This window comes from Natator depressus, chromosome 19 (genome assembly GCF_965152275.1).
Source record: "Natator depressus isolate rNatDep1 chromosome 19, rNatDep2.hap1, whole genome shotgun sequence".
Taxonomy (NCBI): Eukaryota; Metazoa; Chordata; order Testudines; family Cheloniidae; genus Natator; species Natator depressus.
In genome coordinates, this window is record NC_134252.1 from 7839585 (window position 1) to 8102180 (window position 262596).

Sequence of the window (262596 nt, forward strand, 5' to 3'; positions counted from 1 at the left end):
TCGGCTGCTTATTTACCAGACGCTCTGGGCTGAAATTTCCCACGTCCAGTGCCTGCCTGGGGCTGAATATTGAGGTGGGGGGGGGGGGTTGGTGTAGCGGTGAGTCTGTTTCATGTGGGTCTCGCCAAGGGGAAGGTGAACAGCGTCGGCGGTTGGCTGGGCCCGGGAGGCCGGGCAGGGGGTGTGTCTCTGGAAAAGGGGAGGTGAGAGGGAGAGAAATTAAATGCAACCACCCAGCACAGAAACGGCCCATTCATTCATCCTGCGGCGGCCTGGCTCCCGCTCCTCCCAGTGCCGCGCCCCCCTCCACGCTTGGAAGCTCGCTCACGCCCTCCCGAGCCACTTTCGTGGGACCATGGCCAAAGGCAAAGGGGCGGAAAGCGCGTCGTCCACCGGGCTGCTGCAGCCGGGTCTCCTGAAGCAGGACGAGCTCCGGCATGCCAAGGTGCGGGCAGCTGCTCCGGGCTCGGACGCGGGGTCCGGGGAGAGGGGGGTGGATGCGGAGGGAGGGATCCCCTGGGGGGCGGGGCGGATCCAGGGGAAGGGAATCGAGCCTGATGCGGGGAAGGGGGGGGTTGATGGGGGGGGGGATAAACTTCCTCGGAACAGCCCCTGGGGCAGGCGCGAGTGGGGTAGCACCCGAGCCGGCCGTGGGGGGAGAGCCGGCCGGGAGGATGCGGCTAGACGTCCCGGTGTGTAGCCCCCTCCCGCACCCCACCTCTGGGCGGGGAGCGCCGGGTCGGAACCGTGCGGGCTGGGGCCTGGCGGGAGCCGGCGGCTGCTCGTTCGCCCCGAGGGTGCAAGGAAGCCCCGCTCGCCCTTGGCCGCGCCCGGGCGCACCCGGCCGGCTGGAGCTCGGGATCAGGCGCGCCGCTGGCTCCGGACCAAGTTCATTCATCACAGGCAAGGGCACACTTTTCTTAAAGCGGCCGCGTCCTTTTTCCCTCCACCGGGGCTGCAGCCGGATCCCCCTGGCTGGAGGCGGGCGGGGGTCCTGGGGGAGGCACAAGGCGGTGATCTGAGACTCTCCGAGCCAAACCCGCTCGTGGGGAGAGGGGCTTCAAAGAGCTGCTTGGAAACGAACCCCCCCCACACACGCCCGGCCCGGTCCGGCTCGGCTCGGCTCTTTGGGCTTGGGGACAGGATCGGGGCTGCGCTGGAGCTTGAGGCGCTGGTCGCTGTTGGCCTCCGCTTCGGGGCTTTGTTTGCATTAAGTTTCAGTCTCTGGACAAGCCCTCCCGGAGTGTGTGTGTGTGTGTGTGGGAGGGGAGCGGCTGTGTTATCGCTTTTCCCTGGCGCACCCAGAGGCTTGGTCTGATGGGCCCCTTATAATTAGGTGCGAGGTGATCCCTTACGCAGCCTGGTAAGCGTGCCAGAGGTGGTGATGCCGGCCCGCTCCTAGCAGCGGGTAAGCCTAGCACTAAACATTTTATATACCGCTTGTTATCTTCAGAGAGCTCTGCAAGCACCATCTAATCCTCCCAACACTCCTGTGATGTAGATAAATCCCATCCACTTGATACAAAAGGGGAAACTGAGGCACTTGCCCAAGGCCACACAGTGAATCGCCATCCCAGCTGGCTGCAGCTTTGAGTCCCTGATGCTCTGTGCCTGCTTCGCCCTGTGGGCAATAGACTGCCTAGCTAGGGTTGCCAACCCTCCAGGATTGTCCTTGAGTCTCCAGGAACGTGTCCAACCAAAACCGGAAACCCTATGCTGAGCAGGATTGTCTGATTGTTCACTTGTGTTCCCTGTCTGTCGGGATCCATCTGTCCCTTGTCTTAGGCTTTGATTGGAAGCCAGGACGTTTTGTTCTGTTCCTACAGCACCTGGCGCAATGAGGCCCAGGTCCAATAATGAGCGGTCTGGTAGCACAATTAGTGAAAATGATTCTCTCCCAACTGTGCTGCTCGGGGTATAGCCACAGTCTGTGTGGTGTGTCCGAGTTGTGTAAAGTGGTGAACTAGCAACTTCATCCCCAGGGAAGTTGTTGATCCGTCGTCTTTCGCTCCTTGCAATTCCACTTCCCTGTGGGAGAACTCTGCATGTGCCACCAAAGCTCCCTGTTTTATTTTAACCCGAATGCCCCAGGGCTTTGTCTCCCCCTCTCTGTATGTTTCGATGCAGCTGTAGATCTAATCTGGTGATGGTATCAGTTTGCAGAATTAATTTTTCGACAGCTTGCGTGTCCATAGCTGCCCTGGTGGCTCTCGGCTTTGTCTGCATCTCCTCCCCAGGGGACCCCTCATCTCTTAGTTAAGACCCATCATTCTGAGAAGGGCGCACAAACCGACAGGGTGGGGAGCAGGCGCCCTGGTGTGACTCTCCTGATTCTGAGGCTTTTATTGGGAGACTGAGGAATTGCCCACGCATCGCCTGTCCCTCTCGCCTGCCGATCATTGTAGCTTCAGAGATTCTGCCAGATGTGAGACGCTGATGGAAACCGCTCCGGCTTATCCTGTGTGGTGGGCAAACCCAACCCCCTGTTAGCTGTAAATCTGGAGGCGCTGAGCCTGTGTGTTCACTTAAACAAGCAGTTAAATACAGTACAGCCTTCCGGAGTATGAATAGTGGGGGAAATTATTTGGATGCTGCTTGACTCCTCCTTGAATTCCAAGGCCTCTGTTTGAAGTTCAGGATCTGGCTAGCTGGGATAGATTCTGGATTGCGAGAGCGACACAGACACAGATGGATCAGGGAACGAAGAGCCTGGGATGGCAGTAGGATGGATTGCCTGTTGGGCTGAATTTAAGCAGGGTATCAGCAGTCTGTATTCAGTGCTAGCAGGGCCTTAAAAGCCACTGAATTCAGGCTGTGGAAACCTGCTGTCTGTGCTTCCCTTTCTTGGCACGTTCAGTCAGAAACGCTGATCGTTGACCATGGAAGGCAGTACGGTCTAGTGGTAAGAACACGGGGCTGGAAGTTTAAACGAGCAGAGTTTGGAAGAGCTGCATATTGTCCTGGATGAGTAAACACTCGTTCAGCGTGTCCTTGACTGTCAAACCGAAATGTGAGGGGCTGTTCCGTTCTTAATGAGCAAAGCGGAGACCTGTGGGCAACTCATCTGCAGCGAAGGCTGGAAGGCTGTTTGTAATCTCTGTTGTGGTCCTAGGTTGCAGGTGGACATGGGGGAGTGATTGGGGGGTGGGGGAGCTCCCTACACTTGGTGGTTGTTGATCTGACTGTCTAGGACCAGACTGACTAAGCTGCTGCCTTTCATTGCTTTTGCAGAAGGAAAGCAAAGAGAAGCTGTCTGTGTGCAACAAACTCTGCTATGCTGTCGGCGGTGCTCCCTACCAGATCACTGGCTGTGCCCTGGGATTTTTCCTGCAGATCTACCTGCTGGATGTCGCGCAGGTAATTCTTTCAGCCGGGTTTGCTTGCCTGGCGCTGAGTAGCCAGCCTAAGGGTAATACCTGGGGGCTCTGGATGCAAGCATGGGATTCTCTTGATCCAAAACCCATCTGTTGTGATCCAGTCGTCTTTTTTGGCTATTTTTACTCTGACCTGATTTCGGGATGAGGAAAGATTTTGGGCTTAGCGCTCTTACGGTCTCCGGTCAGCAGAAGCATTGATTGGAAAGAGATGGGGGGAGGGGGTTTCCCTGATGGGTTTTTCTATTTGCCCAGTGGAGTGACTTTCCCTCTATGTATAAAACAGAGCAGGTACCTGATTAGAGAGATGCCTCCAGGCTGTCTGGCCATAGCTGAGGAGCTTCCTTTCCTAGGAGGTGTAGCACTGAGGGCTGCAAGTGTAAGGGCTGGCCAGTGCCTCAATCCGCTGACTGCTACGAGGTAGCTGATGGTGAGAGGGGAGATTTAAATACAGGGTGCTCTTGTGATCGGTGAGCTCAGCTGCTGTGAGTCATATGGAGGGAACCCCCTGGCTTTCCCACACAGTAACTTTCAGTGTTCCATAAAGGTGGCTTAGAATGAGTCTTGCAAGTCATAGATGAGCCCTGTTCCCCCACCAGTCAGTGCTGTGTCCCTTTCAGATGGGCTTTTAGCAGGGAGGATTTTTGTCAAAAAAAAGTAAAGGCACTTTTCAAACTTGGGTGCCTAAAGTGAGCCATGTGACCCCTCATTTTCACTCCGAGGTAGAAGAAGTTTGGTTGGGTGGGGATGAGTTGCAAAGTACGGAATTCTCACTGAATGCAATCAGTTGAATGCCCTTGTGGGGGGGGGGGGGGAGAGTGATCTGAAATTCAGGTGCCTACATATGGATTTAGGTGCCAAACTTCAAGCATTTGAGTCTGAAATTCTGCCTTGCATTTCTAAAATGCGAGCAAATTCCCCTCCAGAAAAAAGGAAGCATGGATCAGATTGGAGTGATTTCTTCAGAGGGCTTAGAGGTGGGTTTACAGTTGCCAGCACTGGGAGGCAATGTCTCCTGGGTTTTCACTCCCGGCTTTGCCACCGTTGTCCTGTGTGACCTGGTGCACGGCTCTGTGCCTCCATTTCCCCATCTGTAAAATGGGATAATACTGACCCTCCTCTCTGAGTTTTAAGATCTAATGACATCTGTTATGTGCATGCAAAGTAGTAGTATTGGGCCTAGACGCTCTTCTGCTTCCAGTGCTGATGGAGGGTCTGGTGCTGGGCTTGGTACCTGCAGAGAGCTATATATACTGATGTGATGGATGGAGCGGGTTGGGAAGGAAGCTGTTGCTGGCCATGTTTGTGGCATGTTCTGGATGGAGCTGGGATGGAAAGGTGATGGCTTCTCCTACATCCTTATCTCCAAATGGGATGGTGGGCAGGCCCAGGGGCAGACTTAAGCTGCCGCAGGACGCTGGAAGTGTTGAGTTGGTGTCTGTGGCAATGAAATTGTCGGGAGTTTAATGTGGAATGGGTAAGATGGGATGGACTGAAATTCTACTTCCAGCTGCAGGCTGCCTCGACCAGCCCCTAGGGTAGCCATCTCAAAGAGGGGGAGAGGGATCAGATAGTCCCCCTGCCTCTGAGCCACCCTGGAAATGTGTGGAGGAGGGGCCCGTGTGCACCTGCTCTGTTCCCAAATGCTAAAGGTCAAGGCTAAGATCTTCAGGGTAAGCAATCAGCTGGGGAAAGGGGCTCTGACCACCTCAGGGTCATGGGGTCTCTGCTATCCAAGTGAATTCTGTCCTCTCTTTCTATAACAGCTGGACCCTTTCTATGCCTCCATCATCCTCTTTGTGGGTCGAGCATGGGATGCTATCACCGACCCCATGGTGGGTTTCTTCATCAGTAAAACCCCTTGGAGCCGCCTCGGACGCCTGATGCCCTGGTAAGGGAAGCTTGTCGGAGCAGGGGATTTTGCGTCATGGCCTGAGGTTGGAGCTCAGCGTGGTCTAGCTTGGGTTCCCTTGGCCACAACGGCAGCATGGCCCTTCCAGGTCGGCGTTAGGATCCTGGGGGCCTTCTAGAGAGTAGAGGCTCGCATTGGCTACCCTGCATTTGCCTCTTGTGCTCCAAAGAAGGGTTAATGTTATCCCTGTGTTACATGTGGAGAACCAGAGGTGCAGAAAAGGGAAGGAACTTGCCTGAGGTCACACAGCGAGTCCGAGCTGGGAATAGATCTCAAGTCTGTGCAGTGAATGGAATGGAACAGAGGCTTGGCAGTCAGCTGAAGGCTGAGTAATCCCTAGATGGCTTAAAAAGTTGTGAAAAATGCCTGACTGATGAGAAGTGGCCCTAGGGACAAGGAGGGAAACTCTATTATCTCGGCCTTCAGCCTTTCGCAGCCTCCAGATAGGTGAGAGGGAAAACTTGTAGTGTGGGAATCGATGAACCCAGTGACGGATAGTTAAGTGGGCCTCACTCGCCCAGAAACAACTCTAGCTCAGCCCCTGTGCTGGAGGTGCCTTGCTGTGATTATCGACCCACGAGCAGCTGAGTGTATGGGACTCCCTGGTGTGGGGTCAGGGCAAGGCCTGGCAGCAGCGCCGAGCTCTGTGGCCCTGAGCGATAAGACAATGCGTTTCTGGTGGTGGGCACGCTCCTGTGGGGGGTTCTTTGGTGGATCTTCAGGGTGGCTTTTCTCTTCCCCCACCCCGATCCCTTTTTTACAGATGCGGCCACTCCTCCCAGCTCTCCGGGGAAGGGGTAGTCTGAGCACTCAACTGGCTCTTGATAAGTCAGACCCTTGATTATTTGTGCATTGTGGTAGCGCCCAAAGGAAATGCCAGTCGTGGACCAGGATTCCATTGCGCTAGGTGCTGTATGAACACAGGGGACGGGAGGGGTTGGGGGGGCAGATAGAGCGTTGTAAAGTAGGCTGCAGGAGAGGGGACCACGTATCTGGAGATTGGCATGTGAATTGTCAGGCGGAAGGCACAGCGTGTTCCTTTGTCGCAGTGCTGGGACACGCCCCCCTGGCAGCTACTTTTATCTCCACTTGCCCTGGCGGGACGGGGGAGGCGTCCCCATGAAGGAAACGTCCAAAGTTCCCCCCGCTGCTCGGGACTGTTTGGCTGTGCTAGCCGACCCGCGTGTCTGATCCACACGCTATCTGAAAACCCTGCCAAAAATCTGTGGACACCAGGGCTGCTACCGCTGCCAGAACTGAATCCGTGTTGGCAGTGGTGGGGGGTTTCCAAGAGCTGTAGCCTGTTTTGAATCTTCTTCTGAGGAGGAGCTTTTAACTTTATGTTCTTCTCCATGGAGCTGGTTTGACTTGGAAGGATGGGGGTGGGGAGGAGTCGGGATAGGAAGTCGAAGATGGTTCAAACCAAGCTCACCCCCACCCCAGCACGCGCTCGGCCTCTCACGTGTGTAAATCAGGAGTAACTCCGTTGGAGGCAATGTAAAACCGGTGTCGCTGAGAACAGAACCGGGCCCTCAATTTGTCACTATGGGCTGCCCATTCGACCCTCCTGTCTCCAGGGGATGGAGCCGCAGGGCTCTGCTCAGATACGTGTGTGCTGGGTGTTGGGCTTGACTGTTTGTCCAGACTGGTTTCCTGGCAAATCTGCCCTGTGTTGGGAATGAAGCCACTCTGCTGCTGGAAAGTAAGAGCTGTTTGTCTCCGGAGCACCAGGTGGCATTGCAGTACTGTCCCTCCCGGCCATTCGGGGGGGGTACGTATAGGAGTGGGGGGAAGCCAAGACTGTTTCTACCGCACCTGTTACTCCTGCAGCCAGGGTCAGTGGGTTGCAGGAAGCCACGTGATTTACAGCTGATTCGGGGGGAGGGGGGAGAAAGCAACTGGAGACCAGGCCTGAGCTGGCAGTGACAAAACTAGATGTTCTCACTCCACGCTTCTCTGCTGTCCCACTTTGGAGAGTGGGACGCTAGGCACTTGCACGGACAGGATACATCCAAGAGAAGCAGGGTGTGGAGTGGACAGGAGCTAGATGGTTCAGCACAGTGAGAGCATGGTGAGGGGATGCAGCGCCTTCCCCCTCTAGGAGCACGGGTTCTAGTCCCCTGCAGGGTGCTAGCAAGTGAAAACCGTGGCTCATTGGTCTCTGTTGAATGAGCCGGTCCTAACCTGATTTCATGCAGGCAGGTATCTGCCCACCAAAAACGGCATCACAATAGCACTACGGGTCGGCAGAGAAATTAGGACGGTGTCCGGGGCCTTGATCTCCACCTGCTGCCTCTCCGGGTGAGCGTGGAGGCACATTACCCATGCAGGGTTCGGAGGCTTGGCCTGCGTCTGCCCTGTGGGTAAAGAGCTAACATCCATCCCCAGGGCAGTCGATCTGGCAGCATTGCTGAAATGTCAAGTAGAGAAGGGGGTGGGTGGGGAGGAGATGGGGAGGTGGAAATTAGCAGGACTGGTCCTTTCCCCCCACAGGTGGCGCTTGCATCCCTCTGCTCCCTGGGGTTCGAATGAAAAACGTGGTGTCCTGTTTTTGTTGATCTAAACCAGGCTTCACACATAGACCAAAAATAGTTTCCCTCCCCACAGCGCGTGTTGTGAGCTCTTAGGAATTGGAGGAATGGCTGCGCACAAGCAGCGAGCAGCTGTCTGGGTGTGTTCCAAGGCAGCGCTAGCAGAGGGCTGTCCTTTAATTGCTCTATATTTGAACATCTAGACATCCTTAGAGTCCTCTGGTGTGCTACAGTCTTGTGCCTTTAAGGCTGGAGTGAGGGAGAACGGCCACAGGGGACTTAATATGCACAATGCTCGCACCCTTCAAATTATACTGGGCCTTAGACCTAGGAATCCTTCCTTGTTGCTACAGAAAGGAAGCAGCACATCTAGTAGCTGGGCATGGTGGCTTCTAGTCATGGCTTTTACGCTTGTTTGCTCTGTGACGTTGGGCAAGTAACTGGGTGCCCGATTGGGCCACCTTTTGATGACCCTAAATAGCTAGAACTATAGACAGTCCCACTGACTTAAACAGGACTCCCTGTGCATGGGCAAGGGTGGCCCAGCTGCTGGGCCCTCTATCACTGTGTATCTCAGTTTCCCTATCTATAAAAAAATGATACTTAATTTTTCTTCTGTACAGACCTGAGATCTCTGCCCAGTTAGTTTGAACGACTTGCTTTTAATGAGCCCTGATCACCCGTCAACATCCTCTTATAACCTGCTTCATAAACAAGGCAGATTACCAATAAATTCCTTGGTAGACCATTCTAAATATCCCTCTCAGCCGTACCCTTTTAATCTGTGGAATAAGGTCCACTTGGTGGGTACATCTGGCTGTAATTCTGCTGAGTGTGGTGACAAGGGGCAGTGCTTGTGTCCCTGGAATCCAGGATAAAATTGTAAGCTATACAATGGCTTGATAGCTCACTTACCTAAATAAATAAATAAAAATGTCCCTCTCTGGTGCCCTCTTGTTATAATTTTGGTCTCTTAAGCTTGGATTCCCCATATGCTCCCCTGCGCCCCCAAATTCATCCCACGTGGATTTCCTTCTCTGTTCACTGAAGTCACCCTAACAGCTGTGCCCAGCCAGCGATCTGCTCTTGCCCTGCCCTGCTCTCGCTTCTTCTACCCCCTTTATTTAAGAGGCCCTGTTGCAAACCTCAGTTGCAGATAACTCGAGGTCCTGTGTCCCATCCCCAGGCCGTGGCTAGGGCAATGATTCTGCTCAAGCAGAGGAAAGAGTTAAAGATTAAGGGCCCGGGGGTGTGTCGCTTTCAGAGGAACATGCCATCCCCACTTGGCCAATGGGGAGGCAGGATGTGCGGCATAGCCTGGTGGAGTCTGTTTCAGATGTCTCAGCTAATTGCCACAGTCCTGCTCAGGGGTTACTAGGAGTCAGTCTCCTGGCTGAAAGCTGCAGCGTGAGTGGTGGCTGGGGGTGGCAGGCAGGGTGAGCTGATCTACTGATTCCTTAGCTACACCAGCCAGGCACATGGCTCTAATCCCAGATGTCCAAGTAGTGTGGTGGGCGGGGGGGAGGGAAGGCATCAGAAATGTACCCTTGTTTGTAACCCTGCTGTACTGTTTGGGTGCCCCCGCTGCAGCAGACATGGGAATGTGCTCGCTCCTGAAGCTTCGGATCTGCGTAAAAGTTTATGAAAACTCTGAATGACTCAACGTGCGCGAGACGCGATGGGAGAGGAGCATGTGATGGGAGAGGAGTGGCTGCAGGACTCTGTGCTTTCCACTGCTTCCTGGCCTCGTCATCACACACTCGCCTGCTCCCCGCCCCACCTAGAAATAACCGATGCACGGGAAAATGTGAATGTTGGGTCATGTATTTCCCCCTCTCTTCCCCCTTATGTGGCTGCTGTACAGTGTGCTTAGGTACAGTGTGTCTCACCCTGGGAGTTTAAATTTAAACTCCGTTTCTTGCCATGTCAATCCAGAAAGGAAAGAGCTCCGTTCTCCTCTCCGTACCACAGGGAAAAATAAATCCTGTCCCTTTCTCGCACTCCTCTGGGATTGTAAACACCCCAAGGCAGGGACTGTCAAGCAGCCAGTACAAAACCTACCCCAATGGGGCACTGAGTGCGATGGGGGGCTTCTAGGCCTTCCCGCAGCCTGAGTGTTGGGCTCCATTTCCCCATGGGACTGATCTAGTCCTAGCCGCAACATTCGGGGCGGGGGTTGCTTTACTCCAAAGAAGAAACTGCTTCTTTCCCCCTCTCCCACCCACGCCACATTATTGGGGGCCATTCAGGATGGATGGATAGATGGATCAAGGTACCAAATTCCTGCTGTAGGGGGATTCTGCTCGTCTCTCGCCTCGTGGGTTCTTGCTGGTGGTGTCGTCACAGGGATGTCCTCCCTCAGAACCAGTTCCCCAGCCCCCCTTCCCACTCCCCTCTGGGATACAGTGATACCGAATGGAAACTGGAAAGGCCTTATCCCTGTTACGGCCTGAACCCCAACGGGCCGCTGAGAGCGGTCTGTCCGTCCCTGCTGTGCAGGTGACGTAGGGGTAGGGGACCAATCACTCCCTTCGCATGATTGTGAAGTTGGAGGACCCCCACCCTTGCCCTTCTCCTGATGTGGGGAATCTCCTTTGCTCTCTCTGGGTAGGTTTATGCTGGAGGGATTTTTACTGCCATTTAATTAGCCGCCCATTAACATAAGCGCCTTTGTTAAGGCTGGCCGCTCCCCAAGCACTGGGTCCAGGCGACAGTGATGTGTGTGGCTCAGCCGAGGGAAAAGGTGTGTGTTGGGGCTGATGGGCCATGCCCAGCCTCCGAGCTGCTGCAGTATCTCCAGGTAGTGCCAGGCTGCTCAGCTGACTCCACAGGGTAGAGGGGAGGATTTGGGCTCTAAAAACAGCTCCCGTCTCCTGTTCTGGCTAATGGCGAGTGAACCAGCTCCCTGGAGCTCTGCTAGGGAGTCCCTCCCGGAGCCGGAGCCAGGCTTCTTGCTTTCTGGTCTGCTTCCACTTCCCTCTCTCCCCACTTCGGACAGGATCAAAGGAAAGAGCCAGCTGGGGTCTGAAGGTTCACTCTTCCTTTGCTAACCAATGTCTGTCTCTGCTTGGGGAAATGGGCCTTATCCCGCCCTCCCTCACGCTGGAGGCTTGATTGGTGTGTGTAAAATACTCTGGAATCCTTGCAGCTCTGCCCTGCTAAGAAAAGCCAGGCTGCTTGCTGCTCAGCCTGCAGGTGGCTAGGATGTGGAGGGAGGGTTTGCTGCCTGAACTGGTTCCTTCACCCTTGCTCCTGCAGGCTGCTTAGCTGGGAAGGGAGAGAAGGCTGCCGAACAAGCTCTTGCATCTCGTCCTGTGCAGAGCACTGTTCGACTTGGATGAGAGCCGGGAACAGAAGGAAAAGCTCAGAATGGAGATGGGTCCCTTTTCTCTTCATCTTGTACAGACAGGATGACAGCTTTTAATAGGAATTCCCATCTCCTGCAATTTCCCTTTCCATGTTTGTTCCCCGCTTTCTGCCCCTATTATTAAGGGAGAGACACGTGGCTAAGGAACCACTGTTCTAACCCCTCTGAAATAGGCAAGATGACCCACGTACAGGGTCCAGCCTGGCCTATTGCTTGGAAAGCCCTTCTGGACATTGCAAATGCCAATGTAAGGGGCTCCCTCCACCTCCCACACTCGCCTCGCTTCTCCCGCACGCCCAGAAACAGGATGACGGCGCAGAGTATGTAGATCCCACCAATGACTCCCGCTGCGATCATGTAGGCGTTTCTCTGCGCAAGACAGATGCAGATCCAGTTAGCAAGGCCGCTCCACCAGGCCCCTTCTACCGGTGTCTCTTGGGGAGCTCTAGACAATGGCGCAGCCAGTGTCACGCGTGCACCAGCAGAACCAGCCGGAGCTCTCGCTACAGACTGGGGTGGGACAGAGGCGATGCTGTGCTATGGATCCGCATAAAAAGCTCCCTGCTCCACCCCCGACAGTGCCAGGGGATCCCGAACAACGGGCTTCCCTCTTCGCAGCCAGTTCCCACCATAAACGAAGGGACCGTGCACCCTACAGGGTCCCAAGTTGTTTCAGGGGCTCTCAGACACTGATCTGCCTCTGCTGAGAAACAGTCTCCCAGCTGCATGTGCTGTTTTGTAATGGTAGTATCTAGAGTCTTCATTGGGATCAGGCCCCATTGTGGTCTACAAAAGTAGGTGATGGTCCCAGAGAGCAGATGGGTTCTCAGTTCCTTGCTGTGCCCCATCCCTCACCCCTTTCCAGCCCCACATCATTTCACCTCCTCCAAATAGACAAACCATTGACTTGACATCCCCTCTGATTGTTCGCCCAGCAGCCCTATGCTGCTCCAGGCAGGGGATTTGGTCTCTGAGATCAAAGCCTTTCTCTGCAAGCCTCAGTCAGCTCTTTATCTCTCTGCTCTCTTCTTCTCTCCCCATCTCGAATGACCTGGAGTTCTGTACTTTGTCGTGTTTTAAATAGCCCCTTTGTGAAGAGGGCCATGGGGGCTGAGATCAGGATTACAGCACAGAGTTTAGAGGGAGCCAGAGGAAAGATTTAAGACCAAGCTTTTCAAAGGAGCCTAAGGGGTGTAGGTGCCCAGATCCCTTTGAAATTCCGTGACAGTCAGGTGCCTAATTGCACATCGAGTCATGAGCCAGCAGTCAGGAAGGGGAATCTGCCTGGGAGGTTAGGTCCTCAGCCGCAGTACAATATTAAGGTATCCTGGGACCTGCATCCTCCCACAGGGCTCATGTGATGTGGCATTCAGTAGTCTCTGGCTTTGAGTTAACTTGGTGTAGTGAGGTGGAGGCAAGAGGAAAGCCTCAGAGGACGTGATCAGTCAGGCTGGAGGACTCTGTTAGAAGTTCCCATGTTCCCACTCTGCCTGAAAAGCTGCTCCTGTTTGATTGGATACAGCAATTCTTACGGGCCTACCTCCAAGAAATGGACTAGTGGTCCAACTAGACCATCTTGTCTCCAATGGTGGTCAATGCAGGGTACTTCAAAGTGAACTCCCTGATGTAATGCACCCAGTTGCACGATATTTCTCCCAACGGCTGGAACTGCTCCTTGGGTTGGCTCATGCCCTGCAGCTTGAGGAGCAAGGCCCTTGTATCAGCCCAGCTGCGGTGAGGGTGGGTGCTTGTCACTGTTCCATCCTAATTTTTTTTATTTTCTTTCTCTCTCTCATTTCCCCCAAAGGATCATCTTCTCCACTCCATTTGCTGTGATCTCCTACTTCCTGGTATGGTTTGTGCCAGACATCTCGAGTTGCCAAGTGATGTGGTATCTTCTCTTCTACTGCACGTTCCAGACCCTTGTGACGGTGAGTCCGCCCTCCATGGGCACAATGGGGTTCCTTTTGGGGGGGGTGGGGGGAAGAGGCCAACCTTTTCTCACCTGCCCGATGGAGCCAAGGAGTGGTACCACAATGGCAGGCTCGGCATAAGCCATCCTGAAAGGAGTGAGGCTGAGAGCATCCGTAAAGGCTGTCCTTGGACCGCCAGTGTCGTCTGGGTTTCCCACAGTCCTGATTCTACAACTCTCAGACAAGTCTCTCGCCATGGGGCCAGCTTTTTGGCTGACCTGCTGTGGGGATTGGAGAGGCGAGACCAGTCATAGCTCATCTCCTCCTCCCTCCAGCAGTTTGGGGGACCCCTACAAGGCCAGCCCTGGGTGGGGTGGAGCATTCCGGAGACGAGCGAGGATTCCCATTCACTCTTCTATATAATCTGTACCTGGATGGAATTTCCTTCCCACAAAAGACTCTTCCAACCCACTCAACCTATGGCCTGCTGTAGGCATCTCACTCCGGTCTATAGCATGAATTCCCTTGACCTCCATGAATGTCTTTGCACCAAAGGCTTAACTTTCTCTCTCTTTCCCCCCCTCCCCCCCCCGCCCTGTTTCTCACTGCAGTGTTTCCACGTTCCCTATTCAGCGCTCACTATGTTCATCAGCAGGGAGCAGAGCGAACGGGATTCCGCTACCGCCTATCGTAAGAGCCCTTCCCTTCTCCCTTACGATTGCAGTGTCAGTGCTTTTCCCCCTCCCACGGCCTGGGTGCAGCTGCAGAAGTACACGTGCTCCCGGGGTTTGGTTGCTGGGAGGCAGCAGGTTTCTCCGTTACATACCTTGTCCACTACGTGTGCAGGCAAGTGCGTGGGGGGTGTCCCTTGCTGCTCCTGCAGGATGTGTGTAAGACCAGCTGCAGGTGTACAGCCACGTGTCAAAGCGTGTTTGCACATGTACACATTAGCAGTGAGGATCCCGTTCTGAAAGTCTTCCAAAGCTCCCTGCGCCTCTTTTGCATTGCAGCTCTCTCAGCCACCAGATCCTTCTTCTTAGACTAAAGGGACCCTTGGTTTAATGCCCATGTCTAACCAGCCCTGTGGCATGAGTCGGTCTGGACAGGACTCTGCCTGCTGATAGTTTGTCCGCTGGAGAGCACAGTGGCTAGAGCAGGAGACTGGGAATCTGGAGCTCTTGGGTTCTGTTCCCAGCCTTGACACTGAGCTGCTGTCTGACCTGGGGCAAATCCCTTCACCTCTCTGTGCCTGTTTTCCCTCAGTGGGGATATCTTCCTCCCACAGGCTTGGAGATCTGGAGAAGCGACTGCTCTCATCTCTGGCTGGCTGGGTGGGTGCAGTGCGTCTCTTGATGGCTTTAACGTTAGGAATGTCTCGACACCCAGATGTTTGCCTCTGGAGGAGCAGGCGTTAGCAACCGCTCTCCTCGCCCTATTGGGCCAGGGAGTTGACGCGGTAATGACCCGCCTGACTCCTCTGTTCAGGTATGACGGTGGAAGTGCTGGGCACCGTGCTGGGCACGGCCATCCAGGGGCAGATCGTGGGACAGGTGGACACGCCGTGCATTCAGGACTCCCGCCTCTTCAGCGTCACTAACTCTTCGGTGGCCGTGGAGGAGGTGAACGTTACCCGTGACGCCGGCTCCCTCACAGACACGGTAGGTCTGTGGCACCCTGGCCGCTCATCCTCGCCCTGCTCAGGGACTCTGCTCTTTCATTGCAGCTTCAGGGTAATCCCTACAGGCTGAGATTGTAACTAAGGAACTTACTTAGGGGTACCTAGGGGAAACATAGGAACTTCGGGGTACCTATCACTATGCAACAGGTATGGGGCTGAAATACAGTACAGCCTCGTGGGTCATCAGAACTGGATTCTGTCACAGAAGCAAATCCAGGTGCCTGTAGGGTGCACGGTCCCTTCCTTTATGGTGGGAACTGGCTGCGAAGAGGGAAGCCCGTTGTTCGGGATCCCCTGGCACTGTCGGGGGTGGAGCAGGGAGCTTTTTATGCGGATCCATAGCACAGCATCGCCTCTGTCCCACCCCAGTCTGTAGCGAGAGCTCCGTCCGGTTCTGCTGGTGCACGCGTGACACTGGCTGCGCCATTGTCTAGAGCTCCCCAAGAGACACCGGTAGAAGGGGCCTGGTGGAGCGGCCTTGCTAACTGGATCTGCATCTGTCTTGCGCAGAGAAACGCCTACATGATCGCAGCGGGAGTCATTGGTGGGATCTACATACTCTGCGCCGTCGTCCTGTTTCTGGGCGTGCGGGAGAAGCGAGGTGAGTGCGGGAGGTGGAGGGAGCCCCTTACATTGGCATTTGCAATGTCCAGAAGGGCTTTCCAAGCAATAGGCCAGGCTGGACCCTGTACGTGGGTCATCTTGCCTATTTCAGAGGGGTTAGAACAGTGGTTCCTTAGCCACGTGTCTCTCCCCTAATAATAGGGGCAGAAAGCGGGGAACAAACATGGAAAGGGAAATTGCAGGAGATGGGAATTCCTATTAAAAGCTGTCATCATAGAATCATAGAATATGAGGGTTGGAAGGGACCTCAGGAGGTCATCTAGTCCAACCCCCTGCTCAAAGCAGGGCCAATCCCCAGTTTTTTCCCCAAATCCCTAAATGGCCCCCTCAAGGATTGAACTCACAAGCCTGGGTTTAGCAGGCCAATGCTCAAACCACTGAGCTATCCCTCCCCCCAAACACTTGCTTTAGGCTAAGCTGCATGCAGGGTCATACACCCTGGCTTTAACCAGTGGGCCAGGAGCAGATGACAACGCTGATCTCTTTAAATGGGCCCCATTGTGAGCCCAGTGCCTTGGGACTGAAGTCATCCAGGCCATTCAAACCTGAGCTGCGTTTTAAAAGGCACGTTCTTCAAACAGCCCCTCCCCTGGCAGGCACTCTCCCTGCTATGCTAACCAAACACACCCCACGCTGGCTCCCAACCCTGCTCTTAAGCAGTTAGTTCAGATCTGGGAAGGAAGTTCAGCTCAGCACGAACTGGGGACGCTGCCAGTCTTGCAGCATCTGCGCTAAACCAACATGTTCCAGTGTGAAGAGCAGAGAACAGGGCGCTTGTTACACAGATGAAGCCCTGGAGGGGGTAGAGTTCCATTCAAGAGCGAAGGCTGGGGAGGGGTGTATGGTGCGAATGCAAAAGATCCTGTCCTGGGCTTGATGGGTTCTTGCCTCGGTTTCTTCACCCAGTTTGAGGCCTGGATCCCAACTCTCCCTGGGAGTTGACGCACTTGCAGCTCCCACTCCTCTCTTCCTGGCTGGTGCTGTTGACACCTGCTTATCAGCCAAAACTAGGACAAGTGGGAATCCAGGTTACTGTAAACCAGGATAGGTATGGAGTGGAGGTGGGGGATACGCAGCTTCAGAGACCCATTTGTTGTGTGTAAACCTCCATGGAAAGACTGTGTCAGTGGCAAGACGGAATGTCTCACTGGAAAATCTCGAGGGGACCCTGTTACTGCAGGAAACCATCTGGGAAAACTTGTCTTCGTGCCCAGTATTTACCCGGGTCAATGTGTTGCTGCCTGGCTTTGGCGGACAACGTCTAGCCTCCAGCATGCTGGCTGGACTCGGGCTATTCCATAGCCGCGATAACAATGCGGAGTGGGATTTATTTCTGAGCCCAGCTGGGTTTCGTCCCACTCTCCCCACCCCTAACAGGACACCTGCACTAGAGCAGCGCTCTGCTGATCACAGGACAAAGGGGAGCAAAGATCTGGGTGCTGGGGACTTCAGAATTTTAGTCCCAGCTCTGCCACTGGCTTGCTGTGTAGCTTTAGGTGAATCACTTAACTGGTCGGTGCCTCAGTTTCCCGATCTCTAAAATGGGGACTTGCCTCACAGGACTGGTGAGGATGTCTCACCATACTTGGGAAGATCACTGTTACGGGGGTCAGGGGAGGTGCCAAGGCTGGCTAAAACTGAGTCTCAGGGTGCCTTTTTCATACCCAGTGTACTGCAGGAATGGGCCCCCTGCCTGTTTATAGCACTGGGGCCCGTTATGCCAGGGTGCCTTTAGAAAGGTCTCTAATCACCTGCTGATGCTGCTCTGCTCCCCAGATGCCTCTCAGCTCCAGTCGGATGAGCCCATCTCTTTCTTCCAGGGGCTGAAGTTGGTGATGAAACACGGTGCCTACATCAAGCTGATTACGGGCTTCCTCTTCACTTCGCTTGCCTTCATGGTGAGGAACTGCCTGGGGAGGGACAATGTGGCTTAGAGCCCACCCGGAGGGGGAAAGAAATGCAGAACTGGCTGAAGACTGTCAGCTGCACCTGTAGGAGAGTAAGGGGTGGAGGGGCTGGGGTCAAATACCAGAAACCTGCACAGAGGCAGATAACATCAAGGCCTGTGGCATCCCCTGCAGCAGCCGAGGTGGGCCCTCCGCCCTGATGGGAGGTGAAATATGTGCTTCTCTTCATGCTGCTGGTAAATGTGGATTGGGCCTGCTCGCTCTTTTCCTCTGCTCAGAGGACTGACGGGATCCATATTCCATCTTCCTCCCATCTCCGGCACCCTTCTGCCATAGCTATCGGGCCCGTTCGTGGTATGATGACCTAGGCCTGTTAGCCCTTCTTTGGCCCTGCCGCTCTTGGTCTCGTTTACGGATGAGTCAGGACAATCTCTGCCCAGAGAGGGAATTCCTGAGCTGGTGCATTGAGGGCAAGGGGTGTTAGACTAGACCTGCTTGCTGAGTCCTCTTGGAGGGAGGGGCGGAGGGGGGTTCCCTCCCGCTACAACACACTCAAGGCTTGCCTACAGCAGCGGGCTGCGTTCATACAGCCCCCAACCCTGAGTACGTCTGTGCACTGGGTCCAGCGAGAACGCTTAGCGTTTTCCCCGTGGGCTGGGTCTGGGGGGCTGCAGGGAATCTGGTTTCTCCATGGGGGGGCTGTTCAGTGCATTTTCCCCCTGGAAAGGGGAATCTCCCTGTTCCCTTCTGCTCTGCTGACCTCCCGTGTCTGTTTCCTTCCCCAGCTGCTGGAAGGGAACTTTGCCTTGTTTTGTACCTACACCCTCGGATTCCGCAACGAATTCCAGAACATCCTGCTGGCCATCATGGTGAGTACATGGCACCCCTTCCCCCAACCCTGTCTGCCTGGGCTAGGCAGGCTGTCAGCTCTTTGAGGCAGTGAGACTGTCTGTACAGCGCCTAGCACAATGAGGCCCTTATCTCCCTGGGTCCCTAGGCAATACAGTAATAAACATGATGAATAATAATAATCGCTGTCCCCTTCACCTGGCTGTCTCCTCCTTTATCTACTTGGGAGCCCACTGGTTGGTGGGGGTGGAGACTTGACTGTAGTGGTCTAAGAGCCCAAAGCAGAGATGGGGGGGGCCCCAGGTGAGAAGCAGGCTGGTGAGGGGAGATCAGGGCTGGAAGAGGCTGGCATGTGGGGGAAGGTGACTGGAGGTTGCCTCAGGAGTCGGGGGGAGGGGTAACGAGTTCGAGGTTCCTGGAAAGACACGGCCAGTTGGCAAGAACAGCGAGTCCTTTGTCTGCATTTGAAGCTGACCATGAAAGGGGGGAGAATAAAAGCCATGCGGGCCCTTTGTCCAAACCCTGCCCTTTTCTTTTTTTTCTTTCTTTCTTTCCATGAGGGGGGAAAAAAGGGAGCCCTGAGTGGTGATTGCGGGGAGGCGCTGAATGGAGGGAACAGAGCGGATTGTCTGGGAACCCTTTGCACATTGATAGATGGAGAAAGAGTGGGGGAGGGGGCCGGGGGAGTATTGTGGCGTGAAACACTTTGCCCTGCCAGAAAGGCAGTGAAAGAAAGAAAACCCGCCCCTGGCTCTAAGGAAATGCAAGGGCTCGAAAGCAGTGGAGACCAATCCCATAGCCGAATGCCCTGCCCCGGCCTCACAAAGACCTGGTGCCTGGTCTGCCCAGGATGTTGGTCATGTGTCTGCCTGCAGCCCGTTGGGTCTCTTCTGTTCTTGGCTGGCTTCCTGCAAGGCAGGGGCCGCCTTGCTTCAGAGCAGCCTGGCAAAGGCGTCACGAACGTTCGCCAGACCTGGTCCAGAATAGACTCAGACTCTCTTCCAACACTTGCCCTCTGAGGACGAGCCAACGGGGCTTTGCAAGACTGCTTCTGTAAAGGTGCTGGAGCGCGTCTAGGTGGGCTTCGAGAAGGTCCTTTAGAGCCAGGATGATCCTGTGGCTCAAGCCTTGTGTGGATGAGTGAAAGACCCAAGGGGGGCTCCAAACCACAGGCAGAAGAGAATCCAAAATCATCATCATGCATCCAGGCCTGACCTCAGGCTGACACCCCAACCAACTCCTTTCCTGCAGCATTAGAGGTTAACACATGGCTGGTGGGCAATGCATCTATGGAGATGGGTTGGCCTGAGTCACATGTCCCCCCCCACCTCTCTCCCTCTCGCAGCTCTCTGCCACCTTGACTATCCCTCTCTGGCAATGGTTCCTCATGCGCTTTGGGAAGAAAACGGCTGTGTATGTTGGGATCTCGGTGAGTAAGTCTCCTGGGCAGAGAGCGGTTTGTTGCTGTGCCCCTCGTAGGGAACCCTAGCAAGTGGAGGTGGGGCAAGACCAGAGCCGGGGATCTAAACCCCACCCCTCTAGGCAGCGGTTCCAAAATGGGGTCAGGAGCGAGCAGAAGCTCCCACCATCACCTGACGTTCATTCACTGGCCTCTCTCCACTTCTTAGTGGTGTCACAAAGGGCACTTCGTGGTAGTCAGTCTCCATGGCCCTGTCAGTCCTTGGCCTCTCCACCGTGAATTCTCCTCTGAGCCTAGGACATGTCCCACCAACACCCTGCCCTGGAGGGCCCAGCATTAGAAAGGTTGTGTTCCTGCTGCCTATGCTGTGGGTAGATCCTACCCTATCAGCCAGCACCTCCAAGTGCTGAAACTCACATGAGAGGGAAGATGGGGCGGGGAGGGGAAAAGGCCAATTGGCTCATCAGGTCCATCTTGATTATCCGCTGCCCGGCGGGTGAGGTGACACCTCTGTTCTTTCCCGGCTCCGCAGTCTGCCATCCCCTTCCTCATCATGGTGGTTGTTCTGGAGAGTAACTTGATCGTCACCTACGTTGTGGCCATTGCAGCTGGGATCAGTGTCGCTGCTGCCTTCCTCTTACCATGGTGAGTGTGAGGCCTCCGGGCTCAGGCAACCACAGAACTATGCTCCCACGTTCTCTGTCGCTGCTAGACTGGTAGACACCTGCTGATGCACAGCTGTGGCATCTGGGTTGATGTCTCTAGTGCTGGGGGTCGGATCCAGGATGAGGAGATTCCTGAGGTCTTGAGCCTCCTCCTGTCAGTATGCAGGGCATTGTGGGTCTTTTCAGTACGAAGGTGGACCCACAATCGGTGGCCCTTTCCCAAATCTCTGCCCCAGGAGAATTCTGTACCGTTATCGGAAGGGAAATAATTGGAAGTCTGTAATTTCGGGGGTGGGGACCTCCCATGTCTCTGCTTTGAAAGGGGAAGTGTGGGCTCCACTGAAGACTTGTGGGTCTCATTCTCATTAGCCTCGATCTGAGGCTCACGTGCTCTCCTCTCTCGTTTCAGGTCCATGCTGCCGGATGTCATAGACGACTTCAACCTCCAGCACCCAGATGCCCATGGCCATGAGGCTATTTTCTTCTCCTTTTACGTCTTCTTCACCAAGTTCACCTCCGGGGTGTCTCTGGGGATCTCCACACTCAGCTTAGAGTGAGTCCTTTCAGCACACCGAGCCTGGAGGCAGGGGGGGCTCGTTAGGAGAGCTGGTAGCTGGGCCAGAGAAGGAAGGCTTCTCTCAAACCCTGCAGTCTGGAGCTTCTCCATTTTTAGCCACAAAACCCTGAAGGGGATTGGGATTAGACATCCAGCGGCTGGCACTGAAGGTGGCTCCAGGTGCATCTCCCCTGCAGCTTGTGTGCTAGGAGGGAGGCTCATTCCAAGTTCACAGTTAATAAGCACTAAAAGGAGAAATCTTAGGAACCAGCCTTTCTCTGAGGAGCCAGCATGGTAGTGAATTGAGGCTGTGCCAGCCCCCTGTGGTCAATGCTCTCTCTCTTTGGTACATACACGCCCCTTGGCCTAAGCACGTCCCAGCCGCTGGTTGATTTCTCTTCCCAACACCCCCATGAAGCAGGGCAATGCTATTTTCCTTCTCTTATAGACGGGGAACTGAAGCACAGACAGGCTAAGTGACTTGCTCAAGGTCACACAAGATGTCTGTGGTGGAGCAGGGAGATCAACCTAAGCCGCAGGCTGACACCCTCATCACTGAGCTGGCTTTCCTCCATTGCTCCATCACAGAGATGGGACAGTATAGCTGTGAGCTTCTAGACCTTGGCAGCTATTGGCTTTGGGGTTGGAGGAGGTGATGCTCCTTGCTAGATGGAAGAAGGTTGATGTGATGCTAAAGCAGCGAACGCTGGCTCAACAGTAATTCCCTGGGAATCCTGATCTATTTCATGGCCGTTCTTCCCCTCAGAGGTACCTCTGGAGAGGTAGGACTGGGCTGGTGTGGAGAGAGGAGGTTGGTAATAGCCTCATGCATTTCCCTTGCTTGACAGTTTCTGTTCCCTTAGCTTTGCAGGATATAAGACCCGGGGCTGCTCCCAGCCCGAGGAGGTGAAATTCACGCTGAAGATGCTGGTGTCGGCAGCCCCGGTGGGGCTGATCCTGCTGGGCCTGCTCCTATTCAAGTTGTACCCCATCGACGAGGACAAGCGGAGGGAAAACAAGAAGGCCCTGCAGGATTTAAGGTAAGGGCTGGCACGGTCCTCTCTGTGCTGTAGGGGAAGGACTGCACTCACTGGGTCGGGCAAGTTCCAGCAGAGCGTGATGGGGAAGGGCCCAGTAGTGCTGGGAGAACCTGCCCTGGCTTTGCAGGTCACTGGCAGGCTGAGGTAGGTGGCTAGTCCTTCAGCCCGTAGGGGGCTGACAATCTCTCCCGTGAGGTTGTGCACTTCCAGCTAGCCTCAGAATACCTGCAGCCCTAACACACCAGCTGCCCTTTGACAGGGGTGGCTGAGAGACCCTGCCGTGCCGCTCAGTGGCACCACCCAGCGGGTAGCATCTTAGGGCTGCAGCATCGTAAGATGCCAGGTGCATAGCAGTTCGCTAGAGGCGGAACAGGACTCCCCCCGCTGTGGCGCTGCCTGGCTTTCTGCTGCGGGAGTGGGGGGGTCTCTGCTGCTTCCCTCAGACCCAGCTCAGGGCTGCATTTACTAACTTGGTGGAGCCTGAGAGAAGTAAAAAAATAACTCTGAGTTACAACTGGGCCTGGGAAACGAAGCCTTTCCCTGAAGGCCCCTATTTCAATCTGCCACAGAACGGGGGGACCAAAAGCTGTCTAGCATTTCACAACCATCTGGTGGCCTCTGTTACAAGGGGGTCAGGTCTCCATCCAGTTCCTAGTGGAGGGAAAAGTGTCCACCTAGCAGAAACGGCTTTCCTGTCACCCTGCTGGTAGTCTGGGTAGAGAGGTCGGGGCTGAATGGGGCTGGAGAGGGAACGTACAGTCCGCTCTGCCCCAGCGCTGGTCACTCCAGAGCCCTGAGCCATTGGCAGCAAATGGCGCATGGGGAAACTGGCCCCCATTGTTCCATCTAAGAGGAGGGCTCTCTTCCCTGTAACTATCCCTCTCTAATCCCCCTCTGGCTCGCTGGCCCTCGCTTTGGGACACCGGCTGGAGGGAAGGGGGCCATTCCTGTCTGATGCCCGCCAATCCTTCCCTTCCCAGGGAGGAGGAAAACAGCAGCGACTCAGACTCCATGGAACTCGCCAGCATCGTGTGACCCCAGCTCCCCTCCATCTCCTGTTTACACACTGGGCGTCTTCGGGAACTGGACGAGTAACCATGTTACCTGGAGATTCTGGTGACGTGCTACACGGGGCTTTGTGGAGCATCTGTGGTGAATGTTGCATGGGATCTGCAGGCAGTGGTCTCGTGCCATCCATGGGATCCAGAGAGTGCCAGTAGTGTACATTACACGGGATCTATTCAGTACTGCACTAATGTGCCTCTTAATGAACAAACACTACACCAGCCTGGCCCCCGCAGCACTGTCTGCAGAGCCCAGCAGCCTGAGCCAGGAAGCTATTGCTCATAACACATGGGAGACTTGTGTGTACTGTCTGCCTCTCACACACTGATTTGCCTGGTACTGCGGGCACCAAATATAGCACAGATCCTTGCAGTACTGACTCTGGATCACCCGTGGACCCATGTGGTGCTGGTAGTGTACATTACACTGTTAATGTGAATGAGCTGAAGATTAACTCACCTGAACTATCTGTAAAAGAAGGACACTAATGTAGAAAGAGATGGTTTTTTATAAAGTCTAATTAAATAACTTAATGATGTAAATAGAATATTTTTTTTCCTATTTGTATATGTCTGTATGGAATTCAAACTGGAACTGTTAATATTAATTTACATAAAAGTGGGGAAATGTCACCTGGATTAGTGTGGTGGATTTTTTTTTCTCTCCCCCGCCCCCCCCAGTGGCTATCGTCCTTGCAAGGACAAATGGGGCAAGGGAGCTGAGAGTCAGAGTGCCAGCTCTGCTTTCCATGCAGGGCACGTTGGCACCCTTCCTGTCTAGATGGAACGCTGATTTCAGGGCAGAAATGTCAGTGAACTGGATGAATTCCCAGTTCCCTCCCGGCAGAACTAGAGTCCTTTAGATTCCCAATTCCACAAGCCTGAGTTCCTCTCTAGTCAACCCTGTAGGACTGACTTCTCTCAGACCCAAGGCACTGGAATGCCTTAATCCCTGGCACTTTGAATGTGCTGTACATACGCTTAAGCCTTTGCCTCCTCTCTGTTCAACACCCACACTGGAAGAACCCAACAAAGCTCCTGTTCTTTTCCTCTAAAAATCAATTGGGCGGATAGGGGATGAAATAAAGGAACCAGTTGCCGAGATTCTCAGCGTCGGGCTGGAAAGGGGAGAGGTGGCTGAGGACCAACAAAAAAGCCAACACCACTGTTCCGTGACACTTACACAGCCCTTGCCTGGCCTACCTACCTGTTAAGTGTTTAATCCTTGCTAGAACCCCCACCAAGCAGGTGAGGTTTATACAGCCTTGGTTAAGAGAGGGGAAAGTGAGAGCCAGGGAGGGGTCTGTGCCTCTCCCAAGGCCGTAGGGTAGGATCTGAATGAGCAGCAATAAAGCTGGAAGCCTCGGGCCTGATAAAGATGCAGGCTCCTAATGAGGGACAAGCCAGGTGACCTGCAGTCAAGGCAAAGGAATGCGATTCAGCTCCTCCAAGGAGAAGCGATAACAGTGGGGGCAGGAGCCAGAATTCAGCATGGGCTAGTGCCCGCAAAGCAAGTGGGAATGAAGGGACCCGACAGAGGGAGGCCGAACTTTTGCTGTTCCATGCCATGGGGCAAGAGCTCTTCAGGGCAGGGACTGTCTTCTCTTTTCGGTAAGGACTGTGCACATTTCTTGCCATCTGCGCACCATTCATACAGTGCAAGAAATGGGGCGAGACTGAATCCAGAGGGATCGGAGTGGTAGGAAGGGGTAAATGACTCCTGCCCTCAAATATAGAACAAAGTGAAGTGCTGTAATGAGGACTGGGTTTATAAATAGAAAAAGGGGATTATGTCTTCAATGGGAATGCTCACAGGCCCCCGTTAGGCCAAGAATGCGGGTGAGTAAAAACAAAACCGCTAGCAGAATAGAGCAGCTGGAGCAGGGGCTTTTCTCAGTCAAGGAGCAGCCCCAAGGCTGCAGATCAGGACACGGGGGCTGATCACATGACACCTATTGAGAATTGGGGGCTGATAAGATGACAGCTGAGGAGGTGCGGTGTGTGCAATTCCAGATCGAGGCTGCAACTGAGGCTGGGGGGCAGCGCTGGGGAATGCTGCCTTGTTTTGCAGCCAGAGGCTGATAAGAACCTTGGGGCTACTAAGCAAAATGGGGCTTTGCCATTCATTAGAAGAGAGCTGCTTACAGGAGACAAGCAGAGCTGGAGATGTGGCGGGGGGAAAGGGGGGAGCGTGTTTGCTCTGAGAGCAGCGGGGTAGGGAATGGGCTCAGAAAGGGCCGGGCCCTGAGGGACTCAGGAGAAATGACTTTAGGCCCAGTCCAATGACCAGGAGTAGGGTGACCAGATGTCCCAATTTTTTAGGGACAGTCCTGATATTTGGGACTTTTTCTCATATAGATGCCTATTACCCCCCCAACCCCCTGTCCTGATTTTTTTTTTACCCTAACCAGGAGCAACAGCTATCAAAGGCAGCCTTCGACATGGCGTTGGGGCCTAGAGGAGCTGGGGGAGAGCAATTGTTGAGGAAGATAGCCAGGCAGTTCTCAGTGATCTACCATCCTGCTCCCCTTGGAGCCTGTCTTCACAGTGGCAGGGACCCCCTGATCTCATCTCCTCTCCCCGCCCAGCTTGGCTGAGGTATGATTTCACTCCCAGGCTTTCACTTTAATGACTGGCCACTTTCTCGCCCTGCTTTGAACGTAGGATAAAGCACAAATTCTGTCGCACCCCCTGCTCTGTGGTTCTGAGGCTTCTCCCAGGCTAGGGAGTTATTTGCTGTACTAAGATGTCAAATAGAAGCTGGATATTTCCCCCCACACCTTTCCTTCTTAGAAACCCCCCACCCAGTTTCCTTACAGGCAGTCTCCCAGCACCTGCCAGCCAGGCCATGGGCTGCTGGTTCCCAATGGCTCCCAAGGAAAAAGAACAAGCATTTAATGATGTCTGAGTTTACACTCAACTTACTGTTGAGAAAGAGCTTAGCAGTGCCCCATCTGCTTAGCCCCCGGAGCACCACATCTGGGGACCCATATGGCACATAACAGAAGTCATGGCTCAATCACCCATGGGGCACCTCGTTATCCCTAGCCTGAGTCTTGCTTGCATATTTATACCTGCCTCTGGAAATTTCTACTACATGCATCTGACGAAGTGGGTATTCACCCACGAAAGCTTATGCTCCAATACGTCTGTTTAGTCTATAAGGTGCCACAGGACTCTTTGCCCCTAGTCTGAAGGGGTTCATAGTAACAGGCAGTTCCCTGCCCAAGCCCATGTGGCTCCCCCACACACCCTAGAAAGGATGGGCAGGGCAGAGAAAGAGAACAGGGTGTTTGGGACTGACCCTACAGAGCCCCTTTCTTTGTCTCGAGTCCGAAGCCTGGCAAGATGCTCGTTATCTATAGTAATACGCAACGTGCTAATGGGGAAATCCAAAGCAACACTGATAGGCTTGATAGGTTATCTCTCAGCAGAAGGTCAGTGGCCGCTCAAGAACTTTTCAAACAATCGTCAAGCCCCACAGCACCCCTTCGCGCTAGGTTAATTAGGGATTACTTCACCCAGCACCAAAGTGCAACCATATCTGGGGTGGAACACTTTAACAGCATTGCCAACCCCAAGCATTCAAAAATCACAAGACTGGCTCAAAAAGCATGATATTTTTTTAAAGAATCTCCTCAGGTGGTGGTGGTGGTTGTTTTTTTTTAAATCGTAGTTTGGGAGCCTTTTTCTTTGTTTTCTGGTTTCTGAGCCGTTAGGGTCATACTCAAGCCATGTTTTCAAGCTGTTAGCTGCAACCAAGAGGGACAGAAATCTTTTTATTTTTTTTTAAATGAAAGCTGAGATTCTTGCATGCCTCCAGGAGCTGGGGCTTTAAGAAAAGCACCAAATATCAATTTAAGACTTTAAGATTGGAGGTGAAGACTGTTCTATCTTGTTGAAAGGGCAAGGGGGAATGACTCATCCCAAAAGTGGGGACTGAGACAGAAACAAGTTGAAGCTTAAATGAAGGCTTGCCTACTTGGGGAAAGGAACCAGAATAGTTCCCCCTGTGGACACATGTTCTGGAATAAGCATGCCTTTTTCTGATTGATGGTAATTGGTGTTTTTTCTCAGCAGAAGAGTGAGTTCTGACAGCGATCTGGAGGTGGTGACAAGCAGATCTCAGACTGCGTCAGTGCTAGCTTAGTCCATTGCTGTAGCTCATCACTAGTGTCACGCCATCATCAGTCGCAAGGGTGGGGGGAAGTGTAGTGTAGCCAGGCTGTTTGTGTTTAACCACTGTGTTGTCTAACCCCACCGCAACGAACGGCAGCTGCGGAGTCTGCTAGCATACGGAAAGCCACAGAAAGAGGAGAAAGAAGATGAAAGTGCCAGGGTGTCCCTAAGATTTGCAAGGTGCCTTAATGTGAATGGTAGCCAAGCTCCTACAAGGGCTGGTTAGAAGCCAGATGATTTAAACTAGGTGAGAAAAGCCCACAATGCACAACCCATCACCATGATCAGCACCTACCTAGCCCACTTGTCGGCTCAGCAGCGGCCCAGAACCGTACAAACCTTGGAGACTGAACTAACTTCCCCTCACCCTAGATCAGAGCCGAGACTCATTGACAAGGCGCTGTGGGGAAGCCTGCCCTTCTGCTGCCTTTACTGTACCTGTCCTACAGGGCTTTTCACTGCCCAATCTGCAGCCTTTTATTTTTTTAAAGCAAGAGACATGCTGATGCTATTTATCACCGAATAATACAAATGGCCTATTAACATGATCACAAGGTGCAGTATGTTCAGGACCAAATTGCTGCAGGGTTGGGCACGATTCTTCTGTCTTCTAGCAAGGCTGACCATAGGGAAGGCTACCGAGAATTAAAATGCTCAACACTCCTTTGACTGCTCTGTGCAATTGTCCGTCTCAGCCACGCTCGCAATGATCTCCCGGTTGCCAGGGCTGGCCTGGTTTTGGATGAGTCTAAACAGATACCAAAACTTCCAACAGCATCTCGCAGGTGGAGAAACAATTCAATTAACGGTGAGTTTAAAAAAATCCAAAACAAACCCAAACAAGCCCCAGAGAGCAAAAGCCTCTTATTCAGTTAAAAAACGACAAGTTCAACTATTAAAGAAATTGTACCACCTGCTGGAGCAACGGGAAATGGCATCTATAATGGCAGCGGTGAGTGTATGTGTGTTGCAAAGCCCCATGTAAAATTAACTAGAACGTGGGCTTGAGCTCTCTACTGTCCCGGACTCTCTGTCCGAGCTGCCAGGGGAACATCACGGTATGAGTGGCTTGCTGTGGTGTTGTAGCCACGCTGGTCCCAGGATATTCGAGAGGCAAGGTGGGGGAGGTAATAGCTTTTACTGGATCAACTTCCTTTGGTGAGAGGAACAAGCTTTCAAGCTCTTCTTTGGGCCTCCATGTAGCATGAAAGCCTGTCTCTTTCACCAACAGAAAGTGGTCCAGTGACAGCTATTACCTCCCCCACCTTGCCAGCCTGACAAGGCCATTTCAGAGACACTTCCTGCTTGCGTGCTTTTCTTACCTTACTGATAGTGACGTAGTAAATGGGGAGAAGGCCTCATCGGGCGGGCGATCTGCGGTGAAACCCGAAGGTGCCCTCCGGAACGCCAGTGGACTGGGGAGGAGAGTAGCTTAGGAGGCCTTGGAGAGGAGGGCAAGCCATTCACTTCTAGGCTGCCGGGTGGTTGAGTCTAGTCTAGCTCAGGGGTGACCCTGGGGAGAGGATAAGAGAGAACCAACTTCACATGACACGTCAGCCATGTTGCTTAATCCACTATTAGGCTTAGGCCCATTTCCTCAACGGTATTTAGGTGCCTAATGCCCATCAATGGGAGTCAGAGGATGTGAGCCTCAGATACTAGTGATGAGGGCAGTATAAGGACCAGTACGGAAGAGAAGCTACTGCCTAGTGGGTGACCAGTGGCTGTAGTGACAGGAGTCAATGGCAAGGGCTCAGTCCAGTTAGAAGTCAAGGGTTGATGTCACAGACACTGCCATCCCAACTGGCACTAATTAGCACTCTCGCTGGCAGTCTCAGTAAAGAGGCTGTGCTCTCCCTTCACCTCCAGGAGCCGTCCCTGATGGTTGAGGCACACATTGGCAAGGCAGGAAAACCGGCACCGGCCCTGCCCATGTGCCGTACAGCCTGTAGGTTTAGCTGTAGACTCCAGGACTGTCCATCTGGAACCATTAAAGTGGTTACAAATCTCAAAGCAAAAATCCATCTGGGGAAGGTTTCCATCCCCCCACCCCCCGAAATCCTAAAATGATATTGAAATCAAGAGTGGTCATGATGTTAGCTGTAGCCACATGCCACGGCTTGGCAGTCTCCAGTCATTGCTAACGAAAAAGAAGCACTGGGATGTAAATGGAGGTGCCTCTGAGATGACAGTCTGGGGTGGTGCCTGGAGGTAGAAGACAATCTGTTTTGGATGCAGCTCAGAATAAAATCCTTATTAACCTTTGGCTGGTTGGAGTGAGAGTCAGGCCTGTTAGCACATCAGACCATGTCAATAAGGGTATGGCTACACTGCAGCTGGGAGCGCACCTCCCAGCGTGGGACCTGGGTAGGCAGACACGTGCTTGGGCCATTTGACCATGATTTGGTCATACATATGTTTGAAAAGGTTTCTTAGAGTAGATCTACAATGCAGCATGCCTCCCAGCCTGCATCCAGACAGCTATTTTTAGTGCATTAGGTGGAGCAGAGCTACCACCTTCTCTCTACCTGGGCTGGGAGGCCCCTATGAGCAAACCATGGTCAAATGACCTCGGCAGGTGACTTGGAGTAATGCATTCCCGAGTTCTAGGTCCAGCTCTTACCCAATGGGGCACTTTGGGTAAGTCAATCACCCTGGGGCATTTTCCCTATCTGCATATGTGCGGCCTACTTCAGTGCCTGTTGAGAGGATTAGCTCCTGTTTGTGAAGTGCTCTGAGGATGAAGATGTAATGGAATACTGCACTTAATACAAGACAATAAAGTGCTTTGAAGGTGTGATAAGGGCTATTGCTTTAGCAAGGCCCTATCCACAATGAACTCAAGCTAGTTACAATTATATTGGGAAATGATCTGTCAGGCCCAGTTCTGCCCCCAGTATGAGCAGAGCTGTAGACTTGGCGTTACCTAACAACTAGGTTTTTCCAAGACAAAGGAGCAACGGATAGTTAGCCAAGATACTAGTCAAGGCAGAAAGGACAGTGCAGAAATAGAAGAGGTGTGGAGAAGAGCAATTACAATGATTAGAGGCATGGGGGAGGGGCTGCCAGACGAGAGAGGCTTTGAATCTTGCTCTGCAGGACATTATTGATTTTAGGCGGACTTAGAAAAGGGTATGGATAAGAGCAGTAGCTACAAGCACGACGGCTAGGATAGCAATGAGCATCTACCCTGATGCTTCAGGACATGTGATGCTAACCAGCTACGGTCAGGAAGAAATCTCCTCATCCCCAAAATTGGATAGAATAGGGATAATGCAACAACTAGCCAGCTGCATTACGGGAGAGGGGATTCACTGTCTCCAAAACTTTGGGCATTAGCCAGTGCTGGAGATAGGATATTGCACTACATGGACTATTGGTCTGGTCTGTTGGCACTGAGATACTCTGGTGAGGGATGAATGGGTTTAGATCCAACCAGTTAGACAGACAGACAATAGGTGGTGAATAGGTGGCAACTCCTGCTTTTAGGGAACAGCCAGGGAGCTATTAAAAGGCTAAGATTTACCAGGTAGAAACTAGCCTTTGTTCCACCCTTATTGTTCAATGGTGGTAGCAATTCTTGGGTGGCTGCACCAAGTGAACCGGCATCACCGGACCCACCAGTCACAAGCAAAAGTTACTGCAAGACATTAACACCAATCTGCAGCAATCATCCAGTGTCCATTCACTCCAAAGTACCTGAAAGCCAGCTCCCCATTTCTCCCATACCCTCTCTCCTTGCTCTACATGCCTTACCTGGCTCCTCTTTTCCAGTTCCTTTCTTTCCCATCCCCGGTGCTTCTCCTACAAGAGCAGCTTTCTTGGATGGTAGGGGATCTGTGCTGTCAGGCCAATTTCCTCTGTCTTCACATCAGAAGCATGGCTGCCCCTTAGCTAAAATTTTCTTCTATCCTTTGCTGCTGTGACTAATCACCCTGCTCAACTCTAGAAGTGATAGCACATCAGTGCTAGGAGGGAAGGATTCCTAGCTGTATAATTTGTAAAATGCTTTGAAAAGAGAAGCCATACGGAAATGTAAGTTATTATTAATTATTATTATTGGAAGCTCAGCTTCCAATTCCTATTTGTGTCAGGCTAATTGGTCCCCTATGGAAATGCCTTACCATTCGGCAGACAGAGGAGTGACAAGCAGCAAGGAGCAGATAAACAAAGATAAGGTTTTAGTGCAAACATCTTCAGTCGGTAAAGGTGGGGAAAGAGAAGTAGAGAAAATGCATCAGACAGCAGCAGGGTCATCCCCGTGTAGAAGGCTTTTTTAAACATAGTGTGTGAAGTAAGCGGTGCAAGGTGGCTCGCGCGACAGCTCTGGAGAATGAACACCTCCCTTTATTCATCAGACAGGTACAGCGTGGGCAGCTGCACTGAAAACTTCCCCACGGACCTCAACTCTGACTGCAAAGAAAGACCTCTAGGGATGAGAGGGGAGTTCAAATTCCATGTCCCGATCAGTCTTCAAACTTTCTGCTTAGACTGCCAACAAGGGACCCCAGACATGCCAGATGTGATGGGGCCAAGTGGAATATGAACCGCTGTCCCACTAGGATCTGGACTGAGTCCCTCCCCCAACTCATTTCACGTAGCTGCCAAACAGAAACAGGTTTTGGTCTCTACTGAGCTGGGCTGGATGTAAACTGGCAACCTAGAGAAAGGCTCTGATCCTCATTATCACTCCCCAGGGTTGTCAGTTCAGGAAGTCAGGTCTGAAATACATCACTAGATGTCAGTATAATCACATTGACAGGACACACATACTGTCAATCCCTTAATTCCTAGGAATAAAACAAATCTAACGCCCTTGCTTCCCCCACCACCACTCAAGCGTCCTGGAGGCCGAGCACTGATGTCCAGTCCAATTTAGGAGCTCTGAGCGAGCAATACAGTGGCTCCTTTACAGTTTCCACTCTGCTGGGAGGCTACTACACCAGACATTACCATCTATGGTAACAAAGAGCAGAGGACAGGAAGCTGTGGTAAAGTCAGCAGATCTCACTGGTTTTTCTCCTCCTTCCCCTCCCTTCCACCAATGTGTTCCAGTGGTGTTGTAGATGCTGGATATTTTTCCCCTCGTGCACAAGAATGAGGCTTAAAAAACAGTTCCATCTCCTCCTCTAAAGCCTTGACTTGAAGAAGCAGCTGGGAATGTATCACAGAAGGGCAATGCTCAGACAGAGCAATTTGCAGGGTATGAACAGGGTAAACTCCCCTGTTCTATTCCTGACTCGCTATGTGATTTCACTTGACCTCTCTGACTCAGTTTCCCCATCTATAAAGCAGGGATAACTATCCTCCCTTGGAGATCCTCAGCTGAAAGGTGTTCTATAAGTTCCATGTGCGATGAGTTACAATTGTGCCACTAGCATGCATAGCACTTTACAGCTACAAGAATAAAGGAGACTTGTCGGGAGTACAGGGGCTGCCTCCCTCTGGAAAATATTTCACAGTTATCAGACATTTGGTGTAATGCAGTGCATTCCAAAGGCCAAAAGTATTTGCTTATCAGAAGTATAATTATGAGCAAGCAATAAAAGGGAAGATTTAGCTGCACCAAGAGAAGGGGAATGAACCCCAGCGGCAAGCAAACCCCCATGCTCTCCCTGCACCATCAATATGGGGGAGCAGAGGATCGTTAAGGTAACACATATGGTAATAATAAAGAGCTTCTCTGGGTTTCCTACCACTGTCCCTGAATTTGCTTCAGACTAAGCCCAGCTCACCGGGTGACGTTTTACTTGCCTAGGTCCCTGAGTTCCAACTATAATATGACTTGCTGCTTTTGGCCTGAGATGGGTTAGGAAATGATTTCCTTCCCCAGGCACAGGTGGTTAGGGGAACATCTTTTGTCATTATCATCAAGAGTCTTTCTAGGCATTTCCCTGTAGATCACAGCTCAGACCCCACCCCCTGGAAGGTCCCATGCTATAGCCCCCCAGCTCAGACCCCACCCCCTGGGGGGGCCCAGCCTGTAGTCCCCACCCACCTCAGATCCCATCCCGGGGGGGGGCAGCCTGTAGCTCCCACCCACCTCAGAGCCCACCCCCGGGGGGGTCCCATGCTATAGCCCCCCCAGCTCAGACCCCACCCCCTGGGGGGCCCCAGCCTGTAGCCCCCACCCACCTCAGATCCCATCCCGGGGGGGGGGGCAGCCTGTAGCCCCCACCCACCTCAGATCCCACCCCCGGGAGGGGCAGCCTGTAGACCCCCAGCTCAGACCCCACCCCCCGGGGGCTTAGTCTAAAAACGCCACCCCCTCCTCCTGGAACGGGAGCAGTAACCCCCCCCCACGACCACGCCCCATCTCATTGGCCAATCCCGAGCCGTCTTCCCGGAGAGGGGCGTGGTCCTCGTCCGGCCCGCCCCCGGTGCGTAGTTCCGGGGAGGCCGGAGGCCGGAAGTGGCGGGCGGCGCGGGGGCTGCTGGGCGGGGTCTGCAGGCGGAAGCGGAGGGAGCAGCGAGCGGAGCAGAGGTGAGTGAGGGAGCGGCAGGGCTGGAGGGCCCCGCCCGGGCCAGAGCCCCCCCCTCCCCTCCCCTCCCCAGCCTGGGGCACTCGGCTGCCCTGGCTCAGGCAGGGGCCGGCCTCGGGTCTCCTGGAGCTGGGGCAGCGTGAGCAGCCGGGCTGCGGGGGGCAGGGGTGCGCCGGGGTGGGGGGTGCCTGAGTGTGGGTGTGGGAGCAGGGCCCGCCCCCAGCTCCCTGGGGGCGGGGGGGGGAAGGTGCCTGAGTGTGGGTGTCGGAGCAGGGCCCGCCCCCAGGTCCCTGGGGGCGGGGGGGGGGAAGGTGCCTGAGGGGGTGGGGGAGCAGGGCCCGCCCCCAGGTCCGCGGAGGCGGAGGCGGAAGGCGGAGGCGGGGGGGGGGAGACAAGGACTTTCTGTCCCAAACCAAATAACTATCGCTAAGGTGCTTCTCTGAGCAGATTTCTCTAGCCACACATTAAGAATTGATGAAGCTTCATTGGGAATATCATTTTAGGGGAAATACTTCTGTTTAGTCGTCATATGAGCTGCTTGCTCTGACTAAAGGGGCTTGCATGGAAGTGGGAGGGTGGTTGTGTGCGTGAAATCTGCTACTCTAGAAACAAAACAAAGTTAAACAGGGTCACTTAACTATTCAGTAAGTAACAAATATTCATAAGTGTGCTTCTCTTGCTATGGTCAGTTTAATAAAGACTCTTACTTACAGGTGTCATCCCTTAAGTCAGGAAAAGAGGTTTGGGCTTCTCTGACAACTTCCTGCCCTTACGGTTGGCAGGAAGCAACACTTCTGTTGTCAATCTGAGCTTAACAGGAAGAGTGCATCCTTTTGACTGTTACTGAAATAAGTAGATCCAAGTACTTTGCAGGGGAGTTGCTAAATTTGTGTGTATTCATAAAGCATTTTTCAGTCCTCAGATGGAAGGCTTACTATACCAGTGTAAAGTGCTGTAGAGCTCTAACAGTGTAGGTCTGATTTCCTCTATTTAGCACTGTTCTATGAATTGAAGTAGGAGTAAATATAAATAATGGTGAAAAAATCCTCTAGTGAAAACCTTGTGTGAAATCTGGCTCAAAATCTAGAAAGTGGTGATCCCATTCTGCCCTGCTCGATTTCACTTTAGTTCTTTTCATGTTCTCTATGTATATAAATCTCCCCACTGTATTTTCCACTGAATGCATCCGATGAAGTGAGCTGTAGCTCACGAAAGCTTATGCTCAAATAAATTGGTTAGTCTCTAAGGTGCCACAAGTCCTCCTTTTCTTTTTGCAAATACAGACTAACACAGCTGCTACTCTGAAACCTGTCTTTAGTTCTTCTGAATGCCAGTTCTTCACTGTTGACCTATAGTCATTAAACTGAAAGCTGGGCATTTCACATGCCTATTCATCTTTCTGCAGATGTGTAGTGTGATAGATTAACATATTAGAAAGCAAACCAGAGGTGTAGACTAAAGAGATTGGTGTCTCCTCAATGACTCATTCAGACATGAGAGGTGAACTTGGGCACTGTGTCCAAATTCAAACTACAGTACTGCATATGTCTTAGTACTGCAGTGCCGGAAGCATTTTCCTTTAATAAGGACAGGCCAGCTACATCAAACCACTGGTGCCTCTCTACATGTCACTCTGATGTTCCCTTTCTCTTGTTCTCTGTACTGCTGTTTTCTCCTCTCACCCTTCCATTTCACAGTGAAATTGATATCTCAGTTTTAACTTTCATGATCAAAATGCAACTGATCATCATGTCTTCACTATGCTGCTCCACTGTCACACAAAATTGGAGCAATGGCTCTTCTGTGCTAAAACACAGGATTTGTCATGCCAGCTTCTGGTACCATGCTACAAGTTGCCAACATCTGGATTAGATACACATGGGAGTGAAGGATTGGATTGTAGGAAATTAACCTGGGAAAAAGAAAAGGCGTACTTGTGGCACCTTAGAGACTAACCAATTTATTTGAGCATGAGCTTTCGTGAGCTACAGCTCACTTCATCGGATGCATCCGATGAAGTGAGCTGTAGCTCACGAAAGCTCATGCTCAAATAAATTGGTTAGTCTCTAAGGTGCCACAAGTACGCCTTTTCTTTTTGCAAATACAGACTAACACGGCTGTTACTCTGAAACCTAACCTGGGAAAAGCACTCTGTCCTGTTGTAACAAAAGTTAACATTCTTCTCTCAGAAAATCAAATGGGAGAAAAGTTAAAATGGATTTTTGTGTGATCTTGAAGACTCTAGAATACTTCTCAACTTCTAAGGAGCCTTTTGTGTCCATGGTTTATCAGCTTTAAACAAAGCAATCTCTACCCAAGGAAGCATATTCAGAACTCCTTCAGTCCTGGATCCATGATGCAAAATTTAGTACAGTGTCAAACTAGCTTAAATGTTGAGGTTCCAAATTATTTGTAAGATTAGGTGTAGGTTACATACTCCGATTTTAAAAAGAGGGAATCTGTGCTAGACTATTCACCCTGACAGGAAACGTAGCAAGATACTCGACAAGTGCAAATCTTGTATTCCAGGTAATTCTAGTGAACAAAGATTCCTTCAGAGTCACTTCACTCTATTAACACAACTTCTTTCTAAGAAGTTTGTTTGGCACTTTTTATTCAGGTAAAACTTCTAGTGACTTCAGTGGAAGTTGTTACTCAGGAGTGCTGAATAGGATCCAAATAGATGGTTGACTTTCTCTTTTATCTAACAGAATATCAGTATGGGATAACTTTCTAAATCAGAAATAAAAAGTTGTAATTCTGACATATTGGCCCCAAATATCTTAATTTCAGGACCAATGTCAAAAAGTATTAAACTGGAGAACATTGTGTCTTGGCAGCCATCAGGGACTAGCAGGAGCAGTGTATTCACTGCTAGGCCTGGCAACTCCCAAGATGCATCAGACCCTAAATCAGTCACTCTGATTACTGTCTTGCTCTCCTTCAAGTAAAGCCTGACTCAAATGATGTACTGAACAGCTAGTTAGAAACAGATTCTTAAGCTTTTAGAAGATACAAATCTCGGAAGTAGTATGAAACCTCCCAGGAGGTCAGCTGAGTGTGTCAACTTAGTCTTTTATTTTCTCAACTTAATTGTCCCATCTTAGCTCCTCAGGACTGTGGAAACAGGAAGAACTCTTAATGCTGTTGGCAACATGAGGCTCACTGCTGCTCATACTTTGCAAAAAGTGAATCTGAGCAGAGGTGCACATCTAACTCTAAGATGTGGGGGACTATTGAGAGGTTATAAAACTAACATTCAGTTATACTGAAAAATGATTAAACCAGATAACAACATTAAAATCTCGTATCTTGATCTGCCAAGCTAGAAGTACTTCCCCAAACCAGTACAGATTATATCCGGACCTGTTCATTTTACTAAGCACTGGACTTGGTCTGGTTATCGGAAAGACTGTCAGTCCCTGACTGACACTCCGCAAAATAGAAAACTCCCTCCAGTGCAGTATTGTTTTCCTTGGATTAATTAGCAAAACGTATTGTTTTGAGTCCTGTACAAGGCAGATTGCTAGGTATAGTTGGAAGGCCTATGTCTGTGCCAGGGTGTGTTTACCTTCAGGCCCTGAGAAAAATTATCTTAATTAATGTTGGCAAGTAGCTTAAAACCAAAAATATTTTCAGATACTCTGGAGGTGGATTGATCTCTCAGCCAGAGTGAAATGCGTGGAGGTTCAACATGAGTTCTTAACTGGCCTGCTAACAGAGCTGAAACTAGTTATACTTGGTTCTTGAAGACTTGACTTGTAACTATTAACAGAACAACGTCATCTGAAAAACTTCCCATATAAACAAGACCTAAACCTAAATTCTGGAATATAACTCCAATGTTGGAGTCTCCTCTGAACCTCAAACTCTTGGTTATCCGAAGGGCTAGCCCTGATGTTTGATTTAAGATTTCAGTTCAGAAAGACTTTGAAGTTATCCAGGACACACACATTGCAGTGGACAAAAATTATCTCTGTCTCAGTGTATCACCCCCCGTTACAGAAAGTGGAATCTCAGTTTTGTTTGTATCTCATTGCAGTAAAGAACTTCAGAGAACCAAATTAATCTATAAATCGTGGATTCTATAATTTTATTACATTTTGTTTCGGCATTTCACGTTATATTAGATGACTGCTCAACCAGTGCAATAGTACGATCTCTTTTCCTCACAAAGTTCTAGTTTCTGGTTTGCAGATTCTATTCTTATCAACATCAGTATGATTCTTGTCTGTATAATGAGATGTCTCTTTATTTAAATAGACCCTTGATGCTATTTACATCTGGAGGGTAGAAGAGAGAGTGCAGCAAGTAGTGTGAGCTATGCTATGTAGTTCTGGTGAAGGCTGGCTGAAGTGTGGCAGACTCCTTCCAGAGTTCACATCACCAGCAATTGTCACTTGGTGCAGTGGCAGCAGAATCAAAGTGATTACTTTATAAGCTGCATCCTAACGCAGAGGGTGTCTGTCTCAACTAAACAGATGGTGAATTAATTTCATCTTCATGTGGTGCAAGGTTCACAGAAGTGACCTCAAATGCCATGCATGTAGGGTTTTCCTGGCACAGGCTACAAGCTGCCCAAGAAGATTCTGACAGATCAGTGGTGGGAATGAGGGAGTCCATCTGAAGTTCTGCGGGAACTTTAGTAACATTGCTCTGGTTTCAGCAGCTCGCCTGGGAGGGGTGTTGTGCATTCCGCTGTGTACAGGCCTGCAACATGTTGAATTCCTCTGGGCTGGAAACTGCCCTCCATCTGGGTTCTTTCATGTTATTCATAATCCCTATCTGAAATGCAGACAGACATTCAGGGTAACATGATCTGATCAGATTAGAGCCCCATATGGACTGGAGTAGGGATCAGTGGTGCAGAATGGCAGCTTTGTCTGCTCGTTGTTCTGTAAACCTGAGATCCTTTTGGAAACATGCTTCATTAAAACATGTATGGAACTCGCTTCCCTGAGTTTCTGGAGTGCAGCATCTACAACTAATGGCAGGTTTGGGGTTTGTTTGTTTTTTTTGGTTCCCTCTGGAATACAGGGTGGGACGGGAGGAGTCAAGAGCTACGTCATCGTCTTTGTTGTACAGAGTGGGATTCATGTGTACCTGGGGTCTCCTGCTGAGGTAGAGCACTGAGATACTGTGCTTGGTATCCTGCACCCTAGGAAATAGACGAGAGTTGATCATGTTGCCTACATTAGTGATTAACATCACACACGCACCTCAAACTTCTCTAAACTCTTTCTTGCTGTAACTTGTCTAGTAGCTGCTGATCACCTTTCTATAGTGAACTAGAGGAGAGGCTGTTCCAAGGAGGAAATTGCTCTCTTCCTCTCTGAAGTTGAGTAAATATGCTGGGGTAGAACATTGCATCAGATCCCCCTCCCCCTATTCCACCCCCATCCCATCCTCCTTTCTTCCGTGTTTCAGTGGCTCTTTTGCTGGTTCTTCATATGAAGAGAGTGATGAAAGTGACCTTGTTTTTCCTAGTGACATCAGTGTTCCTTGTGACTAATGCTGGATCCTCCATGGGACAGGGGAAAATAAACATTTTATAGCACGATTTGGGAAGCTTGCAAACAAAAAGCAAAACTAGTTAAAATCCAAGTTTGATTTACAAGGCAGATCTATTCTCAGCTTTTTAAATAGAGCCAAACAAATCTAATTTCCTTTTTGAGTATGTTAGAGCCAGTGACTGAAGATGAAATTCTTCCTGTTAAGGTTCTGAGCTCTGGAGGCCGTCTGCAATAAAAGGAAGTTGTGTGTTCAGGCTGCAATCATGATTCATGCTTCAAAATGTCTTAATGTCTGGTGATAAGATGGAAGCGTGTGGCTGGCTGCTTGCTGACCCCTCCCTGCATTCCCTTTGGGTTAGTGTTCAGAGGGTGAACTCTGAAGCTCTCTGGTGCTGAGCAGGGCAGGAGCTAATAGAAAGTTTTATTTTACTTCTCCAAATGAGAAGCTTAAATGACTAATGTGCCTAAATCACCCTGGTCCATCGCTGGGAGACTAGTTCCCCCAGGATAGATAGAAAGTATTAACAGGGGACGCATTGTTTCAGAAGCAGCTTCGCATTCTGCTCCTGTGCAGCTGCTTGTCTTGGCTTGTGCCAGAAATGTCTTGGTTTAGCATGCTAATTCTGTGGGTTGAGACATTGCTGGAGTCTTGGAATTCAGGGGTGGGTGTGGCCACCTCAACTGTATTTGCAGAATCAAAACCACCGAATCTTATCTGCAATTAACTCTTCTAGCGAAGCCGTTACACATGTAGAAAAAGAACCAACCCTTTGATAGCAATCATACTACAAGTCAGTTATGGTCATAATCAGAGCTGTGGTCCGTTTTCCTGTATTCTGTATGCAGAGTCTTATACCTCACCTACCGCCATGGTATCTGAGCACTTACAACAAAATATCTGGATGTTCTCCTTGTCAGTTTAACATGGATATGCTATGAATTACCATGCAGTAGACACTATTTGGTCATTATGGATTGGCCAATGGAGCCCTCTGATGGGTTCTGGCAGCTGGGCTATCAAAAGAGTTATCTGAACAATGGGTAAGCGTGCTATATAGTCTAAAATGCCTAAACTGGGTGATGTGAGGCTAGAATAAGATTCCCCCTCTGACTGGGGAATGACTAACATTCAGAATGCTAAGTAAGCCCATCAGAATATTGAGCATTCTGATGATGTGCGTGAGGAGCTAATTGTGAGTAGTCTGTCTCTGCAGGTAGTGAGCAATGACAGATATGCAAAGCCTGGTTGAGCGGTTGGAGAAAGCTGTGGGTCGCTTGGAAGCTGTGTCCCAAAGCCCTGGCATGTATGGAGATGACTCTTCCAAAGGTAGGGACCCTCTGCTGCAAATCCCTGTATCAATACTGAACACATTGTACGGTTGATGTTGATTGTACTATACACTGAAAGTACCAATTCTGGAAGATGCTCTGCAGAGCATGCAAGCTGATGTTGGGTAAGCCTGAATAGCTGTACCAGGAGGGGAAGTGAGTTTCACACAGATAACATGCCGCCATACACTCAAATGCAGGGGGGCCTGTGGTTACTGTACTGTTAAAACAAGAACTTCCTGTGAGCGCAGTACTTCCCTTGTCTCCTTACAGCCAAGCTGCTTCTTTCTTGAGCAAAAGTACATTTAGACCAGCATCCATCTGCATGCTTGAGGATTAGCAGCAGTGCCACATATACAGTAACTCCTCGCTTAACGCTGTAGTTATGTTCCTGAAAAATGCTACTTTAAGTGAAACCATGTTAAGCTAATCCAATTTCCCCATAAGAATTAATGTAAATGGGGGGGTAGGTTCCAGGGAAACTTTTTCGCTAGACAAAAGACATACACACACAGTATAAGTTTTAAATAATTTAATACTGTACACAGCAATGATGGTTGTGAAGCTTGGTTGAGGTGGTGAAGTCAGAGTGTGGAAGAGGGTGGGATATTTCCTAGGGAATGCCTTGCTGCTAAATGACAAACTAGCACTCCCATTGTTGTTAATGTATCTTCACACTCTCTACAAGGCAGCACAAATGGAGGGAGGGGAGACAGGATGGCAGAGAGAGACAGAGACACACCCTTGTGTGTGAGATGTGCATTGCCCCTTTAAGTACGCTGACCCTACTCTTAAGTACACTGCCTTTTTAAGTAGATCAGCAAGTTGAGACAGCAGCTGCTGCCAGCAAGTTCCCTCCGTCCTGAGCCCTGTCCTGTCCCATACCCTCCGCGCTGTGGAGATGGGGGTACAGGAGCGGAGGGGGACACCCTGACATTAGCACCCCTCTTCTCCCCTCCGCCTGCCCAGCAAGAGCAGCTCCAAGGCAGAGGGCAGGAGCAGCACATGGCAGTGGGGGGAGGCACAGCTGAACTGCCTGGCAATTGATAGCCCTAGGGCGGCTGCTGCATAGGGAATTTAGAGGAGCAGGGGGCTGATGGGGGTGCAAGGGGGTGGGGGGGGCTGCTGACCCTCCCTGATTCCCCACCAGCTAGCTCCAACGGGCTGCTCTTTCTGCAAGCAGTGGACAAAGCAGGCGACTGCCAAACAACGTTATAAAGGAGCATTGCGCAACTTTAAACGAGCATGTTCTCTAATTGATCAGCAACGTAACAACGTTAACCGGGAGGATGTTAAGTGAGGGATTCCTGTACACTCTGACTTGCACAATGCTACTCACAAAGTGCTCTGCAAAACTTCAGCGTAAGGAGGGTGGCAGCATTTGCTGGAAATACTCCTGGATACTTCCAGTCTGAGTCCATCTGCTGCCCCTTAACACTGCGCACTGTTCTGTTTCCGCAGGAATAGCTGAGTATGTTCAAGCTTTCGACACTCTCCTGGCTGGTCCAGTAGCAGAATATATGAAGATCAGCAAAGACATTGGTGGCGACGTTCAGAAACATGTAAGGATTTAGCTTTCTTTTCCCATGTTATAAATATATGGCTGACCACTGCTCTAGACTTTTAAGGGCTAAGTAAGAGAAGTTGTTGAGCTTTGCCTCCCTTTCCCCATTCCCTAGAGCAAAGTACAAATCTTGGAGGATTCAACACAGGTGTAGATCCCTGGATAACCCACGGGAGATCTCCATCTACCTCTCTATTGTGTATCCCTCTAAGTGGGAACAGAACTGCCCAATTTCAGTGTTGGTAAATTTGTCTTGTCTGTCCTGACTCATCAATTTCTATTGAACTTCTCTCCAAGAATAGGGGCTGTTGTATAAATTGAAAACCAGACCAGATGGCCCAGAATCAGCTGTCTTCATGACTAAACCATGCAAGGGAGGCCAAAAAGATGAACTGGTCCCTGTAAATACTCCTGATATCTATGTGTAGTTACATTGTTCTGTCTAGCTATGTTCTATGGCCCCCGTTATCATAGTATTTGACCACCTCACAATCTCTTCTATATTTATCTTTGCAATTCCCCATTAGGTAGGGAAACAATATTATCCGCATTTTACAAATAGGGAACTGAAACAGTGAGCGGCCAAGTGACTTGCCCAAGGTCACTCAGAACATCTGTGATGAGCAGGGAATTGAACCCACATCTCCTGAATCCCAGGCTAGCACACTGACCACTGGAGCATCTTTTTTGTCTGTGTAAACAATATATCGCTGATTTTTTTTTTTTTTTCCCCCCCCTTCCTTATAAGGCTGAAATGGTCCATACAGGCCTGATGACTGAGAGGGTTCTCCTGGTGACCTCATCGCAATGTCAGCAGCCATCAGCCGTAAGTCTGGAGAACCCTAACGTAGGTCACTCAGAGCCGCATAGGTCTTGGCTAATCGGGAGGAAAACAGCAAGAGCTGAGGAATCTGGGCCCTTAAAATTGCTCCTAAAGAAACCTATCCGGAGTGGAATGAGTTAGCACTCTTCTGATCAGAGTAGCGTGCACAGAGTCTAGTTCCAGAAAGGTTTCAGAGTAGCAGCCGTGTTAGTCTGTATTCACAAAAAGAAAAGGAGTACTTGTGGCACCTTAGAGACTAACAAATTCCAGAAACTGACTCAAGACTCACTGAAACTAGTAGAAAATGCTGAGTATTTTATGGATTTGCCATAACTACCTAAGCTTGTACAATGCACAGGTGGCTCCTTCTCATACCTGCCAACCTGTATTTGGCTCATATTTCACTTGGCATCTATACTAGATGCAGTTCCTATTTGTTAAGCCATGAGTTACAGAACCGAACCTGTGAGATGGGAACAGCGCTGGGAATTGAGTCGATGATACTTAGATTATACAGTGTTCGTAAGTCCTCACAGCACTACACCGAAGATTCTTATCTAGGTAGCATAGGTGTCTGGCTCGATGCTGTGATACCCGAATAATGGCTAGAGTCGTAGGGTCAGTTTTCCTTAGTATGCAGATCAGCAATGTCCCCCATGCTGCAGCTTCTCTGACTGGGAGGGGAGTCTGATCCTTCATGCATTGGTTTTCTTCTGCTTATACCTTGACGTATCTAGTGATATGTTATGCACCTTAGCCCTTCCTTGCAATGTCCCAGTGGGACAACTACTACCTCTGCTAATGCTACTTCAGGGTGTCAGGATTTCTGTGCTGCTTCCCCTTTCGTTGCAAAGTACAGTATCACCGTACATCTTCAGGGTTCTGTTCCCCTCTTAAACCAGACTGCCTAGGGGACAGAAGTCTGCATAGAAGGCCTTCAGCGCAGGAACCCATTTACCAATTCAACAGATCTGAGACAAGGAAGCCTTGTTTAGAGTGGCTTACTCGTAGCCTTTAATTCCTAGATAGCTTTTTGTAAATGACGTCTTGCGGGTCTCTAGTCAATTCTGGAGCAGGCACATCCTTACTTTGTATGCCAAATACTTGAACTCCCTGAAGCTTGTTTGCTCAAGCATCCCTTCCCCGATCATGGCTCTAGATCAGAGCTTCCCAAACTGTAGCCAGGAGTACTTGCTAGTGGTCCGAGAGAACTAGCTGGCCTCCTTTCCGTCTACACCTGAGCAGATAGGAAAGAACAATGAAATGAAGAGCGCAAACAGACTCTTCTTAAAGACACAATATTCTTTGCACTTAAAGAACTTTAAAAAAAAAAAATCTGCCTATACTATACTCCATATGTATTGCTGCTGACACAGTGAGATGTATGATCACAGCATATGATGGAAAGGAGGTTGTCCGCACAAACATAAAATCCTACTACTACAAGACCATCTCTGATATGGTTCAAGCTATTAAAGTTTGTCCTATAGTAGAGCAGACCAACCAAATGACCTGGGAAAGCTGCTTCTGAGCAACTGATTTCCTATGTCCAAATCTCTGAATAGACACCGCCGAGCAGGATGCTTTGTGAATATTTAAGCATAAAAAAAAAAAATTAAGGGTCTGAATTGAATTCACAGAAGTAACTTGATTGAAAGTCCAACTCTTTTTCTCTTTAACTTACCCTACCAAGTTTAGATAGTGGAGCAACTTGGGTTGTAATGAACCTGTAAACCAAGACAGCAAAGCAATTTGAAAAGCATCTGAAAACAACAGAATCTCTAAAAGGATATTTGTCTTCATTATTGATGAGACTTGTCTCAAAGTGCCTCTTGGCTTCGCATTAGTCCCAATTTCTGGCTTACTTCCATAGCACTAGTCCAACACAAAACTCTGACTTCACTACAGGAGGAGCGTGGGGGGCGGGGGCTGTAACTGGAACACTGGCAACACAAAGCTTGTACAAGAGCTGTAGCTTAGGCTTGTGCCAATTGGAATCCCTCTAAGAATGGCTGTCTCTGTTTGCCATCCATCCCTTTCTGTGTTGCAGAATAACTTCTCAACGCTACTGAAACCCATTTCAGAGCAAATCCAGGTGGTGCAGAACTTCCGGGAGAAAAATCGTGGCAGCAAACTGTTCAATCACCTATCAGCTGTCAGTGAGAGCATCCCGGCACTGGGCTGGGTGGCGATGGTAAGGACTACAGTGGGTTGTGGGGGGTGGGGGGAGCCCGGGATTGCTGCTGCAACAGCCCCTGGTTCTAATATGTTGTATCTTCTCTAGGCCCCAAAGCCTGGCCCCTATGTGAAGGAAATGACGGATGCGGCCATGTTTTACACCAACCGGGTCCTCAAGGAATACAAAGATGTGTAGGTTCAGCTTCACTCCGCAAAGTGGGAGGGATGCAGACAGCTGAATACTGAAATTTCAGTCCCTTGATCTAACTGTGGAGGTGCATGTGGCCCTCCTAGCATGCAGTCCTGAAGGATTAAGATAATAAAATACCTTGGTTCCAGAGATCAGCATCTGCCGTGCTGGTCTGGTATTGCACCTTACTAATGCACCATTTAACCTGACAGAACCCTGCCTGCTTCAGCCAAGTCACTTAAAGTGAAACAATACCTAGCTCTTATGTACGAGCCTTTCATCAGTAGACCACAAAGTGTTTCACAGTCTTTAATGTAGTTATCCTCCCAATGCTCCTGTGAGGCAGTGCTGTTATCCCTATTGTACAGATGGGGAACTGAGGCACAGAGAGTAAGTGACTTGCCAGAGGTCTGTAGCAGAGCAGTGAATTGAAGCTGGGTCTCCCAAGTCCTAGCTAGTGCCCTATCTCCTTAATTGATCTCCAGTGTGTGGAAATCAAACAGCTGTGAACAAAGCCCTAATGCAAGCGAACCATCAAGAAAGATGACCCCTCCAAGACATCCCTGAAGCCTTGCCTAGTAAACGTAATACCACTCCTTTCCTTTAGCAGTGGCAGGGTGTGTTTAATACACCTCAGCTTCAGAAACAGCTACGTTCCCAAAAATGTATAGACTGTGACAGGTTTTCTTAGTTTTATGCTATTGGGCAAATGGATGGTAGCAATTGCATTGGCATCCCTCGTGTGTTCACTCCATCCAATAACCCTCTTACCTTTTTTCCCCTACGCAGTAAGACATCTTTCCAATATGTTATGCCAACTGAGCATCACCCAGTAGGGTTTAGTTTGTTGCAGGTGTTTTTGTTCTGCAGTCTGTGGACCTCTGACTAGGTGCGGAGGGCTAGCATTCAACAGTGGCTGGCTTACTGACCCGAACACCCCACTGTCTAATTGCTCATCCTCAGGGCTGGGGATTGTAGCCGTTTGCCCTCTCCTTGCATTGGTATTGCTACTCAACTCCAAATAATCTTTGCCAACTAGGGGACAGGGAAATTTAAGGATCCAGTTACAGCCACATGGCTTCAGATCTTTCCTAGATAATAACTTGCACTACTTAGCTTGTGTTTATCTTTGTCCCCTTAGAGATAAGAAACATGTGGACTGGGTGAAAGCTTATCTGAGTATCTGGGCAGAGCTGCAGGCATACGTCAAAGAGTATCACACCACTGGGCTGACCTGGAGCAAAATGGTGAGTGCTGACTGTATGTTGGCAATCAATGTTTCATAACCTAGGGAATCTAATGTTACGGGGACTGTTGCAGCAAGTAGTGATCACTCAGGTTTAACTCCCTCTCGGGCATCTTTTACAGGGTCCTATAGCAAAAGAGATGGGCAATGCACCTGCAGCACCCCCAACTGGTGCTGCTCCTCCACCACCTGGTCCTCCCCCCCCTCCTGCTCCAGGCCCCACAAACTCTGGTTCAGATGACTCTGTTTCCCGCTCAGCACTGTTTGCCCAGATCAATCAGGGAGAAGGCATTACCTCTGGTAAGAAAACTGGGCAACTGAAGGCTGGTGGTGGGCAGCCATTTGACTAGTAGGTCAACAAAAGAAAACGTTCTAGGTTAAGTCTGCATGGGGTTCTGGGTCACTTATCTGCAAACCCTAAAAAGCTACCTCTGGGATGCAGGAAGAGTTCTCTTACTTAATAGCGTTGCCAGGATGAATGGGCTTGGGCTGCTTAGAACATCAGATACACAAAAGAGCATGGTTAGGATATTGTAGTTTAAAAACGAGCTGGGAGGTAGGGGAGGAGAATTTTGCATGTGCAAACCTGTACACAAATTACCATTTGCACGTTCAATGACCCAGTGAAATGTGGGTGAAACAAAGCTCATGAAAACTTGGTCCTAGATTTGCATATTCCCTACAAAGAGTGAAACAGCTGTGGAATTCTGGCTCTAGTTCTAAACATAACACTTATAATCTAGCTCTCAATCTCATATCATTAAATGCTAAAAGCACTTACCTTTCCTCCAGGTCCCTTTCTTCATAGCAATCTTTCATGTTGCCCAGTTCAATGTAGATCATAAACTCTTGAGGAAGAGAACTTGTTTTATGGGTCCTCAGAATTCAGCAGACTGCTATTGTAATAGCTGCTGACTTCTGGTGCTTGTTAAACTTGGATCTTGCACACCTAGTAACTTAGCATTATCCAACCAAATGATGCCTGGAGTAACAGTGGTTTCTCTTGTAGCCCTGAAACATGTTCCAGATGATATGAAGACTCACAAGAACCCAGGGCTGAAGAATCAAGGTGGCCCTGTCCGAACAGGACCCAAACCATTCACCGCTCCAAAACCCGCCTGTGCAGCTAACCCACCCAAAAAATCATCCCCAAAGAAGGAACCGGCGATGCTAGAGCTGGAGGGCAAGAAGTGGAGAGTGGTGAGTGTCCATGTGACAGCCCAGACTGGCTGCTAGAGTGATGGGAATTCAGTAGCAGAAGATGGCCCACAAACATCTTTCATTTGAAATAACTAGAAGGTGTCAGCTTGAAGGAACAAGCCCTCTCTGAAGCCTGTGAATTCTTCAGAGGAGAGAAGGTGACATGACACCTCCACGCTTCACTCTGTAGCTCTTTAGGGAAACGAGAGTAACTGGTATTTGTCACCCCTTTTCAGGAAAACCAGGATAAAGCCTCCAACCTGGTGATCAGTGACACAGAGCTGAAGCAGGTAGCATATATATACAACTGCACGAACAGTACACTCCAAATCAAGGGCAAAATCAACTCCATCACAGTGGGTAAGAGCTGTGGTCCAAATGGGCTGGCCTTCTGCATGCTGGCACATCAAAGGGCTGGATCTGGAGTGGGAGGTGTAGTACTATGAACTCTTTTCTTTCTCCCCTGCAGATAACTGTAAGAAGCTAGGTCTGGTGTTTGATGATGTGGTGGGCATCGTGGAGATCATAAACTGCAGGGACATTAAAGTTCAGGTAATTACCCACAACCCTCCTTGTGACTGACTGTATAGAACTCTGCCCTGCATTATGTTGGTGCCTTAACAGATCTGGCGGTTCACTTTGCAGGACACAATCTAATGAAGCCTCTTTAGAAAACACATCGAACTCCCTCCATGTAGGGGTTTTCAAACAGCACTGAATCAAGCTGTCTAAACAGGCTTGCAGAATGGAAAACAAACTCCTCATACTGAGCATAGAGTCTGGATGGATTATCCACCCTAAGGAAGGCAGTGTAATCTAGTAGCTAAAGCAAGGGGCTGAGGGTAGGAGTCTGTTCTAATTTCTATCCCAACATTCCATTTGTGGTGATGGGCAAGTTGCTCAACTTCCATTAGCTTTCCGTGGAACCAAGTTAATACTTGCTTCCTTCCAGAGATATGGTAGAGTTCAGTGTAGAAGACTTAATCCCTGGAGGATAATATAAAACAGTGAACTATAGTGGTTCCCTGGGATAAGCAGATGCTACTGTGACCACCTCCCTGCTGTGTTTTCCTCACTAGGTAATGGGTAAAGTGCCAACAATTTCCATCAACAAGACAGATGGATGCCACGTGTACCTGAGCAAGAGCTCCCTAGACTGTGAGATTGTCAGTGCCAAGTCTTCAGAGATGAACGTCCTCATACCCACAGAGAGTGGTGACTTTGTAAGTGTTTCCTCTTCCTGAAATGAGTGGAGAGAGCTGTAAGGGGCGGAGTGAACAGAGGGGCGGGCCTTGATCAACAGCAGGAATCAGAGCGATTAAGCAGTATGGCGTCGCGTCAGGTCACATCTTGTTCCATTGTCTTACTGAGACACAAACTAACCCCTCCCAGCGAAGGATGTTCATTGAATGACCTGCCAATAGAGCCCTTCTCTGGTATCTAGATACTGCCCCAGATTCCACCCTTTACATGATGGATTCTTGAAACCCATCAAACTTAAGATGTAGGTGTCTTCCCTTGATCTGTCTTCCCTGAAGCCAAATTCACTAGCTCCTAACCAGATGGCACTTACTATGAAGACACTGTTGTTGGAAGTAACCCTCGACCCTCCTAGGTCCCGTGAGGAATGAAATGTGGCTATGGTAACACAGTGTGATATTAACTTTAGACTTGTTCAGTTTAATCTTCTAAAAAAAGCTGTGACTTGCTAAATGTAGCATCTACTTCCCAAACCAGTTTTTGGTCTTTATTTGGATTTTAAATCAAATTTTGTCCGTTCTTTTTGCCTGTGTCCCAAATGACATGTCTGCAGTGCTCAAAACACTAAAGAGCAATACAGAAAGAGGGTAGTAACTTCCTAGCGCAGTGAAAATGATTCTTTGTCTGCCACTAGGTTTGTCAGGCGGGACAGGAATAGTCTCTGGTTTATATGAAAGACTAGACTTTTCACAACAGATTTCTTTCACCCTCCAGAACGAGTTCCCTATCCCTGAACAGTTCAAGTCCCTGTGGAATGGGCAGAAGCTGGTTACCAGTGTGACGGAAATTGCTGGCTAAGCAGAATGGCATTGGGACTTGTGCCTCCCCTTGCCCTGGCTGTGGGACAAATCTGCTTTCAGATGATTCTCTTAGATTTCCTGTACCTTTCTGCTCTCAAACTGCTTCTATGTCTTCTACCTGAGAGACACAGCTACCTGCCTTCACTGAAATACCTCGGGCTGGGATTTGGTGTAGGATGGCTGGTCAGTTGATCATCTGCATCTATCAGCAGGAAGGTGCATCATCCCCCCCTCTTGTCAGATCTAACCACACCAATCAATTACGTCTGACTCCTGGCAAACTTCAGAGCCAGGATTGGTGGTTGGGTTTCAGATTGTTCCATGGGTTTGTATTGTGTTATCTTCAGACAAATTGTTCATGTGAGAAAGGAATGTTGTCCCCCTGTGAATTGACATAATGGTGTCCTTATCAGGGTCCATAGTTCCCAGCTTGGTAAGTTGAGCTGGCAGGTGTTTTTCAGGAAGGTACTGGGAGCTGCTACTAACTCCAGCGATGTGTACTAATCAGTCAGTGGCATAACAAGATATGGGGAATGGCTTTGCTGGACCAAAGGCTGAGGACTGGGCATGTAGCATTCCACCTTGAGTTTCCCTTTCAACACTCCTATTTGCTCTGTGTAATTCTCTTTGTGCCATGATGGGGAGCTTTGCAGTAAACAGGGGCCACGGAAGACTGCATTGGAGTAAATGATCCACTCTGCTGTCTGTCCAGGGTTAGAAGCTGAAGTTTCCACTTCCTTATGAGCCCTTCTCCAAAAGGGATCTTCACCCAAGGGGGTCCTTCTAAGCAGCTGAACTCAAGTTCAGTCTTCCAAGACAGTTCTTCTGAACATGTCTCTCCTTCCCAGTGAGGGATGCTTCTTCGTTCAAAATTCAGTATTTGTTTTGTAAACAAGAGTTCGACTAAGTCAGTTCCATCGTTCATCCTCACTCATGCTTAGTTACTATTGAATGTGACACTGTTCTCAGCCTCTCCCCTTCCCCTGTTGCTTGGCTCTATGCTCTGCTGGAGGCTTGCAGCCTCTTTTCCAGGGCCTGCATTGACCTGTAAAGGGAGCTGCATATGCTTTACCTTCGTGTTTCCCTGTCTCTGGTGGCATCAGCAGATCTGACTGCATTTCCTCTGTACATTGTCAATGGTTTTTTCTCTAGGATGAAACTCACAAAATATGCAATTTTTTTTTATTTTGAGATTGTCCTGTAACTTGTACTCATCTTCTCCTGAGGCTTGTGGAAAAAACCTTTCTTATGTACTTAAAATTATACAAAAGATAGAATAAAGTTCATGCCAACCTGCTCCTTACACTAGCCCTTGTTTGCTGTTCAGAAGGGAAATATTGGAGTGCAGCTAGGAAACTTCTTGCTGAGAATGCAGATTGACACCCCCACCGCCACCCCCTGCTGCTCAAGGGGCTCTATGTTAGTGACTAGATCAGAATTGTGTGTGGGTGCATGCAAAGCTTATTGCAGGACCAGACACTAAGTGGGAAGCACCGACACTCCTTTTTTTCAAATTCATGCTGCCAGCACCCTTGCTGAGGAAGAGAATCTGTCACAGGTATGGCAGTAAGAGAGGTTATCCCTTAGCTCGTTAGACAGCTGTAAAACATTCTTTATTAAAGAGAATCAACATTGAATCAGTGCAAAACAGTAGCTAGTCAGCTGACAACTATCAAAAAGCTTTTAATAACCCTTGAAAACTTAATCCATAACCCACTCCCTCCCATGAGCCAGCACCCCTTCCCCCAGCTGTAACCCCATCTTCTCCCCTATCCCTACAAACATCCTTAAATCTAAGTGGTGGTCCTCCACACTCTGTGGACCTTATCTAAACTAGTTATGCTTATTAGTATTAACCTAAGTATCCTGACAGAGGGTCAGGAAATGTGGTTAGAACATAGCTCTGTTAAAACTGAGACTACCCAGTCTCAAATGGCTCAGCTGTTAAACTATGCCAGTGGTTTTCAAACTTTGGGTCATGACCCAGTACTGGGTCACCTTGCTCAGCACCCAGGGACCCTGGTGGCCAGCCAGTAAAAACTCATAGTCCCTACCTGTTCTGAGTCTGCCATGGTGCTGTGCCCTGGAAGTGGCCAGTGGCAGGTCCAGTTCCTAGGCCCGGGGGGGGGGGGGGGCACAGCACAGGCCTCTGTGTGCTGCCCCACCCTGAGCACCAGTTCTGCACTCCCATTGGCTGGTTCCTGGTCAATGGGAGCTGGTGCCTGCAGGCAAGAGCTGTGTGGAGCTGCTTGCATGCCTCTGTCTAGGAGCCAGACCTGCTGCTGGTCACTTTTGGGGTGCAGCACGGTCCATGGTGCCAGGACAGGCAGGAAGCCTGCCTCTGCACCCCAGCTGTGCCACTGACAGGGCACCACCAGAGGTAAACCCACACCCCAATCTCCTGCCCCAGCCCCCCAAACCTGGAGTCCCCTCCTGCACCCCAAGCCCCCCAAAACCCCTCATCCCCATGCCAGAGACTGGACCAGAGCCCAGACCCCCTCCTGCACCCTGAACTCCCTGCCCCAGCCCAGAGCCCCTCATTCCTGGCCCCACCCCACAGCCCTCACCCCCGCACTCCAACCCTCTGCCCCAGCCTTGAGCCCCTTCCCACTCCCCAAACCCCTCATCCCCAGCTCCGTTGCATCACGGGCATCAACAATTTTCTTCAACTGGGTCATCAGAAAAAAAAAGTTTGAGAACTACTGAACTATGCTCCAGCAAGCGACTGGTGCAATTACATTAGCTTGTTTGAAAACCATACAAAACTTGCTAACACCGAAACCTAGTCTGGGTTGGGACCATATGCTACACCATAATAGCATATTAAATTTAAATCTACTAAAATTTAATCCGTGCCACTTCTCATGTACTCTCTGGCAACAGCCAGCAGGCTAATATGCCCTTAAATACTTGGTTAGCTCTGATACGATGCTGCAGCAGGTTTGTATGGAGGATGTGCTGTTACACAGTAAGTGGCAGCTTAGTTTGTTAGCTACAGCAAGTGGATCCAAGTTAGAACTTGACAGGGTGACTTCCTCAGCCTTGTATTAGGAGCTTGGACTGACGAAGTCACCTTCTCTTGTCAGGCTGCTGACACACATCGGCTTCAGTTTAGCAAGGGGATGATGTTTGTATAGAACCACTCTTCAGAAAAGCGAAGGTGATCTCCTGCCACAGACAGGAATACCAGCTTTCCTGCCTTGTCCATCTGCTGCAGCCCCAGCTGATCCTACAAGAGAAGACAACCAGTATGAAAGTAGGCTACCTATGATGCTTAAATAACTTTCCGAAGCGCCTTAGTGCCATTGACTTTCATGGGGACTTAAGTGGTGGTTTGCAGTATTGTAGCCATGTTGGTCCCAGGATATTAAAGACAAGATGGATGAAATAATATTTTAGTGGAGCAGCTTCTGCTGGTGAAAGAGAAGCTTTTGAGCTATGCAGAGCTCTCCTTCAGTTCTACGTGTAGCTCAAAAGCTTCTCTCTTTCATCAGCAGAAGTTGGTCCAGTAGAAGATATTACCTCATCCACCGTCTCTCTCTGATGGGGACTTAAGTTCAGATTGGTTCAGTGTAGCTAGGGTGCCTCCCATTTAACTTTTGGAAGAAAAGATTAAGTGATACAGAAATAAAAGAGCAGGGATGGCCAAACGTACTGATCCTCTGAGCTGCATACAACAATCTTCAGAAGTTTGAGAGCCGGGGGCACACCTGCCAGAGCTCAGGGCTTCAGACCCTCTCCTGCTGAAGCCCCAAGCTCTGGCAGGTGCACCGATGGGGCTGAAGCCTCAAGGCCCCCTCTGCCTTGCTGGGCAGAAGCCCCTATCCCACCACGCTGTTGCAAGGCAGAGGTCCCGAGCTCCCCCTGCCCCAGTCTGGTAGGTAGAGAATGGGGGGCTCTGCAAGCCACACTTTAACTGTAAAAGAGTCACATGCGACTCACAAACCATGGTTTGGCCGCCCCTGTACAAGAGTAATAGCAAATAACAGACCCAGGCCCTCCTGTTCTTGACCCTTTAATTCTAACACCACCAACACTGTCTACAACTAGTGTGGATCCCACCGTATCTTCCATTAGGATCTACTCTACTATTTTCTCACTTTCGGCCATCAGTTATTTACAAAAGTTCCCCGTGTCTCTTTCTGGAATTCAAGTGCTGTCCCCTCCCCCTCATCATCATTGCCAGGCAGGGGAGCCCTTTATTCGGCAATTGAACAGACCAATGTTTTGTTGGAGAATAAGCGTGGGTCAGTTACAACAGCCCTTGGAGTGTAGGCTGTATGGAAATAACCCTTCCCTTTGCATGGGGGAATTTCACAGCACAATCCAACTGCCCGGCTAGGAAAACAGTGCACATGCTCCTGTGAGAAGCACGAGCTTTCAACAGCTTATGTAAAAAGAAGGGAACTATATAAGTGCAATGAAAGCTGGACTAGGACAGGCCCCAGGAAACAGGTCTTCCCCTCCTCAAAACTACCTGCTAGGCTGAGGGTGCAGCACTGCGTTTTATCAAGGGCTCTCACAACAGTCCCCCACATCCTGTTGCAAAGGCCATGGGCCAGGTTCATGGGTTGCTGCAGTGAAGCATTCATGCATTTCCCCCACTTACAAAGGATCTCACACCCAAAGGGAGAGGCAACCCAGCAGGCCAATGTGTGCATGAGGCTGTAATGGGCTGGTAGTGTTTGTTCCACTTTTAGATAGGTTTTTAGCTTCAATGGAGTTACTCCTGATATAGAGCAGTGTAAACAAGATCAGCATTAAGCACACTGCATATGGGGGGTAGCCTAGCAGTTTTAAGATGGTGTAGGCTGAAGAAATTGTGCAGGCCATACAAAGTGAAGTATGAACACCAGGGACTCTCTTAAATAAACAAACAAACAAAAGCCCTCATCTGGTGCAGCCTGGCTCGTTCCAAAGGCCTAACTTTGCTCTGTAGAAGTACTTTTTAGCTAAGTTATCTCCAGGAGAGACTGAAGGAGAGGGGCTAGGTCAGTGTGTTGGCCTATAATTCAGGAGACCCAAGTTCAATTCCCTGCCCTGGCACAGATTTCTGTGGGACCCTGAGGTATTGAGGCTCCTCAGTTCCCTATCTGTTCAACAGGGAAAACAGTGCTTGTTGGGAGAATAAGCGCATCTTTCTCGTGGTTAATCAGCAGATCCAGCCTTTTCCTTTCATGGGAACTAAGTTCACATACAAAATGCGATCTCTTTAACGAGAGGGAGAAGCTAGATGGTGGAACCCTGCCAAGATTCCTGGGGAGAGCTTAAGCTACTTACAATGGAGACAGAGTTGCCAAGACTCCAGGAATTAAAGATTAATCTTTAATTAAAGATGTGATGTCATGTGATGAAACCTCCAGGAACGTCCAACCAAAATTTGCAACCATATGGAGACAGCAGATTCTTCCACAGAAGATCAAGCTATTTACCTCTTTGTACAGCGAGGTCTCCTGCAGGGGGATGGTCTCCTTGGCTTGCCCACTTCTATAATATCCAAACCACTATAGAAGAAAAACAAGGAGACAACAGAGCTGTTGTAGAAACGAGCTTATTCTGCATCTCATTACTGAGGCTTATTGCTGGGCAGACTGTTCCTCTGACTGAGGAAGAGATGGAGCTCTGGCTGGAGGTCCTTGCCCCCACTTGAATCCACCAATGACTTCTTCAGATTGAATAAACCCCAGAGAGCCCTATCAAAGGACAGGACAGAAACTTGAACATCTGAAAAACCCTTGATTTCCAAAACCAGTTGAAGTTTGAGTGCCAATACTGTCCTTACCTAGCATCTCATAGATAACTGCAACTCTTCAGAGCATGAAATGCTCATCCTTAGACTTACATAAAAGATCAGGTACTGTACATTCCAACACCACCACCTTGTGTCTGACCCCTAAACGAACAGTATTCTTTCAGAGTCATGGTAGGGTGAAGTTAAAGGTGCTAGAAGACAGTTCACTGCCACCCTCATCTGTGCTTAATCTAATATAAGGCAGTCTTAATCTAGACCATGATGTATTTGAGCAACTCTCCTCCCACCATAGCTATCCAAGGCAGTTATCACCAGTCAGGTTGTCTGATCTCCACACAGTGGTTCTAACAGATCTGGATCATCACAGGGACTTTTTGGTGCAAAGATCCTGTCTGAAGAATTTCTCTCCCTGAGGATGTCTGCCAGAGACCTTCTACAGCCACCTACAAAGTTTGGAGCATCCTGACCGCACTGAGACCATTTTCCCTTCCCTTTTCTGATTTTCTTTTCCCCAATTTATTTGCGAAACTGGCTGGACCTACATTAGTGGATCCAGTTTTGGTTCCAGCATCCTGGATTTGTATTCAAAGTTGGGCACCATTCATAAAACTAGACAAAGACATTAGCAAATGAAAGCTCCAGTCTCCTTATCCCAAGCACCTGGAGGAGTTCCTCACCTCTGAGGCTGGAGGGTCTACCATCGTGTCATTGAGAAATTTCACCATCACAAACTTTTTCAAAGCCATCAAGTTTTTCTTGTAGGTCTCATTGTTGCCCTGGGAAAGATGCCAGAACAAAAACAATAGAATCTTCTCAGTAATAAGGCAGCTTGGAGCCTCACTGAGATGGGGGCAGCCGCAAACTTTGTCAGACAGGTGGCACACTTGTTACACATTGAAGCTGGGCTGTTGCTCTCAGCACGCCAGGCTGCTGACCCAGCCACCGCAGTGCCTACCTCCCTCCCCGTCGGGGAAAGGACAGCCCATGATCTCACTTGGTCTAGGGCTAGTCAGGGCAGATGCACAAGATGATGCTAGGAATGCATGATTGGGAATCAGGAACCCCCACATCCTAATCCCAACACCGACACCAACGTCCTATGCTGATGTCACTTATCCCCATTGTATAGCCATCCCAAATACCAAGCTAGGCTCAGAGCTGTAAGCATGGCATCCGTCCTTACCTTCTCCTGATTGATGTCAGCCAGGAAGATGCTGTTTTTCTGGTACTCTTCCTCCTTCATGGGGTCATGCCAGTATTCTGCCTGCACTAGGCTGGATGAGAGAGAGAATAAAGCTCACACTGGAAACACACAGGCCAAAGGGGCATCTCGCCTCAGCCTTTGCAGTCTGCGTAGTCCCCCCCTGAACATACTCACCGCTCCTGAACCATCTTCGTGTAGACGCCAAGGTCCAGCAGCTTTCGGAGCCAGTCACAGATGCGGGACTTCTCCCCAGGACAGCGTGGAAAGCCAAACACACCTGGGGCAACAAGATGTGCATCTCCATTCAGTGGTCAGCACTGAAAGCCATTGAACTGCAACCACAAATGAAGAACCACCTCCTCCTGACACAGCAACTGGAATTACTCCAAGGAATCCAGAGGTCTCTAATCCTATAATCCCATTACAGACAGCCTGCCCCCAAGGCACTATTACATGGAGAGAGAACTGAGAATGTTCTTTAGCTGACCAGCAGGGGGCATCATTATGGAGCAGATGGTCATTCAGATAAAAGGAAAGGCCTCCTAGGTCTTTAATGATCTGAAGCCGCACTAATGTTCTTAGCAGCATATTCTCTACAATTGTGCAGAATGCACTAAACAGAGACTCACGCAATGGGGCTTCCACCAGTTCCCTTGGGAGATTACGCCTGTCTTGGAGCTCTCACTGGCAGAAGTTTTCCTTGGTATTTAGCCATTTTCCTGTCTTGAATTTCATCCCCTTATCACTCATTTTACCTCCTTGAGCCACCATGAATAATTCTTCTCCTTCTGTGGAGTTTAATACTTCAAATGCTGATAGCTTCAGGTCCCTGTCACCCAATCACAATTTGGCCAATCTAAATAAGTTTTTAGTTTTGTGGGAGCTCCTACACCAGATGAGGCTACTGCTCTCTGCAGTCCAGTATCTGCTCCAACAATAGCCAATCAACGATGCTTCTGACGTAGGTAGAAGGGATCTACCTGGCTAATTGGATAGTCACATACATTGGGAAGATTCCTTCCTGACCCCTGAAGTGGCCAGTTTGCATCCTGAAGAATGACATTTGTCTGTCCCTATTTTAGCTTGGAACCACTTTAATAGGTTTGCTGACAGACATTAATCCTAACTCAAGATCAGCCCAGAACACAACAAGCACTCACTTAGTGATCAAATCCAGTCAGGCAAAAGGAGACAGGCAAAAGCATCCAGTCACTTTATTTCAAATGAAAGTAGGTCAAAAAGAGGCTTTCTGTGGGGGGCTTTTGGGGGCAGGGAAAGAGGGGTTGTTTTATCCCACCAGAAGCTCCCCCTCCATTCGCTACATGCGCGTTTAGGAAGCAGGGATGACTTGGAGGACTCTAGAAACCAAAGGGGGAGTTACCTTGGTGCTGCCCCCCAATGGAAATCAAATTGAACATTGGAGGAGAAGGACATCTCTGTGCCACCGCCCTCCTGGGGAAAAGAGAAAGAGTTTAGCTTCCCCCTCCCATACAGATCCTAGGCTATTTGTATATAGCACTTTAAATAACCATATTCAAGCTCTGTCTGCGACCAGCTTTAAATTAGTTAGGGACTTTTGAAATGTTATCCGAAGTCCCATCAATGGGACTTAAGCGCTTTTGAAAATATTACCCTGAACCGCTCTGTGCCTTGGTTTCCCCCTCTGACGAAATCTTATCTGTGTTACAAAGGTGTTGTGAGGGTTAGTTTATAATTGTACAGTTCTTAGAAAGACTCATAAGAATAAAGGATTTTAAAACAAATGTCACCCTCGAGCCCAGAGAACACTTATTAACATTTTATTTTGAACCCTATGGGAGGTGCTGGGGGAAGAGGGAGATTCCCACCTGAACTCTTGTAACCTAAAACATTTGCCCATAAATAAATAAATTAAATCCAACTGTAAACGTACAGGAACTGGCCTCCCTGGGAGAATCCCATAGAATTGTAGCCTCCTTGCAAGTGAGGGTCCTTAGCGAGTTTGTCACAAACCAGCGTCACCTGTTTGTTCACATTCATGAAGTAGCTGTTCTCCATATCCTGGGGAATAAGCCAGAGGAATAGATGGGCAAATTATCTTTACAATGAGCTAACAGGTTAATTTTAATCTTCTAGTTCTTCATAGGGACTAAGATTTCTCAAATTCCATGAGTTATAGGTAGGCCCCAATTTTATAAGACTCCCTTTGTGAACTCCCAGCCCAACTGTAAGCCATCCTATTTCCCCTGCCTTTATTAAAATTTGGATCCTCCCTGGACTTCCACAAAGCCAAGGTTTACCTGCACCCTCTATGAATCCAGGTAACAAGACATGTCACCCATTATTGTGACAGCTATTACTAGAACTACACTCTAATACACAGCTAGTAACGTAAGCCTCTTGGCCATATAGAGCCCAGTCAACAATACAGGTGTGCAGGAGCCAGGCTATATCTATGTTATACAAGTAAAATGCAATATAAAATGAGTTTAAATAAAAACATGCACTTAGCTTAACAAACAGGAAGGGACAAATATCTCCCTTAAAAAGCATGGGACCTCATCACATAGCTAATATCTGTAGAGTAGGGGTAGGCAAACTTTTTGGCCCAAGGGCCACATCTGGGTATAGAAATTGTATGGCAGGCCATGAATGCTCATGAAAGTGGGGTTGGGGTGTGGGAGGGTGTGAGGGCTCTGGCTAGGGATGTGGGCTCCAGGGTGGGGCCAGAAATAAGGTGTGGGAGGGGGTTCTGGGCTGGGACAGAGGGGTTTGGAGGGTAGGAGGGGGATGAGGGCTGGGGCAGGGGGGTGGGGTGGCTCAGGGTTGTAGGTGGCACTTACCTCAAGCAGCTCCCAGAAGCAGCAGCATGTCCCCCCTCCAGCTCTTACGCAGAGGCGCAGCCAGGCGGCTCTGCTGCACATTGCCCTGTCCGCAGGTGCCGCCCCTGCAGCTCCCATTGGCCATGGTTCCTGGCCAATGGGAGGTGCGGGGGCAGCACATGTGGAGCGGAGTCCCCTGGCTGCCTCTATGCATAGGCGTTGGAGGGAGCACATGCCGCTGTTTCTGGGAGCCACGTGGAGCGGCCCCCGACCCTGTTCATCAGCTGGAGCACGGGAGAGGGGCAAGTCCCAGACCGCACTCCCCAGCAGGCTCTCAAGGCTGGATTAAAACATCTGGCGGGCCGGATGCGGCCCACAGACCGTAGTTTGCCCACCCATGCTGTAGAGGTTTCAAAACACTTATCAGTGGATTTGGGTATGAATCCAGTTTGAATCAGGGATTTGTCACATCCCAAGTTTTCCTCAACATGTGATTAACTAGACTCAGCTTCTCCAAGACAAAAATGTTTGATACAGTCAAAAGGTAATAGTGAAAGCTCTGCCTGTGTCTTTATGGATCTACGTCAAAAGCAGAGACTGTAAATTATTTACAGCACCTTTAAGAGTCTGCACAGTGATCACTAACCAGTAATACTCAATGAAAGCAGAAGCTTTACATAGGATGACTGTGACTTTACCTCTACCAAGTTGTTTCCAATCTGTAGCGACAGAACGTAAATTCCTGGTATTTTGTTTTCCACTATTTTTTTAATGTATCCCATGCTTCCAGGGTTACAGCAGCTGTCTCCTGCAAAAAGGATAAGGGAAATTTTCATCAAATATAAAACCATCGCACACTGGATGGCTGAGGTTCTGAATACCAAACTTCCAACCTCACCCGGGCAAGCAGCATGCATTTTTTTCAAGTGTCAGAGCAGCAATTTTCACACTCATTGCACAAAGCCTCTGTAAATGAACCATTTGAATGCACTTCCTGGTTTCAGCCGCCTTTCACTTTCTTGCTTATAACAAGTTCATGACATTGATTGACTACCAAAATATTAAAGCCAGCATGGACACTGAATTCTCACCCAGCCTTCCATGCCTTTCCCTTATTCCCATCCTTAGGGAAATTCTTTGCTGCAGTGCTTTTCATTTTGACTGAACAATCATTTGAATACTAAACAGTCTATACACGAAGCTAGAAAGTTCAGGACCCTGCTCCCACATGAATATCTTATTTGTGGTATCTTTGGCCCAGACACTTCCAGAGGCATAGTCTAGTGGTCCAAGCTTTCAGTCCTTGAGGGGGCCATTTAGGGATCAGGGGCAAAAATCGGGGATTGGTCCTGCTTTGAGCAGGGGGTTGGACGAGATGACCTCCTGAGGTCCCTTCCAACCCTGATATTCTATGATTCTGTGATCTCTCTGTCTCAGTTTTGCCATCTGAAAAGCGGGGATAACGATATTTGTAAACGAGCTATCGAAGCGTTTATTTAAAATCCTGCCAGGGCTACAAAACATAACCATGTTCAAACTGGTTTGTGAAACATGTTGCGGTGCAACAGCAGGCAAAAAGAACATTCCTGGATCACAACCATGTTTAAATGTGATTCATAATGTAGACAGGGCCTCAAATAGAAGATAACTGAGTAGGGAACTCTCCCAAAGGGTGCTGGGCATCAGAGTAGTTTAACGCTTTAGAAGCCACCTTGATCCTTCATTCGCAGTCCAACTTCCCACACATCTATCACTACTTCGCTTTCTTCCATCCCCCATTTCACAAGGAAAGGGTGTTCCCTGCACTGCGGTATCACCCTCCTGGCCGTCCCATGAGAATCCCCTGATGAACGTGGGTTGTTGTTTTCTTTTATTACAGACAATCTGAAATGTGGCCAAGAGTGAAGTCCCTAGGGCAGGGAGCGGAGCTGCTGGTTTGAACCTGTGGGCGCACTGGCTAATAACCTGCTTTCCACCCTCCCCCTGCGAGGGCGGAGATCCCATGATCTCCCAAGGCAAGCAGGCTCTGCGCAGCGGCAGCTAAACCAGCAGCGGGGATTAGAGAAGTGAGAGAGGAAGCAGAGAAAGGCGGCCCGGGAGGCTCTTGGGGCAGGGAAACACCGCTTCCGCGGGAGGGGGAACAAGAGCGGGGAGGCTGGTCAGACAAGGGCCCGAGCCGCTCCCTTTGCAGCCCTGGGGCTGACACCCCCCCCCCCCGCCCTTGGCGGGGCAGCAACAGACCCATAACCCGCCCCCGGCCCCGCAGCGCCCCCGCTTGCAGCTGGGGGGGGGTAGCACCAGCCTCGCGGCGGCCCCGCCCCAGCGCTCACCCATCCCGTGCCACATGACCAGGGGCACCGGGCCCGAGCAGCGCCCGCCGAGCAGCAGGCAGGTGAGCAGCAGCGCCGCCGGCCGCAACCTGAGCGCCGCCATCTTGGATTGTCACATGACCGGGCAGCTGGGAGGAGGCGGGTTGTGGAGGCGCGCCCTGGAGGGGGGAGGGGTCACAGAGGATCATGGGAGGAAAGGGGAGATGATGGAGCCATGGGGGAGGGGCTGTAGGGGCAATGGGGGTCAGAGGGTAATAGAGCTATGGGGGGAGGGGGCTGTAGGGGTCACAGGGATTGATGGGGCAGTGGGGTGATAGAGCCATGGGGGGAGGGGGCTGCAGAGGTCAGAGGAGGTGATGGGAGCAATGGGGGATGATACAGCCTTGGGGGGAGGGGGCTGCAGAGGTCAGAGGAGGTGATGGGAACAATGGGGGCTGATAGAGGCATGGGGGGAGGGGGCTGCAGGGGTCACAGGGGTTGATGGGGCAGCGGGAGCCAGTGGGGTGATAGAGCCATGGGGAGAGGAGGGCTGCAGAAGTCACAGGGGATGATGAGGGGAGACGGGGGATGATAGAGCCATGGGGGAGGGGGCTGCGGAGGTCAGAGGAGGTGATGGAGCTATGCAGGATGATAGAGCCATGGGGAGAGGGGGCTGCAGGAGTCAGAGGAGGTGATGAGGGGAGATGGGGTTGATAGAGCCATGGGGAGAGGGGGCTGCAGAAGTCACAGGGGATGGTGAGGGGAGATGGGGGATGATAGAGCCATGGGGAGAGGGGGCTGCAGTGACCATGGGGGCAGGGGGTGTCCTCACTGTGGTTTGACAGCAAGATAAAAGAAAGTGCCTTTTGATTTCAGAGTAATGTATCACCAGGAGAAGATGGGCGGGTCAGTACCAGGGTAAATTCAGCCCCTGGCCAAGGGAGGGCACCTACAGGTGAGTAAAAAGGCCATTGAGGGATTGCTGGGATTCCAGCCCTAATGCAGACCAGGCCCCCCGTCCCATTGCGTGACCCTGCCCAATCCCAATGCTATTTCCACTTCTGTAAGAGTCTGAATCACCTATTGATTTAGATGTAAACGTTTATTAAAAATGCCTCTCCCCGGCTGTCAGTGCCCTGCAAACCCATTAGAAACATGCTAGCAACCAGTCATCTGCAAGAGAGAGCTTCTTGTGCATCATAAGTAGGGTGATTCACCGGGTTCCAATCAACTACACCTGTACAAATGCACGGGCAGCCCTGGGGTTGCATGAGCATCACTGAGAGCAGCAGGGGGCCAGCGGAGTCCATGTTAGTCATTGCAGTAAGTAGCTGTAACTGAATACATGCAGTTCTAATGAAGAAGGTCCCACTTTCACCTAGTCTGTTTTCATACTTAAAGGCTACTTATATGTGTGGGTAGAGAGGAAGAGTTCTAGGAGAACCCAGGACTGTCCAACAGATTTAGCTGTAAAGTACCACAATGATAGGCAGAGACAGCCTCCCTCTGTGACCTTGGGCATATCACTTAATTTCCCCTCCACTAAATCTGGGATAATAGCTACCTCATAGGGCTGTTCTGGGTCTTAACTAAGGGTGACAAAACACTGTTTCATCATCACTGTTTTTAGCCACCCATCTCCAATTTACTAAGAGTTTAAATCTAAAATGATTTTAAAAACCAGATGTCAGTGGCCTACTAAGGAGTTAAATAGTACAGCTGGTGTTTGCCAAACTTATTTTGTCACATGGCTTGCCTCTCACCTGACTCACTCTTTGCTCCCAAACTGAATTGGTGGCATCCCTGCAGGAATGAGTTCCCACACCCTGTACTGAAAAACAAGTGGAGGGGACAGTTTCTGCTTCTGCTTCATCTGTGAGTTGATTGTTTGGGTTTGATTTCTGGAGAAGTTGCAGTTAATTCAGAAGATCAGCGCCAATCTGCTTCACTTTGGGGTAAGGGGAAGCTGCCCGGTTATGTAGTTGTATGTTGGAATATAGGTGGAATTTTAGTCTGGGAGGGTTCTCTCTTTGTCACAGGTTTCAGAGTAGCAGCCATGTTAGTCTGTATTCGCAAAAAGAAAAGGAGTACCCACAAGTACTCCTTTTCTCTTTGTCACAGCAATTCTCCGCTCCTAGCACATCTTACTTATGTACAGGGATCCTAGTTTTCCCTGATTAAAAAACCAAAATTCCCTGATAAAAAAGCATAAACACTGAACTGTAGCTTCCCTAGTCACAATATATAGACCAGGGGTGGCCAACCTGGGGCTCCGGAGCCACATGCGGCTCTTCAGAGGTTAATATGCGTCTCCTTGTCTAGGTACCGACTCCCCGGCTGGAGCTACAGGTGCCAACTTTCCAATGTGCTATAGCAGGGGAGGGATAGCTCAGTGGTTTGAGCATTGGCCTGCTAAACCCAGCGTTTTGAGTTCAGTCCTTGAGGAGGGCCATTTAGGGATCAGGGGCAAAAATTGGGGATTGGTCCTGCTTTGAGTAGGGGGTTGGACTACATGACCTCCTGAGGTCCCTTCCAACCCTGATATTCTATGATTCAGGCGTCTCAAACATGTGGTTCTTCCCTGCAGCTCGCCAAGCTCCCCGCGTCCCCCTCCGTCCCCTCCCCAGCGTGCCGCGTCCCCAGCCTACCTCCAGGCCAGGGGTGGGCAAACTATGGCCCTGGGCCAGATCCGGCCCCTCAAGGCTTTGGATCCGGCCCATGGATTTGCCAACCCCGTGGTGCTGAGGGCCCTGCGCCACTTCCCTGCGGCCCCAGGGGGTGGGGGAGCAGAGAACTCCCTGAGCTGTTTTTGCCTTTGGGTACCACCCCTGAAGCTCCCATTGGCCGGGAATGGCTCCCCGTCTGCTTCCCCTCCCCCCAGGGCCGCAGGGACAGGGTGCCCACGGCTTCCTGGAGCGGAGTGACACGGGGCCGGGGCCAGGACAGGCAGGGAGCCTACCCTGGCCCCAGTGCATGCCCCTGCCACCCCGGAGCCACTCAAGGTAAGCGGCGCTGGGCCAGAACCTGAACCCCTCCTGCACCCCAACCCCCTGCCACACCCCTCCTGCACCCCAACCCCCTGCTCTGAGCCCCCTGCTGCACCCCAACCCCCTGCCCCGCCCTGCACTCCCTCCTGCACCCAACCCCCTGCCCTGAGCCCCCTGCCACACCCCGCACCCCTCCTGCACCCCAACCCCCTGCCACACCCTGCACCCCTCCTGCACCCCAAGCCCCTGCCCTGAGCCCCCTGCCACACCCCGCGCCCCTCCTGCACCCAACCCCCTGCCCTGAGCCCCCTGTCACACCACGCACCCCTCCTGCACCCCAACCCCCTGCCACACCCTGCACTCCCTCCTGCACCCCAGCCCCGTGACCTGAGCCCCCTGCTGCACTCCGCGGGAAGGGGCGGGGGTGGAGTGGAGGGTGGGGTCAGCGGGGGGAGGGGGGTGATGCTGCCCTCGGGCCAATGTACGAGTCCTCATGTGGCCCTCCTGGTGATTCGAGTTTGAGACCCCTGTGCTACAGGGTGCTCACTGCTCCGCAGCTGGCGGGAGGCCCTGGGATGGAGGCTTAGGTGCTGATCGACGGGGCTGCTGGCAGATGGGAAACACTGGGGGGTGGGAGCAGGGGCAGAGGGTGGAGCTGAAGCTGACAGGGGGCTGCTGATGTGTTACTGTGGCTCTTTGGCAATGCATATTGGTAAATTCTGGTTCCTTCTCAGGCTCAGGCTGGCCACCCCAATATATAGGTATCAGTTGATCGCAATGTTTTATTGATATATGTATAATTCGATAGCTAACAGACTGAGCCTCACTGCCCAGGGCTGACAGCCGGAGTCCTGCCCGCTCTCCTGATTATCCAATTTTTTTATTACCCGATTTTGCCCCAGGCTCAATTAGATCGGTTAATCGGCGTTCCCACTGTATATGTTTTTATTTTTTCACAAAATGTAAAAACTTAAGATTCTCTGTTAAAACACAAATTCCATGTTTTTTTCTGTGGCAAACGGATTTCTAGGATCTCTGCTTAGCTCTATGCATCAGTCTCTCGGTGTCAAAGAATGTTTCGGCTTGGCAGCTGCCCTCTCGAACAAGGATTAGTTTACAGTATACAGAGTGAGGGTATGTTGTGGGTGCGGAGGGAGGCTATTCTCTGAGCAGTGAGGAATATCTGCAGTAGGGAACAGCCTTCACCTATGCTGAAAATAGAGCTCTCTATCCCACTGTGAGGCTGTGACGATCAAAGGCAAAAATAGGAAGGACCACACAAGACTGGGCCTAGAAGTTGTTTTATATCACTGTAAATCACATTGTTCTTAAAACATGTCCCATTTGCACTAGATGGGTAGCATTCATATTCCACAATCCTGCAGCGTTCCCACAATGGGACTTATTGCATTGTAGGAAGAACTGCAGGAGGTCGGTAGATAGGAGATGGTCCCAGTGCCTTCGGTTCACTGGTGTCTATTCCAGAAGTTGTGGAGACACTGCCGGGAGGAGGACTGGGCGTCAGCTTTGATTACAGGAGAGAATGCAGCAAAGCACTGAGGACCGTCCAGAGTCAGATCAGGAAGATGCTGCCCCTCTGCTCAACCAGCAGTTGTCACTTGGGAAAGGTAAATCTACCCGAGGGTAATGAGAGGTGTGATGTAGTGCTCCGAACGTGGGACTGGGACCCAGGAACGTCCAGGTTCTAATTCTGGCTCTGTCTCTTGGGCAAGTCCCCTCTCTGTGCCTCAGTTTCCCCCTGTAGAAGGGGGATGGTGAAACTCAGCACCCTCCCAAGGGGCTTGGGAGGATTGATTAGTGCTGGTAAAGTGGGTTATTAGTCCTTTGTGCTCAGGAAAGTGTGTGCTCCTTCCCGAGCTGCTCTTGGGTTTCTTCAGGAGCTGGGTAGGTAAAGTCGAGACACCAGAGATGCCAGCTCAGTGCCACAACCCTGCTCCCAGCCCCAGCTCTAGGGGGCGCTGAGGGGCACGGACAAGGGTAAGAGAGGTGCAGCTCAGCACCCCCACTCCAAAAACTGTTCCAGCACCAAAGCCTGGAGATCCCTCACAGCCAGGAATGAGGAGGCACCTCCAGGGTTAGTCTGCAGCCTAACTGACCGTCTCTGGCTTGTTGTGGTTGTTCTCCACCCCAGGCCTCTGCTCAGCTCGCTACAGCCTGGTTCTCATCCTGCACTTCTCCCTCTTCATGATGTATTCGCTCCGGGTCAATCTCAGTATCGCCATCATAGCCATGACGAACGGCACCAACCCGGGCAGCCTGCCCAATAGCTCCACGGATGTGTGTCCCAATCGCTCCCACGCTCAGCCCAATGGCTCCCACCGAGAATTCACCCAAGGAGTAAGTGTACAGGCAGGGCCAGATCCTTTCACCAGCCTCTTGGCTCTACCCCTTGGCTTTGCACTATGGACCAACTCGGCAGCAACGAGGCACTGTTTAGAGAGGGGCTTTGGGGCTGTATCCATTGCACGTGTGTAAACGAAGGAGCCAGTGTAATTAGGAAAGCGCTGATCACCTGACTGGTGACAGGTTTGTTCATACAAGCCACTTACCCCTTCCTAGAGGAGTCCAGGCCTGTGAGAATAGTTCTCCCTTGGGCCTAGGTTTTAAAGCTGCTGCAATGTCCCCTCAAGGGACAGTCCTCGGTTTTGTCTCTCCCTTTTGACGCAAGCAAGTTCTGTCTCCTCCAGGCCCCCGTGTACGACTGGAGCGCTGAGACCCAGGGCGTCATCCTCAGTGCCTTCTTCTATGGCTACCTCTTCACCCAGCTCCTTGGCGGATACTGGTCGGGACAGTTTGGAGGGAAACTAGTGTTGGGCTATGGGCTGCTCTCTACCTCGGCTCTCACGCTCCTCGTGCCACTGGCAGCTGGCCTGGGAGCCGCGTACCTCATTGGGCTGCAGGCACTGCTGGGCATGGCAGAGGTAGGGCCTTCCCTTTCGAGCTCTTGACTTTCAGTGGCTTGTGGGTTTATGTATGTAGCACCATCTGTATGTATGACATTGCAGAAGAAGTTAACTAGTCAGGTCTCCGCCCCAAAGAGCTTACAAGCAAGGGATGATGACAAACCAAAGTGGGGGGAAGGGGGGAGCAAGGGTCATAGCAGTGAAAGATCATGAGGTCTGCTAATGCTTTCCACCAGGTATCGCTCCCACTCCCCTCTGTGCTCACACACTCCTGTGTTTTCCTTGGCAGGGGGTGATATTTCCAGCCCAATACATGCTTTTGGCAAAATGGGCTCCCCCCTTGGAACGCAGCAGGCTCATACAGCTCGCTGTTGCTGGTAAGAGAGAGCGACTCTCTTTGCTTCCAAACCAAGTTTTTCTGTAGTTCCAGCCCCCCGCCCTCCTGGGTAAAGGAGAGCTCTCCTGATGCCTGCTTTCCTTGCGCCACACTCCAGACGAGCGGCTCCACTTACGAGTTGCAGAAACCTTCAGGTTCTAGACCAGGCCTGCACAACTCGTAAAGCGGCGAGGGCCATATTACTCCGAAGAAAACAGCTGAGGGCCGAAACCCCCCGACCCCGCTGAAACACTCCCCCGCAGCACCGCCTGCCCCGCGGAAACAAACCCTCCTTCCCCAGCGCCACCCCACCGAAACAGCTGTGGGCCGAAAGGAAGGTTGGGGGCGGAGGCCACTGGGGAAGGGATCTGGGGGGCTGGGTGTGTGTGAGGGGGGTTCAGGAGTCAGGGCAGGGGCTGGGGGGGGCATGGGGTGGGATACAGGAGTCAGGGCAGGAGGCTGGGGAGGTGTAGGGGGTGCAGGGGGCTGGGGATGTGAGGGGGTGCAGGGGTCAGGGCGGGGGGCTGGGTGTATATGAGAGGGGTTCAGGAGTCAGGACACGGGGCTGGGGAGGCGTGGGGGGTGTGAGGGGGTGCAGGGGTCAGGGCAGGGGAGGTGTGTGGGGTGCAGGGGTCAGGGCAGGGGGCTGGGGAGGTGTGAGGGGGGTGCAGCGGTCAGGGTGGGCAGAGGGCTGGGGGTGTGGGCTGGGGTCATGGGGGTGCTCACAGCAGGGGCTGGAGGGGGTATGCCCCAATTCCAGCCCCTTCCCCAAGGCCACGCTTCTTCCTCTCCTCCTCCTCCTCCCCCCACTACGCCAGCAGCGAGTGGAGGCTCCGCTCTTCCCCCTCCCTCCTGCTGGCAAGCGGGGGGCAGGGAGAGGGGGAGGGGAGGGAAAGTAGCAAGCTGGGGGAAGCGGCGGGGGAGGAGCCCCAGCTGCTGGCAGCATCAAACTTCTGCCCCCATAGGAGAGAGCAGGGGGACGGAGACGAGCGGGCCGGGCCAGGGCCCCTTTGGACCCGTGGGACCGGTGCCAGTGGTGCCATGGTAAATCCGGTATTGCCACCACTACCCGCCCGCTCGGCTCGCCATCCCCCCCCCCAGCTCGCCTCCTCGCCCCCCCCCCGCCCGCTCACCTGCCCCCCAGCCACTGGCCTCTTCACGACCCCGCCGCTTGCCTGCTCACCCCCCGCAGGCCGCACAGTGAGCCCATGGGGGCCGCATGTTCTGCAGGCCTGGTCTAGACCAAAGGTCCTTCATGAGGAAATGTTGGCTGCACATCCATCTCTACTGCTGTTTCTCCCTTTCCTACACAATATTCCACTCTCTTCATCCTTTATCCCCTCTACCTTCTCCTCCACCCTGTCTTCTCAGTTCTGGCTTGATAAGGCTGGAAGAGTTACTATAGGATGGTGTGGGGTGAGCACTGGGAAGCCCAGGTCATCTTCTGTGGCCACCACTTTATCACCCCCTTGCTCTGAACTCCTCTTTATCTGCTCCTTAGGATGCACTTTTGGGACCTTCGTCACCTTCCCTGCAGCTGGAATCATCTGCCAGTACATGGGGTGGCCTTACGTCTTCTACATCTTCGGTGAGTAGCTGTGGTTTCCATTGTAGCAGATTCACTGGCAAGTTAAGCCACAAAAGAGCGAAGCATATGAAGGTCTTCTCGTTGCCTCTATGCGAGGAGTCTGAGCTCTCAATCCAGTTCCTAATACGGAAATGTCCCCCTTCAGGGAGGCCACCATTGCAATCGGCATCTATGGCCAGAAGGGCTGGACTTCCCTCTTTCTCCTTCAGCTCATGACGGAAGTCTGTTGGCTGGGCAGTGTGGAAGAGACTCGTGTTGCTGCTGCCCGAGCTGTGTCTACTCTCAGGGCTGTCGGGCTGGCACCTTTCATTTTAAATATAAGAGTATAGGCGTCAATAAGGTACAATAATGTGTTAGTCGGCAGAGCCCCTCGATCTGCCTTGAACAGGAAGGAGTGTTCCACCACCTCAGTGTTCTCTGTCTCTCTGTCTATGGCGTTTGCAATGCACCATCGCTGTCATATTGAGGGGGTCTGTGACTGGGCAGATTGCCCACTCCCCTCTCACCACAGCACACACATATAGAGGGGCAGAGCCCCAGATTCACCTCCTTTCCAGCATTTCCTTCATTCTCACACTTAGGAAAGCCAGACATGAACCACAGCCTGAGCTCTTTGGTGTTAAGGCAAAAACTGCTGCCTCAACTGCCTAATTCCTCCTTCCCCTAAGAGGGGGGACACACAGCCTTTTATACCGTGGATTGGCACTAAAGAGCCCCACCTGGTCTGTCTGCCAGCATGAGTCAGTAGAACAAACCTGCCCCTCCCTTCAAGACCCTCACACCTGGCAGTCTCTCTCAGAGCTGCCGTGTCTTGCCTGCCCATCTCTGCTGGTGTCTGCGCACCTGTGCTGCAGTAAGATCCGAGACAGGAGCCATTGAACTGTTCCCCTTCTCCATAGGTGGCATTGGCTGCGTTTGGTGTGGGTTCTGGTTCCTTCTCGTCTATGAAGATCCTGCATGTCACCCTCATATTAGTGCTGGAGAGAAGGAGTACATTGTGTCATCCCTGGCCAATCAGGTTCTTTGAAAGCCTTTTAACTCTGACCTAGTTTTCCTTGTAGTCCCACCTTTGAACAGAGCTTGGGACGATGGGACCATCTCCAAGTAAGCCCTTCTTCAGGGTTCCACTGGGTGTGTTATTTACAGAGCAGTGCAAATGTCTGTGGCAGAAGAGGGCCCTGCCCCAAGGAGCTTACAGATTAGTTCAAATATAGGTATAGAGATACATCAGAGAGGAGATCAATGGGAAGGGGCCAAAGTCAGGGCCAGAGAGGAGATCGGTCTGCCTGTGGTTCATGAAACGTGTATTTAAGGAGGAATTTGTCGAAGCCAAAGGAGGTCTCTTGGCATATGAACTGGGGGAGGCAGCTCCATGTGGTGGGAGACTGGAAGCCGTGTGGGAGGAGATGAAGCTTGGGAGAAACAGAGGGAGCAGTGGGAGGAGTCAGAGACAACGGGAATTGTAGGCCGGGGCTGGGTTGTGCGGGAAGTCTGAGGTGAGGGCAAGGAGCTTGAACTTGTGGCAGAGGGGTCTGAGGAGGAGGGTGACGGTAAGAACTGTAGGAGAGAAAGGTGCCCTAAGCCGTGGTGTTTTGGACTGAGTGTCAGAGTGTGCCCCAGAGTGGGAGACTGCACAGGTGAGCTGAGAGATGCCCAAGGCATGGATAGAGCATCAGCTGCAGGGATGAAGAGGGAAGGTTGCATTCTTGAGGGAAAGGCACAAGGATTTATCAGGGGGCTGGATGTGAGGGGAGAAGGGGGCAGACCAGGTCAAGGGAGCCGGAGTTGAAGGGATGAGTTGGATCATGGACCGTCATAGGAGGGGAATGGGTCTAAGAGGAAGGACGAGAACTTTTGATAGATTGAGTCAAATTCAGCCCTGACATTAGCCTGTACAACTCTACACACTGCACCAGGAGCCCAGCGCTCTTATGTGAGCCTGGCGCTCAGCCTGTTGGATTTGAGGTGTCTGGCAGGTCAGGGAAATGTCAGATATGAGACTGCACAACTGGGAGAGTTGAGGGGTTACAGGGGGATCCAGGAATCAACACAGAGCAGGCAGCTAAAACTCTGGGAGGAGGTGGCGAGGCTAGGGAAAGAATAGACCACCTGCCTATGGGACATTGACAGAGCCAGGAGAAAAAGGAGCCCGCAAAAGGGGCACTAACTGGTGCGTTTCTTTCAAGGGCATCTCTCACGGACGGTCCCTTCCACTCCTGGCTATGATTAAATCTCTGCCTCTTTGGGCCATTGCAGTCCCCTGTTTCTGCAGTGAGTGGCTGTTCTACACGCTGCTGACGTCAATGCCAATGTACATGCATGAGGTGCTCCACTTTGACATCAGAGAGGTGAGCGCTGCCGTGGGGCTCCATCGCTCACAGCCAGGCCAGTCTATCTCCTGAATGGGGACATCCAGAGGGATAAAAGTTGATGCTAACCAATTCTGGAAGGGCTGTTAAACCTCATGCTTCAGGGCTTAGGTCAGTTTCTGACTACTGGGGTTGGGAGGTTACTTTCACCTTCCTCCAAAGCAGCCGGTTGGTGCTAGCTGCTGTCAGAGACAGGATATGAGGCTAGATGAACCTCAGGTCCAGTCCAGTCTGGCAGTCCCTATGGTCCTGAGATTTCCAGCCCCTCTGAGCACATCCAGCCAGACCTGGTGATGGTGGGGTCCCTCTCGCTGCTCTGTGCACAATCGCAAGTCTCTCACCCTTCTCGCTACAGAATGGTCTCCTCGCTGCACTTCCTTACATTGGGAACTGGCTGTGTACCATCGTGTCGGGGGTGCTGGCAGACTTCCTCCTGTCCAAGCAAGTGTTCAGCATAGCAACAGTTCGGAAGCTCTTCTCGGTGCTGGGTAAGGACAGGTGACTCCTGTCTCCAGGTTCTTTCAACAAACCTTCACCCGGTCAGCCACATAACCCACGTCCCCTTCTCTCCCTAGGGATGATGCTCCCAGCCATCTCCCTGGTGGCCGTGTCCTACGTCGGCTGTGATTACAGAGCAGCTGTGGTCTTTCTGACATTGTCCATGACTGTAATCAGCATGTGCGGGGCCGGTTTCTATACTAACCACATGGACATTGCTCCCAGGTGAGACCACCAGACCTTCCTCCTATCTCCTGCTCCAATTGGTTCGAGGGCCCAACATGTTGGCCCATGTCATCTCCATCATCTCAGCCCTCAGCTACTTCAGCTGCCTTTTGCTTCTCCTCTCCCTGATCTTCTGCAGCTGGTGGCATCTGAAGCCAGACAGGCAAAACCAAGGCACAGAAGCGCAGGCTCAGAGCCAATTATAGCAGTGGGTAAAGGCTCTTACTGTCTGTCAACAGGGGAGGCAGTGACCAAGCTGAGGAGGCACTTGTTCTCTTTGAAGCTCTCCAGGAGGTTGGGAGAGAGGGAATTGAAACCTAATTTTCTCTCTTCTTGCCAGTCCCTCTTTGCCTTGCTCAGGAAATTTTCCCTTCCCTTCTCCCCAGATATGCTGGGTTTGTGCTGGGAGTCACAAACACCCTCGGAACAGTCTCAGGAATAATTGCTCCCGCTGCAGTTGGATTCTTCACCAGCCAGGTAATTCAGGGCTTCTCTGGATGGCCGTATTGGAGGCTTTTTCTCCTAAAGCAAAAATATTCAGAAAAAAAAGTGGAGTTGAATAGAGCAGAATGGCCAAAGAATAGTCTCTGTCCACTGAATCAAAACATAGCCCTGGCTAAGCTCTTGAAACCCCAGGAGACTGGCTTCAGGGGGGGACTAACAACCCACATGTGCTAGGCAGCAACATTGTCAAATGTGTCCAGCAAGTACCTAAGTCATGGAGAAGAAGCTTTTATGATCCAAGAAGTAGGGACTCCTCCCGACATGGGCTTCCAACCTGGATCTACTTACAGATGGGGGGTGGGGAGACTGCTGTCAAACAGGACAATAGGGAAAGCTTGGTAGCCGTGATGACAGAGCTGCTTGAATTCAGCATAGCAAGCAGGTAATTCCCAAGCACGCTGCAGTGCAAGGATATCGGAGCCCAGGAAAGCGGAATCTGAGGAGTTAAATCTACAGCTAGACAGGGAACTGGCATTGCAAGTCTTTAGCTGAATGTAAGCCTGTGGTTCAAGCCCCAGGTGCTCTCCTGTGGCGATAAGAGAGAATGGAGATACTAATTACCCTTTGTTTGGTACCCCCAGGACCTCCTGACTGGCTGGAGGAATGTCTTCTGCGTGTCAGCGGCCCTAAATCTCTTTGGCCCTCTGTTCTATGTAACCTTTGGCAGTGGAACTATCCAGGACTGGGCTAGAGAGGACACTGCTCTCCAGTGAAATGCCAAAGCATGCTGCCAGGGGAAGAATGTGTAACCAAGGCAGGAGACGGAAAACACCCTAGTGAACATAGATTAGTTAAGTTTCAGAGTAGCAGCCTTGTTAGTCTGTATTCGCAAAAAGAAAAGGAGGACTTGTGGCACCTTAGAGACTAACCAATTTATTTCAGCCTAAGCTTTCGTGAGCTACAGCTCACTTCATCACATGCATTTTCCACTGAATGCATCTGATGAAGTGAGCTGTAGCTCACGAAAGCTTAGGCTCAAATAAATTTGTTAGTCTCTAAGGTGCCACAAGTACTCCTTTTCTTTTTACTGTAACGAGAGTGATCACTTAGAGTGAGCTATTACTAGCAGGATAGCGGGGAGGGGGCGAGGGGGAACCTTTTGTAGTGATAATCAAGTTTGGCCATTTCCAGCAGTTGACAAGAATGTCTGAGGAACAGTGGGCGGGAGAGGGGAATAAACATGGGGAAATAGTTTTACTTTGTGTAATGACCCATCCACTCCCAGTCTTTATTCAAGCCTAAGTTAATTGTATCCAGTTTGCAAATTAATTCCAATTCAGCAGTCTCTCGTTGGAGTCTGTTTTTGAAGTTTTTTTGTTGAAGAATTGCAACTTTTAGGTCTGTAATCGAGAGACCAAAGAGAGTGAAGTGTTCTCCGACTGGTTTTTGAATGTTATAATTCTTGACGTCTGATTTGTGTCCATTTATTCTTTTACGTAGAGACTGTCCAGTTTGACCAATGGACATGGCAGAGGGGCATTGCTGGCACATGATGGCATAGATCACATTGGTAGATGTACAGGTGAACGATCCTCTGATAGTGTGGCTGATGTGATTAGGCCCTATGATGGTGTCCCCTGAATAGATATGTGGACACAGTTGGCAACGGGCTTTGTTGCAAGGATAGGTTCCTGGGTTAGTGGTTCTGTTGTGTGGTGTGTGGTTGCTGGTGAGTATTTGCTTCAGGTTGAGGGGCTGTCTGTAGGCAAGGACTGGCCTGTCTCCCAAGGTCTGTGAGAGTGATGGGTCGTCCTTCAGGATAGGTTGTAGATCCTTGATGATGTGTTGGAGAGGTTTTAGTTGGGGGCTGAAGGTGATGTCTGGTGGCGTTCTGTTATTTTCTTTGTTGGGCCTGTCCTGTAGTAGGTGACTTCTGGGTACTCTTCTGGCTCTGTCAATCTGTTTCTTCATTTCAGCAGGTGGGTATCGTAGTTGTAAGAATGCTTGATAGAGATCTTGTAGGTGTTTGTCTCTGTCTGAGGGGTTGGAGCAAATGCGGTTGTATCATAGAGCCTCCAGCTTTCACCCTGACCACACCACACGATCCATTGTCTACAGCCAAGCTCTACGATACAACCACATTTACTCCAGCAGTTATCACTACAAAAGGTTCCTCCCCCACCCCCCCACTCTCCTGCTGGTAATAGCTCACCTTAAGTGATCCCTCTGGTTACAGTGTGTATGGTAACACCCTTTGTTTCATGTTCTCTGTGTATATAAATCTCCCCACTGTATTTTCCACTGAATGCATCCGATGAAATGAGCTGTAGCTCACGAAAGCTTATGCTCAAATAAATTTGTTGGTCTCTAAGGTGCCACAAGTACTCCTTTTCTTTTTGCGAATACAGACTAACACGGCTGCTACTCTGAAGCTTGAAATAAGTGTTTTGCTACCCATGCTCTGGAAACTTTGAGGCTTGAGGGGGGTGTCTGAAAAGTTATTTGCAGAAGTAGATGGAGAAATGATCCCTTACTGGTTACCTTCCCCCTGCACTATAAACAGGAAATCTTTTCATTCCTAAAGCCAAATACTAGTATTAAAGTTTTTAAAAAGAGAAAGTAATCAAGAGATTTTACCAAAAGGTGGGTACTCTGAGAAACTCTCCACACACGTGGGTTTGCCAGGGATCATCGGAATGATGGCAGCATCTCCAGACTTGGAGTTATAGTCACATCACAAGCGAGTTGTGGTTAAATTCATATTTCAGTGCTGTCCTCCAGCTGGGGATGTGGCTACATGCAGCCCTCCCTGCTCTCCTGCCGTGAGAGGACCTGAACCTGCTCCATATCTTTATTCGTGCAAATAGTCCATTGGCTTCATGCGATCAGGATGGTGCCTGGACAGTGGATCTAGTTGTTGTTGTAGGATGTATTGGGTACATGGCCCACAGTGTGGGAGGACCACATTTGTGTTTAAATAAATCAAAGTAAACAAGTAGTAAAAATCAAGATCACCTTGTTTGTTTTAAATCCCTTTCCCCTTGTAAGATGGGACCCTGATCTTGGATAGGGCCTCTAGGTGCCTCCATAAAACCAACAACAGACCTAGGATCATGGGATAAATTGGGAATGGAGATTGACAGTGTGCATAGAAGTGTCTAAGTTTTTGGAGTCTCCCTGTGGGGCTCTGTGGTGTCCTTGTCGCTTGCAGAATTGAAGTTTAATTGAGGAAAGAAGGATTTTCTCCCCCTTGGGGCTGTGAAGGTCTCCTCAGCCTGTAACTGAGTTTGCTGGCAGCAGAGACCATGACGCTGTTGAGGTTTGAGTTGACGCCCCATTGAAGTGAACTGCCCCATTCACCTCAATGGGGCATGACTGCAAAGAGCCCCCTTTCGACAGTTAACTCTTTCACACAGCTGATCACCTGAAACAGCCAGCTAATGTGTTTCTCCAGTGCAGGGGCTTGTTCCACATACAGGGCTGCAAGGGTTAAATTTGTAAATCCCTGGCTGTTGTGTGATGTTGGGGGGACAACAGTACAGAAGTCCCCCCCACTCCAGGGTGACTGGCTGTCACATGGAACTGAACCATTCCTGATAGAATAAGTGCCCTGATTCCCAGCCAGTATAAAAATATTTGTCCCTCTTGTAATATTACTAGCTGGCTGCCTGGCCAGTTCCCACCCCCCAGCCCTACCCCCTGCAGGAGATCAGAGCAGTCTCTGAACTCCATGGCTTGGCCCATCTCTATGCACAATGGAAATGAGTAGGTGTGCAAATTTCTCCCCAGCCCCTCTTTCACTTGGTTCTGCCAACACCCCTCCAGTCCTGACCTAAAGACTCCTGCCCCACAGCCAGCTAGGCAACTCATTTCTGGCCCACAGCATGCCCCTCCCAGCTCTTCCAATACCCCCCTATCCTGATCTGTACCATCTTTTACTATTGCAGTCTGACCCTTCCCATCTTCTGCCACTGCACCCCCAATCCCACCCTATAGCACCTACTGCTATCCCAATCCTAGTTCCATGTCCGTGGCTTTGGCAGGAGAGCTGGCAAGTCAGACCTCTAAGAGCAGCTGGAAGAGAAAAACTGCAGGCAGGGCCACTGGGGTCAACCTCCCTGCGCTTTGTGCAACACTTGTGTTTTCAGGAGGCATTTGTAAAAGCCAACAGAGGCCCTGCTGGTATGGGAGACAGAGGTGGCAGCTGTGGGGAGATGTTGTGGTGTGAGACAATCCCCACTAATCCTGTTCAGAAATGATGGGCTTGAAAAAAAATTGTGTGGAATTCTCCAGCCTGCGTACACAGGAGGTCAGACTAGGTGATCGCAACCGTCCCTTCGGGCCTGGGAGTCTAGGTATCTACAACTCCTAGATCAGGCACTGTGCAGAGGGACAATATCCCTCCCCCGCCAACCATGCTGCTGCATGAAGGGATTGCTTCAAAAATCAGACGTCAAGAATTATAACATTCAAAAACCAGTCAGAGAACACTTCAGTCTCTCTGGTCACTCGATTGCAGACCTAAAAGTGGCAATTCTTCAACAAAAAAACTTCAAAACAGACTCCAAGGAGAGACTGCTGAATTGGAATTAATTTGCAAACTGGATATAATTAACTTAGGCTTGAATAAAGACTGGGAGTGGATGGGTCATTACACAAAGTAAAACTATTTCCCCTCCTCCTGTTCTTGTAAAGTGCTGGAAGTGGTCCACCTTGATCACTACAAAAGGTCCCCTCCACCCCCTGCTGGTAATAGCTCACCTTTCCTGGTCACTCTTGTTACAGTCTGTTTGGTAACACCCATTGTTTCATGTTCTCTGTGTATATAAAATCTCCCCACTATATTTTCCACTGGATGCATCCCGTGAAGTGAGTTGTAGCTCATGAAAGCTTATGCTTGAATAAATTTGTTAGTCTCTAAGGTGACACAAGTCCTCCTTTTCTTTTTACGGATACAGACTAACACGGCTGCTACTCTGAAACCAGAAATAGTTAGCTGGCCAGTTAGCCCTCCCATGAGGAATATCCTCTCATATGTGGACTTTTGTCTGGGAACAGCATAAAGCCAAGGGCCAAGATTTTCAAGTGACTCCAGAGGCTGTGTATCCTACTCGAGACACAGGGAAGGAGTCTGAAAGTCCATCCCCTTTGACTTGAGCAGACTTAAGCACTCAAGACAGAAGCACCCACAACCACTTCTGATGATCTTAGCCCAAAAGTTAACATTCAAAGAGCACACCCCACTGACCTGAAGCACTGTTGGAGAAGCTGCTGCCAATGCATTGCCATACCAACAAACTGACCGGCCTTCCAAGAGGGAAGCTAAGAGCATGTATCCCAGCCCACTACCAACTCTAGAAACTTATGTAACAGACAGCACTGCATTTGCCATTCACCGTGTTAGGCATGACACCAGTAGGTATCATAGTTGAAGCTTGAGTATTTTTTTATAGCTATTTTACTATACCTCTTAGTAGAGCTCACTTACAAGGATTGTGGTAGCTTAGATTTCCTAAGTCACTAAAACTTTAGTCTTTCCTTCATAATGGACTAGCTTCCCCAGAGAAATGAATCACAGTTAAGTTGTGGCAGTTAGTCTGTAGCAATGACCAAGACTAACCCTCTCTGAAAAAGAGGGAGGTAGAGTTTACCTGCTTACAACTTCAAAGGAAAGATGTTAGAGGAGCTTTTATAATGTTTGAGAGGCTTTGGAATAGGTTTGAGTTGGAGAAACAGCTTAGTTCTAAGAGAAATAACAGGCACGCTTAGCATCTCACTGAAGAGTTTTGACATCTGCCACCCACTGTCAGTTTAGCCACACATCTTTAATGTTTATTAGATTAATGGCTAAGGGCTAATCAAGAATGGGGCCCTCCTGTGCCAGTTAGTGATCAAACAGAGTAGACAGCCCCTGTCCCAGAGTGTTTACAGTCCAAGTTGCAGTCTCCCTGTTTTAACAGGTTGTGAATTGTGTTGAATCTTTAAAATGGACTAGAACAGATCAGACTGCAAAGCAGCCCTGGCAGTTGTGTCAGCCACATGGCTGACAACCAGAACCAGCTTGGTAGGCTGCTTTGAAGACAAATGCAGTGCTTACTCCTTACATTACACTCTACATTCAGAGAGCAACTCCCAGCTGAATTAGACTAAACTATTGAAACCAAAATCATCATCTTTTATTCATACCACCAGTGAGCAAGTCGAGGGGAAAAAACCCCACAAGTGCAGCCCAATATACAAGAGAAAAAATTAGGAAAAAAGAGTCCTATCATCTTCCTTTCCTTCAGAAGCTCTTCCAGTGTGTTTTACTGCTCAGGAGCCAGTCCTGGATAAGCGAGTCCAGACACGGATCTGTGATTGTAGGGGGCTGGGCATCCACCGTTGGTGCCTCTGAGCATGCTGGCACGCGGAGATGGAGGAGGAGAATTCACTTCTTACTGGCCTTCACTGCTGACTTGGTGACCTTGGCAGATCCACCAGCCTTCTTCTCGACAGCCTTGATCACCCCCACAGCCACCGTCTGCCTCATGTCACGCACAGCAAAGCGCCCTGCCGGAGAAGGAACACCCATTAGATGAAGACAAGGACCGAGTAGGAGACTTCCTGGATATTCGGAGGGGTTTCTAGCCTGGAGTTTGGTTTGCAGATGGGAGAGCTGCAATTTGTGGATTAATGCCTTGCAGAAGCATTTTATTACTCAAGCTAGTGAAGGGGTAGGTCTACGTTTACCTCCCATTGCTATGGAGAGCAGGAGACTTTCTAAAAGCTGTATCCTAGCAGTAGTCTTCTTAAACCAGAGTTGCCGTATTAGGACCTGTTCAGACACCCTCATCAAGAGCCAGACTTGGACCAATACAAGGAATAGGAAATCTTACCAAGAGGTGGGTACTCTGAGAAGCTCTCCACACACATGGGTTTGCCAGGAATCATCTGCACAATGGCAGCATCTCCAGACTTCAGGGCCTTGGGATTGTCCTCCAGCTTCTTGCCAGACCTGCGGTCGATCTTCTCCTTCAGCTCTGCAAACTTGCAGGCGATGTGAGCAGTGTGGCAATCCAGCACTGGGGAGTAGCCAGCAGCGATCTGGCCAGGGTGGTTCAGGATGATGACCTGCAGAGAAAGAAGAGGGGGAAAAAATTCAAAAATCAAGCAACTGGTCACATTTCAAGGAGACTGGTGGGCAGCAATGGGGATTGGACTTTACAGATCCCTAGTCACTAACCTGGGAGGTGAAGCTACCAGCCTCCATGGGAGGATCGTTCTTGCTGTCTCCGGCCACATTCCCACGCCGGATGTCTTTCACAGACACGTTCTTCACGTTGAACCCAACATTGTCACCGGGCAGCGCCTCTGCCAGAGCCTCATGGTGCATTTCCACTGACTTCACCTCCGTGGTGACATTGGCAGGGGCAAAAGTCACCACCATGCCAGCCTTCATGAAGCCAGTCTCCACGCGGCCCACAGGGACCGTTCCGATACCTGGGGAGACACGTACTGGTTAGTTTGGTGTTAATGAGCTAAACCAAGGTTATTTGGAGAGGAAGGAATAGGAGATGCAACAAGCAGAGACCACCAGCTCTTTGCTTCAGCATCCTCTGTCCAGAGGCCCTATTCAGTCTTTTGGGCATTAAGGGGAAATACAGCAATCTTGTCAGCCCAGCATTGCCAAGAGGTGGGTGTGACGGAGTCTTCATCCCAGACACTCAGTAGGGAAGTGTCCCCAGTAAACATGAGCTACAGTTTAGGTGGAATTACACCACCTTAAAATGGCAGCCACCATTTTACATGTTCCTTTTAGGGGAGAGTTCTTCTGTCCCAGCCCTGCTGGGAAACGCTTCCCCCACACTCACCGCCAATCTTGTAGACATCCTGCAGGGGCAGGCGGAGGGGTTTGTTGATGGGGCGGGAAGGAGGGATAATGGAATCCAGGGCTTCCAGCAGTGTTGTACCAGAAACGTTGCCTTCCTTCCTCGTAATGCTCCAGCCTTTGAACCAAGGCATCTGCAATGTATGTATGTGGGGGGAGAGGAGGAGATTATTGTAATTGACATCTCATGAGTCACCTGCAGAGCTCAGGTGAACTTGTCAGCAGGTCCCAAGTATTCCACCTCCAAAAGATTCTCTTTCCTCCCCCCAAAAAAGTTTAAACTAAGCAGAGGTGCATTCCTTGAGATTTGTGGGAATGAACAAGAAACATATCTTTAAGCTCAGCCTCCATCAAGCCATGGAGGAGGCCTGCGCTTTTAAGTGAAATCCTAGCTCAAGGCAGTGAGCTAATGACAGTCCAATTTAGAGAATCTCAGAGGGCCAGTGTCTTATTGCAAAACGGAGCCCAGCAGTAGTAACTTTAAGCTGAGCTCATACCAGTTTACAAACCACCCACTCTCTCCATGTGTAAGCCAATGCCTGCCCCAACCCCCCAGATGTCTCCAAACCTCTCTACTAGAGGGGCCATGTAGAAACAGGCAGGCTACTCACATTGGCACTGGCCTCCAGCATGTTGTCCCCATGCCAGCCAGAGATGGGCACGAATGCCACAGAGGCTGGGTTGTAGCCGATCTTCTTGATGTAGGTGCTCACTTCCTTGGTGATCTCCTGGTAGCGCTTGCCACTGTAAGGGGGCTCCGTGGAGTCCATCTTGTTCACCCCAATGATGAGTTGCTTCACCCCCAGCGTGTAGGCCAGCAGGGCATGCTCCCGGGTCTGCCCGTTCTTAGAGATGCCAGCTTCAAACTCTCCCACCCCGGCTGCCACAATCAGCACCGCACAGTCAGCCTGGGGAGGGAAACAGGCCATGAGAACAAGTTCATACTGGGAACTAGGGGACGATTAGGGATGTGACAGACCTAGGTACCCTACAGATAAAGGAGATCCTCTTCCCCCACTTCCACTCCCCCCACAAAAAATCAGTCTCTCAGGAGGGACTGGCAGCCCTTCCCCGTAAAGGCCTAAAAGCTGCACCACAACCCCACACCTAGAGCCCAATGCATCTAGTAACAATGTTATTCCTTGCAATGCTAAGGTCACAAGACTAGTTTGCAGTTAAATTATGGCCTTACTGGGATGCCACAAGGCATAGCCGCAAGCCCAGTACACTCAAACTCTTTACAGGCGTTCGACTGCCCCAGCCTGTACCTGAGAGGTGCCGGTGATCATGTTCTTGATGAAGTCTCTGTGGCCAGGGGCGTCAATGATGGTGATGTAGTACTTGGTGGTCTCGAACTTCCACAGGGAGATGTCGATGGTGATCCCACGCTCCCGTTCGGCCTTCAGCTTATCCAGCACCCAGGCGTATTTGAAGGAGCCCTTCCCCATCTGCGTGGAAGGAGACAGACACCAGTTACAGCGGGGCAGGCATGCTACTGGAGAAACAGGCACAAGCCAGGGACAGTCCCTCCCCACAAGGGGCGTTAAATGCCGGGGAGGGGGTGTGTGTGCAATATTTTAAGCAGATTCCCCCTGCCTGGAAGGGGACACCTGCCCCAGCGGTGCCTAGTCACTGCAGAGCCATATACTAGGGTGCAAGTACAGGGAACCCAGGGGTAGGTGAATGGTCCCTGCTCTAGGGTAGGTGGGGGGCAGGCATGGGGCAGTGTTTACCCCCACCCCATTGTAACCCCATAGCATTAAAGGGTTACACTGCAGGCCGGGAAAGGGCCCGATTCCCCAATCCCCACAGGGCTCAACACCTTGTGGGAGGTTAAGGAGCCAGAGGGGGGCCTCAGAGGCCGCTGGGCCCGTTAGGGGGGTGCAGGTGAGTCGGAAATGCCCCCACCTCGGCTGCCTCCTTCTCGAACTTCTCGATGGTTCGCTTGTCGATGCCCCCGCACTTGTAGATGAGGTGCCCGGTGGTGGTGGATTTCCCCGAGTCTACGTGGCCGATGACCACGATGTTGATGTGGGTTTTCTCCTTGCCCATGGTGCCGGAGGGAGCGCGAGCGGGACCTGCAGGGAAGACCCCCGGGGCAGAGTTACAGCAGAGCCCCTGGGAGCGGAGCGGTTGACGCTGAGCCGCTCCGGTGTGACTCCGGAGTAAAAAGCCAGCGTCACACAGGGCGGGACACAGCAGAGCAAGCCCTGCAGCCAGGCACACTGTTAGGGGCTCCGATCCCCCGCAACCGGGCTAGAACCGGAGCCCAGCCCTCCCGCTACATTCACACGAGCCAATTCGGATCGAGCGATCGCTCCCAGCCCACCCTCCAGCGAGCTGCCTCAGAGCAGTGCGGACTGTGCGCCCCCTCCCCAGCCCCGAGAGCCCCCAAAAAACCCCGCTCACCACGAGTCACGTTCCCCTGATCGGTCTCCAAACAGCAGCCGCCGCCGGCCCGGGGCTTTTAAAGAGCCCGCGGGGGAGGAGCCGAGCGGCCCCATTGAGGCGGCCTCGCCCCGCCCATTGAGAGGGGTTGATTCAATTGGACCCCAGTACCTGGCCGGCCCCCTGTGGCGGGGGGCAGTACAGGCAGGGGTTCCCCCTCCCCGCACTAGGCTAGCCCTGGAGCTTGGGCCAGAACCGGACCCCTTCCCAGCACCCCCCTTCCCCAGGCTTTGGGGGAGTCAGGCTCTCCGAGCTGCAGGCCTTGATCCCCCTCCCCGTCTGCAGAGCCAAACACGGGGAGGGTTGGCCGGTGGGCAAATTTCATCCCCATCCGTCTGGCCCTGGCAATGCCCCTCTAGCCCTGCCTCGGAGTCAGCCCTGCCCTTCCTCTGCTGCCCTAACCCATCTCTGGCTAGTCCAGCTCTTGGGGACCCCCCAGTCACAGCTAATGCTCCCCCAGCGATGACCCCCACCAGCAACTGCACGTCCAGTTCCCGCTGCCCATCGCTCTGCTCTGCCACGCACACTCCTCTCCACCTGCAGGCCCCCGGCCCTTGCTGGTCACTCCTGGGCTTTGCCGAGGCCTCCCCAGTTCCACAGACCAGACCTGGCCTGGACCCAGCGTTTTTTTAGCCTTGGTCTTCCCCAGGCACAGCTGTGCCCCTCCTCACCCCCAGCTCCCCTTCTGTGCTAAGCCTGGATTCAAATGCTGAACACAACAGCCAGTCCTGGCTATACTGTGTGGTTTGGGGTTAGCGTCTTTCCCTCTCCTGGCCATGGAGCTGTGTTCACACCATAAGTAACTTATGATCAAATTAATATTTGAACCCCATCCTTCAGAGAGACACAGATCTCTGTACCTGTACTCCCTGCTCCCATTTCAAGACAGAGGCCCAGGGCCTCCATTGAGCTCAAGGGGAGATAGGAATTTAAATGCCTTGAAAGATCTGGGCCAGAGTTATTAAAACACTAATCACATTAGTAGAAAGAAACCCAAGAAAAAATACCTCTCTGTCAATGGGAAACGTTTACTTGGACAATTGAGTGATAGGAAATCATGGAAAGAATGTGAAACAAAGAGATAGGCCCAAGCTGAAATCCCACAGCTGAAAATCCCCTGTATTTTAGGGATATTCAAATCCAAACTTATTGGCTACCCAATCTCTGCAACAAGCTGGAACCAAAGGTCCAGAAGCCAGTAGCCCTTAAGCTTGAGGAAGTTCAGAATTGGGCCTAGGTGTGATATTTGTACATCAATCCCTTTCTGAATGTTAGGTGGGGTGGAATATCTGGTGAGCTCAGGCTTGGTTGGTTTTCTCACGATACTGGGTACAATCAAGGCCATGAGGCTGAGCCTGCTTCTGTTAAAGTCAATGGCAAAATTCCTGTTGACCACATGGGATCAGGAATGGGGCCTGCACCTTGGACATTGATCCCACTACCTAATTGCTACTTTACAAGGAGGCAACATTTGCAAACTGCGGTTCCTCCTCTTCAGCAACATGGTCTGTATTTAGGCACCTGATTATATTGGCCTGATTTTCAGAGATCTGGGCACTCACAGCTCTCACAAATAATAGGAATGAATATCTAGTTCTTATAGCACATTTCATCCATAGATCTCAAAGCACTTTGCAAAGGAGATCAGTACCATTACCCTCCCCCCACCCCCATTACAGATGGGGAAACTGAGGCATAAAGCAAGGTAATGACTTGTCTAAGGTTAGCAGGCTAGTGGAACAGTCAGGAGTAGAATCCAGGTCTCCTGAGACCCAATCTGGTGCCCTATCCACGAGACAACCCTATCTCCACTGTGTACTGGCGGGCTGCTAGTGACTCTGACCTTGAGGAATTCAGGCTTAAACATATTGCCCTAAACGCAAATGAGCCCAAAACACCAGTCGAGCGTATCAAAAAATCAGTCAGACTAAACAAGAGTAAAATCTCAGAACGCTGACAGTTCTCAGAAGAGATTCCTTTCCCCTCCCACCCAGCACACTGTGCCTCTGGAAGGGTTAAAGGCAAGAAAGAGGCATTTTATTTCATTTCTTCAGCCTAGTTTCCTTTTTAGATATTGTTTTTATTTCCAGAGCTACAGTGGGGAGTGAGAGAAATGGCTGGCTCAGGGGCTGGAAATGAGCAGATGCTGGAATATGCATGTCTAGGATTGCCCCACAGCCTAAAGCTTCAGGATCTCCATGTGGAATTTTTGGGGTCTCCCTCCCCCCCATGTTTTCTGGAGAACCCAAGTTTCAATTTAAACAAAGCTCCCTTCAGCCTGTGATTGAGCCAGAGATCTTGGAAGACACTCAGAGAAGTGTGAAATGCCCCATTCACCTCAACTGGGTATGAACTCTCTCACCTAAATAGCATCATCCAGAGGTGGCAACATAGTTAACTCCTTCCCTGTTGGTCACCTAGCTAATGTGCAGCGCCAGGGTGAGTACATTCCTGCCGAATGCATTTTAATATGGAAAGGCTGCAAGGTGCAAAGCTGTAAGTGCCTGGCTGTTCTATGAGATATTTGATTTTGGGGATCTCAGCACAGCACTGCCCCTTGCCCCTCCTCAGGGGACAGCAATGCCCCAGCTTTGTGCAGGGGAGGTTCCCTAGCCAATATTAAACCCACTTTTGCACCATTGTTTACACGATTAACAGGCTACCTTGCCAGTCTCCCCCATCATCCCCCTGCTCCAAGTCCCCCCTCTGCACACACACCCCTCTTTTTGCCTTACAGCATCTCAGATCCCAGCTGGGTGGGACCTAACCTTTGGGTCAGTGGTTTGAGTCTGGCCCAGGGCCGTGGCAGCCATCAGCTTTGGAGCTGTGTGGTGACTGTAGAATGGGTTCTGTGAAATGTGCTGTCTGGGGCAGTCTGTACATTTCTCAGCAGACAGGGACCCATATCACATTAGCCTCCCCCTCTTCAGAGTGGCCAACAATGGAATGGGCCATGGAGAGGAAAAGATGATCCAGTGCCTGGGACTCGGCAGACCCTGCTCTGCCACAGAACTCCTGTGTGATTTTGGGCAAGTCACGTCGTTTCTCGCTGCCTCAGTTCCCCACCTGTACAATGGCATAACCGCATACTACAAAAATGGGAGCCATACAAGTGCCTAATATAGATGGCGAGAGGCCAAGCCTGAAGTGTGGGGAAGCTTGCCTGGCCATTGCTGGAGATAAACAGAGGACTTCAATCTCTGCTCCGAATTTTTACAGGGGTACATGGTAAAGGATACATGCAGGGCTCTAAGTCAGTCTCCTCCCCATCTCTGACTTGGCCCCTCACTTCCCACACTCTCAGTGGCAGTGTGGGCTGGCCATGCGTCTCCTTGGATGCTGAGGGCCCTGTCAACAGCACAGTTAAGCTGTCTTGCCACTTCCAGAGAGCTGCACTTCTGGCCCCAGCTCTCCCTTCGCTTTCAGATCAAAGAGTGGGGTTGGGTGATCTGAAGAGATGACTCCTCACGCCCACCAATATGCCTCCGAGACAGTGAGAGCGGGGCTGTGCACTGCGGTTGGTGGCGCTGGGATAGACGTCGGAGTGAATTTATGTCATATGGATGTTGCTCAGCGACGCTTGGAGAGCTCATTTAAACGGCTTGAGGTTCACGTTTATGACCCAAGGGGTTAAAAGCCACAGCGCTTCCTTGGCCAGAGAGTGCCTGCAAAGTGACTGTGGGCCGGGGCTGGTTAATTTTGACACGGCTTTGTTCATGAGTGGTGGGGAGGGGTGCAGGGTTGTGAAAAGGCCCCATTTAACACACCTGAGCAAGGAATGGGTTCTGTTTGAAGCTGAACTCCCTCTTTGAAGCGATTAGAGAGTTTATCAGCCCTTCTCTTGTTTCCCCACTGCCACTAGCAACCACTCTCCCCCGTCTCTCTCAAGCAGACCACTGGAGTCTCCCTGCAATGTCTCTCTCTAATGTATAGCGATTGCCAGAGCAACAGTGTGTGTGTGTGACATAGGGAAGAGATGGAGGACTTGTGGCACCTTAGAGACTAACCAATTGATTTGAGCATAAGCTTTCGTGAGCTACAGCTCACTTCATCGGATGCAGGGAAGAGATGAATCATCTCCCAGCAACTCCAGGCTTTTTACCCCCTGCAGCGCTGCTAAAGAGGACACCGCCTTCTCCACATTCAGGGGTCACTCTGTTTGTTGAGTTAGGCCTGGGAGCAGCCTCCTGGTACCGACTTGGATCCAGGCTCAGATAGCTGCTAGAATGTCTCTGTATAAGGGGCCAAATCTGAACCTCATGGCACTTGGATACAGGCCCAGATTTATGAGTATTTGGATCCAGAGCACTGGTTCTGCCCATCACAGAGCTAAAACGTTGGGATTTGGTCCTGTCTTGAACAACAACACCTGTCCACCGCGGCTGGACCTAGCCACTTGTCTGACATGAGCCACTGAATGGCCACAGTAACAAAATTCAGGAGCTACTGAAATGCTGGATTCACACCATCAACCTGTGCCGCAATCAACCCCCTCTTGCCGCATTCAGGAGGGATTAATGGCTGCCTTTAGCCCCTCTGTAAAGCTGCCATAAAGCCCCCTTAGGAAATACCACAGCATAGAGGAGGCTTCCCCATAACAACACACAAAACCAGTGTGACTGGCTCTGGAGCACCCGCTAGAGGAGCCCCCAGGACATGTCCGCTACAGACTAGGGGGCAGGGGGCGTTGGCACAGGAGGAAGTAGATGTGGCCATGACTTTCCTACTCCAATCCCCAGCTATTTCCTTGGCTGTTACATCTTGTAGGTGTCACTGGAGCTGCTCTAAACTGTGCCAGGAGTGCTGTGAACCCCAGCAGCTCCAGGATAGGGTCGGCACTTTGTATTGCCTCCTGGTCCCTGTACTGGGCTCAGCACCACCACACAGCTAACTGTAGGCCTGTCTCTTATGCACGATAAATATTTAACAGAGCCCTGAAGTCTGAGACCCTTGTGTATGTAAACTTGTATATTACACACGCTGGATTAGCTGTGAGATCTGCATGCGACTCTGTGTCCGACTCACTAAAGCGCTGTGTCCGTTCATAGCAGGATGTCCCAATCTACTAGTGGATATTCTCCCAGCAGACCACGAGGCTAAGCTTGCTGAAAAATTATTCATCGTTGATTATGTTTTCTGCTCCACCACTATTTTGAATAGTTTGCATTTCCCAAGCAGGTTCCTTGGAGAATCTCAAAATGCTGCGTGAACATGAATGAACTATGCCTCAAAACACAGCTGTGAGGCAAGTATTATTTTCATTTTGCAGATGGGGAAACTGAGGTAATTGGCTAAAGCTCACACAGCAAGTCACTGGCACTAACAGCTGGGAATAGAATCCAGGTGTCTGAACGCTAATTAACAAAATCCTCACTGGCCTAGAAACATGTGTTGACTGATTGTGCAATTTTGCCAACTAGTGGCCAAAAGTCATAAATGCTCCTTCAAGTGAAAGTAGCAAGAGCCAAATTTTGGTGCCTGACTGGTATTGCTCACAGTGGCTCCAGTTTTAGGGTGACCAGATCTCCTGATTTTATGGGGACAGCCCCAATTTTTGAATCTGTTTTTTATATAGGATCCTATTACCCCCCACCCCCTGTCCCGATTTTTCACATTTGCTGTCTGGTCACCCTATCCAGTTTTGGCCTGTGGGTGGCCAAACTGATGTTAGTGAGGCCAGGACAGAGGTGGGCAAACGCATTTTTATGTCAAGCACCTTAGCAAAATCATAAGAACATAGGAACGACCATACTGGGTCAGACCAAAGGTCCATCTAGCCCAGTATCCTGTCTTCCGCCATTGGCCAATGCCAGGTGCCCCAGAGGGAATGAACAGAACAGGTCATCATCAAGTGATCTATCCCCTGTCACCCATTCCCGGCAATCTTCTAATGAGATATAGGTATTTCTTCATGCATTGGCTACTTGCTGGTGTATAATCTACAGAAAGTGCCATGTGCTAGGAAAGTGAGTTTCTGTCAGAAACTGGCAGGAGAGTTGAGAATATATTTACCCACACTGGAAGTTGGCCAGGACACCAGGGTTAAAAATGGGGGAAACTTTTCATCCCTAGATCTCAAAGCACTTTAAAAAGGAGGCCAGTATCTTTATTCCAATGGGAAACTGAGGCACAAAGAAGTGGTGACTTGCCCAACCAGGGCCCTCATTCTCTTTCTTTCCATATGAGATCATTTCTGCCAAACTCACAATCCCCCAGTCCAAAATGAGTCACTGTAAGTGGCAATATATCTAGCATTTGCCCCCACTTGTTTAATGGTCTCATTCAAATGATGGCAATTTAGCGACTGTTTTAGTACTTCCTTAAAGGGAAGAGCACCCCCTACTGGAACACCAGCACCTCTGTGATCATAGAAGGTTTCCCATCCATATACAGAGCACACACTTCTCTGCTGAGCTGATATAAAATCTTTGACAAGTCTAGCCAAAGGGGAAATAGCTGCAAGCTAATAGCATCTCTGGAGCCCGTTATAAGTGGTCAGTAATAAAGCAAGCCTGTTCTCCGGAGTGACACTAGGGTACATTTCCTAACACTGCTTGGCAACTGATTCCAGTGTTATGTGTCTGCCAATGACTAGGAAAAAAATTCTGCGTAAAACAATTAGTGCTCAGGGACTAAACTTAATTTCCCTTTTTCTGTCTCTTTCACAGCTAGCCTCAGATCACACTGGGTCCTACGTGAAGCAGAGGCCTTCGTACTTCCCGCCAAGATAATGAAAACTACACTACCTCCACTGAGGGCCCTGGAGAATTGACGGCTCCATGGAACTGCAGTGATCCCAGCTGGCTGTGTTAGCAGTGATCTCATGCTTGGAGGAACAGTACAAAGCTCAGTGAGTTAGGGCCCAGAGCCTCAAAGGTATTTAGATGGCTCACAGCTAATAGGAGTGAGGCACCTAAATACTTTTGTGAATCTGAGCCTAGGTGTGTATGTGTTTATTGTTATTCTATATCCTTTATTAGTTTGAGTTTATTTATGATCACGTCTAACTATTTATATATCTTTGCATATGTAGAATGGGAAAGACATGCCAAGCCACTAAAAAGAATCCCTGGCCTGAAATCAAAAGGTCCAGTCCTGCAGCCCCTATTCACAAGAAGTAGGCCACTGCCTTGACCCTGCAAGCTGCTCCATGGAAGCAGACATTCCTGCAGCCCTGATTTCAGAATCAGGTTCACGGGGCTTCTCAAATAAATAAGAACTGAAATAGGGGGCCCTCTGCATAGGCAGGCCCCTGTGAAGACCCAGTAAAGTTGATGGAGCCTTCTGGGATGCATGGAGGAGTTTGCAGGATCAGGGTCTGAAGCTATGTACCTACTTATTACACCCCATTATTTCTCCTTCTTTCTCTATTGATTCATCTCTGTTGATTTCTTCACCTATCTGAGTCCTTAATGACCTGTTATTATTCTGTAATATTCTTTATTATTATCATTTATTTATATAACCATAGCTATTTACTATTGTTCCTCATTTTCTCATCATCTCTCTTTATTACCCTCTATTGATTAGTCCTCATTATGCATCTTTCTCTGGCTTTACAGATGTGTCAGGCTCTGTTGATTTCAGCCCTGACTCTGCTCCCATTAGCCTTTATCTTTGTTAATTGAAAAGGAGGACTTGTGGCACCTTAGAGACTAACAAATTTATTTAAGCATAAGCTTTCCTGAGCTACAGCTCACTTCATGGGATGCATTCAGTCCTTTGTTAATTGGTATTCATCCCTCTGCTGATCGTTTATTCATTATTATTATTATTATTATAGGGCTGAACTGAGGCCTCTCAGCCCCTCCCCAGACCCAGTGCCCCCTGCTGGCTCCCTAGCACCCTGATAGTAGGTGAAGGGAGGGACTTAATCTGCTTTGTTTATCCCTTCCACGTGTTTCTCTCCACGTGGCTCCAAGGGGGCGTGGCTAAGCAGCCCGGAGTCAGTGATTGGTGCTGGGCATTCGGAAGGGGCGTGGCTAGGTTGGTACCCGCTCCCGGGCCAGGTTTAAATGGACTGGGGGGGGGGGGCGTGAGGAGTGTAGCTGCTGTTCTCCCGGGGCTGTGAACCCAGGTAAGTACCCGTCGTGTAGGGTTTTGTGGCTCGGGCTGGGGGTTCGTAGCTGGGCTTGTCTGTGCCCGGTTCTGAGCTCCCCTGGGATCCTGGTCTTTTCCCTGCCCCATGGGCTAGAGATGGGAGATTGGGTGGGGAGGGGCAGTACCTGCCACGATGCCTCTGGCAGGAGGGTGGGGTGGTGACTTTCTTCCCAGACCCAGTCGTCAGTCTGGGCTAGGAACAGGCTAATGGTGGCCTGGCACATCTTGTCATTGACTTCCTGAGTGAGGGACTGTTCCCTTCACCCCTCCCCTCTATGAGCTCTGCTGTCCTGGCACAGCCCAGCGCTCCGACAGGGGCCCTCCCCCAGTGATGCAGGTGCTGTGAATTGGGCTGAAGGGCAGTCACAGGAGGCTACTGTTCTTGCATGATCACTTGCTAGAAAGCACTTGGTGCTGGCCGCTTGGGAGCAGTTCAGAGGGACTGGTCTCTGCTCAGATGGGGCAGGGGGGGATGATAAAACCTCCTCCAGGAGCTGTGTCTTGTAGCTGACCAAGCTAAAGCTCTAGCAGTCTGGTCAGTGACCACAGACTCTCCTAGCCAGTTGCCTCTGGTACCTATGTATGCGGGACCAGGAGTCTCCAAGCAACTCTGCTTGCTCTACCTTCCCCCGTTCATTTATAAACCTGGTGCCTGATTAAACCTGTACTTGGCAATAAACCTGCATCCTTGCTAGCTTTGCGGTTGCTCTGGGTGGAACAAAGCTGAGCATGGCCCAGGGGTGGGGGGAGGGGTTGTGTGGGGGCAGGGAGCCTGTCTTAAACCCCCTCTCTGTTATAGAAACCAGCACCATGGGAAAAGAGAAAATCCACATCAACATTGTGGTGATTGGCCATGTGGACTCTGGGAAATCAACTACTACTGGGCACCTCATCTACAAGTGTGGGGGCATCGACAAGAGAACCATTGAGAAGTTTGAGAAGGAGGCAGCTGAGGTTGGGGCAATGGTGCCAAGCAGACTGGCTCCGAAGTGCCTTTAACTCATTCTGTGTGGGGTTGCTGTCAGATGTGTGGCTCGGTCACTGCATAAGTTGTGACTCTTAGAGCCATGAAATCCAAACCTCGGGAGTGGGGGGGGGGTGTGTGCCTGGAGAGCCAAGAGGCTGTTCATATGTCTGGGGTGCATTAGCACATCTGCCACTTCAAGGTCCCGTCTACACTAAGGAAGTTTGCGTCAGTTTCTCTATACTGATAGACAAGCTTAGGGTAAGCGTGTCTCTAATAGTCCCTTTTGCAAGCCCCCTGCTCACCAAATTGTATAACTGTAGATTGGGGAGGGGTCTGACACCAATTTTTCCAGTTAATGGCAGTTCTAAAAGCCATGGGAATCCCACTTGCAAGCAGCACCCCAGTTAAAGCCATCTTATGTTGAGGGGGAAATGGGAGCTGTTCCCTAGTGAGTACTTGTGCCCACCCCTAAGCACCTAGTGTAACTGCCTCCTCCCATGCAGATGGGGAAGGGATCCTTCAAATATGCCTGGGTGCTGGATAAGCTAAAGGCCGAACGGGAGCGTGGGATCACCATTGACATCTCCCTGTGGAAGTTCGAAACCACCAAGTACTACATCACCATCATTGATGCCCCTGGCCACAGAGACTTCATCAAGAACATGATCACCGGCACCTCTCAGGTACGGACTGGCCCTGCTCCGGGTGAAGGTGATGAGGTGCCTAAGCAGCTAGAACTGTGGCATGCTCTTATACTGTGTCCCCTCCCTACCCCAGGCTGACTGTGCGGTGCTGATTGTGGCAGCTGGGGTGGGAGAGTTTGAAGCTGGCATCTCTAAGAACGGGCAGACCCGGGAGCATGCCCTGCTGGCCTACACGCTGGGGGTGAAGCAACTCATCATTGGGGTGAACAAGATGGACTCCACGGAGCCCCCTTACAGCGGCAAGCGCTACCAGGAGATCACCAAGGAAGTGGGCACCTACGTCAAGAAGATTGGCTACAACCCAGCCTCTGTGGCATTTGTGCCCATTTCTGGCTGGCATGGGGACAACATGTTGGAGGCCAGTGCCAAAGTAAGGAGCATGCTTCTTTCTGCATGCCTCATGGAGGCCAGATCTGAGTGCTGGGATGGAATGACAGGCTGGGGAAGCTGCACAGAACCTATGGGCATGGGGGAACCACACTTTCAGCCAGGGCTCTAAGTGGAGCATGGTTAGGATCTGGGGGCTCACATAGCTTTATTTCTTCAAGGTATGTTTTTCTCCCCCATACGTGGAGAGGCTGTTTAGCACCAGGTGGGCACAAATGCCTCCTAGGAGACGCCTGGCATTCTCGAGCCCTGCCTAGCTTCAGTCTTGCCTCCTGTCTGTTTGTAGATGCCTTGGTTCAAAGGCTGGAAGATCACTAGGAAGGATGGGAATGCTGCAGGCACCACTCTAATGGAAGCTCTGGATTCCATTATCCCTCCTTCCCGCCCAATTAACAAGCCACTCCGTCTGCCCCTGCAGGATGTCTACAAGATCGGCGGTGAGCATGGGGGGAGGAGCTTACTGGGCATGGTAGCTCCTTCTCTAGGCCACATCACTGATGCCACTATCTCCATCCCCCAGGTATCGGAACGGTCCCCGTGGGCCGCGTGGAGACTGGCTTCATGAAGGCTGGCATGGTGGTGACTTTTGCCCCCACCAACATCACCACAGAGGTGAAATCAGTGGAAATGCACCATGAGGCTCTGGCAGAGGCGCTGCCAGGTGATAACGTTGGGTTCAACGTGAAGAACGTGTCTGTGAAAGACATCCGGCGTGGGAATGTGGCCGGAGACAGCAAGAATGACCCTCCCATGGAGGCCGGTAGCTTCACCTCTCAGGTCAGGGGTGCGAAAACAACGGGGCTGGTTGACTCCAAATCACTCCTTCCTGGGTGTAGGAGGCTGTACTTCATGCTAGGCCAGTCTGCAAATAAGCAATGCTGTTTCCAACACTACTACTGTATATGCTAGTACAATTGCTCCAGCCACTCTGTTTGCATGGAGGTGTCTGCCATGGCAGCCGAGTGGATAGGGTGACCAGACAGCAAATGTGAAAAACTGGGATGGGGGGTAATAGGAGCCTATATAAGACCCTAAAATCAGGACAGCTGGTCATACTATGAGTGGAAGAGGACAAATGGCTCTCCCAGCCTGCACAAGAGTAATCCGTGCCATGCCCTTAGGTAGGTCAAATTGGCAAATCTGGAGCTAATCCCTGTGAACTGAAAAGGGAAGGTGTTTTGTCTTGCCCCACCCTGAAGGACCTGGCCCCAGTAGCCACATAACCACTAGCTCTCCTCCTTCCCACCTAGGGTGACCAGATGTCCCGTGTTTTTGTTTTTGTTTTTTTAATAGGGACAGTCCTGATATTTGAGGCTGTCTTATACAGGCTCCTATTAACCCACCCACCCCCGTCCCAATTTTTCACAGTTGCTATCTGGTCACCCTGTTTCCACCCCATATCCATTTTGCCACTATATCATTGGTGCCATTAGTCATGTAGTGCCACACGTGTTCATGGCAGGAGGCTTCTGAACCATAGCTTTCCACCCATAGCTGCTAAAAGTAGTCCAAGAACCACCTGAAGTTAGCTAGAGTTATTGTTGGCAACTGCGCTCCCTCTAACACTGTTCTTTGCATGGCTGCTACCCCTAATGAACAGATTGCTTTGAGACAAACGCCCAGAGCGCTTGCTGTGACAGCCGGTCATGTTAGGAGCGTACAGTAACCGTTCTTGTCTAATCCTCTCCAGTCGTAACAGATGGATTGTAACCTCTTAAGGACAGGGCTAAGCTTCTCACAGTTCAAGTTTGCTACCACTAGGCACTGTGCAATGTGGATATTATTTTTACTTTCAATCTCATCTGCTCTGGCAAGCTAGATGGTGCTTGTGCCAACAGAACTAGGCCCGCAAAAATCAGCAACAGGACCAATTCACCTTAACTACACCAGATTCTAAGATGGCTTCTAAAAAGCTTAGTCCTTAGATTCCCCACATAGCCCTCACATCAGGTCTTCCCCAAGAACAAATGAGCAGGAGAACCTTCTGCTGCTCATCCAGGTATCATAACCAACTCCTCCTTTGCAGGTCATCATCCTGAACCACCCAGGCAAGATAGCTGCTGGCTACGCCCCAGTGCTGGATTGCCACACTGCTCACATCGCCTGCAAGTTTGCAGAGCTGAAGGAGAAGATCGACCGCAGGTCTGGCAAGAAGCTGGAGGACAATCCCAAGGCCCTGAAGTCTGGAGATGCTGCCATTGTGCAGATGATTCCTGGCAAACCCATGTGTGTGGAGAGCTTCTCAGACTACCCACCTCTTGGTAAGACTATAATGGATGGGATAAAGTAGGTACTGCCCTCTAGCACTGGTACATCTGCCTTTGAACCAGGTGACTAAATTGCTATGACCAATCTAGATCACAGGGCACTTACTCTTGCTAGTGTCTGTGCAGGGATCTGTGGTCCTGGCTCTGCAGGGAACAATAGTAGTCCATACAAGTGCTGGCCTCTGACTTCATGGGAATCTATTAGAAGCCCAGCATAAACACAAGAACTAGGGGTCACCAAATGAAATTAATAGGCAGCAGGTTTAAAACAAACAAGAGTGGACTTTTTCACACAATGAAGTCAACCCGTAAAACTTCTTGCCAGAGGATGTTGTGAAGGCCAAGACTATAACAGGGCTCAAAAAAAACTAGATAAGTTCATGGAGGATAGGTCCATCAATGGCTGTTGGGCAGGGATGGTGTCCCTAGCCTCTGTTTGCCAGAAGCTGGAAATGGGTGATCTGACAGCAGCCAATGCCAGGTGGCCAGAGAGAATGAAAAGAAGGCAGGATACTGGGCTAGATGGACCTTTGGTCTTAGCATATGCCCTCCAACCTAGGGCTAAATCATCAGAGGCTAGACTAGGCCCTGCTGTGGCTGTAAATTCCTTAGATTCCTGTCCCAGAGCTGAGTGCCACTGAGTTAGAGTAAGGAACTGTTGGCAACCTTTGCCCAAAAGAGCCTCATGGGCTGAACAGACAAAGGAAAACAACCACCTAACACTCCTCTCCTCCGGCAGGTCGCTTTGCTGTTCGTGACATGAGACAGACGGTGGCTGTGGGTGTGATCAAGGGGGTTGAGAAGAAAGTCAGTGCAGCTGCCAAAGTCACCAAATCAGCTGTGAAGGCCAGTAAGAAATGAAGACTGGCACAATCACCGTCTGGACTGACTTGTACAGCACAGATCGCTGAGCCTTCAGCAAATGGCACTAGCAGAGCCATGGGTGGGATGGGTCTGCCTGACCCCTTGCACTTTAACTTTTCTAACTGTCCTCACTGAATAAACTGCCCATTGGAAAAAGGACCATGGCTTGGTCTGTCTGTACCCACTTCCTCTGGGGTGAGCGGTCTGCCCTCCTGGCTATGTCATGGGGGGCCTCTCTAACCAATGCTGGCTCCTAACTACAAACAGTGCTTGGGGGGGGGGGAGACACAATAGATCCCATCAATTTTCCCATCGAATAGCATTTCTTTTCTAGCCCCTGCACTGCCATTCAGCCAGCAATTACAATGTCTTGGCTTTGGCCTTCTCACCCAGGAATACCTGGACCGCATGGTTCCAAGTGGCAGTTTGAAGGGGGCAGTTGCTGGGCGCTGGAGCTACCAGTAGCAGGGGTCCATCAGAGGAGGGGCAGCATCACAGATGCTCACAAGCAGGACAAATGAGAGGTATAGCAGGAGGGGAGGCAAAGCCCAAAGCTGGGGAAACACCAGCAAGAGACCCTCAGCATCTCCTGGCATTGTGGGTTTGAATGGCTGAGTCCTCTCTGGAAAATCCTCAGAGGAGTCCACTTGCCTTTGAGGACATGTGGGGGGGACTGGAAGTTAGGGTGAGGCACCCTCATTGCCAGTCACTACCACTCCAAGCTGGATGCTTCACAAGGGCCAGCTAGGGGCTCCTGGCTATGGGAGGGAAGGGTCTGTGACTAGAGGAACTGATGCTAGATTGTGAGCTTTCTCAATGGGGGTTTTCCAACAGGGAGGGGTTAGCAGAAGATGGCCAAAGACTAGCAGTTTGATCCTTAGAGAGCTGAGTTACTGTCTATGTACTGGTCACTCTCCTCTGGCAGAAGGTGGCTCTAGCTACTCACCTTAACAGAAGGTGAAGGGGTCACATGATCAGTCTAAGTATCTACTACATATTCATTCCTCCTGTCATGACCTCTCCCATCTAGCAGAGAAAGATAGAACACAATCCAAGGGCTGGAAGCTGAATCTAAACAAATTCAGACTGGAAGGTGTACATCTCTAACAATGAGGGCAACTCACCATTGGACCAACTTACCCCGGCTTATGGTAGATTATCCAACACTGACCATTTTTAAATCGAGATCTGCTCTTGGAATGATTTTGGGGCAGTTCTCTGGCCCATGTTATGCAGGAGTCAGACAAGAAGATCTCCGTGGTCCCTTCTGGTCTTGGAATCTATGAATCTGCTTGCAGCAAAAAAAAAAAAAAAAAGTGAGGCTTGGGGTGTCTAGATCTTCTACTGCTAGCTTAAAATGGTGCCCTGCCTCCTTCTAAGCCACCTCTTAAGGTTCTTTATGGCCTCTTTCCCTTTGAGATACTTCCCTCATTCGTTGTCTCCTATCTTGGGTCACTCCAGCAGGAACAGAAATGGTAGTAACCTGCCTTTATTAAATGCCACACATCTTCACCACCATGGGTGATGCTGGCCCTTGCTAAGGAGCTCTCTAGTTCTGAGGCTCTGGCCTGTACTCGGAGCAAAGCCTCAAGTGAGGTGGGGAGGGGGGTAGACCCTTGCAGAGGGCCACTCTAGAGCTAGCAATTCTGGATTTTTGGGAGCCAGGTATCTGTAGCACTTCTCCTAGCAGAAACCTCATGACTAGGCCCTGGCAGAAGCAGACCTGGGAACAGAGATTCTATCCCCTTCACAAAAGGGAATGGGAGGAGCAGGCCAGCAAGGATCATCTACCCTCTGAAGTGTAGCCTACGCTTAAGTCAGCCTGGATACAGTGCCCTTGGGTGGGGAAATATCCATGGCACCCTGAGCCCCATAATTCTGCTGAGCTAACACCGGACACAGATGCAGCCAGGTTGACAGAATGCCTCCGTTGACCTAGCTCTGATCACTCAGGCAAGTAGAGTTCCTACAGCAACAGAAAACCCTTCTCTTGTTGTACTCTGGGTATGCTACGGGGCCATAGCTATGCTGCTGTAGTGCTTCTAGTGTAGACACAGCCCCCTGAGTCTACTTGTGTGACTGCAAATCAGGTGAGGAACTCCCATGCCTGGGATGGGAACAACCCAGTCAACAGCTTGACTCTAAGGGGAAATGACTGCAGGCTGACTGCTAGCAGGGAGTAGCTGGCATGCTCAATAGCCACACATTGGTCTTAAACCTCTCCCACCTGTGGGTTTCTGAGGGGTAGACCAAATTTCCCTGTGTGCATGGGATAGCTTCTGTAACTGGTAGGGAGAGCTGCACATACCTCAAGGCAGAACTTGCCTTATGTCTTCTAATCTGAAAGTCCTTCGGCTCTCAACTCTCTAGGGATGCTAGGTGAAAATGAGGACAGCTAGTGTTATCTTGAGGGTTACTCCTCTTTGGCATGAGGACACTTGCATAGAACACGTAGGCTTGTTCTGGGAACCAAATGCATGGAAAGGCTCCGGCTTGGTCTGTCCGATTTTGGCTGTCCCTCTAACAATGAAATGGCCCCACTGGGTGCTTTTCTTTCTGAGGCAGGAAGAAAATCAGGGCAATAAACTAGCTGGCTGATTGACTGAGAATTTATTAATGACTCCAGAGACAAAGGTGGAAGCTGAGAATTAAAAAAGCAGTAATGCTAGTTGCAGCTGGTCTCTGAAAAGAGCAAAGCCCAGCGAGGGTGGGCCAAACGCAGCCCTGCTGGAACTCCGTCAATGGAGTTCCGCCAAGGCTGTGGCTGGGCCCTGTCTGGACAGATGAGACCCCATGGCATGTGAGGACTGAGATGTGCCCTCTGGCCAGGAAAGGGGCTGGATGAGGTCTTTGTGGATCTCACCTGGAGAAGGTAAAAAGATAGTATGGCTCCACTACCCTGCCTAGGTGGTGTATGACATGGCAGCAAGGAGGAATGAACTAGTATTAAAGAATGGAAGAGCAGGCACTCTTCATGATTCCCACGGGCAAGCAGCTGTGTCCGAGCTGGGAAAAAGGGAGGATGCCAGTAGTCATCCAACAATTACAGCAGAGCTGTAGCTCATGAAGGCTTATGCTCAAATAAATGTTAGTCTCTAAGGTGCCACAGGTCCTCCTTTTCTTTTTGCAGATCCCCTTGTAAGCTAGGGGTCCTCTTATGGGTCAGCATCCAAGCCCCACACTGCTTGGAGTCAAACTATGCCATTCAGAAGGCTACCAGGAGACCACAGAGTGATGGTGATTTTCTGCAAGCCACAACGCTCCGTCTTTCCACTGGATGTGGGAGGCATTTATCTGCCCGCCTTGTGCCTCAAAGGTCTTGTCCCCCTTCTGACCATCTGATGGTTTTGCTAGATGCACCTGCCCACCTGTACAGCTCACACTGAAATATTTAACAATGATCTCAAAGCATCCCTGTATCGTGGACTTGGCCTGTCCCCTAGCCTGTTGTCTGGGCCAGGTCACGTGATCATTTCCTGTAATGTTGCTATCAGGAGGCAGCATGTGAGAGCTGCCTGGTTTGAAGGCTGCTTTGTATCTTTGCTCCCCCTAGCCAGGACAGAAAGCCATTTCCCCAACAGCGTAGAGACTGAGGCCGCACATTTGGAACCCAGGAGCTCCTTGAGGTCTAGGTCCTGTTCTGCCACTGCCTTGCGGGGTGGCCTTGAGCAAGTCTCTTCACCTCTCTAGCTGGCTGGGCCCCAGTCTCTAAAGCGGGGCTAATAATGTATCTCTGTCCCAGGCTGCTGGGAGGATCCCCCGGCTAATGTCTGTACAGCTCTTTAAAGATAAGCACGATGGAAATGCTAATTGCTGCTATGAGCGGGATGCAGTGAGGCGATTCGCTTGCTGGCTGCTTTGGGTTCCCTCTGCCCATTTCCTAAGAGGAAAGTGAAATGAGCACATTGCGTCTTAGCCCTGCATTTTTTTTTATGACTAAGGGCAGCATCCCTCTCTCCTGACATCAGAGGTGGCTGAGGGGGGGATTGGAACAGAAGCACCAGAGACTATATAGTATCGGGTGAGTTAGAACATCTGTGGTTTCTTTTCCCTCTAATTAGTCATTAGGGAAAAGAAACCTGGAATCACAATAAACACCTGGATTCTCTTTGAATCTCATAGGGTCCAAATGCAAGATGGCAGGCCCGACTCTAAGTGCAAGCTCTACGCCCCTCAATGTTACGCCTGCCAAGAATAGTGGGGTGTAGAAGGGTCCTCAGAGGAAGGGCAGAGCCGGCAGAAGCAAAGAGCCGGGAAACACAGAGGGAGCCGCCAGCCTGCGAGCCCTGTCCCCATTAGAAGCAGCAGAATCTTCAAACCTCAGGGCGAGGAAGCAGTGGACCCTAGACACTTTAGGCTCCCATGATCCAGAGCCTTGGCACCCAGAGCAGGTGGAAGGTGGAGTCGGACAAGCTCCACAGGGAAGCTGCAGGTCAGGGACTCTCCTTTGGACCTGCACTGTTTGGAAATGGCCGTTCAGAAATGCTCCAGGCTTCACCATTTTTCTGTTTGATGATCTCGCAGCATGTGGTGGTGGAGCTAGATGACATGGGTTATTGTCCTCCCTCTCCCGACTCTTTGGGAGTTGACAGAGTGAGTCGGCTGTGGGGCCCCAAATTAGGGGCCCTGCACCTTTCCCATATTGGACTTTTAAAAGTGCACGCATTTGGCTGACTAAGAATAGCACCCTCACTTACACTAATTCAGCTAAAAGGTTTCCGGGCCATTGATCCTCAGGCTTCAGGGTATAAACTGCTCACCAGCTGAGGTCAGGAGGAAATTACCTTCAGTGGTAAAATACTGCGCAATAGCTGAGTCTATGGTAGGTGGGAATGGGGCAATGCTTTGCTGGAAGTATCTACTGTCAGAGGACAGGGCACTGGGTTAGATGTCCCCCACCCCCACAATATGGCAATCCCTACATTCCTGATGAATCCAGCACTATGGGAGGAGAGTGTCCTATTACCTGAAAGCCATGGACCTTCTCCTTGTCATTAGCAGTATCCTGTAAGTGCGCAAGGCACTCCAGCTGCAATGAAGGTAGGTATCATGCCAGCATGGCTTCTCTTATGATTGGTCTGAATTAACAGAGGTGCCGCATCTCCGCAGTACAAAACACACAAACCTGCCTTCCCTTAACTGAAATAAAGGCAGCCCTGACCCCATTTACTCCAGCTGACCTCACAGATCTGATCTCGTTTTACTCCTCTTTCTGACTACCTCTGCTCAGCCAACTCCCGCTGTTCCTTTTCGCAATCTTCCCCCTGACAGCATTAGAGCCTTCTCCTCTGCATTACCCGCTGTCTGGAACTGCTTCCCCACGTCTCCAACTCCTCCATCACATTTCAAGTCTCCTTTCTCTTTCACTCCTTCATTTCTCTTTCCGCCAGAATCTTTTAGGACAGTTTGTAAGGCTGATCCTGCACAAAAAGAGGCCCAGCTCCTCCCCCATTGGAGTTTACCAATGGAAGAAGGATCGGGACCTAAACTTGCATTGTAGAAGCAGTAGCAGCATGGTTGATATGGAGGAAGCTGGCTGAACTGCCAGGGATCTCTCATCTCTAATGTTTCCATTTAGGAGACCTGGGGCAGGTCTATTCCCAAGATGCCTCCGCCGATCTGAGTGAGAAACCAGGGACCTCAGCTGCAATGCAAACCTTTCAAGACTGGAAGAAAGACAACCTCACCCGCATTAAAGTGAGGGCAAAGTCCCTCCGCCTGAAACAGCTGGATGTGGCCAACGCAGTTGATCTTCTCCATGCCTTCTTCCGCCAGTTCTTTAGCTACCTGAATGAATGTCCCGAGAGACCCTACTTCAGGGACGTGAGAGAACTGATGACGGGGAGCAGCTATGAGTTTGGGAAGGTAACAAGGAGAGGGAGGGTAGGCGGTGGGAGCAGTCAGAGCCTTCTAGGGCGACAGCAGCAGGGAAAAGGGGAGGTAGGGAATGAAAGCAGGAAGGAGGGATGAGAAGTGAGAAGGGATGGGATCAAGGGGATGGGTGGAGGAAAGGAGAAGGGGGGATTAGCCTGAAAAGAATTCAGCAGCATCTCCAGTAGGTGACTCTGTCTACAGCTCTTGCCCCCGAATGGGTTTGATGTGCTGCTGAGCCTGCCAATTCCAGATTATATTCAGTACACTGAGGTGGAGGGGTACGATGGACTCTTCTACACCCTGACTCTGCTGAGAAAGTCCCGCAGCTTTCCAGCTGCCTTCCTGCTGGAGGACGGGCAGACTGTGTCCCCTGGGAGCATCATGACTGAGTTCCGGCAGCACTTGGATCAGTTCATCAAAGTGTTCTACTCAGGTGAGTGTCCCCGTGCTGGGGCTACCTGGATCCCCCCTTCCACCCTGACCTGTGACATCTCCTGCTCTTCCAGGCCTGAGTCATTCTTAAAATAACAGTGGCTGCAGCATAGCTCAGATAGGGGCTAGGCTGAGACCCACAAGCTCATTTTCACAAGCTCAAGTAGGATTTGAACCCAGGCCTCCAGAGGTGAAAGGCCGAAGTATTAGGCCCTTGAGGATCCTTCATACTACACAGAGATGAGTGCGTTGGACTCCATCTCCTGGGGAAAGCTGTGGGTTCCCCACTAGGAGTCCTTCCCTAAGGGATTTAGTTGAGTTTCTGGTGGGTTTGGTTTCTTTGGCTGACAATGATCTAAACACAAACAAGCCCCTTGATGAATTACTGCCTCTTTCTAAACTCTCCCATTTGTCTGTCCACTGTCTGTCTGGTGCCTCAGTGCCTTTTCCTGGATGGCAGATGAAGCTGGAGAGGAAAAAGCAGAACGGCCCAGCGGTGCCCCTAGTGATGGTGGACAACCGAGGTGACACGTTCATGTCTATTGACCTGGTCCTTGCTCTGGAGATCTCTGGCCAGTGGCCCAGTTCAGACGACGAAGGGATGGACATTAAGCAGTTGTTGGGGGAGAAGGAGCAATATCTGAGGAAGACCCTCTATTTCATTGCTAAAGAGGCCCCTGGTCAAGATAACAAAGGTAACTCCCTCACCAGAGCCACTGACCACCACCGCATGTTCTCCTGGGAAACTGCTTAAGGATTGAGTTGTCAGGCTGAGGCCTGGGGACGGGTGTAGTAGTGTGCAGAGCTGGGACAATGAACACCCCTTCAGGGGACGGAACCCACACAGCCCGCGGGACCAGCGCCCCCTCCTGTCTTTTCATAGCACTGCCAGAGCCGCCCGTATGTTCTCTGTAGCCCACTATGGTAAATGCACTGGCCTTAGCTAGGCTCCCAGAAGAAAAGCTTCAGGGAGTCAGCAGATAATATTTCTAGCCCCTGGTGGGGTATGCCGTGCTGAGACAGGGCTTGTATGTTCTGGGGACATCGGTGGAGCCCATACATAACATGTATTGAGGGAAATTATGTCTCCCCCTTTTCTGTTCAGTTCAAGTCCTCGACCTAGAGCTACCCCACAAGGGAGCAAGAGGCATTCCCAGGAGAGTGGCAGGCATGGGAGGAGAGGGGGAACCCTGAGCTGGGGAGGGGTAATGCTGGGAAGAGTGAGGAAGCCCTGGGAACCAGCGAGGGATGGGGGTGAGCCAGTGGCCTGGGGCTGTTTTATGAGCTTCACAGTTAGGGGTGACTTCTCAGGCAACACTGGAACCAAAAATACATTACAAATGATCCTATTTCCACATCACCTGCACAGTATCCTCTGTTGCCCTGACTTCTGTGCCCAGCTGAGGGGGGCGTAGGCTGACATCGGGGTTGCTGTTATTTCAGAGACCTGGAAAATTTCTTTCTCTCATGTGGAAAAGGAGATTTTGAAAAGCCACACCAGCACCCGGAAGTGTCAGATGACCAAGTGCCGCAGGTAGGTGCATGTGGCAAACCACTGCCACACCAAGTATGTCCGCAAGTCTGGAAAGCCAGGGCTGGGCCAGAGGTCTTTGTATCCCCCGGTTCTGGTCGAGACAGGCCAGACTAACATCAGGTTTTGTTGGAAATAGTTTACTTTCTTTGCCCTGGAAACCCTGACTTGAACCTGGACCCTCTTCTGTTAAGTACTTAGAGATCCTTGCATAGAAGGTGCTATGAAATGTAAAGCATTGCTATCAGCTGGGAGATTGAGTGTCTAGAGCACAGGGCTGGGAATCTGGATTTCTGGATTCTATTCCTCTCTCTGCCACTGGCTCACTGTGGGGCCTCGGGCAAGTCACAGCATCTGTCTGTACCAAAGTTTCCCCCCCTATAAAATGGGGGTAATGATCTTGATTTGTGTAAAGTGTTTTGGGATCCTCAGCCGGAAGGTGCAAATGAAGTATAAAGTATTATTAATGAACATGATGATGCATTTGAAGTATATTCATTTCCCTTTACAGCTAGTTAGGCGTGATCTATGCTCAACTTCTATCGAAAGTGAAATAGCTGAGACTTCAATAGTGATTTAAAAACAACAACCAACAACTACTGAGCTAATAAGGCCTATACTGAAATCAATACTCTGTCACTTGCTTCAGCTGCATTACCTCCCCTCTTCTCCATGCAGACCTCGTTAATTAGAGCCCAATCCTCCAAACACTATTACTGAGCATAATGCTTACTTTTCTGAGTAATCCCATCCGTCAACGAGACTGCTCATGGTATGCCTGGCAGTAAGCATTTGCAAGATTGGGCCCATTGACTGTCAGCTCTCTAGGGCAGGGACCTTGGGCTAGATTCTGCTCTCAGTTACACCTGCATAAATTTAGTGTTGCTATATTTACCTTCATTGACTTACTCTGTGGAAGCAGCATTTGTCCCCTTTTTTATGTTCTTGTAGGTCAAATGTCTACCACACTGTGGCCCCCAGGCCCTTACTTAGGCAAAATTCCCACTGAGGTCACAGCCTGAATTAAAACAGAGTAAGGAGCTTGGGATTTGACCCAATAGTAACAGAAATTGCTAATGCCAAGAATGTGGCTTTCCCTTCTCTAGGCTAGAATGTCTGCAGATGCTGGAAAGTCTTTTGGGAGTCCTGAAGACAGAGCACCCCTTGGAGCTGGCTCCTTTGAGTTCCTACCACGCTGAGACCTCTTTCTTTCACACGCTGCTGGAATGGAAGCAGGACCAGGATGGGAACCCATCCGGTGTTGCTCCCTGTTTTGAAAGGGTCCGGGCCAATTTCATTCAGCAGGTGGCAACCGCTCACCTGCCTCATTTTTTCATTCCCAAATGCAACCTGTTTGGCACCAAATTCTTTCCGCACAATGACCTGAAGTTTCTGCTGGCGCGCTTAAGAGAGAAGCAAAAGGAGAAGCAGTCAACCACTGTGTCCCGAAAGAAGAAGGTCGCAGCCCTGCCACTGCTGGATGCTGATATGAGCTGGCCTCTAATGATCACTGTGGGTCTGATGGTTCTGGTGTCGATTGGACTCTCCCACTTTGGGACATAAAGATTCTGAGCGCCTACCTTTCTATTTGTAAGGACTGGAGGAGTCTGCTGAGAAGTGAATTGTTAGTAAGTAGTGACAGGATGCACAAGAGCTACACAATCTACCACATTGCAGGATCCAGTTATAACACCGCTGTTCCTCAGACATGATAAAAACACACCCCGTAACGTGGCTAGGATCAAAGCGTGTTTAAACTGTGCGCCTGAACTTTGCAGGGATCTAGCCCGGTTCAGGAGTATGGTAATAACACGATTCCATCCTGTCTATGCTGCAAGACCAAACCATGTTTTAACTGTGCTATAAAGCAGTCCTGCAATGTGGGAGCTTTGGATAGCTTAGCTACACTCTAACTAAATCTGCTTGCAGATGAATCCAATACAGTATATTATTTTAAAACTACTTGACAATAAGCAGATGTTGGTTTGTGTGTTCTGTCCTCCTGGAGTTAGGTCTTGTCTACACTTACAGTGCTGCAGCACCAGTGCAGCTGAACTGTTGCATGAAGACACTACCTACGCCGACAGAAAAGCTCCTCCCATCAGTGTAGGTACACCCCAAGAGGTGGTAGCTATGTCCATGGGAGAAGCCCTCCCATAGCACTGTCTATACCTGGAATTCAGTTGGAATGACTGCATCACTCAGGGGTGGGGCTTTGTAGTGTAGACCAGGGCTTACTAGTCTATACGCAAAATTCACCAACAGCATTTCTCCAAGTCTCTGCCACTCCCTGTCCAGCTGCTGGAACTGTGGAATCACCAAATCTCATAACCCAACCTCAATAGGATTTGAAACACGAAGCTGGCATTTTATGCACTAGCCAACGCGCTCTTTAGTTACTAGTCACAAAAGCTGGAAAGTATTTTAGCCACCCTATTTTTTCCACTTCAGTAACAGAACTATTGAGAATGAATCCAGAACAGGTGTGTGATGTAATGTAAAGGCTCCTGTCATGCTTCCAGCCCAGCGCCTGTGTCACGTCTCTTGATCTGTCCTGAAGGTTTTTCTTGTAATTTCCTGAAAATGAAAAATAAAAATGGAAACAAGGGTTTGAAATGTTCCACCCTGACTTGCCTGGATGATGTTAAGACCTAATAATGATTCTGTTCTCTCCAGTAATCTACTTGTGCTTGTATCACGCCGATCGCCACCGTTACCCACCCAGTACCTTTCAAGGATTTAAAAGTAACAACATTCTCTCTCTTCCTGCCCAGACTGGAGGGGGAATGGCCTATGAGTTTGGGGAGTGTGCTGTGTTTAGTGCCCATCGCTGTGGTATCTGGGCTCCTTAGAAGGCAGAAGCAGAGTCACTGGAGAGCTGCGTGCGGCTCCCATCCCCAGCGGGACCCTGTTTTCTATACCTAAAAATGATCCACGATTTGTCTAAACTCAGGAGTCAGACATCACAAGCCCAGCAGCACAGGAGGGGGCGTCCCACTGCAGAGCCCCCCTGTTCTGTGACACTGGGCAACTCCAGGTTATGGCTCCCTGCTGTGCTAGGGGCAACTAAGGTGACCAGAGGTCCCAGTTTTATAGGGACAGGCCCGATATTCAGGGCTTTGTCTTATATAGGCGCCCATCACCCCCCACTCCCTGGTATCTGGTCACCCTAGGGGCAGAAGTGCCTGGGAGCACCCAGCCCTAGGCTGAGGTTCCTCCTAAGTTTAGGGACGGAGAGAGGAGCTGCTCAGAGCCAGGTGCAGGGACGCCCTCCGGCCGCAGGGGGCAGCAGCGGCCCTTCAGCCTGGGCGTCTCCCCCGCCTGCCGCCTCTATGGGGCAGCCGGCCCGGGCTGCCGAATAAGATCTCGTTCCGGAGCTCTCGCGATCTCTTCCACGCCTCCATCATGGCGGTGAGTAGCCGCGGCCCGCAGGAGCGGGCTGGGGGAGGCTTGTTAATCCGCCGCCATCCTCCCCTGGCCGGGGCTGGCCGGGCCGGGCGCCTGCCCAGGCGGGTGGGAGAAGGGCTGTAGGTTCCTGCAGGGCCAACGTGGGGAGGTTCCGGAGTCTCCCCCGCTTGGGAGGCCTCTTCCGTGGGGCCAGGTGCCCTGAAACCTGTCCCCCCTCCTGCGGAGCCCGGGACTGACAGCCCCCTGCCATGCAGTGGGTACCCTCAGTGGTGGGGCGCCCTGCCTCAGAGCTTGGGCCTGAACCTCCCCCACCCAAATCTTGCCCCTTTGCTGGGATTGGTGCTCTTACCTGCCCTGGCCTAGGGTTAAACCCTCACGTTCCCCTTCCCGTGGGCTGTGAACTGCCCGCCCCCCCCGCCCCCATCCACAGAGCTATAGTCTGAATCCCTGGCCTCCCCTTCGCAGCCTTGCTGGGGGCTCAAGGCTGCCCCAAACCCCTCTTCTTGCCCTGCCCTGTAGCTCTCATGCCTGCTTTGAACACTGGCCCTGCAGTTAAGCTCTGTGGGGTGGTTGCATCTGTACAAATTGAATGGGAAGTGCTGGGCACTGCCTAGTACAGAATTCCCTTGCCCCCTGGATTGAGTGTGTGAGGAGCCCATATAGGGTGGAAGGGTGTCAGGAAAGCCAGGGCCACTACTCTAGCTGGGTTAGAGGGAGGCTTGTCTCTATCAGCTGTACGTATTTTTTCTCTACAGCAAGATCAGGGTGAGAAGGAGAACCCCATGCGTGAGCTGCGCATCCGCAAACTCTGTCTCAACATTTGTGTTGGGGAAAGTGGTGACAGACTCACCCGGGCAGCCAAAGTGCTGGAGCAGCTCACAGGCCAGACTCCTGTCTTCTCAAAGGGTAAGTCATTGCTTCTGTGGGGGAAACCGAATCATTTGGTGCGAAGTGCAGCAAGCGAGATCCCATCTTGTAACGGTTAGTGACACTTTTTATTAGATGTTGGGGAAACCATTTTTGGTGCCACCAAATGGAAAAAAGCAGTTTCGTCTTCTGGCTTCTGAAGGCAATGCCTTCAGACATAATTAGTGCTTCTTAAAGCTTAAGTAGTACCACTGGCTGAAGTGTGCCATCCGTAGGGTTTATCCCTCCAGGTCAGGGGAGAGGTATGTGGGGAGGGTGGTATAGAGTAGCCTGCATTATCTGTGCCTGTTATGTGAATCAAGGCCTTAAATCGCCCCTTCTACCACTGCATAAAACTCTATTAGATTTTAACTTTTACTGTTGCCCTTTCCTCCCCCTAAATGTGGTGTCAAAAACAGTGTTGGAGTTTTTTTGCTTCAGTCTTATTAAAGCAAGAAGCATGTTCCAGTCTGACTGAAAGCCATTGGAATAGCCCCTTGAGAGCAACTGACTGTGTGGGTTTGTCTCCTGCAGCTCGATATACTGTCAGATCCTTTGGAATCAGGAGAAATGAAAAGATTGCCGTTCACTGCACGGTTCGTGGGGCCAAAGCAGAGGAGATTCTGGAGAAAGGGTTGAAGGTGAGAATCTTGACTGATCTAGCTGTTCATGTGGCTTGTTAAAAGCTTGCATGAACTTGAAGTTAGTGTAAACAAAATAATCTGTGCATTTAACAGCACTTTAAAATTGATGATTTACACTGTTCCCCTGTGTGGTCATTAGTTTCTCCCTTGTCCAAAAAAAAAAAAAACCCTTAAACACACATGGGAGCAGAAAGTCACTTATCAATTTCTAGAACAATTTTTTTAAAACTTCCGGACATACTGTTAAGTGATGCTGTATCAAACTGGAATTTGAAAAAATTAGTTTTAAAAGAATAATTCAGTTGTGTGTCCCTCTAAGGGTATGTCTACATTGCAGTCAAAAGTGTGACTGCAGTACCTGTAGACATACCGGAGTTAGCTTTGTTCTAGCTATCTCAAATAGCAGTGAACCTGCAGTAGCATGGGCTGTACAAACGCACCTGCTAGAGTACGTACTGGTACTCAGGGTTCCAGGTGGGTTTGTCATCTGGACTACTATTGTTGTTCAGGCTTGCTTCGGTGTGTCTACAATTGCTGCAGTCACAACTCTGCAGTGTAGACATACCCTGAATTTGTTAGGACAGAGTTGGTGCAGGTACCTCTTCATCTTTGGAGAGCTCAGACCCTGCTCAAGGTGCAAGGTCTCAGATGGGTTCATGAAGTCTCTGTAGACAACGTTGTATCTGTCAGTATCACCTGCAATATTAGACGTTAAAAGATCTAAACTATGCATATACAGAGTAACAATACAGACATAGACATTTAGTAATGTTTCTTATGATGTAGAGTTTCTGCCGTTTTCTGTAAATTTTTGTAATCTATCATTGCAGCTTGCATGAAGTGTCCTGTGCTAACAATCCTCCTGGCTTTAAAAGTGATCAGGGTGCTTACTAAGACTCTAGGCTTCGTTAGGCACTTGTTGGCAGTTAAGATTCTTAGCTCTGTGTGTGCAATCTGGGCAGCCCTCTGTGACGCCGCCTTTGTTGGTGTGACTGCCAGATGGGTGAAGAGGCCCGAATCTGCTGGATAAGAACCCTTTAGCTCTTGCCGGGAGCTGTTTGGTTCCCAAGTGGATCCTGTCGCAGCTCAGTGGAAAAAGCAGGACTCTGTTTGGAAAGACATAGAATGTAACTGGCTCTAAATGGGTTTCAGGTGCGAGAATATGAGTTGAGGAAAAACAACTTTTCAGACACTGGGAACTTTGGCTTTGGAATCCAGGAGCACATTGATCTGGGAATTAAATACGATCCCAGCATTGGCATCTATGGCCTGGACTTCTATGTGGTATGTATGCTTTACTTCCTTGTCTCTGCCAGCTTTGTCCCAGTGCTAGAGAGGTCACCTCTGGGTGCTCCAGAATAGCAGAAAGGTGTGGGCCACTGGGAAAGTCAGAACTGTCTTAAATGTCCGTATGCTGGGGAGGAAGGTGGAAAAGTGAGGTTTTTGTAGCTCTCTGCTTACAAAGAGGACACTAAACTCCTTGGGCTCAGCCAAATCAGCCAGGACATAACTTCGTAGCCAGTAGCAGAGAATGTTTTACTCTAGGTTTCATTGAGACTAGGTGCTCTGCTTAGGTGGGTATAGCGTAGGAAGACCCACTGGCATTTAACATGAAACATGTTTGCCTAATCCTGTCTGAAGATGAGTAAAACTAACAAAGTTACTGGTGATCTAGAGATGGTGACCTTGGAGAGGAACAGCTGAGCTGAATTTTGCTTTATCTTCATGGCATCTTTGCTCTTCAGACAATGTAATAAAGAGTGTCTGGCACATCTGAAGGTGCAGCTCCCCAGGCCTCGGGATCTGTGAGAATTTAGGCAGGCTGGCTTCTAGTATCCACTAGGCTGTGTGTTTTGTATTCTAAAACTTGAGTTCACCTCTTGGCTTCATTGTTTTGCCCATGTGCTAATATATAAAGACCAGTCCTTCCCTGAGTAGGAAGTCACTCTGGTCCCTCCATGGCTGATGCACAGTGCAGAGAACAAGGCCATCACAAACCTCACCACCTTCTTCTCCAAGTGCAAAGTGCAGGTCTTTGACCTGGCCTTCTCTAACCTAAATACATATGGTTTAAATATCCATGTTGATATCAAAACAAGAAACTCCATTGCATGCTTTTCCTGTTGAGAGGATGGGGACCAGGCACATGATAGATGTTAGTCACATGGCTGAGTGTGCTACTGGAAAGCAGTTAGCTACTATTGTGATGAGCACAGTATACATTTCTGTAGTATAGAATAGCTAACTCAGGATGTGCATACTTTCCTATTTCAAAAAGTGACATTCCCCTTTTCTACAGAACAGGCACCACAAGGGTGGCAGCAGCGCCAGCATGTTCCTTTTCCACTGCTCTCCAAATATGCTTCAGCAATGACCTAGAGGGAGCACCACTTTAGCCATGTGGTTACTGCAGGAAAAACGTGAACTAAAGCATATTGGCATATTTAAAAACACCATTTTTCCTAGTTAAGATGAGTCCTTAGGGTGAGAAGGTAACTAAGTCTCCAGGGCTCATTCTTTGGTTCCTCTGCTGAGACTGTCCCAGCATAATGACTTATGGGGCTTGCTGTCCACTAAGAACTGATTTTTATCAAGTCACTTCACATAGGTTGCTGAATACCATCACAGTAGTAGCTTTTGATCTCCTTTGGGACCAGTGGCCTACAGGTACAGTTGCCATTAGAGGGTCTATTTCTTGCTTGGGTTTTAGTGCAGACAACAATACAAATGTCACTCTGATGGAGAATCTTTTCTCTCAATATGATGAGTCTTGAACTGCATCTTCAGATATTAAAAAGTGCTGTCTGTCTACTCCAGGTTCTGGGCAGGCCAGGCTTCAGCATTGCTGACAAGAAGCGCAAAACCGGCTCCATTGGAGCCAAGCACAGAATTGGGAAGGAGGAGGCCATGCGTTGGTTCCAGCAGAAGGTAAGCACTGACCTCATTTTCAAGTCAATCAAGCTATTCAGCGGCCTAGTGAGCTACCTCAAATACAGCCTGCTTGCTCTTGCTGACCCAATCTGTGATCTTCTAGTGAAAAGTGCTGACACACTGCTGAGCTGTGATGTGAGCATCTCGTTAGCATGGGATTTTGAAGAGAGCAGAAGCATCTCTGAAGTGAAGGGTTTTCACTCCTTAGCTTTCCTCCTTTTGTGGTGGAAACCTGAAGCATAAAGATCGGCGCCTGGACTGCAAGAAAGCGCCTCCGAAGCAAATCTGCTTATAAAGCATTTAAACAGGTGATTGTTAAAGGATAGTCCTAGGTGCAGGTTTCACTGCAGTGTGGTGAATTCCAGAAGTGTTCTACTGGTCTCCGTTCCCTAAGATGTTTTGCTGTATCCACAATCTGGGACCAAGATCCCCAGGTAGATAACTACAGATCTGACCGTGGGGATTGAAAATCTGCAGCAGTAGAAACACTCAAAGGAAACAGCAAATTAGATGGGCTGCAGTTGCCTCAGTCCCAATACCCTGATTCCCGTGGACTGCTGGTCCCACGTTCCAGGCTCTTACACTATCAGAGGAGCAGCTTCTGTGACTGCTGCTATGAAAGAAATATGTAGACAATGCTGGTGAGGAGGTGCCTTGTGCAGTGAATAGGATCTGTCCTGCTAGCTAGTCTGTATATAGTAGAGGAATGACGTTCACTTTTTTAATTGTTTAAAACAATTATACAAAATGGGGGTTTACGTTCAATTTCTCGCTTGCATTTCTGTGGTTGGGATAGGCCCCATGGCATGTAGACTCTGTTCTACATATTGGGTGGCCGAAGCTGAAAGTTATTTAACCCTGATTTCTAGGCCCAAGGATTCATGTAATAGTTGTGACCTGCAAAGGGGAAAACTGCTTTGTTTTTTTCCACTTGAGAAATGTGCTGCCTTTTTAGTTGAGCAGTGTTGGGTCTTCCCTGTCCTTGCTGAGGGCGTAGAACTGTTCTGCTTGATGTCTTGAATTGAGCAGGCAGGATTTCTAGTCACTGTCTAAATATTGTGGGGTCTTTCTTATTTAGCGTAACTCCTGGCAAACACTTGTGAGCAAAGCTTCATTGAGGCGTGAACTCCCAGTGCTGTTCGAGCAAACCCAGGAAATCTTTACGTGATGATTGTAAAGCAGCCTAAAGGCCTCTCGAGAGACACCTGTTGTGCTGTCTTTATCCACCATAAAGAGGCAGAAAGGCTTCCAAATCCAATTCTGTCATTGTGCAGGTCACCTTTAACTTACCCTACAACAGGGATTCTCAAACTTCATTGCACTGCAAACCCATTCTGACAACAAAAATTATTACACGATCCCAGGAGGAGGGGACCGAAGCCTGAGCCCGCCCGGGGAGGCAAAGCCCAAGCCCCACTGTCCTGTGCAAGGGGTCTAAAACTGAAGCCCAAGAGCTTCATCCCCAGGTAGAGTACCTGTAACCTGAGCCCCGCCACCCAGGGCTGAAGCCCTCGGGTTTCGACCCCAGGAAGCCTAAGCCAGCTCTGGGGTCCCCATTAAAATGGGGTCATGACCCACAGTTTGAGATCCGCTGCCCTACAACATGCTGTCCTCTAATAGATTCATTCTCACTGAGCTGTGGGCAAACAAGACCACCTACCTGGTCTACAAACTATTGGGCAAGTTTTGGGTGTCTCTTTGGCCTGAAGCATCTAGACCATGGTAGAAGCAAGTTCAGCTATTCAGTAGAGTTGTACTTTAAAGACTGCCTGTAAGCCGTGGGCGGACTCACAGGCCAGGACTGTCTAAATGAAAGCAACACTGGAATTCACTTCCATGTCCACTTTCTTACGACAGGTTTATTAATAAACATGATGAAAGGTTGATATATTTGGTAATGGAGACCTTTCCCACTTTCTGCAGCTGGAATGGAGAAGAACAAACCTCCTTTCACCATCATGTAGGTCCCATTAGCCCTTTTCTAGCTGCTCTGGAAAGACCCAGGCCTGAGCTTCCCTGACCTCTGGAATATCTGTCTGCTGCCCCTGTTAAGAGGCATGTGGCCTTCTCTGGCTACCTGTAAGGCCGTGTGCTTGCCCATTCCTAAGCATGTGTCCTGTGACTACAGCTTCCAGTTACAAGAGCTGTAACATATGCGCACTGGGATGCTCACATGTGCCCCAAGGCCCAGTGCCCTGTTACAAACCCAGTCAGATTAAATCTTTTTCTCAGTGGGGAGAGAGGACTTCCTCACCTAATTAATGCTTCAAATAATTGAAATTGAATCCCCCTTATTACCAGATCCCAAGCTTTTCACTTGGACAAAACCTCCTTCCATTGATATGTATAGTAATTTTGTGGGAGTAAGCATTTGCAGGGTCAGCCTTCTGCAATGTTCCTGCCACTAAAGCTAAGATGCAAAGAGTAAGTCATTCAAAGAGACTAGTTTTTACTTGTTGAGAGGTTGTTTTACCTCCTGGTTTGTTCTGCTGTCATGTCTGGCTTGCAAACAGAATTCTAGGCAGTCTCTTTTTTTTTTAAAGCCTTTCATTAGAAATGCATTCCTGGGAATATCTTTTTCTGCACTTAGCTTTTGTAAAAAAACCTTAATTTTCACAACCTCCGTCTTTTGGGTCAAACTGATCTGATTGACAGATCACTATTAAAGGAACACTAAAAAAAGAAAATAAGATGGAAAGTCAGGTTCCTTGTTCACTTTGCAGACTGTAAATTTGGATGATCGGAGTCTTACTGTAAGTCACATCTGTGACCTGATATAGGCGGTGACCCTAGTCTCCTCTTCGGCACAACCACAGCTCTGACTGGCCCTGATTTCTGACGCTCCCTTTTCTCTCTCTTGCAGTACGATGGCATCATCCTTCCAGGCAAATGAGCAGTTCCAGTTACCAAAAATGCTAATAAAAATTTCTAACATTTAACTTGCTGCTGTGCATTTTGTGACTGGCTCCTCACCCCTCCTCACCATAAGCTGCTGGAACTTGAAGCCGATCAAACTGGAGAGGAGAGCAGACCCCCACTGGTGCGATTGCAGTGTGCAGCAGAGATGGCCAGTCAGTGCTGTGCTCTTGGAATGGGAGTTGCTGTCCAGATGGTAGAACCACACGGTGTGACTGAAGAGAACTTCACTCCATTTCTGTGCTGGCCAAGGGGGGAAGCTACGGATAAAATTTAAAACCTAGTTCCATGGGCAGAGGATGGGAAAGCAGAACTAGAGCAAGATTTGTGAAGCATTTAGGGACTGAGCTATAGCTCTAAGTAGGGAGAAAATAAAATCTAACCTCCATGATCTGATCCTAAAAGGCCTCCTAGCATGTGGTGTTGAGGTTAGTGCCACTTGGGAACTTAAGAGGGACTCTCCACCATTGGCTGAAACCATGGATAGTTTCTCTGCTTTTGGAGCAAAACATCCATTTCAGTCCAAAGGCAAGAGCACAAGTGGTGAGGACTAAAGGTGGCTGAGGCTTGATGACTAAACAACTATAATATATTTGTAACTGGGACTCTCATTAGAGGAGCTAGTACGTCCCCTATCAAGTGCTTATAAGCCCTGCAAAAGTGGTGACTTAAGAGCTTGCTCTCTCTTGAGCTGCTGGCTAACTCTTCTAGTGCACTCAGTTGAGAACCAGCATCCAGTGCTGTTAGTTACCAGCAGAGGGTGCAGAAGATCCAGACAAAGAAACAGCTGGTGCTTATTTCAGCTCGTCTGAGAATCCAGCATCCCTCACCTTAGCTCACCTGGTGCACAGTTGCTGGAATAGAATCTGGGAGTTCTGCGTTGTACTCCTGAACCAGGTACCCTTTTTTTGGTATTCTGACTCAGTCCCCTGACACGTTTTTCTATATGCCTGGCAATAGAACGATTACTATTACATGGGCTTTAAAGGGGAGTACAGATATTTAGGAGGAAAGAATTCTGTGTCTCAAATAGGTGTTTTAGCCAGCTTTTTTCCTTCTCTCCAGCATACTGGGAATATAACAGCCTCACAGTACCCTAGTCCATGTAACAGACAAGTTACTCCTTGGGGTGTTCATCTTTTATTCTATTTCATAGATAGCAGCACTCCCTTAAAGGGCTAGCCAGGGTTTAGGAGTGTAATGTGGTTCATTAAACATGGTTTCAGCCTGGCTGAACAAACAAGACCAAACTTAGAATGGTTGGCGCAGAGACATGTTTGCTGGCCACCCCACAGGTAGTATGGTTGTATAGACAGGACCCAGGACTCGGCTAGTCTACACTGAAAATGTACATTGGAATATCTGTCTCAAGGGTGTGAAAAATCTACACCCCAAGAAACGGTTACCCTGACCTAACCCTCCATGTAAACCGCGCTCGGTTGATGCAAGAATTCTTCTGTCGACCTAGCTACTGTCTCTCAGGAAGGTGGATTAACTACAGTGATGGGAGAAGCCCTTCTGTCACTGTAGCAAGTGTCTACACTGAAGCACTGCAGCTGTTCTGCTGTAGCATTTTAAGTACAGACTCGGGGCTTGGCTACAGTGGCACAGCAGCGGCGCTTCAGTGTAGACACAACCTAGGCTGAGGGGACAGATTCGCTGTCGGCGGAAGTAATCCACTTCCCTGAGAGGCAGTAGCTAGGTCTACAGGACGATCCACGTCATAGACCGGGGCCAGGAAATAAGCATCAATCTCGTCTCAGTGCTGCTGCACGTCACACCTTAATGACTGTTCCAGTTCCCCACTTGCACCCCACTATGGGCAGGGGGTCTCTCTCCAGCTTACGGCTCTTCTAATTGTATTGCAACTCTCTGGTAGGCAGCATGGCTTAATGGACTATGGGGTTATTGCAGTTCTAGTGGGGGGTGAATTCCATGCTTTTAACTGAAATGTGACAGCTCTACCAGGGAGTTAGCACAGTACAGCCCTTTAAACCACACCTTGCCCCCTCATTCCCAAACACCTTCACAATATGCAGACCCTTTCATCCAATAATGCAAACATGTAGTCCATTAAATTCTCCCCCGTGCCATTGTCCTGCCCAACGGTTTCTTCCTTTAGATTTTTAAGAATTTTCCATATTCCAGGTTCTCTGCTGTTGTGTTAACAGTGGGAGCAGTGGCTGAGGCCAGGTGTAGGTTGAGGGTAAACAACCCTCGCCTACTGCCTGTGACTATAACTTGCCCTGCATGAATATTATTGAGACTGGACTTCCTGGTTAAGGTTTGTGTAGGTACTTGCCCCTGGTGCAGTGATGAGGAGGGAAAGTGTTTGTATCCTTGTAATTACAGGTGTGTTTACATCTAATTATCTGGTGCCCTAGCAACTCACTTCCCTTGACACTATTGAAGATAAATACATTTTCTCTGATTTAACAGGTACATGTCTCAGGTGACAGTGTTCTTTCTTAGCCTTATTTCTTTCTTCTGGCTAACGTAAAAGGGTGTAACTACTGTAATTTTTATGAGTGTCTCATCATTTTTACTGGTTTCAGAGTAACAGCCGTGTTAGTCTGTATTCGCAAAAAGAAAAGGAGTACTTGTGGCACCTTAGAGACTAACCAATTTATTTGAGCATAAGCTTTCATGAGCTACAGCTCACTTCATCGGATGCATACTGTGGAAAATACAGAAGATGTTTTTATACACACAAACCATGAAAAAATGGGTGTTTATCACTACAAAAGGTTTTCTCTCCCCCCCCTCCCCCCACTTTCCTGCTGGTAATAGCTTATCTAAAGTGATCACTCTCCTTACAATGTCTATGATAATCAAGGTGGGCCATTTCCAGCACAAATCCAGGGTTTAACAAGAACGTCTGAGGAACAGTGGGGGGGGGAAGGAATAAGCAAGGGGAAATAGGTTACTTTTTATAATGACTCAACCATTCCCAGTCTCTCTTCAAGCCTAAATTAATTGTATCCAATTTGCAAATTAATTCCAATTCAGCAGTCTCTTGTTGGAGTCTGTTTTCGAATTTTTTTTGTTGAAGGATAGTCACTTTGAGATCAGAAATCGAGTGACCAGAGAGATTGAAGTGTTCTCCGACTGGTTTTTGAATGTTATAATTCTTGACATCTGATTTGTGTCCATTTATTCTTTTACGTAGCGACTGTCCAGTTTGCCCAATGTACATGGCAGAGGGGCATTGCTGGCACATGATGGCATATATCACATTGGTGGATGTGCAGGTGAACGAGCCTTTGATAGTGTGGCTGATGTTATTAGGCCCTGTGATGGTGTCCCCTGAATAGATATGTGGGCACAGTATCCCTGTAATAGGATCTCTGTAAGTGACTCCAGTTTATTTGTATGTTTTCTTGTTTGTTTTACCCAGCTCTGGTACAGTCTATACTGCAACCAGATTGGTGATCAAAATCCTCCTTTCCTCCCTGGTTGCTTCAGCGCCTCATGTCCTGCTTAGCAGCTGTGGTTAAAGTTACGGGCATTCATAGGCACCTTGACACGCAGCCTGAAATGTAGACAGTCCATCAAACACTTCCCTAGAGCTCAAACCTTGCCTTGATAGAATAAGGAGATTTGAGGAGACCGTGGAAGGACTCCAAACTGAAATGACAGTTGGTGCAGTGGCATTCTAACCTTAACTCTGACCCATACAAAGCAAAAAAAAACCATCCTAAAAATGACAGGTTGAAAGAAAGGGAGGAAACCCTATTTACCTTTTAGCTGTGTTAAGGGGTGACATTAGATGCAGCACTGGTCCAGCAGGGCTGCTTGCTAGGAGGAGAGGGGTGGCAATTTGCATTTCTATGGCACCTTCCAGCTGAAGATCTCCAAGTGCTTTATGGGGGAGGGTTGTTCTTTCCATGATCCCCCTTTTACCGAAGGGGAAACAGGAGGAGGAGAGTGAAGTGACTAGCCCAAAGTCACACAGTAAGTCCCAATAGCAGTTACATTTCCTGACTGCCAGCTGTAACCACTGAACCACCTTGTCTCTCTGTTACATCTTGCAGCATGAAGGAATTAAACCATTGTCTAGAGCTAAAAGGTGCCTTGTTTGGGGGTCTCAGGCAGATCCGAAATGCCACTACCTAAAGAATTAGGTGTCTTCCCTTATCCATAATGTTGGGAATAAATCTGGTTAAAAAATGACCAGATTTGGGAAACTTCTCTTCTGAACATCAGACTGGCTGCAGTGTTCCCAGGAAACCTGAACTCTAGTTGAAGCTGGTGAAGGGCGGTGGGACTTTGCCTGCCCTGTGTTGAGTCACATATTCTGATCATTACCTGATACCGTCAGCAGGATCTGGATGCGCTGACCCATTGTCAGATCTCACTGGCTTCCCTGATTAGATGGGAGACAAAACCAGGCTGAGAATGGAAAGAATCTAGCAACCCTGGCGGTATGCATAAGGATGAGCAGAGACCATGCTAAAGCTGAGCATGTCTTCACGGATTCTTAGCTTTGAAGTGCTTCTTCCCAGTGGCGGGCAGTGTCATTTTCCCCATGGTGTAAGGGGGCTAGTGACCTGCCTAAGGCCATAGAGGGCTTTCGTTTCACAGCTGGAATAAGAATTCAGGCATTTCTAGCTCCCAGGGCCCTGTGCTAACCATTAGACTGTGTGTCAAAGATCGCCAAACACTGCTCTAACCGCTAGATCGTGCCGCTCCGCGGTCTCCCCGACTGCTGTGAAACGAGCCATTGCTTAGTTCCCAGGTCTCTTGGTGTGTTCCGATCTCAGCTGCCCTGCAATCTGAGGCAAGGTTTGAGCTCTGTCTGTGTCCCCAGCTGCAGGCGGAAATGCTAGCCCCTGGCTCCTCCATTAAATGCTGACCGCTGCCGATGCCGCTGAGCTAGTCCTGGATCCCTTGCTTCTTGGGTGCGGGAGGGTGATGGTGCAGCAGGACACGCCCACGGTGGCCTCAGGGAGATCCTCCTCCTCTGCCCATTCATTCAGATCGGGGTTGTAGCTCTGCACACACTTCTGGTATTTCTTCCCACTCTCATTCCAGCCTCCCACGAGGCAGATGCGCCCGTCAAGGATTGTTACCCCGGCCGTGCTGACCCCAGTGGGCACGGGTGCCACATAGCTCCACTGGCCTGTGTCGGGATTGTAGCACTCCACAGGGATCACATCCACCCGCTCACCTCGAGGGCCCAGCTGGCTGCCCCCTAGGACGTACGCACGATCAGCCCAGGTGGCAGCGCAGTGCCAGCCCCTGGGGGTGCTGAGCCCAGCCCGGTCTCTCCAGGTGTCTGTGCTGGGCTCGTAGCTGCACACGGTGCGCGAGTAACAGTTGTTGATGTAGCCCCCGGTGACTAGGATCTTGCCGTCGATGACCGTGCTGGCATGGCAGCAGCGAGGGATCTCCATGCCGGCCTTGCTCTGCCAGCTATCGGTGGAAGGGATGTAACAGTCGATGGAGGCCAGGACCCGCTCTGCGTTGCGCCCACCGATGGCGTAGAGGAGACCGTTGTAGGCGCTCAGACTGAAGTGAGTCCTCTTGTGCAGCATGCTGGCCAGGTGCAGCCAGGTGTTGAAGCGAGCATCATACCTGCGGAGAGAAGGAAGAGCGATCACCTAGCCTCTGATCCCATGCTGCGGAGGGCTGCTCTGAACCCACCCTGGGGACATATGATCTCTCCCTTCTACCCCTGCTTGACAACGACAAGTTACTGATCTTCATGCATCTCTCAAGCCACAGATCCTACATCACACCTCTGATCTTTCCCTTGTGCCCCCTGCAGCGCAAAGCTGAGCACATGCTGCAAGGCAAACTGCTGCCGTGCAAACCTGAGCACTGGCAGGCAGATGGCATTGCAGTTACTGTACCCAGAAAACAATCCAAGGGAAAGTCTGGCAAGGCCAAAACAGCTGAATAAGATACGGGATAGAAATAGAAAGGAGGAGACCTGACGGGTGAAATCTTGAGGCCTTTCTCAGCTGCAGGAAAAATACATGGTGCAGGGGCCGTCCCATGTTTTATTAACTTTTGAATGAATTCAGTGGTTGTGAATGGCCTGGGCCAGGCAGGCTCTGAACATGCTGCTTGCCCTGCGATGTATCCCCTGTGTATTCCTGACCTAGGCTAGCCTGCCCTCCCAATCCTGAGCCCCAGAAGCTTCTAGCACGGTATCTTGACCGATAAGAAGCACTTCCAAGTCCATCCTTAGACCTATTCTATTCTAGAGGGGTTCTTCTGTCCTCATCCCAGTAGTATTTGAAAGCCTGCTAGTAGGGCATGAAGACATGCTTGACATATGTCCTATGAGGGGGTTCTTTCTCACATTCTCTCCCTAGCAGAGGCTAGCAACTGTTCCTAACTCTGTGATGATTTTGTGATCTGGAGACAATGTCTCAGAGGGATTAGACTGAGACCAATAAACTCATGTCAGGAAGGCAAACTTGAACACAGATTTCTGGGAGGCAAAATGCTATTCATTAACTGTGCTGGTTTTCCTTTGTAGCATCCATGTTCTTTATTCTGAACCCTGGGTGCAAGCCCAACCCCAACTGTGTGTCTCGATTTCCAACAACTTTCTCCATTTGGTGTTGCCAGGGTTACGTTTCTCCTCTGTTAATAATAATCCCCACACAGTCCCATGACATGTTTCATAAGAACTTTCCAAAAACCCAAACCCTCCACTTAAACTATGCGACAAAGAAGAAAGAAAGAAGACAAACAATAGAAATTATACAGAGGGTGAATTTAATTTTTTTAAACTAATTCTTCCAAACTGGGAATCAGCTAAAGAATGGAAACTGACAATTTATATATAGATTTGAGCAATCTCCAGCCAGAATAGAAAAGATAAGCTTGAAGAGCCACAAAAAAGCAGAGAAATTACATGAAAGCTGCTCTTGCTTTCTGGATCTGTATCATTAACTGTCTGACTAAATAACGGACGTTCTTATTATTTATTTGTATTATGGTAGAGCCTGGAAGCTTCAACTGAGATCAGGACCGCAGTTGTGCTAGGAGCTATACATACACATAGTAAGAGACATTCTCTGTACCACAGAGCTTACAATCTAAGTAGGTAAGACAGACAAGGGGTGGGAGAAAACACAGAGGCAATCTGACTCGGCCAAGTCACACAGCAGATAAATGGCAGAGCTGGGGATAGATTGCAAGTCTTTTTCGCCCACTCCAGTGCCCACTCTGCTGGTCTACACTGCTTCTCTGATGGGATAGTCCTTAATGTAGCAATATTTCACTCTTTGTGCTCCTGGAGCTATGTGTGTATAATAGATATTTCTGATTGGGTTAGCCTGTATTTTCCTCCTGCTCATTTACCCTTGTGAAAAATATCCTCAGAAAAAATGATGATAGAATTTACTGTTGCTTAATGCGTGTAATCCTATCTGTCCCTAAAGGCTGGGCCCAAAGATTATAACAACCTACTACTCATGCGCAGCAAAAGGAGTTCTCCTTTAGCTTATGTGATAGAGGCCGGCATTTGAGATCTCAGGTTCAAACCCCATTGATGATTGTGATGGGTATGTATGCAGCCACAGGTTTGTAAACTGAGTACTTATTTTTTTAGATGCACTCTCATGGGAACTGTCTTGCCTTGAGGAAATTTTGTGTTACCTGCACAGACTGTTGACTGCATGCTTAGCCTGGTTCCTAGCATCGTTTTGATCTTCCCCTCCTGCCACATAGAGGAACCCATCCATCACAATGACGCACTGGTTGAAACTTTTTGCTGGCATCTCAGCCATCTTGTTCCAGTTTCCATCCAGGTCCCTGTAGCTGATCTCTCTGCTAAGAGCTTTCTCGGTCAAAGCTGGACAGCCACCAACTGTGACTAGCACCCTTTGGCCTCCACGGATTTTGGTTCTTCTCGACTGAAGAGTATTTTGCTGGTAAGGGAGCAGATGGTAATTCATAGCCTCCACCAGCAGCCTGTGGCACTCAGGATCTTGCATCATCCGTGGTACTGGTTGCACATGGTTGACCAAATCAGGAGCTGATATGGTGCCAAATCTAATGTTGCTCAGGAGGTTGGCAGCATATGTGACTCGCTTAGGGTCAAACTCAAGCCATCTCATGGCAATCTGGAAGGCGATGACCTCATTTGGGATATGCAGACCATCATCAATCAGCAGCTCGTTCAGCTGGTCAAAGGTGAGTTTCATGAACTGCTCAGTCTCAGAGAACTCCAGGAAGTTTTCCTGGATGAACTTTTGGGTGGCGTCCTTGGTCTGACTGAGATTGTACGTCTCCGAGATGTTGGCGATATACATGCAGTTCTCTACGTTTAGCTCCTGAATGAGGAAGTCACTGCATATGTTGAACAGAGCATGTATCTGTAGGCGGCTGGCAGTTGAGATGGTGCTGCCAATGGTGTATAGGGAGAGATTCAGCTTACCAGTGTAGGCGTAAGTGATAATGGCGGTCAAGCCCAGAGGTGAGACATCGTTGAGTTCTACTCGTGGCAGGTTGGGATCTCTCTTCAGCAGGCTGTGGAAATACTCGCTGCATGAAGCCATGACGAGCTTATGGACATCGAAGGACTTGGTTTTGGTGGCAATGGTGAGGTCACAGAGGAACCGCTCTTGGCGCATTTGACTCATCTCCTCCAGGAGGCTGCCTCCATGACTGGGGTTCTTGACCTCTGTGGCAGTGCAGCGGAAGCCATTGGAAACATTTTCATACAGACCGTTCAAGTGGTTGAGGTGATCGATATCCAGCAACGTGTCCTCCACCACCACGTGGGCTGGGGGACCCTCGCCCTTGTCCACTTTGTTCTTCTTGGGATTTTTCTTCTTGGGTGCCATCTCAGTGGAGGTTGGCGTCAGATGGTGATCTACAGAGACAGGAAAAGTTAGAAGACACTGTAGCAAGAAGTACTGTAGATGTAGAAGTACTGTAGATATCGCTAAGTAATGGCTATAGTACAGGAATAGGCAAGGGTTGGAGCTGGTCAGAAATTTTTGTCAGAACAATTTTTCATCGGAAAATTCCATTTTGGCAAAACTTTTTTTTCTTCCCCCAAATCATATAGATTTTGACAAAAAATTTGTAATGAAAACAATTGAGGGAAAAATTGAAAACCGTTTGTTTTGAAATGTTCAGAATGAAAAGATTTGATGTTTCAGTTCAAAATGATGTTTTTGTTTAGACATTCACTTTATTTTACATAAAAGAAATTTTAAAAAATCTTTTAAAAGAGTTGAAATTTAAACGAAATGTTTAGATTGACCCAAAACAAAACAAAAATTGGGAATTTTCTTTCATGAAACATTTCAAAATCTCAACATTTTGGGCGGGGCGTAAAATCCATTTTGCGATCAGCTCTAGTGAAGGCACATGGGGCCTGATCCAAAGCTCTTGAAGTCAGTGGAAAAACTCTCTTTGGATAAGGGAGCAGAATGGAAACCTCTCCCCAGCTTTTGATCTACCTCTAGTGGAGTGAGGCCTGAGGCTGGGAGTCAGGAGTCCAGGGCTCCACTCCCAACTCTGCCACTGACTTCCTGATCTCAGGCAAGTCACTTAGGCCTATATCTTCAACTAATTTTGAGTGCCTCAGGTTTTGGGAGCCTAACTTGAAACATCAAGGCCCAAATGTTCAAAATGGCCAGTAATTTTGAATGCCCAGCCTTGGACACATTGGGCTTGATTTTGAGAGGTGCTGAGCACCCACAGCTTGCGGTAGAGTTGTGGGTCCTCAGCACCAATTGAAATTACTTCCAAGGTGTCTCCATCCGGACACCCAAAATCAATGGCCACTTTTGAAAACTAAGGCCTTATCCCCCTGTTCCTCCATGTCTCCCTTTACAAAATAGGGTAATACTATTTAAGTACCTCACAGGGCTGTTGAGAAACTTAATAAATATTTCTAACCCCTGTGAATGCTTTGGGTAGAAGATGCTACAGCAGAGAAGTGCATAGTCTCAGTAGCCGAGGCCTTTAAAGGTATTTAGACACCTAACCCCCATTGATTTCAGTGGGATTTAGGACATAAATAGCTTTGAGGATTTGGATCTTTATTCCTGTTCTAAATTAAATGCTGGGATAGACCTTAAACACACCCTGTGGACACCAAAGGAACATTTGGAAGCCACTTTTATTCAGCGTTAGTAGTCATGAATTGGCCATCTACAGTAGAAAAACAGTGGTGTTGAGGGACTAGGTTATAACAGGGAGTGGTTTTGAGAAGACCAGCCTGCTACCACCCATTTCCTTGACGTGGTAATTTTTAGAATGTTGGCCAAAGCAAAACCAACGAAAAAACCCCCAAACCCTGTGAATTATTCCCAGGCAAAATGTAACTTGCACACCCGTTAGAGACACTGCAGTACCATGGCTATTTCTGTCCACCTCCTACTTAGTAAGCAGAGAGAGACCCATATGCTTGGGTTACAGATGTGTTATAGGCCAGAAATAGCTTTAGGGTCTATGTCTCACACATACCTCAGGGCTGTTTATTACACTTAGACATAAGATCAGGTTTCTGGAAGGTTGAGCAATCGGGTTATATTTAGAACTGGGGAGGTGGGGGCTAAATATCGTTCCAGACAGTTAGGGATGCAACTCACATTTAGCCCAAAACCAGAGAGGGAAAAGTTTAGTGAAAGCCTCTGCTTAGGAAGATAACATGGAACTGTGACAGGGTGTTATCACTGCGTCCCCTAACCTGCTGCTGTCCTGTGCCAACCACCAGCTCAGGAGGAGTTGACCAGTGTGAGGCAGATGGAGCTTTCTGACTGTTCTCGTGCCTGACTGCATGTTCCCTTTAGGACATACGTAGAGGCGAGTCAGGAAGCAGGGGAAAGGTGCTGTGTGCCTAGTTCATGAATCCCTGGCGTGGTAATGCTGGGAACCGGGGCAGGGGGCTGCAGGGATGGGTATGCCTCTGTAAGGTGAACAGAGGAAAGTGATTTCCATGGTGCTTAAATCTAATCAAATCTGGGTTTAAAAGAGTTCAGCCATTTAAGTGATCCTGCTGCAAAACTATAATCAGAAAAATAACGGTAGTGTGGGCTTCTTCCACTGCTGTGTCCATGTGAATAGAGAATCCAGTCAGGCTCTGCTACTCACCTGCTTCTTTCAATCCAAACCCAAAGGGTGAAATCCTGGCTCCATGGAAGTCAACGGGAGTTTTGCATTGACTTCATTGGGATTAGTCCCAAGGTAATTAGCATTTTCATTCACCTCTAAGTTCTAAGAGTTTGACCCCAGCTGACATTCTTGTTTCATTTTGATACTGTTGAAATGTTTCAATAAGGTAAAAACATTTAGTTTCCACTTTATCATTTCAATTCATCTGACTTTTAGTAAAAATTAATGTTAATATTATATCATTTTTATATATAGTCTATTTAATCATATACATAATAGTTACATTCTATTATAATGTTTCAACTTTATCTAAATAAAACAGTTTTACTTCTCAAAACAAAATGTTTTGATGGTTCCAAATGGAAATTTTTCAGAATTTCTGTTCCACAGGAACTGTTGACATTTCAGCTTTTCGTTCTGATTCAGAATGAAAACTCATTTCAAAATGTTGGAACTTCCCATGGAACAAAAGTCCGTTTTCTAACCAACTTTACTCAGCTCCTTACAGCATCAGTCCCTTTGCCCCTATGGTACAGGGAAGGTCTGCCTCTCTGCTGCATAAACAAAGGACAGAGCATCCAGATTTCATTTGGAGTTAACTTGAATTTCCTGCCTCTTGTATTTTGAGTCTCGAGTTCAGCATGACTAACACCCAGCTTGGAGTCTGTAGCTATTATGACATGCAGCTGGTGTAAAATGGTGTAATCCAGTGGAATAAATGTAGCTATGCTGATTTACAGCAGCTGAGGATCTGTCCCTATCATTTCAGCTTCCTTGTGGTAAAGGAGCTTTGTAGAGTGTTTCTGGTTTTAAGGGTGCTGTTCCATAGTAGCGGCTAAATTCCAAGTGGCATCATGCAAGACACTCCTAAGGTGAGAGTTCTTAATAATAACAATATTAAAAAAAGTCCTTCCTGGATATTTTGTATCTCTGGGTCTGTCTTTTACACTGTAAATTCTTTGGGCCAGGGACTGCCTTCACTTTTGACTTTTATACAGGGACAAGCACATTATCTGCACTAACAAATCATCATTGATTTGAAACTGGACGCTAGAGGTTAACCCTGTGAAGGGCCTGGCCTGGATCAACACTGCTGCACTGCATGACAGGATGGGAGCATTGCATGAAGAGGTCCCTATGGAGGCTGGAGCCTGGATCTATGCATCCATCGCAAACCCACCTAGATGACCGGCAGGCCACAGCAGCATGATATTTGCACATTTTCCTGGCCCTCATTTTAAACTCAGACACCTGGAGGAAGAGCTGGTCTCACTGGACTCCAAGGGCCAGATTTTCCAAAGAGCTCAGCATCCAACAGGCTCTTTGGAAAATCGAGCACCAGAAGTCTTGCTAATCCCTTGTGTGTATAGTATGAGTATTGCTTGCTTGCGCTCTCTCGCGCGCTCTCTCTCAGTGATTATTCTCCTTTGGACTCTCTGGTAGCTAAATAAATAAATAACTGGATACATAGATGACTGCACCCCATATGTTGGTATATTAACTTGCATTTCATCCCTGGTAACTCCTTTGACTTCATTGAGTTTTGATCTATTTTTCATATATATCTGTTGCATTTTATTTAAATGAGCAGGAGAATGAGCTTTACCAGCTGTGGTAACTGATTTCTGGTTTCTGTCATTCTATAATCTCCCATGTCTCAGGATATCTCTAACAAAGCGCTTCATTGACATATCTGCTTTGGTGTCTCAGGGCTTGTCTACACGGCGAAGTTATTCCAGAACAAGTTAGGGTGTGAATTTAAAGCACCATAACTATTCCAGAATAAGAGTGTTCACACAGTGAGTTATTCCAGAACAGTTATTTGAGAAAAGCTATGCCAATCTGGACAACCCTTGGTCCCAGAGTCCAAAACTCTCAAGACCTAACCTGTGTCCTGACAGGATATTTCTGAGTTACATTAAACTTTATACAGATAAAGGGAAGCTGGGATTTTCAAAGGACCCTGAAAGAGTTTGGGGAGCAGCTTCTACTAAATTTCAGCAAGGTGGGGCCCCTCACTCCCTTGTCTTTGAAAAATCCTAGTTTACAAGTCTGGGTTAATGTTGCTCAAATGTCCAACTGCAAAAGGGAAAAGCCACCTTTTTAAAATACAGTTAGTTCAGAACAGGACAGTTTTGCTGTTTCTGGTCAGATTATTACTAAGATTATTTTAAAAGGAATATTTTTCATACAGACTAATCCCTGGCTACGTGCAGTTCAAATGGCCTGATTAGATTTAAAAGGGCACAGATAGAAAATGACGGAAGGATATTTTAGTTTATTTTTAAATCAGTTATCCCTCCCCCCAAAATTTTGCTAACATAATCTCTGTACCAATATAAGGAGCTGACTAAGAGCATTACCAGGTTAACAGCAAAGATTCACCTGTAGTTGGTTAATTATACTCTTCCTCCCCCTTAGGTATTTTGTTTGGATTATTTTCCTTGGTGTCTGATCAAATTGCCTGTGTCACTGTCAATTAGTATTAATACCACCGAGCATTGTGTTTCAACATGGTATAACAACACAAAACTATGTGATTTACAAAATAAACATACAACTTTCCTGGCAAACTATTTGGAAGCCAAAACTCCAGGTTTAATTTAAATGCCAATAGATTGTTTTGCCCCACTTTTTAATCCTGCGCCCCACCCCCAGGGACACATTCCCTGTGCTATTCTTTGCCATCTACAGTCAAATTAAACATTTCAAATGACCCACAGAAGAAAATCTCTCTGTAAATATTGAACTTGAAAGGGCAAATATTGGCTTTCCGGATCCATTCAGACGAAGCTCTCTCTGCTCCTTACCTTGGTGGTAAAATGGGTTAGTCCAATGGGGACTGTGACCAGGGCAGAGGCTCTGTGCTCTGCACATCAAGAGACATCGAGAGACCCTCAAACTTTCCAAATGAAACATCCTACCCACCCCTCCCCCAACCCTGCTAGGCCAGCTGACTGTTCTTATCACATCAGCATTTACAGCAGCCTTCTGGTGGTGACGCAGTGACAGTTGTCCTCAGCACAGGCCTGAGAGACCTGAAAAGGGCTAGAGTCAGGAAGAGAGTGAGCTCAGTTCCAGCCAAATTCAGCATGACAGTGGCTGCCAGAATCTAGAGGTAGCAAATAAACTGGATGTGCTTCCAAAAACTTCAGATTGTTCTCTAATCTGCCACCGACCACGAGTGAAAGTGAGTGGCGGTGACTCCAAAAGGGACCGATCAAGGACAGAGGCCATTTGAGGACAGGGGGAGGGGGAGGACAGCCCATCAGTGGAGCGCCTCTGATTTACACCATCTGTGAATCTGGCCCAATAATCTCACAGACGGACTAGCAGGAAAGGAATATACAAATCACAGTTTGCGTCAGGATGGTGGACATGAACTGTGACTTTGACAGTCAACATTATTATTAATTATTATTGATAATAACAGTATCTAGGAGCCCCAGCCATGAACCAGGATGCCATTGTATACAGTGCAAACACAGACCAAAAAGACAGCCCCTGAGCCAGAGAGGTTACAAATCTAATTAAAATTGGCTTTTGGCAACTATTAAAAATCTGCTTTTCACATGTGTTCGCACCAGCCATATTTGGATGCTTGGATGCTTAAAACAAACTGGAAAAGAGGCTGAGATTTGTTTCCAGATTCAAGCAGAGATTTCACAGACCATGTTTACGCCATTTTCTTAGCTCTATGGAGGAGTATTTTGTCTGTTCGCATTTTTCATGTCCCTTTGAAGCCCAGGCAGTTCTAGAGTGAAATTCAGCTCTGTGGTTCAGGCATGAGGCCTATGTACCACTAAAATCCTACGTAAGCCCTGTTTTGAGACTTCACGTGGGACTTATGCCTAGGCATTGTGCTGGCCCTTTGCAAAGGAGTGAATCTGACCCCCTTAATGAATGAGGTAAATGATAGACAGAATCAGAGCCCAGGGATTCTTCAGAACAGTTTTCCAATGATCAGACCTTCTCTTAATCATTGGGTGGTATCAAATATTGTCAAGAATATTCATATTAAGGTGTATTTATATTATTCCTCCAATTTCATTCTTTTTCTCACCATATTCCACCATAACTCCCAGCTACAGCAGCGGGAACTATATTTACCTATTGGTATGTTACAATGCCCAGTGTTTTGACTTCTGAGCAAAGATTTACCTCACTATATTCCTCTCTTTGGATTATTACTATGTTTCTCATATGGCATTCTAAATTTGGTGACAATCTAAGACAACGTAGTGGTGGATTTAGTTGTGGTAATGCATATGAACTGGAGCAAAGCAGCAGTGGTAGGTGCTACAGCAGTGGCATGACAGTGCTAGGCCAGCTGTGACTTTTGAGGTGAAAGATTGGGATGGTTGAAAGGCAGAAAGCATCAGCCTTCCCTTTCTGAATGCATTTCTTTTTTGTTGTGGTTTGTGTAACTTGGACCATCTCTTCGTTGTTAAATCCAGCGGGAGGTCATTTATAACCATCTTATTTCACGTTATTGTTTGCAATCTAATGGAAGCTTGAAAACACAGTTTTTGACAGATTTTTCTATTTTGCATTTTTCCAACTATGGTAACTTTCTCCCCTGTGTTTTGAGTGGAGCTAAAAGTAACAGGGTTGTTTTAACAATTTCATTGTACTCATCCCAGCACAATGCAGTTCAGGGACTAGTATGTGTTAAACTGCTGTATCGTAGCTAATAGAGGAAGAGTAAAAGTCCCATAGGAACAGTAGCTTCTTTATCTACTTTGTAGAAGTGTGAATTAAATAAAAAGGTCGTGCTTAGAATTGTGAGGGCTTTCTTGGGCAGTTAGAATAATTTCAAGATGGGTGGAATCTGCCTTTTAAGAAGATACCTGAAAATGCTGCATAGGCCAGTGCAGAGCTCAGCAAAGAATTTACACTCTTCTGCAGTCTAAACAGGACAAAAGGGCCTGAAATTCTCTTGGAAATGACCTTAGCATCATTATAAGCTTGAGAACTGTAAGAAATCTTGAATACAACCAGGGTGGGTGCTGTTAAAAGCATTAAGAAAATCTATATTTTTAGCTGAAAATTGAGTGCTGTGTACAACGCACCTGCAGTGCCATAAGTAACTTGAGACATTGTAGAATAGGGTCTTCTCTTTCAATGTGTATAATGAACATCGATATGTACAATACTAGCAAATGAATGCCTATACATATGGAGTTGGGTGTGCCTGACTCCTAGAGTTGCCTGTTTTGGTTGGGTGTATTCCTGGAGGTTTCATCACATGACGTAAACTTGAATTAAAGATTAATCTTTAATTCCTGGAGGTTCCAGGACAATCCTGGAGGGTTGGCAACCTTACTAACTCCCATTGATGGGCATTAAGCGTGTAAATGCCTCTGAGGATCAGTGGTTGCAACTTAATTGTAAGATTGAGTTCCATTTTGCAGTTAAAGCAGCGATCAACTTGTTTTGTATGAAAACCACAGTGTGTTCTTCCCAGTCTTACAGTATGTACTTTATGAGTGCGGAATTATTTTTGTGAGAATTTACAAGTCAATAATGTAATTACTTTAGAGTTAAAATTAATTAAAATATATTTTGATAAGAAATGTTACATCTGTGTCAGACTTTTCTTTGTCCTGAATGATCTTAACAATGGACTAAAGCAGACTCTTCAAACTTTGCATATAGTTAAGATTAACTGAAATCTTGTGCACAGACTGTACCTGAAGAAATTAAGTGTGTCATTAAGCTACTTTATTAATGATTATTAACACCATGAGGGAAATATGAAAAAAAGTAATCTGCTTTTAAAAATTTGTTTAATTTAGTCTGGTACTACAACTATTAAAATCCCTTAATTGTAAATTGTACCATTCATGGGGTCATTATTGGGCTGAGTTAAATTTGTTTGGATGCTTTAACAGTGTATTTCTGACTTTAACATGTTTAGATTTTTTTAAGTGTAACCTTAACTCTGAATTTCATGGGTTTTAAAAGATTTTGAGATAATTACAACCTATTTGTACCCTTTAGCTATTGATACATACTCTTAAACCTTACTCCTTCTTAGCATAGGTGTTTGTGTGGGAATATAATTGCTGGACCAGAGCAGTAATACCTGTAATCCTAGAACAACCCGATGCCCAATATGTGTAATTCTGGATCTGAGCATCGATACATACAATGACAGGATTGGGTTGAATGTGTCTAATTCTGTCATTGTTCCCTGGATACCTCTAATTCTGTAACTGGCACCCAATACTATTGATATAATCTATGTAATTAGGTTTGGAGGGATTAGATTTTTATCAGTTAATGTTGGTAAACGTCAATTTCACCGTACACACACACATCGATGAAACATATTTCTATTGCTAATAATACCAATGTACAGGTAGGCAAAGTAAGAAAAAATGTTGTTTGAGAGCTTATTAGGGTTTGAGTTCAGGATCTTTACTTTGTATATTTTGACATGTGATGTTAACACTTTGTGTTTTAACAGTTATAAAGTTTCAACTTGTTAAATCTGTCAGGAAACAATTACTATCTGATATTACCCCCCCCCACCCCACCCCACCCCACCCCACCGAATTTCCCACAACTGTGAAAATTTAAGTAAAATAAAAATCTAAAAAAAAAAAAAAAAAAAAAGCATTGATGCTCTGTGTCGAAACGATGAAACCAATCGAAGTCCACCACGCCTGTGTGTAATGATCCCTGCGCCTGCCAAGCCATGGGGTCATTACGAGCCCTTACACAAAACCCACAGTCTCCACCTCTCCCCAGACTGTGTGTTGTAAGAGGGGGGGAACCGCATTATCGGGAATCACTCGCAGGGGGTTCCGGGGTGCCACCGTGTATCGGTGCCATGGGAACTCAGTCTCTGACATGGCACGGGGGGGGGCACAAGGCAGCAGTGCAGATATGGGCCTCCTGGTGCCCAGGTCAATAGGGTATGAGGGATGACACCTGTCTTTATAGTCCCCAGTGAGGGAGTCACTGAAAAACCAATAGAAAGGGGGTAGCTGGCCTCTCAGTGGCCCATGGTGGTAGACAAGCCTCTTGCCAGCAACCAAGGTGGCGGTTGCCCCTAAGCACAGAAGCTTCTTGCCAATATCCAAGATGGCAGCGGGTCCGTTCAATACGGAAGCTTATGGCCAGTATCCAAAATGGCGGCTGACCCCTCTCGGCGCAGTAGCGTCCTGCCAGCACCCAGGATGGCGACTGGCTGTTGGCCAGACGTCTAGTTTCCGTTTCCTGCCAGGAGCGAAGATGGCGGCGGCGGACGGGGAAGCTCAGTGTTGTCGGTGGGCGGTGAAGCCGTTTCCGCCACGGAGGCCTCTCCAGCAGTAAAAATGGCGGAATCGGTGCTGGAAGTTGTGGGGAAGCTGCAGTCGCGACTCTCGGGCAGTTCGGAACCTAAGAAGGTAACGGCGCCGACGGGAGGAGGCGGTGCGGGCGGGAGGCGGGCTTGGGGGCTGCGAGCGCCCGGGCCCCCTCCGGCGGGTGTCGGGGCGGGAGGGCGCGGGCCCCCCGCGAATTCCCCCGAACTGAGGCGAACACGGGGGAGTGAGGGGCCGTCCGAGGGCCGCTGCCAGGCAGAGGATCCCGGGTCTGGAGGGCTGGGGGGCCCTTCCAAGGGTCACTGGGGGCAAATGGGGGGGGCAGGGATCCAGGGTCGGGAGGGTTGGAGGGGGGGCATTCCAAGGGTCACTGGGGGCAGGGATCCGGGGGAGGGACAGTTTCTGAGCTGTCCTCTAAGGGCTGCTGGAGGGAGAAGGGGGGCTGGGGTCCCATTCCAGGGCCCCAGGGGATCGATGGAGGTCCACTTTCCTGGGTCCCAGGCTGGGGACGTGGGGAGAAGGGATCAAGAGAAGGGGGCTGGCTCCGCTCCTGAGAAGACTTCTGGGGGAGCTATAGGGAATATACGGGGAGGGGGCCAGGAGAGAGAGGCTCTAGCAGAGGGGGCCATAGAAGAGGAACTGACTGAGAGGAGTTGGGTCTGGGGGATATCGCAGTGAGGGCGGTCCTGCTGGGGATGACCCTTCGGTGGGCTACATGTGTTTGAACGCACAAGTGGTTCAGTATGTGCCAAGCAGTGGGGAAGTTGCAGCAGCAGTCCTGAGTGTGGTTGCAATATTTTTAAGGGGTCCATATCCAGGCCCTAACCAAATAAGTAGGCTCTGGAGACTCCCGGGTCCCTAACTTGCATCCTACAAAAAGACTCTTAAACAAGGAATAAATTCAATAGGATTTCAGAATGGACTCCGAGGGGGATACCTGCCCCTCTGGGATGGGTTATTCTGCATGTGTGGATGTTTTTTTTTATGTCCTAGATATGGACTGCAGTTAGTGAAACAAATAACACAGATCTGCTGAGGGAACTTGTTTCTGGAAGGTCCTTCCCCGGTGATGCTGAGAGTTATGGTGGAAACCCGTAATTCCTAATGTAATATTCTGGGTGTGATCATAGTGAAAGGCAATGGTAAACCAAAGCTTTGGCTGTTCGGCTGATACTGCTCAGGGGAATTTAAAGAAATTTCATTTAAGCTACAGTGGGCTCTTCTTTCTAGAGAGTCCTGGCCTGAGCTGGAAGTCTAGAGCTCCTGGGTTCTAACTCTGGCTCTGACTTGGAGATTCCCTCTCTGTTCTCTGGCAAGTTGTTTAGCCGGTATAGCTTTGTCTCCACTTGGAAAGTTATGTTGCGGACATCCATTGTCAGCAACAGTTGGAGATGAGACAGTGCTGAACTCAGTTCACTCTGATCTGTCCTTGCAGTTAAACTGTGTTTAGCACCAATTCAGCTGTATCCATTGCTGGTTCCCATTGTCAACAATTGATGATTCCTGCTATAGACAAGGCTTCTGTGCCTCTTCTCCATCTGTAAATTCAGGACTCTGACTGAGTCTGTGTACTGGCACCTCACTTATGCTGCTACCGTGTTCTCTAGAATCCAAGTTTTCATTGGGGGGCAGGATCGGGGTGGGGGAAGTATCTATCTGTTATTGTGGAAATGCGTGCAGTTGGTTTTCTGCATCTCAAAATCTAAAACAGTAAGTGCTGGTCTACATACACATTTTGCACTGGTAGAATTAAATCTCCTTTTAAACTAATTAGTGCAAGAAACTGAGTAAAACAGCCTTAACTCTGAGAGTTATGAACTGTCCCACTCATCTCAGAGTGCTAACTCAGATGTTCAAGGAGAGCTGATGTTGAGACTTGAAGTTTTATCTATTTCACTGCTCATCAAAAATCATGTAAGATAGAGGTAAGTTTATACTATGAAGATCTACACAATCTACTGTGTGTGACAACTCATGGTCTTTATAGGTAAGATCTCTTTTTGTGCACATGCATCAGTGATACAGTGAGAAAATTGCATTTTTATGGGGTTTATTTTCTTGTTACTTCTGTCTGGAGTTAACATGCTATACACTTTTCATAGCACTCATTGTTTCAGGGTGTTAGTAACATTAACCCTCAAAACACCTTTCTGAGAGTGTTAGCTCTATTTTACAAATGGGGAAACTGAGACATCGCTGTCTAGCTCAAGGTTTCTTGGACCGTCCTCAAAAGCATCTGGTTACTGGCTGGTGGCCCAGCTTATCTAGAATATGGGAATAACAATGTTTATCCACTCTTGTAAAGTGCTCTGAGTTCTACTGCTGAAACATGCTAAGTATTAATATTATTTTTTGCGACAACCTCAGAGTGCTGGCACAGAGCACTCTGTGGGAGACTTTGAATGCTGTTGTCATGGGTTGGAAGCAATCATATTTTCCAGTGCAGGGAGTGAAAACTCTAAAACAGTTACACTGGAGCTGTATTGTGTATTTTGTGTCCCTTCAAAACAGCTTGTTTTCTGCTGAAAGGAGAGAGGGGAACATACAAGCAACATAAAATGTTGTTGAAGAGAATGGGACCAAGCTATGCTGCAATAATCTGAAATATATATGCCTTGTTAGCATTGCAATGGTCTAGTTATTTAAAAAACATTAAAAAGGAAAATGAGCGGTTCAATTAAAATAAACAATATGGTGCTTCACAGTACTACTTCATAGGTGGGTACCTGTTAGATTAGGCTCAAGTTTATTAACAAAAAATCCAAAAGCTTTGTTTAAACATTCTCCACACACATTTTCAACAGAAGCATTGTGGTAGGGCATGAGACTTGGAAATGAAAGTCGTTTTGTTTTGTAGTACCTAAAGGCCACAAATGTGCTGTAAAAACACACCTGAATACAGTCTCCCTGCTCCAGAGGTCATGCAGTCTAGGCACAAGACTGAAACTGTTTTGTGATTCATTCTCCTTGGACAGTGGTAAATAAGCAAGTAATGTATATAATGATTGACTATTACAGAGAACTGTTTTAGCAACCTAAGGCCTGGTCAACACTGAAAAGTTATATTGGCATAGCTACATCGGTCAGGGGTGTGGGGGAAAAAAACACCCTGACAGTCATAGCTATGCTGACATCACCCCCATGGTAGATGCTGCTGTGTCATGAAAGAAGGTTTCTGTTGACAGAGCTAACTTCAAGGAAGGGTGGTGTTCCTATACTGACAGATAAACCCGTTCTGTTTGTATAGGCTTTGTCTACATTATTGGGCTATGTCAGTATAGTCTTCATAGTGTGGATGTACCCTAAGGTGCTGTTGGCGACAGAAGTAACCAAAAGAAAGTCTTGCGTCTGACAGTGTTCATTTAAAAGTTTGCAACTCAGCTGGAAAACCTTCTGAATTACAGATTATGAAAACAGCATATAACATGCCTTTATATATGTACACATTGAAAGCTAGGCCCTGCCTTGATGGGCAAGGAAGGATGTGATTCAATTGTTATATCAATTCGGGTTAGCTTAGCATGATTGAAAGAGCCCTCAAATCTTAACACAGGAGTTTTTCCAAGCATGTTTTCCAAACTAACGTGATTGAAAAATGCACCCTTTTTGCTTATCAAGATAGGGCCCTAAAAGCTACAAATAACCAAGGAGTGAGAGGAATTGCTGAGTATGCTACAAGGAAGTATAATTAGAACACAACTGGGATGAAATTAAAGAGAAAACTTGGAGTAAATATAAAGGGGAAAACATTCTAATAGTGGGGTCTTTTAGGTGTCTGTATAGTCTCCGCAGGGAAGTGGTGGATGTTCCATTGCCTGAGAGGTTTGAAATTAGATAGGCCGAACCCCTAGGAAATGTACAATGGGGAACAATCCTAAATGTCCAAGCAATTATCTGAATGGTTCCAATGTCTCTTCATCTACAATTTGCTGTGATTCCTTAACTGAGATTGGTGTCTTAGTTGACACTGGAATTGTACAGCCCTCTGATGTAGACCTTAAGGCAGTGGTGGGCAACCTGCGGCCTGTCAGGGTAATCCACTGGCAGGCTGCCAGGCAATTTGTTTACATTTGCACGGCCTGCCAGCAGATTACCCTGATGGGCTGCCTGCGGGCCACAGGTTGTCCACCACTGCCTTAAGGAATGCAACGCTTATTCCAATGGGAGATGCATTCCCTATGTCGTACTCAAACTGTCAACATGGCAGGGCCGGCTCCAGGCACCAGCGAACCAAGCAGGTGCCTGGGGCGGCAAATGTAAAGGGGCGGCAGGAGGTTGGGCTCTGGGGCGGCAATCCGCCCTCGGCAGCCACTCCATCACAGCACGTTTCATGCTTGGCGGCAATTCGGCGGCGGGGACGCAACTCTTCGGTCGCTGGCAGCAGTTCAGCGGCCACACCATCACTCCGCCTGCGTGTTCGGTGGCAAGGTTTTTTGTTTTGTTTTGTTTGCTGCTTGGGGTGGCAAAAACGCTGGAGCCGGCCCTGCAGATGGCAACTTCCTCTCTGATTTATTTGGGACCCTTTTAAAAATATTGTCTTCTCTGTAACTAGCGGGAGTGATTAGAGTATCTTGTTCCATTGCTGTGATCTGCAAGAGGATTGGTTACTCTTCTTGGTTGTACTTAAGTAGCACTTATTTCTAGGCCATCAAATGTGAGATGCAAACCTGACCTGTGGTGTTTTATCAGAGACCCAGTTTTATCAGAGATCCTTGTGTGGAGCAGCAACAGACTAGGGCTCAGTAGCCCCTTGTTTCCCCCAAACTATCTGCTGAGGAGTGTCATGATAATAGAGCTGGGGTGAAGGAAGAAGGAACGTTGTTACTCGACAGTAGCACCTGCTACTTAATTCGCAGCAATCTAAACGATATGAAAGGAGTTATCTTGGGACAGCAGATGACAAGAGGATTTACATCAACAAGACCAATCAGTAAAAAATGGAGGTATAACTTCCATCCCAAAGCTTGATATCCAGGCTCCAGACCTCATGATCTGATGGGGTTCCTTCACCTGGATGTATAATCTGGGTGGGGTAGCAGGGAGGGTGAATTTAAGAATCAGTTAATTATTGTTGGAGCACATGTGGGATAATTCAGTGTCCGCTTCAGTATTTCAGAACAACGGTGCTAAAAAGCCACGGTTGGTTTAAATACTTTGAGACCAACAGACAAATTAACCTTCAACCATGGAGAAGTGGTGATCAGCCCTCTGTAGTGAGCAGAAGCCATCCCATTAGTTCTTTAGGATAGATGAACTTCTGCTTTTCTTATGTTAAGTTTTGGAAAGTCAAAGCGTCTTTCAAATATATGTCAAAACTTATTTTGTTCAGTGATCAATGTATAACTTTTATAATCTGGCACTGGAAGGATACTTTTAATGGCTGAGGTTAGTAGAATGTCTAATTACACCCCAAAATTAATGTTAATTTTAAAGGTAAGTGCTTCTGGGTCATGGATGTCATCGTCTTTTGTGTTTGTATAGCACACAAAACAACTGAGCTCTGAGCTATGATGGGAGTGTATAGGTGCTATGATAGTGTCTCGATTTTAGATGCTGAACACTCAGACTTTTGAAAGGGGCCTGATTGTTGGAGGGTGGGTGCTCAGGCACGATTTTCAGAAAGGTTTCAGAGTAACAGCCGTGTTAGTCTGTATTCGCAAAAAGAAAAGGAGTACTTGTGGCACCTTAGAGACTAACCAATTTATTACAGCATAAGCTTTCGTGAGCTACAGCTCACTTCATCGGATGCTTCATCGGATGCTTCATCGGATGAAGTGAGCTGTAGCTCACGAAAGCTTATGCTCTAATAAATTGATTTTCAGAAAGTGCCCTTGAAGAGATCCCAAGATGGGCATCAAAAATCACTGGACACTTCTGAAAATGCTGGCCCTGGGTTTTATATCCATCCCTTTTACAAACTTGCTGTGTGACTCTGGATAATCTCATCGGTGTTTCCATTCTCCATGAGTAAAGTGGAGATAATACTTCACAGAAGTGCTGCGACTTAATGCTTACAGTGCACTTTGACAGGTTTCAGAGTAGCAGCCGTGTTAGTCTGTATCAGCAAAAAGAACGAGGAGTACTTGTGGCACCTTAGAGACTAACCAATTTATTTGAGCATAAGCTTTTGTGGCCTAAAACCCACTTCATCGGATGCATGCCGTGGAAAATACAGTAGGAAGACACACACACACACAACACGAAAAAATGGGTGTTGCCATACACACTATAACGAGAGTGATCAATTAAGGTAAACTATTATCAGCAGGAGAAAAAAACCTTTTGTAGTGATAATCAGGATGGCCCATTTCCAACAGTTGACAAGAAGGTGAGAGTAACAGTGGGGGAGGGGGGGAATAAGCATGTGGAAATAGTTTTATTTTGTGTAATGACCCATCCACTCCCAGTCTTTATTCAAGCCTAATTTAATGGTGTCCAGTTTGCAAATTAATTCCAATTCAGCAGTCTCTCGTTGGAGTCTGTTTTTGAAGTTTTTGTTGTTGTAATATTGCGACTTTTAGGTCTGTAGTAGAGTGACCAGGGAAATTGAAGTGTTCTCCGACTGGTTTTTGAATGTTATAATTCTTGACGTCTGATTTGTGTCCATTTATTCTTCTATGTAGAGACTGTCCAGTTTGGCCAATGTACATGGCAGAGGAGCATTGCTGGCATGTATCACATTGGTAGATGTGCAGGTGAACGAGCCTCTGATAGTGTGGCTGATGAGATTAGGTCTTATGATGGTGTCCCCTGAATAGATATGTGGACACAGTTGGCAGTGGGCTTTGTTGCAAAGATAGGTTCCTGGGTTAATGGTTCTGTTGTGTGGTGTATGGTTGCTGGTGAGTATTTGCTTCAGGTTGGGGGGCTGTCTGTAAGCAAGGACTGGCCTGTCTCCTAAAGTCTGTGAGAGTGAGGGAGCATCCTTCAGGATAGGTTGTAGACCCTTGAGGATGCTCTGGACAGGTTTCAGACGGGGGCTGAAGGTGACGGCTAGTGGCGTTCTGTTACTTTCTTTGTTGGGCCTGTCCTGTAGTAGGTGACTTCTGAGTACTCTTCTGGCTCTGTCAATCTGTTGCTTTACTTCAGCAGGTGGGTATTGTAGTTGTAAGAACGTTTGATAGAGATCTTGTAGGTGTTTGTCTCTGTCTGAGGGGTTGCACTTTGAGATTCTCAAATGACAGCAGTGCAAATTAACCTTTGATGCATCCGTAGTGCTGCTGCCTTGCAGACTTCCCCTCTCTTTCTGCAACAAAACGTTATATTTCTTTGAATCAGTCCTCTACATGTTCACCACCTTAGTAGCTTGATTTGAAGTCAGATAACAGCTGTTTGTGGATATGAGTTTAGAGAAGTTTGTTGCTCAGACATCTCTAATGAGCTCCCATACAGTGCAGAATTTTCTTCCTTTCTAATCTCAGTATGTGATTAGTATGATAAGTCTAAACACTTCCCTTGTTGTCTCTGCAGCTGCTGAAAAGTCTGAAGAGACTTTCTGAGTTGCCTATCACGGTTGACATCCTTGTGGTAAGAACTATAACAATCTTATATTTTTATGGTACCTTTCATGGAACAGAGTAACAAAATGTCTCCCTAAATTGAAATGTGACTAGGATATTGGGGCTAATGCTCAGTTCTTATGGAAAATGCCATGTAGGGCCAAAGACAAGTGAAGCTGAAATCAGCATCAAATTGGAAACAAGGTGTAAATTAAAAGTGATCAACCATTGCAATGGATTACCCAGGGATGTGACGAATACTCCATCACTTGGAGTCATTAAACCAAGATTGGATCTCTTTCTGAAACAGATGATCTAGTTCAATCACAAGTTATAGGGCTTGATGCTGGAATCCCTGGGTGGATATTGGCCTGTTGTACAGGAGGTTCAGACTAGATTATCGTAATGGCCTCAAGACCTTAAAATTAGGGCTGTTGATTAATCGCAGTTAACCCATCCGATTAACTGAAAAAAATTAATCGCAATTAATCGCAGTTTTAAATGCACTGTTAAACAATAGAATACCAATTGAAATTTATTAAATATTTGTGGATTTTTTTGTACATTTTCAAATATATTTATTTCAGTAACAACCCACAATACAAAGTGTACAGTGCTCACTTTATATTATTTGTTACAAATATTTTCACTGTAAAAAGATAAACAAAAGAAATAGTATTTTTCAATTCACCTCATACAAGTACTGTAGTGCAATCTCTTTATCATGAAAGTGCAACTTACAAATGTAGATTTTGTTTTGTTACATAACTGCACTCAAAACCAGAACAATGTAAAACTTGAGAGCCTACCAGTCCACTCAGTCCTGCTTCTTGTTCAGTCAATCGCTAAGACAAACAAGTTTGTTTGCATTTGCAGGAGATACTGCTGCCTGCTTCTTATTTACAATGTCACCTGAAAGTGAGAACAGGCATTCACATGGCACTTTTGTAGCCAACACAGCAAGGTATTTATGTGCCAAATATACTAAACATTCATATGCCCCTTCAGCTTCGGCCACCATTCCAGAGGACATGCTTCCATATGGATGATGCTCATTTTAAAAAAAAAAATGCATTAATTACATTTTTGACTGAACTCCTTGGGGGAGAATTGTATATCTCTGGCTCTGTTTTACCTGCATTCTGCCATATATTTCATGTTATAGCAATCTCGGATGATGATCCAGCAGATGATGATTGTTTTAAGAACACTCGCTGCAGATTTGACAAAATGCAAAGAAGGTACCAATGAGAGATTTCTAAAGATAGCTACAACACTTGACCCAGGCTTGAAGAATCTGAAGTGCCTTCCAAAATCTGAGAGGGATGAGGTGTGGAGCATGCTTTCGGAAGTCTTAAAAGAGCAACACTCCGATGTTGAAACTACAGAACCTGAATCACCAAAAAAGAGAATCGGCCTTCTGCTGGTGGCATCTGACTGAGATGATGAAAATGAACATGTGTCGGTCTGCACTGCTTTGAACTGTTATCGAGCAGAACCCGTCATCAGCATGGACGCATGTCCTATGGAATGGTGGTTGAAGCATGAAGGGACATAAGAATCTTTAGCACATCTGGCACGTAAATATCTTAGGACGCCGGCTACAACAGCACTATGCAAATGCTTGTTCTCGCTTTCAGATGACATTGTAAACAAAAAGTGGGCAACATTATCTCCTGCAAATGAAAACAAACTTGTTTGTCTGAGCGATTGGCTGAACAAGAAGTAGGACTGAGTGGACTTGTAGGCTCTAAAGTTTTACATTGTTTTATTTTTGAATGCAGTTTTTTTTGGGGGGGGGAGGGGGTAAATTCAACTTTCACGATAAAGAGATTGCATTACAATACTTGTAATTTTTTTAATTGCTTGAAAGCCCTACTTAAAATCTGTATCTGAAAGTGGTCATGACCCTTTTTCCTGTGACTTATCTGACAGATGACCTCCTAGCACTGTGATGGAACATTTCTGACTCTTCACCATCAACTGAATGTGAATTTCTTTCTCTTTACTAAATATTGAGCACAAGTCTGGTACAATTCCTGCCCGAAACACTCAATTGCTTTGGCCATTTCTCCGTTGCACCATGATGATCTCATCAGTATTCTTGGATTGGTTGATGAGCGTTGAGTTCTGTCTTCTTAAACACTGACGCCTCCTGGAAGAAATTTGAGCGAAACTATTCTGCTTATCTTATATTCTTAAGGGCATTTGCTTGAAAACAGACTATTTGAGTTTGCACTTGTTTTGTTGCTGCTCCCCTCCTGAATCTATCATCGGACCTTGGTGGAATTCCAGATCCTTTTATTTAAACCCTTTTAGTAAAAAAGAGTTTCATAGCAACTCTAACATGGCTTGGTGTGAACTCTTGCTGTGGCCGCTCTCTTTCTGTTGCCAAATTGGAAGCTGGTGATGCAATAGAAGGACACTTTGCCTGTGTATCTGGTATGTTTAGGTAGCATTGAAACGGTTAAATTTAGTCTAGCTTTCTTGAGGCTGTTAACTTGAAGGTTCTGGGTAACCAAGTGGATCTGGTAGTTTGACTTTGATAAACCTGTTTTGGGATGACCAATGCTGAGACTGACTGGTTTGCAGAGATCAGCTGATGTCTTGCATCTTTCTTGCAGGAGACTGGTGTAGGGAAGACTGTGAATGGCTTACGGAAACATGAGCTGGTGGGAGACTTTGCCAAGAACCTAGTTGCCAGATGGAAGAAGCTGGTGCCAGTCCCTCAAGAAGTAGAGCGGTAAGCTAGCCTATCCATTTGTCTCGCTGGATAAGCTGCATTAAATCTCCCAGTGGAGGTGATGCTAGATTTCTGTGGCCTTGGAAATAAGGCTAAGCTTCAAAATACTCATAACATCAGAGTGATAACTCTGCATGAAGTGCTTACCTCATTGTGGGGTGAGTTTCCTGCCTACAGTGGCCACAGAGTTGCTGACTACTGCAGTTTCAGGTCGGAGTAAAGTTTTTCTTTCAAGAAATGGTAGTGTGATGGAGAGAGACAGACACTAGACGCCTAGAAAATGTCTTCAAGAAAGCAGGAGACAAACCCTACATCTCACTTCCCTAATGTTGTAAAACTAGAGAGGAAACTATAGGTACAAAGTAGTGTGGAAATCCTCTTTCTGTGAGCCAATGAAAACAGCTGTTACGAAAACTCAGCCCTTTGGTTAATACTAGCAAGTTTGTTGTAGGAACAGTGCTGTGGCTCCAGGGAGAAAGATTGGCTGATTGAATTGACCTCTTCTGTGGCCTAACTCATGACTCTGTGGTACTAGAGACTGGATTGTAACGGCTGCTGTAGCCCTGCATGCCAGTGTATGTAATTAGGAGAATGTAGCCCAGTATGGCCCCATGCATTCTTCCTCTGTCTTGAGCTGCTTTGCACTCTCCCAGATTGCTGGGAAATCTTCAGTCCTGGTTAGTTAGGACTTGAAGATTTCTGTACTGGAGACACTACCACTAAAGCCCTGAACATTGTGCAGGAAAGAATCATCAATGTTTTTACTATGTTCAACCTCCAGACACTCTTATTCTTCTGTGTACCTGGTTCCCATACGTAATGTCCTCAGGAAGTCGTTCCTTTTATTCTTGTTGATGGGTTTTTGTCTGTCTATTGGGTTGTCTTTGTATCTCTTAGAAATAACATTGATTCAGAAGAACGTGACTATGAGAGAAGCAGCTCTAGGAAACGGCAGCGAGAGCCTTCCCCAAAAGAGGATGAGGAAGCTGAGCAGGATTACTCGGAAGCATTCCAGCCTTCCTGCAGCCAATCATATGAGCCAAACTACAGAGAGAAGAAGGCCAAAAGGTATTCAGAGCCTGAGAGAGCCCATGAGGCCATCAGCTATGGCAGCCAGGAGGACAAGGGCTGGGGCAGAGCTTCCCCAGTGCACTCCTCAGATCAGGAATACTCGGACTATGGGCACGCTTTGTCACCTGAGCTGAGAGAGAGCCCTCAGGAACTGTACATGGATCACTCTGCCTCTGAGGAACAAGAGGTGGAGCAGACAGTGTTTCATCGGAAAGCTAATAAAGGCCAGAGCTTTCAGGACAAGCTGGTGGGAAGCCACGAAAGGAATCCCAGCGAATCCCAAGACAAAGGAAACCTGACTCGGAGCAAAGAGCACAAGTCCTCTCACAAGGAGAAGCAGCGACTGGACACCAAGGGGGAGGTGAGGACCTCTGCCTTTAGCCCAGAAAGACTGCACAAGTCCTCTTTCAAGGAGCAGGTCCGAGAGGCTCCCTCAGCAGGTGGCAGCAAGGAGAAGCTCAGGACTTTAGACAGCACCAAGAGAGAAAAGAACAGAGAAAGTGGTGGCTCCAGGAAGGAAAAGTCACAACCTCACTTGGAGGAGGCTGTTGACAACCATAAGAAGCAAAAACACCGGGACTCTGAGAGAGCCAAACTGGAAAAGTCCAGGCTAAGCCTGGAGATATCCAACGTGGATCGGGAGAAACGGAAGTTAGAGGGTAACTCCTCAAACAGGAGCAAAGAGAAGGGGCTTTCTAGCAGCTTAAAGACTACTGAGGGCAAATCCAAAGCCTCTGACTCAGACAAAAAATCTGTGGGTTTCTCACCAAGTTTTGGGGAGGTGGAAGTGGAGGATGAATATGAACAGCCTAAAATGTCCTTTGAGTCATACCTCAGCTATGACCAGCCCCAGAAAAAGAAGAAAAAAGTGGTTAAACCCCCTGCTCCTCCAGTCCCTGAGAGAAACAGAGGGCATGGCAAGCAAAATGGGTCTAAAGCCAGTACCAAGAGCTCAGACTCGAGCCGAAAGAACACAAGTCACAAGCAGACAAGCGAGAAAAGGGCAGAGAAGAAGCAATCTGGGACATCCAAACCAAAAAAGGTAAGATCTCCGAGAGTCTGAATATGAACAAACTGACATTGGTAAGTGCCACCTTCCATACCAGGGATTCTCTGCCCTACTTGGCAGGTGCTTAGGATTAATTCATGTCCTCTTTGCCATCTGAGATACTGAATTTAGCATAGGGCTGGTGTTCTGTGGGGCTGTGAAACCTGATACGTGGGGATGTCCCATCAGGTACTCCATGGGACCACATTCAGTAATGCCTCCTTCTGAGTGACATTTCTGCTGTTGGGTGAGATGATCCATCCCGCACTTGGCTTCTTACTAGTGTCATTGAGCACAATACTCTGTAGCATATACCGGTATGAGTGACTCTCATGTTAGTGAGTGTGGGGATGCTAGGAGGCTCATGCTTGTGTTCTGTGCTGAAATTGCCTTGGGCTCATCCACCGATAACATGGACAAGATTGAAATCTCAGCCTGAGGCTATGCCCTGGTGCAGGCTGATCATCGTCATGTGGGTTATTAAGCTGTTTTAAATGAATACATCCTACCAGCTTCTGTGCATGTTATCTCCCTCCTTTTATCTCTGTTCAGTTTTGTGATTTCTCTCCCTCCAGATCCCCATTGATGTGATGCCAACGTTACCAGATATCCCTTTGCCTGCAATTCAGGCAAATTATCGCCCACTTCCCTCTCTCGAGTTGATTACCTTCTCTCAGACAAAGAGGAAAAGTATGTGCTGGTCAGGGGATGGGGCAGAATCTTTGGGACTGGAAGAATCCTTGGGTGCTTTTTGGGGGGGGGGGGTAGAGTTTGGTATGATTAACCTCCATGTGCAGAATCCAGTATGTCCCTGTGATTCACTTTGTGTGACCTCTCCCTATCCAGCCTCAGTACCAGTGCAAAGCTCAGGGACTTAAGGCCTTATATTCTTAGGGGCCACTGTTCTGCCTCTGGCAGGGGCCAAAACCTGATCTTTCAGCAGAAGATGACTCCCCTCCTCCCCACTTTGTACATTTTGGGAGGGACAGGGGAGAGTCCTTCCTGACCCTGAAGTGGTTGGCTTATTCTGAAGCATGAGCTTTGATTATGTGTCCTTTGGCGCATGACTCAATTCAGGCACAAGTAAAGGGGCTGCAGTCACATCAGAGGTCGGCTGACCAGGCTACTCATGTGCCTCTGAGCCTGCTGTATTAACCTTGATCTGTCTCAATAATTGCTCAGGACTTGCTCTGCAGTTCAAGATGCTCTTAGCACTCAGGTGAAACCATGATGCCGGTCTTGTTTCTTTTCTTTCCCACCTGTCCTCTGACCACAGCAGTGTCCTCGCCCATTGAGGAGGGTGAGGCTGGCTTTACAGGACGCAGGCTGAATTCCAAGATGCAAGTGTATTCGGGTTCTAAATCTGCCTACCTCCCCAAGATGATGTCTCTATATGAGCAGTGCATCAGAGTCCTCAACAACAATATTGACTGTGAGTATCACTCCTGCTTTGCTTTAAAGGTGTAATCATCCACAGTCAGTGTGAGGAGAGTTCTGTGCTTCTGCTGACTAGTTCTGAATACCAGTGGAATGCTACTCATAGGTGTCATGCGGTGCAGTGAGTTGTTAACCTGCTTTTATATCTCCAGGGAGCACCTGGCTTTCTACACTTTACAGTCAAATCACTTAGCAAGCTAAGCAGGAATGGGTTAGGCTAGTACTTGGATGGGAGACTGCATAGGAGTACTGGTGCTGCAGGAATTGGTGGAGGGTGTTCTTCCTCTGTGTCAGTACTGAACCAGTGCCCCAGCTTACGTCTGGAGAGCACTGCACTGTTAGAAATAAGGCACAGAATTGGGATTTTGACTAGGGAGGTGACAAGTGACCACACATGGTTAAGATTACCCATAGCACTCTTTTGCAGGAATAGAGGTGTCGGGCCCAATGACTTGCTCAAATTCTGCTGCCTGTAAATTCTCTCTGCAGCAGGTGGATACGGTATATTCCTCTTTCCTGCCCTTCCTGTTTTAAACTGCTGTGTAGTATTGCTGTGAGCTATTTAACAGCTGCTGTGGTCTTCTGCATTTCTCTGGTGGCTGCAATGACCCATGTGTTTACCAGTAAGCTCTGTTAAACACTTTCCCTCATGCTGAAAGGAGTCAGATAAACACTGTTGGTCTCTCTCTCGCGCTCTCTCTCTCACTCTTCTGTAGCAATCTATGAAGTCGGTGGAGTTCCTTTTTCAGTGTTGGAGCCAGTATTGGAGAGATGCACCCCTGATCAACTGTATCGCATTGAGGAATGTAATCACGTAGGTGTCTCCAACGCAGAGGCGGGAGATGGGCAGGAGGGGAATGCTGATATTTCCATGCATGGGTAACATTCTGTCTTCACTGGGAGGAAAAGACGTGGACCATGGCTGAAAGGCTTTGGGAGAGGTCACCCAACTCTTCATTCTGGTCACAATTTATCTCCTGCCACCGAGCCTCGCTTCCCCATCAGCAGCCAGTATTTCTGGTGTGACCGTGTTGCCTGGAAGGGCCATCCTGCGATTGCTCAAGCAGGGCAAACGGCAAAGAATGGGGCAGACAATCCCCAAAACTGGTGGATTATTCTAATAATTAGATTCACCAAGCCAGCAACAAAACAGCTTCTGCAATATCTTACTGGTTACCCAGAAGCCAAAAATACAGCTTCCTTAAAGCAATCCAGCCCTGGGCTTCCACCCAGACAGCCAAGTCAAATATGATGAGGATTACTTAAAATCTTGTTCACCATATATAAAATTCTACCAATCCCAAGGGATCAGACATATTGCCCACCAGGTCAATGAATATTTCATACTTTACCCAAATACACCCATACAGCCACTTATTAACTAAACTAAGATTTATTAAAAAGAGTGATTATGGTTAAAAGATCATTATACATACAGATATGAATAAAGTTCTTAGGTCAGTTTCATAGTAGAGATGATGAGCTGCTGAGTTGCAAAATGTTCTTTCAGAATCAGTTCCATCAGTTATAATCCAACAGGCAGTCCCTATGCAGAGGCTGTATACATTCTTCCCTGAGAATAGCAGAGTAATCCAAATAGGGCATCAGCTTCCCAGTCTTGCAACTCAAAACCTCCCCTGATAAGGTTCAGGCAGACTTGAGATGACAGAGTTCTTTTATAGATCTCTGGCAGGCTGTGCTAGCCTCTTGACATCAGGTAGCACAGCAGGTATTCGCTGGGTGAAGAATAGGTACTAAACATTGTGGCTTTGAAGCAAAACCTCCTATTTCCTATATATACCCAAGTAATTAGTTGTATTCATCAGCAAAAGGTAATTATCCATTCAAGTAGTTCATAGACAATGTACTGCAAACTTCAAAGAGAAATATAGACAATGATATTACACCCAAGTTTCATCTAAATATTAATATTCCCTTTTGATCTCTTCCCATCTGTTACTATGTTCTATTAATTTAGAGAAGTTTATCATCTATCAGTTAATGAGATCACATTGTGACGTTTCTAACAGATATAGGAAAACACAGACAAATACAATTAGTATTTACTTCTAATTCTTTGACCATACAAAGTTTCGAGCACTCTGATATATGTAACATGGCTTTGATAACCAGCTACAAGAAATGGCCCTGTTTACCATGTCAGTTCTTCTCTAATATGTTCTTAAAGGTTGATCTGGATCACGTTAGCCTGCTGGTTGCTTAACTCTTTCTGGCTCATTTTCACACCAGGATATCCCACACCACAGATGAGGTGCTTCTGACAGGGGTTAGTGTTAAAATCAGCCTTGGTTGTGTCCCAGGCTACTGGGGCTCATCAGCCATTTCCTGTCTCTCTTGAAATCTGTATCTCCTTCATGCTCCCTCAGCTTCCAGGCTCTCTGGAATGTGGACCCGAAACCAGTTTTCCCTCAGTGGCAATGGTTTGCCAGGCCACCTATTGGGATCTCCCAGCATGGTGCTTACCCTCACTGTGCTAGGAGCATGTGGTTGGCTTCTCAGAGCTGCATGTGAATACAACCCAGTATGCAGTTGCACTAACGGCAAGAGGTTCAGAATGCCAGGAGGGTTTTGCCTGATAGGGAAGGTGTCTTGTGAGGCTGGAAATGTTCTGGTTTTGAACTAAATGTGGCTGGCTGTGTCCCAGGTCTTTGGCAGTGGATAATCTTACTTGTTGCTTTGCCCTGCAGGAAGCCAGTGTTCATAGCACCAGGCCCAGCTGCTGAGTGGGTAACGAGACTGACAGAGCTCCCAGCTCTGAGCTGGTGTCCCAGGTGTCTTTCAGGAGCACCCCTAGCCTGGTCATGGGTTTTGGCATCCCCCACTTCCTTCTAAGTAGTATTGAGGTCCTGCCTCCTTGTTTACTCTGGTTACATTAATCTCAGGAGGCGGATTGGTGCTGAACACCCTGACCGCTCCTACGGAGGTGCGTGGTGCTTGCCACGTCTGTTAGTTCAGGGCAACCAACTGCAGCACCGGCAGCTGAGGCTTGGAGATGGCTCCACTTCTGCTCATGCTAGCATGTGGTGGTACCGCTCCAGTGTAAATCACGGTGAGAGTCAGAGGAAAGAGGAATGCCACCACTTCCTTCTCTTTCCCCTGCCCACCAAAGATAACATGAGAGCAAAATACATTGGCAGCCTGCTTCCCTGCAGCACACCATGATTTCCCATCATGCAGGAGGGATAGCACATGCCCTTGTAAAGGCCAGTGGAGGATCTGGCCTGGAACTCCTTATAAGCTAATCACAGTGCTTCTGAATCCAGCTGGGAGGAGCAGATTGCATTAAAGCAGATGCTCTTTCATTTGAGAAGAGCCTAGCCAGTGGTATAGACTCCTCCTTTGCCGTGGCCAAGTTTCCAGCTCTACTTTTTGGAAGGCAACGGGGTTTTCACACTGCACCTTTGGGCTAATGCTCTGGCCCTTTGCTATGCTGATGTGAAATAGGTAACTGCCCCATAGGGGGCGAATAGACTTAAGTACTGAGGCTACTGTGAAATTCTGCCCTTTGCCTAAGGTCCCTGCAGTCTATTGGATGAGCATGGCAGGAGGGCAGCATGACACAACCCTGTAAACTGGGATGAGCTGAGTGTAATAGGGAACCTAGCGGAACTTCTTGAGAAGAGTCATTACCTCACTGCTTGATTCATGTAGCTGGGACATGCTAGACTTGTGAACTACTTAATAGCACTAGGGGTAATGGTATGTGAAGGGAGGAGGGCCACTAGGTGACCCGTGGGTTAAAGGTCTGAGCTTGTGCTCTCTGGAGAGAGCCCAGGAAACTGTGTCTGAGGTAACTCGTGGGTCTGTCTCCAGGTTTTAATTGAGGACACGGATCAGCTGTGGCAGAATCACTGCATCCGGGACTTCAAGAAGGAGAAGCCAGAAGAGTTTGAGTCCTGGAGGGAGATGTACCTCCGACTCCATGATGCCCGAGAACAGCGGCTGCTCATGTTAACACAGAACATCCGCTCAGCTCATGCCAACAAACCCAAAGGTAAAGCAGGCACTGGGTGATGCGGGGGCGACCAGAAGGGGGAGGGACTGGTGAATGGAGTGGGTTGTGATTCTTCGTGCTGGAGTTAAAAGGAAGGGATGTCTGTCTAGGTGGCTGGTTCAAATCGGGTCTCGGTTAGAAGCTGTCCCAAATCACTGTTGTCTGCATGATGGGCCCACTTAAATGACTTTGCAAGCCTCAGTTCAGTTCCTAAGAGATTTGTTCCATAGCAAAACCGGCTACTGTCCCTCCCTGTGGGGACATCAGAGGTCACGGAGACTAAAATCTCGTTTCGTTCCTAGAGTAGCTCCCCCAGGTTGGAATTGAAGTTATTGATAGGGCACTCCAGGGCTGTTCTGAAATTCTCTCTCCACAGATCTATCAGTCTGGCTTCTCTCACGCACGAAGCTCGGTAGCAGAGGGGTACAGGGTCAGGGAGGGAACTCTGCCCCATGTAATGGAGTGAAAGGGTAAGGATGTGGTGGCTGATGCTTCCACCAGAGAGCATGGAGGTGGGATCGGTGCTTTATGACAGTGAGTTCAGAGGACCCACTTGTGGCTGGATCCTAAGGGGGGTGTTTTCTCTCCTTCTGCAGGCAGAGTGGCCAAGATGGCATTCGTCAATTCAGCAGCAAAGCCACCTCGGGATGTGCGGAGGAGACAAGAGAAATTTGGAACTGGAGGAGCTGCTGTACCAGAGAAGATCAAGTGAGTCTTAAACCTCCCCAACCTGTCCAGTCAGAACCTTTCCTTAGGGTGCTGGGCAGTGGGAGAAACCCAGCAGGTTGTCTCCTGAGCACAAAGAATCCCTGCTGTATTATGGAGGCTGGAGGGAAGGGAACAGGAGAAAGGAGGTTCCCCCTGCCTTTAGATACTTCCCATTGTGACTAAAGGGGAGGGAGAGGTTTGCTACTCATTAGCAATCGATGGCATGTGAATAAATCTAAAAACAATAGACAAGCATCTATCTCACCTGCCAAGCTCTTGAGTTTAAGCTCTCCCAGTTCCCTGGTTTGCTGCAGGAGTAACTTAGGCCATCAGTTCTGGCAGGAGACACTGGGACCCTGCAGCACAGGCCTGGGCTGGGAAAAACTTCTCAGGTCCCTTCTATCTGTGGAATGTTCCTTGGCAGCCATTGAACGTGTTGGAATGCTATACACAGTGCTGAGCGTGGCCTGGTCTAATGTTCGAGCACTGGACTAGGAGCCAGTTTTAATCTTGGCTCCTCGACTGTCTGACTCTGTAGCTTTGGGCAAGACACTTAATCTCTGTCCCTGTTTCCTAATCTGTGAAATGGGGCTAATGATCCCCCGTTCACTGGACACTGAAGACGAATTGTTTGCGAGGTAATAAGTGCAGTTCAGTCATGTTGCTGGGGAGCTCCACCTCAGGTGTGCAGCAAGTTGTGTGGTTGGGACAGAGAGAAGAGCGTATCGACACAGCCGCTACCCGTGCATGGCACAGAAATGAATTGCTTCCGTCATTGGAACTGTTTGTAGCTCCTCCACGTTTCTCTGAATTCCAGGATAAAACCAGTCCTGTTCACCCCGGGGAGAAGTTATGCCCAGCCGGAGGAGGAGCAGTCCTATGATGGGCCCAGCACTAGCAGCGCCCATTCCGGCCCATCTCCAGGCAGCGCCACCTCCGGCTATGACCCCAGGAAACCACCAGTGAAGAGTGAGTTATGCAGGCATCGCTGTCTGTGCTGGTTATTTCTAGCTATCGTTACTATGAGCTTTAACCACTGACTGACCATGTATGGAAGAGATTGATACAGGGTTAGCAGGAGGATGACTCTAGAGAGGGGGGTTCCTTTTCCAACCCTCCTGTTAAAGGGAAGGGTGGCAGAAATGGTTCAGATTGCTGCAAAGCTTTAGAAATGGTCTTGTGGTGGACGCAGAGACTTGGTTTCATTACCCACCTCTGCCATATATTTCCTGGGCAAACTTGGGGGAAGTCAATTTCTCTGCCTCAGTTTCCCTGTCTGTAAAACTGACAATACCGACCTGTCTCAGAGGGGTCTTGCAAGGATAAATTCCCATATCTTGGGTGTCTGAAATATTCAGCAGTGGCAGGTGCTCTCACTAAACCTATTCACAAAAATAGGCTGGAATTTAGTCTGATTTAAGTGAGGTTTGTTGGATTGTGGTCACGGACTGAGCGCAGCCCTGAGTATGTTCAGCTTAAAATGCAAATCCCACTGCTTTTGTTAATCTTCCGTGGATAACTGCATCCCTCTCATGGGTAGCTCACCATGGAGAGGAGGAGGAGGAGGGGGAGAGGAAAAAAACTGGCAGAAGGAAGATGCCCGCTGAGCAACATGGCCATGTTTGCTGCTTAGATATCACCTTGATAGGCACCTGAGATTTATGGCCAACAAATGAGGAGGGTAAATGCCTTTCACAGGTTTGCCGTGTTATCAGTGGAAAGATCTAGTAGACCAGCTGAGGTTCTTAGTCAGAGCTACTAAGTCTGCTGCTCTTTGGAAAATTCTGAGTGTGGCACATGATTTGAATGCTCCCAAAAATTTAAAGCTGTTCAAAATCCTCTGGCATGCTGGCCAGCCTTTCTTTTAAAGGCAGCATTAGCAGATGCTGATATTGCGCGGTTAGTAGGGGGAGGATGGGTGAACCTTGGACTGTATGGCTCCTAGTTAGTTCAATCCCTTTTCCACCACGTTGGGGCCTTGCTTTTCCCAATGATGATCAGACCATGGCATAGCCTCCCAGGAGGCAGTGAAAACCCCATTTGCTTGAATTAGAGCCCTGCACAGATACACAATTTTGTATCCGCATCCAATCCACAAACATGGTTTGCGGATATCTGCAGATTTGCAGGACTCTAACTTGAATCATATAAAACTAGACTGGATAAAGCACTGGGGAATGTATTGTAGGGAGCAATTCTTTACTGGCCTGGGGCTGAAATAGAAGATCCCAATAGGTCTTCTCCACGTCTCAGCCAATAGAACTGGAAGCTACAACGTTGGCTTGTGCTACTTGGATGCCAGTGGGATCATGAGAGCTGCAACTAGGTAACCAGTTCTCTGTTCTTGTGACTCTTTGTACCACTACTCTTAGTTCTGTTTTTTTCCCTTTGTTTCAGAAATTGCACCCATGATGGCGAAGACTATCAAAGCATTCAAAAACAGGTTCTCTCGAAGATAAGCTGCTCAGGAGAAAGATGGGAATTCCTCTCTTGTGGGGGAGCGGCATTGAAGGTGGAGGGGAAGGAAGGCACCCAAGGAGCTCCGAGTCCTTTCCTCAGTATGCTCCATGGAGGCTGCAACAGCTGTGAGAGGCTTAAAAAACCTGCACAAGGATGACAGCACAGTATTTTTCAAGCCAGCCCTCCTGTCCCTTTCTCTACCTCCCCTGCCTTGCCCCCAATTTCTATCAAAACCACCACATTCAGAATTATGAAACATTCAGAAAATGTGAAGTCTTGGTATCTGCTGAGAAGGGAAGGTCCAGAGACTGATGTTGCTATTTAACCTCTTAATAAATTTACAAAATGGTTTTAATTAATATTTCCCCCAGATATTATTTGTCACCCCCCCCACCCCCACCCCAGTCCTGGTAGAAGGACCCTGTCTCTTTCCCGGTGACTTGAGTTGGAGCCCCTTCCCTCCATGTGGATGCTGTTACAATGGGAGACTCTTCCTTGATTTCTTGCCCACTACATGTCAAGTCCTATCCGGAACAGGTAATGCTGGAGGCCAGTCTGCTCACCAGTCCTTCAGCAGGCTGGCTGGGTCTGAGGCATCACTCTCCAGTTGTGTACGTTCATGAATCCCAGCTCTCAACCTCTCTGATTTCCTTGTACAGATGCTTAAACTGTTGTGTGCGAATTCTGAGGACCCTTCTCCCGCTGTTCTCTTCTTCTTCGGTGTATTGGAAAAACACGAGAATTCTTTTGGGAGAAATATCACTGTGCCAAAATTGAAATTTTAATCGCCCTTTTGGTTTTAGATCGGACTCTGGAAGCCAGAACAATTTTAACAAAACCAATGAAGGAATTGGTTTTCTTTTAGCAGAAGGAAGCAGTTTTATCTAGTTTCCCAAGCATCACACAGCATTGGAAAGGATTTTCTGTGTCTAAAAGCTGTCACTTAAATCCTGCCTTTTCCCCTGTAAATTATTGCTGGAAAAAGCAAAAGCTTTAGTGTTTTTTTTTTGTTTTTTGTTTTTTCTAAAGTAAAGCCACTTCATGGGGAAAGTGAATCATGTCTTATGTTGGTGCAAACTCTACAATACAAATTCAAAACACATGGCGATTGCACCTGATGTCTGAGGGAAAAATCCCAGCTGTGAAAAGGAGGGGTGAGATTTTACCTTTGAGTCAGCGGCCTGTGTTGAGATTGGTTGAAAAGTAACCAGGGAACTTTGGTGCAAAACTCCATCATGAAGGTGGTCATGGGTAAGGATGTTGGGACTGTGACTTCAGTTAAATGAGCAGAATTTCACTGTGGCTGCAGCTGCTTCTGGCACAGTTTCAAGTGAGCGACACTACTAGGAAGTCACTCTAGGTTATAAAATCCTTCAGCACAAGCACTGAATCTGTCTCGACAGATGTGAAAGCAAGTTTACCTGGAGCACTGCTAGCAGAGGTTGGACTGGGTAAGAGCTGGTAGTGCTCTGAGGGAACCTGTCCTGCTGTTGATGGATCAAGCCTATCTGATGGGCTCTATAACTGGATCTGGAAATGGAAACTGTCCAGGTCTAAGACCCATTTGAAGTGCTCCTAAATGCAACTGCTGTCTCTGACTCCGTAGGACATTCTGCTCTCCTTGTAGGAAAGGAGGCAGTGCTGGCTGCTGCTCTTGGTGGTAGCTGCTCAACGACATGACCATATTTTCTTGACTGGAAAACCCTGAACAAGTGGACTTGGCCGTATATGCTGGCCTGAGGGAACTTTGCTGTGAAGCGTATACCACAGAGGACTTGGGTGGGTGGGGGGGGGGGGGGGTAAGCTTTCTATTTAGGCATTTGAACATCATGAAAGCCCCACTTCTTATTTTTAATTTTGAAGATCTTGGAAGAGTTTTCTCAGAATCTTGTGTGCCGTAAATTTGTTAAAGTTCCAGACGCTTTAATCCTGTTACTGTGCGGCATTTCAGTGTGTACTGTGCTGTAAAATAATGCCTTTTTGCTCTTGCATTTTGCTGTATTTAATTTGCTGTATTTTAATTAGGTAACAATATATAATCTTCTGCCAACTGCTGTGCTACCATTTATTTCTGTTTTTTACTTGGGGTGTGGGGAAAAGGGAAGACTCATCTGTGTCTGGGCCATGGTGGAGCCACTTCTAAAGAACCTTGAGAATCCTCTCGGGCACCATTAAATTGCTACCTAGCATTATTACAGGTAGATATCCATATCTGGACTGTGGGGGGTACTTTTAGCTGTGCAGTGGGTACATCATCCCATTAAAACCAGTTCTCTCATTGCAGACCCTGTCATCTGTCAGTAGTTTAGCCTATTTTGGTGGATTAGTGGGGAAAGATGCAATACAAATATTGTTGCTTCTCATCCCATAACATTTCAACCCACTTCCTCAATGAGGAGCAGATCCTTCTTCGTATGAGACCAACACTCCCCTGCAAGGTTGTTTCTTTTTTTCAGTCAGACACTAAATCTCCCAGGCTGAAAGAATTTGAACGCCTTTTACGGAGGGGGAGGAATTATTTTGGTAAGACACAAACTAAGCCAGCTGTAGAGTAAAATTGCTTGCTCAGTTTCCAATCTCTTCCAGCATTCAACATGTTAAACTTGTGCAATTTTCTGTGCTATACTGGGTGCAAAGAAACCATCCAGGACCCAAAATCTCCTTTCTCCGCCTCCCCCTCCCCTCCCCTTGCGTGCTTTGGCTGGGTGGGATGAGTGATGTGGGCAGGAGGGAGAGTTGTGCTGACTTGCATTTGTACTTTGGTCCCCAACTGTGTATATACAATTTTCTATGTTACTTTTTTGTGGTAACTATGGAGATTAATATTTTAATTAGATAAGTTATATGAAAAGAAAATCATGTCTCAATAAAAGCCAAAACACTGGACAGTGTCTGTCTGTTCCTTTCTGGCTCTGGTGATAACTGAACATAATGAAATAGCAAATTAGAAAGTATGATTGCTTGGTATTGCTGATGAGCTGAAGTTTGCTTTTTAATCTGACAGCCCTATTTCCTGTTTTACTTTTCATTCTCAAAAGTCCCTTCTTCTCTAGAGGCTATAGATAGACGGATGGAAACTGAAAAGCTTTGGCAAATAAGTGTGAAATCCTAGGCTTGCAACAGAACGTAAGCGGTTGTCTGTCAAGTTTTCAGATCCTTTCCTCTTTATCTGCCACAGCCTGAACCAAGGATCCTAAATTGGTATTAAAAACACCTTTTAAAGCAATATAAGAAAATGGCCTCTCCAGGTGTATGTGGGAATGGCTTGTAAGAGAGGAAGGGACAGACCCATGAGTCTGCCTGTGGCTGCTAAGAAAAGAAACGGGCTTCTCCTTGGGAGGGCCTGCTCCTGCAACCTATTACATGGCTATTTCTGAGGGAGTGAGCACCTGAGTAGGGTTTGCAGGACTGGGCACAGTCACAGTTCAGAACAACATCATCTGGTATTTTCCTTCAATGGTCCAGCAAGGGGCTCTCTAGCCATTGCCTCTCTTGGATGGAGATCTGTCTCTCTCTCCCTTCTGATCAGAGTATTTCCTGGCTGAACAGTTCCTTGCCTTCAGTGTTACTCCCAGCAAAAAACAGTCTGCCTAAAGCAGCCTGCTTCACTTCTCTCCTCAGAGACCAGGACAGAGGGTAATTGCCCTGCTTATGTTACCACACAGCGTTCTCTAAGCAAGCCTGTTTTATTAAGGTAATAAAAGCATTACAGAGAAAACATGAAAACCAATAAAAGAACCTACACACATGCTAATTAGTGTACAAGAGATTACCTTACCTTACCCCACCCCAATTCCAACATCAGCTCTAGCTGGAGCAGTCCTCCAAACCCCCACATAGGATTTCCTGTGATTTTAAGTTCACCATATGCATTGTTCAGAAGGTGATCCCAATTTTATGGGTCTTCAGTAGGCAAAAATCCTTCCATAAGAATAGGGACCTTCCAGGGACCAGAGATCCTGTCCCTTTGCTGGATTGGAAAGAAGGTACTAAGTATTAGGGCTTGTCTACACTTAAAGCTAAAGCAACATAAAGTACTATAGCGCCTCAGCATAGCCACTTCAGTGATGGGAGGGATTCTCCTGACACTAAAAACAACGAGGAGTCCTTGTGGCACCTTAGAGACTAACAAGTTTATTTGGGCATAAGCGTTCATGGGCTAAAATCCATTTCATCAGATGTATGGAGTGAAAAATACAGTACTATGGCACCTTGGAGACTAAGAAATTTATTTGGGCATAAGCTTTCGTGGACTAAAACCCACTTCATCAGATGCCTGGAGTGAAAAATACATGTGCTATAATATATATTCTGCTTACTGTATTTTTCACTCCAGGCATCTGATGAAGTGGGTTTTAGTCCACGAAAGCTTATGCCCAAATAAATTTCTTAGTCTCCAAGGTGCCCACAAGGTCTCCTCGTTGTTTTTGCTGATACAGACTAACATGGCTACCACTCTGAAAACTGTCTCCTGACACTAATTAATCCACCTCCCCAAGAGGTGGCAGCTAGGTCAATGGAAAAATTCTTCCACTGACCTTCTGTTGTCTATACAGTGATCAGGGGTGTGGATTTTTCATACCCCTGAGCAATGCAGCTGGGTCAACCTAGCTTTTTAGTATAGACCTGGCCTTAAACTCAGGTTATTTATCCCAAAGTCCTTTCTTTGTCTGCTGGTCTCTTAGAGAATTCACTGTGAACCTTTGAAGAGACTGAATGGGTAATCAGACAGACAATGGATTCCCTCCCCAGGGCAAAGCTTCAAACCTCTGATAACCAGAGGAATTACATTGACATTCCTCCTTCTCCTAAAGAAGTTAGGTACAATGACAATCACACAAACAAATAGAAAAGGAGTACTTGTGGCACCTTAGAGAGTAACCAATTTATTTGAGCATAAGCTTTCGTGAGCTACAGCTCACTTCATCGGATGCAGTGAGCTGTAGCTCACGAAAGCTTATGCTCAAATAAATTGGTTAGTCTCTAAGGTGCCACAAGTCCTCCTTTTCTTTTTGCGAATACAGACTAACATGGCTGTTACTCTGACACAAACAAATGCATTTTTAATACAATGGACCCAAAAGATATTAAATTTAATTCAATAAGATTTATCCAGAATCTTGTTATATCTGTCACAGGCCTTTACACTGCAGTTCACAGTAAACACTCTATAGGGCTCAGAGTAGCAGCTGTGTTAGTCTGTATCCGCAAAAAGAACAGGAGGACTTGTGGCACCTTAGAGACTAACACATTTATTTGAGCATAAGCTTTCATGGGCTACAGCCCACTTCATCAGCTGCATGCTGTTACAGATTGAACAACCTAATATACTAAAGTACTGCAATTTCTCTTTAAAGCAGGGGTGGGGGACACTGAATATATGAAGTAGCTGAATGTCTCTATAGCTGAAAGTGGCTGTTCCATTTGATATCTAGTTCAGAGGTTCTCAACCATGGGTGCACGGACCCTTAGGGGTACACACATGGCCAGATTAAGGTTATAAGGGGGCTAAGTATGAATTACATATTTCAAAAAAAATTGTGAAGTCATCAAATATTTCTCTACATACATATTTATTTATGTAAAATTAACAAGTTTATTCTACTCTCACGACACTCAATTCTTCAAACAGCTACTTCTGAGTAAGAGATAGCAGGAGGGATGCTACTCTGTCCTTCTCCTGGGCCTCCTTCCTCTGAGGTAGTGCGGGGCTCATCTGTATGAGGATGAACATGGCAACATTCCCCATCCTGCTCACCTCTTCCCACCTTGTGCTTCTACCCTCACCTCTCCCCTGGCACAGTGCAAAGCCAAGCCCTGCAGGTGTCTCCCCCAAGCTATGGACTCTACATCACATACCCCATCTCACTCTGACTGCAGTCTGGGAAGCAACCAAAACCACTCCGGTGTAAAATCCTCTGGAGTAGAGGAAGTAGGAGTGGGGAAATTACATTGTATTTTAGGCTGTCTTGCTCTGAAAGCTGCCTTCCAGTGTTGCACTGACTGAGGACAATGAATGACTGTTTTCACATTGAACCCAAATATTATTTGTGGGATGATACCCAGTTTGTGTGGTTAATCTCCAGTGATTCACCACATCAGGCCATTCTGTCACCAAGCGCTTCCACAATTAGAATCATGGAATAGAATTAGAGGACTGGACGGGACCTAGAGAGGTCATCTAGTCCGGTTCCCTGCACTCACGGCAGGATTAAGTATTATATATTCTAGAATGTGTGATCAGCAGCTCTGACATGAGGTTTTTTTAAGCATGAGTTCTGTGTGCACCAGCCCCCTACAGTTTGCATTTGTTTGTTTTAAGCTTTCTGTAAGAAAAAGGTAACAGCTAGAAGTGACACAGATCTTTTTATGGTTGCCCGGTCAAAATATTTAGCACGTCTGTACTATGTTAGCTCTTCAAAATCACTGTACAAACACAGCTTTTGAATGACTAGGAGTTGACAAAACAGAGCTATTCCCTGTTGTGTTCTCTGCCCCTCTGAACAAAAAGACTTCAGCATCTTAAAAAAACCATGAAGGATCTTTCAAAAGAACAGTCCAACCTAGGCTGCTGTAGTGACACCCTTGTTACCTCAGGTCTGGTGTTTAAGGCCGGAGTAGAAGGAAAGGAGAGATTCCTGTATGTGTAAATCAAGCTGACCTTGATTATTTTTTCCCCTTAAAGTGCTCAGAGTTTAGGGGAGGAAAGTGAATGAGATTCTGCTTATACCAGGTGTGAAAAAGCAGAAGGGACCAAAATCTATTCTTGTGCAAAAATCTGTTCTCCCTGAAGTCAATAAGGCTGCAGAGGTGTAACTGTCAGCAGGACTTGGCCTGTGTTCTCCTTCCCGTCTCGAATCACATCCTGTGCTTACCCAACGTTTTCCACTTGGGGAAGAAGTTAGTTTGAGATGGGGCAGAAAAATGAGGACTAGATTCAGGTTTATTTAGCTTTAAGTTTTTGGAATGAAACTCAAAAGAAATCAAATGTGAGGTACTTTTATGATGGATTGACCTGCTAGAGAACTGGCCTTTAGCGAATACAGCCAGTCTTTCTATCATAGCCTGCTAAGTAGTGGATTTAAAATCCTTGAGGGAGAGGGGTGGGAGAAACCTACAACATTGTGTGTGGAGCTTCCTCCAGTGCTTGTGCAACCCCTTAAAAGTACAAAGATGCGTTGGCCTGGGGAACGAGGCTGAGCATAAGCAGTTGCCTGTGCATCCCAGTACAGCAAAATACAAAGAAACAAATTGGACATCTTTGATTTTTAGTACAGTTCACTACACAGCGCATCATAACTCTGAAGCCCCTCGATGGATGTTTCTGTAACAGTTAAAGGACTGGTATCCAGAATGGGATGTTTTGTTTTGTTTTTCCTACAAATGTGTGGGAATTCATTCCTTATACATGGGAGGAGCAATAGTTCTGGCTGGAGCTGGACAGAGTGTGTGCAGGTTCTGTGCAAGCTTCCTACCCTACTGTCCCGCCAGGCACTCACCAGTTGTACAGAAACGGGACCCAGCACACATAAACAATGACGGTGACGGGCACTAATACCCGGGAGGCAGCGTCCTGGAGCCTGCCAGCCTCAGTTGAGGAGAAGGACAGTGGGAGCTGCTTCCCTCCCTGACAGGCAGCTACGCAGAACTCTGGAGAAATCGGTGGTGGGGAGAGCTGGTGGGGGGACAATGCCTGCTCAAACTACACCCACGGCTGGCACGGGTTCCTGTGGTAACCGGATTTTTAGTGTCCGGTCATCAGTACTAACTGAATACCTGGCAGTGTGTTCCTGCAGCGCAGGGAGCCACAGCAGGCTGCTGGCTGAGCTCCTTCCAAGCCACAGGGAGCTGCTTTGCCTTTCCTGCTGGCCAGAGCACTTCAGCAGGGCTGCAGGAGCAAGTTCGCTCCGCCCACTCACCTGGCCCCGCCCGCGCTCCCTGCCTGACCAGTAGGTCCTAAAAAATAGGAGGGCCTAAAGCTATAGGCTTATTAGCGTGATGGTTAATCCAGCCTTGGGGATGCAGAGGTCTTCCAGGGGGTACATCAACTCAACTAAATACTTGCCTAGTTTTACAACAGGCTCCATAAAAGCACTAGCTAAGTCAGTACAAACTAAAATTTCACACAATGAGTTGTTTATACTGCTCTATATACTATACACTGAAATGTAAGTACAATATTTATATTCCAATTGATTTATTTTATGATTATATGGTAAAAATAAGAAAGTCAGCCACTTCTCAGTAATGGTGTGCTGTGACACTTGTATTTTTATGTCTGATTTTGTAAGCACGTCGTTTTTGGGGGTATGCAAAACAAATCAGACTCCTGAAAGGGGTACAGTAGACTGGAAAGGTTGAGAACCACTGATCTAGCTAACTGAAGTTTGGGAGTGGAAGGATCTGTCTGGCTACAGCACTCCAGGAACAATATCATTTCAAGTTCTCCCAGAAGAGAGCTGTCAATCGATCCCTGCTGACTGCCTATCCTTATAACTCATTATCAACTCACATTAAGTTTTCATTATAGCCTAACACTTCCCCTGTGGCTTTATGACACTTCCACACAATCTACGTTGAGCTCTTATCAGTGCTGCTCCTATGTGCACTCCCCCCCTTGCCTCAGCTTTGTTGGTTTCCAGTCCCTCTTACCTAAGCATGGCTGCTCTTATCAGCCTTCAGACAGTGACCACTTAAAATGTCTGTGCAAATTCTATCCAACATGACTAAGTCTAGTGCAGTTCAAGCCCAAAGGAGACTCTCTCCCTCCTGGTGAAACAAAGTGAGTGATTTCTTGTATGAGGAGGGAAGCCTGGGCAGGGGCAAGAGTCTGAGACAGGTACACGTTGTAACTGGCAGGAAAAGCCTGTGGGAAGGAGGTGAAATGGATGTGTGTGGGGTGGGGAAGGGATCTCTTGAGGCAAGGGATAATCTTATAGTGAGAGGATGAGGGAGTTTGAGCTCTTTTGAGGTACTTATAACACACACATCTGTCCTGCAAATCACAGTTGTCTGAGTGCCTTACAAACCCTGACTGAATTTATCCTTGCAGCACTCCTGTAATGTAAGGAAGTATACTCATTTTACAGATGAGGAACCGAAGCATAGAGAAAAAGTGGTATCCTGCTGCAGAGCTAGGAATGTAACCTGTATTTTCCTCACCCCAATGCCTTAACTGTAAGACTATCCTCTCCTTCTAATAAATTCTTGAGTCCAGCAGGACTCAAACCCATTAGATTTTTAGCATCCTAAACACAGCACACTTCTGAGTCAGATGAGGATGACTGTAGGGGCTACAGTAGTAGACCCTGGTACCAGAAGCCCATTTTAAACTTAAATTGATACTCTACAATGGTTTGGCTAGATGATAGCACCTACTGTATCTTGCAATTGCTTAAACTTCTAATGGTTTGCAGCAGTGTATCTAGCTAACTCATTAAGAACCAGTTTTCAGATGTGTCAAATCAATGTCAGTGTGCTTTGTTCAACTCAGTGCGTACAGGCAGTAGGTAGATATCGGGGGTGGAGGGAAGAAGTGCTGGCCTAGTGCTTCTGCTACTGTAGTCTTCTGAAAGGAGAAAAGGGGACGGGAAGGAGATTCTATCACTCCAGGCCTACCACTCACTTTGAGCAACCGTTCCAACACCAAAACCATTTTATGGTAGATACAATCAACTGCATTGGTCTCAAATGTGTCCTTTTAAAAATCCAAGCTTACGGCTCTAGCCTGGACAACGTGGGCCAAATCCCTCTTTAATGTAACATCATTGAAATCCATGTATTTTCACCAGGGACCAATTTTAGTCCCCTGCATGTGATTCCTCTTCTTGCTTTGCAGCAACCAGTGGACAAAAACACCATTTCCAGAGCTCTGCCCATTCCTGTCAGTATCAGTGACGCTTAATGTTCAGCCAAGGCTGGAAACAAAGGTGTGACACAATCACTGTTCTCCCAGATGGAGCATGCTCTCTGAACTGCACAAAAAGATTCTGAAGTCAACAGAACAAAATCAAAAATTGATTAAAAAACTGTCCCTGTCAATGGTGACTAAGAATCGACTGGCAAGAAGCAGCACTTCTGTCCTACCGAACGCAGTTCCAGCTAGTGAGCGACTCTGCCATTTAACCCCTACGGAGCTAGGTTTGCAACGTTAGGAATTGGTTTGCTAAGTTGGCAACGTCGGAAATTGCCACAAAACAGCATAACAACAGGCTTATCCATTATCCCATCTAGGCTCCTGGCTAACAATGAGTTGGATTCTGCCCCTGGTTATTTCTAACCCCACGGAGTTGCTAATGTATTACTTGGGTGCAGAGTCTGATCCATTAGCCTAGTTGCAAAATTGTATAGAAAACTGCTTTTTGCCCATAGGCCCTGAGCAGGGTATCAGGTGTAGTAGCTGGATCAGTAATCCTTTTCCTCTTCCCCTAGCAAGTGTAACTGTAAATGTTACAGGTTACATAGCTAATCTGTCTGTCCTTAAACCTAGAGGAGTGTTTTGCTATTCCGAGCTAAAGCAACCAGAGTACCACTCTGTACAGCATCTCTCAGGCCAGGCTCTATTAACTACAGAATTAAGCGTCTCAGAGAGGGGGGCTGGTACCAATGGGGATGAGCGTGTCACGCAGCTGATCTAGCCTAACAGAACTGCTGTTAGCCTCAGTTCACAGCCATGGAATCTGAGCCAGTAGAAAATAGTAAGAAGGCTGCTCTCGTTCCTGTCACCAATTCAATTCCTTCCCCCCGGGCTGTAGAACTCATTGCCACCTTCTAGCAGGGGTGGAAAGAGCGTAGTAAGAGCAGAAAAGTGCAGGCCCCAGGACAACATGAATAGCTGCAGTAACAGTGCATGGGATAAACCTGTGTCAGGGTTTAAACCCAGAGTATCAGGCGCTTGCCTGTCCCTCCCACTGCAGAAAGTCACCTTCGTGCCCTGGCCCCTTCGCTGAACTTTTAGTACCTGTCTGCCCCTGCCCCCTTCCCGCCAACCCCTGGGCATTTGCTGTCCCCTCCCCACTGACTTATGGGCAGCTACTGCCCTCCTCCCTGCCAAGTCTGACCATGGCACCTGCAGCTCCCCCACCCCACTGACCCCTGAGCACCTGCTGTCCCCCCAGCTCCCCGCCCCGCTGACCCCTGAGCACCTGCTGCCCCCCACCCCGCCCTGCTGACGCCTGAGCACCTGCTGCCCCCACCCCACTCCATCCCGCAGACCCCTGAGCACCTGCTGTCTCCCCGCCCCGCCCTGACCCCGTGGCACCTGCTGCCCCCCAGCTCCCCTCCCCACTGACCCCTGAGCACCTGCTGCCCACCTGCTGCCCCCCCGCCCCGCTCCCCTCTGACCCCTGAGCACCTGCTGCCCCCCACCCCGCCCCGCTGACCCCTGAGCACCTGCTGCCCCCCACCCCGCCCCGCTGACCCCTGAGCACCTGCTGCCCACCCGTCCCGCTCCTCTCTGACCCCTGAGCACCTGCTGCCCCCCACCCCACTCCATCCCGCAGACCCCTGAGCACCTGCTGTCTCCCCGCCCCGCCCCGCTCTGACCCCATGGCACCTGCTGCCCCCCAGCTCCCCTCCCCACTGACCCCTGAGCACCTGCTGCCCACCTGCTGCCCCCCCGCCCCGCTCCCCTCTGACCCCTGAGCACCTGCTGCCGCCCCCCCATCCCGCAGACCCCTGAGCACCTGCTGTCTCCCCTCCCCACTGACCCCTAAGCACCTGCTGCCCCCCCGCCCCGCCCTGCTCCCCTCCCTGCTGAATCCTGCAGCCCCCCCACCCCACTAACCCCTGAGCACCTGCTGCCCCCCGGCACTAGCCCCCCCTCCCCATGCCACGTGACAGGGCTGGACCAACCGCGACGGAGCGCCCCCCCGCCCCGGCGGCGCGTCACGTGACGCAGGAGCCGTCGAGGCTGAGCCGCCCTCCCCGTCACGTGAGCAGGCGGCCGCGCTCCGACGCCGCGCGCGCTCCCTCCTCCCGCGGGCCGGCGGCGGGGCCATGGCGCACGGGCACGGGCACGGCGCGGGCGGCTGCTGCTGCGGCGGCGGGGCCGAGCGCGAGGAGCCCCCCGAGCGCCGCGGCCTGGCCTGGGGCCTCTACCTGCGCATCGACCGCGAGCGGCTGCAGTGCCTCAACGAGCGGCGGGAGGGCAGCGGGGCGCTGGTGTTCCGGGCCTGGGAGGAGCGGGCGGACCGCAGCCAGGTACCGGCCGGGGGGGGCGGCCAACTTTTCTAATACAGAGACCCGAATACCCTGGGGACCACGCCCATTTTCAGAGACCACGCCCATTTTCAGAGGCCACGCCCACTCCCCCCGCTCGCTGTCCCCCATCATCACTCACCAGCTCATTTTCATAGGGTGGGGGACAGGGATGAGGGGTTTGGGGTGCAGGAGGGGGCTCGGGGCAGGGGGTGGGCTCTAGGACTGAGTTCGGGTGCGGGAGGGGGCTCAGGGCTAGGGCAGGCGGTGGGGGTGGGGGTCCCGGGGGCTCCAGGCGGCACTTGCCTCAGGTGGCTCTAGGGGAGCTGCCGACAGGTCCCTCTGGCTCCGAGTGCGCTGCCCCCGCCGCTCCCATTGGTTGTGGTTCTCAGCCAATGGGAGCTGTGGAGCCGGCACGTGGGGCGGGGGCAGCATGTGGAGCCCCTGTGCACCTAGGGACGTACCGGCTGCTTCCTGGAGCTGCGCGGAGCCTGGTAGGGAGCCTGCCCGCCCTGCAGCACTGCTGACTGGACTTCTAACGGCCCGGTTAGCGGTGCTGACCAGAGCAGCCAAGGTCCCTTTTTGACCGGGTATTCCAGTAAAAAAAACCAGACAGCTGGCAACCCGGGGCAGGGGGAGACAGGTGCCAGCAGCACCAGTGCAGCCAGGTGTCCCTCTAGTCTAGGAAGTCTCTAAAGTCCCCCCATATCCTGAATGGCAGCGGGTGTGGCTGCTCGCTGGGGACCTCATCTCTGCACCCCTGCTGGGGGTGGCCGCTGGGCCCCAAGAACACAGGGCTGGGAGGGAATCCCCTGGGGTGTGCAATTTAGCTGTCCCCCTGTTCCCCCCCCCCCCCCCCGCCTCCCTTGCTGTCGCAGCCACCCGCTATGTGATCCTTGCCTGCCTCCAGCCCCTGTGCTGGCTGGGCTCTGCAGCTGCTCCTGGTGCTCTCTGTGGTGGGGGTCTGGGCACCTAGTGCTCCGCCGGCAGTGGGGGTTGCACCATGGGGGAAAGCAGGCAGGGCGGGCTGAGAGGTTCCAGGCTGTCTCCAGTGCCCTGGCCCTGAAGCGCCAGCAGTGAAGGTCCACGCTTCGTGTTTGTGGACCTCCCCTAGAGCTTCATTCCATCTGGGACACTGACCCTTCAGGAGTTCGGTTCCTCTGATTCGGGTTGCTGCTTCCCAGATGTTGCTAGCGCATTCGCCATACCAGTTCATCCTTGGCTTTCTTCGCTTTCTCTCTCCTCCCTTGGGTACCCAATTCAATGCTTGCTTGGCACTGAATGTTCCAGTCCCAACCACCCGAGCCTTCTTTCTTTGTTGGGGATTTCTAACATGCCCTGCTTTGTCAGCTCCATTCTCCGTGCTCTTGCATTTGTGATTTTGACACTCTGTGACATGTAATGTCTTTCTCAGCCGTCTGTGGTGGGCAGCCTCCAATCTGCCTTTGTTAGCCACAGCTAAGGGCCATGTGTCTGCTCCATACAGCAGCGTGTTCAGTACAATCGCATGGTATAGTCTGACCTGTAGTTTGGTGTGGAGATCTGTTTTACCAGATATCATTCTATTTGTATACCAGCATAACTGTATTTGTTGGGGGTGTGTGTTTGGGAGGGGGTGGCTTTTCCAAAATAAGTATACTAGCATGGCCCCACTGTGGATACACTATACCAGTAAAAATCACACTTTTGTGTTTCACTTGAGAAGGCCGGAATAAGGTATGCCAGTAAAAGGGCAGTTCTGCCTTTATAAGCTGCATCCACACTTGGCTATAGGGGTATAGCAATACTGTCCATGTGTGCCTAGTGTAGATGTGGCCTAAGGCCACATCTATGCTATAGACTTCTGCTGGCACAGGCTTGTCAGTCAGGAGGTGTGATCCCTGACCAATATAGCTGTGCTGGCAGAAGCCCTTAGTACGAGTAGACAGTTACACTGGCAAAGGTGTGCTTCTGCTGGGATAGCTTCTTTTGCTTGTAGAGGTGGTTTATACTGGTACAAAGTGCAGCTTTGCTAGTACAGTTGCATTCACACTAGGAGCACTTTGCTGGTGTAGCATACTGGCATCCCTATACCAACAAAGTACTCCTAGCATAGATGTGAAATTAGCCATAACAAAAAAAGCCTTTGTGTCTCACGCCTCAACAGAGATTTTCTAGTGGATGCTTCAGTGGGTTTTTGGATTAAATCTCTTTCTACTGGATACATTAGAACACTTACTAGTACAGTATCTGTGTAAATACAACTGAACTATAATTTTCAGTGTAAACAAAGTTCCCTGGCTAATGCATTGTCCATATTGTTCATTCATAATTCCCAAAATAAAGTAGTGCATATTAACATGGTTCTACTGTATTAGCACAAAGCTTCCGATGGAATACAGATATGAACGGATGCAAAAGGAAGTGCATAGGAAGCGTAATATATGGCATTATAGAATATCTTCATTAACTGCTTCTAAAGGATTATTTTTAATCCAGTTTTGTATCTTTTAGTTTGTCGAAAGTGATGATGAAGTCGAACTTCTGTTCAATATCCCGTAAGTACCTGCTTGGCACCATTTCGTGCCCTGTTAGCACCTGATGGACTTAGTTTTATTTGTGGCTGGGTTCTTTGCTCACTAGAGTCTTCCTTGAATGCTCTTGGGAAATAAACTAGAAAACAAGTTTGGGTGATGGCAGCTCTTCTTGACTGAGATTTACTGAATTGTGTGATGTATAATCAAGACTAACTGGAAGATAGTGGAGGGGAAGTCACTGATTCTGTGTTTCGTGGCAGGTTTACAGGCAACGTGAAGCTAAAAGGGATAATTGTGATGGGAGAGGATGATGATACACACCCATCAGAGATGAGACTGTAAGTGGAACTTGGCCTGGCTACCAGGAAAGATCATGTTGGGCAGATATTGTATAGAGTGTCTATTTGCACAGTTGTTTTAGAGCAGAGTTTTGAAATCTCCAAGCAGTGTTTTTACCATCTCCTCAGTTATGGTCTTCCATTTGCTGTGTGTAGCCAAGACTGAACACTAGAGCGACTCATACTAAGGGATTGTATTTTTTTAACCTCATTGCTTTTAAAAAATAAATACTTTAGCTTTTCCTTTCCCAATGCAAAGTTCTCATTGCCCAATGACATCCGTATTCCTATTCCCATTTTATAGATGAGAAGGACTCTAAAGCCGGAGCAGGCATTGGTGTCAGAGCTCAAATCAGAAACCAGGAATACCTGACTTCCAGGCCTGAGTTTAGGCCAGGCTCCCCTTTCATATTGCTGAGTTGAAGCTCCTATATTAGATTAATATTAATGTTCTAGCCTGGTCTGGGGCCGGGATTGGGGCCTAGATCACTAGAGCCCTGCATGGATACAAAATTTGCATCCGCATCTGATCCACAAACATGGTCTGCGGATACAAAGCAGATATCTGCAGATTTCCAGGGCTCTGTACATCATGCTGTGCTCCGCTGAGACCTGGGCTACTGCTGCTGCTTCCTGCCCTGGCTGGGGGAGTGGTGTGGCATTGACAAGGCACTGGGATTAGGAGCTCTGACAGGCCCCGGGGGAGACACTGCAGTGCTAGCTGGCAAGGAGCTGAGACCAGGATCCACCACTTGGAGCACGAGTGGGTGTATGTGTGGCGGGGTGCCTAGCTCATCCCCCTGCTGGGGCAGAGGCCCCTCACAGACCTGTTTGTGCTTCAAACAGAGGATCCCGGTCTCAGCTGTTTGCCAGCTGGTGCTGCTGTGTCTCCCGCAGGCCTGCTGGGGGCCACCGTGGGGCAGGCCGGGGCTCCTAATTGCTGCATGTTGTCTGTGCCACACCGCCTCCCAGTTGGCTGGCAGGACAGAAAGCAGCAGCAGTGGTCTGGACTGGAGCTGAGCTCATGGTGAGCTGGGGCTTGCCCTGGGCTGGGCAATTGTTGCTGCCAGCCTACCTCCCTACTGCTTCAGGAGCAGCCCGTTACCATGGTTTTTCTAAAGAGCTCAGAGGCAGAAGTAGGAATGTTGTTTGAAAAATTATGGAATTGGGCTAATTTTACAATTTCTGTGAAATTGTGACTTATTCAGGGCCCTAATCATCACTTGGCTTTCCACCAACGGCAGCTTTTCCCCTCATCTTTGCTCTGTCTCTAATGCACTGGAATCCTAACCCCTCTCTATATATAGAATTTATAGAAATGTAGGGCTGGAAGGGACCTTGGGAAGTCATCAAGCCCAGCCATCTGTGCTGGGGCAGGACCAAATAGACGTTTATCCAACCTGTTCTTAAAAATCTCCAATGATGGGGATTCCACAACCTCGTTTGGAAACCTGTTCCAGAACTTGACTACCCTTATAGTTAGGAAGTTTTTCCTAATAACTAACCTAAATCTCCCTGGTTGCAGATTAAACCAATTTCTTCTTGTCCTGCCCTCAGTGGACATAGAGAACAATTGTCTTCTTTATAGCAGCCCTTAACATATTTGTAAACTCTTATCAGGTCCCCCGTCAGTCCTCTTTTCTCAAGACTAAACATGTCCAGTTTTTTTAACCTTTTCCTCATAGGTCAGATTTTCTAAACCTTTTATCATTTTTGTTGTGCTCCTCTAGGTTCTCTCAAATTGTCCACATCTTTTCTAAAGTGTGGCACTCAGAATTGCACACAGCTGAGGCCTCATCAGTGTGGAGTAGAGCAGGACATGAACTGGAAGTGCTGTGGGTGGCGAATGTCTTAAATCTACAGCTCTGTTCCTTGCATCATATCAGGAATTGTCAACACACTATGAGCAGTAAACAAGAGCAAGTGTTGTTTTCTTGGCTGATCCAGTTGTGTGTGTGTTCCACAGGACAAAGCCAATTTAATAACCCAGTGGTGGGAAGAAAGGGGAGATAAATAAATCAATTATGCATTTTAACCACTGTTGTGTTTTCCTCCACTCCCAGGTTCAAGAACATTCCTCACATGTCATTTGATGACACAGCCAGAGAACCGGATCAGATGTTCAGTCTGAATCGAGATCTAACAGGAGAACTGGAGTATCCGACAAAGTACGACACAGGCTCTTCCCTTCTCTTGTGGTGCATCTGTTAGGGATGCACTGGAGTTTATTCCTCCTGTGTTCCTTTTGTTGGAGCCTACTCATATGCTATTCAATGGTTAGAAAGTGTTAGTAGGGGGAGAGCAGTTCCTTCACTCACATCATAACATCGCATCAAATAATAGAATGTGCTTTTTAACTGCCTTTTCTGGCTCTTCCCGGCACTCGTGTTGGAGTGAGAACTCTGTCCCTAAATGGTGTTGAAGACCTTTTCCCTGGGGAGGGAAGATCTTGGGTCTTGTATCCTGGAGGCTCCCCAAACGGAATTCTCAATGCCTTGTCCCCTCCACCTCTTACACCAAGGAGGACTGAAGAAGGCTCCTTTTACTGTTCTGCAATCTACCAGAGGAGTCACAAGTCAGACACACCAGGTGCTTCCTTCACCCTCCCTCCCTCCCGGTTCTTGTTGATCCAAGGAGTGAATGGCTAAGACACCAGGTCTCCTACATGGCACTGCTTAGTCTCCACACCCCAATAGGCTTTCCTTTTCAAGTAGCACCTTCATCCTCTTCCGTGCAGAAACTGCTCCAGAAATTAGGATTTATTTCCTGGGTGACTGGTTACATGCTGAACTCTGAACTCTGTCTGTTTTGTTTTTTCTTCCAGAATTGCTCGTTTCTCAAATGTTTACCATCTCTCCATCCACATTTCCAAGAATTTTGGAGCTGAGACAACAAAGATCTTTTATATAGGCCTGAAGGGAGAGTGGACAGAGGTGAGTGAGAGTGGGGAGAAAGTGAACACAAAACATCACAAATGCAGAAGTCGGTTCAAATTGCAACTTGTACAGTTGGGTCTGTCTAGGTGTGGTTATTTATAAGAAACTTGGAAAGGGCTATGGAGACTTTTTTTTTTTTTTTTGGAGCACTAACTGAGTTAATTTGCTGAACTGAATCAGAACCCAAATAATGCTTGGTTAGTTTCTTTCTCTGTATCCCACATGAACTGTTGTGATTCTGGGAAGCTACCTGTTAAGAAGTGGGAGGTACTGACTGTGATGGGTTGGATCACAGAAACCCCCTTGGGAACTGCCAACTGATGTGCCAAGACTACTTCTGCCCCTGCTTCCCTGCCAGCTTGGGACTCCAGCACCTTGTCTTGTTGAGCCAGACACGCCAGTCTGCTCCAACAGAGACCCAGGGTCTGGAACATGTGCCCCAAAGCTACAGACTTAACTGAAAGCAACTTAAGAAGTGTTCCTGTCCTTAACACTCAGATGCCTGACTTCCAATGGGGTCCAAACCCCAAATAAATCCTTTTTACCCTGTATAAAGCTTATACAGGGTAAACTCATAAATTGTTCGCCCTCTATAACACAGAGAGAGAGATGCACAGCTGTTTGCCCCCCTGGTATTAATACATACTCTGGGTTAATTAATAAGTAAAAATGGATTTTATTAAATACAGAAAGTAGGATTTAAGTGGTTCCTAGTAGTAATAGACAGAACAAAGCGAATTACCAAGCAAAATACAAAAATTAAAACTCTCAAGTCTAAGACTAGTACAGTAATAAAACTGAAAACAGATAAAATCTCACCCTCAGAGATGTTTCAATAAGATTCTTTCACAGACTGGACGCCTTCCAAGTCTGTTCACAATCCTTTCCCCTGGTACAGCCCTTGTTCCAGCTCAGGTGGTAGCTAGGAGATTTCTCATGATGGCTGCCCATTTTGTTCTGTTCCACCCACTTATATATCTTTTGCATGAGGCGGGAATCCTTTGTCCCTCCGGGTTCCCACCCCTCCTTCTCAATGGAAAAGCACCAGGTTAAAGATGGATTCCAGTTCAGGTGACATGATCACATGTCATTGAATGGCTTCATTACCCACTTGCCAGCCCACAGTTATACAGGAAGACTTACAAGTAAAACAGAGCCATCTACAGGCAATTGTCCTGGTTAATGGGAGCCATTAAGATTCCAAACCACCATTAATGGCCCACACTTTGCATAACTACAGTAGGACATCAGAGTTATATTTCATATTTCTAGTTTCAGATACAAGAGTGATACATTTATACAAATAGGATGACCACACTCAGTAGATAATAAGCTTTGTAAGGAGACCTTTTGCATGAAGCATATTCCAGTTACGTTATATTCACACTCACTCTCATATTTTTATAAAAGAGTGCAACGTCACATTGGCATTGCCGTTGGATTTATTCGAGGGATATTTTTTGTCACAGGCATGATTCTGTTAAGAACCAGATACATGCAAAAGAAGCTGCAGTCTTGCAACTACAGGTTTAAAACTTTGAAATAGGATAGGTTCAGCATCAGTGGAGGGATGACTTGTAATGTAAAGCATTTCTTGAGCTGGGACAGGTGCCTGTGCCTCAATGGCTGGCACCAAATTCAGTTTGGGCAGATCTTGGGAAGGGTGGGAGAGACTACTTTGGACAGAAGTGAAATGGGAAGATCTGGTCAGATTCTTTTTTTTTTTTTTTTTGGGTGGAGTAAACTGAGCTTTAATGGGACTAAATACGTTTGCCTTGATTCAGGCTTATCGACATGAAGTGACTATCTGCAACTATGAAGCATCAGCAAACCCAGCAGACCACAAAATTGATCAAATCATGCCGGAGACCCACTTCATTTCCTAATAGTAGTACCAGGATGCTCCCAAAGGCTTCATGATCAATACACTGAGTTAATGGACTGACTCCGAAGAGAACAGATTCTTAGGGCACTGGAGAGAGTGGTGAAATAGCTTTTATTTCTTGTCTTTGCCCTGGGAAGAAAGTGCTAATGCATGAAATCTCTTTTATAAAGTTAATTGATTGCTAATGGCAATCATCTGTTGGGTGCTTCAGCACACTGAAGAATCAGGCCTTGATGTAGTGGAGTGTGTCTCCTCCACAGTGGCAACCTAGTGGCCTCATCACTTATGTTGCCAGTTGAAAATAAAAGGATATCCTCTCACTGTCTATGCCCCAAGCTTCAGGATTGGTTTGTGTCTGAAATGCTGGTTATTGGAGGCAAACAACACCTTGTGAGCAGTGAAACATTCTCTGGTTGCTACTCTGTTGTCCCTGGGTGTTGAACAATTGCTGCTGGTGTGTGAAGCTTGAGCCTAACAGTGACTTGATGTAGGGTTATTGCTGTATTGAGGAGAAAGGAATTATAAACTAAAACTTGCATCTTGAAATTGTTTCCCTGAAATGTAAATTCTGAGGGAGATCTAAAACTGTGGGAGAGATGCTGGATCCTTAACACACATAAAAGTGAAGATACAGGATTGTATGGTTGAGGGGGCTTTGCAGAAAGCATTTAAAGCACTGTGTGTTCATTTAAAGTTGTGGCTTTTCACTGAAGGTATGGAGCCTCCACTCCATGTTAGAAGCCAGAGCTGGAGACCTAGGAGTTCCTTTAGGCACAACTTTATAAGGAATGTAACTACTCTTTCCTAATAAACCTATGGCAGGTGTAATTTGTTTCATTTCTTGTGTCCCTTCCTGCTGCATCTTGACTTATGTGTAGCAGTGTACCTGTTTAGTTGCAGAAAGGGTTTAATGCAACTGAGTGTACCTCACAGATGTGGAGTGCTTTGCAGCCAAACAATACTATCATTAAATACACACTGGTAACCATGCTCAAACAGTCAAAAGAGCTATGAATCTAGCAGCCCCAAACCCCTTTATTCACCATTAATGGCTATAGGTAAGCCCCAGTAAAAAGTTTCTGCAATTATGAAAAGTGGTGTGCGAATCTTTTGTATCAAAAAAAGTGTGCAGGCTTATAGGTCCAAAGCAGTGGTAGTAATTTGCTACCACTGGAGCAACAAGCCTCAGGCTTATTTCAGTGCTTGCACAAATAAGATCTGTGATGGATAACCTAGCTGTACATTCCATTCATGGCATAGGTATGAGGTTGGCAGCTGGGGTAATCAAAGTGTATTACTTGTGTAGTCTTGTATCCTCAATGAGGATGACATCTGGTAGTGATTGGAGTGGCATGCTGCAATCTGTAATGTTTGTTTCCTGGGGTGCTCAAGGAATGGGGAAAACATTAGATCTTCCTCTTAATTGCTTTGTATGTGACACATCCAGTTAAAGTTGTCTGCAGTTATGTATATACAAGCTTCTTTTCATATCTTTGCACAAACTTCCATCATGAAGAGCAGGCTCTAACTATAACCGGGTGTTAGGGTGACTTACAACTAACTTTTTGGGGCTGGAATTTAAGTTCAAAATTGCCGTAAACTGCAGTTTTATGGCACTAACTCTGGTTCAAGAAGGGATTTAAAATATCTTTATAAAATGTAATCCTATCCATTAGTCTAGATGAAGAGAATTGTTTCTCTGAGGTAGCAATTTCACCTTATAGGCAGAGGGCAGAAATTGCAGGATGAAACGTCACTGAGATAGTAACTTTGTCTGTTTGAGGGGGGCAGTCTGGGTTTCAATCAGACCAATTACAGCTGTGCTGCTGGTTGTCAGCATTTTTAATTCTTTAGTAATGCAGTGACAGGAAAGGGTGTGTGTGAATGAGTGTGCGTGATCTTCTCTTAAAGCAAAGAAATAGCTCAGCCAACTTCCTCAAGCAATGCTGCTCCTTATCTATCTTTTTCCCCCCACCCACTCTCAAATTGTGGTCTTAATATCACTCAGGGACATTTATTCTAGGAAATACCTGCTATTCCCCCCTGCACAATACTGCCAGCACTTTCAGCTCCATTACCTAAACCACCCTGGGACCGTAGTAGAAAGTGGGTTTCCCACAAACCCTGTAACGGTGCTGACTGCGGGGGAGAGCTCAGGCCCTGGGGCCTAGTAGGGCCCATGGTGGATAAATCACTTTGGGCCTTTGCCCAGATATCCGCCTGGGGGCGAGGAGAACCGGCTTGACTCGAACGGGGCTTATGTTCCCCATCGCCGGGCAGGGTGACTAACGGCCTGTTGCGTGGGGAGCGGGGAGAAACAAACCGGCTCTGCTGGGTGAAACCAGCAGGCCCAAGGTTTGGGCTCTGGGCACCCGGTTTCCTCCTCCTGTGTCTGCCCAAAGGGCCGCGGCTCCTGCCCTGGGGGTGGGTCTCTGGGCTGCCCCACCCGCCATGGGTGCTGGGGGTCGGCGGGGGGAGGGGGAGAAGAAGACGCCGGCCCCTTCCAGGCCTGGCGCCCCGGGCATGGAGTGAAACCCAGGGCAGGCTCGGGGCCCTGATCCCGCTCCGCCCGGGAGGGGTCCGTACCCCCCCTGCTGGGCGGCCTCTGAGCGCCGGTCCCGCCCCCCACGCCGGGTCGGGCCAAGATGGCGCCCCCTCCCGGCTTCCGTGCTATGGGTGTCGTCACTTCCGGTGGGCTGACCGCGGGGCGCCCCGACCGGTCGGCTGGCGGAAGTTCCGGTCGGAGAGGCAGGAGAGTGTGTCTGGGAGCCGGGGAGAGAGCGAGCGAGAGAGAGGTGCGGAGCGGGGGGGGCCAGTACGGGGGGAGGGGAACTGAGCTATTGGGGGGGGAGACGTGGGGAGGGGAACTGAGCTATTGTAGGGAGGGGGGAGACGCGGGGAGGGGTCGGTGGGGGAGGAGAAATGCGCTATAGTGGGGAGGGGGGAGACGCGGAGAGGGGAACTGAGCTATTGAGGGGAGGGGGAGACGTGGGGAGGGGTTAGTGGGGGGGAGACGTGGGGAGGGGTTAGTGGGGTGGGGAACTGAGCTATTGAGGGGAGGGGGGATATGGGGAGGGGTCGGTGGCAGGGGAGGGGAAATGAGCTATTGTGGGAAGTGGGGAGAGACGGGGGGAAGGGTCAGTGCGGTGGGGGATAATGGCCAAAGTATGTGTGGAGGGAGAATGGTCTATGGGGGGGAGGGAGGCAGAGGTAAGACCTTGATGTCGTTGGGACACGCACCTGAGATGGGAGGGTGATGGGGCTGGGGCCCAGACGCATCTCAGGAGATGGTAATGGGGGGGCTCCAGGGGAGTTTTGGGCTATGGGGTCAGGTGGAAATGGCCCCAAGAATTTCATGGGCCGCATGTGGTGGGACGTGCTATTGAAGCTCCTAGAGCTGCTCTGTGAATGAGCTGCGCCGTGTGTGAGGTGCGAGGGTGTTGGGCTATTGGAGATCAGTAGAGGGATGTTGCAAGTGACTGTATATGATGATACAGGAAAAGTTGTGTTTGCCTGCAGGCTAAGGAAGCACATGGTGGCTCAGGATAGGGGAAGTGTAGGGATATGGCATGGGGACCATATCCAGGGAGAGAAGACCTGGTAAGCATGTAGTACTTGGGATAATGTAGGGAATCTGGGAGCTGGGTCAGTGCAAGGATATAGCAGGAGACAAATCAGAGAAGTTAGTGTGGAATGTACTGTTCTGCCGACTGTACGCACTCAAAACACAGCACAAGGTAGCAAGCACCATAAATGACAGTCAAACAAGAGAGTTCCTCATAACCCAATAATCAATGAGGAAGCAAGGCAGGAGAGAGAGGTGTGTCTCGATGGTGTTTTGAGAGCAGATACACAATTGTTCCAGAGGGTAGGCGTGGCAGAGGAGAAGACTCTTTCCTAAGTTTCAGAGTAGCAGCCGTGTTAGTCTGTATTCGCAAAAAGGAAAAGTCTCTAAGGTGCCACAAGTACTCCAACAAATTTATTTGAGCATAAGCTTTCGCTCAGATAAATTTGCTAGTCTCTAAGGTGCCACAAGTCCTCCTTTTCTTTCCTAAGTGGAGTTTGGGGAAAGAGGCAAAAAGGAGTCTGGTATTGATTGGATAAGAGACCAGAAAAGGGATGGGAGAGAAATACACTAGGAGGCTCTAGGGAGGTGTTGGGGATCCATTGGGTTGGGGGGCTGTTATAGATTATCCATGTGTGAAGCACTTTTCTGGGTTTTAGCTAGGGGATATGGCAGCAAAGATAAGCCAGTGCTGGCAGGATATCCATACTGGGACCTGCACAGTGCAATGGGTTATTGGCCCAAGCTTTCTGTTCTGGTGGCCTAAGGTCATTGTCCTAGTACTTAGTCTGCAGCTGTGTACATCACGAAAACCACCACACAATTTGCTGAGTGTTCAAGAGGGATCAAAGAGAGGATTTGCAGGGGTTGGTCTAGATGAGGTCTGAGATGCATTGGCGGGGTGAAAAGCAAGAGAACTGATTGATAAGCAGTGGTGCAGGGTGGTGTTGCAGGTCGTGACAGAGGAGTGCTGGGAGAGTATTTTGAAGGGGTCCAAGATTGGAATGGGAGATGCATCAGGTGCATTGGCAGAGCTGCCTGAGGGAAGCTTGTAGGGGGACTGGCTCTAACCATTTATTAGACTTAATCACTTGCTTTCCCAAGTATCAAGCTTATGAAAGATGCTGCAGAGTGGGGTACATTGTGAAGAACATGCTGCTTTGTAAAATCTTTGGTGGCATTTCTGATATGGCACTTCAGACAGCATGCTCTGTGAGCTGGGATTCCTGTACTATGCTAAGGGGAGCACTTTCAGTGGATCTGTAGATGGGCATGAGTGTTAATGGTTATTGTTATTGTATAGTAGAAAGGATTGGATTAATTAGGGAAGACCGAATTGCTTTGGATAAAATAAGAACTGATGCAAGTTGTTGCCACAAACTCAGAGTGAACCTTTCCTGGCCAAATTCTATTAAGGAGAAAGTAAGGTTAAAAATCATGGGGCCAAATTCTCCCCAGGTATAATTATGTTGACTTTGATGGAGTTACATGAAGGATGAATTTGGCTTAGTAGGTTTTAAAACTGTAGGCTCTGACTGTCTTATCTTTTTGTCTTTTGTGACACTGAGACCGCTGTAGTTGCGTGAATAAAGACCCTGCACTCAACTTAATGGCGTTTCTCTGACTGCATCTAACGTGACAACTTCTGAAAACCATATTTGGTCAATTCCAATTTTTCAGGGAATGTTTTAGGTATCAATGGGCATAAGCCTACTAATTTTGGTGAGGATCAGAAAGCCGGAAAAGCCTGATTTCCACGAAAATCCAGCCTACAGACTGCCCATGTGGTGCTGCAGGCAGGGCAAACTCTCTGATGTCCTCTGCTGCTACCCACGCACATCACAGGCAGCTGTTTGCATTTCACTGGCAACATAAGCTGAGCTGCGCACCCGTTGAGCCTGGCCCCTCAACTCTGTTCATTTCTAGTCCGGTTTTCTCAGGTCTCATGTAGGAGCATAATATGCCAATGACTGAGTGATGGCTACTCCAAGGGGCCGCTTAAATTTAAGCAAAAAGCCACATTAATTGAAATTTCCCAAATCTTGCAAAGGTTTCTTTTTACATTTTTTTTTTAATTTACTTTTGATTGTTTTGCATAAAACACATTTGGGGGCCTGATAGAGTGCCCCTTAACCTCTTATCTTTGTGGCTGCCTCTGCACTAACTGGGAGGCATAAATGCTCAAATGTTGGGGCAGTGGGCTATTTTTATGGTATTTCTGACCCAACTAAAATCATAGAGCATTGGAGATCTTAGGAGAGTGCTCCCTGGAGGTTCCCAGCTCAGAGAGGGTTGAATATACGGGGTGCTTCTCTGAACTGCCATACCATCTGTTAGCCCCTCACAGCCTGCGTGAGCAGAGTGTGTGTGTGTGGGGGGGGGGGAGGTTGGGGGATCAGTTCTTATCCAATATAGGGAGCACATTTTAACTGATCTATGCATCCATCTTAGGTTCTTGTAGGGCCCCATTTCCATAGTATCTGAGAGCCTAACATTCTTTAATGTACTCAACTAGTGACTATTTTCAGGACAGGGACCATTAGGCTATGGTGGACAGTGAGACTCTGCTCTTTGGGACTGTTGTCACCTACCTTTCTGGTGAGTGCTGTTCCTCCCCGCTTGTTTCTCTGAACATGGGAAATGCAGTAATATGTGGGTTCAATCTCTGCGGCTGCTTATGTGGCATTTGGGTGCTAGATCTGATGAGCTCGTTCTTCTAATATGTGATTAGAGTCTGAAAACATGACTGTTCATTGGTCTGTGAAACGAGTTTGGTGGATCTGGGTTTAGTTCCCGTTGGACAGGTTTCCACATCATCAAAATCACTGGAACGGTTGGATGTGACTGGCACCCATCTGGGCAGTTTCAGCAGAGAGGGTAAGGACTTTACTGGGCCATGGAGATGGAGCTCCCTCCAGGCTATAGCTAAGAGACGCTGGTGGGACAATGTGGGGAAGCGCCCTGTGCCCATGCTGCACCTGTTCTGTGGCTGAATACGATATCGATGTCCAGGATTGTTAATAGCTGGCACCTTCCACGAGCAGTAAACTTGCTTGGTGAGGTTAAATGTGCAGGCAGCGTTTGCCTGCTGTTTGATGTGGGTGTGATGGTGATTATATTAACAGATGCAAAGAAGATCTTGCAGGTGATGTAGCTGTAATGCCAGCAGATGAATGTTGCTTGTTTTCTAGCCAGCTGGGTCTGTGGGTATAGCCGGGTAACAAAGGGCTGTATGGTTTATTAGCATTGCAAAACGTTTGTCACTGGTCTGTTTGAAAAGCGGAGGGCAGCAGGCAGAGCTTACCTTTGAGACCTTTCCTGTTGTACCTCCTCCTCAGCATGGCTCCCATGACAGCCAGGGAGGTATGCTGAGCTAGAACTGGCCCTTGACTCCTCCAATCCCTGCACTGTTACCAGTGAGATCAATAACCTTGACCTTAAGTTTCAGAGTAGCAGCCGTGTTAGTCTGTATTCGCAAAAAGAAAAGGAGTACTTGTGGCACGTTAGAGACTAACCAATTAATTTGAGCATAAGCTTTCGTGAGCTACAGCTCAATGAAAAGAAGCAAGAGTCAATTTTCACCACCCAATCAGCTGCCAATAAGCGGGAAACATTCACTGATTTCTGACTCCTGAGCAGCCAGGCTTGAGCTGAATCTGTTCTGTCTCAACGAAATATGATTGGATGATGCTCCCAGAAACGTCCTCCCCGCAGAGCCTCCCAAGGCCCTTTGGAGGGTGCTGCGCAGAGCCCAAGTCCGGGCAGGAAGGGAGAGACAAACCCTTGCCATGAGCTGACAGGCAGCGATCGGCAGACACAGAATTCGGGGATTATTAAGGTTGCAGCTATTGGTGAGATGCCCTCAAGGGAGAATAGAGATGATGAAGCTCAGGACCTGCTTCCTATCCTCACTTCCAACACTCCCCTGCCCCCCAAAAAAGCTTAATTCAGAAGTGCTGTTTGCTGCTTCCTGGCTTTGCAATTTATCACTTGCATGTTCCCCTCTGTATGAAGAGGCAGGAGCTTTGAAACTAGTTCGGTATGAGTTCTCTCTCGCCTTTCCTGAGCTAAGCCTGGAGTTCTGCTCCACGTCACCCTCTCTGACCATCCCGGGGGCGATACATTTTGGGCTGTCCACTCGGGTCAGTCTAAACCCTGGGTTGGTTTAGTTTGGGGACTCGTAAACGATCTGCTGATGCTGCAGTGTGTTAGTCAATATGTTACCGGCATGCGTGACGTTCGTGTCTGAGAGGCCATGTGTGTGCAGGGTTCGTTGGGATGGTGATTGCAAAGTTCACTTCCTTTTTTGTGCGTGTTTATTTCTTGTGAAAGCTGCCCAGTTGAGAGCCCTGGAGACCAGATCGCTGTTAGTCCAGGCAGGTACAAGCTTCTCCTGTGTCCCACAATGTGCCTCACCCGCATCCAGAAGGGAGCAGCCTTAGGGGAGGAGGAGAATGTTGGTTCCATGGCCCACTACAAACTGAACTGAGCCCCTCAACTCCTGTTCCACACAGGCCTCAGTGGACAGCTGTCAGACGGCAGCAGCTTCCGGGCACCACCGTGCTGAGCTGGCTTTGAGCTGGGATGTTAATCTGTCGGTATCAACCCCATCTGACTGCCAGCCTTTCACATTGGAGCTCGGATTTGCAACTTGATTTTGTCTCTCTGCCCTGCAGGTGCCAGCTGTTGGAGTCCCTTTCAGTGTATGTGTGGTAACAACATGTCTGTCCCCCTCCTTGCTGATGCAGTGACTGTTTCAGGGGCAGAACGGGAGACTGCAGCGGTAAGGATGGTCTCTGCTGTAGCCTCAGCTGATTAGGAAATTAACTGGTCTTTGTCTTTCCCTCTGTCGATGTTAAATGCAAAGGGGATGCTGTCCTCTAGCTCAGGCCCATCTTGAGATAGTGATGCGCTCAGAGGGGCAGCCTCTCTTGGGTTCAAAGTGTCTTCATCTCTTGAAATTAAATACTCACACTGCTGTTTGTGTAGGACCTGCACAAAACCAGTGTGCTCTCCTGTAGCCGCTGGGAACCAGGAACTAGCCCTGCTTCGCTGAGTTGTGCTGGCCAATTGGTGTTGCTGCACACCCTTATTTCCCTTCTTGGAAGTGGAAGCTGCCAGTTTGACAGCCCTGGAACAGAAATCCTCTATGAGCCCTCCAGTCCCCAGCGAGAAAGCCTTGTCAGTTTCAGGTGTCACTAGGAACTGGGTTGAGGGGTTGGGTTCATGTTTGCTCAGTGGAAAAGGATAAAACTGGAGGAGGAGGAACTCTGTCCAAGCCTCTTAGAGTGGATTAGTGATTGCTGATATTTATAAGGTGCCCACTGCTATCTAAAAGTTAACAGTGAATAAAGAGTGGGGTCGGGGACGTTTTCAGAGGCACAGAGTGCAGTTAAGTGCCCAACTCCTGGAAAGTCAATGGGAGTTGGGCACTTAACTCCCATTTGTGCTTTCAGAATCTTCCGTGCAAAGTTCCAAAGGCAAACTCTTCATCCTTGATGAGCGCCTTTAAAAAGAACCCTTTTGTTTCCCCAAAGTCAGCTGTTTAGATTCGGTCCTGCTGCAGAATCATAGAAGTAGCTGGAAAAGGCCTATCTCTGGGGGCCCGAGCGGGGTCACCTCCCAAGAGCACACATTGCTAGAGGGCTGTCTAGTCTAATTTTAAAAATCACAAGTGATGAGATTTCTGCTACTTCCTTAGGGGGAGAGTAAATCGTTGGGGAGCACCAGCCCAGCCCTCAAACCTGCGCTCTCCAGAATGATCGGGTAGGCACGTTAATGACAGGTCCAAGAGCCCTGGTCTAGGCTGTTTAACCAAGAAGACAGCTCGAGATAGCCAGTGCCCATGAGTCAGGTGGTGATAAATAGATCCTAAAACACTAAATCTGTGTGCCTGTCCCAGTTCAGTGCATCACTCTCAGATGGTCTAGATAATACTTAGTCCTGCCATGAGTGCAGGGGACTGGACAAGATGACCTCTCGAGATCCCTTCCAGTTCTATGATTCTCTAAGGCACAGGGACACGTCATTAGCTTGGGTAATTTCTGCTCGGAGTGTTGCATCTGCTTTTGTTTGTGACTGAATGGCCCTACACAATGCCCCACATGGCTGCTTTTTAAATCCCAGACCTGCCTCACCACCAATTCACCAGCTGTTGTGCTGGCTAATACCTTTGTTTTCTCCTTAATTTTACAGGTCATTTTTTTACATGGGCTCGGAGACACAGGGTGAGTATTTCTGGGGCAGTGGCCCTTGTTGTCTGGCTGTAAAGTGGTACGCCTAGAATCCGTGCTGCCTGCTTTCACGAGGATTTGAAAAGTGCATTGTTTGGTAGCAGCACAGAGCAGAGATCAGGCAGATAAGCCTGTTGGATCTGTGTTATTTAAATACATGGAAATTGCTTCGCTGCCTGTCTGGCAGGGGCATGGCATTGCTCCTTCCCAGATGGAGAGGGGATAGTAAGAGCCTAGCTAGTTCACTGGTGCTTTGATTTTTCTGCGAGTGCAGCAAGTTACGATCCCATGACCCTAGTGTGGGTATCTCTGGCCAACAGCTGTCTGGATTTCAGCTTTAATATTTGTGATTTCCAGTGGCCTCACAACATTCTGCTCTCCTGGCAGGAGGATTTTCTTTGAAGGCTAGTAAAGTATAATCGGTTTTTACATTACCCTGGGTGAGGTCGGGAGTAAATTCTATGACTAGGCAGGTGCTTTATCATTCATTGTGTGAGGCTGATTTACGGTAACTGAAGGCTGCTGCATACATGGAGCCCCTCTCTCTGCAGAACTCCTACCTCTCCGTTATTGACGCCTCCGTTACTAACTGTTAAGCTTTGTGTGACCTGTTTGCTCTAGGTCTCTCTACCCAGCTGTACGAGACACGGGTATTTCGGAAGCTCCCCCAGGCTTTGTGCTGCCGGGGTTGATGCATCATGGTGCTTAGGCAGGGAGATGGATGGTGTGGCCAGGCTCTTCACGAGCTACTGCCAGTGTGTAGAGCAGAATGGGTTGGGATCCCTGCTCCAGAGCATCTGCCCCTCCCGAGGTGGTCAAGAGGGTACCCAGCCTTGGCTCTATAGGGATGACATGGCTGTGATAGGGTGAGGGTGTCAGTATGCAGGGTGGTACCTTGCCTCACAGCTGGTAGCATGTAAGGCTTGAACTGTCTCCTTTCTCCTGTTAGGCACAGCTGGGCTGAGGCGCTATCCTCCATCCGACTCCCATATGTGAAATATATCTGCCCTCATGCGTAAGTATCACCTCTGCCCCTGATTGGGGGAAATTCTGAAACAGTCTGCTAGTTAGTGGGGGGAGGATATCTCACCGGGTAGTCACTGTCCTGAGTGAAAATTAGCCTTGGAGCCTGTCCCTCTTTGCTGCTCCCAGGCAGGGCTCTCCCCTCCCACTCTGAGCTGGCTGGGATGCGTGGTGTTCTCCGTGGATGTTCTCCTGTTCTGGTCAGGGGGGCAGAGCTGGTGGGCTGTAGTGTTGTTCCTTTGCCCCATAGTCTCTTCCCACTTCCCCTCACTGCTATGGACCTTTCCCGTTGTAGATCACATTGATGGTGAAACTTTCTGACTGCAGGATGGGCTGCTGAGTTGGACACATGGCACCCAAACCTTGTGTGATGGATCTGTGGCCACAGGCAGGGGTCACCAGTTAAGCCTCATGCATATAGAGCTAAAGGAGAATTGGTGTCAGCTGTGCTGGGATTAGGGCTCATATCCTCTGTAGGCTGCAGCCACTTGAGGGCAACATGATCTCTGTCCCTGGAGTAAGCCCGATGGTGAATCCGGCAGAGGGTGAAGTATGCACACGCTAACTAGTGCCTGCGATGTGACAAGTCAGCGTCACTCTGGAAAGGCCGGTGCCCACTGGAGGGCAAGGCAAGCTCTCCTCAGCTGGGCACTTTGGAAGGATGAACAAGGGATTCTAAAACAGCCAAGGAAAAGGTCTCCCCAGCTCTGCAGGCAGCTGACTGCCTTCCTCTCCAGAGTCCAGGGAATGTCCCCCAGTCTCTGTTCGAGAGGCAGATAGTTGGCTTCCAGGCACAGCTGGGTCATGAGTGAGATGCTGCTGCCCAGGGTCTGATTTTCTCCCTGTTCTGCGGCTTAGCTGTTCCCTGTGGCTGCATTGAGCAGGCAGGGAGCATCGGCCTCAGGCCCCTTCTCTGCGCAGGCCAGGTCAGTATAAAGCAGTCGTGCCCGACTTGCTCTGCGCGGCCCGAGCACTGATGCCTCAGCAGCTTCTGGTTCGTTAGCAACACAAAGGTGCACTCACCTGTCCCAGGGAAGCACCGGAGCAGCCTCCCAGCGAGCGGCGACGCTCCGCTCCAGGGCGTCCCATCCTTACGGGACAGGAGCAGGTGCTGCCCTGTCAGCGCCTTCCCAACTCAGCAGCAGACAACCAAAGGCAAGAGTAGAGCCAGTCCCCAAATGTCGGGTCCCTGGATGGGCTGCAAGGCAACATTGCACACCACACTGCCTGCTCTGGGCACGTAACCGGGCCGGTGTTAGCTGGGCCGGGAGCCTGAGGGCACCTGGGGACTTAGCAACTGGGGAAGGGGTAGGCAGTGAGGATTGGACATACAGTAAACAAGGGGAGGATCCCAGCCAGATATGGGGATGCTGCGTGTGGAGGGGGCGGGAGGGAAACAGATTGTTGCTCAGCCCCGGCAGGGTGGTTCCCCAGGCCCACCTGGATTGGGCAGGGGGGAGGGATCCTTGCAAATGCTGCTTCGGTTCCCTGCAGGGTTGTCTGGTCCCTGGTGGAGGCGCAGTGTTTGTCTGAGCTAGCGATGCTCTAGGGACTGTAGCTAAATCCTGTTCCGCCCAGGTGAGCCTCCAGCTGGTGGCAGGACGTACCACGAGGGGGCGTGTCATACTGCTTCATTCACTTCCTGCTGCCTTGTTACCAATTAGTCTCTTGGGTGCAGGGCTGGAAGCTTGTTGGCCAATGTGCCCTCTCTGGGCTGGATCCCTCGGGCGGTAGATCCAGGATCACTTTAGCTGCTGTAGCCCCCCGCCCCCAATTGGGACAGGCTCCCACCCGGGCTGTTTTGCTTGCTTTTGATCTCTCTTTCTCTGCAGGCCCAGGATTCCTGTAACCCTCAACATGAAGATGGTCATGCCCTCCTGGTCAGTTCATGGGGCTGTGGGCGGGCGGAGGGGGGGCATGTGGGTTGCTCATGTTACAGAGGCAGCCTGAGGTAGTGGCAGGTGGAATCAGGGGTCTCTCTCCAGGCACCTGTGGAGGAGAGGGAGAGGTAGGTAGGGAGCTAGCTGGAGCCCCCCAAGTGGAGAGGGCTGGGTGTATCTGGCCATTAGACTCCCCTGTGCCATGGACACTGGGAGAGTGAGGAGGGGGCTGATCTCACTTGCGTTCCCTCCCAGGTTTGATCTGATGGGGCTGAGTCCAGACGCGCCTGAGGACGAAGCTGGAATCAAGAAAGCATCTGAAAACCGTAAGAGGAGTCAGGCGTTGGGGTGCAGCCACTTGGGCTGATGGCCTTTCCCCAGCCTCTGTCTAGCCCTGTCTTCGTCCCTTTTCCACCCGACTCACCATGGCCTCTTGTTCTCCTGGAGGGTAGCAGGATCTATCCCCGCTTCTGCCTTTGCCTCTGCTCCTCCCGTCCTTTCCCTTGTCCCTCATCTCAGACTTTCTGTGCCTCTGTCCTCTGCCATGTGTGGAGAACACACCCAGAGCCTGGCCCTGATTCTGCCCTGTGCAGATCCCAGCTTCCATGTGACACTGTAGGACCCCCTGGCCATCCTGAGCTGATCCACCTCTCTCTGGCTTCTTCCAGTTAAAGCCGTTATCGAGCATGAGATCAAGAATGGCATCCCACCCAACCGCATCATCCTCGGGGGCTTCTCGCAGGTAAGCACTGATGGTACAGGCTGGGGCTGGGGACTTGGATCCAGCCCAGTCTCCCAGGTGCCCAGGAGCCCAGCAGCTCCCTGGCTGTGTTGGTGCAGGAGGATGGCTGGGTTAGACTCCATGACTTTCTCAGCTTCATTCACCAAGCAGGGGGACCTTCTCCTCCTGGGGCGGTTGGTGCATATCGTGGGAGGAGGTGAGTTCTCTCCCCTCTGGTGTCACTTGCACTGGGAAGGGGTGACTCTCCCCTCTCTGGGTTGGACTCGCCTGGAGCTGCGAGCCCAGGCAGCGTCTCTACTGCATGGTCCTGTGCTTGGTATGTTCCAGGGTGGTGCCCTATCGCTCTACACGGCGCTCACCTCCCAGTACCAGCTGGCTGGCATCGTGGCGCTCAGCTGCTGGCTCCCGCTGCACAAGGCCTTCCCTCAGGTACCGGCGATCTGTCTGTCTGTCTGCCTCTGGATCGGTTACTTGCTCAGGCACCATGTGGGATGTGAGTAGATCGGGGGAGGTGGGGGGAGGCTTTGCTGCTGCCCATCACAGAACCTTCTTACTCAGCAAACCCCGCCTGGGGCTGCGGACAGCAAGCACCCCAGTGGAGTCGGTGGCACTGGGGGTGATGGCGTAGGTTGGCCGTAGGCAGGACACTGCATCGATCACGCATCCGCTCCCCAGCCAGGCATCCTGGCACTACCAAGCCCTCTCTTTTGTGCTGCAGGCAGCGTGCAACGGCATGAACAAGGATATCGCCATCCTGCAGTGTCACGGGGAGATGGACCCCATGATCCCTGTCCGCTTCGGAGCCCTCACCGCCGAGAAGCTGAAGTCCGTCGTCACCCCCACCAAGGTTCAATTCAAAACCTACCCCGGAATGATGCACAGCTCCTGCCCTCAGGTCAGTCAGCTGCGGGCGCAGAGGGCTGGGGTCCCGGGCATCTGGGTATTGCACCTGAGTGGCAGGCCGCACCCAAGTCTCGTAACATGGAGTGGGTTGTGCCCACCCTTACATTTCCTATCGATGTGGACTGGATGGACTACAGATCCCAGCATGCAGTGCCCTGGTGGGATCCAATCAAAGGGCTGCTTGGCTCATGGTGGTGCATTGCAGGCTGGGATCTGTACTATGTGAAGGCTGCATCTTTGTCTTGAAGAGGGTGGCTGGGGCTGCAGTTTAGCTGCCAGGGCTCTGGATCAGGAGTACAGGGTGAGCGCAATGGCCTTTGCAAGGAGGCATGAAGATGGGGAGGGTGGCTATGGGCCCCGAACTTCCCTGGCCCCAGGAGGGGGGAGATCTTCCCAGCTAAGGGTGTAGAAGCCTAGATTTGAATGAACCTGGGGAGCACCAGCCCCTACGTCTAGCACGGGTGGGGGTTGGTCCCTCATTCATGCTGGGGGGCTTGCGCTGCCCTATGCCCAGCAATGCGCTGGGAGCACTCAGCACAGGGGACTGTCTGCAATGGCAGCGTCTTTCCTTGGAAAGCTGGACCCAAGGCACCCCCTGCAATGTCCTCCCAGCCCTAGGCCCTGCCCCTGAGGGACGCTCCTCTGCGGGCGCCGGGGCAGCACCCGCGTGTGACAGGCTCTCATGGTCTATGTCCAGGAGATGATGGCGGTGAAGGAATTCATTGAGAAGCTGCTGCCCCGGATCTAAGCGGAGCCACTCGAGACTGTCGCAGGGAAAGGGCGCAAGGTCACCGCCTCTGATCTTTCCCGCTGATCCTGTCTGCTGCAAACAGAAGCCATGGCAACCAACCTCAACTCCAGTTGTTTTCCCTCCCTTCAGTCCTTCCCTCTCCTGTCTCTTCTGCACCACGGTCCCTCAGGCAGGTGGGGTGTTGCTCCCCGAGTTGAGAGTGGAGCTGTTTAAGGTAGAGACTGTCCCAAGTCCAGTGTGGCCTTATCTCTCGATCCCCTTGATTTCCCTGTATCAGACCTGGCTGTGGAGGTGGGCTCAGCACTATCTCAGGCTGATTTCCATGGTCTCCTGGCTTTTCTCTCCTGTTACACTATTAGCAGGGAGTCCCTCCCCCTGGAAAGCAGGAGGAGATGACTGGGATCTGGGGGGGGAGCTGCTGGCCCATGATCCCCTGAGCTTGGGCTCGAGAGCTTTGCAAAGCTACCTAGAAAGGCCCGATAACCCGCTCTGTGGCCCACCATGGCTGGGGAGCGGCTCGGGGGGGTCATGGCCTCTCGGCAGGTGCACAGCCCTTTGGTCTCCATGGTGGGATGATTCAGAGGGTTTTAAAACAAATCAGCCTCTGGAACCCGAAACTCCGGGGGGCCCAGCTCTGGGGCCGTTGGTCCAGAGAGCGCTACACTGGGACTGTACCTTAAACTCTGCTCCCTCTCCCAGCAGCACAGCTCAGGGAGTGGGCAGCACACGTGAGTTGGAAGGGAGCCCCCTACGTTCTCCCCGCCCACACCCCCTCCTGCCATGCGCTCTGTTACACACACACCCCCCAGCAGGAAGGCAGCCATGCCCACGGGCTCCACACTGTGTCTGATTGTGTCTCCGCTGCCAGGGCACAGCTGTTACAGAGATAATCGAGGGATTTCCTTCTCCTTCTGTTGCTCTTTACAATCTTCTCCGTTCTGCGTGCTGGGACATCCCAGAGCGCGTCCGTCTCCTCTCATTGCCGCACTGTTAGAAGCCAGGTGAGGAGGCAAAGACAAATCGCTGCAGTTTACAGCCAGCTTCCTAGTGTATATCCCCTGAGACCTGCCCTGGGTGCTGGCCCAGTCAGGAGGGTCTCTTGCTGCTACTCCTTCCTCTCACAGCAGGGTCAGGTGGGGTGGGAGGGCAGAAGGAAAAGCTCCAGCTGATGCTCTTGTCCTAGGCTGGGAGAGATGCAGGAAGGAGACTCGCTCCCAGCCTCCTCCTCTCACCAGCATCTGCTATGGCCCATGTCAGCTCAGCTGTCTCTCTGTCTCTTCTTTAAGAGCAAATGCTGGAGAACCTTTTCCCACTGTCCAGGGGCCTGCCAGTCCCAGATCACCCCTTGGGGCCAGTCGCTGCTACGCCCACAGCACCCTGAGGGCTCTGCACGCTTGCCCATAGGCACTACCCTGCTGGCCCGAGGCAGGGAGCGTCCCTGCGGGGAATGTGAGAGCGTCCCTAAGAGCAGAATCGCCTGCATGAAGAGTCACCTGAGCCTGCCTTCGCCACATGGGGTTTGGCCCTCTTCATGGAAGGCTGGGTCCTTCCTGCCCTGTTTAGCGGAGCCCCTAGTGCTGGCACAGGGATAGGGGGATGTGGCATCTGGTGCTGGCTGATCTACCTTGGCAGGCAGAGCAGCACCCCACGGCCGAGAGGACCTGTTCTCTCTCCCTCAGAGGATCCCTCCTCTTCTCTCCCCCACCCCTAGAGTGACCAGAGGGCAAGTGTGAAAAATCGGGATGGGGGTAGAGGGCAACTAGGAGCCTATATAAGAAAAAGCCCCCAAAATTGGGACATCTGGTCACCCTACCCATGCCCTTCCAGCTGAGGGCTAGCCTCTCCCTGAAGAGGCAGAGGGTGGTTGCTGTTGAACAGCATAGGCCTTCTCCCTCCGGTGGGCTCAGCCTGCTGGAGCATAAGTGGGGCTGGAAAATCAAGCTGCAAATGTCTTTTAAAGAAACCTCTTTGGCTAAGGGCTGAATTCCTTATTCCTCCTGCCGTCGCTGTCTCCATCTGCTGAGACAGCCCCCCCCTTGGCACAGACTTAGCCAGCAAGGCAGTGTGGACTGGGGCTCAGCCCCCTGCCTGCTCAGGGCTAGAACTGCACTGGGGATGCCAGTGTGTTGAGGGGTTGGATGAGCTAGGTGGGGCATCAACTGCCTCCCACCACTGGAGCCCTAGGGCCTGCTGGGAGCTCACAGGGTGGGGGCAGGGCTGGCTGTTCCCAGCGGCTGCTGGGGTCTCTCTGCAGACCTAGCAAGAGCAGGGCACTGCAGTGGAAGGCAGCGACTGACTCAGTCCTGGCCTAGATGGGGACCCCCCCAGGGAAAGAGCAGGTGATGGATGGTGCCCTTGGCTGGGGTGCAGCTTCACAGAGGCAGGAGAAAAGGGGGCTAGACAAAGGTCCATTGACGCAGCCTTGTGTTCTAGACTTGCCCAGTCTGCCAGCGCTGCACCAAGCAATAACCCTCTAGAGACTCTCAATCACATTGGACCCATTTTTTTAAAGGATTTACTTATTTTGCTGCTTGCGGGGGGGGGGGGGGAAAGGACTAGTTCTTCTCATTTTGGACACAGCCCTCCTGTTTCTCCTCCTTGTGTCTGTTTAAAGCAGCCCCCGCCCAGGGCCGAGGCAGGGGGACATGCAGCTCACCCGAGTTTCAATGAAGGCTGGCAGCTATACCTGATCTCTTTGACTGTGAATTGGAACATTCTGCATCTTGGCTGGCTGGGGGGCCTGGCCTCATGTTCATTCTTATGTATAGTTTGGTTGAAAGTACTGGCCTGTTCTCAGAGCATTCCACGGAGCTGCTCTCTCCCTGTGTAAGCAGCGACTTCCTCTGGGCCCGAGGCCATGCTGAGGACTCAGGGAGAGAGAGAAAGAAGCTTCTGTCCATTCCTGAAAATGGCTTTTAGTTCTCTGTCTTCCTTGGGGTGGGTTTGTGTTCCACACCCTTGGATCTGAGATTAAAGAAAACATAAACCTCTCCCAAGATGTTGAGCTGGTCTCTTTAATGCAACGAGATACAGGGGCCCAGCGGCTCTGTGCCACCTCCTCTCTACGGTGGGAACTAGTTTGAATCGTGCTGGCCCCTGAGGCAAATCAAAATCTCACCCCAGCCTTCGGTAGCATCAGTTATGAGCTGTAGGAAGTGCAAGCAGAACAGACTGGCCCGTGTCCCCGGAATGCTCGCAGCGTTCTCTGTAATAAATAAAATCTTCAGGAGCTAGGAAAACAAACCGTTGCCCCAGGCAGGCTTCGGTGAGTCCGATTGTAAGCGAGTAGCTGCCGCAGCCACTTGCTGAGTGAGCTTGTAAACGTCTACAGCACAGAGGGCTGGGAATGCGACTTTCCTGTCACGTACACGCTCTGTCCCACAAGAGTTATGGACTAAGCTGCGCCCAGCCGTTGAACGCCACAGAGCTAGCTCGGCATAATTTGCCCTAACAGACTCGTAAGCACCAGGCCCTGGCTCCAACAGACACAATAAAAATCTCCTTTGGGCCCCTACAGCCAAGGGTGAGGGAACCGAGGCAGGGAGCAAACTGCTTCAGGGGGAAGGGAAAAGGCAGCACACAAGCCCCGAAGGTGGAAGACAACCTGCGCGCCCCCCCCCAGGAGTGGGGAAGATGTTCCCACACATGGGGAAATACGAGCCCATCCTGCCCCTGTGGTCCTATGTTGAAGACATGGCCTGGCCCCTGGGAAGCAGCAGAGTGCGTGTGGTATCCTGTCCTTGTGAGGTAGGCAAGAGGGAAGGGCCCTTGCTCAGTGACCATCTCTGCGTTCAGGGCAGTGAGGGAGTAAGCCCCTTGGCGCTGGAGCCCAGCATGACGTGGTGGGCTCTGTTCCTGCTCGGAGGGACTCCGCTGAATTGTGCTGCGATGTTTTAAACTGTGCAAGTTCTGCTAAATGCAGCCCAGCAGCTACGTGTGGATGGGGTCTGCTCAGCCCTCTGCTGCTGCAGAGCTGGGGGCTTCCCCCTCCCTGAGGCCAGGCCAGGGCCCGGACTGTTTCTTGACTGCCCCGTGCCATGAGAAAAGTCAGCTCCTGGTTAAAAGGTGGGAAAGTTTCACTGGCCCGGTACGACTCGGGCCGGCCCACCCCCGCAGAGAAAGCAACTGCAGCTCCCTGGGGGCTGAGACTTTGGCAGGCTGGCCCCAGCCTGGCTGCTCCCCAGGGCCGACGCTCTAGTGGTTGCTGAAGCCTGTGGGATTCTGCACCTGCCACCGCCACAAATCTTCACCTGCAAGACAGGGAGAGAAACTCAGGCTGGCACCTGCTGAGGCTGGACTAAGCTAGCGGGGGAGAGGGCTGCAGGCTGTAACTCCAGGCTCAATGCAACAGGCTTGAACCAAACCCTCTAGTTCCTGCAGGTGTGTCAGGGACGCTTAGCGCCAAGCCCTGGAGCCTCTCATCCAGCCTCCCCCGAGCAGCAGCTCAGGGACCGGGACAAGGAAGAAGCTTTGGCAAGAGCTAAAGGGGGGGTGGGGATAAATGGGCATAAGACTGAATGATGCCCTGCACGCCCCCCTCCCCATGGGGGTCACTGGGAGGGGCCAGAGGAGGCCCAGACAGAGTGAGGGGAGGTCAGAGCAAGCCCAGAGGGGTTGCACTTACACATCTTGTCCAGCCCGAAGGCAGCTTTCCAGCCCAGCTCCTGCTTGGCCAGGGCAGGGTCAGCGTAGCAAGCGGCGATGTCCCCCTCCCGCCGCGCAGTGATCTTGTACTTTATCTGAAAGGAAACAACACGTCAGGGGGGGCGACCGTCCTGGAACTTCACTGCATGAGGGGCTGGGCGGGGGGGGTCCCCGACTGCAGCACAGTCCCATGTAGCTAACAACCTGCCACTGCAGACCTCAAGGCAGCAGCTCCCCCAGGCTGGAAGCAGGGACAGCTGCCCTGGCTGCTGCTTTACCAGCGTAAGGGGAAGAAAGATGCCCTGGAAAGAGCTAGAGAACAGCCCTGAAAGCGCTGCTCGGGCAGGGCCAGGGGGCTGGGTAAGGCCTCGGGTTAGCACCGTACCTCTCTTCCTGATGCTTTCTCCATGGCTTTGATCATTTGCAGGACGGAGTAACCGCAGCCTGTGCCCAGGTTGTAGATCTGCAAGTAGGACAGGAAACTTGCTGGCTCTGGCCTTGCTCAGGGCCTGGGCTCCGCCCAGCCCTCCAGTTTCACTACAGCACCAGGCCCCACCCTCAAATTGCCCTTGACTTCTGGGAGCTCAGCTTGAGACAGTGGGGGCTAGGGCGACCGGTCAGCAAGTGTGAAAAATCAGGACGGGGTGGGGGGGTAGTAGGAGCCTATATAAGAAAAAGTCCCCAAAATCGGGACTGTCCCAAAAAAATCGGGACATCTGGTCACCCTAATGGGGCCTGATTTCTGATGAGCAGCTGCAGCTAACCGAAGCTGTGGGCACTTGCCTGTCTGAATGCTGGGGCCCAGCTGGCTCCAGGTGGGCTCCCAAATTCAGGGGCCACATGTGAAAGCTGGGCCCTGTCCAGCCCCACCCCTGGCACTAACAACAGACTATAGACTCTTTTAACACACAGATAAGGTGCCTTACTCATTATTGCCCACTAGAGGGAGCAGGTCAAAATGCCTTTATAATCACACAGCGCTAGGGGTGTATATAATTCCCCTTGGGCAACAGCCCCTACTTTGGAATGGGGGCTCAGGCCGAAGGAGCTTGTTCAGCTGAGCCCACGTTAATGTCTGCTAATCCCCAACACCTGGATTAGAGCCATTTCCTACCTTGCAGCCACAGTTTTCTTTCAGTTTCTTGAGAGCAGCGATGTGGCCTTTGGCTAGATCCACGACATGAATATAATCCCTGACACCTGCCAGGAAACAGGAGAATAATGCAAACCAGATCAGTTATGGAGCTGCCGGGAATGCACCAGGCAGCTCAGTCATCCTGGGCCACAGGGAGCCGGATTTAACAGGCACCATCCAACGTAACAGGATTTAAGATAAGCCAGAAACACTGGCCAGCGCACCTGTTCCGTCAGCTGTCTTATAATCGTCCCCAAACACGCTCAGGTACTCCCGGCGCCCCACTGCCACCTGCACAAGGGAACAGGCTTGTGAGTTCAGTCTGCTCGTGTGAATCACAAAGGGAACCCGTACAGGGGCTCGTACACAGAGCGCTAGTTAAAGACAGTCTGCAAGTCTGCTCATACCTGAGCAACATAGGGCATCAGATTGTTGGGGATTCCCTGGGGATCTTCTCCGATTCTTCCTGACTCATGGGCTCCGATGGGATTGAAATACCGGAGGAGAATGGCATTCCAGTCCTGGGAGAGAGACAGTGCCAGTCAGACACTCTGCCTAGGAAGCGCAAACAGGGCCCCAGGAAGCCGCTAGGATTCTCATGGCTCATGCAGCACCCCCTGCCATTCCCCCCACCCACTGTTCAAAGGACCCCTGGAATATGAACACAGATGTGTGAACATTGCCTGGTTCGTCTACCCATCTTCCATCCATATCCCAAGCCTTGAGAGAGTTCTGGTGGGAAACAGAAGGCCCAGATTTCCTAGTCCCCTGGGGAAACCCATCGGTGGGAATGGGTCACTCAATGGAGAATTAACCCCTCATGCAGTTTGCTCCCTACAGAAGCAGCAAAGGCCTTGGCCTCTACACTCCCCAGATCCCAATCCTTGTGGGTTCCACATTAGGGGGTCAGTATGTGTGTGTCCCCTATCTCCCCTAACTCCTCTGCATGAGCAGAGCTGGGGCTTCGGAGGGCTTTCAGCAGTGCTGCAGGAGTGGCTGATCCCCTTCCCCAGGGGCTAGAGGAGATCTGTGTATGGAGGGGTGCCATGAGTGCTGGGGAGACACTTCAGACTTAGGTCCCAGCTGAGGGGAAGCCCAACCTACTGGGTTCCCAGTCTCCCCGGTTCAAGGGTGTGCACAGGGCTGAGTGGGTGCTTCTTACCTTCTCAGCCTTGCACAGGTCTCGTATCATCTCCTCAATGAAGTACTTGGATTTGCCATAGGGGTTGGTGCAGCCCCCAACCGGGTGGTTCTCGTCCAGCGGGAGGTAGGCAGGGTCTCCGTACACCGTGGCCGAGCTGCTGAACACAATGTCCCTCACCCCGTGTGCTTTCATTGTCTGAGAGGGGAAAGCAGGTACCCGTCCAGTGTCGAGCCACAGGGAGAGCCTCTCCCGTGTGCTCGGCAATGGGTAGCTCTGCGTCCATGCTAGCGAGTACTGAACTGCCCACTAACAACAGTGCACGTGTGCAAAGAGCCCTTTATAAAGGGAATGAAACAAACTGATATATAGCCAACCCATCTGCGGACTAGACCACCTACCACTGAAATGCAGCCACCTCTGGGGTGAAACTCAGCAGCTCTTTAACAGCGCCCACCAACACTGAGTAAATGATTTTGGACAGGAAGTGAGGAATGCCGCTGCCAGCTGAAACAACTGGGGGAATTTAGGGAGGCAGAACAGAACTTCAAAATGTAACTCGGGCTAAACTGGGGCTAACACCCTGACTCTTACCAACCGTTATTAATGCTGGGGACCATTAATAATCTCGCTCAACCAGAACCTTGGTTTTGCATCACATCCATGGCACAGCGCCCCCTAGTGCCGTGCTGGGGTCAGTTCTGACTCGGAAGAGCCATCTACTGACTCACTGCACCTCGGCAGTGCTTAGGCTTTCCTGAGAAACCACCTTCTCAGCACCGCTGACTACAGCAGGCCAAGGTCACAGTCTAAAGAAGCATACTAATTTGACCGTGAACTGGGGGAAGAGATCCTGAGGGTTCTTCCCAGGCAGAAAGAAGGGCTTTTCCATCCCTCCCCCTCTCTCACACTAATTACCCTCCAGACTTTCTCCTCTGCTCTCCTGTATGCAGCTGATACCCCCTTTTGTAATTCTGTATGTGGGTAGGTGTCAGCCTGCATGAGCCCCTACTTGCCTGGAACTCTGAGTAATAGAGGGCACAGGGTTACCCCCACAGCTGGGCTTACTCCCTGGATCTTCACTCCCCATGATCACTAAGTGGGGCACACACACAGCTCCCTGGGATCTCCCCACAGGGTCTGTCTGCATCCCCAGCCTCTTGTGCCTTTGAGCCCTTTGCACTGGGGCTGTTCTGGGTACTTTAGTGCCCTGCCTCAAGGGCTCTACTTACCTCCAGCAGTCGAATGGTCCCTGTGAGGTTCACCTTGTAATACTCCAGTGGTTTCTGAACAGACTCCCCAACGGCCTTCAGCCCCGCAAAGTGCATCACAGCTGAAAAATGGTGCTGCAAGGAAACAAAGAGGGCAAGTATCAGTGCCGGCTGGGAAAGAACTTGGGTTAATGACACCAGCAAAAAGCCCCTAGGGCTGGTTGGAAATTTTCTGTCAAAACTGTTTTTTGACAGAAAATTGGGTTTTTGACTAAACAAAATGTCTCTACAAAAAGTGTCTGCTTTCCACAGAAAAATTCAACTTCTGGTCAAAAGAACCCCAACACCTGAAAACCTCCAAATTTTGATTTGGAAATATGACCATAGTGGCTCCTGGGAGTTGTAGTTCAGGGGCCCCATGCTCCCATTCTTCTCTATGGCCCATGTTCCCCAGCCAGACTACATCTCCCATGGTGCACTATGGCAAGCCAGCAAGAAGGGAGACTGTTGTGCGTCACGAGAGGTGTATGCCTCCAGCCCATAGAGAACAGGGACATGAGGCATCCAAACTACCAGGAGGCCCTGCTGTAACAGTTCCAAAGCCATATTTTTGGTTTGCATCCTGCTTCTGGCAGGAATTTTTCAAGTTTTTGATTTATTGCCAAAAATGCTGAAATTTTCCATGAGGGGAAATAAAAAAAAAAAAAGACAATTTTCTGACCAGCCCTAAAGCCTCCCTGTGTTCCATGCAATTGCTTGTCTTGCTGCTCCCGGTCTAGAAATACCATCCTGCGCCCTCGGCACCTGTTCCAAACAGCTTCCCCGTCAGCACAGCACCTTGCGCAGCAGGAAATGCATATCCCCCCTTCCCCAGCAGTATCACCGCTAGCACGTGTGCTCACCTTCTGAAAGAGATCCCGCAGAGCTGCCTCGTCAAGGATATCCTGCTCCTGGAAAAGAATCTTCTTGCCCACAATCTCCTGCACACGCTGTAGGCTTTCGGGAAGAGCATCTCCCCCTGGGGAGACAGGTTATTCTGTAACGCCAGGAGAGATCAGGCCTTGACCATGGGCACTCAAGTGGGACTGAGGGTCACCAGAGGCCACAGGATGACAGGACAGAGCCCAGGAGGGCAGTGGCTCTCCTTACCTCGGATGGCATTGTGGAAGTTATCTATCACCACAGGGATATAGCCGGCTTCCACCAGCTCCAGCACGCAGTGGCTGCCGATGTACCCAGCTCCACCCGTCACAAGGATCTTCTCTGCCATCCTCGCCTGAGATAGAATGGGAAAACCCACTGAGTGGGATGACAAATGGAGAGAATGGCGTGAAAGGGGCAATCTTGCGGGCCAGACACTGCAGTGACAGGAACCTTAGAAATGATTAGACAGAGGGAGCATAGGAATTGCCTTAGTAGTTCCAACCTATGGGTCCATCTAGCCAGGATCCCACCTCTGACAATGACCAATCCTAGATCACTGAAGAGTGTGACCTGTCCAGAGGGTAACTCGCTAACCCAGGCAGTTAGGCATCTAAATACCTCTAAAAATCTGGCCCTTCGTGCTTGTCTTATGCCCTGAATCGTGAGGGTTTATCTCCAGTCCCCTGGAATGGTCATCCAAGGAACAGCTCGTTCTTTTTTGAACCCTACTAAGATCTTGGCATCATTGATACCTAGTGGCAAGGAGTCCCGCAGGCTAATTTCACATCATGTACAAATGGATTCAGGTTTAATTGTGTTGCCTCACAATTTAACTGATGGCCCTCTTGTTCTCATACTATGAGGAAGGGTAAATAGGAGCGCCTGGTCTACTTTCTCTTGCCCATTCTTTGATTTATATTCTTCTATAATGTCCCCTTTAGTTTTCCCCCCTCTCTCAAAACTAAACACTCCTAATCTTTAGGCCAGGGGTCGGCAACCTTTGAGAAGTGGTGTGCCAAGTCTTCATTAATTTAAGGTTTCGCATGCCAGTAATAACTTTTACATTTACAGGACCCCCCCCCGACGGAACCCCAGACCAGCAGCAGGCCGGCAGCGGGCTGAGCGGGGCGGGCGGCCGGGACCCTGGCTGGCAGGGGCCAGCAGATGGAACCCCAGACCAGCAGCAGGTGGGCAGCGGGCTGAGCGGGGCTGGCAGCTGGGACCCCGGCTGGCAGGGGCCGGCAGACGGAACCCCAGACCCAGCAGCAGGTGGGCAGCGGGCTGAGCGGGGCCGGCGGCCGGGACCCCGGCTGGCAGGGGCCAGCAGACGGAACCCCAGACCCAGCAGGACGGCAGCGGGCTGAGCGGGTCCGGCGGCCGGGACCACGGCTGGCAGGGGCCAGCAGACGGAACCCCAGACCCAGCAGCGGGCTGAGCGGGGCCAGTGGCCGGGACCCTGAAAATCAGCCGCTGAAAATCAGCTTGCAGACCCCTGTGTTAGGCTCTCTTTCCATGACCTGATCATTCCCATCGCCCACCCCTGGGCCCCTTCTGATTTCTGCTGTGGCCTCTGTGGGAAAGGGGGGGGAGGGGGTCACCAGAACTGAGCAGATCATTCAGGACTAGTTAGATAGACATTTACTAAGCACATGTGAGAACCTCATGGAAATCTGAAAAACACTCCTCCTGGGAGCAATTCCACCTGCGTGGAGTTTTCCTGAGGGAGAGGGTTTATGAGATGTCAAGGCCTCCAAAGCACTTAGCAAATGCTCATAATTACCCCTGCAAAGAAGGATTTATTTCCATTTTTTGCAGATGGGGAAACGGGTAGAGACTTCCCCAAGATCACATGGTGTGTCAGTATCGGTCTGGGATTAGAGCTCAGGAGCTCCTAGCTCCCCCATCCGGTGCTCAGACCACTAGCACATGCTGCCTCGCACGAACATGACTCATTCTGAGGTTAGTCACCTGCTTGACATCACAACCAGTCCCACAGCAGCCAACAAGGGTGTCGCCAAGGGAGGATTAGAGCTTGAGCCAGACCAGATGAGCTCCGAAAAATAAAGCTCTCTTTGCCATGCAAGTGAACCAGACAGCAAAGCACGGGTAGACATCCAGATGCCCCACCCTGCCACAAATGCAGGATTGGCCCTGACAGACTCCAGCCCCAGGTGGGGGAGAAAAGCAGCATAAATCTACACCCAGGTTAGCCCCATCCCAGAATGGAAAAGGTAGGGACTATGGAACTACAGCAAACCACCTGCTCTGTATCTAGCCAAAGAAACAAACAAGCCCTGGCTCATTTCACTGCAGAGAGAGCCCTGCCTTACAAGAGGAGCAGGGACCCAGCTGAGGGTCCTTGGCCAGCTGGGGGAAGAGGCTCTTTCCTTGAGCAGCCAGTGGGGGATCTCGAGGAAGGAGGCACCAGAGTCAAATCACTTCTTCTCTCTGAAGTGGGGAGAGTAGGTTCTGCAGAGGGGCTGCCCAGCGAAGCCGTTCTCCCCCACTCTTCAGGGTGTAGCTTATTCAAGCGGTCTCACTTAGGAGTCAAAGGTTACCTTCCATATTGGGGAAAGGAGTCTGAGTCCTTCGTATGCCCTCTGCCAGGTCCCTGCAGGAAAAGAGGCTCCAGAGAGCTGGAGCTGGGAAGGTCTCTGACCTGGCGGGAATGACTAAGTCTATGGGGAGATCCACCCTCTTTTACCCAAGAATAAACATTAGCTGCTTGTCTGTGCGGTCACAAACAGCCAGCCAGCAGGAAACACACTCCAGCCTTGCCTCACACACAGGCCGCTCGGAAGTGCCCACAGTTTAGTTGTAAATGCCCTGATGCCAAACTGGCACCGTCTACCTGATTCATTCCTCCTGCTCAAGGAGGCTTCTGTCCTGCTGCTCTCAAGGGAGCGGGAAAGGCCTGAGCAGGAAGTGATGCAAGGGGCTCCTTCTTCAATGGACTCTGTTAACAAACAGATCCACTTTCTTCGGGGCTGGACAGCGGGAGGCCCCACATACAGACTCTGATAGTAAAAGGAGGCTGCATGGGCTAAAGCCAGGAAATACCTCGAGGTCTGGCCTGGCCTTCCCCTCCCGGCGCCTAGCAGCACAGTACAATCAGCTATCGCCTGAGGCCCCTAATGGAGGTATGTAGCCGCAGGGCCTGCCCCTGACTCAGGTGTGTGAAAAGCACTCACTGGCACCTAGCAATTCCGGCTCTGCAACACAGCTTGAGTCCCTGCTATCAGCTCTCCCTTCCAAGGCAGTTCCCATTCTCCCTCCTTTTCAGACAGCATTTAACTATCCAGATTAAGGCTCCTCACACACCTAAGCACACATACCACCACCACTGGCATGGATTTTGCACCAGTTACGGGATTACTAGCATCCCTTGCTTATTAGGTTGTACAGTCCCTTGATGGGAGGCTCGTACGTTATCCAGCGAGAGGGACGGCTAGCCCCCAAAGCCATTCCCTTTGCTCTATGCGTCTGGGTGTTTAAATATCCCTAATGTAAATCCAGGCACCAGCCTCCATCACCGACTATGAGCTGGAACCAAGCAGCTATTGAAATCCTGAGCTACCAGCTACTGTACAAAACTCTTGCTTATTGACTCACTTAAGCCTAAGGCATCACCATCTGCATGCTGGGCTGGTTCAAAACAAGGACTGGAACCTTCAGGCTGACACGTCACGTAGGGGACTGATTTGATTTCTTTTTCTAAGTCCTTTTACAGGAAAGGTCTGAAATGTGAGCTCAGCATCCGCTTTCAATGGGCGCAGCTGCTGGGAGGAAGGGGGTACAGTACACAGCACATGACAAATGCAGATCTCCACCTGCCATGTGTACTTTCTCCACCTTCAGCAAACCTCTCCAGGAAAGAGGAAATGGGTAAAAGAGTAACAGGGAAACCTGAACCGTCTGCAGTCAGCTGCATGGAGAGGACAGTCTTTTGCTTATCTTGCTATATAATGAATTAAGGGGAAGAAAAAAAAACCTCCAAACATGTAAACCAAATCCTCTGATTACATAACTTAACTTGAATATGGGGCCCAGGAATAGGAATTCCTAGCCCTGCCACTGACTCTCTGTGGGAATTAGACAGATGACCTAACTTCTCTGTTCTTCTGTTCGCCATGTGTAAAATGGGATAAGGGTACCTACCTCCCGGGGTGTTCTGAAGCTTTGTTAACGTTTGTAAAGAACTCTGCGCTTAGAACAGGGCAAAGGATTATTTCAGTGTGCTCCTGTTCTGTTTTTCTCTCCCACCTGCCTGAACAGAACCCTCCTCTCCCTGCCACACAATTCAATTATCTTCTTGCTGTATGAAGAGCTCTCATTTATACCTGGCTACCGACAAGTCACTTTCCAGACTGCCCGAGTTCCTACACATTCCACTAAACCTCCCTCAGTAAAGCTACAACAGGACCCTTTGCTCCCTCATGGGTGTATCCTGTGCCAGCTGGTCCCGTTTACTCTGTGGGTCTAACTCCATTATAGGCCCCAGACCCGCCTGGGGGTTCTAACAACCCTATTATTATTTGGCTGTATTTCGCACCCAGCCAGGCATGCCCACCCTGCCACAACCACCCACAAAAGCTCAGTTAGGGTCCAAAGCAGGTTTTCAGCCTGTTCCCTCTGCGGGAGGCGATCACCCTCTAAGCTGTGCTGGGAGACTGAGCTGGAACCTACTGACCCCTCCGACCCGGGGATGGCAAACGCTGCCGCTGCCTAAATCCCTGTTTCGGGACAGAACAAAACTAATTTGCCTAGCAGGACCAACAGGCTCCCTGTCCAGCAGGGGGGTGAATGGGGCCACGTGGTCAGGGAGTAGGACTGTGCCGGCTGATTAGAGGGACAGGAGCCGGTCTGCCTTCCGGGAGGCGATATGGGAAGGTCAGTGACAGCCACACCTTGAGCCCCTTGCTGGCCTGGAACAGCAGGTGTGAGGCGCGAATGGCCTTTGCGATGGGTCTGTGCTTTGGGAGGGGACCCCTGAGCAGAGCCTCCGTGGAAAGGGCCTGGCTGCAGCCTGTGTTCCCAGGGCTCAGCCCCTCTCGCTGTGCCTCGGGGGGGCGGCGTGGGCAGCACCGGACCCCTTGCTCAGATGGCCCCGCGCCCCCCATGCCCTGGTATCAGCAGTGGATGTGGAGGGGCAGGGTTCGAATTCACCCCAAGAGACCACTTCTCTCACCAGGGGTGTCAGTGCTCCGGGAGGGGCCCGACTCTACTGGGGCAGCCTCCCCCCACCTACCCCTGCACTAACCGACTCCCACACCGACTAGCCAGGATCCCTGCCCCCCCACCCACGAGCCAGCACCCCCCCTTGCCCCCTACACTAGCCAGGATCCTGACCGCCACCCACTAGCCAGCACCCCCCCACACACACACTGCCCCCTGCACTAACCGACACCCCGCCCCCGACTAGCCAGGACCCCACCCCCCACACTAGGCAGCACCCCCCCCATTGCCCCCTATACTAGCCAGGATCCTGACCTCCATCCACTAGCCAGGATCCTGACCTCCATCCACTAGCCAGCACCCCGCCCACTGCCCCCTATGCTAGCCAGGATCCTGACCCCCACCCACTCGCCAGCACCCCCCCCCCACTGCCCCCTACGCTAGCCAGGATCCTGACCCCCCCCCCACAGCCCCCTACGCTAGCCAGGATCCTGACCTCCATCCACTAGCCAGCACCCCGCCCACTGCCCCCTACACTAGCCAGGATCCTGACCCCCACCAACTCGCCAGCACCCCCCACTGCCCCCTACGCTAGCCAGGATCCTGACCCCCACCCACTAGCCAGCACCCCCCCCCACTGCCCCCTACGCTAGCCAGGATCCTGACCCTCACCCACTAGCCAGCACCCCCCCACTGCCCCCTACGCTAGCCAGGATCCTGACCCCCACCCACTAGCCAGCATCTCCCCCCACTGCCCCCTACGCTAGCCAGGATCCTGACCCCCACCCACTAGCCAGCATCTCCCCCCACTGCCCCCTACGCTAGCCAGGATCCTGACCCCCACCCACTAGCCAGCATCTCCCCCCACTGCCCCCTAGGCTCGCCAGGATCCTGACCCCCACCCACTAGCCAGCACCCCCCCCACTGCCCCCTACGCTCGCCAGGATCCTGACCCCTATCCACTAGCCAGCACCCCCCCACTGCCCCCTACGCTAGCCAAGATCCTGACCCTCACCCACTAGCCACCACCCCCCCCACTGCCCCCTACGCTAGCCAAGATCCTGACCCCCACCCATTGCCCCCTACGCTAGCCAAGATCCTGACCCCCACCCACTAGCCAGCACCCCCCCCCATTGCCCCCTACGCTAGCCAGGTTCCCCCCCCCATTGCCCCCTACGCTAGCCAGGATCCCCTCCCCCAGGATGCTCCCCCACCGACCCCCGCACTAGGCGGCACCCCCCATTTGGCGAGGCCCGCGGGCTGAGCCCTCGCCCCTCCCGTCCCCGGCAGGGTCACTCACCGCAGCCCTCTGGGCTCTTCCCGGCTCTCGCTGGGGCGCGGCCCCTTTAAGATAAGACGCCCCGCCCCGGGCCTGAGGGACACGCAGCCGCTTCCCCATGGGAACATGTCACTCCCGCCCCCACGGTACGGGCGCGCGACATGGCCAAAACGAGCCAAACGCGGAGCTCTGGATCAAACCACTTGTCCCGGGGCGCGGAGAGACACGGGGAAGGGAGCTACAGATTGGTTCAGTCCATCGCTACCTGTGGAGGGCGAGAAAGGGCTTCGACCAAACCACCCTGGCTATTACGGAGGGGGGGGGAGAAGAAGGGGAAATTGGATGAAACCATTCCTTCCTCCGAAGGGGGTGGTAGCCTGCAGTACTGCACTCAGAACTGGGGTCAGGCCATTGTCCTGCCCCCAGGACTTGGCCTCGGGATTTTTGCAGCCTCCCCCTTGCAATGGGGAGGCAGCTGGGCCCTGCATGCTCAGCACTGCTGCTAACTGATTTATCTCCTTAGACTGACCTAACACCTGGTAAAGCAACCCACATCCTTTTATGTATTTAGCCCTGCTCCTGTATCTTCTACTGCATACATCTGATGAAGGGGGTTCTAGCCCATGAAAGCCTATGCCCAAATAAATTTGTTAGTCTCTAAGGTGCCACAAGGACCTGTTTTTTTTTAGTTTTTGGTTGGAGTATTCCTGGGGATTTCATCACATGACGATCTTTAGTTAAAAGATCATGTAATTCCTGGAGACTCCAGGACAGTCCTGGAGGGTTGGCAGCTGGACAGCTGAGCCACTAGTCACAGGAGAGCAAGGCAAAGAGCAACCTCAACCACTCCCACTGCCACAGCGTGCCCTCCAAATCTCTAACCCACAAATCAGCCTGGCCTGAGCAAAGAGCCCCAGCTAGGTTTTTCCCTAACCCCTCTGCTGGGTCACAAGAGATTTTGTATTTCCATGGAGCCGCAGAGAGGTTTAAGAGTGATTTTATTTCCACTCTCCAGCCTTGGAGTTTGCTCAATTCCAACATTAACTCCATTGCTAGAGCGAGAGTAACTACTGCTGTGACTCGCCAAATGCTGCCATCTAGTGGCATTCAGGGCCAAGGGGTGATGCTGTAACTGACACAGTACTGTTACAAAAACAGTCCCATCCCTAGGAGTTAACAAAGCCAGGTGGTACCCCTAGAATGCAGTGTCCATGAGACAGATTGATACAGAAAAGCTGTTAAAACAGAACCCCACTACGGGGCAGGAACAACAATGTCATTACTACCAATGCTGTAACAATTAAATGCATTTTTAAAACTAACCTGGTGTTCCTGGCACGTCAGCTGGATACTAACAGGCACTGAACGCTGTCATTTTTAATTTATTTATTTATAATTTACTGATGTTACATAAACATTTATGATGCCAGTGTTTTGCAAAAAGGACGTTGGTGCCGTAAAGATCATCCCAGTGGAACGTACATAATAGAGAGGTTAGCCATGAAACAGATGCCCACCTGCCATCAATACAAGTTTTGTGTATTAGTAATTGGCTCAGGTTCTTTTTAATTATCCATACTTTTATGAAAAAAGCATTTAATAATTTGTTCAGTGATAAAAAGAGTTCCATAGAAACTGAATGGCTGACAATTCCAGCTGACACGAGAAATTCAAGCAAAGTACAGAAATTATACTAGTTCTGTTTAATTTCTTCTTGCCCTGTTGGTCTAGATCAGTGCTTCTCAAACTGTGGGTCGCGACCCCATTTTAATGAGGTCACCAGGGATGCCTTAGACTTACTGGGGCCCCGGGCTAAAGCCAAACCCCACCATCCGGGACTGAAGCTGAAGCCCTGAGGGCTTTGGCCCCCACCATCTGGGGCGGCGGGGCTCAGGCTTTGGCCCCACCATCTGGGGCGGCGGGGCTCGGGCAGGCTCAGGCTTTGGTCCCCCATCCTGGGGTCATGCAGTAATTTTTATTGACAGAAGGGTGTCACAGTGCAATGAAGTTTGAGAACCCCGGTCTAGATTTTCTCTGCAGTCCTGTAACCATAAGGCACTTCTTCCACACTCTCCCATTCACATGCTGCTCACACAGTAGTTATCTTGATAGGATTTCCTGTCACAGACTTAGTACTAAGTTGTTCTTTCCCCCGTTTAATTACACCAGATTTTTGCTACTCTAATATTTCAGATGATAAAATCTGTATCTTTCCCTAACACAACTGACAATTATCTGAAAAGCATCTTTTGACCCATACCATCCTCCACTACTGAATATTAAGAGCTAAGATCCAAAGCTGGATCTACATCCTTGATATTCACTCAGATTTATAGAATAAAGGTGCTTCCTTGTGTTTTCAATCTGTTTGCTTGTGTTGCAAGGAGAGGATTGCTCCATGCAGTTCTGAGAAGCTAAAACCAGTCTGACCCAAGGAAAGTGCTCTAACAGGGTGCACTGTAGTGTTAGTCCTATGATGACAATCCCCTGGAGGTGGTAATTAACCTGAGTGGATGCTCTTCTGAGCTCCATGTTAACCTCAAACAAAAAAAACCCATTACCCCCATCAAGAAAGCTCAAAGAAGTTTCCGAGGTGCCTACTGCCTTCTGTTCTCTGCGTTAAAGCAACGGTTGTGTCCCTTACTCTTCCCTCAGATACAAGTTTGTCCATTTCATGATGGCACTGTCAGAGGCCAGCTCCCCTCTCTCTTTAAAGACGTGTAACATGTTCATCTAGGTCTGCTATAGCATTCTTGTTTATTTCATTTCTTTGTAGATTCTACTATATATAGTCTCCCATTCACCAAGTCCAGAGCGCAAAAGGGAATATTTAAGCACAACCCAGGCAGCAAATGTAAACTTGGCAGGGCTCCAGATCTGCACTGAGGCTTTCTTTGCTGACTTGTCGGAGGAGAAACTGATCCGTGTCACAGTTTGCAGGAAGCCTGAACCACTTTGGAACTGGTCCTTCTGTTCAGTGCTTTGCAGATAAACACACCTGCCTCCATCAGCTTCTGTAGATCCACTCCCTTTACGAGACAGAGATACAACAGTTTGTACATGCACCTGCTGGGTGGGCTGCACAACAACTATGCCACCACATTCCAGACTGGTGGGCAGCTTTGGAAAATGGTATGCTGTTCTGGTAAGACTCTTGGTAACTGGTCACTAGTGCAACTCTGACAGTGGCATTTAAAGTCACACATTCCTTAGTGTGCACTCAGGGAAGGAGTGGGGGAAGGGAGAAACTCAAGGTCAAAGGCACCATAAAGGAGTGAGGCTAAATCCAGAGGGAGTGGGGCTGGGGAGAAGAGGGGACACAATGACCTTTGAAGCTGGAACAATGATCAGCTGTGCCCATATTCTTTCCCCTGTGCACTCATAGAAAGGTGACGTGTAGGAAGTTCGTTACTTATTACTGCTCAGTGTGGGCTCGGTTTTCTGGCTGTTTGCTTTAATGCCCTCAAGTCCAGACTCACCGATTCCAATTCACTCCCTTATCCTTGCCGTGACAGACAACAAGGGCTCCTTCAGCCAGACAAAGCCTCACTGTATTTGGGTGGCAATCACCCGAGTACAGGGAAGCTACGTCTGCCAGTCAGGGAGTCTGTAGGTCAAGTTTCAAAGCCACGTTTCGAGCCCCGATGGAGAGCAGTGTGAGCAGGCCAGTGCCATGACAACAGTGAGCCCACTGTACTTACGGTATGAATCCCCAGGCCATGTAGCATGTACACCAAGTCTTCTGTAGCTACATTTCCTGAGGCTCCTTGTGCGTACGGGCAGCCTCCGAGACCAGCAACTGAGGAATCGACCACACTCACACCCATCTGAATACAAAACAGGCGTCTGTAAAACTGTCTGCAGCTCTGGTCCCATCGTACTGTAAATCAGAGCAACAACACCGCCCACGTTTGGGTCAAAGGAACAAGCATCCTCTGGCTTGGGGAAGAGATTTAATAAAGAACTGAACAGGCATTTTGGACAGTGTCCTGGTCAGTCCCTCATGCCTGGCTGGGTAGGGGAGAGCTGTGCCAAATCCAGGCAACTGATAGTCCTGAGAATCGTTAAAGTCCAGTCCCTAATGCAGCCCAGATAGGTGAAGCACCCAGCACGCTCTTGTTTTACTCTCATGTGTCACAAGATACGAGACCAACCCATATCCGTGATGTTCCGATGGAAATGTCCTATACTAGTTTGCACATACGCCTGATCTTCTATTAATTCATTCTCAGGGCCATAAAGTGCTACTAACACTTCCCTCGCTACAGCAGTTTGACAGACCTTTGTAATTCGTGAGCAGAGCATGCAAATGTACCAAAGTGCTTGTTTCAGATACGACTCACTGCAAAGAATGTTGAATCTAGTTACTGCAGCCCATATGGAACCCAGCAGAATCCATTACTCGGATACCACTGGGTGAAGAACCCCAAGTGTTGATGTACCTGAACCAAACCAAGGACCAGCTAGGGGACTTGTGACAGTTTTCACTCACACCCACCATGATTTTCTTGGTTTGCATATATACTTACACGTGCACACACACAGGAAAGGGGAGAGTGAGAGACCCTCAGCACATGAGGGGAGACAAAACCCACAGATATTGTTCACTGAAGCAAAGGAAGACTTACCTGAAGTGCTACTAAGATGTTGGCGAGAGCCTGCCCATAGGTATCATGGCAGTGAACAGCAAGGGCCCCAACGGGTACCTCTTTCATGACTGCAGAGAGCATTTCCTTCATGCTCCCAGGGGTCCCAACACCGATGGTGTCACCCAGAGAAATCTCGTAGCACCCCATTGAGTACATCTTCTTGGATACCTGCCCCAAAAATGACACACTTAATGAGAAAACAGATTTGCTATTAGGATCCCAAAGCACTTCACACATTGAGACACAAGCTATAGAGAGGGATCGTTTCACTTGCCCTGAAAATGCAGCCACCTCTGGGGTGGAACAGGACAATCATCAGACTGCACCCAGAAACACTAGATACACACAGTAGAGGACAAGAAGTGACGAATACCACTTCCAATTAAATCTGTCTTAGCACTCACTTCCTCGCTGAGCTGGCAATTGGAAGAACACCCCTAATTCTTGGTGGGAGATGTGGTCATTAAATTTCCCGGTGCATCTCCACAAGCAAACAGCACCCTATTCTGTCTCATGCAAAAAGCAAACCTCCAAGCAGCTCAGGGCACCTGATTCTTGTCCCAAGCATACCGAGGATTAGATAGCCTCTGGCTACATTTATGGTGTACTCACCTCTGCAACTTTAGCAGGGGCAATCTTTCCTTCATAGGGACAACCAAGAACACAAGAAACATACCTGCAGATAAAGCCTGAGATTAGCAGGGGGAATTTGGGGGTGGTGGGGGAATAGAATACAGGCTAAGTCAGTCAGTACATGCAGCATTCTAAATAATGGGAAATTTCTTCTAGTTTTCCAAAATACGAAGGGTGGAATTCCATGGACAAAGGCTCACAGCCTCTGTAATAATTCCCTCTGCACAAAGAAACAGGCAGCCATTACTGGGGTCAGGCACCCTGCTAACCATTTAATACTTCACACCACGATGCAGGGAGTATTTGTGCGAAAATGAATTAATGTAATTCTGGATCCTTTGATACAGTGGCTCTCAACCGTTTCAGACTACTGTATCCCTTTCAGGAGTCTGATTTGTCTTGTGTACCCCCATATTTCACCTTACTTAAAACTGACTTGCTTACAAAATCAGACAGGAAAATACAAAAAAGTGTCACAGGACACTCTTACTGAAAAATTGCTGACTCATTTTTATCATATAATTATAAAATAAATCAATTGGAATATAAATATTGTACTTACATTTCAGCGTATAGTATATAGAGCAGTATAAACAAGTCATTGTATGAAATTTTAGTTTGTACTGACTTCGCTAATGCTTTTTATGTAGCCTGGTGTAAAACTAGGCAAATATCTAGATGAGTTGATGTACCCCCTGGAAGACCTTTGCGTACTCCCAGGGGTACGCATTCCCCTGGTTGAGAACCACTGTTTTGATAGAGCCCAAGATATCATTAAAACATTAAGAAAACTGAAGCTTAAAAGTGGTGAAATCTGCTTTCCACAGGGACAGGAAGATTCTATTATTTGAGACCTATTCACATGTAACCCACAGCACTGAGAGAACCGAATTTGAGAGACCTAGTCATATGCTGTACTCCTAGCCAGGAGCTCGGTTCAGGACAAGTTACTCTTACAAGTGGCCTCAGCACGCTTTGACCATTGTAGAAGAGAGGAAAATGACTCAATAATGGTATCTGGTCAATGAAAAGGAATTAGGATTCTTTTGTTTCCAAAGTCATGCAGACCAGGAAGCAAAGTAAATAAAATCAGCATAAAAAGAGATTGGAGTAAATCTCCCTCCTCTGCTCCTGGGAATTTAAGGTGGGTCATAAGCAGCAAATGGGATGGGAGAGAGGTCCCAGGCTGCACTGTTTTTGCGGGTACAGGAATGGCTTCAAATCAGTACAGTTAAGTGGTCATCACCTCCCCAACGATATTAGCCTTGGGTACTTCTGGCCCATGGCCCAGTAGTCCTTTTCCTGTATGGTTTGACATCATTAGCACAGGTTAACAAACTGGTTTGATCTAGCACTGGGCTCTCTTACCCTCTGACTGGAACACTGGCTGCTCCTGCTGCGTGCATCACTTCACTGAACCTCTGCAAACTCTCCTCTATGGAACAGTTAATGTTCTTCTTAGTGAAGAGTTCAGAAGCTGCTCCAAAGATAGACACCTCTTTTGCCCCTGCTGCCACCTTCCCACAGGGAGATGAGAAAGAACAGAAGGACTCATTTCTGTTGCTAATAAAGCACTTGTAAAAGGTCTGATCCTGCAAGATGCTGAGCATTTTCCACTCCCATTGACTTCAAACCCAACAAACAGGCCCCAGCTCCCACTGACTCAGCACCAAGCAGTTAAGCTCAGTGTTACCACCGGCTGCACTCGACAGGTCAATATTCTTCTTGTTATACTTGCATGATTTATTGTGAAGCTCAGATTCTTGCACATTACTGGTAGAGCCGCGTGATAATACTGCCACTTCACATTTTGCCTAACAAGTATGTATCAGCAATAATCTCAATGGAATGAGGAATTTGTGTGGTCGTAGCAGCCTGTATCAGTGAAGATATACGTTGAAGGGATAAAGCTATTTACTCCAGAGGTGCAGTAACAGATCATTACTGGAACAAAGCCTTATTCTACTGAGATTATTGGTTTTATAGGATTTGTAATTTTAAAATTTATTTTCCCCTAGAGAGAATTTTCCCTGAAGACATTTTGTACAGAGTACGTTGAAAAAAAAACCTATTTTTTTTTTTTTTTTTGTCAGCCATGCTCTGTAGACTCTTTGCAATTTCTGAAGCTGTCTGTTTTTAATATAAGGGCTTTCTCCCTTACAAACCAGATTCTCATCTCAATTCACCCCACAGCAAAAACATAACCCTTGATTTGAGACATCCGAGTGTGTCATGGAAATGATTGCAAAGCCATAAATGCAGCACTAAAGCCACGTCCACAGGATATAGTGGAAGCAGAGACAGAAGGGTTTGTTTAGACAGAAATAACACTGCTGATCACCAAAAGTGGGGGCGGGGCGTGAATCAAGAACACAGATTTTTGCATTATAAGTGGTGTGTTTCAAGTTCCCACTAGGAAAGACCCTCTTTAGATAAATTACAAGAGCTGCCTGCTGCACGTTGATAGGAAAAAAAACGAACAGGAAATGTTATAAAGTACAATTTCTACATATCTCCCACTTGTTTGAAGTGCTCCCACCCAGACAATGACATGCATAATGCACACTAGAGAACTCAGATCTGAAACACAATACATTTCTCTTACCGCTGCTTGAAATCCTTTAAGATTAGGGGTCAGTACTGGGTAGCTGACACCAGGAAATTTCTGAATTCCCTGCAAGACTTCTGTGTGGTCAGCCATCTAACCAGCAAATGGAGAAAAACTTTAGAATATATGAAGAGGTTATTTATTCAGTGAGTTAAAAAAGCTTCTTAAGACCGTGTCTCAAATGAGAATCCAAGGGACTAGCAAAAAATCATGACTTAAAGAGATGGCTCTTTAAAAGCCAAACAAAACTGTACTGGAAACACTGAGGATATTTTAAAGTGATCACTTAAGAGTCATCCACTCAAGGAGAGGATCTCTCTTGTTCTTTTTGTTGCGTGTCCATTTGAATCTGCACTTATTCTTCACTGGTGTTCAAAGGGAAGCTCTAGTCTGTCCTATTAATAATGAGGCAATTATGACTGGTGTAATATCACCCTATGCTCCCTCACTCTACCGGTCACCTCTTGTCTTATAAAGAGAAAAGGAGGACTTGTGGCACCTTAGAGACTAACCAATTTATTTGAGCATGAGCTTTCGTGAGCTACAGCTCACTTCATCGGATGCATACTGTGGAAATTGCAGAAGACATTATATATACAGACACCATGGTGTCTGTGTATATAATGTCTTCTGCAATTTCCACAGTATGCATCCGATGAAGTGAGCTGTAGCTCACGAAAGCTCATGCTCAAATAAATTGGTTAGTCTCTAAGGTGCCACAAGTCCTCCTTTTCTTTTTGCGAATACAGACTAACACGGCTGTTACTCTGAATCTTGTCTTATACTTGATTGCAAACTCTTTGAGACAAGGACTCTTTGGTATGTGTGATCACAGTGTTCTGCATAATAAGGCCCTAATCCCTGATTGGAGTTTATAGGGCCTACCATAACACAAATAATAATAAATGCTATAAGTGATCTAACTATAACAGAGAACAGGCCAGTGAAGCAATGTTAGGTTATTTCTGACTCAGGAAAGTTTAAGACGATATTTAACAGTGCAAAATAGAATATTAACAGGCTAACAACTTTCTGCAACCATACTGAAATCCACTTTCTGATCACACAAAATCCCAAGTAATCCCAGCTACTGACCTGAGGAACCCATTTGGGAGACACAAAACTGGTAGCCTCTATGACTGGAAGTCCTGTTTCAGACAGCATATTAATTAAGCTGATTTTCACCTGTGTAGGGACAATATTCTACAGGGAGGAAAGAGAAACATCCCTAGATTAAAGTTACTTTACAACAAATCTTGTTAATACAGCAAAAGATTGTACATCTGTTGAAAAACTCCTTTTTCAGAAGAAACTAAAAGTGATAATACAGATCTACTTTATTAAAGGACTTGTTCTATTATAATAGGATCTTTAAGAAAAATGTGATGCTTTATTCTACGAGTTTCTAAGCAAAGTACTATTCAGAATTTAGAGAAGATTTTTCAACAATCCCCCGTCAGTTTCACTCCACTGCTAGCACATCCAAAGCGGAATACTTGTGCCATGGTCCCATGGAACATCCTCAGAAGTAGAAGCCAGTCACACAGATAATTAAGGGGCCAATCCTGCAGACTGCTCTTAATTCCCACTGAAGCAAAGGCACTGTCTGCACAGCCACAGCAACTGAATTTACTTATGGCTGTTAACAGCTATGGCTGAAAGGGGTTATGACCAATTTGGTCTGGCCTGTGTGGGCAGGACCTAAACCACAAGATAAGCAAATTAAGAGGCCCAGGCTTTGGCCCGGGGTGGGCAAACTTTTTGGCCTGAGGGCCACATCAGGGTGTGAAACTGTATGGCGGGCCGGGTAGGGAAGGCTGTGCCTCCCCAAACAGCCTGGCCCCCGTCCCCTATCCGCCCCCTCACTGCTCCCGTCAGAACCCCTGACCCATCCAACCCCCCCACCCCGCTCCTTGTCTCCTGACTGCCCCCTCCCAGGACCCCCCCGCCCCTAACCACCCCCCCCATCCAACCCCCCTGCTCTCTGTCCCCTGACTACCCTGACCCCATCCACACCCCCACCCCCTGACAGTCCCCCCAGGACTTCCACGCCTATCCAACCCCCCACCATTCCCCATCCCCTGACTGCGCCCCCCCCAGAACCCCCGACCCATCCAACCCCCCCTGCTCCCTGTCCTGACTGCCCCCCCCCAGTACCCCCGGCCCCTTATCCAACCCCCCCGCTCCCCACCCCCTTACCATGCTGCTCAGAGCAGCAGGAGCTCGCAGCCCCACCGGAGCCACCCCGCTGCTGGGCAGGAGCGGCGGGCCAGAGTGCGGGCAGCATGGCACACTGAGGGTGCGGGGGAGGGGCTGGGGGCTAGACTCCCTGGCCCAGAGCTCAAGGGCCAGGCTGGATGTGGCCTGCGAGCCGTACTTTGCCCACCTCTGTTTTAGCCCTTGCCTAGCTAGGCTGCAATGAAGTTGCGATGAGTTCAGCTACAACTGAGTTCACAGCCGCTATTAAGTGCAGTTGTGACGCATGCAGGGCCTCCCTTCATTTTGTGCACTGCAGTAGACTCTGGTTGAAGTGCTGAAAAGAAGCCTCACTTCCCCCTTAATAGGGGATATATCACAGCTATGTCATCACACCATGAACTGGAGCTCTCCAGCATCAGCTACAAAACATGGCTCTTTCCCAACAAGCTAACAATGGAATTTTTGCTATACCATACCTCTCACTCTTGCTGCCTAGACTGTACAGACTTTACCCTTCACACACTGTTCAGCGCGGACAGATTTTTTTTTTTAAACAGGTAAACAAAGCAACTGACTTAAGACAGAACGTAACAGCCCTGGGCTTAGCAGCCTTGCATATGTCCTCAGTAGTTTTATTTGTGTTCTCTCTCAGGAATTTAATTACACTAGCTATTAGACCCTAATATTGCAGAGTTGTAAGCAAAGCTTAAGTTTACATACATGGGCAGACCCATTGAGTTCAATGGTGTTACTGAGCTGCATAAAGTCATGCATGTGCTTAACTCTTTGCAGGACCAGGGTAATAGCAAACTACCCTCTGGCAGCAGACATGAAAATCTGTTTTGAATACAAGAGGGAATTCTTGTTCAACATAATTTGTAATACAAATAAAAGACAAGCTCACCTGTGAGTTAATTATATCACCCTCTCATTATATACATAGGGGAGGTATAACAGAAGTTAGATTAGGCTGAATGCCTCAAGAAACAAGGGCAAATGGACTCATTAACAAAAAGAAAAGGGAGTACTGGTGACACCTTAGAGACTAACAAATTTATTTGAGCATAAGCTTTCATGAGCTACAGCTCACTTCATGCTCAAATAAATTTGTTAGTCTCTAAGGTGCCACAAGTCCTCCTTTTCTTTTTGCAAACACAGACTAACACAGCTGCTACTCTGAAACCTGTCATAAACAAAACACATTTGGCAATTTATATGGCAATAAATGTATTGGAAGTTGAAGAAAAAAGTAACAGGATTTTGGGGAGGAGATTGTGAGCTACAAATATATTCTGACTGGGAGAATCAAATAACGCAGGGCAGTGTTGAAACAACAGACTCACAATGTTCAAATGTTAAATCAACAAGTTATTACAACACCCTCGGTCATAAGCGGAGCACAGAGAGCAGAGTCCCTTACTTTTTCATTCTGCAGTCCATCTCTTGGGCCAACTTCAACTATTTTCACTTGTTTGGGAAGGGAGCCAGCTGCCGTAGAGCTGATCTACACAAAAGACAGAGAGAGCAGGAAAAAAAGACCCTTTAAAACCACACAGGGCAACAATTTTTCATGTTGTTTTTTTTTTTTAACATTAACTGTGTCTATGATTGTTTCACATACTAGGAAACATAGAAAAGGGCATTCAAAAATCATGAGTCAATCCCCAAAAGCATGAGTTTTTAAATAAAAATAATAAATGTGGGTGTTCTTTGTATTTACCTTCTGCTTTCTGAGCCTTTGAGGGCAATCTGGGTCACATTTGCAGGCTTTTCTCTGCAACCACGAGAGCCAAAAACTTTTTTTGTTTTGTTTTGTTTTGTTTTAAAGAATAGCAGAGAGACTCACAAGTGAATCCAGGAACCAGAGCTTAGCGCCAACTATCAGGACTCCCCTGATGAAATCAGAAGAGCTGGCAACACTTAACCAATTAGCCAGCACGGCCCTTTGAAGACCGACTATTTATACAGCAGTCTCTCCTTAAAGGGGTCCGGAAGAGCTGAAAGGACCAGGCGGTCCGCCCATAACTAAACACCTGCTCCGTGACCCCAGTGGCCAGGCCGTGAGGGCAGCCCCACGACGTAAATCTGGGACTGGTTCAGTCAGGCCAGGTCCGCGCCGTGAGCTTCGGGCAGCCGAGCTCCTTCGCCCAGGGCTGCGAGCCCGCGCCTGCCCTGGGCGCGGCAGCCAGGCTAACGCCCGGCGCGGAGGCAGCGGGGTCCAGGGAGGGCCTCCGCTGCCCACCGCCTCTCAGAGAGGAGGATTAACTGCCCCCGCAGGGCCACAGGGTGGTCGTGGCCCCCGTAGTGTAGACGGGCCCCGAGCTCTCCGGAGAAGCCGGACGGCGGCGTTGCTATTGGAGCAGCAGAAGGGGGGGGGCTCCCTGAAGTAGATGCGAGGGCCCGGGGCAGCGGGGAGTCACTCACCGGGCGGAGCGAGGCCGCCAACCACGGAAGCGCCCGCTTGGCCGCCACCATCTTGGAACGCTCACGTGACAGACGCCCCCTTGTCATGTGACCTCTCCCCCCCGGGCCGCCCGCTGCTGAGCACGTGACCCGAGCCCCGCAAGCTCGCCAGGGCCCACTCCGCCGCTTGCTCCGCCAGCGACCGTCAGCTCCGCGCTAGCGGGTCTCAGGAGCCGGCCGGGGCAGAGTTAGCCCCAGGCTCGGCACCTGCCCCCGGCCCCGTTCCGAGCCAGCGTCCCATGGCTCTGGACCGGAGCTCCCCGCGGCCCTTTCCCCAGGGGCGGGGACTTCAGCCTTGAGGCTTGCAGGAGATGCGGCTGAAGCCCCTTAGAGTCTAACCAATTTATTTGAGCATAAGCCTTCGTGAGCTACAGCTCACTGCATCGGATGCATATGGCGGATGCTCCATGTGAGCGGAAGCTCACGAAAGCTTATGCTCAAATAAATTGGTTAGTCTCTAAGGGGCCATAAGTCCTCCTTTTCTTTTCGGGGATACAAACTAACAGGGCTGTTACTCTGAAACCTATCATGGTGATAGGCTCTCAGATGTGAAGGACTGGAAGGGGCCTGGCCCCATCAGACTCCTGAAAGGGGTGCAGTTCTCTGGAAAGCTTGAGAGCCATTGCTCTAAGCCATTTTTACATAGAGTCTGCTATCTTCTGCTTTGCAGCACACTGTTGTTGGGTTGCTGTACAACACTTTGAACAGGGACACTTGTGTCTATAAGCACTTTCCTCCCCGCATGCTCTAGTAAATTGCAGACTCATAGAACAGAGTTTCATAATTTTAACCTGGATGTGCTATGAAATCCTTCTTTTACAAACTTATCAAATGTAAGTACTGAGAGGGGCTTTTTTGTTTAACAAAACTGAAGAGTTATATTGATTTTAAGTCAGACCAACAGTACCTCTGCAAAGACTTACAAGAACAGATTACCATCTGCCTACAGCTCTTTCCACAAATGTAACTACACCCATATCTTAAGGACAAGAATTTAAATTCAGTTGAATTTATATGAATGTTAGAGAGAGCTCAGATTCATTCTTTAAATTCATTACATCTAATCTCCTTCAAACATTAATATAAATCCACTTATTTTACATTATAAATATTTGTAATCACACCTAATTCAGCTTTAATTCACATGAAATGAATGCAGCAGTGTTTTAATAGAATTTTATTTTTTAAATTTACATATGAAAATACACTGCACATAATCTGAAAAAGTGCTTAATTCCAATTAGACTTTAAATGGCATAATGGATTCACCCTAAACAGGATGTTTAATAATTTCACACACCAGAAAATAAAGTTAGGCTACTGCATTTTGATTAGAGTTAAAGACTAGTTTCAAGAAGCAGATTATGCCATTTAAGTGACATGAATATTCAAATCAGTCAGTATAAAAGATTCCGTTTCAGAGCTCCTGAGCTGATAGCTGTTAAAACATAGGTGCAGTGGACAGCTTCAGTGGAGACCTGCTCCTGTCCTGAAGCAGTGGATGTTTTTTCCTGCTTTGTTTTGCTTAGTTTGATGGTGCAGACTTACACACCAGTACAAGGCATGTTCCTTGATCATAAACAAACATGAAAATAGTTCCATCCCTCCATATAGTCTGGTTAACAGCTATATCTTGAACATTTTGATAATTAAAAATGTGAACTCTCTCCTTTAGCAGGTAAGCACCCTCTTGGCAGGGTGACCATCGCTCGTTTTGTCAATCTTAAGCATTTGTAAGGTACCCATCACTGTAGTAACTGAGCGCCATTTATTCACATTCTGTGTTTGCGGGTTGCAGATCCTAATTCAACCAACTTTGTAGCTGTCCCACACTAATTTTGTTCACACTCCCACCCACCTTATGTGACTGTCATGCCTATTAGGCTGCAGTGCCATGGTTAAAGGTGGCAAAGTGATAACATCTGCCAAGAAGCCCAGCTAAGGATCTCTCATCGCAGTAGTCTGACCACACTCCGAGGTCAAAATCCAGCAACAGAACATTACTATTGCTGGACATGTCTCTCGGACAGATGAAACGTTGCGTATAGATCAGGCCTTCGTTCCCACCCAAGATGCACTGACCTAGCTGTTTTCTTGGCCAGAGTGGCTCAAAGCTATTCTCTGAGATGAGCAAGAAAAACAATTTATTAAGATTCCTTCACCTTCAAAAAAATATCAGATCAAAGCAAAAAAGCGATCTAGTTCCTTGCTTTTCTTTAAAGTAACTATCACGCCACACCTTCTAGCTTGAGAGTCCAGCAACACGGCACTGGGAGAGCAGATGGAGGTACATAGGGCAAAGTGATCATCAACCCTTTATATAGGGCCTTCTCCCACTTCAGTGTCTCAGAGAACCCCAACATAGTCACCTGAAGAAAGAGGGAAAGAACAATATTCATCTGTTGCTTCATGCACATACTTCCTGTTTAAATACATCTCAGTCAGCAAGTTCAATGTATTTGCAGACACTCAAGCGGTTGAGCTAGCCCCCAACTACTTTCCATCCCGCCAGAGTTTACTGAGCTGCAGAGTACTGTACACGGCACATTTGTGGCCCAGCATCTGCCTATGGTTCTTCACTGGGGAGAAGTTTCTTATGGCAGTTTGGAGATGACACAGCCCCCTCCCTGTGCCATTTGCAGTGAGTAGTTTAATAGGGTTTTTCTAGTTTGTGTTGCCCTGTCGGAGTGGTCCTACTGCTTTTTGGGAGTCTTGGCTCATTTCACAGCAAATCAAGTCAATAGAAGCTGGCAACTCTGTGGAAGAAATGCCCCTGGCGGTACTATGTCAGGTTAACAAGCAGTGCTGACAAGTCCTATCCAGCGTTTCTTAGAGAATAATGGTGGCTTAAAGCAAGGTGAACACACAGAAAGAGGGATCGCAATTCCTTTAAGACCCAAGACTAGAAGTAAGGGAAGACAACTTTATATATACTTTCACCAGATATTTAATGGAACCCAGGCTGGGCCATCTCAGCCTTTAGGTACCGAGATGGACTCATGAGATTAATTATCTACTCTTCAGATTCCTTACTTGTGTGCTTGAAGATGGAATAGGTGAAGACAGCTTCAACACACCACTCTCTGGCCAGGTCAGAAAGATGGCATAGACAGTTGATCCTTTAGAAGTGTACCTGAGGGAATATAAGATGGTGTACAGAGGTGTGCAGACCACCAAAAAATACAGAGGGAGACACAAGCATCTGGCTTTGTCAGAAGTAAAGCAAAAAGTGCATGCCTCCCCCCCATTAATCAGTCTAGTCATATTGGGAAAGCCAGCCGCATAGGGGTCACCTGCTTTCCTTGCATACCTCAATACTTTGGAGCCACCATTTATCCAGTCAGCAGGGACTGAGGAAAGCTAAACAAAGTCCACATACGCTCCCTAAAAACAAAAGGTCACCTTGCAACATAGCCTTGCTTTAAGCTGCTGTGGTCACTAGTGTAGATTAAGCTCTTGTGAAGCTTCATGTTGGTCATTTCATTATTCTCTTTAAAAAGAGTTTAGGTTTGTCGTGTTCTGGTCTCCTTACACACTTACTATACACCTCTTCCTCTGAGGAAATGCAGTTGCTGGGTAACAGCGCACAGATCCATTACACAAGAATCTGGGAAGTAAATACCACCATAATAAGCCAACCACAGGAGTTTAGGGAGACAAAATGCAGTCATGCAACTAAGAATTTTAGCCAAGACCATGGGGTTAAACACTCCTACTCAGGAGAAGCACCATGGAATCTTTAGTGTTTTACTTTTGATTTTTTTAAATTTTTTTTTAAAAAGCATGGAACAGTCCAATACTCAGAGAGTAGAGGGCCACTTGTGAATCAATGTCTTTCTAGTGTTTATTTTTCTTTGGAGCTCTGAGTAGCGAACTCAACCCTTCTTTGCTCATGAGACCACAGCCTGAGATGGGTGGCTGTTTCAGAGTGGTCTTGTGTAAAGTAATCCTTACCATGCATCAGTTGTGGTGTTCTCCATCTGCACCCGCCACGGCTTAGAAGCATAAATTGCCTCCCCATTAACACGCAGCCATTTTCCAAGGGACAGAAGCCTTTCTTGAAAGATTGGAACAATCACCCCTTCTTTTGTAGGGCCCACATTGAGGAGATAGTTGCCTCCAAAACTCACAGTCTGCACTAGTTCCTGTGACAGACAGGAAAATAATGTGAATCCACTTTACTTTCCCTCTTGACTATGAAAGAAAGAACCTGCATAAAAGCTTTATTCACATCATCCCTGCGACTTTAGCCATCACCCTGTCATACTGTTTTGCCAGATAAGTAGACAACCTCTAATCCCCAGCAATCCCCCTATTTATATTAAAATGTTCTTACTGAGATAATACTTGATTCATCCATGAGCTCATTGACTTGCATGTTGCTTCGATAGCCCCAAGACTGTTTGTCAATAGACGTGCACATCTCCCACTTGTGCTGTGGCAGGGTGCCCGGCTTGTATTTATCGGCACAGTTATAGTATCCTCCATGATGGCAGGAGCAGTTATTGCACCAACGGTCATTTACCACAACAGTATCCTAGAATGAGGAGAGATAGTTCAGAGGAGAAACCGTTTTGACTTAGACACTCAATCCTTCTGCTGCAGTTTTTCAAAGGAACAAGTTTGTGGGTTTTGTTCTGGGATCTTTGGTAACTAGTCTCCCGATAACGACAAGTACATTAATTATTTTTGATTAAAAGGTCAAATACTTTAGATGCCCTCAACAATTTATATGCTTCGACTGACCCTAAGGGTTTTTGACTTAGATTGTGCCAGTAGTAGAAGCTGCCTGATTTTCCATATTTATGTAATGGCCAGAAGACATGAAGGAAATGCAGATAGCAGTACCTTGACAGGACTATCATTATAAAGCCAGGCAAGGAAAGAAGTAGAGTTCCAATATGTGTCCGGACCCTCCCAGTCACCATCTGACCAAACCAGATCTGGTTTATACCTAGGAGACAGATGAATGTTACTAGAAAATTTAACATTCCCACTTTTGGCCCAGCCCAAAGAGAAGACTAAACTTCATAAGCAAGAATTAAAAATACTGCCTTGTGACAATTATCTTTGCTTTCACATGCTTGTCCTATTGTATGACATAGCCAGGAAATTTGCCTGGTGGGGGAACAAAAACACACACCCATGAGGGAGATCCTTGCTGCAGCATAGGATGGGAGTATCATTCATACCCAAAGTGGGGGTGTAGCACTAACAAAAGAGGGTAAGTGCAAGTTGTCTCCATGCAGGCATAATGGCCAGTAAATAACATTGAGGAAAAAGTGTTCCCAAGCACAGATAGACAACATGATCCCCTTCTCAGACCACCTCAAATCCCAAACTGCTGCTGTAGGAAGGTGAGATCTGCCTTGTGGTTGAATAGCAAATATTAAAGTGTCTCCCTTCCTCTGCCCCACATCCTTATCCCCCTAACAAATAAAGAAATACAGTAATATTCAGGGGCGCTAAAAGGTTGCAGCTCTTACCTTAAAACAAGATCATAAAGCTCTGGCATAGTTTTTGAAATGACAAAATTCTGTGTCTTGAAGCCATTTTTTTTGTCATCTAAATACAAAGGATTAAACCACTCTAAGAGAGAATGGTACAGTCCATAGCGTATGTTCCTTAAATATTAAACAAAGAAAGGAAAGAGATGAAAGTTGGGTTAACAAAAAAGTACCAGTTTGAAAAAAAGATCTCTCTGCATATTCACTACACTTGTGAAGCTTACGTTAAAAAAAAAAAAAAAGAGAGAGAGAAAGAGACACAAGCACCTACTATTGTAGTATTCAGTGCTGAGTCTGCATTAGAGAATCCTATATCCAGTCATAGGTTTCAAAATACTTCCAAAAGGTGGGTAAATATCACACTCCTTTCCTCACATATGAGAGAGACTGAGTAACTTGCCTAAAGTCACACAGTGACTTAGTGGTAACGTCAGGAATATAGCCCAGGTTGTCAAACTCTGATTCCCATGCCCTATTCCCTGGATCTTGCCGCCATCCTGTAGGAAGCCAACAGGAGATTTGGGTACGAGAGTTCTCTTACCCTGAGGCAAAACAGTTCTGTTGAAAAGTATGTGCTTAGGGACAAATTTATCAAAAAGAACTAGGAGACACTAATGGGCATCTAATTCAAGAACTGGAAATAGTTCTTGGGTAACAAAGTTTTGCCAGTATGTACAAGAGCAGTGACATACCTTTCTCTGAGAGCTTGTCCCAGTTCACCCACTAAGTCTTGATGGGGCCCCGTATCCACAGAATTCCAGTTCCAGGACACAGGAGACCCCCAGTTTGTGAAGCCCTCATGATGCTTTGTAGTCAGCACCACATACCTGCGGAAATCAAAGCCCCTTGTTCAGACGGAAATAGAACCTACCTAAGATACTCCAAATCCAAGAGGTGTCTCAGATTCCTTTTCTGACTGTACCTGTTTGCAAGTTCTCTTCTAAGAGTTTAGGAGTTTTAAATGAATTTTAGTGCTGATAAAAAGGTGACAGATTGATACCCTATGCAGACAGAACACAAGTAGTGAAACAAACGCCTTGCCCTCAAACTGGAGGGAGAACTTCTAAGGGCAAAAGGGTAAACCTAAGAATAAAAATCAGTACTGTCAGAGTGGCATCTTTCAACAGCACTAAATCCACTTTCAAAGTTAGACACATTAAAGCCACTGAGTGATAAGCCACCACTTTCAAGTGCTTCCATGGTTCCAGTGAACTTAATGGTTTTGAGACTCATTTTACAAAATGAAATCATTCTTGCTTTGTGTAAGTTTGTAGAAACCATATCTCACTAAGGTCTCAGAAAGGGACTGTCCATTGGCTAAAAGAGGAAGCAGCTACTTAAGTAAATCACCTGACATCTGCTCTGGTGGAAGGCAGCAGAAACTGGTTCCCTCTGGCTCTAGCTTTGATTAATGCAAGTTTTAAAATCCATGAATGTGTTCCTTTCCTGGGAATGATGCATCCTCAGGGTGCTACAATCCAGGGGTTGGCCCCAGCAGGGAAATGTACTCCTTGGTTCCTATAGTGTTTGTGGCACCTTAGAGACTAACCAATTTATTTGAGCATAAGCTTTTGTGAGCTACAGCTCACTTCATCGGATACATCCGATGAAGTGAGCTGTAGCTCATGAAAGCTTATGCTCAAATAAATTGGTTAGTCTCTAAGGTGCCACAAGTACTCCTTTTTTTTTTGCGAATACAGACTAACACGGCTGCTACTCTGAAAACTATAGGAACCAGGGTTCTGCCCTATGTACGCTCTGCCCACTGGAGTGGCTCTGGATCCTGGGATGGAGCAGACCAATGGCCCCTACAGATGTTTTACATGCACAAAGGTCACCAGTGACGGCACCCACTGAACTCCTGCCCCAAGGGACCCCCCTGTACCTTTCTCCCCCAGCAGAGCCCAGGGCCACCCTGCCCTCAGAGACTACCCCCTCCCTATCTTCTATTCCCCTTCCCACCCAGCTACTGCTTGCTCCGCCCTTGGGGTGCCCCCTTGCCCTGGTTTGCACTCTCAGCCCAGCCCCTAGGCTACGTCCCATTAGAGACCAAGGGGCCTCTCACTCCCTCTCAAGTCACCAGTGCCGACACCCCCACCCCCACCTCCGCTCACCCGCAGGCCACTCCCCATTAGAGACCAAGGGGCCCCTCACTCCCCCCCAAGTCACCAGTGCCGACACCCCCACCCCCGCCTCCGCTCACCCGCAGGCCACTCCCCATTAGAGACCAAGGGGCCCCTCACTCCCCCCCAAGTCACCAGTGCCGACACCCCCACCCCCGCCTCCGCTCACCCGCAGGCTACTCCCCATTGGAGACCAAGGGCCCCTCAAGTCACCACTGCCGGCTCCCGCCCCGCGCCCAGGCGCGCCCGCCGGGACTGACCTGGCGCCGGCCTGCTCGAAGAGCCAGGCCCAGTAGCGCGGGCTGAAGTCGCGGGCGGTGAAGCGCGAGGCGAAGTCGGCGTAGCTGGTGTTGGGCGGGTAGTGCTCCCGCACGAAGCGCTCGTAGTCGGCGCGGCGCTCGCCCTGCCAGTGCCACCAGAACCACTCGGAGCCATAGGCCGGTACCGAGAACACCCCCCAGTGCACGAACACCCCCACCTTGGCCTGGTCGAACCACGCCGGCAGCGGCCTCGCGTCCAGGCTGGGCCAGTCCGGGCTGTAGCGGTGCCCGCCGGCCGCCCCGGCTACCAGCAGCAGCAGCAGCCCCCGCGCCTCTCCCAGCGACGCCATCTTGCCCAGGCCCCACCCTTCCGCCAACGAGACGGGAGCCGAGACGGGCCAAAAGGGGAACACAAGGCGCCGAGGCGCTGACCACGTGACGGGCACCGTCCACGTGATGAGCGGGGCCGACGCCATTGCTAGAGCGGCACTGGTCAGGGGATGTCGCGCGGACAAGCCGTCGCCAGCGAGGCCATGGCCACGTGGTTCCCGGGGCACGCTGGCGGCACGTGCTGCCCCTGGGATTGTCTCAGCTCAGGCACTGAGGCAGAGGGCAGGTCCCGGGAGCTGGGGGGCCCTGGGAGCCCCTGTCCAAGGCTGGGGCGAGCCCCCGCACCACAGAGGGCATCACCCTGTGGGGTGACCCACGGGCACCCGGCCGGCTGGGCCTGCCCCAGGACTGCCCTGGGTGTCGCTCTACAGCTTGGCTCTTTTGCCCACAGAAGCAAGTTGGTCCAGTAAAAGATATGACCTGACCCAGCTTGTCGCTCTAGTGTCCTGAGACCAGCACAGCTACAACTCGGCAGATAACACACGTAGTGCAATGACATCCATTTTGCAAAGGCATCCTTATTTCTGTGGTAGCAGCCACTGGTAGCAAACAGCAGAGGCCGACAACAGCACGGCGTACGACTGCTTAGTTACTCTAGGGCAGGGCTGGGCAAACTACAGCCCGGGTGCCGCATCCAGCCATCCAGACGTTTTAATCCGGCCTTCTAGCTCTTGCCAGGCAGTGGGATCCAGACCCTGCACCCCTGACCCTCTCCCGCACCCCAACCCCCTTTTCCCAGCCCTCATCCCCCTCCCACCCTCTGAACCCCTCCATCCTAGCCCAGAGCAACCTCCTGCATGCCCAACCCCTCATCCCCCGCCCCAGCCCAGAGCCCGCACCCCACGCTGGAGCCCTCTCCCCTCCCCCGCAACCCCCTGCCCCAGCCCAGAATCCCCTCCCACAGCCTGAACTCCTCATTTCTAGCCCCACCCCAGAGCCCACGCCCCCAGCCAGAGCCCTCACCCCCTCCCACACCCCAACCCCCAATTTCGTGAGCATTCATGGCCCACCATACAATTTCCATACCCAGATGTGGCCCTCGGGCCAGAAAGTTTCCCCACCCCTGCTCTAGGATTTCTAAGCCACAGAGAAAATATTCTTTATTCTTACTCTGTATAGAGTTTAACTATTAAAACAAATAAGCCATTTAACGATGTGCTAATAGATTTACCATAGCAGTTTGCAAGCTAAATACAACATAGTGGTTTATAGTATGCAGCACAAGAGGCATATTTACATATACTACTGCAGGTAAGTTTATGTGCATGACCGAGGTCAATTATTAACCGCCCAAGTGCGCTTTGTTAAGTTTCAAATGTTGTTCTCTCGTGTTTGTCAGGAGTTGGGAGGCCGATGTTATAATCATATTAATATGCTGCACCCAAGGGGGCAAATTCAGCACTGGTGTAAAGTAGGTGCAAGTCTTTATGACAAGCTCTTAGCCACATGTACTGACTGGTGCTTGTGTTCATAGAATCATAGAATATCAGGGTTGGAAGGGACCTCAGGAGGTCATCTAGCGCAACCCCCTGCTCAAAGCAAGACTGATCCCCAATAGCAGGACCGATCCCCAATATTTATTTTGCCTGTGTTATTTTGCCTGTGTCCAGTTGACATGTTCTGCAAAAGATACTTATGGAATGTCTTATTTCCTAGGAACAAATATCTTGCCTGCCTAGAGTAGAAAACATCTTCAGCACATACTGCATTTCTGGACAAAACAATACAGCACCTTCTTAAAACAGCTTCTCAATAATTCCAGGCAAAGGGCTTAATTCTTCTTTGGTGCGGTCCTGGTAAAGTCAGTGAAATTACACAAGGGATAAATGTGCCTCCTTAGTTGGATGAGAAATAAACCACACTCATACATTTCCTTTGGAACCATACTTGGCTGTAAATGTTCCTGGAATACAATCAAACTCCTAAACACTGAGGCTCTCAGACTGCCCAGTTCCTCAAAGCTACTTAGGCACCAATTGATTTCAGTGGAAGTCAGGAGTCTGAATACCTTTGAGTATCTAGGCATAAGACCCACTGAGGGCTCCATCCTGCACAAGGTGCTCAACTTCCACTGAGTTTAACAGGAGTGGGGGGCTCTCACCACTGCTGCGGTGTGCTCGATGCCTTAGCATATTGAACCACAACTGCATATAAAATGTTGCAGTCCCAGCAGCAGAGTGGCCACAGACCACCCTTGTGCTACAGCCACGTGGGTCAAAGCACATTTTACTTGGGCCAGAACTTAATTTTAGAGTAGGGAGGAAAGAGGTCATTGACTACAAGATAAGTGGGTCAAGGAGATCACTGGTTGACACAGTTGTGGACTAAGTCTGGTAAACTGGGAGGGTTGCCCTAAAATAGTGGGGACTGCTTCTGTTGTTTATCCATCCATCCATGGTGTCTGTAGCACACCCATCACTGTAGTATCTATGAATGCCTGCTATGCTATCATTGTAGTATTCGTATGGTAGAGTTGGTCCAGTCTTCCTTTGGTTGGGTTTATCTGATCTTTAGAAGGTAGGAACCATCAGCCCAGATTTTTAAAGGTACTTAGGCAGCCAATTAGGTGCCTAAATACCACTACAAATCTGGGCCCATGTCTTTTACTCACTAAGTAAAGTCCCAGGCACAAGGAGGGTGCGATCTGCAAATGTTTCATAATACCATTACAGCCAAATGACTTCATTTCCCAGGCAAGGCATTCAGTCACAAATCCTCCCAGGAGCTACAGAGAAAAGCAGCTTTAGATTTTCTTCCTTTTCAAAGAAACAATCCAAAATCTGTCATATGTTTCCTGTGTCAAAGCTCAGGCTTTCAGCAGATTCATGTGTGTGTTGTACACAATGTCACCACAGATGGTTTCTATCGGTAAGGATTTCAGAGTGCTGTCTACTTCTGGGGTCGGGGAGCTCTCTGAGGCGATCATCTTCTTTCTGAACCGCGAGCTGGTTTTCCTCAAAGAGGAGCGCAGCTCCTTGCTTCGGAGGGCGTACACAATGGGATTCACCATGGAGTTCACCAGGCAGAGGGTGCTGCAGAAGGCGAACACCTTTCTGATGTGATCATTCAGGCTGACAAAGAGGCTGTACATCATGAGAGCCAGCACTGGGGACCAGCATGTCATGACAACTGCCAGGACCATCACTAATGTTTTGGCGAGCGTGACGTCCATCCTCATCTTTGCATTCCGCTTCCCAGCCTGGCTTTGGCGTTTCTCCATGTACACTGTGTGCTTATGAGCCTTCCACAGCACCCGGACGTAGGTGTACACTATACACAGCAGCAGAATCATTACCAGGCAGATCCAGCTTGACAGATACTTGCTATCAACAAAGGGAAACAGCTCAGAGCAGGCTGAGTTTAGCCTGCAACAGTTCCACCCCATTAGAGGCAGGAAGGCAGTGATTATGGTAGCTATCCACATCACAGCCATAGCCACCACAGCCCTTTTCCTCGTCACGATGACCTTGTATTCCGATGGCCGATAGATACAGACATAGCGGTCAAATGCCATCAGCAGCAAGCTGCCCAAGGATGCTGTGAAGGACGTGTTGACCCCTCCGAGCTTCAGCAAGAAGATCTCTTTAGAGGAGTCAGTTCTGTTGAAGACATGGAAATCAAGAAAGCTGCAGACAAATACAATGCTGGCCAGGACATCTGCTAGGGCCAGGCTGCTGATGAAGAGGTAGGAAGGCTTTTTCCTGATCTTAGGGGAAGCAAATATCAGATACAACACCAAAGAGTTTTCCAAAATGCACAGAATCCCACAAATGGAGCACAGTAGAGCTATGCTTGTTTTCTGAGCGAAGCTATTAAGGACCATGTAACATTCCATGGGCATGGTATTCATGCTGCAACTGGACACTTTTGCAGTTTCATCCACCTGACATCTCCCCATCATGATTATCCAGGCTCAAAAAGCTTTCCAAAGAGCTGGGGTTTCCTTGGTGAGCCTTCAGATGCTGCTCTGAAAAAAAGATGTAGAGGAGAAAAACTTATATTTGTACCCAGCACAAACAACAACAGACACAGCTAAAGGGACACGAAACAGTCAGAGAATACCCCCCACCCCCAATGCAAAGGATTTGAGACCATACAAAGGAGAAAAGAGACCAGTGAGAAATATTTCTAGGTTCTCTGTCCAAAGAATTGTGTAACACTGGATGGCCAAGGGTAGTGGCAGTGGGGCAGACATAGGGGATGGCATATCTAAGCTGTCAGTTCAAATCCTGCTGCTCTTACTAAGGTGAGTACTTCCACTGACTTTACTGGGATGACCCATGAGATTAGAATGAGCCAGATTTGATCCCAAGTCACTAGAGATCCAGAGCTGTTACCCTCTGATGGTCTCTGTGAAAAGAGTAGGTGATTTCAGTCTGCTCTTGCCACTAAGATATCTTTGCTGTTAGTCTCAGCAGAAATGCCTTGGATTCTATTGTAGTCACCACGAGGGGGCAGTAATAACAAAGCTTCCTATTTGACAGGTCACTGTACATATTATACTGTAGGCCAGTGGTTCTCAACTTTTCCAGACTACTGTACCCCTGAAGCCTGAGCCCTGCTGCCCAGGGCTGAAGCATGTAACTTAGCTTTGCAGGGCCCCCTGTGGCATGGGGCCCCAGGCAGTTGCCCTGCTTGCCACCCCCCAACGCCAGCACTGCACTTGCAACCCCCCCTAAATCCATCCCGCAACCCCCCTGAGGTCACAACCCCCAGGTTGAGACACTCTGATCTAGATGAGTTGACATACCCCCTGGAAGACGTCTGCATACCCCCAGGGATACATGTAGCCCTGGTTAAGAACCACTGCTGTAGGCTATATGGTGTGAAATACAGAGTACTGCCAGTTCCAAGCATTCAAAAATCATGAGATTTGTAAAAATAAATTTGCAGTTCTTGGATTTGCCTTCTGGTTTTTGAGCCTTTAGGGTTGCACTCAGGTCACGTTTTGAAGCTTTTCTGTACGATCATGAGGGCTGAAAAATTACTTAAAAAAAATACAACAGCTGGTATTGTCATGTAATAACATGACTCCAGGAGCTGTGCTTTATAAAAAACATCAACTATTGTGAGACTTATATTGCTTCATCACCCTAATATCTGAGTATTTCCCGAGTATCTAAAAATAGAAATCAATGCTCTTTCTTACTTCCCAGGTTGTAGGAAAAATAGCAGAGTTGGTGAATGGGTTATTTTGCGTGTTAGTTGTGTAGTGTGAGCGAGTGCGGGTGAAGAATTTATTGAGGGACAGGTAAGTCAAAGCCATGAATTTTGCATTTAAGGCCTGATCCAAAGCCATTGAAGTAATGACTTTCTATTGACTTCAGTGGGTTTTGGATGAGGCCCCTTGGTTCTGAAAGTGGTTAGATCTGTGGTCATTCTTCTCTCTTGTGGCCGTGAGTTCCACAGTCTAGACACAAATCCTGTGAAAGTTCTGTGTCAGGTGCTCACAAGGTCCACTTCTTCCACCACTGGAATGCAGACACTGGAGGGGTGGAATGTTGCAGCTATTTAGCAGCGCTGCACAGCAGCTTAGGACAGGTAGGGAAGAATAATTTATCTAAGGGCACGTCTTCACTGGGAACTTTAAAGAGCGGCTGCGGCTGTGCTTTAACATGGCTTGTATAGTCGTGGCATAGCGCTGGGAGAGAGCTCTCCCAGTGCTCTAAAAAAACCGTCTCCACGAGGGGAGGAGCTACCAGCGCTGTTTACACTGAAACTTTACAGCGCTGAAACTTGCAGCACTCGGGAGTGTTTTTTCACACCCTTGAGAGAGAAAGTTGCAGTGCTGTAAAGTGCCAGTGTAGACAAGCCCTAAGTGAAACTGCAAGGGGAATTTAGGGGGGTAGATTGTACACTGATACAGGGCTCAATTAATAAAGAATTAAAGGAGGATAATTTAGTTAATGCAGATCAATATGGAAAACAGATCCAGTCCAATTAACCTGATATTTTTGGATTAGATGACAAGTTTGGTTGATAAAGGTAATAACATTGATGTAATATACTTAGACTTTTGTAAGGCATTTGGCTCGGTACCACGTCACATTTTGATTAAAAACTAGAATGATATAAAATTAACAAAACAATGAGGAGTCCTTGGGGCACCCTAGAGACTAACAAATTTATTTGGGCATAAGCTTTCGTGGGCTGGAACCCACTTCATCAGATGCATGGAGTGGAAAATGGAGTAGGCAGGTATGTATGTGCTGTGTATTTATACCTGCCTACTGTATTTTCCACTCCAGGCATCTGATGAAGTGGGTTATAGCCCACGAAAGCTTATGCCCAAATAAATTTGTTAGTCTCTAAGATGCCACAAGGACTTCTTGTTGTTTTTGCTGATACAGACTAACACGGCTACCACTCCGAAACCTGTCATAAAATTAACATGGCACACATCACATGGATTAAAAAGTGGCTAACTTATTGGTCTCAAAATATCATTGTAAATGGGGACTCATCAGCTGGGTGTGTTTCCAGTGGAGTCCCAGCGGGATTTGTTCTTGGCTCTACGCTATTCATTTTTATCAGCAACCTGGAAGAAAACATATACTCATCACTGATCAATTTGCAGATAACACAAAACGTGGGGAAATGGTAAATAAATGAAGAGGCCAGGTTACTGAATTAGAACAAACTGGATCACTTGGTACTCTGGGTGCAAGCAAGCAATGTGTGGTTTAATACAGTTAAATGTAAATGTATACATCTAGGAACAAAGAATGCAGGCCCTGCTTATACAATGGGGCTCTATTTTGAGAAGCAGTGACTCTGAAAAGTCACTGAGAGTTATTTTACTTCTGTATTTGGCACTGGTGCGACTGCTGCTGGAATCCTGTGTCCAGATCTGGTGCCCTCAATTCAAGAAGGATGTTGATAAATTGGAGAGGGTTCAGAGAAGAGCCAGGAGAATGATTAAAGGGTTAGAAAACCTGCCTTATAGTGATAGACTCAAGGAGCTCAATGTATTTAGCTTAACAAAAAGAAGATTAAGGGGTTACTTGATCACAGTCTATAAGTACTTACGCGGGGAACAAATATTTAATAATGGTATTTTCAATCTAGCAGAGAAAGGTCTAACATGATCAAATGGCTGGAAGTTGAAGCTAGACACATGCAGACCAAAATAGGGTGTACATTTTTGACAGTGAGGGTAAATAACCATTGGAACTGTTTACCAAGGGTTGTGGTGGATTTTCCATCACTGCCAATTTTTAAATTAAGATTGGATTTCGTTTTAGAAGAGGTGCTCTAGTAATCATTTTGGGGACATTCTCTGGCCTGGGTTATCCAGGAGATCAGACTAGTGGTCACAGTGGTCCCTTCTGGCCTTGGAATCTATGAACAATTACCTGAATTGGAATGTGGTTATACCCCAAGAGCACACAGCATCTTTTCACAAGTTCTCTGAGATCTTTAATAACAGCAAGTGATTAGGACCTGGGATTTACGTTTTTTCCTAAAGTAGCCCATTTTCAGCATTCCTGACAGAAGATTAGAAAGTGCCATTCCAGTTCCTGGGACTCAATCCAGCTATTTTGGGAAAACAAGGCACAGATTGAAATATTTAATCTTCATTAAGGACATTTCCATTATGATGATTATTAATACCTAGCTCTTATCTAGCACTTTTCATCAGTAGATCTCAGCATGCTTATGAAAGAGAGACAGTTTATTTTATCTATTATGGTTTTGTAAATCTCAGCCATACTGAAATTGTATTTCTTTCCCTTCAGTCCCTCGTGCTGAAGATGAATTATAGACACTTCAGATTTTCTGTTCAGTTGATTTCATCCTTGGCCATTAGAATGCCACACAAATCAAAGCCCTTAAACACATTTTAACATCTAAACCAGCCAAGTATATTGGTCACAAAACAGAGAAAGAACCATAACTTTCCACAGCCAGATGCAGTACCCACAATGGCCCCGATCCCGAAATGTGATCAGCACAGGCAGATGGTGAATCTCTAGATTCCTGAACCCATGGGGATCGGTTACAGCACAGGGCTGGGGCCCAATGAGTCTCAACAGCACCACTTCTGAGCAGGATAGGGTTTAGGACAGTGTTTATTGAGAGATTTAATGGAGTACTGATGCACTGAGCTTTCCAGTTACAGAGCCGGTGTGTCTGAGATCAGCAAACACCCGCAGGAAGCTAAGGGGCTGGAACGCCCTCATCATCTCTAGCAGCAGATATTCTGATTCTGTCCCAGATCTTACAGGTATGGGGAAAGCTCACTATGCCACAGTCCATGCTGGACCTTGCTTTGCGAATCCAGGACTTCGGTCTGCAGGGTTGTCAATCCAGCTTTTTACAGCAGCACTGAATTTACTCTTTGAAAACCAGTTCAGGAGTCTGGGGAAGGGAGTTCGCCAAGTGTGTGTGTGTATGTGTGTGAGTTGAGAGACAGACAGCACTCCCAGGATGAAAGTCTCTTGTGTGCGGCAGACAAAGTTACAAGGAAACTGCCAACACTCCTCCTTTGCTGGGTGGAGGTATTTCCTAGAAACAAAGCATATGAGTTCAGTCATATCTGGAGCCGGCAGCTCCCCAGTCCCTCCCATTCCCAGAACCCATGGAGATCCTTTGAGGAGTTCTTTCCCGCTTATGAAGCAAACAGCTGGATTTCTCACCAGCTCCTCCTAATTGGGGTTTAATTGTCCTGTTTCCTCCAGCATGAGGAGGAGAAGGTGGGAAAAGGGGTTTATGGATAGATTTGAAGGAAGCAGCTGAGGATGCTTGATAGACAGAGCGAGGGAGATGGTTCCAGTTCTCGGGGCAGTGTGAATGAAGGTGGGAAGCTGAGGGTGAAAGAGGAAGGAAAGAGAGTTGGGAGGAAGGTAGGGAGCTAGGGGATGTCACAGTTACAGGACTCACTGCACCTTGCTCCCCCTTTGGTCTCTCTGAGTGCATCTCCTGAGCTATTCAACCTGGTGCCTATACCTATCTCGGGGCCAGGGGTGGTGTTTGTCCTGTGGTGGCCCCGCAGAAAGCTCAATTCCTGTGCCCATACCAGCGCTGTCACATCATCACGCCGGGCAGAGTGGGTATGCATCCCAATTGCCATTGCACCAGGCGGGGCGCGCGTGTCATTTTGGCTTTCTCTCTGTCTATTTCTAGGGACAAGCAACTGAGTTCTTGCTGTCTCGGGAAGTGCTATTGCCTGGATTGCAGGTGCTTTATGCCACTGCTGCTCGGGGTGGAACTCCATGATTCTCCCACTCTAAAACCCGGCCCTGAGACGCAGCACTCTGTGGATCAACTGTGCTTACTCTGCAGATCTGAGTACAGATCCTGCAGTTCTTCCCTTCAGGAGCCTGTGACCCGTGGTGTACAGGGACCACACAACCGTCTTAAAATCACAGTATGATTTCTTTAGCAGCTGGAATAAAGGAATAGAAAATAAATAGCATTTTAAAACAACAGACAGGCTACATGCATGTCTAGAGTCCTGCTATTCCCTGATGATGACCTAGGAAGGCCTAGCTTCTGCAGACATCCCCAGCAGGCTCTTTTATGAGTCTCTTCCCTCTGGTTTCTCCCAGTGACCCTTCCTCCCTCTCAGAGAGTGTCCCTCTCTAAACCCTCTCTATGGTTCTTTGTTCTCCTGCATTCCTGGGCCTTTTCCAAGAGGCTGACTGGAGACAAAGGCAGAATCAAAGATAATAGTTCAGGCATTGTCCCTTAACAGCTGTTAAGTGTTTGTTGAGAGGTGGCTGTCCTCCTACCTGTCTTTACAGACATACATCTAGCCAGTTAAACCATGACAGTCCTTCAGAAAACATCCCAATAACCAGGCCAACATACGGGATCAAACTATTACAGGGAGAAGGGGAAAAGGAGAACCGAGATGCAAAGGGGACAAAGGCAATATAGGTCAATGGTAATGCATGAATTTAATGTTGTAAGAGACAGGAAGCCATTTCATCTGGCACCACCCTCGCAGTGAGCCGCTCATGCATGATGTAGCTGACACATTAGGAACCTGTGGGCAGAAAGCAGTTTGATGTCACTCTCGAGCAGGCTGTAAAATCTGTTTCCTGGGGAGACCTCAGAACCCCTGGAGCTGGCTGTGGGTAGCTGAGAGAGAAATTTAAATTTCTGCCTGCAGCTGCAGGGGGCATTTTAAAGGGCCGTAATAGAGACAGGACCATTTGAAAATGTCTCTGGATAAATGTTGTAGACAGGTAAATCTGCTGTGCATGCATCTATTAGGGACAAAGAGGCTACAATGCAGGGGAGGAGCGAAGCACCAAAACCCCACAGGAGGCTTCTCATATCTGCAGCTGCAAAAGGGACATGGGAACTAGAGATGGGCCCAATCCCCAGCTGTGGTTAATCAGGGTAGCTCCATCGAGATTAATGGGATGATGCCCATTTACAGGATCTGGCCCCCAAAACCTAGATCTGGGCAGCCTTGAACTTTGGGGGAGATTGGAATCAGATGTTTTCCAGTGCTGCACTTCTATGATTTTTTATAATGGGCCACACCAAAATGCTGGATCATGTCTGCACTTTATTAACCAGCCCAAGGTGTGGCTAATGTTTCTAGCACAAGATGCACGGTCTCAAAAACAGGAAATCCTGAGCAAATCCACTTCTTCATTTGAGACTCTAGGCCTTAGGGACTTTCCTTTCTTCTCCCAGGTGGCTTGTTTCCGAGAGAGAGAAAGAGAGAGAGTAAAATCCCTTCACACTTTCAAACAGCCGCTTCTATCACTTGGTGATCTGTTATCCCCATCTCTGCTGAGTGATCACATCTCCAGGAAGACAATCAAGAGAAATACTCAGAGACTTTAAGGTCAGAATTGACCATTGTGATAATCTAGTCTACAAAGCCACTGTCCTGGCTGGCTGTGACCAAATCCTCTGAGAGGAAGAAAAACTGTTAATTGCCCATGGAAAGAGCATTCTCCAGCTTGCTTGAGGGATTATCCAACAGCAGCTGGAAGGGGTTTAGGAGATGGAGGTTTCTGAGGTTTGTCAGAGGGAGATGGAGCCTTTCACCTCAAGGTCACCACATCCAATCCAGGTTGGTAGTGACCAAAAGCCGTTATCTGTTATGCATAGGCACAGAACATCAGAGCCGTGTGTCTGTCAGTCTAAGTACAGCGAGTTGGTGGGTTTCGCTCTAGATCCTGGTGGACAGGCCTCCAGATGGCAATAATCACCATCACTATAGCACCCCATCGATGGCTGCAGCCCTGAACCCCAGCGCATTGGCCATCCTGAATCCCAGCCCTGAACATTGGAGCTTCAGCTGTTAGTGGAAAATGTTTTCAAGTTGAAAGCACTGGCTGCATCTTTCTCACGCGAGGTTAAAAATCCCCAGGCCCTAAACACCAGCAATATTCTTTGAAAAGAGGAAATGTCCAAAGAGAGTAAGCCACAGAAGAGACAAGCAGTTATTGCAACAACTAGCAAAATACCACAGAAACAAACAGGGCTGGTGGGGGAAAGTGAGGGGGGTGGGAGAAAGCTGCACAGAGTGAGAGGAACTGAGCAGTATTTGCTGTGGATTGATGAACTGCTGGAGGTTTCAGGTATTTGTGCCTGATGGCCATGCGGTCTCCCTCAGTGACCTTTTCAGTTAGATGACTACAGCAGCCATAGGTAGCAAATGGGGGACAGGAGGGAAAGCGATGGAAAAGGTCTCGAAGACCTTTCCACACAAAGACTTCAGCACTGACGGGTGATTTGTAGTTTCCATCCCCAGATGACTCCCCTTGTTACTTTCACCCCTGCCTCCCCTGTCACACTAAACACTGCAATTGCTTTGGATGCAGGACACACACCGTGCTAGTAGGTGTCATTGTCCATCCAGCTCAGTTTTATATTGGGCCTGATCCAATGTCTATTAAAAGAACAATCTTTTGACTTCAAGGGATATTGAATAAGGCCCACGGCATAGAGCTGTCAAGTGCAGAGGTGCAGAAGGGCTGTGGCTGAGAAGAGTAACCCAGGTGATTCGGGGGCTGGATAGACCAAAGTATAAAGAAAGAGTAAAACAGCCAAATAGGAATATGTTGGCTAAACACAGAGTGTGGAGGGAGGGACAACCGGACGGTCAGACGCACAAGAAGATAATACAGTGGACAGAGAGATTTGTTCAAGAGGCATAATCAATGTCTGTGAGTATCTGAAGCCCGTAAATACCATGGGCCCAATAGAGGGCTCCTGACACAGCAGAACCAGCATGTTCCTGCTGCCTGGGACAGAGCCCAGCTTTGTGGGACCTCCTTGCACATCCCTGCATGGTGGAGGGCCGGTCAGGCCGGGTGGGGCCCAGGCATGGTTAGAGGGTTAGAGGGTCCTTGCCATTCTGGGGTCTCCATGAGAACAATGGGAGTTTTGCCTGAGAAAGGACTAAGGGTGAAAACCAGCACAAGGCCTATGCAACAGTCCAGTAGGGCTTATATGGGACTCAGGTGGTTTCTAAGGCCATCTCTACAGGGAGGTGGATTTCATCCTGCACATGGAACCTGAGTCAGGAACTCAGGACTTGGCTCCAAATATTCACAGAAGCAGGACAAGAAGAATAAAGTCTGTGATGTTTTGGGATTAGCTAACGTTACAACACGGAGATGGACCCAGAACAAAGCCCCCAAATCCGAACACCCTCCATAGTCTCAGGAAGTTGGGCCCAGATCTGAACTCCATGTTTCAGGACTATCCCTGCTATAAAATAATCCCAAGAAGCTGGTAAGAAATAGAGGAGGTGAGCTGGAGCGAAAGGAGAACAGTAGCTTTAATAAAGAGTGACTGGCCTGAGGTAAAACAGATAAGTGCTGATCCTGCCTAGCTGAGGTTCCTACAGCTGAGGGCCATTACTTCCCTGCCTCAGCGCATGTCCAGAGATATTTACTCTACAAAGACTGGGGCTTGATCCTACTCTTATTGAGATCAACGGCAAAACTCACAATGAGGTCCAAGGCAGCAGGCGTGGGTGCCAAGTTAGCCTTAACATATCACCCTTGGAGCTTTGAGCTGCATGAGATTTCCCCAGCTCCCACGCAGAACTAGAAAGGAACTTGTTCCTGAAATACAGGTAAAGGAAACTGTTGTATCACATGGGCCCAGTAAAATCCTGGGGAAAGCATCAGTGCCGCTGAGCACTGTGACGACAGACAGACCGATGCACGTGAAAGCCCTGACCCCGCAAAGTCTTGTGCACTATGCACATGTTCTGCTTTCAGCACGTCAACAGGAATGTTCCCATGCATCAAGTTAAGTAAGTGGGTCAGTTGCGGAAGGAACAGGGGCCGAAGTGTTATCTTCCAACGTTCTGAATACAGCAGCTAACCCTTATCACAAATCAGCCCATGCAGAACATTTTGCACAATCACCGGAAAGGGGTACATAACGTTCATTCCACAGGCCGAACCTGTCCCCTCTTATTGGCTGCAAAAGGAATCTTCAGGGACAGGTGGCTTTGAAGGAAATCAGACTTTGCCAGTTGAAAAACTGGTTTCAGAGTAACAGCCGTGTTAGTCTGTATTTGCAAAAAGAAAAGGAGTACTTGTGGCACCTTAGAGACTAACCAATTTATTTGAGCATAAGCTTTCGTGAGCTACAGCTCACTTCATCGGATGCATCCGATGAAGTGAGCTGTAGCTCACGAAAGCTTATGCTCAAATAAATTGGTTAGTCTCTAAGGTGCCACAAGTACTCCTTTTCTTTTTGCCAGTTGAAAAAGCGGGACTGAGACCCTTTCAAAAAGAGCAAGATAATCGCTCAGTGGTCTTCTTTGCATCCCAGGTTTCTGTGAGCACAGTCGCTGCTGAAACAGTGCCACAGGTAGTGGGCAGGTCTCCTGGAAGGTGCACAGACACAGCAAGGGTTCAGCGGTGTGTGAAAAGGCACAGGGACACTGTGGGAAGCAGGAGAATAGGGAATAGCCCAGGAGTGGCCAAACTGCGGCTCGTGAGCCACATCATGTGGCTATTTTACAGTTACAGTGCGGCTCACAGAGCCCCCCACTCTCCCGCCATTCTCCGCCTACCAGACTGGGAGTAGGGGGGAGCTCAAGGCTTCCGCCCTGCGGCGGGGTGATGGGGCAAGGGGCTTCTGCCAGAGACGACAGGTGCCTGCTGGGAGCTGGGGGGGCACAATTTAAAGGTTTGCTCCCCCCAACAGCTTGAGTCACACCCCCGCTCTTATCCTCAGCGGCACCTCCATGCAGCTCCCCGGTGTTAGCCCCGCCTGGAGAAGCAGTGGCAAACACCTGGGAGCTGCAGGGAAGGGGCGCTGCTTTTGCTCCACAAGGAGAGGCAGCAGCAAAAGCAGCATCTCTCCCTGCAGCTCCCAGCTGTTTGCTTCTGCACCTCCCCAGGGCCGCAGCTCCCAGCTGGCCGGCTCCAGCAGCAGCCATGCGGGGAGAGGGGCCCAGTGGCACCATGTGACCAAACGGGGCCTTCAAACCCTGGCAAAAATTGGCAGGACAGATGACACCACACGTCACCTCTGACTTCTCCCCAGCAGGGAGGGATTCTTGGGGCTTCAGCCCCAGGGGGTGCGCCTGCCGGGTCTCAGGATGTCAGCAGGAGCAGGTCAGAAGCCCCGAGCCCCAGCAGGCACCTCTCACGCAGCTGAAGCCCCGGCAGGTGCGTCCTGGCTCTCAAACTTCTGAAGATTGTTGTCTATGGCTTGCAGGGTCGGTAAGTTTGGCCACCCCTGGAACAGGCAAAGAGAAATGACTTGGCAGATCCTGGGGGAAGTGGTCAATTACAGAGGAGATGTAATTATGTTAAATATTATTTATTATTACCAAAATACAGTTTTTCACCCGTGGATCTCAAAGCACTTTACCCAGGTGGAAAAATCCACATGTTAGATGGGGAAATGGCAGAGCTGGGACTAGAACCTAGGTAGGAAAAGCTGTGCTGGGTGTTACAGGTAAGGGTGAGAAATTTCAATCTGACATGGAAAGCAGTTGGAGGCCTATGATAAAAGGAAAAGGCAATCCATACACAAGGAAGGAGCCAGTCAGCGAATGTGGGTGATTTTTTCCCCCCTAGAAGTTTCTGTTTTATAAATAATTTCCCCCCCATTAATATCTCTGTGGCTGGCTCCCTTAAGCAATTGCTTAATCATCTCTGTAGGAGGAGTCTCACTCCCATCCTCTTAGGGGGACTCTCTCAGCCTCCAATGCAGCTATAACAATCAATGCCTTAATATTGTTTGGCAACACTGATTCCTCCAGCACCTCGAATCCACACAAGCTAAAGTATGGTTGGATCCCAGAGCCTTGTATTGGAGTAAGAACTGTGATTCTGCTGCTCTTAATGACGCTGCTTATGGCAGGGATATAGGGCATAAGGCAATTTGAGAGGTGGCTGCCTACATCTCCGGAGATTAGTCACCAGACCAACTCTCAATATATGCTCTGGTGACCAGTAAAATCTGTTTAACGGGCTCACTCCTGCCCCCACTAAAGTCAGTGAGAGTTTTGCCACTTGACGTCAGCGGCAACAAGGTTAGGTCCAATATTTATATTTGGGAAACACCCTCCAGCATACAGAATTGGTGGTATCTTTAACATTCCACCTTGAGGTTTCCCAGAAGCCGCTCACTTGAATGAAGTGACACATATACACTAGGTGAGAACACACTTATGTCTAGAGATGGGCTCAAATCGAATGCCTTGATTTGAACACCTTAGAAATGTCCTGGGCGCAAGCCAAACCCTAGGCTGAATTTCACTGCCAGGCCTAGTCACTCTGGTCCCAAGAACTCCTGGACTTTTGGTAGAAAAACTGGATCTCAGTTATGCAGCAAGCATCCCATTGTGCCAAGGATTTTATGCTCTGATTGCCCCCTTCTTGTTTACTGCAGCTGTTCTTGGAAACATGCCACGTGCCGCAGAGCAACATTAACTACTGCATGCTGATATTGAACCTGACAACCTGCTCCTCTCTAGAGAGAGAGAAGTCATGCCGCTAGATAAATTGGGGCACGTCTGAGAGCTCGGTGGAGGCAGGAAGATTACCAGCAACCTCCTAACTCCTCTTGTTCCATTTGGGTTTCTAGAAAAGGAACAGCTTCTTCCCACAAATACAGCACAGCCTTGATTATCCAAACCTCTGCGGCCAAAACCCAACATTACCCAAATCACGGTTACCACCTTTGACATCTACGCATTCGACTGAAAATTCCCTTCCGTATCTGAAACATCAGTGATCTGAACATTTTCAGTGCTCCTCCCACATCAGCCAGAGAATGGAAGTCGTACTGCGTATCAGAAAAGCAAAATTAAGGCCGCAGGACCTTTGTGATGGACTCACAATACAGGCACCAGTCCCCAAATGTTTCTAAATCAACTAAAAAATGACTTCTAATAGGATGACCGTTTCACTACTTATTTTGTGAGGAGCCTACAGAACAATGGGAGCTTTCTGGAAAATCAGATTTTAATTAACAAGATGAAAGACGGTTGTGCGGTTGACGAAACGGTGCAATGCGTCAAAAGCTATGGGTTATATTACTCGCTCTATGAGTCTGGGCAAGTCATTTGCTGTACGCTTGCCTGTGACTCATTTTCCTTTTCGGTAGAACGGAGATATTGCCCCCGAAATCACAGAGAGGCGGTGGCACTAACATGCCCTGAGTTAGTCAGTGTTACAGCACTAGAAGGGCAAAGTGCTATTATAAAATATTTATTTTGGTAAAGTGTCAAACTGCAGCATGTTTTTAGCGGGGGGTGGGGAGGCGGGGAATCTGTCTAATGCAGTCCAGCACACACTGATCTTCCCATCAATATTGTTGAGACATGATCTCTGTGCTATGGGTGCTGGGAAGGAGGTAGTTGATATACGGAAGAGGAGCTGATGGAGGCAGCGTACAGTAGGGTGTTGAATTACCTCGTTGGCTATCCCCTTGCTTTTTACAGTTGAAGCTTGTGGATTAAGCTGCCTAAAGCCACCGTTCCCCTCCGCTGAAGTCATTTGGAGTTTTCCCATTGACGTCAGACCCTGAGTGCCGGATTTACAGAAAAGCTCAGGTCCCATTTAGTCAAATAAGTGCCTAGATATACAGAAGAGTTCAGCACATTGGGTTCTGAGTGCTTGAAAATCTGTCCCTAAATTAACAAAATTTTTTTTACATGGGAATATAGCTTTAACTTGTGCAATCAGAAAATATACCCATGTTTGGACAGTGCCTACCACTATGGGATGGGCCTCTAAGCATTGTGATAGCACTAAAAAACTTATTATCACCACCATCACCTCACTGCCCTTAGCATGATAGGGAGCGAGCTTAAGAATGAACAGTTCTTTGAATAATTTCCCCGAGGTGTGAGACAAAATCTCCCTCTAGCTCCCACCCCCCAACATCAGACATGCAGCTCTTATCCCACCTCTGTTGCATAGCATAAGGAAGATCTCACTTCTCCGTTTTCACTGAATTCCCCCCGATCCTCATCCCCTCTCTCAAGTCTGTGATAGAAAGGGCTGCATCTTGCTCCAAGCCTAGATCAGTTTAATTTTGTGTATTTACTACAAGACTCCAAAATCAGAGAGAATATCCTAGGACCAGATTCCCCTCCTGCGCCCCGGTCCATCTTTCTTGGCAACTGGGCTGTTTGACGTTGTTTGGACATACACATACCTAGAGTGTGTCCTTCTTCTTGCCGCCTGACAGTGGCTAGTGGCACCAAGAGCAGAGAATGAGGAAGCATCAGCTTCCAGGGCACAGGAGTAGAAACATCAGGGGCAATAACACAAGTAGAATGCCCCAAATGGTCCCCTATCCTACAGTAAAAAAAGATCTATCTGGCTTTAAGATTAAACTTGATAAGTTTATGGAGGAGATGGTATGATGGGATAACATGGTTTTGGTAATTAAATATTCATAGTAAATAGCCCCAATGGCCTGTGATGGGATATCAGATGGGGTGGGATCTGAGTTACCCAGGAAAGAATTTTCTGTAGTATCTGGCTAGTGAATCTTGCCCACATGCTCAGGGTTCAGCTGATTGCCATATTTGGGGTCGGGAAGGAATTTTCCTCCAGGGCAGATTGGAAGAGGCCCTGGAGGTTTTTCGCCTTCCTCTGTAGCATGGGGCATGGGTCACTTGCTGGAGGATTCTCTGCTCCTTGAAGTCTTTAAACCACGATTTGAGGACTTCAATAGCTCAGACACAGGTGAGAGGTTTTTTGCAGGAGTGGTGGGTGAAATTCTGTGGCCTGCGTTGTGCAGGAGGTCAGACTAGATGATCATAATGGTCCCTTCTGACCTAAATATCTATGAATAAGTATGAAAAACAACCAGTTCATAGGCACACGCTGACTGAGGGTTGTCTGCACTGCAGTGGGAGATGTGATTGCAGCACATGTAGACATACCCAAACCAGTTTTAATCTAGATAGTGCAAGTACCAACAGCAGTGAAGTTGCAGCAACATGGACTTCAGCAAGGGCTAGCTACCTGAATAAGTACCCAGCGTCCCGTCTTTTATAGCCCATGCTGCTGCTACTTCGCTGCCACTGGTACTCAGGCACAGGTGCTGCAATCACATCTCCAATTGCAGTGTAGACATGCCCTAAGTGACAAGTCTCTCTCTGTTACTCACAAAAAGGAAAGGAGGACTTGTGGCACCTTAGAGACTAACAAATTTATTTGCGCATAAGACATCTCTGTTACTCAGCGCTAGTATTTATAGCTGGGATTTTCATAAGGTCCCACCCTATCACAGTAAAAATGTAGGGCCCAATTTTGCTGCTTTTACTCACATTGAATAATATCTTACTTCTCAGGTAGTCCCCTTGGAATCTCGCCCCATTTTCAAAGGAGAGCAGAAAGGTGCTGCCGCGCCTCTGCTGAGCCAGCGAAAAACAAACAAAAACCCCCACGGGCATGTGTAAAACAAGGCTCTGCAGGCATAATCATAGAATATTGGGGTTGGAAGGGACTTCAGGAGGTCATCTACTCCAACCCCCTACTCAAAGCAGGACCAATCCCCAATTTTTGCCCCAGATCCCTAAATGGCCCCCTCAAGGATTGAACTCACAACCCTGGGTTTAGTAGGCCAATGCTCAAACCACTGTGGATTATCTTGCCAAATGGAAATGCTGGAAGCCCCCATCTCTTGAGACATTGAAAACTAGACAGGAGAAAGCAACAGACACTATTCTATGGCAGTTCCGAAGCCAGAGTGAGGAAAAGAATTTCCACCCAATTGTACATACAGCTTGGTTACCAGTAACGGGAAAAGTATCTGACAGTTTCATGGGTTTATGGCTCAGTATTACAGACTGTGAAGACTGCTAGCATATGGCAACAAGACCGTCATATTTTTAAGTTTGATTCTGATCCCACTTACACCAGTGGGTAATTTCATTGACTTCAGTGGAGGTTTAATCTAAAGGAGAATATGGCCCCTGTGATTCATTTCAGCTATCAAACTTATGCTGCATTGCTCAGAGTAGCATAGGTTTCTCTTCTCACTTGTAATAGTTTCTCTGCTTATTGAGACACTATGCAATTCATACAAATTAATCAATATCACAGTTAATTAAGGTAACATTACATTAATGCTGCTGTGATCAATGTTCAGAAAGCACCATGAAGACGTAATATTCTTCATTCAGATAGGTTATCATAAGCCCTTTTCAGAGCTTTGAGATTTTTAATAAAGTAACACACTTTTTAATGCTCAACAGTTAATAAAAACAATTAAAAGAGTTTGTGTGATACATAATCATCACCACCACCAACGCACTAACTCGTCTCCCTCTGGCTGTTTTAAATATTAAAACACCTTTGGCTTTGTATATATTTTAATTTTAATATGATTTATAGTTTCCATCTAGGAAATGTTTTGGCATTTTTCTGGATATTAGCTAATCATCCGGGCTTGTCTAAATGATCCTCTCAAAGACAGGCCTGTTGTTTCTGAAGTCCTTGACGTTAAGAAAATGGCAGAAATTCAGTATTGAATGGTATTTTAAAAAACAATTCTCTCATGCAAAATATGTGCCGGTATACGAACAGCATTTGCAGATGAAATACAGTGATAAAGCGTCGCAAAGTAATGCTTCTGTTATTACACAACAATCTACAAGTACTGAAGTATAATAAGTCTTAGCCTTTGTGTAGGACTTTTTAACTTCAGAGAGAGCTATACAAACAGATACCATACTCAGTGCTTCTAACTGGATAGATAATATTTGGCAACAACTCTGAGGTTTCTAAAGTAATTATTCATAAAACAAGAGGAAAACAAGCCAGTGTAGATTCTGCAGTTTGAAGATCTACCTTTAATGCTCTCATGGAGAAAGCATTCCCTACAAACATCAGTTCTCCCACGCCAAGCGTTACTTTGCATTGCAGTGTGTCTGAAATAATACAGGACAAGGAGCCCATCAAACAATCAAAGGTGAATTCTGCCCCCTCCCAAAATGATAATGCACCTCTTCGAACCCTCAGCAAAATTCTTCCAGACCTTGTGTGTGTATCAACACCGCTGAATTTTAAGGCGTGGCATGCTTTATTGTGGGAAAAAGGGAAAAAAAAGAACTTTGCATGAAAGATATACCTTGGGGATAGTGAATGAAATCTACTCACATGGTTTTGCTTGGGTGTCAGGCGGGAGATGCTTTTGGGACTTCCCATCCTTCCAACTGTCAGTGTATCTTGTACAGCTGTGCACTGGTGACTGCTGCTTTCTCCTCTATTCTGACTTCCGCTCTGGTTCTGCTTATTCTTCCCCTGGGTAGAAGTTTGTGTTAGTCCCTTCCCCAATCTCTCACTCTTCTTTATGTTCTCTTGGTGGAAAATATGTAATAAGTTTTTCCTTCCCTCCCCACTTCCTCTCTGGGTTTTGTGCTCTGCCTTTCTGGTCATTAGAAGAACTGTAGTGATGGATGTTTAAAACCTGTCTCAGATGCAGGGAGTCAATTTGCTTACCAAGGGTTTTCTTCTCAGTCTTCTCCAAGTGTAAAGAGTCTCATAGGAAAGAAACATTCAGGCTTCATTTGCCTGATTTTTAGGGTTGGGGGGAGGACTATGATTGTATCATCTTATTCTTTTTACTCCCTTCTGTTCTGGATTTAAAACCTGAGGCTGTATGAACTTCCCCTTGGCATCAGCATCAGCCAGCATGTCTGTCAACAGGCTTGTGTTGGAAAATCCTCACTCCCGAGTCAAACAGTTGAAATTAATTATTAATGTTGATGTTCCCATAAAAGAGCAGGTTCTGCTTTTTTTGTCCACTTGTAGCCCAGCAGAAGTGAAATGAACAAAATAGTTCATTTATACATAAGGGCAATCATGGCACTGAAAGAAGATCGGAATACACTGAACCTGACTGGAGGAGTTTAAATTATGCAACTCATCCAAGCTTGTAAAAAAAATGCGAGTAAGGCATGAACCTCTGATATCAGACTGTCTCAAGTGAACAGCATGGAGCTGTCTCTGTGATTGAATTAAGGACTTCTAGTGAACCCTTTGGGTGATGTAGCCAGAAGCCTGTGTGATCCGGCAGAGGGCACTCCACCCTCCAAATTAGCACTAACCTCAAGACCCCAGAGTGTTGCTAGAGGAAACTGTACTGCAGGGAGTCTTGTGTAATTCAGCTGATGGCACTATTCCTGCTGAGTAAGCACTGACCTCAATGCCCCAGCACGGCATGGAGGCACACTTGATGGAGATTATGTATTGAGGAGACATACGCATTTTGGCCTCTATTGTAACATAAATAAAATGATATAATAATTGCTGTATGAGGCTAAACAGCTGCTAAGTTTCACCCCAGAGGTGGCTGCGTTTCAGTGGTGGATATAATGATTCCTAAGCACTCTGGGATGAAAGGTATGTGTAGAAGTAAGATATTATAAACACATCATCCACACAACCATTTTTATTACCAAAAACTAAATGTTTAAATGGCTAAGGACCCTATTTTACCACTCTTATGTTGAACAGCTCTTAACTCTAGAAACAGTCCCAAATAAGGGTACTAATTCAGGCTTTAATACACCATTGTAGGAAGAATTTGTGAAGCCATATAGACATCATTCTGAAAGAATTATGGAGTTAAAATTCATAATATAAAAGCAACCTTTCGCTTTTTTTCTTTATCAAATACTCCCACCCTGTACAGTTTAACCAAAGTGCAAGATTTCATTTACTATTTTCTATTCCACATTTTTTTATGCAATGCACAGTATTTTGCAGTTCTATTATAAAACATGATTACTCAGTACAAATACAAGTGAAGAATTAAAACAAAACAAAGGGTGTATATAAAGTTAACTAGCTCTGTACAAACACTCTGGACCTTTCCACCAGTTGCTATCTCTCCTCCTGAAGTAGATGCTAATGTAAAGTAGATATACCAGAGCTGTGTATATATAGGGCCTCTAGCTCTGCTCTGCCTCTGTGGGAAGGGCTTATTCTGTAAATACTTCAGCCTCTATTTTGGATTCTGTTCAGCAATACTGTAAAAGAAGGAGCACAAAACAGGCAAGCTTTAAACCAGGGTAAGAAAAAACAGAGAGACTGAGGAGAAGATAAAATGTGGGAATATAGTGACTCCTCTTTGATCTGTTTCCTCTTTCTTTCTCATGTTAGAAAAATATATGAAATAAAAACCTTTAATCCTTAGACCCTGCTGGGGCAAGGTTTTTTTCAAACTATATTTGTTCTCAAGGAAGTATATGAGGAATTAACATGATGGATGTGAAAAGCTTTCAATGGCCAATGAAGGTCTATTATTATTTGTTTGTACTATAGTACAACCTAGCGGCCCCAGTCGAGAGCAGGGCCGCATTGTGCTAGGCCAGGTACAAACACATATTAAGAAACAAAGAGCTCAAAATTGAAATAGACAAGCCAGGCAAAAGGTGGACAGGAAACAGGGACAGAGAGATGAAGTGACTCACCCAAGGCCACACTGTAGGAGAGCCAGGAATAGTACTCAGGTCTCCTAATGGCGGGGCCAGTTCCCTTTCACAAACCACACAGCCTGCTTACTCTAGTGTGCATCTTCTGTGAGAAGGTGAACTCCTGTTGAAAATCCATTCTTTATCCTGAAACTCATAACAATGGCACCTTTGCTTATTTGTGCCAGGTGTATATAGAAAATAAATATGCTGGGTGTGTACAACAGTCCCTTTTCAGAGTTAAATATCTTATCCTGGCTCTTGTAAAAAGTTTTCAGCAACAAATCCCTAGCTCTTTCCCTAAATTTTGTCCTGCCTGTACGCCAAATTTCCTTTTCACATCACAGGTATTACGGGTTTTAAGCAAAAAACATCTTAAAGGGTCACAGTCAAATTAGTCATGTTTTTAGTTATTACATATGATTTGTAACTAATAAAACTATAGGTGATTAAAAGTTAAATATGGTGCAAAACAGTGCACTTTTTACCATTTATGCTCTTGGTTTTCCTTTTTTACATTTCAAATAGATTAGTCAGTTTCATTTTTGTTTGTGCTCAGTACCCCTTTCTAGTGAAAGGTTTCTAGTTTTAATGTTTGGGTTGCAAACAGGACAAGTGAATGCTTTGTGACAAAGCTCTGTCCTTGCCTCCATGGGTCCCGCGTTTCCTGGCGGATTTCGCTAGCCTCAGAGGCTCACTGTGACCTTCCACGTAACCCTTCTCTCTCTAGAGGCAAGGGTCACAGTCTACTGAGCCATTTTCATCATAAGCCAGCGAGGGAGGTGAGGAGAAGTTATCCCTCCTTGCACAGTCTCTGTTGTCTCCCAGTCTCAGTGATTAATCAGGGGGCAAAGATGGGGGGTGGGGAGCCTAGGCCCACCCTCTACTCCAGGCTCCAGCCCAGGAACCCTAATAGTATCGGCTATGGTAGCTGACCTTTTAGAAACATGACATGTACAATTCCCTGGGCTACTTCCCCCACAGCAGCCCTCACTTCCTCAAGCTCCACTTCACCCTTACCTCAGGGCCTCCTTCCTTGTGCCTGATATGGTGTGTACTACTCAGCCTCTCCAACAGTGCAACTTCCTCCCACAGCTCCTGACATGCACACCCACCTGACTGACTGGGAGGCTTTTAACTAGTTTCAGCCAGCCCCTGATTGGCTTCAGGTGTCCCAATCAACCTAGCATTCTCCCTGCCTTCTGGAAAGTTCTTAATTGGCCCCAGGTGTCTTATTGACCTGGAGCAGCTGCCATTTCACTTATCCTGGTACCAGGGATTTGTTTAGCCTGGAGCTGATATATCTATCTCCCACTACTTTTCTATAGCCGTCTGGCCTTGCCCTGTCACAGCTTACATCCTACCAAACAAAAATATATTTCAGCTGAAATAAGAGTATTCTATAAATATTAGGTCTTGTTAAGTTATTTTTAACCAAGCCTAAAAATTTGAACCTGACTCTGTTCCTTTAAACTGATGGATTTCTGCCTTCCCTTTCAGTCATAAATTAATGGAACAAAAGGATACAAATTCCTTCACTACCAATACAGAGGGCCTGGGAGCCAGAAATATAACCTCCATAAATGCATATGCGTATATGGTGATCTAAAGAGCTACTAGTGCCTCTTGGAAAACTTTGGGAAAAAACAGAAATAATTCTGCATGTATATTAAATATAATCTTTCTCTTCCCTTGATTTGTATTATTACTAGACAGACAATAAGGTTGCACAGATGTGACTGAGGACTGAATGTGAAGATTTAGGAGCTGCACGGGCATAGCTGAGGGCAGAAATATTGTTACTGGCAATATTACAAGACCCAGAAAGAAGCCAGTGTAATTTTAGGCTGAGTTCACAGAGCGGGCACGTAGAAAAAACTTTATCGTCTCTAGTACAGTGACCAAATTGTATTTGCATGCTGCTGAGACACAATGAACTGGCAAGCCATTTTTAGTGTTACTTCTGAGCATATAACCATGCTTTGAGTAGTGTCAGGGAGGAATCTAACTGTACAGATAATGCTACTCAAGTACCAGTGCTTATTGATTTAATTCAGATCACTTATGTAGGGCTCGTATTAGTTATTTGGAAAAAAAAAAAAACTTCAATAAACAGCTTCAAGTTCTTGGAACATACCTGTTTGTGTCTCATCTTTTTGGAATGTTTACACTGAGATATTCAAGAGCAGCTGCATCAGGCACAACATATGCATATTGACAGGTTTCAGAGTAGCAGCCGTGTTAGTCTGTATCCGCAAAAAGAAAAGGAGGACTTGTGGCACCTTAGAGACTAACCAATTCATTAGAGCATAAGCTTTCGTGAGCTACAGCCCACTTCATCGGATGCATATGATTCTCTATCAGAAGTAATGTTTGGAACACAGTGCCAGAAATTAATTACAGAGGCATCTTTGGGAAACAGATGTATGGATGTATTAACATCAGAAGGACCAAAGCAACTGGATTATAATCAACAACCTAATGAGAAGAATACTAAAGTGTTTGGGGATTTCCTGATACAGCCCAATGCCATTGCCAATAATATTTTTTGCTTTCTTTCATGTAGAAAGCACAAAGTAGACTTGATAGGATACCAACAAAAAGGCAACATGGGAATAGAGGCTGCCTGCAACATGGGAAATATAAGCATTCATGTGGACTGGTTTACAGAGGGCAAATTAGTTTTGGATTTGTTTAACCAATACACTGATAACATTACCTAAATTTCTCAAGGTGATTCAGTAAAAAGAAAAGGAGTACTTGTGGCACCTTAGAGACTAACCAATTTATTTGAGCATAAGCTTTCGTGAGCTACAGCTCACTTCATTGGATTCATCGAAAGCTTATGCTCATATAAATTGGTTAGTCTCTAAGGTGCCACAAGTACTCCTTTTCTTTTTGCGAATACAGACTAACACGGCTGTTACTCTGAAACCAGTAAAAAGTAAAGGAAAAACCCGTATGCTGTGACAAATCAAAAGAAGCAAGACTTTTTCAGTACTTTTCAAATTCCTAATGGAGAGTCAGAATAACTCAGAATTAAAACATAATAATGCAGAATAATGTATCCTCCTCGCACTTTCAATAGCCATTCAATTGACTTTTCTATGGGTCGAATGATGTGGGCAACCAAGATAATCCCCAGGAAACTTTGTGTCTTCTGGGAGCTGCAGAGAGGAGAGGGGAGAGTGTCAAGCATTTAATTACAGCAAATTCATATCACGTCCCTTTGCTAATTGCTCTACATACAAAAGTGATACATTTCAAAGAAGGGAATGAGCTTTCAGCTTTAACGGGAGAACACAGGAATCAAGTGGGAAGAGGGACATCATTCTGTCTTTGTTGGAAGCCATTGAGATATTAGCATACTTGGTGACCTGTGGACACATGAACCACGATGACTTTGTCAAGCTTCATGGATTCTGGATAAATGACCCATGACAGAACAATAGCTAGGTAGCATGCATAACTTTTTTCTGTGGATTTCCTGAACTTAAGAGTATTTTATGATGACTATTGAAAACCTCAGGTCCTTAAGAAATGCTGCCATCTAGCTATTGGCAAAATTCTGAGGAAAGGATGGTCATATATTTCCTCCTCCTCAATAACCTACTTTCATGCAGAAATTTTTAAATGTAAGTGGAAATTGACACCTTAGAGTTTAGGGAGGTTGATTATATTTACCTAAGTTTATGTTTGGCTGGGAAACCAACATTAGCATCTGAAAAACTGTGAGAGATTAAGTACCTGTAGTGTTTGATTCACACAAAACTGGGTGCCTCCGGCAGCAAATCATCCCTCAAACAATACCAATGCAGTGGCTCAATACTGACTCACCAAATGAATCATCAACACCAGTTCCTGCAAAGCCACTGATAGGAGTTTGAAGTCTCCCACCCAGCCACTGACCCGACACAAACATGCTTAGTTTATAAGATCAGACAAGATCACAGTTTGAGGTGATACACTTGGATTTGGGATCATGGAGGCCTGGACTCCAAGGCTTTGTCTACACTGGAATTTTGGTGCAAAAGCTTCATACAATTGCTAGCACTGGTGCAACTCCACTTTTGGCAGCAACATTGATGTAGATGAGCCTCTCATGGCTGTTGATGTTCTCAGGGCCTGATTTAGGGGCAGGCAACCTGAGGGGCTGGGGTTGAAGGGGTGCCAGGCTCGGGGTGCTGTTTCTGTTATTAGTGACAAAAGGGAAAATAGAATGTTTGAAGTAAAATGTTTCAGGTATTCTGTACGTGGATTCATTTTTTCATTAACCTCCTAGAATCGCTTGTTAATTTATTGCTTGAAAATGCCATCGGCCAGTCTTTGAATCTCTCTGACACTGTGCTTCAGTTCACGAGGGCAAAGTCGAGAATAGCGACCCTTTGAACGAAAGGACTAGGGTTAACATTCTAACATACCTACTGTAACACTATTTAATACTGGTCCGCCCAATGTTGGGGCCCAGTTCAATTTCTTGACGTTGCTACATTTCAGCTATTCTTAAAATTAGAAAGCTTCTGTAAAGCTTAGAGGAAACTAATCTATTTGCTTATATATGTCATGAATAAATACAGATTTACAGATCCTAGTGTGGAAATTTATTGTCTTATATGACAGGGAAAAATCATGTTTGCAAATTGTGCATCAAAGTCATAAAATGGGCTACAAATGCAATAAAAAATAAGGTATTCAAAAGTTTAATAAATGGGGTGGGGGTGGGCACCATTTGGTCTAGGGCTGGCCCTGGATGTTCTTAACATTGTGTCATTTGGACATGCTTTGCGGAGGATTAGATGTCACAATATGAAAAACTATAGTGACCGCAGAAGCCTTGCTTAGTTACTTCTGGTAGTGGAGTTCCTGAAGTGGGATATAATTGAAGGGAAATAATTAACCCCCGGGCAGACCCTGCCTAAAAAAACATGTTCCTTTTGACCTTCTGTAACCATCACAGTGAGACAATAAAAAAGGAACCACTGGGTTGCAACAGAACCCCTTAGCAGCAGAGCCATTGGAAAGGAGGAGAGAAGACTCACGGTAGCATCAGAGTTATGTTTGAGATGTCTCCCCAGGATGTGTTTCCCCAAGATCAAATAGTCCAGATGTTAGTGATGCAAGGGGAGAGATCAAGAATAAAGACTGAGTCAGACATTCTGTGCTGTGCCTTCAGGAAGTGCAGTCTGGTATCTGGGGCTTTAAGCCACCTAACATGCGCTGGTTGCTCTGGGGGACAAAATGACTCATGGCATAACGTAGGCAGTCTCCCCAGGGCACCCTGTGGCTCGTGGTGCAAGTCGGAATGGCCACAGTGGCATGAGGCACAGTACTGTCCACTCGCATCCCCAGTACATCCTCTGCACTGTGACTTGGGGATGGGGAAGAACCTGAATAGGTCTGCCTACAACAGACCAAAACAAGTGGTTATGCTGTGAGAGTTCTCTCCTGGTCCCAGAGCACCACTAGAAGGGGGTTTCAGAGCTACTACTATATAGTGTGAAATGCTGGCTCTTTTTTTGGCTCTATATTGAGCGCTGTGTTGTTTGGAAGCTCTAGACTGGCTAACCTCTGTCTTTTACTTTGAAAGAAACACTGAACTCCTCTTTGAACCCAATGAATGACACAACCTTTTTTTGAGCATGCATACATTTTCCTGGCATGTTGTAGCTGAAGAGTTTCTGTGCAGATATGTGGCTTGTTTACCACTGTGTTTTTCCATTCCCATGTGTGTCCAGCTGAATGGATGTCAGCCTGACCCCAAACTGATACAGAAAGAGACAAGATGTCTTTTTAAATATCTAGAAGGAGATAGCAAGGAAAAAACAACCAGTCCTTGTGTCATCCTTGGTCTGAGTTAAAAATACACTGCAACTCTCTACCATAGCTCAGAGGGCACGTTTGTAGCATGTAACGTGTTATTATTAAACTCAGACAATTATCAGGAACCTGTTCTCGACATAGTTCAGATTGAAAAACATCTATAAATCACAGGATGAAGTGACATTTCAGCCAATGCAAACAAAATAAGGATTTTAACACACTGAGCAATGAGCTGATATGCCCTGGAGAACAGTTATTTATTTGAGATAACTACTAGAGTTTCAAGGCCCAAGTAGTTGTATACAATACAGCGAGTCCTATTTCTACAGCCTGATGTTTCAATGTGAGATACTAGAAGAATCTCAGACATGAAAGGAAGCAAGATGTCCCAATGCAAAGAAGAGAAAAAAACCATACACACACATACATTGTAATTCTTCACAGAAAACTGTGGTTGTGCAAATGGAAGGCAAACAGCATGAAAAAAGAAGCCTGAAACAGTCTATCTGTTTTAGGGACTATGTCACTATAACTTATATATTAAAACATAATTCCTTATCTCTGTTACTCATAACACATTAGATTAATAAAACAACATATTTTTAAAGATCCAATTACTCTACTGTCTGATTTTTATTGTCTCCATTCCAACAGTGTTTAAAGGCCCCAACTGAGACCTGAGAGCCCCAGGTGCTGTACATATACATACAAGCACATGCATCATCCATATAGATGTGGTAGTGGAGGAACAATGCCAGTATAGGGTTTATGTAATTCGGGGAGGTGGTTTAACTCAACAAACAGAAATTCAGAGTTTTACTGTTGTTGATGCTCCCAAACATGGGCCAAGGTAAGGCTAGTTTATTGGTAAAACTTTGTGGTGTTGACCAGGCCTAAGACACAGACAGTCTCTATCCCAAAGAGCTTCCAGGCTAAACAGACAAAGGCTGGGAGAAGGGAAGTATTACTATCCCCATTTTACAGATGGGGAACTCAGGCACAGATGGATTAGATAATTTGTCCAAGATCACACAGGGAATCCGTGGCAGAACTAGGAACTGAACCCAAAGCTCCTGAGTGTGGTGTATTGAAAACTGTATTAAAATTGCATCCAGTGAAGTGAGCTGTAGCTCATGAAAGCTTATGCTCAAATAAATTTGTTAGTCTCTAAGGTGCCACAAGTCCTCCTTTTCTTTTTGTATTAAAATTGTAAGCTATTGCTTTAAATCCTCATGTTTTTTTCTTTGTCCTGCCTGTAGGAGAGGGGGCTCTGTAGGGAAGCTTTCGATCGGGGCCTAGCAAAGTCTGCTTTTAGCCAGCCTCTGTAGAAGAAGGTGGGGTGAGCGGAGCCTTTCTGTTTTAGGGAGCAGCCTGTTTTGCCTTTCTCTGATTTGGGTTCTTGTGTGTTATTCTGAATTCTAAGAAAAAAGTAGCATTATGTTTCGACATTCCATCAAGAGTACTTTATGTTTTTTATTCAGTTTCTCTGTTTGCATACAACGAAACCTAATACTGAATTCCAGAGCAAGGACTTAATCACAAGACCAGCCTTGATTTCTACTTTTCACATTTTATGCTTCTTGTTAAATGAAACTGGACGGGTCACTTTCCCTTTTGTTTCTAGTCAGTTTCATTTTCTAGTTATTTTTAGGGGCATGCACAGGTACCTTGTATTTAGGATTTTAGGATTTACCAAGATATTCTGACTTATTCAGATTCCTTAGAATCCAGTCCCACAGCACAGTCCTAGTGTTTGTTCATAAAGTAAATAATCAAAACCTTTACATTCATACTGTACTAGATATTGGCATTTAAAAATAAATCAAAATTTTTGACGTGAAAACTAGTTGATATATTTCCTTTCATATAACATTTAGAAGTATATGGAATAGCTGCATGAGGAAATAGATAAAGGAAGTAAAACAATTTTATTAAGTTGCCAAATATCTTAAATGGGGACTTTCCTTACCACTGAAACTGAAATCAATGGAACTATACAGCCGTTTAGAGTTTCTTATTTGAACTTTTGGAATATCATTCATTTTGAGGTCCTTTCTCTGTAAACAATGTGAGGGTGCGTGTGTGTGTGAAGAATAGGTTTAATATGTAAAGCATATTTTTCTATTAGATTAAAATGAGAAGCTCTAGTAGACTTAAGCGTTACGAATTCTGATTCATCCAGACAATAAAATATGCAGCGTGGTTGAACAACTCACTTAGTTCAGATCCAGCTGGGGAAACTTTGGGGCCGAAATTGTTTCAAATATGCTGAGCAAGTAAATTCTCTTAGCTGTTGACGCTGTTTTTGTCCTTCTATATGCAGTATTAACTACTGCAAAAAATGTACAGTTGGAAATTGAAAGAGCTATGGGATTCATTCCTGTGCTTAATAATGAATAGCATGAATTTGAAAAGGGTCCAATTCACTGGAGACATGTGGATGTACAATTATCACTTTGAACTCAGCTTCATGATTATCAATTTAAAGCACATATTTAAAGAGGGAGCTTGAAAATGGCTGCAGACAAAACAACACATTCAAAAGGGTTTCAGAGAAAGTGGATTTTTAAAGATGGTCACATGTTAAGGAGTCATTTGGTGATTTGACCCACGTGACCCGATGCATGTTGGCCTGGAAATGGTTAGAAAGCAGTGGGTTGGCTAGCAGCAAGGCAGTGATTTATACGGTTTGAACTGATCATGGAATTCAGTTCTTGCTGAATAAGTGTTAGGGTGAAGAATGTGCGTGTATTAAGGAGAAAAAATATAAGTACAAATATCAATCACACAAAAGTTCCTGTGATAGGTCAGGATTTGTAACTTTATTTTTAAATAACATTTTTTTAGAAAGGATGACCCAATAGTTTCATGAAAAAGTTTTGCTTCATCCTTCACACACTATTAAAAAAACTTTGTTTTTACAGCCACAGTTACATCAGATAGGATTACAAATATTATAAGATATATGAACCCCCATGCTTTAGTGCATCACCTCGGGTTAGAAATAAACTCTCTGATTAGGTTATGCCATAATTATCCATTATTGGGAATTTATACCTTTCGCTGAAGGAGCTGGTATTGACCACTACCAGAATACTGAATTAGAATGATCACTGAGGTGTGAACCTATACGGCAATTACTATGTTACTAACTCTTATGTTATATATATGCACACATGAGGCAGGGTGTTTGTACCGGTTCTAGGATTTGTTTGATTTTCATAGATTTTTAAAATCCCTATGTGATTTATATATGAGCTGCAATAATGTGCAATCAGGTTTTTTCTTTTTCCCATGCAAACTGAAATACCATGGGAAGACGAGATCTCATGTTATTCTAATCACATAAATGGCTCCTTGGTGCAAACTATTTGACCATGGATACCGTGGTAATGGGCACCCTGGATATAGACAGACATTGTATTCTGTTCAAAATGAAACAGTTTAACACTAATAAAGAAAAAAGCGATTTACTGATAACATTACTACTTATAATGTTTCATTTTAATTCAAAATACTTTAGCATGATAAACTATACAAGTGTTGCCACAATAGACAAGTACCCAAAAGAGTACGGTACATAATTTCAGGCAGTACTAAATATACAAGGGTCATGAAGTACTGAAGCCTTTTCTTATCTCACCAGTTAACAAAAAATCAGGGAGAATCTAATCAAACAATTTTAAAGGCCCTAGCTCACCACCTACTAATATGACACACCAGATATAATTTGTGATCAATATGTATTCTTAATATCCAAAGATTCCAGCAAATGGTTCTCATGATCATTTATTTTGAGGACAGGAATTGAGATCCAGAGCTTTCCACCTCAACTGACACAGCTGTCTTTCTGAGAGCTATATGCAGTGTTGTTGTAGCCATGTCGGTCCCAGGATACTAGAGATACAAGGTGGGTGAGGTAATACCTTTTATTGGAGCAACTTCTGTTGGTGAGAGAGATAAACTTTTGAGCTACACAGAGCTCTCCTTCAGGTCTGGAAAAGGTACTAAGGCCATGTCTACACTACAAATTAAGTTGACCTATGTTAGGTTGACTTAGAGCCAGTGCAGTAATTACTGCTGTTTTTCATGTCCACACTACCCTCCTTCTGTCGGTGGTGTGTCCCCTCACTAGGAGCACTTGCACCCACTTGCACCTAGGCCGACAGGAGAAGCCCTGCAGTCTTTTAAGTATAGACAAGCCCTAAACTACTTTCTTGCCCCATAGGTAGTTCCTCTACTTTAGGGATTATGCATGTTGGAGCTTGGCTATTTCTACCTGCTCTCTTTGTGCTGTTCTTAATTTGTTGATAAATGGAAAATGTCAGTATACAGTGTGGTGAATTTGGAACCTTTCAAGGGCCTTAAAATTAAAAGAAAAACTGATAAATATATTGCTTATAAATGATTTATTCTGTTTTTGTTCCGCATTGCTGCGTGAAGACATGTACAAAATAATCTCAACAGAAATCACTAAACAGATTCCTAAGTGTTCTGGAATGTAAATGGCAAGTACAGACGTATATTGCACTGGTACTAATGCTTGGAAATAGAATCATAGAATCATAGAATCATAGAATATCAGGGTTGGAAGGGACCCCAGAAGGTCATCTAGTCCAACCCCCTGCTCGAAGCAGGACCAATTCCCAGTTAAATCATCCCAGCCAGGGCTTTGTCAAGCCTGACCTTAAAAACCTCTAAGGAAGGAGATTCTACCACCACCCATGTCTCCAGTGAATTGGACCCTTTTCAAATTCATGCTATTCATTATTAAGCGCAGGAATGAATCCCATAGCTCTTTCAATTTCCAACTGTACATTTTTTGCAGTAGTTAATACTGCATATAGAAGGACAAAAACAGCGTCAACAGCTAAGAGAATTTACTTGCTCAGCATATTTGAAACAATTTCGGCCCCAAAGTTTCCCCAGCTGGATCTGGCACCAGAAGCTATGTCAAGAAGGGAGTGAGCTAGTAAATGTTAATTCTTTGGCTAGCATGTTGTAATATATGGGGGTTGGTCATGTGAAAATCTGATTTCATACAGCTGATATACTTTTCGTTTTATTTATCAATAATAAGCACTTTTTACAAAAACATTTAAAATATCTGTTCAGACTTTGATTAACAGAGAGTTGAGTGCACAGCTCTGTTGGGTTACATCTTTAGAAACAAGACATTAAAAAAAAAAGATTTAAACTCATCTTTGGGGAAATTGTATTCAAATCTCTAAAGCATACTTCTAAAAGATGCAGTCAAAAATCCCTTTCCTCTCCTGGGAGAAGGGCAACATTACACATGATATAACTGATTATTTCAAACTACTGTGCTGTATATACTATCAGTACTCCTGCTGGTTTAATAAAATATCCTGAAATCTATGTATAAATCACACAAAAGATCCTTTCTTCTCTAAGGGAGAACTGTCCATCTTTGATGGTACTTGGTTACTGAACACTTCAAATGCAAGCCAAGATCTCAACAAGAATCTATATAGGAGATTCAAAGCGGGTAGAAGACAGTAGTATATAAGCTCTGCGTCTTGGAGAGGCCAAGTGACATGTGCCACACAGGCAGTTGAAATCAGATAGGTTGCTTGAACAGAGAATTATCAAATATAAACATCAGGGACGTTGGCAAGGGTATTTTCAGTGGAAGGACTTTGCCTCTTGAATTTGTTTCCCTTGTTGGCAAAATAGGGACAGTACGTTTATCATTAGAAAATAGGGTAGAACTATTTTATTTTCTCAGAATACGTCTTGAGCTTGGGTGATGATGGATATGGGGGATATTTTAGGTTGTTTATGGGAAGCTGTATTTAAACTTTGTTTCAAAATGGTATATTCAATGGTGTGCCCAGTGCCCTCAGCCTTTCATAATCATACACCCACACTTTGTGCAGGGAAGCATCCATAGCTATATGCCACTACACAGGTTTTACAGGGGTGGAAGGTGCTTGTGTGGTCCCCCCATTTCCTCCCTCTGAGCACCTCCTTTCCTCTCAGTGTGCCCCCCTTCAGCTTCCTCCTCCACGAGCAGCCCCTTTCCCCCGCAGTGTGGCCCCCCATCTGAGCGCCTCTTTTTCTCTCACTCTGGCCCCCCAGCTCCGCACTCCATGAATAGCCCCTTTCACTGGCACTATGGACCCCCGCCCCGTGCTGCCCTGAGCCCTCTCTGTTTCCCTTCCCGACATGCTCCTCTCTGAGGCGATTCAAACCTACAGCAACAGCAGCGCTAACCTCCCCACCCTGCCTCCTTTCCCCCTCAGCAACTGGCTGCTCCTGCTCCTATTGGCCGGGACGGGGCTACATCGCGCTCCCATTGGTCAAAGCCGGGAGAGGGGGCGGGTGGTGGCTGGGGGGTATCCAGCGCAGGAAGGCGGCCGCCATTTTGTGTGGGTAGCGAAGGCAGCGAGCGCAGCAGCGGCGGAGCCGAGGCCCGGGCTGCGCTTTGAGGGGCTCGGAGTGTGGCGTTGCCGGCGGAGAGGCGGCGGGGGGCAGCGGGGGATCTGGTTCCCGGAGGCTGGGTGTGTGGGAGCGAGTGAGACCGACAGAAGTCGGTAAGTGGATGAGCCGAGCGCAGCCGCCGCCATGTTGTTGTCACTGGGCTGCCCGGTTGTTGGGGAGACGGTTTGGCGGATTGAGGGGGCGGGGGCGATCGGAGGATCAGGCAGAGTTTGGGGGGGAATCTTGTGGCCGAGGAAAGGAAGATGCCAAGGGGGTTGGGGACAGGTAACCCGGGGGTACCAAGCCCCTGCCCTGGGGGGAGGACCCTGGTGCGCATGTGTAAGCCCCCGAGCCGCCGCTCCTTTATGAATAGCCGCGAGCCGTTCTGTGGTCACAACAAAGTAAAGGTCGGAGGAGCGGGTGGCTGGTTCATTGCAGGGCTTCGGGGGAGGGCGTGGGATAGTGGGGGCGGGGCGGGGAAGTTTCACCAGAAGCAATTGGGTGAGCTAATGACCCGACCCTCGTATTGATTTGTTATCATGGGGGGGGGGGAGGGGAGAATGCGTGAATCCCCACTCTGAACTCTCGGGTACAGTTGTGGGGACCTGCATGAAAAACTCCCTAAACTTATTTTTACCAGCGTAGGTTAAAACTTCCCCAAGGTACAAACTATTTTACTTTTTGTCCCTGGACTTTATTGCTGCCACCACCCAGCGTCTAACAAATATAACAGGGGAAGAGCGCGCTTGGAAACGTCTTTCCACCCAATATTCCTGCAAGCCCTAAACCCCCTTTCCTGGGGAAGGCTTGATAAAAATCCTCACCAATTTGCATAGGTGAACACAGACTTAAACCCTTGGATCTTAAGAAGAAGGAAAAAGCAATCAGGTTCTTAAAAGAAGAATTTTAATTGAAGAAAAAGTAAAAGAATCACCTCTGAAAAAAATCAGGATGGTAATCAGATTCAAAACACAGAGAATCCTCCTTTTTCTTATGGCTATTCAGTACATTGCCTAGAAACTGGGGCTGTATCCTGTTCCTGTTAAATGGAAAGCATCAGCTGGAGAGCGCAGTAATCCGACTGTGTGAGCGGTACCAAAAGGGGAAGTGTCTTGAAGGTTTAACTGTAAATGTTTTAAACGGAAAATGTTCAGGCAGTTAGGGCTGGAATCTGTAAACACTGTCCTGTGATGCGTGTCTGCTTTTGTGAGCAGTTCTGTTGACTTAAACGGGAGTACCCATAGGGAGGCATTATGGGACTCCATGCCAAATCAGCATCCTCCCGTTATATTTGACTCTTTAAATAAAGAGTCAAGTCCTGCTTGCCTTTTCATGCTTTACAAAGCTATAGGCAAAAATAA

General features: G+C 48.6%; 15 protein-coding genes and 1 pseudogene across 24 annotated transcripts; 9 read left to right on the top strand and 7 right to left on the bottom strand.

The window, feature by feature from the left end:
• Window positions 1–217: 217 nt before the first annotated feature.
• On the top strand, window positions 218–23533 carry MFSD2A (MFSD2 lysolipid transporter A, lysophospholipid). 2 transcript variants are annotated; one of them, XM_074934132.1, is made up of 15 exons: window positions 218–451; window positions 3043–3051; window positions 3232–3357; window positions 5141–5265; window positions 12992–13115; window positions 13709–13787; window positions 14583–14755; window positions 15286–15376; window positions 17176–17297; window positions 18092–18175; window positions 19501–19584; window positions 20108–20220; window positions 20650–20793; window positions 21660–21836; window positions 22817–23533. In XM_074934132.1, exons 1-15 carry the CDS (start codon window positions 224–226, stop codon window positions 22869–22871), a joined length of 1734 nt encoding a protein of 577 aa, XP_074790233.1. In that variant the 5' UTR covers window positions 218–223; the 3' UTR covers window positions 22872–23533. The 2 variants fall into 2 exon arrangements, with proteins under 2 accessions (XP_074790233.1, XP_074790232.1); XM_074934131.1 differs by lacking the exons at window positions 218–451; window positions 3043–3051 and having other exon boundaries at window positions 3236–3357.
• A 9964-nt stretch (window positions 23534–33497) lies between these two features.
• On the top strand, window positions 33498–50969 carry CAP1 (cyclase associated actin cytoskeleton regulatory protein 1). 2 transcript variants are annotated; one of them, XM_074934193.1, is made up of 13 exons: window positions 33498–33563; window positions 40289–40401; window positions 41865–41965; window positions 42716–42793; window positions 44841–44984; window positions 45075–45160; window positions 46300–46405; window positions 46527–46704; window positions 47414–47604; window positions 47841–47964; window positions 48074–48156; window positions 48684–48827; window positions 49579–50969. In XM_074934193.1, exons 2-13 carry the CDS (start codon window positions 40299–40301, stop codon window positions 49660–49662), a joined length of 1422 nt encoding a protein of 473 aa, XP_074790294.1. In that variant the 5' UTR covers window positions 33498–33563; window positions 40289–40298; the 3' UTR covers window positions 49663–50969. The 2 variants fall into 2 exon arrangements, with proteins under 2 accessions (XP_074790294.1, XP_074790295.1); XM_074934194.1 differs by lacking the exon at window positions 33498–33563 and having other exon boundaries at window positions 40276–40401.
• Window positions 50970–52287: 1318 nt separating this feature from the next.
• On the bottom strand, window positions 52288–61903 carry PPT1 (palmitoyl-protein thioesterase 1). Its single transcript, XM_074934133.1, has 9 exons — window positions 61752–61903; window positions 60120–60229; window positions 58533–58660; window positions 58002–58072; window positions 56795–56897; window positions 56600–56690; window positions 56094–56192; window positions 55097–55168; window positions 52288–52893 (listed from the first exon to the last, which is right to left on the bottom strand). Exons 1-9 carry the CDS (start codon window positions 61852–61854, stop codon window positions 52771–52773), a joined length of 900 nt encoding a protein of 299 aa, XP_074790234.1. The 5' UTR covers window positions 61855–61903; the 3' UTR covers window positions 52288–52770.
• Window positions 61904–62559: 656 nt separating this feature from the next.
• On the top strand, window positions 62560–74026 carry LOC141974438 (sodium-dependent phosphate transport protein 3-like). Of its 3 annotated transcripts, XM_074934148.1 has the most exons (13): window positions 62607–62685; window positions 63540–63685; window positions 66206–66345; window positions 66870–67075; window positions 67426–67659; window positions 67931–68018; window positions 69519–69605; window positions 70505–70623; window positions 71792–71953; window positions 72330–72462; window positions 72550–72697; window positions 73084–73174; window positions 73783–74026. In XM_074934148.1, the coding sequence occupies exons 3-13, from the start codon at window positions 66261–66263 to the stop codon at window positions 73912–73914; spliced, it is 1485 nt and encodes a 494-aa protein (XP_074790249.1). In that variant the 5' UTR covers window positions 62607–62685; window positions 63540–63685; window positions 66206–66260; the 3' UTR covers window positions 73915–74026. The 3 variants fall into 3 exon arrangements, with proteins under 3 accessions (XP_074790248.1, XP_074790250.1, XP_074790249.1); XM_074934147.1 differs by lacking the exon at window positions 63540–63685 and having other exon boundaries at window positions 62560–62685; window positions 66134–66345; XM_074934149.1 differs by lacking the exons at window positions 63540–63685; window positions 67931–68018; window positions 70505–70623 and having other exon boundaries at window positions 62560–62685; window positions 66134–66345.
• Window positions 74027–79424: 5398 nt separating this feature from the next.
• LOC141974424 (elongation factor 1-alpha, somatic form-like) lies at window positions 79425–83463 on the bottom strand. The gene is made up of 8 exons (XM_074934126.1): window positions 83418–83463; window positions 82917–83086; window positions 82277–82456; window positions 81620–81916; window positions 80992–81142; window positions 80364–80620; window positions 80017–80251; window positions 79425–79690 (listed from the first exon to the last, which is right to left on the bottom strand). Exons 2-8 carry the CDS (start codon window positions 83058–83060, stop codon window positions 79569–79571), a joined length of 1386 nt encoding a protein of 461 aa, XP_074790227.1. The 5' UTR covers window positions 83061–83086; window positions 83418–83463; the 3' UTR covers window positions 79425–79568.
• Window positions 83464–90167: 6704 nt separating this feature from the next.
• LOC141974452 (elongation factor 1-alpha, oocyte form) lies at window positions 90168–96898 on the top strand. The gene is made up of 8 exons (XM_074934183.1): window positions 90168–90397; window positions 92356–92510; window positions 93027–93206; window positions 93301–93597; window positions 93901–94051; window positions 94135–94391; window positions 95641–95875; window positions 96621–96898. Exons 2-8 carry the CDS (start codon window positions 92367–92369, stop codon window positions 96740–96742), a joined length of 1386 nt encoding a protein of 461 aa, XP_074790284.1. The 5' UTR covers window positions 90168–90397; window positions 92356–92366; the 3' UTR covers window positions 96743–96898.
• Window positions 96899–100881: 3983 nt separating this feature from the next.
• On the top strand, window positions 100882–106145 carry LOC141974435 (cyclic GMP-AMP synthase-like; annotated as a pseudogene).
• A 1739-nt stretch (window positions 106146–107884) lies between these two features.
• On the top strand, window positions 107885–115410 carry RPL11 (ribosomal protein L11). Of its 2 annotated transcripts, none has more exons than XM_074934270.1 (6): window positions 107885–107993; window positions 108746–108896; window positions 109431–109537; window positions 110693–110824; window positions 112358–112468; window positions 115335–115410. In XM_074934270.1, exons 1-6 carry the CDS (start codon window positions 107988–107990, stop codon window positions 115362–115364), a joined length of 537 nt encoding a protein of 178 aa, XP_074790371.1. In that variant the 5' UTR covers window positions 107885–107987; the 3' UTR covers window positions 115365–115410. The 2 variants fall into 2 exon arrangements, with proteins under 2 accessions (XP_074790371.1, XP_074790372.1); XM_074934271.1 differs by lacking the exon at window positions 115335–115410 and adding an exon at window positions 112575–112593.
• A 2785-nt stretch (window positions 115411–118195) lies between these two features.
• LOC141974495 (kelch-like protein 31) lies at window positions 118196–129430 on the bottom strand. The gene is made up of 3 exons (XM_074934269.1): window positions 129289–129430; window positions 123005–124223; window positions 118196–120964 (listed from the first exon to the last, which is right to left on the bottom strand). Exons 1-3 carry the CDS (start codon window positions 129395–129397, stop codon window positions 120232–120234), a joined length of 2061 nt encoding a protein of 686 aa, XP_074790370.1. The 5' UTR covers window positions 129398–129430; the 3' UTR covers window positions 118196–120231.
• A 4281-nt stretch (window positions 129431–133711) lies between these two features.
• On the top strand, window positions 133712–155160 carry ELOA (elongin A). 2 transcript variants are annotated; one of them, XM_074934290.1, is made up of 11 exons: window positions 133712–133875; window positions 141262–141318; window positions 143915–144033; window positions 144931–146146; window positions 146728–146842; window positions 147429–147584; window positions 148306–148403; window positions 151424–151604; window positions 152201–152312; window positions 153130–153281; window positions 154710–155160. In XM_074934290.1, exons 1-11 carry the CDS (start codon window positions 133804–133806, stop codon window positions 154769–154771), a joined length of 2340 nt encoding a protein of 779 aa, XP_074790391.1. In that variant the 5' UTR covers window positions 133712–133803; the 3' UTR covers window positions 154772–155160. The 2 variants fall into 2 exon arrangements, with proteins under 2 accessions (XP_074790391.1, XP_074790392.1); XM_074934291.1 differs by having other exon boundaries at window positions 147432–147584.
• Window positions 155161–166769: 11609 nt separating this feature from the next.
• Window positions 166770–175489, top strand: PITHD1 (PITH domain containing 1). Its single transcript, XM_074934683.1, has 6 exons — window positions 166770–166973; window positions 169464–169507; window positions 169747–169824; window positions 171888–171992; window positions 172649–172757; window positions 174545–175489. The coding sequence occupies exons 1-6, from the start codon at window positions 166770–166772 to the stop codon at window positions 174644–174646; spliced, it is 642 nt and encodes a 213-aa protein (XP_074790784.1). The 3' UTR covers window positions 174647–175489.
• Window positions 175490–177323: 1834 nt separating this feature from the next.
• Window positions 177324–192288, top strand: LYPLA2 (lysophospholipase 2). Of its 3 annotated transcripts, none has more exons than XM_074934600.1 (10): window positions 177324–177440; window positions 182887–182993; window positions 184406–184437; window positions 185393–185458; window positions 187299–187346; window positions 187602–187672; window positions 188015–188088; window positions 188416–188517; window positions 188807–188983; window positions 189689–192287. In XM_074934600.1, exons 2-10 carry the CDS (start codon window positions 182916–182918, stop codon window positions 189737–189739), a joined length of 699 nt encoding a protein of 232 aa, XP_074790701.1. In that variant the 5' UTR covers window positions 177324–177440; window positions 182887–182915; the 3' UTR covers window positions 189740–192287. The 3 variants fall into 3 exon arrangements, with proteins under 3 accessions (XP_074790701.1, XP_074790699.1, XP_074790702.1); XM_074934598.1 differs by lacking the exon at window positions 177324–177440 and adding an exon at window positions 180740–180808 and having other exon boundaries at window positions 189689–192288; XM_074934601.1 differs by lacking the exon at window positions 177324–177440 and adding an exon at window positions 182565–182590 and having other exon boundaries at window positions 189689–192288.
• A 24-nt stretch (window positions 192289–192312) lies between these two features.
• GALE (UDP-galactose-4-epimerase) lies at window positions 192313–205459 on the bottom strand. Its single transcript, XM_074934597.1, has 11 exons — window positions 205273–205459; window positions 199023–199149; window positions 198776–198891; window positions 197895–198008; window positions 196684–196860; window positions 195929–196042; window positions 195746–195812; window positions 195501–195586; window positions 194772–194849; window positions 194367–194481; window positions 192313–193992 (listed from the first exon to the last, which is right to left on the bottom strand). The coding sequence occupies exons 1-11, from the start codon at window positions 205369–205371 to the stop codon at window positions 193937–193939; spliced, it is 1149 nt and encodes a 382-aa protein (XP_074790698.1). The 5' UTR covers window positions 205372–205459; the 3' UTR covers window positions 192313–193936.
• Window positions 205460–206657: 1198 nt separating this feature from the next.
• On the bottom strand, window positions 206658–217847 carry HMGCL (3-hydroxy-3-methylglutaryl-CoA lyase). 2 transcript variants are annotated; one of them, XM_074934645.1, is made up of 9 exons: window positions 217765–217847; window positions 216761–216844; window positions 214237–214344; window positions 213139–213234; window positions 211902–212050; window positions 210513–210576; window positions 209880–210068; window positions 208953–209078; window positions 206658–208280 (listed from the first exon to the last, which is right to left on the bottom strand). In XM_074934645.1, exons 1-9 carry the CDS (start codon window positions 217813–217815, stop codon window positions 208179–208181), a joined length of 969 nt encoding a protein of 322 aa, XP_074790746.1. In that variant the 5' UTR covers window positions 217816–217847; the 3' UTR covers window positions 206658–208178. The 2 variants fall into 2 exon arrangements, with proteins under 2 accessions (XP_074790746.1, XP_074790747.1); XM_074934646.1 differs by lacking the exon at window positions 217765–217847 and adding an exon at window positions 217061–217265.
• Window positions 217848–219018: 1171 nt separating this feature from the next.
• FUCA1 (alpha-L-fucosidase 1) lies at window positions 219019–226062 on the bottom strand. Its single transcript, XM_074934659.1, has 8 exons — window positions 225694–226062; window positions 224003–224137; window positions 223290–223427; window positions 222652–222757; window positions 222140–222340; window positions 221758–221948; window positions 220837–220936; window positions 219019–220172 (listed from the first exon to the last, which is right to left on the bottom strand). Exons 1-8 carry the CDS (start codon window positions 226041–226043, stop codon window positions 220032–220034), a joined length of 1362 nt encoding a protein of 453 aa, XP_074790760.1. The 5' UTR covers window positions 226044–226062; the 3' UTR covers window positions 219019–220031.
• Window positions 226063–228889: 2827 nt separating this feature from the next.
• On the bottom strand, window positions 228890–246702 carry CNR2 (cannabinoid receptor 2). Its single transcript, XM_074934726.1, has 2 exons — window positions 246654–246702; window positions 228890–230050 (listed from the first exon to the last, which is right to left on the bottom strand). The coding sequence occupies exon 2, from the start codon at window positions 229982–229984 to the stop codon at window positions 228890–228892; it is 1095 nt and encodes a 364-aa protein (XP_074790827.1). The 5' UTR covers window positions 229985–230050; window positions 246654–246702.
• Window positions 246703–262596: the final 15894 nt, after the last annotated feature.

Bases quoted from the DNA above. Each gene is read 5' to 3' on its own strand.
- MFSD2A (XM_074934132.1), top strand. From the start codon at position 224: ATGCAACCACCCAGCACAGAAACGGCCCATTCATTCATCCTGCGGCGG. The intron at 17,298-18,091 runs GTGAGGAACTGC...TTCCTTCCCCAG, and splicing joins TCACTTCGCTTGCCTTCATG to CTGCTGGAAGGGAACTTTGC. The intron at 18,176-19,500 runs GTGAGTACATGG...TCCCTCTCGCAG, and splicing joins ACATCCTGCTGGCCATCATG to CTCTCTGCCACCTTGACTAT.
- CAP1 (XM_074934193.1), top strand. From the start codon at position 40,299: ATGACAGATATGCAAAGCCTGGTTGAGCGGTTGGAGAAAGCTGTGGGT. The intron at 45,161-46,299 runs GTAGGTTCAGCT...TTGTCCCCTTAG, and splicing joins CTCAAGGAATACAAAGATGT to AGATAAGAAACATGTGGACT. The intron at 47,965-48,073 runs GTAAGAGCTGTG...TCTCCCCTGCAG, and splicing joins AATCAACTCCATCACAGTGG to ATAACTGTAAGAAGCTAGGT.
- PPT1 (XM_074934133.1), bottom strand. From the start codon at position 61,854: ATGGCGGCGCTCAGGTTGCGGCCGGCGGCGCTGCTGCTCACCTGCCTG. The intron at 58,073-58,532 runs GTACGTTTACAG...TCTTTTCCCCAG, and splicing joins TCCCAGGGAGGCCAGTTCCT to GAGGGCGGTGGCACAGAGAT. The intron at 55,169-56,093 runs GTGAGGAACTCC...TTTCTTCTATAG, and splicing joins TAGACCCTCCAGCCTCAGAG to TGGTTTGGATATTATAGAAG.
- LOC141974438 (XM_074934147.1), top strand. From the start codon at position 66,261: ATGCAGCAAAGCACTGAGGACCGTCCAGAGTCAGATCAGGAAGATGCT. The intron at 71,954-72,329 runs GTGAGCGCTGCC...TTCTCGCTACAG, and splicing joins TCCACTTTGACATCAGAGAG to AATGGTCTCCTCGCTGCACT. The intron at 72,463-72,549 runs GTAAGGACAGGT...TTCTCTCCCTAG, and splicing joins GAAGCTCTTCTCGGTGCTGG to GGATGATGCTCCCAGCCATC.
- LOC141974424 (XM_074934126.1), bottom strand. From the start codon at position 83,060: ATGGGCAAGGAGAAAACCCACATCAACATCGTGGTCATCGGCCACGTA. The intron at 82,457-82,916 runs GTGGGGGCATTT...CCTTCCACGCAG, and splicing joins TCGAGAAGGAGGCAGCCGAG to ATGGGGAAGGGCTCCTTCAA. The intron at 81,917-82,276 runs GTACAGGCTGGG...TTCCCTCCCCAG, and splicing joins TGATCACCGGCACCTCTCAG to GCTGACTGTGCGGTGCTGAT.
- LOC141974452 (XM_074934183.1), top strand. From the start codon at position 92,367: ATGGGAAAAGAGAAAATCCACATCAACATTGTGGTGATTGGCCATGTG. The intron at 93,207-93,300 runs GTACGGACTGGC...TCCCTACCCCAG, and splicing joins TGATCACCGGCACCTCTCAG to GCTGACTGTGCGGTGCTGAT. The intron at 95,876-96,620 runs GTAAGACTATAA...CTCCTCCGGCAG, and splicing joins CTCAGACTACCCACCTCTTG to GTCGCTTTGCTGTTCGTGAC.
- RPL11 (XM_074934270.1), top strand. The intron at 109,538-110,692 runs GTGAGAATCTTG...AATGGGTTTCAG, and splicing joins TTCTGGAGAAAGGGTTGAAG to GTGCGAGAATATGAGTTGAG. The intron at 110,825-112,357 runs GTATGTATGCTT...TGTCTACTCCAG, and splicing joins ATGGCCTGGACTTCTATGTG to GTTCTGGGCAGGCCAGGCTT.
- LOC141974495 (XM_074934269.1), bottom strand. From the start codon at position 129,397: ATGTTTCATTTGGAAAGTTTGAGGGTCTCTCGATGTCTCTTGATGTGC. The intron at 124,224-129,288 runs GTAAGGAGCAGA...CTGTCTCTGTAG, and splicing joins TAACCCATTTTACCACCAAG to ATCACCATCTGACGCCAACC. The intron at 120,965-123,004 runs GTAACACAAAAT...TTCTCTCCGCAG, and splicing joins GCAGTCAACAGTCTGTGCAG to GTATGATGCTCGCTTCAACA.
- ELOA (XM_074934290.1), top strand. From the start codon at position 133,804: ATGGCGGAATCGGTGCTGGAAGTTGTGGGGAAGCTGCAGTCGCGACTC. The intron at 141,319-143,914 runs GTAAGAACTATA...TCTTTCTTGCAG, and splicing joins TCACGGTTGACATCCTTGTG to GAGACTGGTGTAGGGAAGAC. The intron at 152,313-153,129 runs GTGAGTCTTAAA...TCTGAATTCCAG, and splicing joins GCTGTACCAGAGAAGATCAA to GATAAAACCAGTCCTGTTCA.
- PITHD1 (XM_074934683.1), top strand. From the start codon at position 166,770: ATGGCGCACGGGCACGGGCACGGCGCGGGCGGCTGCTGCTGCGGCGGC. The intron at 166,974-169,463 runs GTACCGGCCGGG...TGTATCTTTTAG, and splicing joins AGCGGGCGGACCGCAGCCAG to TTTGTCGAAAGTGATGATGA. The intron at 172,758-174,544 runs GTGAGTGAGAGT...GCCTTGATTCAG, and splicing joins TGAAGGGAGAGTGGACAGAG to GCTTATCGACATGAAGTGAC.
- LYPLA2 (XM_074934598.1), top strand. From the start codon at position 180,757: ATGGTGGACAGTGAGACTCTGCTCTTTGGGACTGTTGTCACCTACCTT. The intron at 185,459-187,298 runs GTAAGTATCACC...CTTTCTCTGCAG, and splicing joins AAATATATCTGCCCTCATGC to GCCCAGGATTCCTGTAACCC. The intron at 188,518-188,806 runs GTACCGGCGATC...TTTGTGCTGCAG, and splicing joins TGCACAAGGCCTTCCCTCAG to GCAGCGTGCAACGGCATGAA.
- GALE (XM_074934597.1), bottom strand. From the start codon at position 205,371: ATGGGGAAGCGGCTGCGTGTCCCTCAGGCCCGGGGCGGGGCGTCTTAT. The intron at 195,813-195,928 runs GTATGAGCAGAC...TCCCTTGTGCAG, and splicing joins TGATGCCCTATGTTGCTCAG to GTGGCAGTGGGGCGCCGGGA. The intron at 195,587-195,745 runs GTGCGCTGGCCA...GTTTCCTGGCAG, and splicing joins TAAGACAGCTGACGGAACAG to GTGTCAGGGATTATATTCAT.
- HMGCL (XM_074934645.1), bottom strand. From the start codon at position 217,815: ATGGTGGCGGCCAAGCGGGCGCTTCCGTGGTTGGCGGCCTCGCTCCGC. The intron at 212,051-213,138 runs GTAAGAGAAATG...CCCTGTGGGAAG, and splicing joins TTAAAGGATTTCAAGCAGCG to GTGGCAGCAGGGGCAAAAGA. The intron at 210,069-210,512 runs GTGAGTACACCA...TTTTTGGGGCAG, and splicing joins CCCCTGCTAAAGTTGCAGAG to GTATCCAAGAAGATGTACTC.
- FUCA1 (XM_074934659.1), bottom strand. From the start codon at position 226,043: ATGGCGTCGCTGGGAGAGGCGCGGGGGCTGCTGCTGCTGCTGGTAGCC. The intron at 220,937-221,757 runs GTAAGGATTACT...ATATTCCCTCAG, and splicing joins AACACCACAACTGATGCATG to GTACACTTCTAAAGGATCAA. The intron at 220,173-220,836 runs GTAAGGAATCTG...CTCTTTCTTCAG, and splicing joins TTCCATCTTCAAGCACACAA to GTGACTATGTTGGGGTTCTC.
- CNR2 (XM_074934726.1), bottom strand. From the start codon at position 229,984: ATGATGGGGAGATGTCAGGTGGATGAAACTGCAAAAGTGTCCAGTTGC.